This window comes from Microtus pennsylvanicus, chromosome 13, assembly GCF_037038515.1.
Source record: "Microtus pennsylvanicus isolate mMicPen1 chromosome 13, mMicPen1.hap1, whole genome shotgun sequence".
NCBI classification, from domain to species: Eukaryota; Metazoa; Chordata; class Mammalia; order Rodentia; family Cricetidae; genus Microtus; species Microtus pennsylvanicus.
Genome location: NC_134591.1, coordinates 57,840,099 through 58,120,565, shown reverse-complemented (window position 1 = coordinate 58,120,565; position 280,467 = coordinate 57,840,099). Strand labels below are relative to the sequence as shown.

At 48.5% G+C, this 280,467-nt stretch overlaps 10 protein-coding genes and 1 non-coding gene across 31 annotated transcripts; 3 read left to right on the top strand and 8 right to left on the bottom strand.

Moving 5' to 3' along the window:
* Positions 1-6,421: 6,421 nt before the first annotated feature.
* Positions 6,422-15,933, bottom strand: Trappc3 (trafficking protein particle complex subunit 3). The gene is made up of 5 exons (XM_075945530.1): positions 15,765-15,933; positions 9,480-9,577; positions 9,132-9,231; positions 8,147-8,329; positions 6,422-7,156 (listed from the first exon to the last, which is right to left on the bottom strand). Exons 1-5 carry the CDS (start codon positions 15,804-15,806, stop codon positions 7,037-7,039), a joined length of 543 nt encoding a protein of 180 aa, XP_075801645.1. The 5' UTR covers positions 15,807-15,933; the 3' UTR covers positions 6,422-7,036.
* Positions 15,934-22,346: 6,413 nt separating this feature from the next.
* On the top strand, positions 22,347-46,601 carry Map7d1 (MAP7 domain containing 1). Of its 8 annotated transcripts, none has more exons than XM_075944802.1 (18): positions 22,347-22,996; positions 36,798-37,148; positions 37,308-37,376; positions 38,081-38,244; positions 38,905-39,010; positions 40,314-40,424; positions 41,646-41,768; positions 41,865-42,028; positions 42,128-42,270; positions 43,751-44,079; positions 44,315-44,492; positions 44,576-44,714; positions 44,803-44,907; positions 45,150-45,203; positions 45,369-45,411; positions 45,515-45,605; positions 45,720-45,913; positions 46,013-46,601. In XM_075944802.1, exons 1-18 carry the CDS (start codon positions 22,951-22,953, stop codon positions 46,021-46,023), a joined length of 2,421 nt encoding a protein of 806 aa, XP_075800917.1. In that variant the 5' UTR covers positions 22,347-22,950; the 3' UTR covers positions 46,024-46,601. The 8 variants fall into 8 exon arrangements, with proteins under 8 accessions (XP_075800917.1, XP_075800916.1, XP_075800922.1 ...); XM_075944801.1 differs by having other exon boundaries at positions 38,905-39,019; XM_075944807.1 differs by lacking the exon at positions 40,314-40,424.
* A 25,907-nt stretch (positions 46,602-72,508) lies between these two features.
* On the top strand, positions 72,509-105,751 carry Thrap3 (thyroid hormone receptor associated protein 3). Of its 8 annotated transcripts, none has more exons than XM_075945843.1 (12): positions 72,540-72,644; positions 77,241-77,329; positions 83,853-84,017; positions 90,076-90,978; positions 92,738-93,436; positions 95,189-95,361; positions 96,518-96,629; positions 97,935-98,019; positions 99,583-99,770; positions 102,782-102,977; positions 103,392-103,535; positions 104,984-105,751. In XM_075945843.1, the coding sequence occupies exons 3-12, from the start codon at positions 83,881-83,883 to the stop codon at positions 105,203-105,205; spliced, it is 2,859 nt and encodes a 952-aa protein (XP_075801958.1). In that variant the 5' UTR covers positions 72,540-72,644; positions 77,241-77,329; positions 83,853-83,880; the 3' UTR covers positions 105,206-105,751. The 8 variants fall into 8 exon arrangements, with proteins under 8 accessions (XP_075801959.1, XP_075801955.1, XP_075801958.1 ...); XM_075945839.1 differs by having other exon boundaries at positions 99,580-99,770; XM_075945845.1 differs by having other exon boundaries at positions 72,568-72,741.
* Positions 105,752-106,893: 1,142 nt separating this feature from the next.
* On the top strand, positions 106,894-119,441 carry Sh3d21 (SH3 domain containing 21). The gene is made up of 16 exons (XM_075945382.1): positions 106,894-107,392; positions 107,471-107,628; positions 107,720-107,783; positions 108,014-108,132; positions 108,313-108,403; positions 108,552-108,607; positions 108,815-108,860; positions 108,987-109,087; positions 109,183-109,269; positions 110,416-110,458; positions 117,445-117,538; positions 117,631-117,683; positions 117,781-117,875; positions 118,028-118,896; positions 118,976-119,039; positions 119,115-119,441. The coding sequence occupies exons 1-16, from the start codon at positions 107,389-107,391 to the stop codon at positions 119,187-119,189; spliced, it is 2,019 nt and encodes a 672-aa protein (XP_075801497.1). The 5' UTR covers positions 106,894-107,388; the 3' UTR covers positions 119,190-119,441.
* Positions 119,442-120,028: 587 nt separating this feature from the next.
* Eva1b (eva-1 homolog B) lies at positions 120,029-122,097 on the bottom strand. Of its 2 annotated transcripts, none has more exons than XM_075945385.1 (3): positions 121,275-122,097; positions 120,875-120,969; positions 120,029-120,674 (listed from the first exon to the last, which is right to left on the bottom strand). In XM_075945385.1, exons 2-3 carry the CDS (start codon positions 120,939-120,941, stop codon positions 120,244-120,246), a joined length of 498 nt encoding a protein of 165 aa, XP_075801500.1. In that variant the 5' UTR covers positions 120,942-120,969; positions 121,275-122,097; the 3' UTR covers positions 120,029-120,243. The 2 variants fall into 2 exon arrangements, with proteins under 2 accessions (XP_075801500.1, XP_075801499.1); XM_075945384.1 differs by having other exon boundaries at positions 120,875-121,036; positions 121,275-122,094.
* Positions 122,098-128,847: 6,750 nt separating this feature from the next.
* Stk40 (serine/threonine kinase 40) lies at positions 128,848-167,688 on the bottom strand. Its single transcript, XM_075945013.1, has 11 exons — positions 167,551-167,688; positions 145,678-145,797; positions 144,245-144,330; positions 143,769-143,912; positions 141,398-141,625; positions 140,713-140,765; positions 134,150-134,265; positions 132,859-133,003; positions 132,582-132,701; positions 131,984-132,068; positions 128,848-131,066 (listed from the first exon to the last, which is right to left on the bottom strand). Exons 2-11 carry the CDS (start codon positions 145,787-145,789, stop codon positions 130,848-130,850), a joined length of 1,308 nt encoding a protein of 435 aa, XP_075801128.1. The 5' UTR covers positions 145,790-145,797; positions 167,551-167,688; the 3' UTR covers positions 128,848-130,847.
* A 6,318-nt stretch (positions 167,689-174,006) lies between these two features.
* Positions 174,007-176,790, bottom strand: Lsm10 (LSM10, U7 small nuclear RNA associated). 4 transcript variants are annotated; one of them, XM_075946147.1, is made up of 2 exons: positions 176,752-176,790; positions 174,007-174,763 (listed from the first exon to the last, which is right to left on the bottom strand). In XM_075946147.1, the coding sequence occupies exon 2, from the start codon at positions 174,737-174,739 to the stop codon at positions 174,371-174,373; it is 369 nt and encodes a 122-aa protein (XP_075802262.1). In that variant the 5' UTR covers positions 174,740-174,763; positions 176,752-176,790; the 3' UTR covers positions 174,007-174,370. The 4 variants fall into 4 exon arrangements, with proteins under 4 accessions (XP_075802262.1, XP_075802261.1, XP_075802260.1 ...); XM_075946146.1 differs by having other exon boundaries at positions 176,683-176,770; XM_075946145.1 differs by lacking the exon at positions 176,752-176,790 and adding an exon at positions 175,921-176,744.
* Positions 176,791-185,293: 8,503 nt separating this feature from the next.
* Positions 185,294-216,755, bottom strand: Oscp1 (organic solute carrier partner 1). 2 transcript variants are annotated; one of them, XM_075945847.1, is made up of 11 exons: positions 216,529-216,755; positions 209,608-209,637; positions 200,821-200,975; positions 196,483-196,650; positions 195,955-196,035; positions 192,050-192,153; positions 191,021-191,149; positions 189,657-189,726; positions 188,185-188,324; positions 186,295-186,358; positions 185,294-185,636 (listed from the first exon to the last, which is right to left on the bottom strand). In XM_075945847.1, the coding sequence occupies exons 1-11, from the start codon at positions 216,638-216,640 to the stop codon at positions 185,511-185,513; spliced, it is 1,179 nt and encodes a 392-aa protein (XP_075801962.1). In that variant the 5' UTR covers positions 216,641-216,755; the 3' UTR covers positions 185,294-185,510. The 2 variants fall into 2 exon arrangements, with proteins under 2 accessions (XP_075801962.1, XP_075801963.1); XM_075945848.1 differs by lacking the exon at positions 209,608-209,637.
* Positions 216,756-218,905: 2,150 nt separating this feature from the next.
* On the bottom strand, positions 218,906-229,238 carry Mrps15 (mitochondrial ribosomal protein S15). Its single transcript, XM_075945749.1, has 8 exons — positions 229,017-229,238; positions 228,757-228,798; positions 227,194-227,272; positions 224,686-224,734; positions 223,823-223,907; positions 221,558-221,616; positions 219,822-220,013; positions 218,906-219,613 (listed from the first exon to the last, which is right to left on the bottom strand). The coding sequence occupies exons 1-8, from the start codon at positions 229,177-229,179 to the stop codon at positions 219,476-219,478; spliced, it is 807 nt and encodes a 268-aa protein (XP_075801864.1). The 5' UTR covers positions 229,180-229,238; the 3' UTR covers positions 218,906-219,475.
* Positions 229,239-233,098: 3,860 nt separating this feature from the next.
* Positions 233,099-249,877, bottom strand: Csf3r (colony stimulating factor 3 receptor). Of its 2 annotated transcripts, none has more exons than XM_075946262.1 (17): positions 249,773-249,877; positions 248,352-248,449; positions 247,126-247,209; positions 244,989-245,288; positions 243,094-243,217; positions 242,762-242,949; positions 241,388-241,557; positions 241,148-241,301; positions 240,982-241,061; positions 240,388-240,601; positions 239,231-239,404; positions 238,764-238,865; positions 237,118-237,264; positions 236,868-237,008; positions 234,814-234,907; positions 234,455-234,536; positions 233,099-234,010 (listed from the first exon to the last, which is right to left on the bottom strand). In XM_075946262.1, exons 2-17 carry the CDS (start codon positions 248,404-248,406, stop codon positions 233,534-233,536), a joined length of 2,586 nt encoding a protein of 861 aa, XP_075802377.1. In that variant the 5' UTR covers positions 248,407-248,449; positions 249,773-249,877; the 3' UTR covers positions 233,099-233,533. The 2 variants fall into 2 exon arrangements, with proteins under 2 accessions (XP_075802377.1, XP_075802378.1); XM_075946263.1 differs by having other exon boundaries at positions 233,402-234,010; positions 234,455-234,533; positions 249,773-249,862.
* Positions 249,878-255,692: 5,815 nt separating this feature from the next.
* Positions 255,693-255,754, bottom strand: LOC142834578 (U7 small nuclear RNA). The gene has a single exon (XR_012907656.1). It is a non-coding gene; the product is annotated as a U7 small nuclear RNA (small nuclear RNA).
* Positions 255,755-280,467: the final 24,713 nt, after the last annotated feature.

Sequence of the window (280,467 nt, the reverse complement as noted above, 5' to 3'; positions counted from 1 at the left end):
CAAGACTTCCCTCTCACAACCCTGCCACACTCATATATCCAGAGTAACTTTGCGAGACACTTCCCCTGTGACACCCGTAGTAATAACTGCCAACTAGGGAAGGCTCTGTATATGCCAAAAGCCCAGGTATTTTCTGTTTCACCTTCCAAACAGCAAGGTAGGTGTTTTCATTCCCACTTGCCCTGAAAACACAGAGGCCCAGCATGCACACCAGTCCATGTGGTCTGGTGCAGTCCAGTGGCTACAAATGGCAGAACTGGAACTTGTTTATCACTTGCTTTGCTTGTTTTGGTTTTGTTTTTTTGAGGCAGGGTTTCTCTGGGTAGCCCTGGAACTCTTTAGACTAGGCTGGCCCCGAACTCACAGAGATGATCCACCTGCTTCTGTCTCCCAAATGCTGGGATCAAAGGTGTTTACCACTAACACCCAACAATTTGTTTGTTTTTGAGACAGGGTTTCTCTTGTGTAGCTTTGGAGCCTGTCCTAGAACTCACTCTATAGACCAGGCTGGCCTCGAACTCACAGAGATCCACCCGCCTCTGCCTCCCAAGTGCCGGGATTAAAGGTGTGTGCCACTATTGCCTGGTTCAATTTTTGTTTGTTTGTTTAATTTTATGTGTATGGGTGTTTTGTCTACATATTTGCCTGTGCAGTTGAATACAGTACCCAAGGAGGCCAGAAGAGGGCATCAGACTCCTTTAGGACTAGAGTTATAGATGGTTGTAAGTCACTCTGTGGGTGCTAAGAACTGAATCCAGGTCCTCTAGAAGAGTAGCCGGTGCTCTTAACTACTGACGCATCTCTCCATCCCCTATTTTCATCTATGTGTGTGTGTGTGTGTGTGTGTGTGTGTGTGTGTGTGTGTGTGTGTAAATGAAAGCTGTATGTGTGTAGGTGCTCTTGGTGGCCAGGAGCTGGATTCACTGACTAGACTTGTAGACTATTGTAGATTATTGTAAACTCCTGTACCTAACTCCTAGTTTTTGTTTGTTTGTTTTATTTTGTTTTGTTTGAGACAGGGCTTCTCTGTGTAACCTTGATTCCCAAGTTTTGGATTAAAAGTGTTTGCCACCACTGCTCTGTTATTTATTTATTTATTTTTTTAGTGCATAGTATTTTGCTTACATGTAAATCTGTGTGCTATGGGCATATGTGGTGCCTGTGGAAGCCAGAAAAGGGATTTACCTCTTTAGAAATGGAGCTGCAGTTGTGAGCTGCCATGAGGGTGCTGGGAATTGGACCCAAGTCCTCGGGAAGAGCAGTCAGAGCTCTGGATGACTGAGCCCTCTCTCCTGCCCTCTGGATGACTGAGCCATCTCTCCGGCCCTCTGGCCTTTACATTTCCTTATTGTGTGTGTACACATACATACATGTGCACACTCCTGTGTGTCACAGTGCATGTGTAGAGGTCGGAGAACAACTTTCAGGAACTGATTCTCTTAGCATGTGAGTTCCAGGGGTCAAACTCAGGCTAGCAGGTGGCAGGTGTCTATGCACACGGAACTATTTTGCTGGCCTGAATCTTCATTTTCTCCAGTCTTATATTATTTAAAGATTTTTTTTATTATGTATACAGTGTTCTGCCTGTATGTATGAGGGCACCAGATCTCATTATAGATGATGTGATGAACCACCATGTGGTTGCTGGGAATTGAACTCAGGACCTCTGGAAGAGTAATCTGTGCTCTTAACCTCTGAGCCATATCTCCAGCCCTTTTCCTAGTCTCTTTGTTTGTTTGTTGTTTTTGAGACAGGGCTTCTCTGTGTAGACCAGAGGCTGTCCTGGAACTCACTCTGTAGAGCGGGCTGGTCTCAAACTCAGAGATCTGTCTGCCTCTGCCTCCCGAGTGCTGGGATTAATGGCATGTGCCACCTCTGCCCAGGTTACATTTTTATTAAATGGAAATATTCAAACTGAGTGTGGCAGCACATGCCTATAATCGTAGCACTTGAAAGCTGAGGGCAGAAGGACCAGGAGTTCAGGGTCATCCCTGCAGCACGGTGAGTCTGAGGCCTGGAGCCATCCTGAGCTACATGAAACCCTGCCGCAGTAAGATACAAACTAAATTTTAAAAGGTTCACATACAAAGAAGCAGAAGGAAACACAAACACATAAGAGGCATGTACTGGACAGTAAAACGTTCAAGTCCTGCATCTATCATGTATCAGCATGTACTTCAGTTTCTTATTGCGACATGGAATAGTGATTAGGTTGTCCTAATGCTCAGGGGACCGGCCTATCCAGCACTGGCAAACAACCACTCTGTCATATATGTTAGCAAGTGTTATAGACCATGTTTGTCCATGCACGCATGTGCTCTCTCTCTTCTTAGCCCTTCCTCTGGTCCAACTCATTTGGTGATGCTGGTTTAGCTGACAGTCCCGGCCAGAACCATCAGAAAAGAACGGTTGATTCCCTGCACTCCCTGGGCTAACCTGGGCTAGCCTGTATGCTAAGAATGGGCTTTGAACACCATCCAAAGCTTCCTGGAGGAGGCCGCCACCTAAGCCAGGTAAGAGAGACAGGTACAAGCAAGAGGATGCTGCTCTGTGCCCTGTGTGTTGGTTCCCTCCAGGGCTCTTGACAACACTTTCCCCCCCAACCTTTACTGCAGTACCCCCTCCCTTCCCCACAGTAGAAACTTTCCTCCACTCCTGCCAGAGTGTAAATTGCCCCCAGGAATGTGCTGCACCCCACTGCTCCCCTAGCAGTGGCCAGCGGCTGTCCTGGGGTCAGGCCTGGCCCTACATCAAAGGCTCAGGAGCGGTAACAGCAGTAAGAGCGTGTCTCCGCCTGCCGCCACCCTCCCTCCCACCAGCACTGGCTTCCAAGGAACAGCACATGGTAGCACTTAAGCTCCAGGAGGACGGAGGATGCTTTCCCTACACCCCCACCTCCCACCAGCCACAATGAACTACTTGTTAGGAGACTATTTTAATTTTACTTAATGTGATTTCAGCTCCTGAGGCCTCTGCTGCCGTCACTTCTTGGACCTGGATGCCCAGCACAAATGGAAGGGAAGCCAAGCTCCCAGGAGGTGTAGCCTAAATTTGGAGACTTCACTGAGGTGGGGTCTGGGGCAGGAAGAGGACTGTTACATCAGGGTCCCGGGTTGGGGCCCTGGACTCCACTCAGGAAGTAAGGGGGACTGGTTAAGGGAGGGCTCAGAGACAGCTTGTACAATTCAGGAGGCCAGCCTGACTTTGGAGTGTGAGCTGCCAGACAGCCTTGGCCAATAGATTCTTCCAATGCCTTGAGTTTAGCAGGCAGACGATTAGCCTAGCGGCCACGTGAGCTTTGTTGTTGGGTCCTGGGGTTAACTAGAAAAGGAGGCTACTCCAAGCTCTGGCAAGCCTCCAGATTTATTCCATCAGGTGCATCTTCTAGCAAATTAAAACAAAAACAGAGTCCAAACAATCACTTCCCGGGACAGTGAGGTGGTGATCTGGAGACCTCTGGTGGCTAAAGACTGCAAAGTGACTCCTGCGAAGCTCTGCCCAACCAGCCTGACCTACAGGCTGTCCTTTAGCCCCAGAACTGCCCCGACTGGCCAGCATTTCCTGCAAGAGCCCTCCATTGTGTCTCCTCTTGCTGGAAGAGACTTTACGGTGCACTGGGGGAGGGAGGGCGAGAGGAATAGCTGAGGGTGCCCGAAAAACAGTCCGTTAACCACAGGGGTGAACACCAGGTGAGGGGAGTTAGGCAGCTATTCTGTGGGAGCAACCCCCCTCTCTCCTCTAGTACCCTTGGTGTGCACACCACTCAACCGCGGGGCTGTCGGTGGGAAAGACCACTGAGGACGCCTTGCTCCCCCCACAGCTTGTAAGCCCCATGATGTTTAAGTTATTCCTGGGAAAGGAAATATCCAAAACCTCAGACAGAAATGGTTGCTGGGAAGCAGAACACAGCACGTGGAAAGGAACAGAGAGACCCTGGCCAAGGAAAAGGGCAGGGCAGTTGCTGTGTACCACGCAGAGCTCTTCCTGCCCTCCCAATGTCATCTCCTCACCCCTTTCATTCATTCATTCGAATCTGGAATGACAAAAGCCCCAGCGTTATGTATGCTGAGTGTGGGCATTCCAGTTGCCAAAACAAAGCTCCCAGCCATATCTGCGGGAAGCAGGGAAGAGGCCTCAAGGATGGGATCGTAGAAGCTAACCCTCCTCCCTCAACTTAGGGAAATAACCATGATATCACTCCCTGGGTCTGGCCCAGCTGGGAGCCAAGTCTTGTGCAAACCACCTCCTTGCTGAGGGCCTAGAACCCAGATCCTGTCCTCATGAATCCAGCCATGTTTCCAGCCCTGTGCACCTGTAACTGGCTCTCTTCAGGTCTGCTGAGGGAAGCCTTGAGTCCGGTTTCCCAATAACTCCAAGTTCAAGGCCTAGGCTGTCCCAAAGAACCTTTGCCTCTTTCCTTTAAAAGCTACCTGTGGTCTGGAGAGGCTTAGAGGTCAAGACCATTGGGTGGTCTTCCAGAGGCTTGCAGTTTGATTCCAAGAACCCAGTGTGGCTCACATGCAGACAAAATACCTATACACAAAAATCAGTTTTAAAGCACTAAAAAAAAAAACCCCCACACAGGGGGGCTGGAGAGATGGCTCAATGGTTAAGAGCACTGGCTGCTCTACCAGAGGTCCTGAGTTCAATTCCCAGCAACCACATGGTGGCTCACAACCATCTGTAATAAGATCTGGTGCCCTCTTCTGGCATGCGGGCACACATGGAGGCAGAATGTTGTGTACATAATAAATAAATAAATAAAATTAAAAAAAACCCACAAACATATCTGGGGCCAACAAGATGACTCAGGGGATATAAACACCTGATGCCACACACACCTGACAGTCATTTATCTCCAGAACCCAAGGGGTGAGAGAAACCAACTCTATGAAGTTGTGCCCTGATCTTCACGGCAGATCACAGCATGTCAGTGAACACGTGCACGCACACATGTGCGTGCGCGCGCACACACACACACACACACACACACATACACACACGACAATTTTAAACACCCACCTAGCTCTGGTGAAATACATCTATATCCAGCTACTCAGCAGATTGAAGCAGGAGGATCACAGTTCAAGACCAGCCTGGGCAACTTAGATCTTCTTGTAAACAAGGTTTTTTGTTTGTTTGAGGTTTTTTGTTGTTTTTGGTTTTTATTTCTTTATTTCTTGAGATAGCATCCAAAGTAAAGCTATCCCAAGCTACAAGTGCTAACCCGTAGAGCTAACCCCAAGAGCTAACCCAGGGTGCTAACCCCGAGTGCTACTCTAAAGCTAACCCAAGTGCTAACTCGAGAGCTAACCCCGACTGCTAACCCAAATGCTAACCCCGAGAGCTAACCCCAATCTGCTAACCTCAAGTGCTAACCCGAGAGCTAACCCCGAGTGCTACCCTGGAGCTAACCCGAGAGCTAACCCAAGTGCTAACCCGAGAGCTAACCCCAAGTGCTAACCCCGAGAGCTAACCCCAATCTGCTAACCCCGAGTGCTAACCTGAAAGCTAACCCAAGTGCTAACCTGAGAGCTAACCCAAGTGCTAACTCGAGAGCTAACCCCGAGTGCTAACCCAAATGCTAACCCCGAGAGCTAACCCCAATCTGCTAACCTCAAGTGCTAACCCAAGAGCTAACCCCAAGTGCTACCCTGGAGCTAACCCGAGAGCTAACCCAAGTGCTACCCTGGAACTAACCCAAGTGCTAACCCGAGAGCTAACCCCAATCTGTTAACCCCGAGTGCTAACCTGAAAGCTAACCCAAGTGCTAACCTGAGAGCTAACCCAAGTGCTAACTCGAGAGCTAACCCCGAGTGCTAACCCAAATGCTAACCCCGAGAGCTAACCCCAATCTGCTAACCTCAAGTGCTAACCCAAGAGCTAACCCCAAGTGCTACCCTGGAGCTAACCCGAGAGCTAACCCAAGTGCTACCCTGGAACTAACCCAAGTGCTAACCCGAGAGCTAACCCCAAGTGCTAACCCGAGAGCTAACCCCAAGTGCTAACCCTGAGAGCTAACCCCAATCTGCTAACCCCGAGTGCTAACCTGAAAGCTAACCCAAGTGCTAACCTGAGAGCTAACCCCAAAGCTAACCCCAAGAGCTAACCCCAATCGGCTAACCCCGAGTGCTACCCTGGAGCTAACTCCGGGTGCTAACCAGGCTTCAGAACAAGTCAAAAACAGGGCCTTTGTCTGTCCTCGCTTCAAAGCCTGGTGTCCCTCTACTTGACAACTTTGTGACCTCAAGCAGCCTGACCTTGGCTCCCCCATGAAAACAGAACTACCAATCAGAATGTACTTAGAGCAGATCCAGCATCTGCCCGAGTGCTGTGCGCAGGACCCAGCACCAGGGCTCACTTGCTTTTTTCTCCTCAAATTCCACATGCTGAGCAGAAGGAAAACATGACAGGACTGGGATTTCACTCAAGAATGTGTCTTTATTGATGAATTTGTAAGAAAAAAGGATGGACCCTCTGTAAAAAGAGGAGATGTTGCCTCCAAACAGCAGGGAGGAATGAGACCTGGGTGGCTTCCCAGAAGCCAGTGCTTCCGGCATGACTGGCTTCCGTGGCCTGGCAAGACTACAGCGTGTCACTACAGCCAACAATTCCTACTCACCCCTTCCCAGCGTTCTCCCTCCCCTACAACCCAAGGCTCCCTGCAGCCATTTGCCAATGGGGTCGTGACAGTTCAGCGTTAGATGTGTCAGGCTTGGCTCTTCATGGGGTCAAAGTGGGTTTTGCTTTGGAAAATTCACAGGAATGTAAAATGGTTCAAACTCTCGTAGTCCAGTCAAGGGCAGGTACCTCCTGCCCCTCTGAAGGGAAGCGAGCAGAGAATCCCCCTCTGAGGTACATACTTGTACGGCAAGCAAACTACCAGTCCGCTCTTTATTAGCATGGAGAATGGAAATAAGGTCAGAAGAATATATAACATCGGCTTCCAAGTCACTGAGTTCCGAGGCTGAGGGAGCGCCCACCTTGCTCATCCCTGCAGGCACTGATCCTGGATGCCCCAAAGTCCTAGAGCTGCTTATTCTTCTCCAGCCGGGAGATTGTCTTCAATCCGCCTGATGAACCTCATCCTGATTTCTGTCACACCATCTCCCTTCAGAGTGTCCTGGACAAACTTGGCCTCCACAGCCATCTGGACCTGAGGAACAGAGGTGGATATCTAACCACAGCCTGAGGAAACTTCAGGGTGAGGCTAGATCAGAAATGCCCATGGACGTGAGTGTGTGTGTGCGTGCGTGTATGAAAATGACAAAAATTCACTATATAAACTATGTAAATGTATGAAATTTCCAAACTTTTTGTTTGTTTGTTTTCTGTTTTTTGAGACAAGGTTTCTCTGTGTAGTCCTGGTTGTTCTGGAACTCCCTCTGCAGACCAGGCTGGCCTTGAACTCATAGAGATCCGCCTGCCTGTACCTCCCAAGTGCTGGGATTAAAGGTGTGGCCACCACTGCCCAGTTCCAAACAATTTATTGGAAATGACAGATTCCCACAGGGACAGGGTTGCCAGCCCCAATATTCTAACACGGAAGACAGTGACCTCAAACTGGATGTGATGTCACTGACCTGTAATCCCAGCACTTGAGAGGAAGGGGCTGGAGGCAAATCAAAGACAGCCTGGTCCACATATTGAGCAATTGCGTCTTAAGCTAATTAGGATTGGTGTGAGGCTGTCTCAGAGAGGGAGGGAGGGAAGGAGGGAGGGAGGAAGGAAGGGAAGGAAAAGAAGGAAAAGAAAAAGGTCTCGAGCTGGGCGATGGTGGCGCACGCCTTTAATCCCAGCACTCGGGAGGCAGAGGCAGGCGGATCTCTGAGTTCGAGACCAGCCTGGTCTACAGAGCTAGTTCCAGGACAGGCCCCAAAGCCACAGAGAAACCCTGTCTCAAAAAACCAAAAAAGAAAAAGAAAAAGGTCTCGGTCCACTTAGGACTGTGGCCCAGGAAACCCCTGGAATGGCTGCTCTCCACTGCTGACGCCAGCACTCTCTCAGTATGACAGGAAGGAAGGTGTCTGCCTTGGATCCTGTCTCAGCTGCACTATGTCCTCGGACAGCAAGGGGCTGGGGAAGCCAAAGCCTTTCAGACAAGCACTGACCAAACAGCACCAAGCTCGGAGAGAGCTGCACTCACCATCTCCAAGGCTCCCCGCAGCACCCCACACAGAAGGTTCGAGTAAATAAGGGATGAGTGGCTATCGGGAAGTTCCACGAAGTCCACCAATGGGTTATTTTCCAGGATGAGGGAGAATTCATCGCCAGCTGGGCTCCAATTTGTGATACTTGGCGTGATGCCCAAGTACATCTTGAATGCCACCTGTCAGGGAACACACAGCTCTATGGGGAAGGGTGACAGAACTACACAACTGGGAAGGAGTCGGCAAAAAGTCACTCAGGACAAAACTGTGGCCTCCGAATCTATAGGGATCTGGGGAAGAGAAGTGCCCAGGTAGGGCTCCATCTCTCCCCTCGGGCATCACACAATGAGAGGCTAACTCACTGTCCGCCTGCGTGTCTCACAGGAAGGGCAGCCGCCTTTAGCTGTTATCTGAATAAGGAGTTATTTTTGCTTTATTTCTATTTCCTGGAGACAGGGTCCCACAATATAGCTCAGGCTGGCCTGGAGCTGACTATGCAGCCTACATTGGCCTTGAATTCGCAGTGATCATCCTACCTGTATCTTTTCAGTGCTAGGATTAGAGGCCTAAATCATATCTGGCCCAAAATGCATACTCTCAAATCTCCTGGATACTCTGCTACACTTTCAAAATGGAGGAATTCGGGCTGTAGTTTAAGTGAGACAGGCAGACCTGCTGGCTCTGTCTGTCTGTAGGTAGGTCTTGCTACATAGCGATGGCTGATGGAGAATTCAGTATGTAGATGACCAGATGGGGTCACAGGTACATGCCACTACTCCACTACAGCGGGGCTGTGGCGCACAAGAGAGACCCCAACCACTCTCGCCTCTTTCATAATGTTATTTCCAAACCACCAGAAAGGCTTCTTTGGTCCAGAGAGCTGCCTAATCAGCCTCTCGGGAGATTAGGGAGCAGGGAGAGAGTTAGGTAGTGTCTCCCAAAGGCAAGCTTCAGCGGGGACAGGTGGCCCAGGTAAACGACCTTAGCAATGACATCCGCAGTTTCCCGAAAGTCATGACATCTTCCAACATTTGAGCGTGCCAAAAAATCTTCAATTAGTCGGACTCCAATGTTATAACCCCTTGGAAGGAAATCAGAGAACAGACCATTAAGAGGGTCAAAATGTCTTACGTAATGTCTTACATATAAACAAATTATCTTATATCTAAACCTAAGACTGTTGTAGGCTAAAGAAGAAAATGGGGATAATGCCCAAACGCCCTCATAAATGAGTTCAGAAGAACCTGTACCCAAATGTCAGCTTCACAGGCCAGCACACACTCGGTATGCTGGGGGCCTGGGCTGCCTCTTGGGGTGAGGCTCACTCACATTCTGTCCAGCTGCTTATTCACGTCCTCATCATTTTCATAGTCCTTGCACAGCTGGGTGACAAGAGCGCCATAGGTCAGGGTGAACAGCTCAGAACTCTGAAAGAGATCCAGAAGGCCATCAGGACCCGGCAGCACGACAGTCAGTGAGGGTCGGGACCAGCCTGGCCACAACTCCTGGATGCCGAGCAAAGGCCACCCGGTGCCTATGTCTGGAGGATATCACGCCTGTGGAGTGGCCAGCGTGACAGGACTGCAGCCACACCCACTACAAACTGGCTAGGGATGGCACATCTTCTAACACCAAAGGCGGCCTCTGCCAACGCAGTCTGCCACAGGTGGGTCACCTGAACCCGGAAAGGGAAGAACAGCCACTCACTGGATTCTGTAAAAGATGGAGCCAACACAGCCTCTGTGTGTTGGCAGGTGTGACCAATGGCTTCCCCAAGCCTTAGAGCAATTGTTCTCAACCTGTGAACGAATCATGGCCCCTTTGGGGTCAAATGACCCTTTCACGGGGGGGCCTAAGACCATTGGAAAAAACAGATATTGACATTATGATTAATAATAGTAACAAAATTAGTTATGAAGTAGCAATGAAAATAATTTTATGGGAGCTGGAGAGATGGCTCAGCGGTTAAGAGCATTGCCTGCTCTTCCAAAGGTCCTGAGTTCAATTCCCAGCAACCACATGGTGGCTCACAACCATCTGTAATGAGGTCTGGTGCCCTCTTCTGGCCTGTAGGCATACACACAGACAAAATATTATATACATAATAAATAAATAAATTTAAAAAAAAAGAAAAGAATTTTATGGTTGGGTCCCCACAGCAAGGGTCACAGCATTAGGAAGGTTGAGAACCAGGCTTTGGAGGGTTCTGGCATGAGGTTAAGTTGTAACCAAGGCTTGGGTTCTCTGATGCTCATGGGAAGAGCTGGCGACTGAGGGACAGACTGGGTTGGCAGGGAAGGAAGTCCTAGAGAGCCCGTTACTATGGAGACAGTCTCTCCTCAAAGTCACCAACATGGGGAGAAATTAATGATCCTTTTGACACACTGCTAAAATATTTCTAAAAAGTGCATAAATTTAAAAGAATACAATATGGGCTGGAGAGATGGCTCAAAGGTTAGGAGCACTGGCTGCTCTTCCAGAGAACCTGAGTTAAATTTCCAGTAACCGCATGGTGGCTCACAACCATCTTTAATGAGATCTGGTGCCCTCTCCTGCCATGCAGGCAGAACACTGTAAACATAATAAATAAATAAATCTTAACAAATAAATAAATAAGAATACAATATTGGAGGGGGGACTACCTCAGTTAAAGATTCCTACTGCTTTTCCAGAGCACCCAGATTTTGTTCCTTAGGTAGGGCCCACATCTGATAGCTCATAACCACCTATAACTCCATTTCCAGGGGTCCAGCATCCTCTGGTCTCAGCAGGCACCTGCATGCACATGGTACACAGACTCATGCAGGCACACACACATACACAAGCGGGTGGTGGTGGCGCATGCCTAAATCCCAGCACTTGGGAGGCAGAGAAAGGCGGAACTGTTAGTTCAAGACCAGCCTGGTCTACAGAACAAGTTCCAGGACAGCCAGGGCTACACAGAAAAACCTATCTTGAAAATAATAATAACAATAAAAATTTTAATTACATTATATGTGTGTGCGTGCACATACTCATGTGTGCAGAGGACATGCTTGGAAAGTAAGTTCTGAAGAGAGGCTTGTCAGGGGTGGAGGAAGTCACTGTGTGACTTCCAGACTTCTGAGGGAAGAACCCAAAGTATCAGCCACCACGCCTATCCAGAACAGGCTGCCTTTCATTATCTCATAAAAACTCAGTAAGGCAGAATGGTAGTAAGCAATCCAGAAGAGATACTGAGACCAGAATGAGGAACGATCAGTTCAAGGTTAAACAGCTAAGTTCTGAAAAAGGAATCTGGGGGGACAACACCCAAAGGTATCCCAGCACACTATCCACTCTATCCCACGACTGCAATATTAATAAGCCCCCTCAATTAAAACAAGTCTTAGACGCACTAGGGGCAAAGAAAATCAATGTGGGGAGCAGGAGGCTCTCTGAATTCAGCTGAAACAGGCAGACCAGGGTATCTCCAGGAGATCATTTGCCAAATATGGCAACTGAAAGGAAGCTATTAAGGAGGAATGATTTTTTAGTAAAGTCAAGAGTTTGGCACTAGACCGGCCTGAGCATGAATGGATGGAGACACTCCAGCAGTTACCAGTCCGGAGAGTCGGCAAGTGCATTAAGTCAGGAGAGCTTTCCTTCCACTATTAATGGGCCCTTGGATGAACTCCAAGAGCCTCCACCCACCATGATTGCCAAATCCTATGCAAATCACACTAACGTGCCGCTCCCCCCCTTCACCGGTAAGAAAAGGCAGGGAGGGTCCACAACACAGGTGTGCCTGGAATCTGGGAATGGGGTCCTGACTCAGGGTCTCCACATCTTCTATTAATACGCAAGTCTGTCTCCAGCCTCAGTTATGAACCTAGCCTAGAACAACGAGTAACATGAATGTATAACCTCAAGGTCTTTATACTTCTAAAACAGAAGTGGTGCAGAGCTGGAGAGATGGCTCAGTGGTTAAGAACAACAGCTGCTCTTCCAGAGGTCCTGAGTTCAACTCCCACGTGGAGGCTTGGAGGCTCACAACTGTCTATAGCTCCAGTCCCGGGGGATCCGATGCCTCCTCAGGCACCAGACACACGACACAGGGTATGCAGACATACGCGCTGGCAACACACACACATAAAATAAATAAATAAAATAAATTAGAAGTGGGGCTGTGGTATGTCAGGGAAGGCTTACTAAGGTGAAGACCAGACTGGACACAAAGACAGCCAGCCGACAACATCACTTGTGCACTGTCAGCGTTGAACACATTTCCTTTTCCCTGGAGACAGGGTTTCTCTGTGTAACAGCTCTAGCTGTCCTGGAACTAGCTCTGTGACCAGGCTGGCCTCACACTCACAGAGATTCACCTGCCTCTGCCTCCTGAGTGCTGGGATTAAAGGCGTATGCCACCACCGCCCGGCTACATACATTTTCAATTAATTCTCAGAACAGCTCTATCCCTATGATGTCAGCGTGTCTACTACCTTATTAAAGTAAAAAACTTTCAAAAGATGTGAAGCTGGTGCTCAGAACAATGAAGAAACTGAAGATGGGGCTCAGTGGTGGGCCCTGGCCCAGCATGTGCGTAGGCCCTGAGCTCAGTCGTCAGCACTGTGTGTGTGCATGCATGCATGTGTGTGCATGAGAGAGCAAAAAAGCAGTAAAAAAAAGGCCCCAGTCCCAGCCAGCACACTATCCCTGTTGTGGAGAACATTTCAGTCCATGTCACACATGCTTACCAGTGGTGGGGTCTAGGGCTTCTTCTCCGTATCTACCACAGCACCTAACAGCCCCAGTACATAGCTGGGGCTCAGGGAAAGCTTGCTGGACAGATAGACTGTTTCATTTGTTTAGAGACAGGATTTTTACTACGTAAGAGTCTTAGCTGTCCTGAACTAGCTCTGTAGACCAGGCTGGCCTCCAACTCACAGAGATCCACCTGCCTTTGCCTCCCGAGTGCTGGGATTAAAGAAAGGTGTGTGCCACCACCACCCAGCCCAGATGGACTGTTTCTGTTAGCGTGGACTAAAAACAGCAGGCATCAGACATCTGAAGGTTTATGTGAAATACAGTAATTACGTGCTCAAGGCTGGGCTACCTGGAAGAGGGCAACTAGAGGGGTGCTGCTCCCCAACAGAGAAAAGGGGAGCACGTCACTTCTAGGTACGTTGGCTCAACAGGCAGAAGCACCTGCTGCCATGCCTGATTACCTAAGTTAGATTCCCCCAAACCCACACGGTGAAAAGAGAAAGACTGACTACTTCAGGCTGTCCTCTGACCTCCACACAAATACTGTGGCTCAGCCCCCGTGCTGGCGAATTTTATATCAACTTGACATAATCTAGAGGCATCTGAAAGGAGGGAACCTCAACTGGGAAAATGTCTCCCTAAGATCTCACTATTGGGCATTTTCTTGATTAACGGTTGACGAGGGAGGGTCCAGCCCATGGTAGGTGATGCCATCCCTGGGCTGGTGGTCCTGGATTCTAAAAAACGAACAGGCTGAGCAAGCAAGCCATGATGAGCAAGCCAGTAAACAGCGCCCCTCCATGACCTCTGCATCAGCTCCTTCCTGCCTCTAAGTTCTTGCCCTCACTACTTCTGATGATGAACTGTACATGAAATAAACCCTTTTTTCCTCCCCAAGTTGCTTTTGGTCATGGTGTTTCATCATAGCAATAGTAATCCTAACTAAGACATCCCCCAGTAAATAAGTAAACCCATGCAAGAAAAGAAAGGTAATAGCTAGGTATGGGGGCACATGCCTGCAACCTTGGCACTTGGGAAATTGAGGCAGGAGAAACAGGAGATGGAAGCAAGCCTGGGATAGGAAAACCTTGTTTCAAGTACACACAGGTGGTGACGCACACCTTTAATCCCAGCACTTGGGAGGCAGAGGCAGCTGAATCTCTGTGGGTTCCAGGCCAGTTTGGTCTACAGAGGGAGTTTATGGTCCACCAGGGCTATACAGAGATATACATATCTCTGCTCCTATCTACCAAAGAAACACCATCCCTTAAATTTAACACTATCTTGTCTAATCTTAGTACCACTGTCCCCATGTCCAGCGAAGGAAACTAATGACCAACAAAGAATGCCAAGGAACACATATGTACTTCTTCCAACTTGACATTGTTTTCTAGCTCAACACTCTCTTAACTATTGTTACTTCTTCCAGGAATCAATCTCTCTCTCTCTCTCCATATATATATATATGCTACATCCTCAGTCCCCTGAAAGCAATTTTCAAGTTGTAATCCACAGAGCATATTAAGAGACCCACAAATCCCTGGAAGATGCAAACAAATGTATTTATATGATGTTAAGTTTTTGCATTTTGTGTTTACAGTGCTAGGATCAAACCCAGCTTCCATCACTAAGTTTGTGTATTTAATATTTGTGTAGATATGATTCATTGCTACCATTGGTTTCTCAGTGGTCTGAGAGAGGAAAGGTTAAGAATTATCCTGGAGCCAGGTGGTGGTGGCACACATCTTTAATCCCAGCACTCGGGAGGTAGAGACAGGTGGATCTTTGTGAGTTTGAGGCCAGCCTGATCTACAGAGCAAGTTCCAGGACAGGTTCCAAAGACATAGAAACCCTGTTTCAAAAACAAAGCAAAACAAAAAAACAGGTCTGGCGGGCTGGAGAGATGGCTCGGTGGTTAAGAGCACTGACTGCTCTTCCACAAGATCCAGATTCAATTCCCAGGATCCACATGGCAGCTCACAACTGTCTGTAACTCCAGTTCCAGGGAACCTGACACTCTCACATAGACATACCAACACCAATGAATGCTCAGTTTTCAATTCCAAAACAAAGCCATGGCATGGAATGTTCTGTAAAATAAAGAAGCCAGTGATGGTGGTGCAACTTTAATCCCAGCACTCAAGAGGCAGAGGCAGGTGGATCTCTGAGTTTAAGGCCAGCCTGATCTACAGCTAGTTCTAGGACAGCCAGGGCTACCCAGAGAAACCCGGGAGAGGAGGGGACGGGTACAATAAAGAAAAGGAACACATGCTAAGAAAGTCTCTTAGCTTGGCGAAAACTGCTATCTACCTTACTCTCTAGACCCTGCCCAGGCTTTGGGGATTATATTCTGTCCCACTACTCCCAGCATGGGAAAGGAAGCACAGCAATCCTCCCTTCTCCTCTCAACCATTAGAGGGGCCACCCCTTAATGTGTCAGACGGAAAGTTCCCTTCTGACAAGGCCACTACCTAAGCTAGTCCAGGGCACAGTGAGAGACTGTGTACTCGGTGGTCTGAAATATTCACTCTGGAGGTGGAGAGGCATGGGTTCAAATCCTAACCCTTCCTCGGTGTAAAATTGGGCATCGCACAACCTTCCCGAGCTGTGAGAGGCCATAACATTATCCACCTGGTAGGGTTAAATCACTCAGGAAGAGATCAGTCTGTTACTGATTGCTGTCGTTGTTGTTGGTCTAAGCACCGAGTTGCATTCGACCTCGAGCAGGGGAGGAAACTCAGGGGTCCTCCAACCTGCCCCGGCTAGGGATCTCCCCATCCCACAGTTCACACCAGGACCCTCTGACAATCACTCGGAGCGCCAGCACCAGGCCCTTTCCCAGGAAGCTTCAATTCCGCCCGGCCCACCGGGTCACGCCCTCAGAGTTACCATTTTCTTGCTCTCGGTGCCACGGTTCGCCTGCCTCGACATGGTGTCCACTGCGCAACGCCGCCTCACCTCACGTCGTCACAGCCCAGATCCCAGACCCCAGCAGATACTGATTCAACCCAGCCGCGGCCCCTAAGCCTCTGGGACTGACCGGCCACGCCTCACCGCGCCTGCGCAGTCTGGCGCGGAGCACTATGGGACTTGTGGTTCGGCCGACCAAAGTCCGACAACGGCACCCGACTGTCCTACCGGAAGTCCCGCCCATTGTTCAGAGAGCGCTGCAGCTCCCCGAGAGCCTCGGGCTCCAGCCTGGCTGTGCCATTCTGGCCGCTAGGTGGCATCCGTACCTTATGATAGTCCTAATTGTCCACAGCGTGTCCTTATTTCCCTCCCCCACGACTGGCTCTGAGAGGCTGCGAATTCCTCTCTCCCGGATTGGTCTTGGAAAGTCCCTGTTTTGAACTGGCTTCGTCTGTCACTGCAGTTCAGCTCCAGAAGCTCCCAGGACGTCCTGGAAAACTAGCAATGGCTCACACAGAGATCTAAGTTCATTATAATAAGTTTGAATGACCACATCCTCTGTGTCAGGCTAGTTAATGACTTTCTCTTTAAACTGCCATCTGTTCCCAAGCCCCAAACGCAGCGCGCTCCTGCATCCTACCACCTGTGGCCTAATGAGCCGGTCTTTGAAATAAAGCCCACTTGTCACTTTCTCACGCTCCCTTCCCTAAAACAGCTACACTGCCTAGTTCCCAGAAACCAAAGACGCCAGTCAGTGTCCAGTTCTAATCCCAGGCTTGCCATCTGAGGCCAGGTGCCTGCAAAGACACGAGCACAGATCCCGAGCACAGAAAAGGCAGAGTAAATGGGATTCCCTTCTAGCTACGCTATCAAAACACAGCCTAACACATCAAAACACAGCCCAACAAACGTTGAGGAATGTGCTAGCTGACCAAATCCTCCTCCCCCATCACCCCGGCCAAGTCCTATAATCACTGCCCACAACCCTTTGGGTTTGGCTCCAGCCATCTCTCCTTAGTGGTCAACCCTGAAGGTAACTGTGTTGGGGATTACGGCCTTCTCATTTCAGCCTGCTTGCCTGACCCCACAGCAGCTGTATACTACGGTGTGCCCCACCACCCGGCCTTCACCATGACAACTGGTTTATCCAGATACTGAGCGAGCCAAGCTGGGAGAAGACTGGAGGGGCCCAGGGTTCTTCCAGTGTCTCCCTGAGGGTAGAGGGCCAATCATTATTATATCCTTCTCCCTGTGGCACAGACACTCTGGGGCCCTCCCTAGAGGCAGAGATCTCTGACTCTCCATCCTGTGCCATGACCTCAGGAGGGAGTTAAAAAGTGAGGGTCTGGGACCGTGAGGGTCTGGGAAGAGGGCAGAGGCAGGGGTCTGTAGCCTTGGGAGGCCAGCGCAGCTAGAGAGAGCCTCTTCCATTCCCAGGAGAGGGGACAGCTGAGGTGAAGACCGCATTTGGCCAGCCCGTCTGTTGGTCTGGGCTCCTCCCAGCAGGCTGCCTTGGCTGCCCACAGAAACCTGAGTCACAGTCACGGCCAGCCGCCTGACCCCACCCAGTCAGGCAGGGCGGTTCTGGACTGACGGGAGGTGGAGCCTCTCCCTGCCTATCTCACAGCCTTCTGGTTATTCATCTCTTTGCCTGTGATTCCGGCACTCTGCCCTGCTTTCGCTTTGGGACTCTTGGGACTCATCTCCTCAGTCATCAGTTTTGAATTAAGGGTGGGGGTGGGGCTTGTGTATTGATCTATTGGTCTCATCCCTGCTCAGGCTGAAATCTAAAAACTCCTTGGGGAGGGGGTATGGCTCAGGAGTGGATGCATGCTTTGTATGGGCAAGGCCCTGGGTTTCATCCCCTGCACAAACCAAACCAAACAAAACTCCCTACACAGCAGGCCCCAAGTTCTCAGTACTGTTTCTATTATTCTTGAACTTCATCCCCTCCCCATCGCCTCTAGGGAGTAAGACATTTAGGAAACCATACAGCCCTTCCCTATCCTCATCTCCTGGTCCATAGAAAAGGAGGCAGCAGGAATATCAGGAACTCAAGGCCATCCTCAGATCCTCAGCTACACAGCGTGTTCAAGGCCAACCTGGGCTACAAGAGGCCCTGTCTCGAGAAAAAAAAAGAAAAAAAGAGCCAGGGCCAGGTAGTGGTGGCATACTCAGGAGACAGAGCGAGTTCCAGAACAGTCTCCAAAGCTTCAGAGAGAAACCCTGCCTCAAAAAACCAAAAAATAAAAAAATAAATAAAAAAAAAGAAAGAAAGAAAAGAGGGGAAGGACAGGACAAGGCTCCAGGCCAGGGCCGATTTCTTATCCCTACTAGGAGCTTTGAAGAAAGACTTCCTCCAAGGCACCCAAAAGCTTGTCCTCTGTAGTACTGAAGTTCAGTTCCTCCTGTCTCCAAACCTCTGCTCTTTATCCTCCTCCAGAACTGAAGGGAGAGAGGCAGCTGGTCACCACTACCCTGAAGGACATTTCCCAGTCCCAGGCTCAAGCAGTGGGCCCTGGAGGCTCCCCTGGAGAGGCAGTCTAAACTAACTTCTACAGCCCCTCCTCTTCTTTGTGGTGTGAAGTGGGGGGTGGAGTGGGAGTGAGAATCTGGTGGCTGTACTTTCCGCTGGCCCCCAAAAGGCTCCTCCCACTTCCTATTTTGTGGGGGTGGAGGTAACGTCCCAGGCCTCTGTCCTGAGATTTGTGTCTCTGAGTCAAATCTCCCAGCCATTTTCTTCAGTGCTCAGTGGATTCATCCTGGGCTCTGCCCTGGCAAACTTAGGAGATCGGGATGCTTTTGCTCCAGCTTCCCACAACGATGGACACTCGGCAAGGGGACTTGGTCCTGATCTCCAATCAGACTCACCCCAGCCCGGCCTCGCGGAGATAATAAAGACTCACTCACTCTTGCCTGTTTCCATGGAGAGGGAGGAGACTGTCCTGGGCTGCAGGGAGGACTAAGTCCCCTGCCCCTCGCTGAATGGGCAGGATATCCTCTTGGTGCTTCAGCCCTAGATGTTACACATACCTACCCTTGCTGCTTCTCCCAGAAGGCATGTGGAACCCCCCCAGAAACCTAACCCCAAACATAAAGATATCAGTCTTTGCTTGTGAGACAGGGTTACTCTATTTAACAATTCTGATTGTCCTGGAATTAGCTTTGGAGACCAGGCTGGCCTTAAACTCAGAGATTCGCCTGCCTCTGCCTCCCAAATGCTGAGATTAAAGGCATATGCCACCAGGTCCAGCAAGTCTTTACTTAACAAATAAATAAATAAATAAAGCATCGCTAATCCTCAGTTGCTGGACTTGGGATCCTGATCAGTCACAGGGGGGAAAGAGAAATGTCTACGCCACCTGCCTACCCCAACTGCAATGCAATAAGCAGCTCTGCTCTGGTTCCTGCAAGGCATCCTCCCAGGCTCCCGATGGCCCATCAGCAGTGTCAGAAACCCTAGCCAGGAAACCTGCCCCTCCCATTGCCTAACTCCCAGATACCCTGCTAGTCAGAAGTACCAAAGATTGTGTAGGGGTACAGGAATAGGGAATCTGAAAGTCAAGGGCTCCTCAACTTTGGTACCCTGAACATTCTGTGTCTGCTGATTTTTTTGTTGCAAGTGACAGACTGTGTGCTATAAGATGGTTAAGTCATAGTCTTGTATTCCATTCACTGGATGCAAGTAGCACCCTCAGTTGTAACAACCAAAATGTCATTAAACATTGAGAAATGGCTCTAGAGCGTCTGTGTGCATGCAAAGCTGCCTTTGGTGGAGGACCATTGATGTAGTCTAACGCCAGGCCACCAGACACCAGAGCAGCCCGATTCACAGAACTTCCCAATGTCAATCCTAGATGGTTAGATACAGCTGCAGATTCCCAGGTCTCATATCTTTCCCCAGCTTGGAATCTCTTGATCTCCAACAGCTCCCCAGGATCTGTATCTGCAAATCAGTGGCATTTATGACCTCTCCCCACCCCGTTTGAGTCCATCGTCCCCTCCTTTATTCTGGAACTTTTACCACTGTGAGAATTTTACCACCCCTATCTTTTTTGTTCTTAGTAGTGGTTTTTTTAAAAATATTTATTTATTATGTATACAATATTCTGTTTGCGTGTATGTCTCCAGGCCAGAAGAGGGCACCAGACCTCATTACAGATGGTTGTGAGCCACCATGTGGTTGCTGGGAATTGAACTCAGGACCTTTGGAAGAGCAGGCGATGCTCTTAACCACTGAGCCATCTCTCCAGCCCTAGTGGTGGTTTTTTGAGACAGGATTTTTCTGTGTAACCTTGGCTGTCCTGGAACTCACTCTGTAGATCAGGCTGGCCTCGAATTCACAGAGATCCCCCTGCCTCTGCTTCCCCTCTTGAGTGCTGGGATTGCAGGCATGTGCCACTACTGCCTGGCACTACTCCCACCTTTATTCAAGTAATAACCTCAGGCCCTGGGTTGAGAGGTAGAAGAACCCCCCGGGGGTTGTCCCCTTGCTGGGTTCTGCTCCTGATTTATTCAGTATAAACTCTGCAGGGCTCAGTGCAGGCCTAGGTCCAGCACCGGATGATGGCGACCTTTAGACCTCTGACCTCAGAAAGGATAGTCATGGATTCCATCATCCATATGGTCATCTTTTCCCCTAGTTGGGATGACTAGCGGCAAATGTGGAGGTTTTTCTAATTCTCTTTTACATTTGAATTCCCCTCATCATCAAAACCATCATCATTACCATCATATTTACTCAGCACTTCCTAGATACCAGGCTCTTCATTAAATATGATTTCATTTGTATAGTCTTATCTAATTCTTAAAATGACCTCCAAAACACCTCATATCACTGTTTTTTAAATTATTTATTTTTAGTGAAGCAAATCTCATGCATCCCAAGCTGTCCTCAAAGTTGCCCCTAGCCAGGGATTTTTATTTATTATAATACTTTTTTTTTTTGAGGCAGGATTTCTCTGTGTAGCCCCAGCTGTCCTGGAACTTGCCCTGTAGACCAGGCTGGCCTCAAACTCACAGAGATCCTTCTGCCTCTGCCTCCGGAGTCCTGGAATTAAAGGTGTGCACCACCACTGCCTGCTATTATAATACTGTTTGAAGGAACTTTTCTTTATTATGCTCCATACTTTTAAAAAATTGGTGTCATATGCCTCTAATCCCAGCACTAAGAGGAAGGTGGAGATCTCTGTGCATTTCAAGGCCAGCCAAGTCTACATAGTGAGTTCCAAGCCAGTCAGGGCTACATAGTAAGATGCTGTCTCCAAAATATTCCCACATATGAGTGTAGAGATCAGAAAACAACTTGCAGAAATTGGTTCTCTTCTTCTACCACGTGGGTCCCAGGGATCCAATTCAGACCTTCAGGATTGGCTGAAAGAGCGTTTACCTACGGAGCATCTCCCAGAAGCAGATCCAGGACTTCTGATCCTCCTGTGTCCACCTTCCAAGTGCTGAGATTTCAGGCCCGTGCCATCCTACGTGGTTTATATGATGCTGTAGGTCAAACCTAGGCAGACACTGTCAACTCAGCTACACCCCAGGCCCCACGACTATTATTTTCTTGACTTTAAGGCTTCAGGAAAGTTGTCACTTAGTTAAGATCAGCTCTAGCTGCCAGTCTTTGAGCATCATCCTTTTCGAAGGTCACTCTCAGTCTCAGGTCCTCCCATGCCCCCCCCCCCACACACACACACAGGGTTCAAGGCTCCAGGCACGACACAGTTTTAGAGGCCACCGCTCCTAGGTTGCCTAAAACCTCTACCATCTCATCTTGTTCACACCCTCTCTCTTTGAATGACTGCTCCGTGGAGGAGCTGCTATAAGGAAGGAGGGTCACGTGGGGAGGAGAAGGAGGGGAAGGGAAGACAGTGCCTCACTGGCCCTAATCTGTGGACAACTAGAGAACTAGAGAACTGACCTCCAGGTCAGGACAAAGAGCAGGGCCAGGGTAGGCAGAGCCCAGCTGCCCCTCCTTCCTCCCTCCAGACTGGTCCTCCCTGCAGCTGCTGCACCGCCAGTATCGATCCACTTTCCCAGCAAGCTCTCTGCACCCTGTCCCAGGCCAGGCCTGGCTTGGCTTGAGGCCCTCACCTCAGCTGGCATGAACCAGGGGATAGGACAGTCCACTCCAGAGCGTTGAGCAGGGACATTTGGGGGGAGGAGGGTGAAGAGAGGCTTACTACCCTTTAACGCGACATGCCATGGGGGAGGGGGTCCTTTTGGAGAGATGCAAAGGGGTAGGGGTCTTCTGATGAAGGGAGGGGAGGGGAGGTTCAAGGCTAGGACCACCCAGTTTGGACCTGGGAGGGCCCCAGTAGATTAGAGACCTGAGTAAAGCAGCCCTGCAGGGCTGTAATTACCCCAGAGAAGCGGAGAAGACATCAACCCTAGGGTGCAAATGGAAAGGCGCCTTCGCAGCCATCACCAGAATAGAGAAAGGATAGCCCTTTGAGGGGTCTCCTTGAAACCGTTCTTCAGACCCTGCAACGTTCCCTAGGAAGATTTTGTCTGAAGCAGGCTTGGGAGAGAATTTAGACTTGATGCCGGAGCCTCCAGCATCCAGGGTGGGAATGGGGGATCCCAACCCCGCTCTCCACTCCCCCAGTTCCAGCGGCGGGTGAGTCACCCCGAGAGCTCCCTACATAGTCTTCAGGCGCGCGGCGCGTACCATCGCGCGGCCGCAGGGGGAGACAGCGTAACCGGCATCGGTCCCCCAGCTCGGCGTCCGCTCTGCCGCGGGTACAGAAGGAGCATAGTGTGGTTACCCTTGTTGTACTGCAGGGCGGGGGCGGGGCCCTCGGGTTGTGCCCGAGGTGGCTCCGTACTCCATCACGGCGGGGGTGGCTGTCCCCCGCGCACTTGGTACGTGCGGAGAGGCCAGGCCCAGCCCGGGCTGTACAATAGGGTTGGGCCGCGACCAGGACTGGGCCGGCGCGGGGCAAAGGAGCAGGATCGCGATTGTGGAGGACCGACACCGGGTAGCCGGCAACTCATAGCTTCACTGGCCACCAGCTTGACCTCTCCCACACCGAGCGCGGCCGCCTCTAAGTCGTTGCCCGCCGGGCGGGCCGGGCGGGATGCGCCGCGGGACCCCCGTCCTGGCCTCGGGCCGTCGCCGCCGCCGCCGCTGAGACCCCCCAAAACCTCCATTGACGCCACAACCATGGAGAACGGCCCGCGTGCAGAGCCCGGGCAGGGAGCACCCGCAGGTAAGCCGGGAGCCACGCAAGAGAGAGCCGGGAGGGAGGCCGAGCAGCCGCGGGGCGGCCAAGGATGAGGTTGGCGGCTGGGCGGGGACCCCTCCCCCGCCGCGCCCTCTGACCACTTAGAAGTTTAAAAATAAAGGCTGCGGCGGCCGCGGCTCGGGGCCACGGACGCATCTTCTGACAGCTGCCTCCTCCCCCAACCTCGGCGCCGGGACGCACAGGGCATCGGGATCCGCGGGGACCCGGCTAGGGAATCGATGGGGTGACCCTTCTGCCGCAGCCCGGTGCCATCCTCTCTTCCCCACCCCCACTCTCCTTGGAGATCCACCCCAGACTCTGAAGATCCTCTTTTACTGAGCTGGAGCTGCTGTCCCTCTCTCCATCCTCCATGGGCACGTGTGACCTTAGCCTGAATGTGTGTGTTGGGGGGCTCAGATTCTCAGGCCTGGAACCCTACATGCCGAAGCTAGGCCCTTGTACCCCCACGCCCAGGCCCTGGCCCAGACCTCGCCCCCACCCCATCCGTCCAGCTGCCGCGCAAAGGGCCTGTTGCTGTTGCCGGCCGACCAGGAGGGGAGGGAGACGAGGGGGAGGTCTTTAGCAGTGGCTGCCAAGTAACCCGCCGGATAAAGGCGAGGGGGAGGGGGAGGCGGTATTGTTTGGGGCGCGGGCGGGAGCTGGGGAGTGGGCTGCCTTCCCTGAAGCCAGGCCTACTTGGGAGCCCACCCAGTCCGATTTGGGACAGGAGTGACAGAGGTAGATCTGCTGGCCCTGCCGGCACCACTTCACTTCTTTGGGGCGGGAGTCGCACTGTAGAATGAGGCGAAGGCTCAGGGATGGCACTCCCGGCATGCCACATCATTCCCCAGACTGAGGTTTTTGGATGCTAACACACACACACACACACACACACACACACACACACACACACACACACACACAAAACTTTCAGGCCCTGGACCACCAAAGCTCTCCTTTTCACCCCTCACCCCACCAACCACCAGTGCCCTGAACTTCTGCAAATCCCATTCGATCTGGGAGCAGCTGATGAGGGGGTGGGGACAGAATTCTGGTTGGGCCTGGTGTTGAAGGGAGGACTCTTTCTTCCTGAAAGGGGAGGGAAAAACATGAACACTGAGGACCCAATTCCTGACCCACTGACGCAGTTGGGGGGAGGTGGCCCCATCTCCCACCCACACCCCCAGCAAGTCCCCAGACTAATCCTGCCACCTCCCTGCCCCTCTGGGGTGTGGACGCAGGATGAAAGAGTAGCTATGGGTGTGGAGAGCACCCGGGATGAGGTGGGGTTGCTTGGCCGTGGGTGGGCTCCTCCCCGAGTCAGCGTGGGTACTTGGAGGGGACCGATGATGGCCCAAGAGGACAGAAGAGTGGTGGGTTTCTGGAGGTTTAAAGGCTGTGTTGGCAACAAGGGTGGAGGGGTTTGTCCTGGCTCCATAGAGCCTGAGAGGGACCACCTAGGGAGGCCCAGCCTGGTCTATCCATCTGCTTACTGGCACTTGGTGCACAAAACCCTGAACGAGGGCAGTAACACAGCCTCAGCACTGGATGGTTTATAATTAGGGCACTTGGATGGGTGGCCCAGACTGAGTATGAGGGCAGGGGTAGGATGCGTGGCTTTAGTGAGGGCCTAGCTGAGGGTGGAGGGTCAAATGCAGGGGCCTGGGTTGGGACGACTCTTCTATTCACAAGGGTCTAGATGGAGTTACATGAGAAGCTGGGTTGGGATGGTGGCTTGTCCCTACTTAGTGAGAATCTAAAAGTGACCGGACCAATGACGTCCTGGGAGTAAATGATGTGCCCATAGTGTGTGCCGGAGAGTTTGGGACAGTGGCCTGTCTCTGAACGTTGGTGACATGACCCTGCTGACTTCAGGTATCTTTTTGTACTTGTATGATGAGCAGTACCACACGGCAGACAGCATGAGGCAGGGGACAAGGGTGGCTCCCACGTCAGAGTCAGAGGACCTGGATGGGAATCGCAGGCAGCTGTTTCCTGGCCCCTGCGGTGGAGCCAGTATTCCGCCCCTGGAAAACAGGGGACAGGGTTTGCCTGTGCGCCTCATGAGGTTGATGTGAGGGGCAGAGATGCTGAACCGAAGGAACCTGGCACGCAGGCACCAGACACCCTCAATAAAGTGTGATCACCGTGATTGTGGTTAGGCTCATTAGAACTGGTGCCAGCAGGGAGGCGTGAACTATGACGGAGGGCAGGGCGGGAACTGGGAAGCAGCTTAGAGCCTCGACTCCAGAGTCAGTTCGAGCTCTATGTCATGACCTCCACTGTGTGATAGGGGTATTTCTAAACCTGACTCTCACGCTTTCCCATCTATATACTAAACATGATGCTAGAAATGATCCCTCAGAGGTATCAGACTCTTCAAAAGAGATGCATACATACACTCTTAGCACCTGGTACCAGCCTAGGTTGGTTGGTTTTGGTTTTACAAAACAGGGTTTCTTTGTGTAGCCTCGGCTGCCCTGGAACTCACTCTGTAGACCAGGCTGGCTTCTAACTCATAGAGATCGGCCTGCCTCTGTCTCCTGAGTGCTGGGATTAAAGGCCACCAGTGCCTGGATTAGGTTTGTTTATTTCTGATATCATTCCTAATTCTGTCAGGAGTCTGAGGCCCAGAGACGGAGCACCATTAGAATGGTGTGAGTGTGAACAGGGCAGAATACCAGGGGAGGGACTTTGGGACTTCTAGAAGCTGTGAGGCAGCTGGAGTGTATCTGGAGAAGGGAAGGTGGGTTGCTAGACCTGATATAAGGCAGTGACAGGAGAGAGAAAACACATTGTCCGGTGGCCCCACCGTGACAGCATAGTGCTGGTGGTGCTGAGGCGGTAAACATTGAACCCTACCTACTGATTTAGTGAGGAAGAAGGCAGATGTGTTCTCTGAAGGGGTGTGTGCCAGCCCGCAGAGTGCTGCAGAGCATGGGATTTGTTTGTGGACCGCCTCACAGCAGGAGGAAGGAGTGGACGGACCTGAAACACTGAGTAGAAATTGGGGAGACCGGCCCAATGGGCCACAGGTGTATGTGCAGCAGCCTGCTTGACTGACACCTCCTACTGACAGTTCCCCCTCGCTGGACTGGTGGGCTCAGTTTGAGGCCTTTAATGAGCCTCTAATGTGCAGTCACGCATATGCAAATGAGGGGTAAGGGCGCTAGGCCAGCTTAGCCCTTTTCCCACTAAGGATAGCCGCTGGCTATTGTGGGACAGAGGTGAAGAAAGGAGCAGGAAGCCGAAAGCAGGGCTCCAGACTAGAGTGGTGGCCTTTGAGGGCTCTTGGAGCAGGTCTCAAATCTGACTGAGCTTGACCAGAGGTCATAAGCAGCTGGGAATCATGTCCTTGGGTTCCCTCTGGGCCAGGGAGGGAGTCAGAGAGGCAGGCTTAAATAATGCAGCTTTGTTGACTGGTGGTGGCTCTGCCTGGCACCCCCTGGGCACTGCATCCAACATCACCTCTCAGCTGCAGCTCTTCCCCAGGGGAGTGGGGACTTGGGGTAGGGAACTGATATTGCTGTTCCTCCCCAGCTGTCAGAGGAGACCTGGGGAAGGAAGTGATTCCTTGGCTCTCCAAATTTATTGTTATTGTCCCCCGACCCTGCCATTTGTTCATGGCCTTCACCGTGCCAGGCAGTATATCACGTGTACTCTCTCATTTGCTCCTCATGACATGAGTAGGGACTAATTCTCTGCCCTTTTTATGAATGAGACCCAGAGAGGCAAGGTTGCTTGCCTAAAGCCACACAGCTAGGAGCTGGCAGAGGCAAGATTTGAAGCTTAGGCACCAAATCTTTCTACAGAATTATGACCAAGCAAGCCAGTGACAGGGTCTGGACCACCACGTTCCCAAAATTTACTTCAGTGGTCATCGTGGTTCAGGGGACCCCGGTCATGTTTTCTTCCAGACACTGTGAAGACCATCAGCTGGGGACCAAGCACATTAGACTCTCATGGTCATGACAGCCTAGCAAAAAGCCCATTCCTCAGACATTGGGCTGCGGCTGAGGGAGGGACCTGGTGGAGCCTGAGCTGCGGGATGGGGTCATTTCCTGCCGCCTAAAATAACAGGAAGTGGGTGCTCCTGATTGGAGGCTAGGAAACAATGGCCGCCGGTCCTGCCAGGGAGCTCCTTCAGAGCCTGTCTCCCTAGGACTACGGAAGCTTCAGCCTCACTTCGGGACCCTGCCTCCTACCTCCTGTGAGGCTGGCCTTTCCCAGTGCACTGCTTATTATGACTGCTAAGTTCCTCCAGGTCAGGCCTAATGCTGCTTTTAGGAAACATCAAGAAACACCTGTCCTGGCCGGGTCAGGCATCCCTCCGGCTTTGTCCTTCCTAACCACCCCCATTCTCCCAGCCCAGATCTCTCCAGGAGGAGAGACCCAGGCAGACCCATCTGATAGCAGAGTGAGGGTCATGGAGACGTTAAGCTGAGTCTGTCCAAACCCCACCTTTACCTTCCCCAGCTGTGTGGCTTTAGCAAGTGTCTCCGTCTCAGAATCTGTTTTCCTGATTTGTAAAGTGGGGTAACAGTATCCCTTCCTTAGGATCGTATCAAAGATTGAATGAACTAACGAGGTTATATACTTAGCTGGGCCAGCCAGAAGCCTTAGCTGCTGTTATGAATCAGACTTCCTCTAGCCCCAGGTAAAGGAATGCCCTGAGGGGGAGAGCAGAAGCCACGGGGACGAGGCTAGAGAAGTATGCAGGGGAAACTGGCTCTCTATTTGCTGTGGTTCAGAGGGAGGACCTGGCTGCTTGTGGGCGTGTCTATGTGGGTACGTCTGTCTGTTTCAGAGTATCTGTGTTTCTGTGCATGTGTGGTTATCAATCCAAGTCTATTCCGTGAGGGAGACACAAGAATGTCTTGTCTCATCATTGTGCGTGCTCTTGTCTATGTTGTCTGCTTCCGCTCTCGGGTGCTCGCTTTTGGTCTCTCTCTGGTGTGTATACCTCTCTATCTCCTTACGTCTATCCTCTTGTCTTCATCTGTGGTCTAATGTTGACACCTCAGGTGCCATAGCAAGGACAGAGGTACATATCTGTCCTGTGTCTGTTTCACGCCTCCGCTTCCCTGCTGCTCCCCTCAGCTCCCACCTGGAGAGACTCAGCTCTGCCTTGGAGATGGACCTCCCTTCCGGCCGCCTGTTGGCCAGCCTGGGCAGGAGCCTGCCTATCCTGCATTCCTGAGCTCTTAGCTCAAGGCCTGTCTGCCCCACCTGCACCCTTCACTTTTGTGGGGAACCTCCCTGGGGGAGCCACCGAATCACTTCCTTCTTAAGGCACTGGTGGGAGCCTGAGGGAATGATGACGTGATAGCTGACAGGAACAGCATGGCATAAGATTTTGTCATCAAGCAACACTGGGGTTCAAACCCCGCCCCTGGCATGAACAATCTATTAATGTGAGTAACAGTTATCTTACCTGTGAAGGAGGCGGGGGGATGTATGATACTTTCCCTTTAGGGTGGTTATGAGAATCGAGTGACATACGAGGACATGGCTTAGGAGTTGGCAGAGGACAGCAGGGTCTTGGTACAGTCATGACATTTCGAATTTAAAGAAACAGCCATGCCTGGGAGCACTTTGGAGGTCCTACTATGTACTCTCTCTTTTTCTTTGTAGGTAGGATTTCATGTAGCTGAGGCTAGCCTTGAACTTGATTCTCCTGCCTTCACCTATCAAGTACCGGAACATGGTGTATACCATCATGCCTAGCTTACAACACACTATATAAGTGGTTTTCCACGTCTGTCCATCTATCCATCCATCTACTTAGGTATTCACTGATCAGACATAGGTTTCTACTGTGAGCATGGTCTGTGTGTGCTACAGAAAGGACTAAGGCCCGATTTCTTCTCTTAGTGAGTTTTTCCATGGGGCAGCATGGCGGGCAGACACATGGTAAGACCAAATTATCAGTGCTGTGAGGGGCCACTGGCCCAGTAGGAGCTGGGGTGGCAGAAGAGAGAAGCCTGCATGTAAGGACTGCCAGGAGACAGCAGCCGTGTGGCAGGCTCATGGAGGGGCTTGGCCCCCTTCCCTTAGCAGACCCCAGATGCAGGCCTTTTAAGAGCTCTTGAAAAGGCAGGACTTTTCGACACTACCTCGTAACCTCATAACCAGTTTCTGCACCTTTGCCCTGCAAGCGTTCTTCGTGCCAAGGAATAAATACAAATTATCTATGCTTATCCAGTTCTTAGCAAACACTTCTGCTGGACATCAACATAGCAGAAGAAAACTGGCAGTGGGTAAACCCTCCCCGTCTGGCACAGTCCAAAAGCAAGATAAAACTAAGTAAGCTAAGGATCATATTTGATTGAGTTGAATAATCAGAAAAGAATCAACCATATTTGTATAGAGAATTAAGCTGGGAATTCATTTGGATTAACACAAGCTGTCGCAGGTAATGCCATCCTGATGGCATTTTGTCAGCGTTGGCGTAATTCTGAGGGAATATTTGTATTCAGGGTTAGTAGCCTGCCAGGTCACAAAAGTAGTTCCAAGCGTCCTGTTTGCCTCTTGAGAAATTTTTCTTTTTCAGCTGCTGGAGCAAACACTCATTATTTTTGTTAACGTCTACCTGAGTACCTTTGTCCAGGGTCCCGCCCAAACTCCCTCTGAGATGGAGGTCCTTTTCTTCCTTTCAAGTGTTTAGCACTTCAGAATACATAGCCACGCAGTTTCTCTCTCTCTCTCTCTCTCTCTCTCTCTCTCTCTCTCTCTCTCTGTTATGTAGCTCTGACTGTCCTGAACTTGCTGTGTAGTCCTGACTTCTCTATGTAGACCAGGTTGGCCTCGAACTCACAGAAATCCTCCCTAGTGACGGATTAAAGGCTTGTGGCACCACACCCAACAGATCTGTTCCTTATGAGAGGAAACTTTTTCCTTCCTATACACCTGCTTCCGGCTAGGGTGGCTTCACCGCGTGGCATTCTATTGTCATTCAAAGTACTTTTTGACTGTTTCCTTGGACGTGGACGTGGTGTGGTGTTGTGGTAGCTGCTGCTGAGGCAGAGCTGAACCGAGCAGATGTGACCCAGCCCTTGGAGGGCTTCACTGTTCCTCACTGTCGAGGAGGAAGGAAGGACACAGAGAAGCTTGACAGTCTAGGACAGTGCTCCCAAGAGAAGCTCCTGGAGCAACAACTGTGTGTCATAAAGAATTTTGTGACAATTGGAGAAGCCAAGGAATGCCTGTCTGAGGAAAAGGTGACTAAACCAGAGGAGAAGGAAGAGCTAACGAAGAGAAGAGGGAAAGAGCACGTGCAAAGGCCCTGTGGCAAGAGGAGCTTGGGTAGTTCTCAGAACGGAAAGGAAGGTCGGGAGAGTAGAGTTCAGGGGACAAGCAGGGGTCAGGGAAGGCAGAGATTGAAGACAAGCGGTGGAGGGAGACCGGGCCTTTAGCCTGTGCCAGAGCTGGGGCCTCAGCTCTGGTGTCTCAGTTCTGTCCTCAGAGCAGATGACACCATCGAAGTTTCAAGTTTCAGTGGAGAGCAGAGTAGGAATTGGGTGTGGCAGAGCAGGACTCCTGAAGTCCTCCAGGTAAGGAATGGTGATGCGCTCTGCCAGGGTGGGGCTTCATTTCCCAGGTACTTATTTATGGGGCATTTATGTCCTCATCTCTGTTGGTGCTAAGGATAAAATGAGACGAACAGTTGTAGCCCTGGGGACCATAGGCTAACAGTGGGGACACTGTAAGATGGGATCTGTGAACCCAACGTGGTGGCACACAGCTGTCACCCCAGTTTTTCGGGAGGATAGCTGGAGCTCTAGAGGTTGACACAGCCTAGGCAACATATCAGGACCCTGTTTCTAAAAAGAGGCTTTGGTGGTGACCAGTTCTAGAAGGTGCTGCTTTGCCAGAGATGTCAGATTCCATTGGCCTCTGCCCCCTCCAACGTCAAGCCTCCAAATAAGTGATTTTACCACTAAACATTAGACAAATATAAATAAAGAAAACAAAGGGCTGAAGAGATGGCACAGGGGAAAATTCCCCGTGCTGCTCTTCTGGAGGACCAGAGTTTGGTTCCCAGTACCCACGTCAGCTGGCCTGCAGTTGCCAGGAACTCCAGCTCCAGGGAGCTCCAGGGGATCCAGTGCCTTCTACGGCCTATGGACATGTGGCGCAAGTGCACACACACATAAACGAAAGAGAGATCTCAAAAAGGAAATGAAGAAAAGCTTGGTAAGCCCAGCTGCTCAGCCAGGTGGGACAGGAGGCTTGAGGTTTCAAGGCCTGGCTGGACTCTAGAGTGAGTCCTGAGTCAGGGCGGGCATAAAAGTGGCAAAAGCTGAGGTTACAGCTCGGTGGTAGAATATTGGCTTAGGATGTCAGAGGCTCTGGGGTCAAGCCTAGCCCTAGTACTGAAAAGCAAACAAAAATGAGGTTGGTGCTTATCTAGAGTGACTGGTAAAGGACAATAGATCAGAGGAGAGGAAGATTTAATTATGGTCTTTGGTTTTAAATTTACTGTTATGTGTGGTGTGTGTATGTGTGTGTGTACAGGTGTGCACTGACCCAGCATGGTGTGGGATCCAGGGATAGATTCAGGTTATCAGGCTTGCACAGCAAGTGTTTACGCACTGAGCCATCTCACTGGCACTCCAGTTTGTAGTTTTAAATCAAGGCAGGCCTCACTGAGAAACGAGACCTGCAGGGGGTGAGGGAGTGAGCCTGGCTAAAGCTGGGGACAAAGATATTCCTACAGGACTTGCAAGTTGCAGCCCAATACGAGGGACATAAGGAGGGTGGCTGGAGGGACTGAACTCCGGAGAAGGGGAATTGGGGAGATGATGTCTGAGAAGTAACAGTCTGGAGAGTCTGTGCTCCATTGTGGCCTCTTTGGGTTTCATTCATGAGATGGGGGTATGTTCCGGGGATTTCAGGAAAGAGTGACGTGATGTGACTCATTGTTAATTGATCCCTCCAGCTGCTGCGTTGAGAAAACAGCAAGGGAGCAGGGCAAGAAATGGAAAGGGGTGGGCCAAGGTGATGGGAACTGAGGTAGTGCTGGGTGGTGGTGGTGCACGCCTTTAATCCTAGCACTTGGGAGGCGGAGGCAGGTGGATCTCTCTGAGTTGAGGCCAGCCTGGTCTACAGAGAAGTCCTGTCTCAAAAAAGGAAGGAAGGAAGGAAGGAAGGAAGGAAGGAAGGAAGGAAGGAAGGAAGGAAGGGGGAGGGAGGGAGGAAGGGAGGGAAGGAGAAAGGGAGAAAGAGAGAGAAATGGAAGTAGTGAAAAGTGATTGGATTTGGGGTACGTCATGAAAAAAAGTCCCAGAAGATTGGCTCAGATTAGCCGATCTGAAGTGACTCTGAGGTCTGGGAAGTTGCCACAGCTGTGCTGGGAAAAACTGAAGCGGGAGGAGTGGTTACCTTTGTGACATCTATGAGACATCTGGGGTGTCAGCTAGGGAGGTACAGGGGTGAAACTGGTCCTCCAGGGAGAAGTCTGGGCTGGAGAAACAAATTTGGTTGCTGTCAGCACAGGGATGGTTTTTAGGGCTGTGAGTCTGGGTGACGTCACCACGGAATGTGGGGCCAGAGAAGAAGTGAACTCCTGGCAGCCCTGGGGCACACAGCACTGTGGAGAGGTTAGGAAGTCAGGGAGGGGCTGGCAGAGAGACACCAGTCCCAGCCGGCAAAGCAGAAGAGAAGCCCCACCTGAAGTCTGTCTTCTCCAAAGCGGAGCCATCACAGGGCCGGCTGTGTCAGTGTGGCTGGTGGGTCAAGTAAGCACGAAACAAATAGCCAGCTCCGAGATTAACGTCCTGGGGCCCTGCTGACCTGGAGGAGGTCTGGCAGAGGGGATGTGGATGGCTTCTTCAGGACGGGTGCTACTGGAGGAGGCCAGAAATGGTGTCCCCAGTAACCATCTGTGTCTGTGATGGTGTCATCGCCACAGCCAGGCCTTGACAACATCTGATGCCATATGCCCCGCTCCTCCCAGCTTCTCTCCGTCTCGGTAGTCAAGCCCTACTTAGACACTCACCGTCTTACCTGGTGGGTGTGATTTGCCTGAGTGTAGACAAACACCCGCCTACCAGTTTCCTTGCAACACCTGTTAGCACACACAGGTGCTTGAGGAAGGGCACCACACAAAGCCTCACCCTCAGCTTTTAAAATAAGACTTACACACCTAAATTTTGGACTCAGGCAACCTTGGGTTCAAATCCCGTTCCACCAAATACTGTTTTTTATAACCCTGAACAAATCCTTTCATGGAATGAGCTTTGCTTGCCTTGTCTATGAAATGGGGGAAGATGGTATCCCCCAGTGAATAGCAGGCCTTCACTCAGTGGCTGCTGTTAGTGTTGCCTGGCGAAGTCAGTTCAGGAATTTGCACCTGGCTGGGAGGTGACTAGACACAGCTCTGGCTGGTATGAAGAGCTGGGTCACCTGTTAAGGAGCTGTCAGGGTTGAGGGTCATGAGAGAAGACAAGGCCTCGGCTTGGGCTCTTGCCTGCAGCCCAGGAAGCTTGACAGGAAGGCGTGAAAGGAAAGTAAAAACCTGGGGTGGTGTAATTGCCTAACGTCCACACTGTTTACATTGATGCTAGAGTCTGTGGAGAAGGGCCTAGAGCCTTGGTTCTCAGTCTTCCTGTGCTGTGAGCCTTTAATACAGTTCCTCATACAGACCCCAGCCAGATTATACCATTGCTACTTCACAACTTTAATTTTGCTGCTGTTGTGAATCGTAATGTAAATGTCTGATATGCGACCCCTGTGTGGGTTTGTGCCTCACTTGCTGAGAACCACTAGCCTAGACTCTGCTGATGATACCGGGTTCAAATCCAGGTTGGGTCACTTCCTAGCACTCAGGAGGCACGACCACACCAGTTCTCCCAGGCCAGGCTAGCCCTCATAGTGACCTGTCTCGGAGGAAACAAAAAGGACTCCTCCTAGTCTGTCCTTCTCTTTACTTTCTTTTTCTTTCTTTTCTGGTTTTTTTTAGACAGGGTTTTGAGGCACGATTAATAAAAACGCAGGGAGAGAAATTGGGGTTCAACCTGAAGATCCAAAAGGCAAAGCAGCCAGTCACTGGCTCTTACCTCTACCTCAGTCTGAAATGGCAATCCTGCCTCCAGAAGTCTCAGAATGAGACTGTGTCTGAGAGCTGTCTCCTTCTGTTTTATATTCCTCTCTCGTTCTGGGATTAAAGGCGTGTGCCACTACTGCCTGGTTTCTATGGCAAACTAGTGTGGCTACTGGGATTAAAGGTGTGTGTTATTGCTGCCTGGTCTATAAGGGTGACCAGTGTGGCTGATTTACTTTTCTGATCCTCAGGCAAGTTTAACTTATTAAAATACAAGTAAAATGCCACTACAGGGTTTCTCTGTGTAGCTTTAGAGTGTGTCTTGGAACTTGCTCTGTAGACCAGGCTGGCCTCAAATTCACAGAGATCCACCTGCCTCTGCCTCTCAAGGCTGGGATTAAAGGTGAACGCCATCACCATCTGGCTGTGCTTTACTTTCTTGTCTTTATGAACACTTCTTTATATGTCTTTTCTATGTGTAATATGTCTTTATAACATCTCCTTCATAAACAATGAGGATAGAATTAGAGCATTTGGCTTTACATGCAGGGAGCACTCTTTAAAATACGAGTGTTGGTGGTGATGCCTGCCTAGTCTTAGCACTTGGAAGGCAGAGGCAGCTGGGTCACTTGTCCGACTGGGGACAGCCTGGTCTACATAGCAGTTCTAGGACAGCTAGGACTACATAGAGAGCCAGTCTTCATGCATGTGTGAACGTCAGTGGCTATATCTAATCTCACAATGCTGTGTCGTAGGTAGTATGAGCAGCTGTAGCACAGAGCAGGTCTACAATTGTCCAAGGTCACTCAGTCTGCAGGGAGACTGGGATCCATGCTTGCATCGTCTGGCTTTGAGCCCAAACCATCAGAAGCCTTCCTCCCAGAAGAGGGTCTTTAGAGAACCAAAGACAGTTCCCTGGGTGTCTCCTCCCTGCACACAAAACCTTTCCCAGGAATGGGGAGTTTGTGTGTCCTGAGAGAGCCAGAGTTCCCAGAACAGAGGATTCAACATGGCAGAGGGCCCCAGGAAGAGTGAAAATGTTACCCATGATACTGCCTAGTCCCATCTATCAGTGCTGTGTCCTCACTGACTCCCTAAGTGGCCAGAGGTCCCCTGCAGATGGCATAAGGGCTCACCATGAGAAGAATTCTCTCTAGGAGAGCAGTTGACCCAAGTCCTGCAGGGAAAGGGAGGCAAAAGTGCGGGGCTAGGTTCGTTGTACCCATTCCACACGTGAGAAAACAGAAGTTTGGATTTGAGTGGCTTGCCTCCCTGTCCTGAGATAGCACAATTAGAGCAGGCCATTAGCCTGACGTCTGGTTTTAATCTGTCCTTTGGTGTGACATGCACATGCGAATGCATACACGTGTGTTTAACAAGTTCTCTTTTTTGTGACAAGCTGGTCTAGAATTTGTTGTGTAGCTAGGTTGACCTCAAACTCACAGCACTGCTTCTCCCTCAGCCTCCCAAGTGCTGAAATTAACAAGTGTGTGCCACCATGCATGGATGAATAGTTATGCTGGAAGGGGGGCACATTGTCTTACTTCAGACTTGTTACAGGGTCCAACTGGCCTTAAACTCACAGCAGTCCTCCTGTCTTAGCTCTCCGAGGGCTAAAACTAGAGGTGTGTGCCACCACCATGTCTAGCAATATTCATACTTTTTAAAAAGATTCATTTATATATACATGTGTCTGTGTGTGAGTATTTTGTCTATGTGCAACACATGCTTGTCTAATGGCAGAAGAAACCAGAAGAGGGTGTCAGACACCCTGAGACTGGCATTACATATGATTGTGGGCCACCATGAGAGTGCTAGGAACTGAACCAGGTCCTCTGCAATAATAAGTGCTCTTAGCCATTGAGCTATCTCTCTAGCCTCTGATATTCATAGCTTTAAAGACTAAGTCTAAGGGTTACACCCCTACAGTCTATAGGTGGCTACCTATCTCACTGTGCCTTTGGCCATGCAGATATCCTAGAGGTACCATGCTGTTGCCCTTCCTCTTGGTTGGCCCCATGTGCCCAGCCCTGACGTACTCTGTGAACCAACCAGCCTTTGGGTTGGACAGTGTGACCAGAGGCAGAGCAGAAAGATGATGAAGGGGCAGCAGGGCGTCTCAACGGGTAAATCACCAGCCTCGGAGCCTGATGACCTGAGTTCTGTCCCCAGGATCCGCATGGTGAAAGGAGAGTTCTCTGACATTCACGTATACACCGTGGCATGTGGCCTCCCATATATACACACACCCACATACACGTAGGTGAATAAATGTAATTTCTTCTTAAAGGGAAGAAAAGGAGGTAAGGGAGGCAGACATAGGAGCCAGTGATCACCATTTGGTGCTACACATTTGTTCTAGGTCTCCCAACATACCGTGCTCCATCTGCCCTTTTGCAGCCCGCTCTTCCCTGCCAGACCCTTTCTTTGCTTTTTCAACTCCTGCTTATCCTTCAGATCATTTCTCCATGTGTAGGTTAACCATGGCAGCTGTGCGGCGCTGGACGCGGTACTTCCTCTCTGCTGTCATTTGTCTGTCTGCCCTACTGGAGGGTGAGCTCGCTAGGGGCAGGAATCCTGGCTATCCCCTCACCATTATGTCATTAATATCTGGAATAGTAGGCCTGGCACATGGATCGAATATCCACGAGTGAACGAATAAATCCATCGAAGAGATTACTGTGCGATCATCATACATGTGTTCAGTCTGACCCTCCTTTCCTCTCTCTTATGATCTTTCAGCTATGATAGCCAGGATTCCCGCAGAGCCAAGACCTTCTCCAGAAGGCGACCCTTCCCCTCCACCGCCACCAACACCGATGTCAGCCTTGGTTCCTGACACTCCCCCAGACACCCCTCCTGCCTTGAAGAATGCCACTAGTCCTAAGCAGCTCCCATTGGAACCAGAGACTCCCACCGGGCAGATCTCGCCTCGGCCAGCTCCTCCACAGGAAGACTCCCCATCCTCAGAAGCAAAGAGCAGGGGACCCACCCCACCAGCCACAGGCCCACGGGACGCCAGGCCTTCTCGAAGGAGTAGCCAGCCATCCCCAACAGCAGTACCAGCCTCTGACAGTCCTCCCACCAAGCAAGGTATTTGTGATGTCCCTAGTGCTGAGCCGTGGGTTGGTCATCTGGAGTCTTCTTTGCCATGCAGGATGAGGCCAGGAAGATGAGGTGGGGCCAGAGAGAACACTGAAGCCATTTGCCCCAGGAAACTGTCTGACCCTCTCTGTTCTTCCCTCTGCTCAGATGTAAAGAAGGCAGGAGAGAGACACAAGCTTGCCAAAGAGCGACGAGAAGAGCGGGCCAAGTACCTGGGTGAGTGTTTGGGTAGCATTATCATCTTCATCGACATTCCCCAACCTCCTGTGAATAAATATTACAGACCCTTCTAGAATACTGTGTGTGTGCTGGCCTCACGAAATCCTCAGCATAGTTTGAGGAGGAATCAAGTTTGAAGAGATGATATCACTTGCCTGAGAGCTAGTGGATAGTTGAGATCAGACCCAGACAGACCCTGTATCTTATAGTAGATCTCAACCTGTGGGCCATGACCCCCATGGGGTCCTATATCTGATATCCTGCATATCAAATATTTACATTATGATTCATGACTGTAGCAAAATTACAGTTATGAAGTAGTGACAAAATAATTGTGTGGTTGAGGCTCACCATAGCATGAGGCACTGTCTTCAAGGGTCACAACCTTAGGAAGGTTGAGAACCGCTGCTCTGTATATACTATCATGTGCTGAAATCTGTCTAGTAGCCCCCAAGTCATGTGCAGGAGAGTCTCACGCTGGTGGACTCCCTTGCCCTCCAGCCTGAGAGATGTGAGTTCAGTGGGGGCAGCAGGTTTCCCTAGACCTGCCTTCAGGAAGCTCTGAATACGAAGGGGACTTCATAGAGGCAGGCAGAAAAGGGATGGTCCAGGACTGGGGTGGCAGACCGCTGCTGGGAGCTGCTTCAGGCTCAGGCCTGCCGCAGAACCCCCTAGGTCATGCCCCCTCATCTCTACCCCAGCGGCCAAGAAGGCAGTGTGGCTGGAGAAGGAGGAGAAGGCCAAGGCGCTTCGGGAGAAGCAGCTCCAGGAGCGCCGACGACGATTGGAGGAGCAGCGGCTTAAAGCCGAGCAGCGCCGGGCTGCCCTGGAGGAGCGGCAGAGGCAGAAGCTTGAGAAAAACAAGGTATGTTCTTGGCAGGCCCAACAGAGTTCACCCAAATCCGCAGGTCCGCATAGATGTATGTCCTCCGGTGGTCTATGTAGTAGAGAAATACATCCACACATACACACGTGTCCCCATGTGCTCTGTGCCCAGGCAGTCCCTTCTGCATCCACCTCTGTGGCCCTGCCCCCGTGTGTCCATGCAGTTGCGCTGGCTCCCACATGTGTTTGTGACAGGCCCGAGGCTCTGTTCTACATATGGAGATATGTGTCTGGGAACAATCCTACTTCCGTCTCATGGATAGAGTTTAGTTTGAGCATTGTTGAGGCTGTGAAGGATACAAGAGCCTAGCCTGTCTGGTAGCCTCAGCCAACAAAAAAAAAGGGGGTGGGACAGATCCAAGATCAGGATCCCCAATGCTAGGGAGACATAACCCCTGCCCAGGAACCCCAGGCAAGGAGAGTCCCACCCATCTCAGGAAGTGACTCAAGGCCAAGAAAAGCTCTCCAAGAACTGTGGAGAGGATCTGTCTATTGCACATGGGCTTGAATCACTGCAGAGTCAGTAACCTTGGTTACCTGCAGTGAGTCAGGGAGAACTTAGGATGGGGGAGGACTTTCTCCCAGGTATGGTGGCCGATCCTGAGTCCAGACCTCTCTCTTTTTCCCCATTGGCTCCCAGGAACGCTATGAAGCAGCCATCCAGCGGTCAGTGAAGAAGACCTGGGCTGAAATCCGGCAGCAGCGCTGGTCCTGGGCAGGGGCCCTGCACCACAGCTCCCCTGGACGTAAGACTAGTGAGTGGGCTGGAAGTGCTGGCGGGTGGCTGGGCAGAGGTGGGGCCTGCTGAGGTGGGGGAGGAACATTTTACACACAAGGTGCTAGCTATTCCCTGCGGCAGGTGTGTCTTGCTTCATGTGTCTTCCGGAATGGCCTGTAAGCCATCCACTGTGTCACCTGGGTTTGCTCCTCAAACCTGTGTCATCTTAGGAGTTGCTTAACATGCCTTCCTCCTACCAATTACTGTTAGTTGATGATGTGTAGAAAGAGGACTTTAATACCCTGCTTAAAAAAAAAAAATGTCATCCTCTGTTTGGAAGGTAGTTTTTTTTGTCTGAGTTTTCTTTGCATAGGCACGTTGCGGATTTTGGTCTGATTCCTTGCTGGCATGCACATACCACTGCGCTTGGACGTCTATGCAATGACAAGGTCCATAGCTCATGTATCCCACCTAGTGTATGTGCCCATAGAAGTGCGTGTAGCCCACTCTGTGAGGCTGTGTTTTAGGTTGTGTGCCTCCGGGAGGCTCCTTAGTCAGATTTAGGTTCAAACTCTGATACTTGTGTGACCTTTAACTTGTCAAATCTCACTTTCTTCATGTGTAAAATGGGGATAACAGCACTGCTTGGCCTCCAAGGTTGTGGGTAGATGTTTGGAGGATCAAGTGAGGTAACATGTATGTGGTGCCCAGCACAGTGCCTGGCCCATGGTAAGCTGTCATAACTGTCATGGCTAGGTCACTTCATTATGTTTCTGCCTGTGTGCATCTTACATGTGTTCCTCTGTCTGTGCATGTCTACATACATACGTGCATGAATAAGTATTCACCTCTATATGCCCGTGTTTGCATGTCTTTGTGTGTCTGGAGAAATAAGTGGAACTCTGAACTGTGTAGGTCTTCTGTTTAGGAACGTCTTTGCATTGTCCCAGGATGTGGGTGTTGTATCCATAGCGCCTTGGCTGGGCAGTGTCAGCAAGTGCCAATGTTGGGTGGTTGTGGGGAAGGTTGCAGCACCCAGCCCAAGGCAATAGCTTCCCTTGGTCTGGCCAGAAAGGCTGTAGTTCTAGTTTTCCACCATTTCTTCCCTCTGCTCCATCTTCATTGGCTCCCCCAATCAAGGTTGTTTCTGATCACCTCCCTTGTCCCCTCCCCCTCCCAGGGTCAAGTCAAGCCTCCTCTTCCCCATCCATCCTAGCCTGCCCGCTCCTTCCTCTCCCACCCTGCCCTCAGAGCATCCTGCATGGAAGGCCTCAGTGCCCCCCCTGGCTCCCTTCTGGCCCGGCCCTAATGCCGTGTCTTTTCCCCTCCAGGTGGGAGCAGGTGCTCCGTGTCGGCAGTAAACCTGCCCAAACACGTGGACTCTATAATCAACAAGCGGCTCTCAAAGTCCTCTGCCACGCTCTGGAACTCCCCCAGTAGAAGTAAGAGGAGGCTCAGCCTTCCCCCTCCAGAGCCCCTTGTAGCCAGCCAGCCCCCTCCAGAGCTCATCCCTGGAGCGCTCATACTCCAGGTCCAGCCCTACTGTATCCCACCCGGGGCTCTGTGCCCTTTGGAGGAGCCGGCATTTGGGTCTGGACCCCAGGACATAGTAGTGTCCTGAAGGATAGGAGAACAGACACAAAGGATAATGGCCTAAAGGGCTGAAAGCCTGGCAGGGGTTAAGGGCTGGGGTGGCAGTGGGCAGTCGGCTTCATCTCTAACCACAGCCAGCTGGCCGGGGCCAGCCTTAGACAGGTGGCTTTGCCCCCATGTGTCAGGCTAGCCTGGATACTAGGGTGGGGCTGTTCTGGCTCCGCCCTGGAGGGCCATGCAACCCTGCCATCTCTGCCTCTAGAACACCTGCTTTGTCCTTGGATGGGTCCAAAGTAGGGACCCACCAAGGTGGCACAGCTCCTGCGTTCCCACCATGCTCTGGTGCTTCCATCTGAAAGAACCATGGCTAAAGTTATTTATAAGTTTCTCTAGCTTTTATTTGGTTGTTCTGTCGCCTAGCAACCAAATCAGCTGCTGCACCAACCCCACCTGACTGAAGCTTAAAAATAACCCAGCAGCTGAAGGGACAGAGCAGGGTGGCCTAGGGCAACCGGGCCCTCCAGCAGCCTCTCTGGCACACTCCTAACGGCTAGTTGGAGGAGCACAAGGACCCTCACTCCCCCAAATCCAGGAAGCATGCCTCCCCCAGGCCAGCATGATGAGATCAGGAGAGGCAGGCCCTGCCTGATGTGGGACCTGGGAGAGGGCAGTGGGGTCGTCCCTAGATCCTGTTATGGCTCCTTCCTTTGCTCACAGTTTTGAGCCCTCTCACCTGGGGAGAAGGGTAGGAGGCACTCCTGAAGTGATGCAGGGCAGGGCGTTGGCTAGGAACCCCTCCCCCACCGGTTTTGGGAATTGAACCTAGGGCCTCTTGCATGACAGCCAAGCGCTCTACCTCTGAGATATATTCCCAGTCCCTTGCTCACTGTGTTGTTGCCTGTGTCTGCAAAAGGAGGACCACTTCTCAGGAAGAAATGTGTGGCCCTGCGTGACTTCGGGTGGGGGCGACAGTCCTCTTGAGAATCCTTGGGCTCTTCTTGGGTTCAGTTCCTAGTCCCCCACCTGTGCCTCCGCCTGCCTTGACCTGCTCTGCCTGGTTCTCCCCCCAGATCGCAGCCTGCAGCTGAGCGCTTGGGAGAGCAGCATTGTGGATCGTCTGATGACGCCCACCCTCTCCTTCCTGGCTCGGAGTCGCAGCGCGGTTACACTGCCCAGAAACGGCCGGGACCAGGGTAGGGGCAGCGGCCCTGGGAGACGCCCCACAAGGGGCCGGGCAGGGGCCAGCCTCGCGCCTGGGCCACACTCCGACCGCACTCATCCCTCTGCAGCAGTGCCAGTGTGCCCTCGCTCAGCCTCCGCCAGCCCGCTAACGCCTTGTAGCGCCCCTCGGAGCGCGCACCGCTGCACCCCGTCTGGGGAGCGCGCCGAGCGACGCAAGTCCGGTGCCGGCGGCAGCCCCGCATTGGCCCGCCGCCGGCTGGAAGCCACGCCGGTGAGTGGCCCGCATCTCACAGTGGGGACAGGCGCGATTGGGCTGGAGCGCGACCGCGGCTGACCTCTCCTCCTCCTCGCTCCTATCCCGCGCCTCCAGGTGCAGAAAAAGGAGAAGAAGGACAAGGAGCGGGAAAACGAGAAAGAAAAGAGCGCCCTGGCCCGCGAGCGCCTCAAGAAGCGGCAATCGCTACCAGCCTCTGTGCGACCCAGGCTCTCCGCAGCCGCCGGTGCTGAGCTCAGGTGGGCGGGACTCCGTGCCTCACCTGGCCATTCGCTCTGGCTCTGTCAATCATTCCCAAATACTTGAAGTTACTAAAGGGCACCCTTTCCATTTTCTTGCCCCCGTTTTTCCTTTTCCTTTTCTCTCTGCTCTCTCCCGCCCCAACACACTTTTTTTTTTTTGAGACAAAGCTCCAACTCTTGACACCCCCCCCCCCCCAGACTCTTACTTCATGAACTGAGTACTGGGAATAGAACCCTCAGCCTCCTGCATGCTAGGCAAGCACCCTATCACTGAGCCATATGCTGAGTCTTATTCGTAGTTTGTTTAAGGCAGTGTTTCACTAAGTTGCCCAACCTTGAACCTGTGATTCTTCTAAAGTAGCCGGGGTTATATCAGACCTGTGCCATCATACCTTCCCAGTGTGTGTGTGTGTGTGTGTGTGTGTGTGTGTGTGTGTGTGTGTTGCAGGAGTTGCGCTTAGGTTGTCAGGCTTGGTGGCAAGCCCCTTTGCCTGCTGAGCCATCTCACTGGTCCCTTTTGTTGTTTGTCGGGCAAGAACATCATGTATCCAAGACTGACCTCTAATTAGCTCTATAGCCAATGATGACCTTGAACTTATGAGCCTCTGCCCCCACCGCTCCCGTGCTGGCGTTACTACAGGGCTGTGTGCATGCTCAGCAAGCGTTCTACCCACTGACCCCTTGGTTGTTTGTTTTGTTTTTATGAGGCAGGGTCTCCTTATGTAGCACAGGTTGCCCTTGAACTAATGGCATAGCCTGGGCTGGCCACAAACCCCTAGCTGTCTTCCTGCCCTGGACTCCCACCTTTTCTCTTCTTTATTTCCTTTATCCTCTATCCCCCCCCTTTTTTTCTCTCTCTCTCTTTTCTTTTTTTGATTATAGACACGCACCCCCACCCCCAATTCCTAAAACAGTAGCACCCGATAAGCAACTCAGTACACACTTGATCAGTGACCGACTTACCCTGTGGTGTTCTGGGTGCTGAGGACACTGAGCTAAACCAGGCCTTTTTTTTTTTTTCTCTCTCTCTACTAAGTGTGCATGCTGCTGGGGAGGCAGATGTTAGTCAAAGCTCTCACAAACGAATTTATAATTGCAAACTGGGATACATGCACTAAGAGGAAAGGATAGCACTGTGAGTGGATAGGAGGGGATGCAGCCCAGCCCACAAAAAGTAATATTGGAGGCTGGTAAGATGGGGCAATGAGTAAAGGCCTTTACTGTGCAAGCATTATGAGCTGAGTTAAATCCCTGGAATCCATGGAAAGATGCAAAGAAAGAACGACCTCACAGCTGCCTTCTGACTTCCACAAGCATGCTCACACATGCGTGCTCACACATGCATGCCCCACACAATAACAAGTAATCTTTTTCTTTTTTTTAAGGGAATACTTCACCAAAGAAGTGACATGCTGGGGGAGGGGAGTGCCCGCCCAGGTGCTTTGCCTCCCGTTCTAACCCCTTTCTTCTCTCTTAGCCCTAAGTCCAAGGCCCGGCCATCTTCTCCCTCTACAACCTGGCACAGACCTGCCTCCCCCTGTCCCAGCCCAGGACCAGGCCATGCCCTTCCTCCAAAACCACCATCCCCCCGAAGCACCACCGCATCACCCAAGGGGCGGGTTCGGAGGAAGGACGAGGCAAAAGAGAGCCCCAGCCCATCAGGGCCTGAAGACAAGAACCGCAGCAAGAGCAGAACCATTGAGGAGAAGGAGCCAGCGGCCCCAGCTTCACCAGTGCCCTCCCCAGTGCCCTCCCCGACCCCAGCCCAGCCTCAGAAGGAGCAGCCCTCAACAGAGATCCCTGCAGGTACACAGAGAGAGGGTGGGCGGGGCAGAGGTGCCATCTTTTCCTGTGTCAGACACTAGTGCAGAGGAACAGGAAGAGGGAGCTCCTGCCCATAACAGGCCAAGTCTCCGACAGTGATGGCAGCAATTGGGTTGAATGAGTGGGTCACTGAGGTCCTGAAAGCATACGGGTATACAGGGGTGATGGAGGTGCCTGCACCCGTGTGTGCTGACTCCTGGTCTTGATCTTCCTCCAGATACCACTGTCCAGACTGCCCCTCCTACCACTGCTCCCCCGGTGACCCCTAGCAAACCTATGGCCGGCACCACAGACCGGGAAGAAGCCACTCGGCTCCTGGCTGAGAAGCGGCGCCAGGCTCGGGAACAGAGGGAACGCGAAGAACAGGAGCGGAAGCTGCAGGCTGAAAGGGACAAGTGAGTGTGACCTCAGGGACTATGAGGGCCCTTGTAGCACCCAAAAAGGTGAAAACCAAGCTTGAATTTTCTGAATTCTCCAGACGAATGCGGGAGGAGCAGCTGGCACGGGAGGCAGAGGCCCGGGCCGAACGCGAGGCTGAGGCCCGGAGACGGGAGGAGCAGGAGGCTCGAGAGAAGGCGCAGGCTGAGCAGGAGGAGCAGGAGCGGCTGCAGAAGCAGGTGCCCAGGCCGGTGGGAGGGCTGATCTTGGCTGGCTCTGAGTGGGTTTGGGCAGGAGGGAACCCAAAGCTATGGTGATCTTTGGTAGAAAGAGGAAGCCGAAGCTCGGTCCCGGGAAGAAGCTGAGCGCCAGCGCCTGGAGCGGGAAAAGCACTTCCAGAAGGAGGAGCAGGAGAGACAAGAGCGAAGAAAGGTGTGTAGTGCCAGTGGGGTCTGGGTTGGGGTCCGGGTCAGGGTCAGGGGGCCTTCATGGGGCGGGGGCTGGGGCTGGCCTCAGTTCCTGCAAATGGTAGCCCAGACCTGGGCTTGAAATTGTAGAAGATAGAACAAGGAAGAACGGGTCAGGGCTGAGAGCTACCAGCCCTAGAATAGGGCCAGCTGGTGAGAAGTTGAGGGTGAGGTTTGTGGGCTAACTACTGTGGGATCTCCTCACAGCGGCTGGAGGAGATAATGAAGAGGACCCGGAAGTCAGAAGCTGCTGAAACCAAGGTCAGGATTCTCAGGTTGGGGAGTGGGCGTTGGGGAAAGGAGGCTGCGGAAAAGCCTCCAGAGTCGAGGAAGAGTGTGGTAGGGAGGCTTGTCTGTGTCTGGGCAGGGAGGGCAGAGCAGTAGAATGGATCCACGTAGCCCTGACAGCCCTTCCCTTTCAAACAGAAGCGGGATGGAAAGGAGACCACGGTCAACAATTCCGGCCCAGGTAACGCCCCCGCTCTTCTCACTTCCTTTGCTCTGGTCACCCCTGAGCTCCAGTCCCACCCTTCATCCGCCCCTAACTGATGGCCATTTCTTCGCTGTGATAGACCCTGTGAAAGCTGCAGAGACTCGGCCCTCCGGGCTACAGAAGGATTCTGTCCAGAAAGAGGAGCTGGCCCCTCAGGAGCCACAGTGGAGGTACCAGCTCCCAACCCCAGGGACTCTGAGCCAGGCAGGCAGCTGCCGGCTGGAGCTATGGACTATGGGCTTCTCAGGGAGGTGATTACTAACCCTGGACCCCTACATCCACAGTCTGCCAAGCAAGGAGATGCCAGGGTCCCTGGTAAATGGCCTGCAGCCTCTCCCAGCGCACCAGGAGAACGGCTTCTCCCCAAAGGGAACCGCTGGAGAGAAAGGTCTGGGTCGAACACCAGAGGGACTCCTCCCATTTGCAGAGGCAGAAGCCTTCCTCAAGAAAGCAGTGGTGCAGCCCCCACAGGTCACAGGTAGGGACTATAGGAACTCTGGCTCTTGGACCGGCTGTACCCCACCCATCCCTACTGGGACTTCTCAGCCCTGACATTTTCCCCTCTCCTTTCCCTCAGAAGTCCTTTAAGCAATTGCCTTGGACCCGGGTGCAACTGCGAACGTTTCTTTGCATCAGCTCTTGGGTGTCTGGAAGAGAAAGAGACAGAACAAAGATGGACGTGGCCTGGACCCTGGGGGTGGGTCCTCACTGTTGTTTTTAATCTGCACCTTATAGACTGATATGTCTCTGGCAGGAAGCAGGCCCTGCCGCTCAGTGCACCCGTGTGCCACACACTCAGACACCCATCTTACCCATACACACATACACTCATAGCTCTCTGGCCTCCCCTGGGGAGGGACCACTTATAGTATTTGCCTTGGTTTGGTGGGGTACGGTGGATGTGAATATGTAAATAGCCGTGTTCAGACACCTCTATGTGGAGGAGGTGGGGACAGGAGGCAGTCCCTCCTCCCAAGGCTCCCTGGGGAGGTCTTCCTCTATTTAACTGTAACCAAGGGGGAACCCAGGTCTGGGAAGAGGGGGAACACCTTGGGCCACAGAATACTGGTTGCTTGAGGGGTAATGGCCCCTGTCCTCGCCTGGAATCAGTGTTATTCCATCTGATCAAACTTCTCCGGAAATAAAGTGAGAATAATTCTGCCAAATCTGTGTGTCCTTGGAGCCAAGGGGGGGGGGGAATATGAGGGTAGGAAGAGGTGACCTGAGTTCTGAGATCTTAAGGAGCCTCAAGCTTGGGGCTGTATACCCCTAACTGGTGGTTGCAATCCTGGATTCCCTGTCCTATGATCTTCTAGTTTATTATGAATTCATTCATTTATTCTTTCAATGGACATTAATTTCTGTGTGTAACCTATACCTTCACCCTGGAAGTAGAGTAGTAGGAAAAGACATAGACTTTGTGTTGGTGGAATTCCACTCAGGCAGTGAGCATCATAGACACTGGACTGTGTGCTCAGCTTACCTCCCTGTCACGGCTTCCACATTCCCGACAGAATCGCTAGGTTCACATCTCAGCAGCAGTGGCTCCTAGCCACAGGGGCGGTGAATCATGATTGTGATGATGGTCCTGGGTCCCCTGTGAGTGAGTGATTGCTGTGTGTGTGTGTGTGTGTGTGTGTGTGTGTGTGTACGCATGTAACACAGTTCTAGCCAGCAGGTGTGAAGGGAAGCCTCCTGGAAACTTCTGGAAAAGGCTGTCTCACTTTTAAAAAAGAAACCCTGCGTGGCAGATAGTTTTTGAGATGCCCTCCCAGCATGCCCTGAGTGTTGTAAATGGGTTAGACTGAGTACCCAGTAGAATACAGCAGAAAGAACGGTGTTTCCCTCCGTTGAGGCTGTTGTCTTGGTTTCTGTCTTGCTTTTGGGTCATGCAGGTTGGAGGAAGGCTGGGTAAAAATAAGAGTCCTTGTGAAAGACCTGTGTACCCAGAAACTGAAGCTTCCTGCCAGCAGTTATGAGACTAAACTTGGAAATGCTGCCAGCAGTTACGAGACTAAACTTGGACACAGGCGCTTCAGCCCCAGGCCAGCCTTCAGACCACTTTAGGCCTGGCTGACAGTGTGACTTATCACCTTATGGGACACCTAGAACTAGAATCAGCCAGTTTAGCCACTTCCAAAAACTGAGATAATGCTTTAAATTGCTGAGTTTTGTGGTTCTTTGCCACACTGCAATAGTGACGTGAGGAGAGAAACCTGCTTATGTAAAGTTGCTGCGTGGTCGTGCCTGGAGTCAGCACACACCCCACTAACCAGCCTGGAAACAAAGCCCACAACAAGGATGGCAGTGTTGAGAACCTCGAATGCTAGGTCTGTTTTGGGGGTTCTTTTTTGTTTTGTTTTGTGTTTTGGTTTTTTGAGACAGGGTTTCTCTGTAGCTTTGGAGCCTGTCCTGGAACTTGTTCTGTAGACCAGGCTGGCCTCGAACTCTCAGAGATCTGCCTCCTGAGTGCTGAGATTAAAGGCATGCGCCACCACCATCCGGCTGGTGTTTTTTTTTTTTTTTTTTTATGTTTTGCAGTACTGGGGATTGGACCTGGGCCTCCTTCACACACATTAAGTTCAAGCGCTCCACTGCTGAGCTTCAGCCCCCCCAAATCTCAGTCCTTGAGCACACCACTGGATTAAGCGACCATAACACAGGCCTAGCTCAGGCTGGTGAAGTGGCTCACTGGTCAGATGCGCTTGCAGTACAAGCTTGACAGGAGAGAAGTGGCTCTACAAAGCTGACCTCTGACCTCCGCATGCCCGCCCACACATACATCATGCGCACTCACACACAATAATACATTCAAAGCCAAAACATTTTTAAGCAAGCCAGTCTCCAACTTACCTTATTGTTTAGGCCAAGGCAAACTGAGTTTTCTGTGTGGCCCAAAGCTTCTAACTCTTCTGGGGACACATACAATAAATGCATGAATTTGTTTCCCTTTTGAGAAACAGGAGAGGAAATGAGTTCTGGACAGGTTGGCATGGCCTAAATCCTAGCACTTAGGGGAGCTGAGGAGGGAGGCTTAGAAGGTCAAGGCAGGCATGGTCTACCTAGGGGAGAGTGTCAAAGGAGTCAGCGTGTGGGGGAAGCCTGTGGGTACCTGCAGGAGCTGGTTTGTTGGAACTGTGAACGAACAGTACTTCAGAGGGTAGCTGCAAGGGACTGGGTAGGTGCGACAGGATGCAAGATGCAAGTCACGGGCATGTCATGACTGGGGAGACCAGGGAGAGGTGAACCATTCTGAGCCACAATTGAAGCTACTTCACACACGCTTCCCACCTCCACCCCTCTCAGCTGAGGCAGAGGCCTCAACATCTCAGTGTCCTCTGAGGGCTCTTGGCAAAGCATTTACTCATTCGTTCAGTCAATAAATTGTCTGTGGAGTACCCACTAAGTGCCTGGGGGATACACTGGTGAGCAGAAACCAAGCTCCGACACTCCTGAGCCACACAAGCAGATGTAAGAGTATGGCGTGTGCTCAGGGGCCGTGAGAACTTCAGCATCAGGGCGTGTCCCAGGAGTGTGAGCAGGTAGTGTTGACTGGGCAAGGTCAGGAGGGTGGACAGGAGAATGATGCACTTTGTAGGCAAGGCCAGAAGGGCTGTGTGGGAAACAGCTGTGTCCCGTATCCAGAAGATGGAGGATACATATGGAGGAGTCTGGGGTTGAAAGCGGTGCCCACTGCCCAGCAGAACGGGCACTGGCTCTTTGTTGAGTTAGACAAGGTTCTGGAAACAGTTTGCATGAGGGGAACCACACAGGCAAGGCCTTGGAAGGCCATGCTTGGAAGCTTGGGTTTTATTCTCAGGGCCCTGGGGAACTGAAGACTGTTAAATAGGATGGTGACGTGATGAGATTGGAGATCCATTAGGACACTTTTTTTTTTTTGTTTTTCAAGACAGGGTTTCTCTGTAGCTTTAGAGCCTGTCCTGGAACTAGCTCTTGTCAACCAGGCTGGCCTCGAACTCACATAGATCCACCTACCTCTGCTTCCCAAGCGCTGGGATTAAAGGCGTGTGCCACCACCACCTGGGTGCGAGCTGGGGCGATGGTAAAGCACTAGCCTTGCAAACATGGGGCCCCAAGTTTAGACCCCAGCACATGACCCACCAAGTAAGTCACTCACCTCACCTGCCCCAGAGGTGGTTTTTAAGTGGGCAAAGCTTGATGTGGTCCTTACCTTAACAGAGGTCTATTAATAAATAGTTACAAACAAACACATAATTACAGCTCACAGCCCGTAAGCAGCTAAGTATGGGGCACTAGAAAATGAGTAAGGGATCTGACCTAGTCATGAAGACGAATTAGGGCATCCCGAGAAGGGAGTGCTGGAGCTCAGATCCTGGAGAGTCCTAGCGCAAAGGCATGGGGTTCCAAGTAGAGGAAACCAGGCAAAGGCCCTGAAGTGAGCGTGGTCAGTGTAGATGGTGCCTAGAAAGTGAGGGACATGGCCTCACAGAGCTAGGAAGGGCAGCCCCTTCAGGAAACCTGCCATGCAGGACTCTGATGTTTATTGCGAGCACAATGGGAGCACTGTGTGGCAGTTCACACCCATGATCCCACAATCCCAGCGTGGGGCAGGCAAGCAGAAGAATCAGAAATCTGAGGCCAGCCTTGGCTACTCAGGGAGACTCTGTCTCAAAGAACCCAAAAAGTAGCTGGCAGTGGTGGCGCACGCCTTTAATCCTAGCATTCTAGAGGCAGAGGCAGCTGGATCTCTGTGAGTTCGAGGCTAGCCTGGTCTACAGAGCAAGTTCCAGGACAGCCAAGGCTACTCAAAGAAGCCCTGTCTCAAAGGGAAAAAAAAAATCAAAAATAAACCCCCACAGGGCTGTACATGCCCTTAATCCCAGCACTCAGGAGGCAGAGACAGGCAGATATCTGTGAGTTCAAGGCCAGCCTGGTCTACAGAGTAAGTTTCAGGATAGGCCCCAAAGCTACAGAGAAACTCTGTCTCCAAAAAAACATGGGGGGGGGGCAGGGAGACGAGGTCAAGCCCCCGGGGATGGGACTGCTTGATGACTCCTGGGTAAAGCACTTGCGGTGTGAATTTGATGGACTCCCCAGGACCCATGTAAAGGTGCAAGGAAAGAACAGACCCCAGAAGCTGCCTCTGCCCTCACCATGTATGCGCCCTCCCCAGAAATAATAACAACTTACTTTTTTATTAAAAAGAAACCCCGGAAAGCTACTGGACAGGTTCAGCAGGTGAGGAACATACCTGGAAAAGACAGTCACCTGGAAAAGGTATCTGAGGCTGACAGTGGGGCTTCAGCCGGTAGCAACCATCCTGGTGAAGAGATGCTGGGCCCTTGGCCCAGTGCGTGGTGGAGGCCAAGAGGTGAAAAAGCTAGCTCACTGGGCATGGGGAATGAAGAAGGAACAGGGGGAATTAACGATGATTACAAACTTTTCAGATCCAACCATTCATGAAGACGGACCTGGAAGAGGGCTTAGAGAGACAGACACTCAAATGTGCCCCACAGAGAACCATTCACTGTATAGGATCCAAGCTTAGAAGATACATCTGACCCATAGCCAGGGAGAGGAACAACACCGCGGTACATTTAGAGGCAGCAGACTCCTTGGGAGCCTGAGGGTGGCTCCCCTGGCACAGCTGAGCTTTTCCGGGAAGTCCTGGGGCAAGGGTCTAGTCGACAGAACTGGCTGGGCCTGAAAGGAGGCTGACTTCAAGGTCTGATTTCCTGGTTTCCTTGCCAGAAAACTTAGGAATGTCCGGTCTCTTCCAGGCTCTGAGCTCCTCCGAGAAGATGGGAGGTGGAAGCAGGGGCCCACCCTTTTAGAGAACCCTCCTTTTCCTTGGTGCAGCCCTTTTCCTCCAACAGGGCCGAACAAGGCAGAGCCAGGGACCACAAAACGCCTTTGGCTCCCCTTCCAGCCGCCAACGTTCCTGAACCCTGGCTCTCTTACAACACCTCCCCCAACCCTTACACTCTTCCTGTGCCACGGCTCCCGGGTTCCCCAGGCTCGCTAGATGTGCCCTCCCACCCCGAGCCGCTCTCAAAAAGAACATTCACAGTAACCCCTTGGCTGGTACCCGAGTCTCCCTATCAATGGGCACCTGGCGCCTCCTGGTGGTCAAAGATGCTTGTACAGCCGAAAGCATTGACAGTGGCAGACACTACCTTTTTAATAATTTATTTAACTTTATTTTATATACATTGTTGTGAAGATGTCAGATCCCCCGGAACTGGAGTTACAGACAGTTGTGAGCTGCCATATGGGTGCTTGGAATTGAACTCAGGTCCTCTGGAAGAACAGCAGTGCTTCTAGGCACTGGGCCACCTCTCCAGCCCCTACCATCCAGGTTCTTGCCAGGATATTTTAGACTAGTGCCCAAGTTTTGTCAGCTTGTTTTCTCGCCTGCAGATAAGGGCTTGTGATGGAGAAAGCCATCCTTGAACTAATACATAGAAACCTTGAGAGGCAAGCTGAGCATGGTGGCACATGCCTACAACCTTGGGGGTTGCGGTGCAAGATGAACCACCGCTGATCTCGTGAGTTCAAGGTCAGCCTGGGCTACATGTGACCCTGGTTAGTCGTAAAGCCTCTCCCCACCTTTAGGGACCATGACATCCTCAACCCCTCTTGGTACCACAAGCCCCTTCTCCAGATCACTCGACCTTGGGCAGTCATACTAGAAATGCCCTGATTGGCTAGAACATTGAGCATAAATCTGTCATTAGTAGGACCAGGTTCTTGACTTCATTTGCTGCCTAGAAATGGAAAGAAACATATTATGCTAGGATGTGACGGGTTGGTGACAAAACTAGGCAAGAGGTATTCTAGGATCTAAAAGAAGAGCAGTTATCCAGATTCCAGAGGGGAGACTGGCTCAGGCCTCCCTCCTATTGGAGCCTGAGAAAGCACTTTGAACCAAGAGCTGAGGACTTGAATGCTTTCCAGGGGACGAATTCAGCCGTTCAGTTCCCGTCTGCAGTTTCCAGGACATATTAGATCCCAAGCTGCTAGTGGTGCCTCCCAAGGAAAAGATAAAGGGCAAAGTCAGCCCTGGGCATCGGTGGTGAAAGGATAGCCTTAGAATTTGAGAACACATACAAGGGGCTGGAGAGATGGCTCGGGGTAAGAAATCATTACCATTTTTAACTCTAGCTCCAGGGGATGCCTCTGTCCTCTTCAGGGATACACACACAAATAATAAAAATATTTTGTAAAAAAGAACATATATAGGGGGTTGGAGAGATGGCTCAGCTGCCCTTCCAGAGGTCCTGGGTTCAATTCCCAGCATCCACATAGCAGCTCACAACTGTCTGTAACCCCAATCCTAGTGAATCCAACACCCTCACAAAGACGTGCATGCAAGCCAATAATCAATGTACATAAAATAAAAAAAAATATTTTAAAAGAACATATATAAAAATTACTAAATTGCTGGTCAGTGGTGGTGCACTTCTTTAATCCCAACACCCAGCAGGCAAAGGCAGACAGATCTCCGAGCTGAGTTCAAGGCTAGCCTGGTATACAAAGTGAGTTCCAGGACAGCCAGGGCTACACAGAGAAACACTGTTTTGAAAAACAATCAAAAAAACCCAAAATAAAACAGAAACCTAAATGTTACCTTCCCTTTTTGATGATCACCTGGAACTAGTATATAAAGAAGTGTTGGTTTTGTTATTTGGGGTGTTTTGTGTTTTCACTTTCTTTATTTTATTTTTTTAAAAAAGAAAACTATCTTTTTTTCATTTTATATACCAATCCCAGTTCCCATTCTCTCCTCTCCTCCCATTCCCTCCACCTACCTCCCCCCTCTCCCTCCCCCATTGTTTTGTTTTTTGAGACTGGGTTTCTCTGCAGAGCCCTGGCCTCTTGGAGCTCCCTTTGTTTACTAAGCTAGCATTGAACTCATTGATCTGTATTTTATTTTTTTATTTATTTTTTAAAAATATTTATTTATTTATTTATTATATATACAATATTCTGTCTGTGTGTATGTCTGCAGGCCAGAGAGGGCACCAGACCTCATTCCAGATGGTTGTAAGCCACCATGTGGTTGCTGGGAATTGAACTCAGGACCTTTGGAAGAGCAGGCAATGCTCTTAACCACTGAGCCATCTCTCCAGCCCCCTGATCTGTATTTTAAAAAATAAAATAAAAGCAGTTTTAAAATACCTTCCTAAGTGCTGACAAGGTAACTCCCTTGATATAATGTTTGCTAGTACGCGTGAAGACCTGGATTTGGTCCTCCATACCACATGAAATGAGTGTGGGGTACACCTGTAACCCAACATTCAGGAGGTGGAGGCAAGTTAATCAGGAGTTCAAGGTCATCCGCGACCACAAAGCCGGTCTACGTGGGACTATCTCAAAAGATAAGTAAATAAAATAATAAAACTTATCTCTGAAAAGAATATTTTATTGCTCTGGGTTCTAAATGGCTCTAGAAATGTGTGTGTGTGTGTGTGTGTGTGTGTGTGTGTGTGTGTGTGTTTCTGTCATGCGTGTCTACACTTTGTGTGTACAGGTACGAAGGACAAAAGTCAGCTCCGGGATCTGGGCCTCTGCACTGAATGTGGAGTTTGCCTTCCAGCTGGTCTGACTGGCCAGAGGACCTGTTTGCCTCCGCTTCCCCACCTCCCCATGCTGGAGGTGCTGGTGAGCATAGCCACAGCCTCACACAGAGGTGCTGAGGATAAACGCAGGTCCTCATGCTTGCACAGAAAACACCTGTACCTGCTAAGCCTCTCCCCAGCCCCCAGCTCCTGCTTCCAAAGTAATCTCAGTCGTTTAGAATCATTTGAGCGCTTTGAGCTCACCTGGCTTTTCCACCAGAGTCATTCAGAGTAAACAGGGACAGCATGAGGGGATGAGAGCTAAAATGTTTTCATTTCAAATGACACGTATTAATGTAAAGCTTACTTATATGTTACTACAGCTCAACAGTAACATGTTGTCTGGAAAACTTTTTTTTTTTTGAGATAGTGTTTTTCTCTGTAACAGCCCAGGCTGTTCCAGAACTCACTCTGTAGACCAAGTTGGCCTCAGACTCACAGAGATCCGCCTGCCTCTGCCTCCCAAGTACTGGGATGAAAAGCATGCATTACCACCACCTACCTGGTTTTGGTTTTTTGAGGCAGTCTAACTGTAAGCAGCTCTGGCTAACATGGAACTTGCTATGTAGACTAGGCTAGCCTCAAACTCACCGAGATCTGCTGATCTTTCCCTCGCCCTACCACCACCCAAGTGCTGGGATAACACACTCTGCGTAAATAAGACTTTTAAAAAAAGATGGGGGCTGGAGAGAGAGCTCAGAGGTTAAGAGCATTGCCTGCTCTTCCAGAGGTCCTGAGTTCAATTCCCAGCAACCACATGGTGGCTCACAACCATCTGTAATGGGGTCTAGTGCCCTCCTCTGGCCTGCAGGCATACACACAGACAGAATATTGTATGCATAATAAATAAGTAAATAAATAAATAATTTTTAAAAAATATGTTATTTGGACAGTGTGTGTGTGTGTGTGTGTGTGTATTCTACAACTGAGCTGCATCCAAAGCCCTTGGTTGTATCTAACTGTGTAGCACAGCTTGGCCTTGGATTTGAAATCTTTCTGCTTTCCCAAGTGTTGAACTTACAGATGTGCTCCGTTCACACCTCTGTCCCAAATAATGTCTTTAAATTCAGATATGTTCTTTGTTACAGTGGTTCACATTTGTAATCCCGGAACTCAGGAAGTTGAGGCACGATTGTGAGTCCAAGGCCAGTCTAGACTACATAGCTAGACCTCAGAAAAGAACAAAAATTAAATAAGCTATCTGTCTGGAATATAGATTAGCTGTAGAGTATGTACCCAACATGAGATCATGGGTCCCACTTCTAGCGTGGCAAATGAGAAAAAAAATGTACATAACATCAATTTTACCATTTTTTTCCTCCAACCTTTAGGCTAGTATCTTGATATACTATAAAATGGGCTGGCCTCAAACTCACAATCCTCCTGCCTCTGCCTCCTGAGTGCTTGGATTACAGATGTGAGCCACAATATTGAGTTCATCTTAACTATCTCCCTTTTTTATTTTATTAAATGGAGTTACATAGCTACATAAGATTTTTTGTTTCAGACAGGTACTCCTATAGACCAGATTGGGTTTGAACTCAGTATATAGCTAGGAATGACCTCTAACCTCTGATACTCCAGCCTCGATGACTGAGTATTGTGTTTATGCCACCACACCTAGGTTGTTTGTTTCTGTTTTTGTTTTTTTTAGACAGGGTCTCTCTGTGTAGCCCTGGCTGTCCTGGAAATCACTATGTAGACCAGGCTGACCTCAATTGCACAGAGAACTGGCTGCCTCTGCCTCCCGACTGCTGGAATTAAAGCCCTGTGCAATCAAGCCTGGCTCATTTGAACTTTTTGTTGTTTTCCATTGGTTATTTTTATTTATTTATTTATTTAGACAGGGTTTCTCTATGTAGCTTTGAAGCCTGTTCTGGAACTCTCTCTGTAGACCAGACTGGGCTCGAACTCACAGAGATTCACCTGCTTCTGTCTTCCAAGTGCTAGGATTAAAGGCGTGTGCCACCACTGCTTGGCATTTGAACTATTTTTGGAGTGTACATCCATTGGCATTGAGTGTATTCATATTGTTAGGCAACTATGAGCACCATCCAACCTTTCTATATTCCTCAGCTGAAAATATCTATTGATCTGTATCTATATAAACCTGATTGATTCAATGAGGGGCTTGGGAAGTGGTTGGACTGATAGAGTGAGTACTTAGGAAGCCCTGGGTTTGATCCCAGCACTACATAAACTGGGCATGGTAATTAATACATGCCTATTATCTCAGCACTTGGGGTCATCCTCTGCTACATGGCTAAACAAGACTTGTCTAAAAAGATAGGTGGTGGTATCTTTACTTTTTATTTTGATTTTTAAAAAATATTTTTGTGTTTGAGTGTTTTGCCTCCATGTGTGCCTGGTACCCTCGGAGGTCAGAAAAGGGTGTCAGATCCCCGGGACTGGAGTTATAAACAATTGTGAGCCTCCTTGTGAATGCTGGCTGGCAAGAGACCTCCAGGCCTCTGCGAAAGTAGCGAGGACTCTTAACTATTGAGCCGTCTCTCCCCATGCACCACACCTTTTTCAAAAGTTTATTATTTTTGTTTTATGTGCGTTGGTGTTTTGCTTGCAAGTATGGATGAGGATGCCAGGTCCCTTGGAACTGGAGTTACATGCAGCGCACAACTGTCTGCAACCACATTGAGCCATGTGTGTACTAGGAAGCGAACCCACGTCCTCAGGAAGGGCAGTCAGTGCTCTAACCACTGAGCCATCTCTCCAGCCACAGCACCACACCTTCTTCAGCCTTTTATCTGCTGATGTCACTAGGGCTGGCTCCATTTTCTAGCTCTTGAGAGTAAGGCAGTGAGGACATGAATGTGGAAATCCGTCCGTGTGTGACTCAGGAATCTTCTGTGTCTGTACTCAGGAGTGACATAGCCAGATTGTATGGTAGTTGTATTCTTTTTGCTGGCCTCACTGAGATCCACCTGCCTCTGCCTCCTGAGTACTGGGATTAAAGGCATGGGTCACCAATGCCCAACTTTTTCTGAGGGGGGGGAGGGTAGTTGTATTTTTTATTTTGGAGGGGAATTTCTCTCTCTCTCTCTCTCTCTCTCTCTCTCTCTCTCTCTCTCTCTCTATGCGCGCACATGTTCAGAGGTGCAGTGTGTCTCCTCTATAGCTTCCCATCGTTTTTGTTGTTTCTTTTCTTTTGTTTTGTCTTTCAGATATGGTCTCTCTATGGAACCTTGACTGTTCTGGAACTCGCTCTGTAGACCAGGCTGCCTCAAACTCGGAGATTACCTGCCTCTGCCTTCCCAGTGCTGGGATTAAAGGTGTGCGCTGCCACCGCCTGACAACTCCGGCTTCTTAGACAAGTAGATTGACTGGTTAATCTCACTTAGGATAATATGCTCACACTTTGGCCATATTGTAGCTTATATTGGAATTTCCTTCCTCTTTAAGTCTTTTCAGGTGTGAGGTAGCATCTTGCTTTCCCTTTCCTCTGTGGATAGGATTGTTCCTCCCCTTTGGCTGCTGAGAACAGTGCAGCTGGGAACGTGGGTACCCGAGTCTGTTTGAGTCCTTGATCTTCAGGTCTTTTGGGCATACATCCAACAGTGGAATTACTGGATCGTATGGCAATTCTATTTTTAATGTATTGGGGAACTGCTGTAGCCTTTTGCATAGCAACTGTGACACTTTATACTCCTACTCTGGCAATGGGCAAAGGCACTAACCTTTGCATATCCCTGTAAACCCATTTAGTACTGACAGATACTCCACTGGACACAAAGAAGCAACTCACTCTGTTTTGTTGTACTGTGTTTTTATTTGTTTGGTTTTGGGGTTTTTTTTTTTTGGTTTTTCGAGACAGGGTTTCTCTGTAGCTTTGGAGCCTGTCCTGGAACTCGCTCTGTAGACCAGGCTGGTTTCGAACTCACAGAGATCCGCCTGCCCCAGCCTCCCGAGTGCTGGGATTAAAGGCGTGCACCACCATCGCCCGGCTTTTTTTTGGTTTTTTGAGACAGGGTTTTTCTGTAGCTTTGGAGCCTGTCCTGGCACTCACTCTGTAGACCAGGCTGGCCTCAAACTCACAGAGATCTGCCTGTCCCTGCCTCCCGAGTGTTGGGATTAAAGGCGTGAGCCACCACCGCCTGGCTGTTTTTGGGTTTTTTTGTTGTTTTGGTTTTTTTTTTTTTTTGAGACAAGGTTTCCCAGTAGTTATGGAGCCAGTTCTGGAACTCCCTCTGTAGACCAGGCTTGACAGAGATCCACCTGCCTCTACTTCCCGGGTGCTGGGATTAAAGGCGTGCGCCACCACTGCCTGGCTGGGCTATACTGACTGTAGTTTTCTTTGAGACAGGGTTCCTTAGCTTTCGAACCTACCCTGGAACTTACCTTGTGGAACAGGCAGGTCTCTGTGAGTTCAAAGCCAGCCCAGTCTACAGAGTGAGTTCCAGGACAGCCAGGGCTACACAGAGAAAGCCTATCTTAAAAAACAAAACAAAAATTACTTATTACTTGTGTGTGTGTGTGTGTGTGTGCATGTGTACATGTGTGCCGCACATACATGAGCATTCACATTTTCCAAGACACATGTACAAAGGGCAGAGAACCTTTATGAGAAGAAAAGTCTTCTCATCTTTACATGGATTCTGAGGATCAAACTGAGGTCGCCAGGCTTACTCAGCGAGCATTTTTAGCTGCTGAGCCATATCACCAGCCCACAAATAGAATCCCATTGTATAAGAACAGGCCAGGCAGGTGCTGTGGTATACGCCTTTAGTCCCAGCACTCGGGAGACAGAGGCAAATAGATCTCTGTGAGTTCAGGACAGCCTGGTCTACAAAGAGCATTTCAGGCCCCACAGTTGAGGCTCTGTCTCAACTGTACTCCGCCCCCCCAAATTCCCAGTCCATTTAATAGGTTATCTCTACCTGCTGGATGTATGGTTTCTTTGTGTATTCCTGGCTATCCTGGAACCCCGGAACTCACTATGTAGACCATGCCAGCCTTAGATTTAGACATTGGCCTGCCTCTGCCTCCCTAGTGCTGGGGTTAAAGGCTGACTAGAATGTCTTTCCAGAACCCTTAACTCAAGTCTGAACTTAGAAAGTCCCTTCCAGAGAACAGAACCAGAAGTCACTAGCCACCCAAGCCAGACTAGGGGATCACACCCTTGTTCCTGTGTCACCTCAGCTCTGAGTCTGTCTCGGGGTCATCACCTAACCCAGGCAGCCATCATTCTACCGTCCTAGAAAGAGCACCAGGCCTTCTCCAGTCTAGCCTCTGCACTACGTCCACAGGATGCCTGGGGTCACTCCTTAGGTCCCTCCCACAGTCCTCACTGCCCTCAGAATAAAAGGCTGGCTGGCTGGAGTGGCATCATCCTTGGGCTTCTCACCTGTGTGTACCCATCATGCTGCACTCAAGATCCCTGGACAGGGACTGGGACAATAGCTCAATGGGCAAAGTGCTTGCCCTGAAAGCGTCAGATACCAGAGTTCAAAGCCCCAGAATCCGTACTAAGGCTGGACACAGTAGAACATCCATCTAAAATCATACTGCTTTTATGGAAAGAGTGGAGGCCGAGACGGGAAGGTCCCTGGAAACTCACAGCCAGCCAGGTACTCTGGAATATGCAGGACTGAACAAGGAAGGGACCCTGTCTCAAACAAGGTGAACAATAAGAACAGACTCTTCAAATGATCTACACGCATACTACAGCGTGTGTCTGCACACACGTATGCACACACTTCATATGCTCACAAAGACTCCCCTCCAAGTCTCCAAACCTTTGACATCTGTCCCTGTAACTGGACACCATCTGCCTGTCCCCGGTGCTTGACTCAGATCTTAACTCACCCTTCTTCTAGGAGGCTCCCTAAGACCCCGGTGTCCTGGATCACCCTAGGACCCCAAGCACCTCCTTGTCACTGTTTGCCTCGCAATGCTCCTCTGCCAGAATGTGAGTCATAGCGGCATAAACGATCCCGTCTGGCAAGCCACACCGTCCTTCCCAGCCGGCCAAGTGTTGGCATGCAGTAGGTTCTGTCCCTGTGCAATAAAGGACAGACAGAGAAACATGAGCAGCTCAATGGCAGCCAGAAGAGGCTACAGAGCCTGGGCATGCGCAGGCTACTAGAGTTTCTGCTGGGCACCGTACGGAAGGGGAAGATGTTGCCACGTATCCTAGAAGAAGAGAGGCAGGGATCATGGCGAGTCAGGAAGCTTGCTTTCTCTCCTGCGTGATAAGAAACTGACTGTGGGGAAGGAGAGGTAGAAGCCAGTGTGCACGGGAGGTGGCCAGGCTGGAGGCGAGTGGGCAGGGATGAAGCTGCGGTCAGAAAGTTTCCAGGTTCCACCCCCAATCTGCAGCAATGCTGAGTCCTTCGGAAGAGGTTAAATTAAGCCAGGTTAGGGAGATGGCTCAGCAGATAGAAGCTCTGCCGTATGAGCATACCATGGCCTCTCTGTGGAGGGCAGAGAACAACTTTCTGTTTCCAGAATCCACTTAAAAAACCCAATGCTGCCAGGCAGTGGTGACACAGGCCTTTAATCCCAGCACTCAGGAGGCAGAGGCAGGTAGATCTCTGTGAGTTTGAGGCTAGCCTGGTCTAATGAGAGAGTTCCAGGACAGCGAGGAATACACAGAGAAATCCTGTCTCAAAATAAATAACTAAATAAAAATAAAACAACAAACAAACAAAAAAGCCCAACGTGGGGGCTGGAGAGATGGCTCAGTAGTTAAGAGCATTGCCTGCTCTTCCAAAGGTCCTGAGTTCAATTCCCAGCAACCACATGGTGGCTCACAACCATCTGTAATAAGGTCTGGTGCCCTCTTCTGGCCTGCAGACATACACACAGACAGAATATTGTATACATAATAAATAAATAAATATTTTAAAAAAAAGCCCAACGCAGTTGTATGTATCTGTAGTTTCAGCACTTCTAAGCAAGACTGGAGGTAGAGACAGTTCCCAGCTTTCAGGCCACCTAGCCTGGAAAACACATCACAGCACCGGAAACAGCAGAGGCCCTAGCTTAGCAAGGGGCAGGGTGAGAACTGACTTTCATCCTGGATTGTGTAGCGTACCTGCACCCTCTCACACATAAACAAACAAAAATTCTGTGGAGCCGGGCAGTGGTGGCGCACGCCTGTAATCCCAGCACTTTGGAGGCAGAGACAGGCGGATCTCTGAGTTCGAGGCCAGCCTGGTCTACCAAGGGAGTTCCAGGACAGGCTCCAAAGCTACAGAGAAACCCTGTCTCGAAAAACCAAAAAAAAAAAATTCTGTGGAGACAGGATCTTACTCTGTAGCCTTGGCTAGCCTAACACACAGAGATCCACTTGCCTTTGCCTCCCAAGGGCTGGGATTAAAAGTGTGTGCCACCATGCTGGGCACAAATAAATCTTTCTTTAAGTAGAAAGAATGCCAATGAGAAGGCTCAGCTGGTAAAGATTGATGGAGGAAGGTCATTGGTTAAATAAAAAGAAACTGCTTGGTCCTCATTGGTTAGAAGATAGGTGGGAGGAGTAAACAGAACAGAACGCTGGGAGGAAGAGGAAGTGAGCTCAGACTCCACAGCTCTCCTCTCCGGAGCAGACGCCTTAGAGAGACGCCATGCCCCAGCTCCGACCCAGGATGGACTTAGGCTAGAATCTTCCCGGTAAGACCGGTGCTCACATATTATTAGAGATGGGTTGATCGGGATATCAGAATTAGCCAGTAAGGGCTAGAGCTAAAGGGCCAAGCAGTGATTAAAAGAATACAGTGTCTGTGTAATTATTTCGGGGCATAAGCTAGCCGAACAGGCGGCTGGGGTGTTGGGGACGCAGCCACACCACCGCTCCTTATTACTACAAAAGATGAGCCGTGAAACCTGGCAATCTGAATTCTATCCCTGAGACCCACATGAAGGTAAAAGGAGAGCACGGACTCCACAAATTATCCTGACCTCCACACGCAAGCCATGGCAGGCACACCCATGCATGCACACACACACACACACACACACACACACACACACACACACACACACACACACACACACACACACACAATAATAAATAAAGTAAGGGGTAGAAGATGGCTCAGCAGTTAAGAGGATCTGCGTACCAATCCCTACATCTACAGGACAGCAAAGATTTTAACTTCAGTTCTAGAGGATATAGTGCCCTCTTCTGGCTACCTCTGGTATTGCATGCATGTGGTGTAGGTGTACAGACATACACGCACGCAAAACATCCATACACTTATAAAAATTTAAATTTAAGTGAAAATAATAAAATAAAATAGATCTTCTGAAGTTGTCTTATCTTCAATGTGAGCAGTGTTAGACACATTCCCTGTGTCCCCACTATAGCTACTAGAAAGAAAAAAGAACAAAAACCATGGAACAGATTGATGGTTCCCCACTAGGACTGCAGAACTGAACACATTACAAGCGTTCTGCTGGGCCATGACGGCACACACCTTTAACCCCAGCACTCAAGAAGCAAAGTCAGGTGGATGCCTAAGTTCGAGGCCAGCCTGGTCTACAGAGTGAGTCCCAGGACAGCCGGGTCTACACAGAGAAACCTGTCTCCAAAAGACAAACAAACAAAAAACAACATCCCAAGTGCTCCAGGTAGACGTGATGGCACAGAGAAGTAATCCTGGTATTCAGGACCTGAGGAGAATCTTCAGGAGAGTTTCAAATTCAAGGCAAGTTTGGGCTGTTCTAGAGAAGCAGGAATTTGATTTGTAGACCAGGCTAGCCACAACTCACGGAGATCTGCCTGCCCCTCTCACCCGAGTGCCAGGGTAAAAGGTGTGCGTTACCATGCCTGAACTTTTTTTTTTTTATTTTTGCTTTTTTCGAGACAGGGTTTCTCTGTGGTTTTGGAGCCTGTCCTGGAACTAGCTCTTGTAGACCAGGCTGGTCTCGAACTCACAGAGATCCTCCTGCCTCTGCCTCCTTCAGCAAATCCTACCGGCGTGTGCCACCACAACCGGCTGAACTTTTTTTTTTAAAGAGACCTCAGGTTGGCCTTGAACTTTAGATTTTCCTACCTCTGCTTCCCAAGTGTGGATGTATAGGTGCGCACAACCACGGACTGGGATATACTTGAATTAAAAAAAAATCTAGAGGGCTGGAGAGATGGCTCAGAGGTTAAGAGCACTGGCTGCTCTTCCAGAAGTCCTGAGTTCAATTCCCAACAACCACCTGGTGGCTCACAACCATCTGTAGTGGGATCTGGTGCCCTCCTCTGGCCTGCAGGCATACTTGCAGACAGAACACTGTATATATACATAATCAATAAGTAAATCTTAAAAAAACAAACAAACAAAAAACTAAACTGAGTATAGTGGCTCAAACCAGAACTGGGGAGGCAGAGGCAGGCTGATCTGGGTGAGTTTGAGGCCCCTGGTCTACAGAGCAAGTTCCAGGCCAGCCAAGGCTAGACAGAGAAACCTCGTCTCAAAAAACAAAACAAAACAAAACAACAACAAATCATTTGTTACTTTCATAAAAAGTGGGGGAAAGGTTTTTTTCCCCCCTGGGAAACCCAGTCACAGTGAGGTTTGGGAGCTCACATGTGCTAGTGGCTGCAAACAGATGATGTGGGGGGCAGGGAGCTTTCTAGAACAAGGATTGTAGAAGTTTATAGAAGCCAATGTCAAACTATCAGCCTGAAGTTACTATAGGTGGGGCTGGGAAGAGGTGAACATAGTATAGCACCTGTGTAGGGTTCATACCACCTACAAGTGAACAAAGTCAAGAGCTCTGATAATTCCAGGCTAGTGGTACACACCTATAATCCCAGAGATAGGAAGATGCTGATTCAAGGCCAGCCCAGGATATATAAGGAGACCCTGTCTCAAATTACAAAAATAATTGCTAATAGGATAATAAAGAAGGGCCATTGAGATGGCTCTATGGTAAAGGCGCCTGCTAACAAGCTTTATTACCTGAGTTTGATCCCCAGGACCCATATGGTGAAAAGAGAGATCTGACTACTACAAATTGTTCTTTTTTTTTTTTTTTTTTTTGGTTTTTCGAGACAGGGTTTCTCTGTGGCTTTGGAGCCTGTCCTGGAACTAGCTCTGTAGACCAGGCTGGTCTCAAACTCACAGAGATCCGCCTGCCTCTGCCTCCCGAGTGCTGGGATTAAAGGCGTGCGCCACCATCGCCCGGCTTACAAATTGTTCTTAACCTCCACACAGGACCTGAATTAAGTTCCCAGCACCCATCCTGGAATAGCAACCACTGGTAACTCCAGCTCAAGGGGGTCTGACACCCTCTTTTGACTTCCACAGGCATGTACACACACAGCATACCATCATACACACACACACACACAAGCAGCATAGCAAAACTTTGTCTCAAAATCAAAATAGTAAAATAATTGGGAAGTGATGCACCAAGTGTTATCTTTGGGTATATAATTTATACAAATGCTCTTTCTGCATGTACACATTTATGTAAGAGGAGGGCACCAGATCCCACTACAGATGGTTGTGAGCCACCATGTAGTTGTTGGGAATGGACCTCTGGAAGAGCAACCACTGCTCTTAACCACTGAGCCATCTCTCCAGCACCCTTTAGATACATCTTAATTATGAACATAAGTTGTTTTTTGTTTGCTTATTTGTTTTTGCTTTTATTTATTTATTTATTTGAGACAAGGTTTCTCTGTGTAGCCCAGGCTGTCCTGGAACTCATACTGTAGACCAGGCTGACCTCAAACTCAGAGATTCACCTGTTTCTGCTCCTGGGTCCAGGAATCAAAGGCATGTGCCACCACTGCCCGGCATGATTATAAATTTATAATTTACTTACAGGTTTTGGTGTCAGACCTGAGTTTCTATTCATAGCCTTCCTCTCTCCTTACCCTCCTTCTTCCTGCTAAACAAAGAGCCTCAAGCGTATTAGACAAGTGCTCCACCCAAGAACTACACCCCATCCTCCCTTGATTGCTTTCAGCTTTGTGGCTCCAGGAAGCGACTTTTCTTCTCATATATGAAACAGGGCAGGTGTTGATGGGGAGAGTCTTCTGTTTTGTGTTAATTTCATTGGTTAAATAAAGAGATTGCCTTGGCCCCTTTATTAGGACAGAAAATTAGGTAGGCGGAGTAAACAGAACAGAATGCTGGGAGAAAGAAGCAGAGTCAGTCAGTTGCCATGATTCTCCCACTCCAGACAGACACAGGTTAAGATCTTTCCTGGTAAGCCAGCTCGTGGTGCTACACAGAATATTAGAAATGGGTTAGATCAATATGTAAGAGCTAGCCAATAAGAGGCTGGAACTAATGGGCCAGGCAGTGTTTAAAAGAATACAGTTTCCGTGTAATTATTTTGGGTAAAGCTAGCCGGGTGGTGGGAAGCATCCCGCCACTCCTGTTTCAACAAGGTGTCTTGCCAGATCCAGGTGCCCAGCATTCGTTACATCACCCTATTCCTCTGAATTCCTGCGGAGTTCTCCAGCTCAACTAGTTAGGGGAAGGCATAATTGTTAACCAACTCCTTCCTCCTGGATCTGCTTGGTTTAATCAGTCTTCTTTGATTTTGGGGGACAGGGCTTCTCTGCATAGCCCTAGCTGTCCTGGAACTTCCTCTGTAGATTAGGCTTGACTTCAAACCCTGCCTCCTGAGTTCTGGGATTAAGGGCATGTACCATCACCCCCTTGCTAATCTGTTTTTTCAGATTTATTGTTTTATATCTATGAGTCTTTGCTTGAACATATTATGTGCACCCTGTGAATGCCTGGTGCTCTTGGAGGTCAAAATGGGATTGGAGCTATAGATGGTGTGAGTCACATATGGGTGTTGGGAGTCTAACCTGTGGCCTCTGCAAGAGCAACAAATGTTCTTTCTCCTTCTTCTTCTTCTTCTTCTTCTTCTTCTTCTTCTTCTTCTTCTTCTTCTTCTTTTGTTCTTCTTCTTCTTCTTCTTTTGTTCTTCTTCTTCTTCTTCTTCTCCTTCTTTTGGTTTTTCGAGACAGGGTTTCTCTGAGAGGTCTGCCTGTCTCTGCCTCAGGAGTGCTGGGATTAAAGGCCTGCGTCACCACCGCCTGGCACAACTTTTCTTAACTGCTGAGCTACTTCTCCAGGTCCTTATAGCCTTTTAAAAACTTCTACATGGCCGATTAATGGCTTAAAACTTCAGCATTGAGGAGAGGTTGGAATGTTGCAGGCCCAGAGTCTGATTCATTATCCTGGGCTATCTTTAGCTCCCATTCCTTGCTCACGCCTATGTCTGGCCTAATATCCTGTAACTCACAGATAAAATTTTTAGAAATATACTAACCTAACAATGCCCTTCTTTTCACTTATTAAAGGTAATAGCGTCAAAAGATAGCATCTGAGGCCTAGAGTGGCGATCTTCCCATTTTTCTGTAACTGCCTACATAATATTTCCACCAATGTTTTGAAACATCTCTTGATTTGTTTTTTTTTTTTGTTTTGTTTTGTTTTTTTGTTTTTCGAGACAGGGTTTCTCTATGGTTTTGGAGCCTGTCCTGGAACTAGCTCTTGTAGACCAGGCTGGTCTCGAACTCACAGAGATCCACCTGCCTCTGCCTCCCGAGTGCTGGGATTAAAGGCGTGCGCCACCAACGCCCAGCACATCTCTTGATTTGTGACTTTCTTCCGTTACTATAAAAACTTCAAACTGTTACCAAGTTGGAACATGGAATTTGGGGTGATCTAAACCTGTGTTCCCTGTCCATGGTCATTCAGTTTGCTCCCAGGATGAACTATACCTTACCCACTCTGAAGAGAGAGCTCTTTCTTTTACTGACAACTACGCAACGTCTCTATTACTCAAGGATAGACACAGCGACAAAGACAGCCGGGTTCCTGTTGGTTTTCTCAGATGGGTGTACTTAACTTTATACACAGACCAATCTGGAAACCCTTGTTGGCTGTGGAATAATCCAGCTCCAAGTCTCCTGGAGTCTGGCTTTAAACAATAGCCTCAGCTGGTAGGTGTCTTCTGGTGCCTAGCAACATCTGGTTTTGGCCTGGCAACCCCTAAGCCTTCAGCAACCTTAGTCCCTACCCCCAGGCAGGAAGGAGGAAACACACCCATGTCAAGGAGACCAGAATACAAATTACAAATTAAAGATCATCCCCGTGTGCACGTACCGACAACTGGCAGATCCGCTCTGAACCGAGAAAACAGCTAGGATAGGAGAGGGGACACACTTGCCCCCTGAGCCTCAAGAAACACTTCCTGGCTTACTTGGAGGGAACCTGAACACAGTACATTGAAGCAGGTAAGAAGTCTTGCTCTAAGCCGGGCGGTGGTGGCGCACGCCTTTAATCCCAGCACTCGGGAGGCAGAGGCAGGCGGATCTCTGTGAGTTCGAGACCAGCCTGGTCTACAAGAACTAGTTCCAGGACAGGAACCAAAAGCTACGGAGAAACCCTGTCTCGAAAAATCCAAAAAAAAAAAAAAAAAAAAAAGTCTTGCTCAAGGCTAGTGACCAGCAAGGGACCGCCTTCCCAGAGAGAGTTCCTGTAACTTCTTAGGCTTCTTAACCGCTTTAGAGTAAAGTTACATGACTAGTGGGGGGTGCCTGGATCTCATATGGCATTGTCCTATTTTTTTGTTTGTTTATTTTTTTGTTTTACAAGACAGGGTTTCTTTGTGAAGTCCTGGCTGTACTTGGACTTGCTCTGTAGACTGGCTGGCCTCAAACTCAAAATCCACCTGCCTCATCCTTCCAAGTGCTGGGACTAAAGGCGTGCACAACCACAGTCCTGTCTGTTGTGCCATTTTATACAGAGGAAACTAACCTGAGATCAGAGAAGACTCATTCGCCTGAAGTCATTCTGCTAAAGAAGTAGTCAAGGCTGGACTACCAACTCAGGTAGGACACCAAAGCCTATGCGTTGTATTGTGTGACTTCCATCACGTATCTGCCTGTCCCCAGGCTATCTCCCTGGCCTTTCTAAACCTTAGCCTTTATATCCTCTTCATAAAAGGAGGCAGGGGAGGACAGCAACATGAAGTGGAACTTCACACTGACAATGTTTCTGTGATGAGACATTAACCTGGTGGAGCAGGATGAAAGAACTCACAGAAGCAGGGAGGGACCAGGGAAAAGTCCGAAGGGACCTACTGTTACCAATTTGTGTTTATCCATTGCTGAGCTCTGGGAAGATGAGTTCTTCCTTCCCAGAAACTGGCTTGCTGTGGGTGAAACAGGCATGCGATAGGTCATTTTAACACACGTGGGACTTAGTGGAATCAGTGGTTTCGCTGTGCTTTAGTGGATGGCAGGCCTAGTGATATTCAGACCTCAAACTCAGTTGAGGCCACAGGGCTGCCCCCTGTACTGTTCTTTCTGTTTGGATTTTCCTGAATTCATTTATTTACTTTTGAGACAAGGTCTTACTGTACAGTCCTGGAAATCACTATGTAGGTCAGGTTAACCTCAAACTTGCCTTAATCCTCCTCCTACCTCAGTTTCTTTTCTTTCTTTCTTTTTTTTTTTTTTTTTTTTGGTTTTCGGGACAGGGTTTCTCTGTGTAGCTCTGGTTGTCCTGGAACTCACTCTGTAGACTAGCCTGGCCTTGAATTAACAGAGATCCCCCTGCCTCTGCCTCCTGATGGCTGGGATTTAAAGTTGTTCACTACCACTGTTATTATTAAACAATTTAATAAATCTTTAAAAATTTTATGTGTTATTTTAAAAGTTTGCCCTTTTTTTTCTCCGAGCATCTAGCATAAAGCCTGGCTGTGCTGACCTATTTTATGTCACTTGACATAAGCCAGAGTCATTTGGGAAGACCAAACCTCCACTGGAAAATGTCCCCACCAGACTGGCCTGTGATACATTTATGATTGATGATTGATGATTGATGTGGGAGGGTCCAGCTCACTGAGGGCAAAAGCTAAGCCTGGTCAAGTTGTCTTTGGCACAATCAGAGAGCAGGATGAGTGAGCCGCTGGGAGGAAGTCAGTAAGCAGCACCCCTCCACGCCTGTGTTTCAGGTCCTGCCTCCTGATCCCTGTACGCCTTGAGTTCCTATGTTGACTCCCCTCACAGATAGAGTCACATGAGTTGTAAGTTGAAACAAACCCTTTTCTCCCCGAGTTTGGTTATGGTATTTTATCACAGCAATAGAAACCCTAAGACGCTAGCCCATGGTACTTGCTGAATAAATTAATGCAGCTGGGATTACAACCCAGTCATCCCAACACTCAGGAGGTGAATTCTGAGTTCCAGGTCAGCCTGGACTTAGTAAGACTATCTTTATTTTTATTTTAAGACAGGGTCTCTTGTACCCCACTTTTGCTGTTTCTTCTGACCTCCCTGCTTCTAAGGCTATCTCCAGACTGTGTACCATCATGCCCACCCGGGTTTATGAGGCACTAGAAACTGAAATCAGAGCTCTGTGGATGCTAGCCAGGCACTCTACCAACTGAACTTCATCCCTAGTCCTGAGACCCCCACCGTTAAGAGGGAGGCGGGGCTGATGAGATGGCTTAGTGGTTAAGACCACTGGCTACTATTCCAGAGAACCCAGGTTCAATTCCCAGTTCTAGGGAACCCCATTCTTTCTTGTGGCATCCCCAGGCACTGCATGTCCACGAGACATAGACATACATATATGGTGATGGCCAAACATCCATATACATAAAACAAGCAATTTAAAAGTTTAAAGAGAAGGGCGAGTGGTGAGGTACCAAGTTGATAACCTAAGTTTGATCCCTGGAACCACGATGGAAGGAGAGATGTGATTCTGACTCTTTTTTTTTTTTTTTGGTTTCTCGAGACAGGGTTTCGCTGCAGCTTCTGGAACTAGCTCTTTGTTTTTAATATTTATTAATTTATTATGTATACAATATTCTTTCTGCATTATGCCTGAAGACCAGAAGAGGGCACCAGACCCCATTACAGATGGTTGTGAACCACCATGTGGTTGCTGGGAACTGAACTCAGGACCTCTGGAAGAGCAGACAATGCCCTTAACCTCTGAGCCATCTCTCCAGCCCTGGACCTAGCTCTTTTTTTTTTTCTTTGGACCTAGCTCTTGTAGACCAGGCTGACCTCGAACTCACAGAGATCCGCCTGCCTCTGCTGGGATTGAAGACATGCGCCACCACCGCCCAGTTTGTGACTGACTCTCACAAGTTGTCCTGACCTCCTGCTGTGTGTGCTGTGGTACAGGTGCATCTGCTCCATATATAAATACATGTAAAATAAAAACTTTTAAAAAGCAGTGCTAAATTGTTCTTTCCCTTGCGAGGAGCTCAAAGCCTAGTAAAGAATGCAAACACAAGAGCTGGGCAGTGGTGGCCCATGCCTTTAACTCCAGCACTTGGGAAGCAGGTCTCCAAGTTCAAGGCCAGTGTGAGTAGCTCCAGGACAGCAGGACTACACAGAGAAACCCAGTCTTGGAAAAAGAAAGAATGAAAGAAAGAAAGAAAGAAAGAAAGAAAGAAAGAAAGAAAGAAAGAAAACCACCACCAACCAACCGAAGAATTCTAACACACAAGTAACTACAAGTCAATTAGAAAATGCTCTATTTGGGGAAGGAGAGCAGTTATAGACAGCTTAATATTCCTGTGGGAATCCAGGGTGCATAATGGCTCCCAAACATTCAGTTTTTTTTTTTTCGGGACGGTTTCTCTGTGGTTTTTTTGGAGCCTGTCCTGGAACTAGCTCTTGTAGACCAGGCTGGTCTCGAACTCACAGAGATCCGCCTGCCTCTGCCTCCCAAGTGCTGGGATTAAAGGCGTGCGCCACCACGGCTTGTGAGTTAAATGGCTCAAAGAATGGAATAATGTAAAGGTCACATGACCTTAGTGGATCGGTGGAAGAGAGAGCATCCACTGAGACTGACTGGATAAGAAAAAAGGGTTGAAACTGGACCCATGGGAGAGTCTGGACCAGATGGTACTCATCCAGGTTATCACTGTGTTTGCGGTATTTTGCACTGGGCATGGCACCCAGCAAACCTGTGAGCTGAAAACTGAAACTGAATGACTCATGAGGTACTACACAGTACGCTGCTGGAAGGAGATGCTCCAGGAGAGTGTGAGCGTGGAGGAAGGATGCTGCTGAGGCCGGGGAGCTTCGGGTCCAGTGCTTGACAACATCTCTCTGATGGCAAGCGGATTATGGATGTGTATTTTGTCTACTTTGACCTGGTGTGTGCATAAATCCATCAAAACTCATCTCTATTCTCAAATAGCTCAGTCTGGTGGGGAGAAAACATATGCCTTGTGGAGTAACTGGCAAATGCACGACGGAAAAGGTGACATTTGAATTCTGACGTGCAGAGTTCACTAAGGCAGTAACTGCAGAGGAAGCCGGCCGGCTGCAAAACCCAGATCAAATTTGGGTTTTACAGAGCCTGGGGACTCACATCTGAGAGCACAGCAATCAGGAAACTGAGACAGGAAAGGCTGCCTCGGGTTTGGACAGCCTGGGGTACAGAGGAAGATTCTATCCTAAAAATAAAAGTTTAAGAAAAGAAAGCCGGGTGGTGAAGAGCTAGCTCTAGGACAGGCTCCATAGCTACAGAGAAAACTTGTCTCAAAAAACCAAAAAAGAAATCAGCTGGGCGGTGGTGTCACACGCCTTTAAACCTAGCACTTGGGAGGCAGAGATGGGTGTGTATCTGAATTCGAGGCCAGCCTTTTTTTCCAGCGCAAGTTCCAGGACAGCTAAGGCTGCACAAAGAAACCCTATCTCAAAAACCAAACATCATCAGAAATGAACACTCCAGGAATTCACTTTCCAGGCCGTTTGTTGTTCAAAAGGTACCAACATTCGAGGCAGAAGCGGGCGGATCTTTCTGTGAGTTCGAAGTCGACCTGGTCTACAGAGGTAGTTTCAGGGCAGCCAGGGCTGCACAGGGAAACCCTGCCTCTGAAATCGAAACACAAAACAAAAACCTCTCCGGGTTCACACGGTCAAGAAGCGAGATCGGGAGGCGGCTGTTGGAGAGAGCGCTGTGCAGCGGGGCTCCCGAGTCCCCCGAGGTCACACGATCAAAACAACTCTTCTCCACTTTCCCTTGTGCTTTTGGGACTCGTGGTGCTCATTAAGTGCCTCCCAACAACTCTGTGAAACATGAATTACGAATCTCACTTTACACCTAAACGATTTGTTCAAGGTCACAAAGCGGGAGAAGGCGTGGTGGAGAATGAAAGCCAAGTCGCCTGGCGGCCACCAGCCAGAAACAGAAGAAGTCCCGAGGAAGCAGGGAGGAGGGCGAGTGGGTCGGGCTCAGGCCCAGCTTCAGCCTCCCGAGAAAGCGCTCCAAAATGGAGGGGGCAGTGGCGTCAGCAAGGCCCCCGCCCCTTCCGTCCACCTCCCTCCCTCTTCCTCAGGGCCACACAGGCTGTGGGGGGGAGGGGAGGGGACGCAGCGCAGCCCCCCACGTGACCTTCGATCAGCGGGCGCGTGACGCAAAGCGGCGGGTCCAACGTTCGCTTTGCTTTCTGGGAAATAAAGTTCGAGAAGCCGTCTGGTGAGTCAGGAGAGATGACTCTAGGACTACATTTCCCAGGAGGCAGCGGACCGAGGCGGTAGCCGCCGTCGTCGGAGAGCGGGGACGCGGGGCGCGCTGTCGGGCGGGGGCGAGGTTCGGGCCGGTTGTGCCGTTGCGAGACTGCGACGAGTCGTCGCTTCGGCGGGTCCAGGTGCGTGACCGCGGCGGATGAGAGTTAGGACACCTCGCCTGGTCCCCGTGTTTGTGGGTTTTTCTCTTCTCTCGGCGGCGGCTGGGTCCCGGCGAGGGTAAGGCCTAGCGTGCGGCGGCTACCCCGCGCTCTGCTGGGGCCTGCTCTGAGCGGGCCTGCTCGCTCGACTCCTCCCCCTCCCCGCCCTTCCTCGCTTCCCTCCGCTCCGGCCTAGTCCGCCAGGCTCCGGCCGTCTTCTCTCTAGAACCGCTCGCCAACTTCTTTGCACTCTGCGGGAGGGACGCCTTCCACCAACTCCACCTTTCCCCTTCCCTGGTCGGACGAACCCCATTATTTGAATTGTTTTTCCGGGAACTCTTAAACGCCCTTCCCCCACCTAGTCTCGATTGGCCTGGTTCTGTCTTCCAGGGCGCATGTGGCGGATATACACTAAATCTTAATATTTCCGTTTCTTGTGTGTTTTCCCCTCCCCTTCTGCCGTGTGGCCCAGAGGCATAATCCAAATTTACTTCCCATCGGAAAAATGGTGTTCCCACTTTTCCCCTTGGGTTGCAAGTGAAGCTGACTTGGGTTCCGGTGGCACTTGGCTTGAGTCCTGCTCATAAGAAGCAGTTGTGTTCCACACCTAAGCAGCTTTTCATTTTCTTTACCCTTCTGAGCCTTAATGGGTGGAGCTTGGCGGCGGTAGTTGGCCCGCCACACTGGTGGCCCAGAAGTTGGAAGCCATCGGTACAAGTACACTGTTAGCGGGGAGGTTGTGAAATGGATTGAAGGGAAACCTGCCGGGAATATGGATGACAAGGACGTTACAGGAGAGAGCCAAGAAAGTGGGCTTTGCCAGCTTTTGATTTTAAATTTCAGTCCACACTTCCAGGTAGTTCCGTTTTTCTTTTTCTAAAATGGGAGTGCATAGCGCTGACAACTTTGTTCGATTTTTGTAAGATTCAGTGAGATTAACTGAACTGAAGATCGCTTAGCGTCTGTTGCCCGTGTATAGGCGTCTCGATTGGGGGGCCTGAGTGGAAAGCCGTATAGCATACTGTCATTTTTCGGACCTCTCCTACTTTTGTTTGTGGAAATATTGTCTGTATTGTAGTCTGTCCCGATAGACAGTTCGATGTGTAGATTCTGTTTAAAATGGCTGATGCCTTGAAGCTTGTGGAAAACAGGGCTCACTCAGTTCTTTGTTTGGAGACGTGTATCTTGAACTAACGTTAGTACTTACGTGACATCAAAAAGAAGTAGTGCAACTGCTTAGGCATGGTCGCTTTCTTAATTTCTTCCTTTTTTTTCCCCCGTAAATTCTGTAAGTAGTTGAGACTGGCCTTGAACTTTTGACCCTCTACCTTTGCCACCACACCCACTTTCTTTGCCTTTTTTTCCTTTAAAGATGGGGTCTCAACCCCAGCGGTGGTGGCTGGCCCACGCAGGCCTTTAATCCTAGCACTCCCAGGGAGTCAGAGGCAGGTGGATCTCTGTGAGTTCGAGGTCTATAGAGTGAATTCCAGGAGAGGCTCCAAAGCTACATAGGGAACCTCGTCTCAACCCCCCCCCACACACACACACACAAAAGAGTGTCATTGTGTATCTCTGACTGGTCTGGGACTCAAGAGATCCCAGCCTTCCCCTGCCTCCCAAAGGCGAACTTCATTACCCTGGCTTGATGACATTTTGTATAAACTGAATGAAGAGCTTCCTGGCTGCTATTGGTGGTTCTCCACTTCATTTGTAGCACTCCAAGGCAAGTGGCAGGCAGATCTCTGAGTTCCAGGCCAGCCAGAACTACATAGTGAGACCCTGTCTGAGAAAAGAGAGAAACTAATTGAAAATACTATTTCTTTGTTTTTCATATCTTTTAGCACCTCTGACTGATCTCCAGTTTTAGAGATAGATGGATAGGTTGACTGACTGGCTTAGAGACTAGGTCTGGAATTAGTCTAGGTAGGGCCTTTCCTCCTGCCTCTGTCTCCTGAAAGTTAGTGACTACCGAGGTGAGCAGTCACACTTAGTAAGATTGGTATTTTAGTCTGCAGACTAAGCACCATTCAACTTGAGTGGGGTTCTGATAATTGTTAGTGCTCCAGTTGGTTTCTTTTTATTTGTTTATTTATTTATTTGGAGACAGGGTTTCTATGTGTTATCGTTATCTTTGGCTGCCCTGGAACTCACAGAGATTTGCCTGCCTCTGCCTCCCTGAGTGCTGGAATTAAAAGGCATGTGCTACCACTGCCCGACTCAACCATATATATTTTTAAAGATTTATTTTTATGTATGTGAGTGTTTTGTCTGCATGTATGAATGTGTGTGCACTATATGCATCTCTGGGACCCCTACCACATCTCTGGGACTGCGGTTAGAGATGGTTGTAAGTGTGGGAATTGAACTTGGGTTCTCTTCAAGAGCAGCAAGTAAGTGCTCTCCAAACATTCCTCCAAAATTTGTATATTTATTTTGGTGCTTGAGGACAATTTTATTAGGGGTCCTTTTTGTTTGTTTGTTTTGTTTTGTTTTTTGAGACAGGGTTTCTCTGTAGACTAGGCTGGCCTCACAGAGATCTGTCTGCCTTTGCCTCCCAAGTCCTGGGTTTAAAGGTGCATGCCACCACCTCCCTGCCAGAATTTTTATTTTTAAAATTAATACACATCTGTAAAATTTATTGCCTTGGTTTGTTTCTTTTTTCTTTTCTTTTTTACTTTATTTTTTTCTTTTTCAGGACAGGGTTTCTCTGTAGCTTTGGAGCCCATGCTGGAAACTAGCCAGGCTGGCCTTGAACTCACAGAGATCCTCCTACCTCTGCCCCCTGAGTGCTGGGATTAAAGGCGTAAGTCACCGCCACTTGCCCCCCCCCCTTTTTAGGTTAATGGCAAATAACTGGCATCCCTCTATTTTAGTAAAAAGGTGGGGTTAATAGGGAATTGATGGAGTATTCATTGAGGTGAGGGTGTTTCTTTAAGTCGTTCAGGAAGTTTCATTACCTGAAAGCCAGCATTGCTTCAGGAGGCTTTGGGTTTCATCTACAGCACCAAAGGCAGTAAAACTGTATAGAATCCTGGCTTTCAGAGTAGGGGTGACCAGGAAAGAAAGAAACTTGCCCCTGAACCTGATGATCAGAGTTTGAGCTCCAAGCCCCTTATGGTGAGAGGAGAGAACTGACATTTGTAAATTCTCTGATCTCTCTCTGTGTCTCTGTGTGTGATAATTTAAGAAACAAAACTTTGAAAATAAGGAAATTCTGCTGGTCAGAGTAACACGCAGAAGTCAGTGATCTCTAGAGTTAAGACTTTCTTGGGCTATACAGTGAATTCCAGATCCGTTCAGACTATATTATGGCAGAGAGAACTTGAGTCTCAGCACCCATGTTTGGTAGCTCACAGTTGACTATAACTGCCTCCAAGGGTTTGAGGCAGACACTTGCCAGCTGAGCCATCTCATCAGCCTTCTTTTAAAAAAAAAAAAAAAAGGCCAAGGTTTCTCTGTAGCTCTGGCTATCCTGGAACTGGCTCTACACACTAGGCTGGCCTCAATTCGGCAGTCTGTCTGCCTCTGCCTCCTGGGTGCTAGGATTAAAGGTGTGTGCCACCGCCACCCTGCACCTCCCACCTTTTTTTTTTTAATTGTTTATTTTTGTGTGTGGTGGTTGCCTATTTGTCTGCACCATCTATGTGTAGTGCTCAAGGAGTCCAGAAGATGGCGCCAGATCACCCGAAACAGAACTTAGACATGGTTATGAGTGCCCCTTGGGTGCTTGGAATTTAACTTAACCCAAGTCCTCTTGGTTGTTTTTCTTTTCTCTGTGGAGTTTTGCAGCCTATCCTAGAACTTGCTCTGTGTTCCAGACTGATCTAGAACTCTTAACTCCTAAGTACTGACCCCAAGTCCTCTTAAGAGTGCTTAGTGGACTTTTAAGCTGTCTCCATTCTCCTTTCCTTTTCTGAAACAAATGTGTAATTACATGTTTGTGTGTAGGGAGTGTATGTGGAGGTCAGGAAACACATTTAGGGTCCTATCTTAAGGCTCCTGGGGAATTCAGGCTATTCTTGAAGTACTGTTACATCTTGTGAAGTGTGTCCCCTGCTGCCCCTTTTGGAGATAGAATTACTTTGCCTACTCCAAATTGACAATTTTCTTGCCTCAGCCTCCCAAATATTGAGACTATAGGCAGTTACCACTTAAAAATAGAATTCCTTTGTGTGTGTGGGAGGGGGAGGCTTGAGACTGTAACTCTGTCCTGGCTGACCTCGAATTCAAAGAAAGCCGTCTGCCTCTGCCCTCCAAGCGCTAGGATTACTGATGAAATTGTTCATCTGTTAATGCTGGTCTGCAGTACTTCTTCTCCCTCCCTCCCTCCCTCCCTCCCTCCCTCCCTCCCTCCCTCCCTCCCTCCCTCCCTCCCCATTCCTCCTCCTCCCCCTCCTCTCTCTCTTTCTCTCGCGCTCTCTCTCTCTCTCTGCTAGTGTGTTCTAACACTGGAAAACTCCTCCCCTCAACAAATAAGCCATCTCTCCAGCCTCTAAAGAAGAATTTTTGCTGTGGGTTTCAAGCAATAATAGAATCTTTGAGGTGTGGTAGCCATTCTATTACTTCCTCTCATTCCAGAATTAGACCCTGACTGTAAACTGGAGAAGCCAGTGGTGTTGCTGGTGTTTTTCGGAGGCAGTTCAAGTTGAATCATTAATTCTACTAAGGTAAATCTTGGTCGTAAAATGATCTTAATAACCTCACTAATTTTAAAAACATTTATGTTCCAGGCCATCCAGGGCTTTATAGTGAAGCCCTGTTTTAAAACACACACACACCATTATGTTGAATTTATGATTCAGAAGATTTCTGAATAGGGGTTTTATGCTGTGTGTGTGTGTGGTTGAACATACCTATATACACGCAGAGGCCAGGAGAAGGCATTAGGTTTCTTCCCCTGTTGCTCTGACCTCTTCCTTTGAATCTGGGCCTCTGAACCTGGAGCTCTTTATGTTCCCACTGGACCTCAGTGATTCCTCTGTTGCCATCTTCTCCCAAGCTGATGCTATAGGAGTTGGTAGGATGCCCAGCTTAAATGGGTACTGGGATCTGAACTTTGGTCCTCATGATTGCACAGCAAGCTCTCTTAACATCCAGCCCCCGGGTTATATGGTTGTTATTGGTGTTTGTTTTGAGACCATGTCTTTTTAGCCCTGGCTTGCCTAAAACTTCTGTGTAGACAAGGCTGGCCTCAAATTCAGAGATGTGTGTATCTGCCTCTGCCTCCTGAGTGCTGGGATTAAAGGCATAAACCGCTATGCTCAGCCCTGTAATTTGAAAAATTCTTAGTGATTAGGTTTGTATTTGAGTGTGGTAGCTCTTGGGGGATGAAAGAGGATTACATAGTGAGTTCCAGGACAACTTAGTCCCAGTAGCTGGGACTCTGGCTTTGAACCACTGAGTCCTACTCTGGTGACAGTTTTTAGAAAATGGGTAAAGCTGGAGAAATGGCTCAGTGGTTAAGAGCACTTGCTGCTCTCCAGAGGACTGGCTGTCAACCCAAATTTGGTTCTCAGTACCCATATTGGGCAGACTACTTGTAACTCTAGTTCTAGGGGATCCAACACCCTGTTCTGGCCTCTGTAGGCATCTGTGCATGAGCGTATGTACACACACGGGGTTGGGGGAAATGAATTAATTTAAAAAAATGGTTACTATAACAATTGGCTGCCAACTTAGTTTAATAATAAGAACTGGAAGGGATAAGCCATTAGTTAGAAAAGCTCAAAGTTTTTCTAAGAATTGAGAAAATATTCCCACTGGTAATGCATACTCATTTACAATACATACTGAAATAGCCGTCACTCTGAGGGACAGGAGAGGAAGGAGCCTCTGGGGTGAGTCAAAGATTAACTGCCAGCTTTGTTGTTCGTTCTCTTTCCCTACTGATGAAACATTAATTGCATAGATGGAGCATGATCTTAATAGACCCTTTGTATCAAGTAAATTCTCAAGAGAAAACAAGTTGTTTACACTGGGATTTGTAGGGAGAAAGTTTTAAATGAATGCCCTTCAGCTTGATGTTGATTTCTGCCCCCCAACAGCATCACAGATTTTTTTAAATTATTTATTTATTTATTATGTATACAATATTCTTCCTGCGTGTGTGCCTGAAGGCCAGAAGAGGGCACCAGACCTCATTACAGATGGTTGTGAGCCACCATGTGGTTGCTGGGAATTGAACTCAGGACCTTTGGAAGAGCAGGCAATGCTCTTAACCGCTGAGCCATCTCTCCAGCCCCTTTTTTTTTCTTCTTTAGTTTATCAAGACAGGTTTCTCTGTATAGCCCTGACTGACCTCTGCAAACCAGGCTGGCTTCATTCAGAGATCTGCCTGTCTGCCTCCCGAGTGCTGGGGTTAAAGGTGTGTGCTGCCTCCACCGCTGCCTTACATTGAAGACCTTTTTGACTTATCTTGATAATACAGGTCTTGTCTCCTATATTTCTTCACTGTAGCACTGGCCAGGTTAGCCAATAAAAGAACATAGCGGTTTACTTTGTATTGTATAAGAAGATATCTGATCACTTATTACTTAAACAGAAGTAAATGACAATAAAATCTCTTGAAATCTGAGGAAGTTTATGAATATGCCCTCTGGACGTCCTAAAGCAAAACATAGTTTAAGATATACTAGGTGCCAGGAGCTGCAGTTAAGAACTTACTGCTCTTGCATAGGACCTGGGTTCAGTTCCCAGCACCCACATAGCAACTCATAACCATCTGTAACTCCAGTTTCAGGGGATCTGATGTTTTTTTCTGACATCTGAGGGCATCAGACATGCATTTGATACGCAAACATACAGGCAAAACAAACTTAAAAAAATGCACTATGTACCAGACACTTTATGCAGTTTAAATTTTTAAATTTAAATTGAACTGACTGACTGTTTATTATTTTCTGTTCCTTTGGGTGGAGCAAGAAATGGTTATTCTCAGCTTTCTATGTTTGTTTTGATTTTTATTTATTTTTTTATTTTATTTTTTGGTTTTTGAAGCTTTGGAGCCTGTCCTGGAACTACCTCTTGTAGACCTGGTTGACCTCAAACTCAACAGAGATCTGTCTGCCTCTGCCTCCTGAGTGCTGGGATTAAAGACGTGCACCACTGCCTGTGTTTTGATTTTTTTTTTTTGGAGACACAGTTTTCTCTGTGTAGCTTTGGCTATCCTGGTATGCTCTATTGACCAGGCTTACCTTGAACTCAGACTCAGAGATCCGCCTGACTCTGCCTCATGAGTACTGGGATTAAGAGTGTGTGCCACCACCAACCAGCTGCTTTCTATCTGTAATTGGGACAGAGAACTTACCAGTTTTGTTTTCTATATTTTCAAACTTAAAGGCATGCATAGGGCAAAAAGTGTTCATTGAGTCTTGATAGAATGAGAAGAATGCTTAGACATATTTGTTGTTTGTTTGTTTTAATATAGGGTTTCTCTGTATAATAGCCCTAGCTGCTCTGGAACTAGCTCTTGTAGACTAGCCTGGCCTCAAACTCAGAGAGGTCCTTCCAAGTGCTGGGATTGAAGGTGTGCAGCATCACCACCCAGAAATTATCTGTCTGTGTCTGTGTGTAGATACGTGCACCTGAATACAGGTGTCCTTGGAGGTCAGGGTCATTTGATCCCCTGGAGCTGTAAAGTTTGAGATGTCCAGTGTGTAAGCTGGGAACTGAACCCTGGTCCCCAGCAAGAGCAGTATGTTTTCTTAATGGTTGAGCTTTCTCTCCAGCCTTTATTGTGACAGACTTGTTATTTATTTTTAAATAATTCATTTAATTTTATCTGCTGTACTTTGGTGTGAGGGTGTCAGATCCCCCGAATGGAGTTACAGACAGTGGTGAGCTGCCATGTGGGTCCTGGGATTTGAGCCTGGGTCCTCTGGAAGAGCACCTAGTGGTCTTCACCACTGAGCGGTCTCTCCAGCCCAACTTATTTATTATTATTATGATGATGATGATGATGATGATGTATTCAGTGTTCTGCATTCATGTATGCCTGCAGGCCAGAAGAGGGCACCAGATCTCATTGTAGATGGTTGTGAGCCACCATGTGGTTGCTGGGAATTGAACTCAGGACCTCTAGAAGAACAGCCAGTGCTCTTAACCTTAATTGTTGACTCTGTATGGATGTAAATATTTTTCCTTTCATTTTTTTTGTTTATTTACTTGAGAAAGTACATCCATACAGTACAGGTAAAATGAGCTTAAAGTTTAGAAGAAAGAGATTGTCATATTGGCCTCAAACCCAGAATCCTATTGGCTTTAGCCTCATAGGAGCTAACCTGGACATTCTGCCACCATGCCTTGTGCTAGATTATTTTAAATATTTATATATGTATCCATTGGTTATTTGAAAGCAAATCTTAACCAATTTTCATAAATAAATAGCTATTATACCTTTAATCCCAGTATCCAGAAGGCAGAAGCAGGGAGATCTTGTAATTTCAGGCCAGCAAGGGCCACATAGTAAGATCCTATTTTAAAATCTCAAAAACAAGCAAAAAAAAAAAGTATTTTAAAACTTAGTTCCTAAGTAATTTTGTTTTTATAACATATGCAGATTTTAAAACTTTTAAGTTGTTTCAGCAGTAAAATTACCAGAAGGATTACTCCTACCCTTTAGGAAAGTGTTTGATGCAGGTGTGAATATTTTCTATAAATTGAAAGATCTTTTTTGCTGATTTTAGTACAAAATAGCATATGAGGCATTTAATAGATGTGTCAAAGAGAGATCTGTAATTTGCTTCTTGATTATATGTGGGGTTCAGAGTCTTTGAAAGTGTTCCCTAGATGGATCGTCACAGCTGTTCTTAAGGTTGTTTCCCCTCTCCCTTTTACTCTGGAGAGTTCATTCTCGGGAGAAATGAAGAAAATAGTAAACATGTTTAAAATACACCTGAGCTGTGCTTTCCTACCTTAGCCACCCTGAGACAAATAGCACAAATAGGGAGTGTTGTTTTAACTTTATAGCTGGTGGTTTTTCTTCCCCTTTCTTTCCATTCCCTCCCTTCGTTTTTTGAAATAGGGTCTCACGTTTTTTTTTTAGACACGTCCTGAACAGGCCAGGTGGTGTGACCTTTATTTGACTTTGGATCCTCTTATTTGTCTCCTCCGTATCGGGATGGCAAGCATACAGCATCATACTCGCGTTTTATTTGGTTTTGAGATTTAACTCAGGACCTTGTATGTGTTAGGCAGCCAGTGTACAGACTGAACAATATATAGCCTCAGCCATATCTCAGTTATCTAGCTAGTATGACAAGAATGTCTATGTACTGCCTTTAGTGTGGTCATTGAAAGTTCTCTCCCCTTTTTTGATAGGGCAGATCATATAATTTGATTTTGTTGATAATATCTCAGGGAGGGGTTGGAGAAATGGCTCAGTGATTAAGAGCACTATTGTTCTTACAAAAGATTCCAGTTTTGGGGCTGGAGAGATGGCTCAGAGGTTAAGAGCATTGCCTGCTCTTCCAGAGGTCCTGAGTTCAATTCCCAGCAACCACATGGTGGCTCACAACCATCTGTAATGGGGTCTGGTGCCCTCTTCTGGCCTGCAGGCATAAACACAGACAGAATATTGTATACATAATAAATAAATAAGGAAAGAAAGAAAGAAAGAAAAGGGAAAAAAAAGAAAGTGTGTTCTAAAAAAAAAGATTCCAGTTTGGTTCCCTGAACCCACTTGATGCCTCTTCATAAACATCCCTAACTCCAGCTCCTGAGTTTCAAGGCATCTGACACACTTTGCTGACCTATTAGTTGCCAGGAGTGCACCTAATACACATATAGATTATGTGCAAAACACTGAAGCACTAAGAATATACTGGAGGTCAGATGAGTAATCACTGGGAAGTGTTTGCTGTGCAGGCCTAACAACCCAAGATTCCTTCCCAGAACTCATAGAAAAGCCAGACACAATATGCAAGTTACTTTTGATGCTTTTAATTGACACATTGCTTTTTTCTTTTTCTTTTTGGCAGGTAGAGGAGACCAGGCTGGCCTGGAACTCACAGAGATCTGCCTGCCTCTGCCTCCTGAGTGCTGGAATTAAAGGTGTGTGCCACAACCGCCCAGCCAGGGTCTCATTTTGTAGCCCTGGCTGACCTCATATTCACAGATCTCTGTCTCTAATTCCTGAGTGTAGTGATTAAAGGGTGTACTGCCACACTTGACTTTGAGACTACTTACTCAGTATGACTCCTAAAAAATATGAAGACTAGCCTGGTGGTGGTGGTGGTGGTGCACATCATTAATCCCACCACTCAGGAGGCAGAAGCAGGTGGATCTCTGAGTTTGAGGCCAGCCTGGTCTACAGAACTAGTTATAGGACATCCAGGGCTACACAAAGAAACCCTGTCTCCTCAAAAACCCCTCCACCCCCAAGAAAAATGGAGACCAGAAAATGAGTTAGTCTGGGGAGATAGCTGAGTCAGTAAAATGCTTGCCATGGACATATGAGGCCTTGAGTTCTGATTGTTAACATCCACATAAAAATCTAGTCTTGGGCGAGAGAGATAGCTCAGTAACTGAGAGCCTTTACTATGGTAGGTACCCATCTGAGTTCAGTTCCTAGCACCTTCAATGGACAACTCACAGCAGTCAACTGTAACTCTAACTCTGGGGGATTTGACATCTTATTCTGGCCTTCATGGATAGATAGACAGAGGGTACACATGGTTGTGACCCTGAATGTGGTAGGAGCTGAACTAAGGTCCTCTGTTAGAGCAGTAGGATTATCCATCTCTTTAGCCCCAAATAATATAAAAATAAAAAGTAGGAGAGAGTAAAGTTGTTATGTTTTTTTTAAATATTTATTTATTATATATACAATATTCTGGCCAGAAGAGGGCACCAGATCTCATTACAGATGGTTGTGAGCCACCATGTGGTTGCTGGGAATTGAACTCAGGACCTTTGGAAGAGCAGGCAATGCTCTTAACCTCTGAGCCATCTCTCCAGCCCAGTTGTTATGTTTTTTGAGTTGGGGTTTTGCTATGAAGCTCTGACTGGCCTGTAACTACATAAACCACCCTATCCTTGCCTCTCCTCCCAAATGCTAGGATTATTGGTGTTCATGAACATTCCTGGCTATGAATTGGTTTTTAAAATAATTTTATTGAGCCCTCCCCCCGGTGCTTAGAGAGTTGTGATTTGTAACTCATGTGCTTATTTGAATGTACCCTCTTACACTAGGTGTTGAACGGCAACCCTCTCTTCCAAGATGTCAAAAACAAACAAATCGAAGTCTGGGTCTCGCTCTTCTCGCTCAAGATCTGCATCCAGATCTCGGTCTCGATCGTTTTCCAAGTCTCGGTCCAGAAGCCGATCTGTCTCCCGTTCAAGGAAACGCAGGCTGAGGTAGGGGCATGGTTTTGTATGTTGAGATGATGACTGAGCTGTTTTGGGCATTGAAGGACTTTGGTCACTTCTGTTCCTGTCACATGGCAGTTAGGATGGGTTTTCATTGTCAGGCTGTTTGCTTAATTCTTGTCCTTTGACAGTACTCTTTAGAAGAAAGCATTTTGTTTGTGTCTAAACTCCTTGCTTGAAATCATATAGCTGGTTATCTTTACTAACTTGATTTTGAAGGTTTAAAACAAACTCATTTATCAGCAATGAAAAGACAGGAATTTACCAGAGATCGTGGAAATATATTAATGTGCTGGTCACTAAGTTACCATTTATTTAACAAGACATCTTAAAACTAAAAGCTTTAAGTTTTAAGTGAGTGTTATAAACACCAGCAGTTTTCTTTTGCTAAATGTGAAAATGATTGTTTTTTAATTTATCGTGAAAACCTTTAGTTTTCAAACCGTCAGTAAACATCTCCATTTCAGTTGTTCTCTTGGTTTGTTAAGGCAGGTTTCTCATTTCATTGAAAGCATGGCAGCTTTGTTGCATGTAGTCCATGCTGGCATTGAACTTGAGATCCTTTTGTCTCCTCATCTTGACTCCTGGGATTAAATTTTCTTCTAAGGATGAATTTAAAAAACTTACAATGCTTATTATTCTCTTCATGTGAGTAGGGGGAAACACAGGTGTAAATACTGGAGGGGATCTTTGTGCAGTTTGTTTTTCTTTCAAATTGAGCTAGCAAGGTACTGTTGTATCATTTTATCCTCTTAATAAGTATCTGGAATCTTTTTCTTGAAAATTTATTATGACCTTAAAACTTATTTAGATAAAGTCAGTAAAGTTTTGTTATTGATGGCTTCTGTAGCTCTATAGCACTTAAACATTAAATGTATAATTGGCTAAAGAAAAAAATATTCAAAGTTAAATCTCAGTGACTCTGAAAAGTCAGCCTCAAGATTGAAGGGAAAACTACTGATTTTATGTTTATACCTCAAGAGGTTAATGTCAAGGCTTTGTACCCAGTCTTGATTTAGGTGATTTAAATTTCATTTTCAGCTCATTTTGTTCTGAAAGATGCCATTTTAAAATTTAATTCAGCAAATGGAAGCTTAATAATTGGTTCAAAGCCAAGCATGACTCAACAGACAGAGATAAACAACAACATTGAACTGACACAGACCAAATCGAAACATGCCAACCATCTCTGGAACAGCGGGAATTCTGGGCAGATCTTGTCTCTTAATGCTGCAAATTTGGCATGGTGGTTGACTTGAGAAATGAAGGAGCAGTGTCGTAAACAGGCAATTTGTTAAGTAAGTCTAGAGCCAGTTTAAGTGCTATCTTGTTACCTAGGAGACTTTTGGATTCCAGAAGGTTTTGGGTTTTTTTGTTTGTTTGTTTGTTTGTTTGTTTTGTTTTTGTTTTTTTTTTCCCCCTAGAAAACGTGCTTTATAAGAAACAGATAAGTTGCTGGGTAGAGGCAGAGGCAGGCGGATCTCTGTGAGTTCAAGGCCAGCCTGGTTACTAGAGCTAGTTCCAGGACAGGCTCCAAAGCTACCGAGAAACCCTGTCTCAGAAATCCCCCCCCCCAAAAAAAAAAACACAGATAAGTTTGCCACTGTATGCTCAATTTTTTATTTCTGGCTTATCTGTTTCATGGTCTTGTTTTTGTTTTCCCTCTCCTACAAGGAAAGTATCTATCCTGAGAGTTTGAGGAACCATGCCTTTAAATTAACTAACTGCTGACTTCTACAGAATTGGAGAAAGCTCATTTTTTTCCCTTTATTGCACAGACTGTATCCTTTTCAGTGACTCTTTAAATAACTTCTTTTGCAGTCTGCAGAGCCTCATGTTTCTGCATCTTACAGTGGCTGCAGGTTTGGGTGCAGGGTGCCCACAAGGTCCTCCCTTATTCTAGTAATTGCTAAGAGAAGCAGCAGTAGGCCTAAATGTGGGACCATGAATCACACCCTTCTTAGTGCTGGTGATGGATCAACTCCTCCAAGCAGAGCCCTTCAGTGGGGTCCTGTTATATTTTCATAGCCTACATCTGCCTTTCCTTTCTTTTCTTAATTTTTACTGGTTCTGAATGAAAAATATAGAAGGTAAGTTTTTATTCTTGACTTTAAATTTTGCTTAAATAGCAGCCATTAAGCAAAAATTAGATGCATCTTTGCTAGTTATTCTTCATGGTGTAGGTGCATCTAAGAACATTGGGTAATAACTAGAAAACCAATTCTTTTTTACCTTTAAATTGAAGGTAAAATTCTATCTGCTGGGGCTGGAGAGATGGCTCAGAGGTTAAGAGCACTGGCTGCTCTTCCAAAGGTCTTGAGTTCAATTCCCAGCAACCACATGGTGTCTCACAACCATCTGTAATGAGATCTGGTGCCCTCTTCTGGCCTGCAGGGACATATGCAGGCAGACCACTGTATACTTAATAAATAAATAAATCTTAAAAAAAATACTATCGCCGGGCGGTGGTGGCGCACGCCTTTAATCCCAGCACTTGGGAGGCAGAGGCAGGCGGATCTCTGTGAGTTCAAGACCAGCCTGGTCTACAAGAGCTAGTTCCAGGACAGGCTCCAAAACCACAGATAAACTCTGTCTCGAAAAACCAAAAAAAAAAAAAAAAAAAACTATCATTCTATTCTCCAATTAGCTCTCCAGGGATACTGACTCCTTGTATGCCTGGTATTAGACCTCATCCCTATACATAGTACTATCATAAAGCTTAATTTACAACAGAAAGAGAATGTTAATAACAATTTACCACAATAAAAACTATTAAAACATGGTAAATACTAAAGAATTGGGCTGGCAAGGCGGCTCAGCGGATAAAGGAGCTTGGTGCCAAGCCTGAGGATAAAATTTTATCCCTGGGATCCACAAAGTCGAAGATGAGAACTCACTCTTTCAAGTTGTCATTGAGCTCCCACGCATTGTACACTGTGGCATGCACAGACCCACATACAGACAAACAGGGGAGCACTAAAGAGTTATTTCTGGAATTACCACTTAATATTTTAATATTCATTACTTTGAATTGCCGCGAGTAAGAGGCTTTGCAAAGCAAGTTGATTTTGAATAAAGGAAGGGAAGGAGACTATCATTTTATTACTTTTTTTCAAGGTTTGTTTTTATTTTATGTGTATAAGTGTTTTGCCTGTCTGTGTATGTTTGTGCACCATCTTGGAGGCCAGAAGAGAGGCAGAATCTCTGAAGCTGGAGTTAACAGAGAACTGTGAGCCAGCATGGGAATGTTGACTGAAACCTGGGTCTGCTTCAAGAGGAATGCTCTTAATCACTGAGTTGTCTGTCCAGCTCCTATTATTTTGTGTTACTTTTATTTGTGTGTATGTATATGGGCAAGCAGTGCCAGAGTGAACTAAAGGGGGTTAGAGAACAAATTGCAGGAGTTGATTCTCTCCTGTTGTATGTTTCCCAGGGATTGAACTATGGGTTGAAATGCTTGGTGACAGGCACCTTTACCTCCTGAACTCTGACCAGTCTCAAGAATTATCATTTTAAAAGCAAACATAGGCATTTGGGGATCCATGGGGTTCGAGACAGGGTTTCTCTGTAGCTTTGGAGCCTGTCCTGGAACTAGCTCTTGTAGACCAGGCTGGTCTTGAGCTCACAGAGATCCGCCTGCCTCTGCCTCCCGCTTGCTGGGATTAAAGGCATGTGCCGCCGCCACTAGCTATAGCCAGGCATTCTGGCACATGACTTAAAAAAATTGTTTATTTATTTATTATGTACAATATTTTATCTGTGTGTATGCCTGTAGGCCAGAAGAGGGCACCAGACCCTATTATAGATGGTTGTGAGCCACCATGTGGTTTCTAGGAATTGAACTCCGGACCTTTGGAAGAGTAGGCAATGCTCTTAACCGCTGAGCCATATCTCCAGCCCCCTGGCACATGACTTTAATCCCAGCATTTGGGGGGCATAGGCAGGCGGATCTCTTGAGTTTGAAGCTAGTCTGACCATGTCTCAAAAGCTAAAGAATCAAAGCAAACGTAGCTCAATGTCGCTCCATGGAAGAGTGCTTGCTAAGAGTGTGTAAGGTTCTGTGTTTGATTACTAGCACAAAACAAAACCTCTCAGGCAAGTTGATTAGAAAGGTCACATTTTTTTAAAAAACTGAAATACTACCCCTGTGTGGTAGGAACGTGCTCTACCAATGAGTGACATCGTGGTCCCTTCTAAATTTTGTTTTCAAACAAACTCACGTTCTCCTACTTTAACTTCCCAGGTAATTAGGATTGCACATATATACTTAACTACTGGAAGGTTTTTGTTTTGTGTTTGTGCCTATGCTTGCTAGATAAAGATATCAAATCTTTTGAGCTTGAGTTACAGATGGTTGTGAATTTATGCTGTGGGTCCTGAGAACCAAATTGTGGTCCTCTGGAGGAGTAGCAAGTGCTTTTATCACAGAGCCATCTCTCCATTCCCTCATTGTTTTTGTTTATTGACAGTATTTTCAAACTTGCTGGGTAGTCTTGAGATATTCTTGCCTTTTCTTGATACTCCTACCTTCACCTCAAAAGCTTTGGGGTTATAAGTGTGCACTACCATACCTATCTAGACTCTTATTTTAATTGGTACAAAATAATGGATTTCATTATGTTTTCAGACATGAATTCAAAATACTTTGATCATGCTATTCCTGAAGACATTATATATTTTGGGAAAATATTTTTGCAGTATTCTCTTGTGATATTAATATAATAATTGGCAGAATAAATGGTATTCAAGAACCTTATCAAATGCCCTTTATCATAACACTTCAGAGGCAGAAGCAGGTGATTCTCTGGGAGTTCAAGTCCAGCCAGGGCTACGTGAGACTGTGTGTCTCTTAAAGAAAGGGGGGAGGGACTTGGAATTTGTAGAAACCATTTTTTTTATTTGTCACGTGTGTTTTGCACATATGGAAATCAGAGAACAACTTGTGGGAATTGGTTCTCTCCACCATGTGGGTTCTTGATTAGATCAGCCTGAAAGTGGAACTCAGGTTGTCAGACTTGGCGCTCATTGCCCTTATCTTTGACTTACAGGGTGTCTTAGTTAGGGTTACTAATTGAGGAGGAAAAGGATTTATTTGACTTATACTTCCATATCGCTGTTCATCATTGAAGAGAGTCGACCTATAGGCAGGAGCAGATGCAGAGGCACCAGAGGAGTGCTGCTTATTGGCTTGGTCAGCCTGCTTTCTTACAGAGCCCAGGACTACTTGCCCAGGGATGGTCCCACCCCCATTTATCTCTAATTAAGAAAATACCATACAGGCCTGATCTTAATGGAGGCATTTTTTCAATTGAAGCTCCTTCCTCTCTGATGACTCTAGCTTGTGTCAAATTTTTATATAAAACCAGCCGTTTGTTTTTTTTTTTATGGCTCCGGGTTGTCCACAGCTTCATGTTCTTGAACATGTTAGTCTCTTATGAGCCCCTATAGTTCTGTCAGTGGACTCTGGTTCCTTCTGAGTTCTGTATGAAAGGACCTTTTCCTTGCCTCTATTGCTCTAGTCCTTAGGCTTGATGCTGGCTGGTCAGATAAGTGCCCTCTTGTGGTGTCTCAGCACAACCAGAAAGCTCGGCCCCAGAAATTTGACTTAGATGATTTCCAGTTCTAGTACAAGATTAGTGTGGTTCATGTTTTTCTGATCTGATTTTAGCAGGTTCTTTCAAGTTTTTTAATAGCTGTGCTTTTTGTTTGGTGGTCAGCTGTTACAATTGTGCTTTTACAGCCTCGGGTCTTTAAGACATTTGTCCTAACCTGAGAAGACGACTAGGATGGGAGTGTTGGAACCAGAGTGTTAGAGCCAGAGATCATCTGCACCAGCTCCACCAGCTATATCTCCTGTGTCTGTGTCTTTATTTAGTTTACAAAATTGAAAGAAAAAAATTAGATGTTTAAGTTTGTACTCTTGCTTTCAAAACAAAACTGAAAATAAATGATACTGAACAGTAGGGAATGCAGTGTTACCTTTGTTGGCAGTTATTTTTTAAATGCCATGTAAAAAAAACATTTTCCCCATTTCCTTCCTCTGCAGTTCTAGGTCTCGTTCCAGATCGTATTCTCCAGCTCATAACAGAGAAAGGAATCACCCCCGAGTGTATCAGAATCGAGATTTCAGAGGCCACAACAGAGGCTATCGGAGGCCCTATTATTTCCGTGGGCGAAACCGAGGCTTTTATCCGTGGGGCCAGTATAACCGAGGTGGCTATGGAAACTACCGGTCCAATTGGCAGAACTACCGGCAAGCTTACAGTCCTCGTCGAGGCCGGTCCCGGTCCCGGTCCCCAAAGAGAAGGTCCCCTTCACCACGGTCCAGAAGCCATTCTAGGAACTCTGATAAATCATCCTCTGACAGGTCAAGGCGCTCCTCATCCTCCCGGTCATCCTCCAACCACAGCAGGGTTGAATCGTCTAAGCGCAAGTCTACAAAAGAGAAGAAGTCCTCTTCTAAGGATAGCAGGCCATCTCAGGCAGCCGGTGATAACCAGGGAGATGAGGCCAAGGAGCAGACATTTTCTGGAGGTGCATCTCAAGATATGAAAGGGTCTGAGAGCTCAAAGCCATGGCCAGATGCCACTACCTATAGCACTGGTTCTGCGTCACGGGCCTCGGCTTCTGATCTGAGCCCCCGGGAGAGAAGCCCAGCTCTCAAAAGCCCCCTCCAGTCTGTGGTGGTTAGGCGAAGGTCACCGCGCCCTAGCCCTGTGCCAAAACCTAGTCCTCCACTTTCTAATACATCCCAGATGGGCTCATCTATGTCAGGTGGTGCTGGATATCAGTCTGGAACACACCAAGGTCAGTTCGACCATGGCTCTGGATCTTTGAGTCCATCTAAAAAGAGCCCCGTGGGTAAGAGTCCTCCGGCCACTGGCTCTACATATGGTTCATCTCAGAAAGACGAGAATGCTGCTTCAGGAGGAGCGGCATACACAAAAAGGCAAGTATCTCATTTTTCCCATCCCCAAGTGGCTATCCCTAGCCAGCAGCTTAGTTGTAATAACACCCGAGTTAGACCTCTGAATAATGGTAGTATGGCAATTCCTGTTTTCTCGGCTTTTCATTAGCCTACATGAGAGTTGCCCAGGAAAACTTTAACTTAACTCTAGCTTTCTTGAACTTGTATTACAGCATAAGTTTCTTTAGCCTGTAGTAATGTTTTTACATTTAAAAAATTGTCTTGAGCCGGGCGGTGGTGGCGCACGCCTTTAATCCCAGCACTCAGGAGGCAGAGGCAGGTGGATCTCTGAGTTCGAGACCAGCCTGGTCTACAAGAGCTAGTTCCAGGACAGGCTCCAAAACCACAGAGAAACCCTGTCTCGAAAAACCAAAAAAAAAAAAATTGTCTTGAGCCTGGCGGTGGTGGCGCACGCCTTTAATCCCAGCACTCGGGAGGCAGAGGCAGGCGGATTTCTGTGAGTTCGAGACCAGCCTGGTCTACAAGAGATAGTTCCAGGACAGGCTCCAAAACCACAGAGAAACCCTGTTTCAAAAAACCAAAAAAAAAAAAATTGTCTTGAATTCTACCAGTCTGAGCCAGAAAACAGTAGGGGTTTGTGGGTTAGCTACCAAAACAGATCTTTGCCAACATGACTGGCCATTGGAACTGTAGACCTCTAGGATCCACTATCTGCCATGTTTGTGTGCATCGGTCCATCATGATGAAGAGTGACACACCAAGGAGACTGGGCAAAATAGGAAAGTCCAAGGCGTGGTCTAGAAGAGGTTTTGTTTTTGTTTTTTTAAAGCACAAGGTGGGTGGGCGTATGCCCTTGTAGAAGCGCCCAGGCTTCATATTAGGAGAGGGTGTGCTGCCCTATAAGAGGGTATGGTAAGTTTTATAAGAATTGTTCTTGCGTGGATTGGATAGAGTGGGATGTTACAGGAAAGATGCCAGGACCATGTTTTAGTCTAGAGAGAGAGCAAGAGGTTCCTCCTTCTATTCTTTACTCTTATTAGCACATTCTCTGGTCCCTTGGTTCTTTGTCATGTTCATTAATGTAGTTAGGTTTAACATTGCTCATAATTAGCATATGTTCAAATTCTGTACTTTGATGCAATTTGAATTTGCTTTGCAGTGTACGTTTTATTCCTTGCTAGGACTGAATGTAGATTGGAGTCTGGTTTCTGCTTTTCCATTAGAGTAATAATTTTGCCACCTTCATACTTTTTCCCCTATTAACAAGTATTTTGTTTTTATGTGTTCACAGTATATTTCATTATGTAGATCTTCTAGGTGACTTGAAGCAAATTTGAAGTCTCTTTGAGACTTGTATTTCCAAATGTGAGTTGTATAAATCAAAACAGTCCAAGGTTGAACATTCTGTTAACTTTGCTGAAAGCAGATTTTAAATGAATGAGTAAAAGTTGGGGTGAGACTGTAGTTATTTTCCCCTTAGACCACATAACAGGTAAGTAAAAAAAATTTTCAGTATCCTAAATAACTTGCTCTTACATTTTTTTTTGTTTTTGTAAGGCACAGTTCCACTGATTCTTAAATGCCAAGTTCATAAATCCATGAAGGATTTTTTTTTCCAGAAATCATTAGACAAGTACCAGGTAGAAAGTGATAATACTGGAATCTACAGCTATGCTTGCTCAGAGACTTAAAACCAGATCAGGAACAGACCAGGTGCTGTGGTAGAACAGGATGCTCAGAGGAGGCCTCTCGTGTGTCTCCCTTGTGTTTTTATAACTAGGTACCTGGAAGACCAGAAAACAGAGAATGGGAAAGATAAGGAACAGAAACAAACAAATACTGATAAAGAGAAGCTGAAAGAGAAAGGGAGCTTCTCTGATGCTGATGTAAAAATGAAATCTGATCCATTTGCTTCCAAGACTGACACTGAGAAGCCCTTCCGAGGCAGCCAGTCACCCAAAAGGTATAAGCTTCGTGATGACTTTGAGAAAAAGATGGCTGACTTCCACAAGGAGGAGATGGATGAACAAGATAAGGACAAAAGTAAGGGGAGGAAGGAACCTGAGTTTGATGATGAGCCCAAATTTATGTCTAAAGTTATAGCCGGTGCAAGCAAAAACCAGGAGGAAGAGAAGTCAGGCAAGTGGGAGAGCCTGGTGCATACAGGGAAGGAAAAGCTGAGGAAGGCGGAGGAGCTGGAGGAGGAGCCTTTCACAGAGAGATCCAGAAAGGAGGAGCGTGGAGGGGCCAAGAGGAGCGAAAGTGGACACAGGGGCTTTGTGCCAGAAAAGAATTTCCGAGTGACTGCATACAAGGCGGTCCAGGAGAAAAATTCGTCACCTCCCCCACGGAAGACCTCTGAGAGCCGAGACAAGCTGGGAAACAAAGGAGACTTTTCCTCAGGGAAGTCTTCCTTTTCCATTACTCGGGAGGCCCAGGTCAATGTCCGGATGGACTCCTTTGATGAGGACCTTGCACGGTGAGGAGTGCTCCTTGTTGACCCTCAGGGCTCTAATGGCCAAAATGGTTTCATTACCCCTTCTTCCTGAGAACAGAAATGTTTCCTTGCTGCCACCTATCAGTGCGGATAGCCTCATGTCTGTCCCTGGAGTGGAGAGAGTGTCACTGAGTGATAACAGCTCACAGATTGATTATGCCCCTTAGGCATTGCCGGGGTAAAGATTGTCTTCAGCCAGTATGGCTGATTTTTTGTTGTTATTGCTGTTGCTTTTTAAAATATTTATTTATTATGTATACAATATTCTGTCTACATGTATGCCTGCAGGCCAGAAGAGGGCACCAGACCTCATTACAGATGGTTGTGAGCCACCATGTGGTTGCTGGGAATTGAAGTCAGGACCTTTGGAAGAGCAGGCAATGCTCTCAACCGCTGAGCCATCTCTTCAGCCCGTTACTGTTGTTTTTGTTTCTGGGAACTCAAAACCACTATTTTGGTCTGTCTTCACCTCCAGCCCAGCTCCTGCCTACACTGTTTCTTTTACCTGTCAAGATCCTTGAGAATCATGTATCCATTTTACTTGGGTCGCCAGACTCTGATACCAGTTTTCCAATTTCAAATTGATGGATCTAGCCTCTTCCCTCCCTCCCCTCACTTCAGGAAAGCATGATAGAGCCCAGACTGACTGCTTTTGACGTAGTATACCCAACCAGTTGGAGTTGTAACCACACACTCCTCTCTTACCACTAATGCTTAGAAAGTGGGGAGGGACACACATGCATGTGAAGGTCAGAAGGCTTCTTTCTGGAGTTTTCTCCTACAGTGTTGGTCTGGGGGTCAAGTTCTGGCTTGGAGGCCTTCGCCTGTACCCCCTGAGCCGTCTCACCAGCCTCACTCTTTGCTTCTTGGTGTTGTCTTGTTGAACGACCTTCCCTAGCCAAACGAGTTGACCTTTTACAATGCCTTTGTTAAAACAAGTAGCCATAGGAAATATAGTCACCAAGGTTTAACAGTTCCCCACTTGAAGATTCTCAGTGATGAATGAGATGTGGACCCATCTTTCCTCAGTTGTAATGTGTTACCATTACTTGAACTTTGATAGAGAACAAGAGGGGCCTTGTGGATAGAAACTCTTTGGAACAGTCTCCAGAGAAAACGGGGAGGAGGGGGTGTCAAAATGGTTCATTGGGTACAGGCAACATCACCAAGCCTGGTGATGTGGAAAGAAAGAACTGACTCCTACATGTTGTATTCTGACTTTGACTTGGTGCGTGCCATACACGGTCATCCTCCCTTCCCTGGCCCAAAATAATAATAGGAAACCATGGTTCCGTGTTGGAAAACTCACATGCTTAGTATGCATAGGGCCCTGGCTTTTTTGCCCAGCATTCTACCTCCTCACCTCCAGCCCATAAAGCCTGGCCTATTCATTCAGTCCTAGTACACTCAGGAGTCTGAGACAGGAGGATGACAAGTTCACGGCCAGCCTTGCAATATATAGGGGGAAAACTATCTTGAAAATTAGCATATTTTTATAGTTAAAGAATTGTGACTTTCAGCCAGGTGGTAGTGGCAGCACATGCCTTCAATCCCAGCCACCTGGGAAGCAGACAGACAAATCTTTGATTTCGAGGCCAGCCTGGTCTATAGAGCAAATTTCAGGATAGCCGTGGCTACACAGAGAAACCCTGTCTGAAAAAAACCAAAAAGAAACAAGAATTGTAACTTTCTATATCTCTTGTTACACTGATTCTCCTTGTATTTGTCTTTCAGACCCAGTGGCTTATTGGCTCAGGAAAGAAAGCTTTGTCGGGATCTAGTCCATAGCAATAAAAAGGAACAGGAATTTCGTTCCATCTTCCAGCACATACAGTCAGCTCAGTCTCAGCGTAGCCCCTCAGAATTGTTTGCTCAGCACATAGTGACGATTGTTCATCATGTTAAAGGTGAGTAGAAACAGTTTCCACACAGTAGTCTTTGTTTTTCGAGACCGGGTTTCTCTGTGGCTTTGGAGCCTGTCCTGGTCTATAGACCAGGCTTGCCTAGAACTCACAGAGATCTGCCTGCCTCTGCCTCTGAGTGCTGGGATAGAGAATGAGGAAGCCTCTAGGACGTTGAAAGCTAAAGGCTAGATTAAAGAAATATCAGTGCTTAGCCGGGTGGTGGTGCTTTAATCCCAGCACGCAGGAGGCAGAGGCAGGCCTGGTCTACAAGAGCTAGTTCCAGGACGGGCTCTAAAGCTACAGTAAAACCCTGTCTTGAAAAACCACAGACACACACACACACACACACACACACACACACACACACAGAGAGAGAGAGAGAGAGAGAGAGAGAGAGAGAGAGAGAGAGAGAGAGAGAGAGAGAGAGAACAGACAGATCAGTGCTTTAGGGGAGAAGTTTCCATGTTTTAGAGATGAATTTCTGAAATGCTAGCATCTATAATCTTGATAATACAACCCTCAACATGAAGTATGGGGAGTGGCTTTTTTAAGGATTTGTGTGTGTCTGTGTCTGAGATAGGAGGTTCCCAAAGAGGTCAGATCCCTTGGAACTAGAGATAGATTTGGTTGTGAACCATCTGACAAAGGTGCTGGAAAGCAAACTTGTGTCCTGGGAAAATAGCAATCTTTTTTAATCTCTGAGCCATCTCTCCAGCCTCTGAGAAATGGCTTTTCCGTTACCTCTTTTCCTTTGTAGCAGTATCTTGTATACGTTTTGATGTGAATTTCTTTCCCAAATTGTTCTGTCATCCCCTGGGCAAATGAATAGTGATGCACAGGTTGAGTAGTGGGCAAAAGCAATGATGCAGAAAGCTGAATTGGGCCTGTTACAGGCTCCATCTAGAGTTAAAGTCAGTAGTCATTGGTCCTGTGCCCCAAAGGGAGGTTAGTGCCAGATTCTTTGACCTTGTATCATGTCCCTGAGATAAGGGAGCTTACTAGAAACCCAGCATTAGATGTCTCTGAACTATCCACTTTCCTTCCCTTTTTTAGTATGTTATATGGGTTTGAATATTAAATTGTATCTCTGGCTACAGGTCCACTGAACATTGTATCTGCCCTAGATAACATATTAATGTATTTCTTTGAATCTTAACAGAACATCACTTTGGATCCTCTGGAATGACATTACATGAACGCTTTACTAAATACCTAAAGAGAGGAAGTGAACAAGAAGCAGCTAAAAATAAGAAAAGCCCAGAGATACACAGGTGAGGTTCTCAGCCTACTCTGAGGGTTGTAATAAAAGACTTTTGTCATTTGGGGGCTGGAGAGATGAATGGCTCAGCGTTTAAGCACACTGACTGCTCTTCCAAAAGACTTAGGTTCAATATCTAACATCCACGTGGATGCTCACAACTGTCTGTAACTCCAGTTCCAGGGAGGGGATCTGATGCCCTCATACAGACATACATGCAGGCAAAGCAGCAGTGCATATGAAATAAAAAATAACTTGTCATTTGATATTAAACTGACCTTTTTGCATTCTCCCACTAATGTACTTTTGATCCAAAATTTAGGGTAAAGTAATATTACCTAGGGCTCTTGGAAATCTGAGGACTTTTTATTTGAGAATGGAAAGGATGCTTTGAAGGCTGTAGTTTCTCACATTGGGCCCAAAGAACCTGAGGTTTCTGTAGTAAGAATAAATACTGACTTCTCTAAACAACATTATCTCTTTCATTTAGGAGAATTTACTGGGGAAGGGGGTTGAGGGAAAAGCTTGAAATTTACTTATCTCAACAGTTTAAATGAGGTCCAGCAGATTTAGAAGAATTATCCCTTGTAATTCAGGAAATCTGTTTGGAACATGGAGAGCTTGTCTGGAATCAGCTTGGTACCAAGGAAGATCAAAGGAATCTGCCTTGCTAACTAGTAAAAAATACCGTCAGGAAGTGTGTGTCTTAATCCCAGGACTAGGAAGCAGAGGCAGGCAGATCTCTTGAGTTTCAGAAAAGCCAGGTCAGAAAAGTTCCAGGACAGCTAGAACTACTACATAGTAAAACACACACACACACACACACACACACACACACACACACACAAAAAACGAACAAAATGGGAAAGAATAGAGTGCTTTTCTAGTATATGCAGAGCACTTGAGTCCATTTCCTAGTAGTGTCCGCCCCAAAATAAAATAAAGGAACTTGGGCTGGCAAGCTGTCTCAGTGGGTATTGTTGTAGATCCCAGGTTCCATATTGTGGAAGGAGTGAACTGACTGCGTAAGTTGTAGCATGTGCTTTAAACAAACACATATACACAAATGAATATAATACCTATTTTTCAATTATTTACTTTGGGTGGAAGGAATGTTTCTATTACAGGTATAAATAATACAGTGTATGCTAGGCATGCACATGTAATCTTAACATGAAACGGGGGAGAAATAGAACTAGTAGCAGATAAACTATAAAGAGTAATTATGTCTATGACTCCATTACCCACCTTAGGGTCTAGAATGTTAACCAATATTGTTCAGTAGAATAGTATACTATTTCTGTGTTTTTAATTTTAGGAGGATAGACATTTCCCCCAGTACATTCAGAAAACATGGTTTGACTCACGAGGAAATGAAAAGTCCCCGGGAACCTGGCTATAAGGTGAACTGTTGCTTTGATCAGTAGTTCCAACATAATGAGTGCGTTGGGCATGAACTTGACAGAAATGTGTTTGTTTAAATTACTCTCTACTTAAGTTTGTGTTTTTCTTTTAAGGATGGGCATAATTCTAAAAATGAACTACAAAGGGTTAATTTTTATTAAAATGTATCAACAACCTTTGTGAAGTGGTTAGAATATGGTAAATGACCCCAGAGTCTATTGAGGTGAGCTTGAGAAAAAAAAGAGAGGCGTTTTGGAACAAGTGCCCATGATGAGAGAAGAAACTTTTTGTGATATTTTTCTGCTTGTAAGTATTATCAAATCAACTGTCTACATGCACTATTTCCAACCATGATTTCAGAAAGACATGCATGTCAGAGCAGAGTGAAATATTCATATCTTAACTCAGTAGACTGTGTTCAGCAGCTGGTGCGCTTTTTTGTTTTTTCCTAACATTGTACCATATCATCTGTCGATTACTGTTACTTTAAAATGGCCTGGCTACATTTGCAATGATATGCACATAACATTGTTACTAAGAGATCAGACTCCTTTGCAGTCTTTACTATGAAATAAGTAGATGGAGTTTTTAATATTTTAATATTTATTCACCATCATTCATATATACAGTTTAAATTTAAAATAAGATGGCTGGTCTATGCTACTGAAACCTTTTTTAAAATACTGTTTTAAAATTTTCTAGACAAATTTGTCTTTTTGGTTGAAAGTGTTGAGAGATACTCCTGTGCAATCTCTCATTTTCCACCCGTTTCCCTGTCTCCACATGCCCTCAGCCTGGCCTTAGTGAAGCAGCAGAGTCTATGCTCCATGCCTCCAGCAGTCAGCTCCTCAGTGATGGAGTGGTTGGCTACCTTTGTCCTTTGTTGTCATTTGTTTGTTTATTTATTGGCTTTTCGAGTCTACAGAGGTCTTAGACTCTCAGAAACAAATTGATAAAATAATAAACCTTCCTATTATTCTTGTTATTTAAATGAAATATTGCATCCAAAAGTTTATGGTTCATATATATATATATATATATGGTGTTAATAAAGTGTGGATGGCTTTCTGTTAGCAAGGACCTACTTCTATTAGGCAAATCCTAGTGCATGATGTCCCTGAAGCCACATAGACATTTATCCTCAAGAAGTTTTTGGGAGTTATTGAAGGCCATTGTAGATGTGATCTGGGCAGTATTGCTTTTATCTTTACTTATTCTTGTACATTAAGGTGATTCCACACGGTAGTGGGTGGCCTTCTTTAGATAGGGAGAAGTGAGCATTTCCTATAAGCCTAATAAAAAACATTTTCTAGAGCTGATTTTGGCCATCTCAGCATACACACTTATTCAGCATATACACTTAGAGGCATTACTGGGACACAGGAAACAAAGATTCACATATACCGTTTTCAAGAGATAGCACCTTGATTGTTTAAAAAAACAAAACTTTTTGGGGTGAGGCTTTTAGATTCCCAGTGTCTCCATTGGCAAAAAAACACATTTAAGAGTGAGTTAGCAGTTCTGGATCCCAAAAACCTTAATTTTAACATCTTTTTCAGCAGGCTGAAGGCAAATACAAAGATGATCCTGTTGATCTCCGCCTTGATATTGAGCGTCGTAAAAAACATAAGGAGAGAGATCTTAAGCGAGGTAAATCAAGAGAGTCGGTGGATTCCCGAGACTCTAGCCACTCAAGAGAAAGATCAGCTGAGAAAACAGAGAAAACTCACAAAGGATCAAAGAAGCAGAAGTACGTGATGCCCCTGCCTGTCACCCTAGATTCTGGAGTAAAGTCTCAGTTATTCACTATTTTTTATTGGTGGTGGTTGTTTTTCACCTTTCACTACAGAGTCTAAACATGGAACCCTTGCTAGCCCAGAACTTACTATGTAGACCAAGTTGCTCAGTCCCTGCCCCTCCAGTGCTGGGATTACATGAGCGCACACAACACTTGTTCATTTGGGCTTGTGAGTACACCAGGCCTTCTCATCAAGAGAACTTCATGGTTAGGAACTAAAACATCTGTAGCATTGTCTTCCCTAGCTTGAAAATAGAACTTCTTTATCTAAGTAAAGGAATGTTGCAACGATTGTGAAGATTGATCAAGTTTGTGTGACAGGTCTTTTGGGCATGTTCTTTCTCGTTGAGTATTTTCTTAGTGTGCTTATAGTTTAGAAAATCATTGATAGCCGGGCGGTGGTGGCGCACGCCTTTAATCCCAGCACTCGGGAGGCAGAGGCAGGCGGATCTCTGTGAGTTCGAGACCAGCCTGGTCTACAAGAGCTAGTTCCAGGACAGGCTCCAAAACCACAGAGAAACCCTGTCTCGAAAAACAAAAAACAAACAAACAAAAAAATACTATAACATCTAATACATTTGATTAAAAGTACTGTTTTAAAATCAGGTGAGACGAGATAGAACAAGATTGTTGTTTCATAGACAATTCAAAGAGGTGTTCCAAATATTTCTTTTAAAAAGCAGACTTTTTTTTTTTTCATTGTTATGTAGGGCAACATAACATGCCAATGCCATGATGTTTCTGCTTTTTTTGGTGGTGCTAGAGAGTAAACCTTGGGCCTTGCATATGCTCTGCAAGTACATTTCAGCTGAGCTACAACCAGCCTTGGTGCATTGTTGAAGGTTCTATGGTTTCAGTCACCTTTCTTTAAATGGAGCAGAGTTGAAGCTTTAACCTTCTCAAAAAGCGATATTTCTGCTATTCTGGACTTGAACTGGCTGGCAGGCAGCCTTTGTCTCGGGCTGGCTTTGCCCACTAAGCAACTAAGGATGACCTTGAATTCCTTCCTGATTTTTTTTTTTTTTTTTGTCTCCCACAAGTCCAGTTTATAGGTGTGCACCACATTGCCACTGGTGGAAAGTGGAGTGAGTCCCCGTAAGCATCTCAGTATTGAGTATAGAAAAGTAATTGATACTTATTTCTGAAACATGCCCAGCTCAGAGTTGCACTGTGACTTTCAACAATTTACTTAGAGAAGGTTTCCAGCCCTACCAGAAGTAACAAAAGAGGCTACTAAGTGACCCTGAGGTGTCAGGAGGACTCCCAGGAATACCTCAAGGTATTCCTTGGTTCTTCATTTATAAAAAGCACGTTGGGGCTGCAGAGTTGTATGTTACTAAGAACACTTGTTCAATTCTCAGCACCCACTTGGCAGCCCAAACTATCTGTCTGGGGAGATGGTGCCATCTTCTGGCCCCCTTGGGCACTGCGTGCTTGAGTGACTGAGTTAAGCGAAAACCTTTGAACACTGTTCTTATTACTGTCTTTTTACAACTCATAAAAACCTCTGTTTTGTTTTAGCATTTTTGCTGTTTTGGTTTTAGTTTTTGCAAGCAGGGTTTCTCTGGGTAACCCTAGCTGTTCTGGTACTCACCTGGTAGACCAGGCTGACCTTGAACTCAGAGATCTGCCTGCCTCTGCCTCCCAGGCACTGGTCAAATTGGAAGCTTTTTCTTTTTCTCCCAAGACAGGGTTTTTTTTTTTTTCTTTTTTTTTCTTTTGGTTTTTCGAGACAGGGTTTCTCTGTGGCTTTGGAGCCTGTCCTGGAACTAGCTCTGTAGACCAGACTCACAGAGATCCGCCTGCCTCTGCCTCCCGAGTGCTGGGATTAAAGGCGTGCGCCACCACTGCCCGATCAAGTTGGAAGCTCTTGAGAATCTTATTTCTGAAAACTTCTTACCATAACACCAAGTATCAGAGTGGTTAGGTTTCTGCGTTCTGGTTTTGAGTACAGCAGTGTGGATCTCTTGTTTTCATGGGAGGAGAAGATACTTAAACAAGGGGGCTGGGCAGAGTACTTTTTTTTTTCTTTTCTTTTTTTAATGTACACGAGCGTTTTTCTCCTAAGTCTGTGTACCATGTGTACACCTGGTGCCCAAGGAAGCCAGAAGAGGGCATTGGCTCCCCAGGACCAGAGTTACAGGTGGTTATGCGCTATCATGAGGTTGCTGAGAGCCGAACAAGTGCTCTTAAAAGCTGAAACAGTTCTCCAGCCCCAGAATGCTTCTTATAAATGAGGCACCAAGGAATGCCTGGAGGTCTCTATTCCTGGGAGTTTGGTCCTCTGACATCTCAGGGTCATTTAGTAGCCTCCTGTTACCTCTGGCTGGCACCAGCCTGTAGTGTGTAGACAGTGAGTCATCATATTAGTCTAATTTCTCTAGTCTGTAATTTACCCAGATGAAGGGAAAGGAAGAGATACGACTCCAGGAGAAGTTGCTGCAGATTCTAGACTTAAGAGCGCAACCTGTTTGAGCTCAGTAGGAGGTGGTTGTATAGAGTTAGTGGGCTAATTAGAGCCAGGTTTGTTTCCAAGCTCTGCTCAGCTCTGTCACCTATGAACTGAGTAATGTGGAATTCTCTGGTCACTTTGTCAGTAAGGTGTTCTGACATTTCATTTCATCTTAAAGTGTCTCCCACCCCCTTGTGCCCGTCACAAAACGGCATTTGAGTGCCAGGAATGACAGCACACTAATAAGGGTTTGCTGCAGTGTCAGAGTCAGCCACTCACACGGACCTGGCAGGCTGATAATGGAGCGTTATTTAATAAACATAATGATTATTTTATGTTCTTTATGTTTGATAACATATTCACCACATGCTTAGAAATAGGTATGTCACTGAAAATGACTTACAGAACCACGTCTGCTGGGTGGGTTGGGGTGAACAAAACCCGCTTGCTTGGTAGTTAATCTCTGATGCTGCCGGAACCAGTCTTGATTTCCTTCTTCTTCTTCATGTAGGAAGCACCGCAGAGCAAGAGACCGGTCTAGGTCCTCCTCTTCCTCTTCCCAGTCGTCTCACTCCTACAAAGCAGAGGAGTACCCCGAGGAAGCAGAGGAAAGGGAGGAGAGCACCACAGGTTTTGACAAATCCAGACTGGGGACCAAAGACTTCGTGGGTCCAAATGAAAGAGGCGGCAGAGCACGGGGAACCTTTGTAAGGGCCTCCCTTTTTCTCTAAGCCTCCAGCTCTTTCTAGTCCCAACTAAATGTCAATAAGACACCAGTTCTTCTGCCTCTGGTCTAAGCAAGCCAGCTGTAGACTCAAGATTCTTTGCTTCCCAAAGCTTCTATGTTCACTTGTTTCTTTGTTTATAATCACTTCCAAAGCCTCTTATAGCTTCTCGTCCCAGAATTTACCCCATTTCTTTGGATCTTGCTTGAAGGCGGCCCTCTGGCCATGTGTATGTACCCTTGGACTGTCTGCTTGGGAGGAACGAGGATAGAAATGAGTAGAAGCTAGTTTAACTGCGTGTGATAGGAGGGCAGCTGTCCATTCCTTGTCAGAATGTAAGGGATTTTCTACTGCTGACATGGACCTTTGTTTCTTTTGCTTCCTTTATTTCTACAGCAATTTCGAGCAAGAGGGAGAGGTTGGGGCAGAGGAAACTATTCTGGTAACAATAACAACAACAGCAACAATGATTTTCAAAAGAGAAACCGGGAAGAGGAATGGGATCCAGAGTACACACCCAAGAGCAAGAAGTATTACTTGGTAAGTGTCTGGGACTAACCAGGAAAGGGCCAGAGAGCCTTTGGCACACAGTAACTGATTTGAAGGCTTTAATTGGTCTATCTGACCTTGTTAAATTTGTATACAGGCATAGAGACTGTGAATGTGTTGGTATTGTGCTAGCTAGATGGCTCTTCTCTAGAGGGTTAAGTCAGTTTTGGCTCCAATGTGGTTTATCTTCTGAACTGTTTATGAATTCCAAAATAAGCAAGAAATGTCACTGTTGCCTTTCTTGTCCTGTGGACTTTGACTCCTCCCCCGCTCCCAGCCTCTGTCACCCTTTACTCCTAGATTGACAGGAAAAACAGCTCTAGAGCTGTCTGAGGAACAAAAAGGTTGTTAGCATGATGAAACTGAGGTTTTCCTCTTACCTGTGTTGTTGTGGGTCATTCCCATGCTCCTCGGACTGTTACATGGTCGCTAACCCCTGCCCTTGCTGGGATTCACTGGGCCTGTATCCAAGCCTGTAATTCCTGGGCTTTGGCCTAGTTGTTGGAAGCCAGTTTGAAGCTTTTAGAAGACCTGAATAGGTGTAGAATTGCTGTGAAAGGAAAAGCCCTTTCCTGCTTTTGGTTGCCACCTGAGGGAACATTGCCAGTTCTGATCTGGTCATTGTGGCACTGCAACCTTGGACAGAGGCAGCTGACAGTCAGCTGAACTGACCTTTAGGAGCCTAAGAATGGCTTCTGTGAGTGGATGGTGTAACCTGTGAAGTGATGAGAGTCTAACATGAGACAGAAGTTGCTACTACAGTTTTCAGAATTCTTCACTCATTCCACCTTTGGTTCTGTCTCTGCTGTGGAGACTGTCAGAACAGGGGTAGTTTTCCTGCTGTGACAGACAGACACTGCTCCTTACTGTTGAAGATGACGTGCTGCAAGAGGGCACCTGGGCTGGGGGGCTTGGAAAGGACTGGAGCCCCAGGCCAGTTCCATTCCACATATTAGTATGATTGATTTTTCTAGATGCCTCCTTTGAGTAATGGTGGTGTACGGTTGCAGAGATTCTTCTATGGCTACAGCAGTTAAGACTACTGGCTGCTCTTAAAGGAGACTTGGGTTCAGTTCCCAACACCCACAGGCAGCTCACAGCTGTCTGTAACTCCAGTTCCAGGGAATTATTTTTAAAAAGAGAGAGAAATGGTGTTCTAAATAATAACAGCTTGGTTTACGTGATAGTCGTAAATGGCAGGATAGACAGACGGGGTAAATGAGCTAGTGCTTTCCTACTACTCTAACACTTGTAATGTCCACACTGTTGCCTCAGAGTTCCCCAGGTACCCAGAGGTGCTCTTGGATCTGAGCCTGTGGCAGTATTGGAGTAGAATGGGCAAAGGGCAGAAAAGGTCGCAGGGGCACAGGCTTTCTGGCCTTTGTGGTGGGGACAGAGAAGAGAACACTAGCCCTGATGCCAGTTTTCTTTGCTTGCAGCATGATGACCGGGAAGGTGAAGGCAGTGACAAGTGGATGAGCCGTGGCCGTGGCCGAGGAGCCTTCCCTCGGGGTCGGGGCCGGTTCATGTTCCGGAAATCCAGTACCAGCCCCAAGTGGGCCCACGATAAGTTCAGTGGCGAGGAAGGAGAGATTGAAGACGATGAGAGTGGGACAGAGAACCGGGAAGACAAGGACGGTCTGCAGCCCACAGCTGAGTAGGGCCACTCTTGATGGAGCCCTGGCCCAGGGAGAGAGGCGCTGGGAGAGGCTGGTGGAGCTAAACAGGGAGCCTCAAGAAGATCCTGCAAATCCCACCCCACAACCCACCAGCCACACAGAACCTACAACAGCAGAGTACACATCCCTGGTGCTGTCCCACTGGACAGAGGACACTGGCCCCAGAGCCTAGGATCAGGCCCATGTTTTGAGCAGCCCACAACACACTGGGCTCCCGCTGTTTCTTGTTTGTTGTTGGTGTGTGGGGTGGGGGCAGGGTAGGGAGAATGATGCTGATGCTTGGGTTTTTTGTTTGGTTTTGTTTTCCTTTCCCTATTAGAAACCCAAGTTTCCTTAATTTCCTTTGGAACTAAGAGGATGAACTTGGTTTTCAGTCTTTTCCCGTCCTGATTTTTAAAAGGCCCTTACATTTCTTTTTGTTTTTTTTTCTTTTCTTTTTACAGGATATGTAGTATATTAGCAGAAAGATTTAATTTGGGCAACTTTGATTCTTAAAGCATGTGAATAAACATTGACGTGTTCGCCTCAGTTTGGGACCAAACTGCTTGGATCTTTGTAAAAACCGGTTTTGTATGTCACGGAGGAGTTTAAGGCCTTTCTGACCACCTTGTGTTCCCCTTTCTGCACAGCCATGTGTCACGTGGAGTTGCTCCCAGCCTCCCCATGCATCCTGCTCTTGTCTGATTTCTCCTGGGCTGGGCTTCCTATTTTCCACCAGCAGCTCCAGTATCCTAAACTTTATAGTCCTGCTGGTCCTCAGCAAAAGGAGTGGAAACTGGAGGGCAGTTTCTGGGCTGTTTTCTAAGAAACTTCTGAATTCTATTATCTTTACAAATATAAGATGAGAAAATAATTTTTTCAATATTTTTTATTGATCTTTTTATAAAATGAAAAGAAACTCCTATGATCGATTAAGGATGGTGGTTATGGCTGGGTGGTTTGTGGGGTTTGTGTGTTTTGGTTTTGTTCTTTTTTTTTTCTTTTTAACCTTAAGTTTTGGGTTGAAGCATTTTCCAATGTTGGGTGGGGGCATCCTCATAAAAGGGTCCTTGTGCTTGCCTTCCGGGGAGGCGGTCCCGAGCAGGTGAACCACAGCAGTGCATATGTTCTATGCCGACTGCACCCTCCTCTTCCCCCAGCCTTTGCTCTTGGGTTATTGCTACTTCCCCTTACTTTGCTAATTTCTATAGTTAAGTTGGATTTACTTGAATGATTCATGTTTAGGGGAGAAAGAAAAACACCCTTAAGTTTTTGTTTCAACTCCTCCTGCAAATAAAAACAATAAACGAAGTGACAGATGCAAATGGACTGTGTTCCTTGTCCTAACACCTGCTCCAGCCACCCTGGGGCGGTAGGTACCGCCCACAGAAGTTTCCATCCCATAATATACTCTTTTTCTACAAAGAAGCACCTGTTCTCAGGAAAGTTCCTTCATTCTCTCCTTTAATATCCAAGAACCAAACTTCACTACTGTGCAACAAGCAAGGACTTTGACTTCGTGGTGTGGCAGGGGTCAAGGCTGCCATAAACTGGCTTAGCCTTTGTGTATGTGCACCCAGTCGGAAGATTATTTACAGATAGCCCAACTAGTACCCCCTTGGTGGGTGGGCCCTAACCTTCAGACTCTTACCAGCCCTGGTAATTAGACTTCTGTGATGTCGAAAACCCAGGCCCTCGAATGAAAACTCCACAAGTGGGGTTTTGAAGTTTGGAATACACCAGCCATAGCCTTTCAGAGACAGGAGCCACCACTTTCTCCTGGGGTGCTTTCTCTGGAACGGCCCCGCCCTGGTATGTACCTTTCTCCACCTTCCCCTGCAGCTAACAACTTGCAAGCCTGTAGAGGGTGGGCCAGGAAGTGTATAAACAAAAAAACGTCAAGTCTGGCCTAGGTTGGGAGACTGCCAAAGTAGAATTTAACAGTCGTGGAAGAGAGCTTGGAGGAGCTGTTACCTTAGAACTGGGCTGAGAGACCCTGAATGACGACCTGGAACTGGGGCCCAACCTGCTGAGCCAGGCCGCCCACTCCTAGCACCTGGATCCTGACCTATGACTTGAGACTCCGCCTCATTCAATGTTCAGCCCAGCAGCCCGGCCCGCCCTCTGCGCTCCCTACACTCAACCGCCAGCCTGACCACAAGGCTGTGCAGGGGTCCCCAGAAATCATGGGTATGTGTGAGGGTCTCGGGTAGTTCTGAATGTCCAGGGACGTTCCCCAGCCTTTCTTAGCCCGCCCTCCGCCCGCAGAGGTCCTGGTCCTGGCCAGATACCGTGCGCAGACGGAGGACGAGCTGAGCCTGGCGCCAGGGGATGTGGTCCGGCAGGTTCGCGCAGGGACCGCCCGGGGCTGGCTGCATGGGACGCTGCAGGGCCGCCACGGTCTCTTTCCCAAGAGACTGGTGCAGGTAAGGCCTGGTGCTGGTGAGGCAGTGGGGGAGTGGGCCCGGTCCAGCTCCGGGCTTTGCGCTGAGTGCTGCCTCCGTGCGATCTTCCCAGGAGATTCCCGAGGCCCTACGGGGCGTCACTGAGCCCAGACCGCGCTGTGCGCGCCTCCGCCGCGGTGAGTCTGGCGCTGGGCTGGCGCGTGGGGGCTCGCTGCCCGCGTGGAGCCTAACGACTGCGGGAGGGGCCGCGAGGCTACTGTGCCGCCCCCTGATTGGCTCCAAGTACAATGCTCCGCTAGAGGGCGGGGCTTAAAGCTACCAGAGGCCGTGCTCGGGGGTCCGCCCCTTCTCCAGTGTTGTGGACAGGGCTTCTTGCTCGAGCTCCCCATCTGCTTGTCTGGCCTAGGTCACCCCGTCAACTCTCAGGGTCCCCAAAGATGGTGCAAAGTGAACTTCAACTACAGCCCAGAGCAGGCAGACGAACTGAAGCTTCAAACTGGGGAGATTGTGGAAGTAATAAAGGAGGTGAGGGGGTACGATGAGAGATGCTGGAGCTCTTCACACACCGAAGAGAGTAAAGAGAGGGTGGGGGCGATGGGAAGGGAAGCAGCAGGGGAGGAGGCTGTCCTTGGGCAGAACCAAGGGTCGACACTCCAGTGACTCTTGGACAGACCCAGATGCTCCCACATCCTTCCCCTTCCCCAGATTGAGGACGGCTGGTGGCTGGGGAAGAAGAACGGGCAGTTGGGAGCCTTCCCATCCAACTTTGTGGAATTGCTGGACTGTGGGCCCCCAAGTGAGACCGTGACCCTGTGATTCCCTGGGACCAGACTCTGCAGTCTTCAGTGATCTTCCCAATGACCTTCCTGACCCTGTTGACCCATTAGCCCTCCCCCAGAGTCTAGCTAAATTAGAACCTCCCTAACCTCATTGTCCCTCTCCAGGCCTGGGAAGCGCAGACATGCCTTCAGTAGTCCCTAATCCACCGAAGCCTCCTAAGGTAAATTCGGTCAGCAAATGAGTTTTTGTTTTGTTTTGTTTTTTTTCCCAGACAGGGTTCTCATTGTAGCCCTGGCTATCCTGGAACTCACTCTGCTCTGTAGACCAGGCTGATCTTGAACTCACACAGATCCGCCTGCCTCTGCCCAGTGAGTTCTTAAAATGGCTTCAGGCTCACCGTCCTCTTCCTTTGTTCTGCCCCTTCTAGCTGAGCAACTTGACCTACGACAGCCCTCCAGACTACCTGCGGACAGGTGAGCAGTCTAGCCAAAGAATCCCTCCCACGGTGCCAGGACACACCCTGCCTTGTGGGAGGGGAACCAGGTAGGTTGTGGTGGGAGCCACTGGAGGAGGCTACACAATAGAATGCCTTCTCTCAGTCTCCTGCCCAGAGACCTGCAGGGTCCTGTTTGACTACCAGCCTGAGGCCCCCGATGAGTTGGCGCTGCACAAGGGGGACCTGGTGAAAGTTCTGAGAAAGGTGTGAGAGGCATAGGAGGCACAGAAGGGTAAGGAGTGGGACCCAGGCAAGAGGGACCTGAGGGAGGCTCACCTCCCTGCTGTCTTTTTTCTCAGACTACCGAGGATAAGGGCTGGTGGGAAGGCGAGTGTCAAGGCAGAAGAGGGCTGTTTCCAGACAACTTCGTGCTTCCTCCACCCCCTGTGAGTATTGAACCAGACACTGGGAGGGCAGAGGAAAGACTTCTTTAAAAAAAAAAAAAAACGGGAAATGGTATGGTGGCACACATGTTGGTCCCAGCATTGGGGAGGCAGAGACAAGCGGATCCCTGAGTATGAGGCCAGCCTGGTCTACAAAGCAGGACAGCCAGGGTTACCCAGAGAAACCTTGTCTCAAAAAAAAAACAGGAAAAAAAAAGTCAGAAATCATGGCATTTGCTGGATCACTAGATAAAGGGACGTAGAACTCTCTGAAATCATGTCGGGATAAGCTGAGGAGACATCGCTCAGGGTTCAAGTGTTTTTGTTGAAACAAATAGAAATGAACCCATAGAAATGACAAATGAGCATGGCAGCACCCGTGTGTTTCTCGCCTCAGGAACGTAGAGAGGCAGAAGAAACCATATTGGTGAGCTCTGCTTTTGATTGGGAGACTACCTTAAAGAATTAGGCAGAAGCCGGGCGGTGGTGGCGCACGCCTTTAATCCCAGCACTCGGGAGGCAGAGGCAGGCGGATCTCTGTGAGTTCGAGACCAGCCTGGTCTACAGAGCTAGTTCCAGGACAGGCTCCAAAGCCACAGAGAAACCCTGTCTCGAAAAACCAAAAAAAAAAAGAATTAGGCAGAAAGCCAGGTGTGATGGCACATGCCCTTAATCCAGCATTTGGGAGACAGAGACAGGCATATCTCTTGAGTTCAAGGCCAGCTTGGTCTAAAGAATGAGTTCCAGGACAGCCAGTTATACAAGAGGGGGAATCAAGAAAGATTCCCAGCTGGGCAGTAGTGGCACATGCCCTTAATCCCAGCACTCGGGAGGCAGAGGCAGGTGGATCTCTGTGAGTTTGAGACCAGCCTGGTCTATAGAGTGAGTTCCATGACAGGCTCCAAAGTTACAGAGAAATCCTGTCTCGAAAAACCAAAAGAAAAGAAAACAGATTCCCTATGTCAACCTCTTGCCTACACAATAGTACATGCATTTTGCACATGCACGCACGCACGCGTGCACACACACAAAGAATAGAGCAACAGGCATGGAACTGCTTGAACACAGCTAGAGGGCCACCCCTAAATGAGACTGGATGTAAAAGTTTTGAAACCTGTCCTTGAATTCTCATATGTCTTTTTCGTCTAGATCAGGAAGCTGGTCCCACGGAAAATTATATCTCGTGATTCACGTGAGTGCCTGGGGAGTGTGGGGTTGAGGGGTTGTTCTATGAAAGACCCATCAGTTTCTCTCTTTTTTAAATTAATTTATTTATTATGTATGCTGTTCCATCTGCATGTATCCCTGCACGCCAGAAGAGGGCGCCAGATCTCCTTACAGGTAGCTGTGAGCCACCATGTGGGTGCTGGGAATTGAACTCAGGACCTTTGGAAGAGCAGCCAGTGCTCCTAACCTCAGAGCCATCTCTCCAGTCCTGACCCATCAGTTTTCAGTTGTTCCTAAACACTCGTAGTTCCCCACTAGTCCAGAATATCATAGGAACATCCTGCCCTGGCAGAGAGGGAGGGGAGGGGTCAAGACCCCTGTCAGAGCTGTGTGGTTCCCGTGTGAGTCCAATTGTATATGTTCATATGCTAATGATTCTGTGTGGTTCTTGGCATCGACGGTCACATAGCCCCGCTGGAGTGTCTATTGGTCCGGGAGGTAGTCAGGATCAAACCCCGAGCCTTGCACAAATGAGACCAGTGCCTTCCACTGAGCTATATCGTGGTGCTAGCTCTACGCTTCAAAGTCCACAGAGATAAATCTGGGGTGGAGAGATGGCTCCGGGAGTGAACTGCTCACTGTCGCTAGATAGTTTAAAGGCAGAGAGACGGAAGAGAGACTTGGTCTGATCTTAAGCAGAATCATAATGTTTATTCACGGCAAGTGGGCATGTTTGTCACCTCGTGTGCAGATGGCCAAAATGCCTACCGAAGATGGGATGTGGCCCCTCATAGAGTCATGGAATGACTTTGGCCACCTTCTCGGGAAGGTGGGAATTGTAGTCTTTTCAGCAGAAAACCATCATTCCTAACTCTGAGAGGATATTTTAACAAATGTTGGCCGGGCGGTGGTGGCGCAAATCTTTAATCCCAACACTCGGGAAGCAGAAGCAGTCAGATCTCTGAGTTTGAGACCACCCTGGTCTACAGAGCGAGTTCCAGGACAGCCAAGGTTATGCAGAGAAACTCTGTATGGGGGCAAAGGACTTAGTTATTTTTATGTGTATGGGTGTTTTGCCTGCATGCATGTCTGTGCAACACATTTGGTCCTGGTGTCCGTGTAGGCCAGAAGAGGGTGTCGGATCCTCTGAACAGATGGTTGTGAGCCTCCATGTAGACGCTGGGTATTGAACTGCTGTCCTCTGCAATGGCAGCCAGGGCTCTTGACCACTTAGCCATCCCTCAGCCTCACCACACCCTTATTCGGTGCTGGAGACCCAGGGCATGGCGCATGCTAGGCAAATGCTCTGACACCGTACTACATCCCCAGTCCTCAGATCTCTGAGACAGGGTCTCACCACTTAGTCCAGGCTAGCCTTGAACTCATGGTCCTCCTGCCTCCTACCAGCAAGTGTATGACGATCTCAGGGTCTCCATACTCAAACTGATGCTTGTTAATATCTTCATTAGAGCCCTGCTAGTGGACAGCAAGTGTCTAGTGGTTTGGATTTGCACTCCTCTGGGGGCTTCATGGTGCCTAGGAGCTTTTGTTCTTTTGTTTTTGTTTTTTTTTTTTTTTTTTTTTGAGATAGTTTCTCTATGTGGTCCTGGTTGTCCTGGAACTAGCTCTGTAGTCCAGGCTGGCCTCAAACTCGGAGATCCACCTGCATCTGCCTCCTGAGTGCTGGGATTAAAAGCATGCACCACCAATACCCGGCTCGCCTAGAAGCTTTTGTTCCTTTGTTTTGTTTCTTCGAGACAGGGTTTCTCTGTGTGGCCCTGGTGGTTGTCCTGGAACTAGCTCTGTAGGTCAGCTGGCCCCCTGAACTCATCGCCTGCCTCCGCCTCCTGAGTGCTAGGATTAAAGGTGTGCACCATTACCACCTGGCACTGAGAAGCTTGCTTTTCGTGTGTTTACGGACTCTGTGGGTTGTGTTTCTAGTTGGGTTGTGTTCTTTACTGCAGAGTTACAGGAGTTCTTTATGTTCTAGATGAAAAGCTAAGCCTGAAGCTATAGCTATGTGATAGAACCCTTGTCTGGCAAGCATGAGGCACACCCTAGCCTCAACCCCCAGTACACCAAAAACGATGGTAAAACTTTTTCCTATCTTTTCTTTTTTTTTTTTTTTTGTAATATGTATGGGTTTTTTGCATGTACGGCTGTGTACTGCATTCATGCAGTACCTGTGGAAGCCAGAAGAGGGCACCAGATCCTCTGGAACTGGCCTGACAGATAGTTATAGAGGCTGGGAATTGAAGCCCTGGCCTGGGGAAGAGCAGCCAGTGCTCTTACTGAGCTGTCTCTCCAGCCCAGGCATCCTTTGTTAATGTTGTCCTTTGATGCAGCGCTTTGTGTTCTGATTCACTACTCTTGGGTTGGTTGTGTTGCCCAACCCAAGCGGGGGGGGGGGGGGGGGGGGTGGAGAGGGGAGGGGTGTCACATGAGTAGTGAAGTTGTGGCTCCTCGCAGGCACCAAACCTACACTAGCACCCCTTCCCCAACTCTGCACTGCAGACCCACTCTGTGGTCCACTGGACAGAAGGGATGAGCAGTCCCAGGGACGAAGACTGTCAGGCAGACACTTCTCATCTTACCGCGCTTGCCTTGGACAGTGTCACAAGCACAGAGATGCCCATCTTGTCCTCTGTCCATCTTCCTCGCTGCCGTTCTGGGAGAGGACTTAGGCGCCGCCTCACCAAGAACATTGGTCTGGATCATATCACCCCCCACCCCGCTTCTCATCTAGCGATTCTCTCTCTAGCTTTAGGCTGGGTTCCCCCTGCTGTTTAACTTATACGCGTACGGTAAATCCTGCCCGTACACATGTAGGTCATGGGTTTGCACTGTGTATTTTTCCAGGAATGCTGTGGTCATCTGTAGTCACGCAGTTTTCTGTTTGCTTTTCATAGCCGGTTCTTCCAGATAATCCTTTTCTTACCTAAGCTGTGTCACGTTCCCCGCTGGAGAATCCCAGTGTGTGCGCTAAGCAGGGCCTGCTGACCACTCGCAGCGGCCTGCCTTTTCGTGTGCCTTTTACCTTTATGAGCTCCTGCCTTGATCTTAGCTGCGGGAGCCTTGGAAGCCTTTGGGAAGATTTCCGGGTTTGCTGTTGTTTCTGCCAGGAGCTGGAGGACACCAGTTCCCACCAGCCACTTGGCTTTCCCTAGAAGTGACGCACGCAGGGTGGCTGAGCTTTAGGCCTGTTGGTAAGCTAAGGGAGCAGGGCCTGGGACCCAGCTTCACCTCACAGGCCCCAAGCTCAGGAGCCAGAGCAGAGTCACCCACTTCACCACCGGTGCTGTGTCTTGATGGTAGACATAGAAAGACCCAGTGCATTGTGGGTAACGCTGTTCCTAGGTAGGGAGTCCGGAGCAGCGTAAGAGAAAGCTGGCTGACAGCAAGCAAGGAAGGAGCTGCGTGTTTATTTTCTCTCTGCGCTCGTCTGCGGATTTGAAGTTTCCTGCTTTGGCTTCCTCACAGTACTGTGAGGAATTGAAAACTGAACAAACCCTTCCTCCCTGGGTCACAGCAACAGAAATGAAACTGGGACACCACTGTCTGGCATCACTTCTATTTGCCTTTGTTTTGAAACAGGGTTTCTCTGCGTATCCTGGGCTGTCCTGGAAACCACTCTGTAGACCAGGCTGGCCTTGAACTCACAAAGATCCACCTGCCTCTGCCTCCCAAGTGCTGGGGCTAATGAAAGCCGTGCACCACCACCGCCTGGCTCTATTTGTGTACTTCTCTCTTTCTGCTTAAATTATTTTGTGTGTATGAATGCTTTACTTGCATTTGTGTCTTTGCACCTTGTTTGCACCTGGTGCCCATGGAGGCCAGAAGCATGTTGGGTCCCCCTAGAATTGGAATCACAGATGGTTGTGAAGTGTCATGTGGGTGCTGGAAATTGAACCCAGGTCCTCTGAAAGAGCAGCTAGTGCTCTTACCTGCTGAGGCATCTCTTCAGACCTTCTCCTACCCTCTTAAATCCCAAAGTGTCAGAAAACTATCCTCAGGAGTATAGAATTGCTCTCAGGTGGGAGGGCCCTACAAATCACTTAGCCAAATCTAAGCAGCAGGATGCAGAGTTACTATACTGAGTTCTGTCTGCTGAACACTTAGTATTGAGTCACTCTGCGTCTCGGCACAGCCCTTAGGTGCATATTGTTATCCGTGTCTCGAAGACAAGGACACAGATACAACACGGGTACAGAGTTCGCCTGCCCAAGTTCCTACACTACTAGCAAGAAATAAAGCCTATAATTAAAGTCTCTGCTTATCCCACCATGCTGTCATGTTAAGTCAGTGTGTGCCGGGTACTGAAGTGGCTTTGTCTGCTGATGTGGATGCCACTGTGTGTGGCTACATTTGGGGCTCCCTCCACTGTCATTGCTGTCATCGTCACCTTCATATGGCTTGCTGTGACCATTGTGCTTGTATTTTTTTGAAATGGGGTTTCTCTTTGTAACAGCCCCTGGCTGTCCTGGAACTCACTAAGTAGACCAGGCTGGCCTTGAACTCACAGAGATCCACCTGCCTTTGCCTGGGATTACAGGTGTGTGCCACCACACCTGGCTGTTGGGATTTTTTTTTTTTAGTTTTTTTAATATTTATTATTTTTTTATTTTTATTTATTTTTTGGTTTTTTTTTTTTCGAGACAGGGTTTCTCTGTGGTTTTGGAGCCTGTCCTGGAACTAGCTCTTGTAGACCAGGCTGGTCTCGAACTCACAGAGATCCGCCTGCCTCTGCCTCCCAAGTACTGGGATTAATGGCGCACGCCACCACCGCCCGGCAATATTTATTTATTATGTATATAATATTTTTCTGTGTGTATGCCTGCAGGCCAGAAGAGGGCACCAGACCCCATTACAGATGGTTGTGAGCCACCATGAGGTAGCTGGGAATTGAACTCAGGACCTTTGGAAGAGCAGGCAATGCTCTTAACCTCTGAGCCATCCCTCCAGCCCGGGATTTTTTTTTTTAAATATTTATTTTAGACAGGTGTTATGTGTTAGCAAGGGCTGGCCTTGAACACCAGCATTCTCACTCCCTCCACCTCCTGGAGGAGGTTGGGATTACTGGCACGTACCGTGACGTCCAGATCTCTGAAGTCTGTCTACTGTAGACTGGTGAGGTGGTACAGCAGGGAGAGGCGTGAAGCCTGTTGACTTTGCATTTGATCCCGGATACTCACATGGTAGGAGAGAAATGACTCCTCTACGTCGTCCTTCGCCCCACACGCCTGGGCTAAGGCACATGTATGCACATAAGTACACAAATAGATATCAGGCTACTTAGAAGTCAAAACTTGTGCTGGGAGGTGGCGGCACACACATTTAATCCCTGTACTCTGTGAGTTCAAGGCCAGCATGGTCTACACAGAGTTTCAGGACAGCCAGGGCCTGTTACATAGCGAAACCCCATCTATCTCAAAAAATGCTTTTTTGAGTTCCAGGATAGCCAGAACTACACAGAGGAACCTTGCCTCAAAACACAGAAAGAAAACAACAGCAAAAATTTAAATGTTGTATATTGCTGCTGTTGTGGCTGCGCTTAGATTTCTAGCTGCTCGCCTGTTTCAGGAGGAGACTTCAGCTCAGTCTGGGAGACAACAGTGGGACCCTGTGTCAAAGCATGCTTCTCCGTTCTTAGTGGGTGTGGCACACACCTATAGTCCCAGCATTCGGGACACAGAGGCCGGTGGATCTCCAGAGTTCTAGGACCATGTAGAGACCCTCTCTGGGAGGGGAAAAAAAGGCTAAAAACACCTCCCCCCATATATGCTTCTGGTGTATCTTGTGTCTATGTACTGATGCCCACAGAGGCCAGAGGCTGTGGGTCACTCTGGAGCTGGAGTTATAGGTTGTTATGAGACAAATGTCTCCGCACGTTGAGTACTGGCAACTGAACTTGGGTCCTCTGCAAGAGCAATAAGTGGGACTCCGGGGTTAAGAGCACCCTGTTAGCTGCTATGTGGGTGTAGAGAATTGAATCCAGGACCTCTGTAATCAGTGCTCTTAACTCCTGATCCATCTCTTCATCCCTCTTGCTGAATTTTTTTGTTTTGTTTTGTTTTTCGAGACAGGGTTTCTCTGTGGTTTTGGAGCCTGTCCTGGAACTAGCTCTTGTAGATCAGGCTGGTCTCGAACTCACAGAGATTCGCCTGCCTCTGCCTCCCAAGTGCTGGGATTAAAGGCGTGTGCCACCACTGCCGGCCAATGTAAGGATTTTTAAAAGATGAGGCCAGGCAGTGGTGGAGCACACCTTTAATCCCAACCCTCAGGACACAGAGGCAGGCAGATCTCTGTGAGTTCAAAGCCAGCCTGGTCTACAGAATCAAAGGCATTCTTATTGCCTCATCCCTGCCGATGAGCACGCAGGAGGCACGAGAACAGCAGAAATGAGGAAGGCTCAGGGGCTAGAGTGTGGGAAGCAGGAACTTGCATCTAGATGCCATGGTGTTGGCGGGTCTCCAAAATGATCTGGTTTTCTGAGACTTGGTAGGTCTCTGTGTAATCTAGTCATTCTTTGAGCTCATGACCCTGGTGAGAGGGCAGCTGGAATGACAAGAGTTCAGGGGTCACAGAGGTGGAGATTTGGGTGTCACTGGATTATTGATGATGATTAAACCCCTAAGACTGGGTAGGACCACGTAAAAGGTGTGAGATAGCATAGTATGTTCCAGGACAGTCAGAGCTACAAAGTAAGACCCTGTCTTGGGAAAAAGGTGTGTGTGTGTGTGTTGGTGGTGGTTGTTGGTCCAACAAAGAATGAAGTCTGAACCAGAGAACTCATTATGGGAACAGGCAGATCTTCAAAGAGGGGATCAAAACCTGGCAGGCAGGATAGAGAGCTAGCGCCCCTACAGAGCCCTCCCTTATGTTCCATGCTTCCCTAAGCCCAGGGTGAGCTCTCAAAATCAGATGGACTTCATCTCCCATCACACTTCTGTGCCCAGGGACACACAGCCAGGGACTTAAGCAGACGGACATTACTCCTTTCTCTCCTCCCAGCTCCTGTTAAGGAATCAAAAAAGCTGATGCCCAGAACATCCCTACCTACCGTCAAGAGGCTGGCAGCAGCTGCCTCGGCACCTAGCAAAGTCAAGTAAGGAGGAGGAGGGCATTGGGGAGGAGGGGGATGCAGAGGAGAAACCCCTTCCACGCCTGTCTCATGTTGCTGATGGAGATGTGTTCCAGGACATCTTCCACACCCAGTGGGGACAGCCAGAAACGCCCCTCCCGAGACGCCGGTAAGGGTTCACTTTCTACAGTGGAAGATAGGGATGGGGGGGGCGGGGTGTTGCCCAATAGAGATGAGCTTGGGTCTCTGAAATTCTACTTTCATAGGCTTCAATGGCAGCTTCCTCAATGGGGGGGCACGGCAACCTGGGAGAAAGCGACCCGGAACCCAGGCTTCTCAACAGCATTCTGCGTCGAGTCAGGTGAGAGGTCAGAGACACGGGAGAGGGCATTACTGGGAGGAGATGGTTCCCACAGGTGTGTTTTACAAGGGTAAAAGATCCCAAGGGAAACAAGGAAGCTACTTTAAGGTAATCAGCTTCCACCTAAAACCCCATCCCTATCATCACCGCAGGAGGATGACCAGAGAAGCTCGGGAAAGGCCCCCTCCACAAATAAAACTCCCACTCCAGATAAAACTCGGCTTCCAGATAAGACCCTTGGCCCAGAGAAGAACCCAGCTCCCAACAAAGTCTCCACTCCAGAGAACCGCGTTCCGGAGAAAGCCCTGGATTCTGACAAAATCCCCACTGCAGAGAATACCACTGTGGACACGGCTGTCAATACAGAGAATGCCCTTTCTGGGGATGAAGCCCCTGCCCTAAAAGCCCCAACTAAGGAAGAAATCTTTGACCCGAAGGCGGCCCTTCCTGTGGACACTGCCCCCGCACTAGTAAAGATCTTGACCCCAGAGCACATGGTTTTTGAAGAGGACCCTTCTAAAGAGAACACTCAGTGCCAACATTTGCCTCCAGAAGAAACCACACAGGGGTCCCAGTCTGTTGCACCTCCAAATGACATCCAGGTGCCAGGACAGCACTTTCAAGCATCTAACCCCTCAGAGACGTCCTGCTGTAAGATGAAACATGGGCACGGGGACAGCTGCCCAGCCCACTCCAAGCCTGAAGATGAGGCTGCCGCGACAGGTCTGCCAGCCAAAGATGAGACAGCTCCGAAAGAACCACTCCCCAAACAGCTGCCTTCTGAAGGGGTGAGTCCCCCAAAACAGGTTCCTCCAAAAGAGTCAGTCCCCACTCCCCAAGTACCACATACTATCAAACGGATGCCAGACGCTGAAGGAGCTCCCACACTTCATCCCGTGGTCCCACTAACCTCTTCCGAGAGTGCCAGCGCCAGCGCAGATGCTATGGATGTAGTAGCATCGTTAAAGGAAGAGGTGCGGTCACTAAAGAGCAAGCTGGAGCTTCTGGAGTTGAAACTGGAGTAAGTGGGCGGTGATGCAGATGGGCGGGGCGGGAGACAGGGAAGGGTCCAGTGTCTCACCTGAACCCCGAATCCACAGACAGAAGATGAGTGATGTCTGGGAGCAGCTGAAGACCGCGAGTGAGAAAATCGAGTTGCTGGAGGTGGGTGAAATGCAGGCCCAGGAGGGGAAGGGCGGTAGCTGTCGGTTCCGGTCCCTGATGCCCTCTCCCGACTAGGTTCGGACGATGCAGAGGACCAAGAAGTCCTTCAAACAGGCGCAGACACAGACGGAAACACAGCCGGCGGAATAAGGGAGGGCTCAGGCGGAACCTCAGCCCGACCTGGAGGGACGTCCATCCTGCTCGGGCCACCCCGACCCTTGCACACAACTTTGAGAAACTCCAAGGAAGTAAAAACTGAACTCTTAGACCAGCCTGGTCCGTGTGGGGCGGGGCCAGCCAGCACACCACCCTCCGCATTCCTGGCGCGCTCTCTCGGGCACATCTGGCCAACATGTGGCTCCCATTACCATTCTCAAGTCCTGTGCAAGGCTATTTTTATCCACCGGATGGTTGGGGGCGGGGTGGGGGTTGTAGTCTCCTTCAGAGGCCAGCCCTGCGATGGATGCAGGGTGGAGGGGCCCAGACCCTCCTGGATTCAGGAACCCAGCTGTGCGCTAGAGGGGTGGAGCCGGCCTTCTCTGGGCCCAGCTCCTCCCAGTTGGCCTCTGCCCGAAGGGACCTCTGTGTCCACTCACTTGGAATGATACTCGGCCCAGAAGCGAACTTCTGGCTTCGCTCAGGCACTAGGTCTAATAGAATTAACATCCAGGTCTGAGCCCTAGGCATCCCTGGGTGATTGCAGTGACATCCCAGGCAGGTCATAGGGCAGGGGACTAAGTGACATTTGCCCAAGCGTTGGCTAGTAAGGAATGCCTGTAATATCTGTCCCGTGTGCAAGTACGACAGGCATGTCTCGGCCTGATTCTTTGGTCTGTAAAGTGAGCACAAGCATGCATTGGATGGTCCCCCAGAGGAGGTGTGACCAGCAAAAGCAGTGACACCCACATCCCTGGGACTCCCCTGCAAAACCGGAGCCTGGGGGAACTGCTGAAAGCAGCGGCAACTAAACGAAACTGAGTCGCTGAGACTAGCTTTCATTGGTCATTGATTATTACCAGGAGGAGAAGGTGGGGCCTGGCATTTTTCCCCCACCCACACCTGCCCAGTAAAGAGTGCTTAGCAGGCGGCGATTCACGCCCAATAGCACCAGGAGAATTGGAGCAGAGGCAGTTTGAAAGCCCTGGGGCAGCACTGAGTTCAGTCCCATGTCCAGTATTCAGGGACCCATGCTGTGGGTCGTGTGTCAATAATAGTGCATACGGCCCAGTGTGCCTGTGGCCGTGGCTCCGGGCCCGAGCGTACCGGTGCCCAGCAGGTCTGGCTGCCCAGTGCGCCAGATTTCCCGCAGGATTCGCTCACGCTCCTCCAGCCGCTGTGCCCGCTCTAGCTCTTCTGCGGACGTGAAGACATTGACACTAAGGGGTCCCTCGGGCTCAGTGGACAGCTCCTGGCCCGGGAGAGTGTCATCCGGGCCCAGCCTCGTCATGGTGTCTTCATCCTCGTCGTCCTCATCTTCGGGCTCTAGGGTGCTGCTGCGAGGGTCCCGGCGCGGAGCAGGGGTCCGGGGCCGCGAGCGAGGCGCGCAGGAGATGCTGATGACTAGTAGGCACAGGGTCAGCAGCAGGCCGAAGCAGACGCCCAGCACGAAGTAGAGACCGAAGCTCTCGGGGTTAGCTAGGGAGCAGGGAGCGGAGGTCATAGGGGGGCCTGGCAGGCTGGAGTAGGCCCATCTGGGAGAGATCTAGGGCCTAAGTTTGGGGCACAGAAGAGAAGGGCAGCAGGGGACAGGCATCTGGGGATAGGACTGAGCAGCTGGGAGTGGAGGGCTGCCTGCGTTCTGAGACCGACTCCTTTCTCCCAGGCCTGGCCCTCACCTCGGATGTGTGCATAGGCCGCCAGGCTGTTGCTGAGTAGCTCCATATCCCTCCTTGGGGCATCCATGCTGCTGGGGCGCAGCTCTCCTGTAAGCCTGCGAGGTCAGCAAGGTCAGGTCCTTCAGGGCCCAGGGCGCTCACTCCTGGGACAGCTCCTCCACCCTGGAGGAGAGCAGTTCCCCTCATTTGGTCACAGATCTGGGCTCTGCCAGAGAGTCCTTGCTTCTCCGCAGACGCCCCTTCATCCCGGGGAGCAGCGGAGAAGCCGCACACGCTCCGCCCCTTCGTGGGGTCCCCAGGCGAGGCCCAGCGCACGGAAGGACGAGGCGGTGCCTCGGGCTCCCCTGCCGCCTCCCTCCTGGACCTCTCCGCCTGCGGGGCCTCAGCCCTGCTCACTCACCCGTCAGCGTCCCGCTGTCTGCCCCCGGCAGTTGCGTCTCTTCGGGGGCTGCATACACCCGGGCCGGTCCTTCTTACTCGGTTTGCACCGTGGCGCGGCCGGACACCCCGATGGTCCAGCCGGCGGAAAGTTTCCTCTGAGGAAAGAGGAGGGACGGGACGGGGCGGGGCGGGGCGGAGAGGCGGGAGGAAGAGCGCCTGGAGGAAGGGGAGAGGGGGCGGCCCCTGCTCCCCTACAGGAAGCCGCTGGGGAGGCCGCTCACAGGGGCCGCCCCAGCTAGTACTAACAACAACATCATTAACTAAACATCCCTAAGGCCTGGGCGCCGGAGGTACCCACCCCCCATAGACATTCCTTCTTGTAAGCCTACCAATCCTAGAATGTGACTATCATTAAATCTCCAATTTGCCGAGGATGTAAACTGAGTCATAAAAATCTTGAAGATCTTTGCCACATAGTCAGGACTTGAACCCACAACTCTCTGACTATAGGGCGCAGGCTCCAAACTACTTCCCTGTGCCTGGCTCCTCCTGTGATGGGGGCGGGTCCAAACCCGATCATCCCTCCAGCCCTTTGGTGGACCCAGCGGAGTAAGCCATCACCTCCACGTCCTCATTGGTCCTCCGGGGAGAGAGGACCTCACAGCACCTCCTCCCAGCGGCCTGGCTGAGCGTGTCCAGCTGCTGTGGTCACCCAAGGTCAATGACTGTAGGACTCGGCGGTGAGCCAGGCTCCGGCACACTGCAGACCCCAGCGGGGCCCCTGCCTCTGCAAGCGCAGGGAACGTCCTCGCTGCTTTGCCGGCTGGACCTGCCCAAACTCACACGTGTGCTTCCACCTGGGCTCAAGGCTTGCACAGAAGTGTGCTGGGGGATTTGCAGCTGGGCTTGTCGTCCGGCTACACTCCCCCCCCATTCCCCTCCCTATACTGGGGCTGGGGTGAGGGGGAGGCTTTCTTGGCGGGAATCTTGGGAAGGAGGAGGGGAAGAATGGAGAGAGGAAATTGCAGGCATAGCTGTAGGCGCTGCCTGAGGCCTGAGGACCATTAACCCCCTCCCTGTCCAAGCTGCAGGACCACCCCCCCACACTCCCCCAGGCCAGCCTGGGTTCAAGAAGGGGGCAAGAGGAGATGGAGAAAGAAGAAGTGGGCTGACTCACACCTGGGAGTATTTGTGACTGTTTAGTAGGCTTTGTGAGTATGCGGAGGTCTCTTGGCCACAGGTGTACTTACCTATTTGCATATAATGCTGCTTTAGCTTTTCAGTGTGGGATGAGAACAACCCCCCCCACACACACACACTCACCCCACTCACCCCCGTTAGGAGATGCCTGGCTCCTCCTAAAAATGGAGATTCAGAATAAAGAGGTTATAAAAGTCTTTAGGAGGCAGGCACTCTTGGGCTGTGAGGTGCTGAGGAGAGGATGGAATCCATTGGGATGGGGAACACCCCAGGAAAGACCTGGGTCCTGAGGAGAGGGCACCCATGCCAAGATCTGGGGGAGAGTGTGTCTAGGTAGGCATAAGGAATGAGAGCTGGAGTGGAGTTCCAGGCTTGCAGAGAGCTAGCATCCATGGTGCGGGACCATGCAGGCCTTGTTGCAGCTCCCGAGGTGCTCAGATGTCGTTGTAAGTGAATTGATAAGCCCTGGGGTCTTCAGTAAGGGAGTGTCATCACCCACTCCACACTTTGGAAAGACTCCTGAAGTGGCTTGAAGACAGGCTTGGCCACAGCAGAACAAGGACTGAGACAGAGCAGGGAGCAGGCTGGCATGTATTCAGGGGAGCAGTGGTCTGGGCTTAACCCAGATTAGCTGGAGGGGTGGGGGGAGGCAGGTGGTGTCCTGAAGGAAGTGCCTGTGTGGAGGTGGTTTGGAGGGAAGAGGAATTTAGCCTTGATCTTGGGCTGTGCAAGCGAGGAAAGTCTTGGGAGCAGCAATGTTTTTTTGGTTTGTTTGTTCATTTTATTTTTTTCTCTGGGGGGTGGGGCAGGACTGAGAGTCAGGTTTTGGATATCAGATTAGATACCTGGGTGTGGGTGTTAGAGAGGCAGTTGTAGCCCCAGCCCCCAAATACCATTTCCAGCAAGGAGAGACCAGATGGGTTTGTTTAGCATCCTGAGAATAGGTGGGTCACCCAGTTCAAGAGAACAAGAAGGAGGAAGTCTAAAGCCTGAGCCCTGAACACTAACATGGAGGGATCTTCGGGAGAAGGAGTCCTCAACAGCAAACCAGCAAGGCTGTGACCCTTTGGGTTATATAGGGCTGAGAGGTAGTTAGCACCAGAATCAATACCAGCCTGGGGCAACATTTCAGTGCCATCAGTGATGCCCGTGGAGGACCACGGCGCATCCTTGCTTCTCCAAGGTGTGTGTGATTGGCTAGTTGGACATATACAGAAGAAGTAGTGTTGGGAATGTGTTTGCAGCACACAACGCCTGTCTGCCTTCTCTGCACCACCATACAGTTCGCGAGCTTTGGGCAAGGGGCTGGAGGTTGAAACAGAGACACGGACCTCTAGTCCCTGGTGAGAAGCCCTCTATTCAATAGCACCACGAGGCTCATATACCCAACAGTCAAGTGGGCCAACAGGTGAAAACCTTATCCTCTGATCCTCAAGGCCAAGGGAACACGTGCTCGTGAAGCAGAGCTGGTAAACAACTTTGACACAGCTTTCAGTGACTCAAATCAGAAGGAAAGTAAAGATCTCTAGCAGGGAAGAGCAGCTGGAGGCCAGGACTCGAGGAACATGGTCTGCTGACTACATAAATGTTAGCGTGTGCCGCAGCCTAGCTTGTCCACCTCTGTGTATGGAGGAGTCTGTTCGTTTGTGTGGCACACACCTGTTCTCTGTGGGGTCGGTATGAACGTGGTGTGAAGTTTGAGATAGCTCTCTGTGAAACTGCACCACGGTCTGCACTACCTACCCTGCCTAGCAGATCTGTCTGTGTCTGGAGGCAAACGCGACTCAGCCTTGGGGAAATGGAGGCCATGATGAAACAAAGGGAGTGTTGAGGCGGGGATGCTGGACCCGGCAGAGGGACAGACACTACTGGAATACTACCTTCTGCAGCCAGCTCCTTGTGGTTAAGCATGGGAAGTGACGCCGCCCCATGACTCTGAGAAGTAGAGAGCTATTAAAAGTTCTGGAGAAGAGCCGGGCGGTGGTGGCGCACACCTTTAATCCCAGCACTCGGGACGCAGAGGCAGGCGGATCTCTGTGAGTTTGAGTCCAGCCTGGTCTACAAGAGCTAGTTCCAGGACAAGGCTACACAGAAACCCTGTCTCAAAAAAGTTATGGAGAAGGTAGGTAAAGCCTTTGGCTGTCTACAGTGGCCAGCTGCCTGCTTCTGCCAGCCACAGTGCTCTCTCTGGTCGCTTGTTTCTCCCCTGTGGCTGGAATCTCTCGTCTGCCCATCCACCCACAGATTCTGCCTATCCACCCGCAGATTCTGCCTAGTGGGCCAGGCCTCTCTTCTCTCCTGACACTTGTCCTCTGGCTGGCCCATCTGCCCTCCCATCTGCTTGGGACAGGAATTGGACATCTTGGAAAGGTTCAGAGAGGAAACAGGAAAGGCAGGTCTTGGCAGGTTGGGGAGCTGAAGGGTCTAGACTGGAAGAGGCCTCAGTGCTCTAGCTTTTCCAGTCAAGAGCCTGTCCCTGCCCACGTCAGCCCGTGGCTGGCCTGGCGGCTGTGCTCCACACTCAGGCTCCCCCCACTCTCTCTCAAAAAATCAGAAAAGTCCTCCATCAGACTGCGATGTTTCTTGGTTGTTCATGTGCTTGTTTGAACTAAGAACCTGTGGTTTCTGGTCAGCTTAGGCTGAAGAATCAGTCATGTTTAACAAGAGACCAGAACCAATTCAGTGAAACCTTTGCTTTGACTGGATGCTGGTCTGGCCCAGCTGAGAAAGCAGCTGTGATTAGGAAGAAACCAGCATCCATCATTGAGGTGAAATCTTCAGGGAAGGGAAGTTTCCTTGGGGTCAGCACACCTGAACTGTGGTTCAGAGGAGCCCAAGGGTGCTGAGCTTAAAGTGTCCGGGGTGGTACCGGGTTTTTTTCTTCCTTCCTTCCTTCCTTCCTTCCTTCCTTCCTTCCTTCCTTTTTTTCTTTCCTTCCTTCCTTCCTTCCCTTCCCTTCCCTCCCTTTCTTCCTCTCCTCCCTCCCTCCTTCCTTTCTTTTTTTTTTTGGGGGGGGGCGGTATTTTTTTTTCCAGATAGAGATTCTCTATGTAGCCCTGGCTGTCCTGGAACTTGCTCTGTAGATCAGGCTGGCAAATCTTTGTGAGTTCGAGGCCAGCCTGGTCTACAGAGCAAGTTCAAGACAGGACCCAAAGCTACACAGGAAATCCCTGTCTCGAAAAACAAAAAACAGGTTAAGAGCACTGGCTGCTCTTCCAAAGATCCTGAGTTCAATTCCCATCAACCACATGGTGGCTCACAACCATCTGTAATGAGATCTGGTGCCCTCTTCTGGCACACAAACATCCATGCAGACAAAATGCTGTAGACATAATAAATAAATAAACAAGAACCTGTGTGCCTTACATAGGAGGCACTCAGAAGAATGAGAAACTTGGGAAATCAGGTTTTAGCCAGGCGATGGTGGCGCACGCCTTTAATCCCAGCACTCGGGAGGCAGAGGCAGGCGGATCTCTGTGAGTTCAAGACCAGCCTGGTCTACAAGAGCTAGTTCCAGGACAGGCTCCAAAGCCACAGAGAAACCCTGTCTCGAAACCCCCCCCAAAAAAAAACCAAAAAAAAAAACCAGAAAAAATTATCTTGAGTTCTTGGAGATAAGAGAAGGAAGGTCATGGTTTGTGGTGTATTTGTGTGTGAGGCTGACATGGGTCAGTTACACTGGCTAGTTTTTTGTTGACTTGACAAGGAGGAGTCATTTGAGAAGTAGAAACTCCACTGAGGGTGCTGGAGAGATGACTCAGAGGTTAAGAGCACAGGCTGCTCTTCCAAAGATCCTGAGTTCAATTCCCAGCAACCACATGGTGGCTCACAACCATCTGTAATGAGATCTGGTGCCCTCTTCTGGCCTGCAGACAGACATGCAGGCAGAACACTGTATTGCATGCCTTTTAATCCCAGCACTGGGGGGCAGAAACTGGTGACTCTCCATGATTTCGAGGCCAGCCTGATCTACCAAGTCTACCAAATGAGTTCCAGGACAGGAAGGCTCCAAAGCTTCAGAGAAACCCTGTCCCTACCCCCACCCCCCAGAAAAGAAATCTCAACTGAGAAATGCCTTCATCAGCTTGGCCTGTAGGCAAGTGAGTGGGGTCTTTTCTTGACTGATGGAAGGAACCAGCCCACTGTGGGCAATGCCACTCCTAGAAGGGTAACCTGAGCAATCTGAGCAAGTCAGGAAACAGCATTCTTTTTTTAATTTACTTATTATGTATACAGCACAGTGTTGAGTCACCATGTGGGTGCTGGGAGTTGAACTCAGGTCCTCTGGAAGAGCAGTCAGTGCTCTTAACCGCTGAGCCATCTCTCCAGGCAAAAACAGCATTCTGTGATGGCTTTGCTTCAGGTTCTGCCTCCAATGATGGACTACAAATATGACAAAAACCCTTGCCTCCCCAAGTTGCTTTTTTTTTTTTTTTTTGGTCTTTTGAGACAGGGTTTCTCTGTGGCTTTGGAGCCTGTCCTGGAACTAGCTCTGTAGACCAGGCTGGTCTCGAACTCACAGAGATCCGCCTGCCTCTGCCTCCCGAGTGCTGGGATTCCCAAGTTGCTTTTGGTCATGGTCTTTATTATAGCAACAGAAACCTAACTAACACAATCACTATGGCAGGCCCTATACCGGAGGCTTGTTAATTTAGTGAGTGTTTTGCCTGCATGTATGTCTGTGTACCATGAGCCTGCCTGGTGCCCGAAGAGTTCCGAGAACTGCAGTTTAGACAGTTGTGAGCCACCATGTAGGAATCAAACCTGGGTCCTCTGGGAAAAGGAGTGCTCTTAACAATTAAGCCTTCTTTTTTTTTTTTTTGAGACAGGGTTTCTCTGTAGCTTTAGAGCCTGTCCTGGAACTAGCTCTTGTAGACCAGGCTGGCCTCGAACTCACAGAGATCTGCCTGCCTCTGCCTCCTGAGTGCTGAATCCGGATTTAAGATGTGCACCACCAGGGCTGGAGAGATGGCTCAGAGGTTAAGAGCACTGGCTGTTCTTCCAGAGGAGCAGGGTTCAATTCTGAGCACCCATACGAGGGCTTACTGTCACCTGGGATCTGAGGTCCTCTTCTGGCCTCTGTGGGCACCAGGCACAGAAGTGGTACATACATGCAGGCAAAACAGCAATACGCTTAAGAGATAAAATATAAAAATTTTCTTAAAAAACAGGGCTAAAGAGATGGCTCAGAGGTTAAGAGCACTGGCTGCTCTTCCAGAGGTCCTGAGTTCAATTCCCAGTAACCACAGGGTGGCTCACAACCATATGTAATGAGATCTGGTGCCTTCTTCTGGCACGCAGGCAGAACATTGTATACATAATAAATCTTAGAAAACAGTCTAAAAGCCGGGCGGTGGTGGTGCACACCTTTAATCCCAGCACTCGGGAGGCAGAGGCAAGCGGATCTCTGTGAGTTCGAGGCCAGCCTGGTCTACAAGAGCTAGTTCCAGAACAGGAACCAAAGGCTACAGAGAAACCCTGTCTCGAAAAAAATAAAAAAAAAACAAAAACAAAGAAAACAGTCTAAAGTAATAGGGCTGTTTTGTCTACACGCTAGAAGCAAAAAGAAAACAAACTAGGCCGTTCTGAGCACCAGTTGGGTGCCAGACCAATTTTGAGGGCTGAACTGGGAGACCTACACAGTCCCAGAGACATCTGTACCCAAAGCTAGGGATTGTGAATAGAACCAGGTCCAGAGTAGCAGCTGACGGGTGGGCTGAGGAAGGGCATCTCACGGTGGTAGACCTGGGTCAGACGGGGCAGGGGTCCATACAGGATGGACTATGTGGGTGTGTGGGCTGCGGGGAAGGGGCAGGGCAGAGCAGTCATGGGAAGAGGCTTGTCTGAGACACGTTTCATTTGCTGTGGTGCCTTTTGCCTTCCCTGCCCAGCTGGGGATGGTCTAGCCTACCTCTCCCCTCACTGTTTCTTGGCTTTGCTGGGAAGTACAATCTACAGTCTAAACTTAGGCAACGGAAGGAAGAAGGAAGGAAGGAAGGCACCCCTTGGCTTCCCAAGGAGGCGAGGGCAGCACAGGAAAAGGCCAGTGCTGGCTAGCTCCTTACCCCAGCGCCCTGGAATAGGCTCGTGAGTGCATGGCATCCAGCAATCACAACCTCTGACACAGGCCTTTTAGAGAGGGGCTGATGGCTTTGTAGTTGTCAGGGCCCTGCTACTCTTCTGCCTACAGCGGGCAGAAAGCAGGGCCACACCAAGCCAGAAACTCCCACTGGGCACTGGCAGGAGGCAGGACATCCCTGTTCCCTCCTGCTTTTGCTGGTCGGAGGTTACAGTGCACCTGTTGCAGGGCCCAGAGCCACAGGACCTGCCTTGCTGGGACAGAGACGGCGAGCTAGACAGAGGACAAGAACAGAGAGGCATTGCTGCAGGCATGGTGGCTCCAGATCAGGAAGTTTATTGCTGACATGCAGGATGAGTCCCCATGTAGTATAAAAATACGTCTTTATACAAACTTTTTTGTGACTTTTTCCATTTTGTTTCTTTTTTTGTCTTTGTTTTTTGTTTTCTTTACAACAGGATTTCTCAGTGTGTGACACCAGTGCGGGCGGCCCCAACCTCCTCTCGTCTGCACTGCCAGATAGACCATCAGACCGAGGGTCGGCCTTGGGAGGAACCAGGCTGTCTGACGGGCTCTGCAGACCTGAAGGTATTGCTTTTAAAAGGAGGGCTGTGGATGCCGGCCTGAGACACTAGGCAGGGGCTCCGCCCAGGAGGGCCCCAGCCAGGCCTCAGAGCCTCACTGGAGGGCAGTCGTGGGCTACAAGTCCAGGCCGCCTGCATTTTTGCTCCCATAGGAGACTTTTCATTATCAAATAAATATAGAAAAAAGCCCTCCCCCCAACCCAGCACCATGCCCTGACTCTCAGCGGCTGGATGAATGAGCTCGAGGCAGAGCAGGGTGCTGGGGCGCTGGGCTCAGGAGGGCTCCTGCAGACCCAGCAAAACAGAGGCACAGGCGCCCAGGGCTGGATGAGGGGGTGGGGAGGAAGGGGCATGGGCGGCCCTGCTACTGCTGGCAAGAGGTGGCCCCATTTTTTCCAGATGGGGAAACTGAGGCACAAGGAGGTTTGGGAACTTGCCCAAGGTCACTCACAGTGAGTCAGCTTTTCAGGGGGTGAAGGGCAGTCACACTCTAGGAAACATGGTCTCCCCCACTGGAGAGCAAGGGGCAGGAAGGGTCTAGAACTGCCAGAAGGGGGCCAACACACTCTCTGAGGATACACAAGGTATAGGCCTCCAGAGTCGGGTCTTTGCTTGGTACTGGGTGCGCCAAGTCCAGTGAAGGGAGGGGCATTCTGGAGAGAACAGCATTTCTGGCAAGACAGGCATCCACTTCAAAATTTAGGCTCAAAAAGGTAGCAGGGCTGTTCTCAAGCCAGGCAGGGTAGGTCCCCGGTCCCTTCAGGTTTCCCTCCAAGTCTTCTCCCCAGGCAGCCATCTGCCCAGGTCTGCTGAGAGATACATTTCTGAAGCAGGGTGGGAGGTCTCTGAGCACAAGTCGCCTGTCTCCAGCAGGCCCAGAGCATCCTCCAAAGTTGGCCACAGGTCCCTTCACACTACGCCCATGTTACCTGGGTACCACACGAAGGAGGCAGGGCTAATGCGCATGTGCAGCACCTCAGAAAAGCTGCTGAGACAGAGAAGCCAAGTCTAGAGACAGAGGGCCCAGGGTGAGAGCAGAGGAGAACTGGCAAGAGAAGGCCTAGGTGCCTGGGGGTGAGAAGGGAGTCGACATACAGGTGTGGGCCCCATTATCCAGCCCGGCTTGGGGGCAGAGAGTGGCCATTGGCTGAACCTAGAGATGGGAGAGAAGTTGGGTTCAGTAAAAAAATAAATCTATCTGAATTGGGCGGAAGATGAGGTGAAAGTGTTCCAAAGCTTAGACTGAGGGCAGGCCCCAGGGAAGGGGTGGTGGGGACATGGATGGTGGGAAGAGGTGCTTACTGGGGGCCAGTAGCGAGCTGCATCGTCAGCTTATATGGACTGTGGGGAGCAGTGGCCTGGCCAGGCTCTAGCTGTTCCAGGGCCTGGGTGGCAAGATTAAGCTCCCCTCTTTCCTCCCGGCACTCGGTCCAGAGACAGCGTGGTTAGAGAGACAGAGAGGTAGATTAAAATGTCATGATTAAAAGCAGATCAGGTATCTAGAATTCTCAGATTAAAAAAAAAACAATCAAGCAATCATCCCAAAAGGTAGCTTTGTGGTACCTCTGTTGACCCTGGCTGTGACCTGGGCTGTCCCTATCCCTGCCCTGTCCCTGCTGCAGCCTGGAAGTCAGTCCAGCACTGTGGGCCCGGCACTAGGCCGGATGGCTGGGCCCCACCAGGTGGGCCGAGGAGAGGTGTGCTGGGGCTTGTGCCCTAGCCGAGGGCACTATTTCCGCAGATAGCGTTGTGCCAGGATGGCTGTGTCCAAGGAGGTCATGGGCTGTGCATCGTGGCCCAGCCGTCGCACTGGTGGCATGCTACCGAACTGCCGCTTGGGCACCCACGCCCGGGCCTCGTGGATGGAGCTCTTCTCTTCAGCAAGCAGCAGCTGCTGTCGCATGTAGTTCTCAAACTCGTACTGGGAGCATTCCTCTGTTACTTTTGCCTGTGAGACCGAGAGACCACAGTGAAGACAAAACACAGGCCAGGGCTGGGCAGCTGAGGTGCTGAGGGCATGCTCCCTAGGCAGCACGAGTCAGACCCTATCTTCCTAGAGGCTAAGCGTGGGGCCCTGAAGTCCTCCAGCCAACTGGCTGTCACCGTGCGGCCGCAGGAGGCCCCAGCTGCACACAGCCTGTCTTCTACCTTTCAGGTTGTGCTAGCACCCTCATCCACGGTGGGGTGCAGGCGTCTCCTCACAAAAGAGCCTCTGAACTCTGAGGGCTGATGCATGCCAAGGCTTAAGAGCAGAGCCACTCTCCGACAGTGGCCTCCAGCCGAGCTCCCTCCTGAGCAGGCAGGCAAGGCAAGACTGCAGCTCCCCTGCTGCCAAGCTGTGTGACTGTGGACACATCAGTTCACTTCTCTGATCCTTTACTTCCTTTGAGAACGGGATAAAAATATGCCCCACATGCCTAAAGGTGGAGTGAATGGGAGCTGGGCAGGGCTTCCAGGCATGCCCCCTCCTGGTCCACCTGCCCCCTCCTTGCTGGGAAGGTCCAGCTTCCCTCCCAGGGCTGCCCCAGACCACCCCCAGCTGCTACCTAGCACTCCTGTCTGTCCCCAACACTTTCTCTAGTGGAGGGAACAGGGGGAGAGAAGAGGAGGTAAGTGAATCATCTAAACAAAAAGCAGGAAGGGTGAGAGAGAACCCCATGAGTTAAACAGGGAGAGAAATGGGACTTGGGGAGGAAGAGGAAGCCAGCAGAGGCCCAGGTGGCTGCTTGGCACTGGGGCCTCCCAGGAGCTGACCCTATGTCAGCCAACAATCTCTTCTCAGGTTCCCCTCAGGTGGACAGGACAGCCAGGATCTGCAGAGACTAGGGAAGGAAGCCCTGCACCTGCTCCTGACTCCACACTTACCTCCTGGGAGCTATCAGAGTTGCTCATTTGGTCGTCAATATCAGGAACCACTTGCAAAGGCCCACTCAGAGAGGACAGGGACTGCCTGCGGGGGAGGGGGATGCGTCAGATTAGACAGGGTCCCTATTGCTCCTGACTTTTTTTTTTTAATATTTATTATGTATACAATATTTTGTCTGTGTGTATGCCTGCAGACCAGAAGAGAGCACCAGACCTCATTGCAGATGGTTGTGAGCCACCATGTGGTTGCTGGGAATTGAACTCAGGACCTTTGGAAGAGCAGGCAATGCTTTCTTAACCTCTGAGCCATCTCTCCAGCCCCTGCTCCTGACTTCTTTATAGAGTCCGTCCAGCTTAGGACCCAGCCAGTAACTGCCTAACATGGCTGACTGCTATGGGCCTCTATCTTCTTGCTCAATAAAGAGCAGGGGCTGCAATCTCCTGCTGCAGGGGCTGTGGTAGGAACTCAGCGAGGCAATGCCCACCTCACAGCTGGCACGTCTGACATGCACTCTGCCGACACCCTCAGGGGAGAATCTGAAGCTGCTGACATAGCAGAGGAACGGCTGCGCTCCTGGCCTTGTGCAGGTCCACTCACCAAGACGCAATGATGGCACTGAGTGCCTCCAGGACATCAGCAGCAGCCAGGCGTTGCTGGGGGTCGAGGACCAGCAGTTTCCGGATAAGACACACTGTGTTCTCAGAGACCCTTCCATCCCTGGTCATGAAGAAGAGGAAGAAACCTCAGCATGGTGATGGATGCTGGCCTTTGACACAGGGTTCCAGGATCCAGTGGTGTTGCTGTTTCCTCACTGAAATCCCAGAGGGCCAGCTGATCCCTTCCCCACCCCGCTGGTAAGGTAAGCAGGACTCACTCGGGGATGGTGTATTCAGCAGCCTTGATCTTGCGGAAGAGCTCCTGTGGGATGCTGTCGTAGAAGGGGAACTGTCCATAGAGCATGGTGAAGAGAACCACACCCAGGGCCCACATGTCACTAGGCTTGCCCCGGTATGGCCGGCCTGTGGACAGAGCACATGCACACTCAGCTGGGCTGATGTCCCTGGGCTTCAGGTCATCCTTCTGCCTTTCTCACTCCAGGGCAAGCACAATGTGGTCCTCCGAGCTGCATGCTTGCTCCCCTGCTCCCCAGGATGACACCTGGGTATGTACAGCCTACCTACCTTGCCCTGCTCCGCGGGGCTCTGCAGCATCTTCTCCATCAGCCTAGGAGACTCTGGGAGCTAGCTACCCCTCCCACACCTAGGAAAGCAGCTCCCAGAGCAGATACAGCTGGCAGCTACTCATCCCCTGTCCTTTGCCGTCATCTAGGCTGGTTCCTTCACAGCATTTGCCACTGTCTGCCACCCCTCTCCCCATGCCCATCTCTGTTGCTCCCCAGCTCCCCTACTAGATGGTGAGTTCTCTGACCCGGGGGGTGTTGTTGTCATTTATTCTGCTCACTGCCTGGGCCCAGCCTGGACTTGCACATTTACGTCATCAACGTCTCAGACAGCTTCCTTGTCAGTGGTGTGGTCTGCATGTCCCCACCACAGGGATGGGGAATGGGAAAGGAGATTGTAATGGGACATATGGCACACAGAAGCAGGAGGGACTATCTGGAGGGAGCAGAGGAGCAGAGGGCTATGTGAGAGGAATGGGAAGGCAAACAGGAACAAAGCATACTGATGTATATGCTTAAAAATGAAAAGGTTAGTGTCCTTATCTGTGTAAAGGGGGGTTTTGTGAGACTATCCTTAGGATAGTAGTATGGCTTTATTTGGGGGCAGGAGTCCTTTCATGTGGCCCAGGCTAGCCTAGAACTCAAGATCCTTCTGCCTCTGCCTCCTGAGTGCTAGAATGCTGGGTGTGCGGTACCATGCTCACACCGCTGGGTTTCTACTTTTAACATTGCAGCTTAAATGCCACATGCCAGAGAAGATTTCTTAGTGCCCTGATAGGTTCTTTTGGAATGCCCATCTCTCTCATAGCTTTAACCTGATGTGGGCACATGGCCAGTCTGTCTTGTTCCTCCATTAGACCACAGATCTTGGACAGGGTGGGTCAGGACTGGTTTGGGCTTAGGGGAGCCGACACCTGGTCCAGGGCCTGCCCACAGGCTACCATCTGTTCAAGGAGTGCATGGCCAGCACGGGGACCACACATACCACTGAGTACATCAGGACTGATGTAGGCAGGGCTCCCCCTCTGGTCCTTCAGCAGGTCCCCCTCACTCACAAGATGTTTCCCAAGGCAGAAGTTGGTGATAGTTATCCGATGGGTCCTAAGAATGGGAGGAGGCAAAGAGTGAATACAGAGAGCCCCGGGACCCAGGCACCCTGCTGGGTCAGGCCCCTATTCTAAACAAAAGCAACCAGCAACCAGGTTTCTTTTTGTGAGCACAGCACCCTCCTCCCTTGAACCTGCTCCTCTGGCTGAATCTCAGGGGTACAGCTCAGAGCTGGGACAATTCCCAGAGGTTTTCGCCAATCTTCAAGATTGGGAGTAACCTGCAACTTCCAATATGATTTCCTCATTCCCACAGGTAGAAAAAGACCAGCAGACATGTATGACCTTAACTCTCCCTGCCTTTCCACTGAGGTCTCATGGCCAGTGTACCAGGCCTAGGCCTGCCATGGGGATTCTGGCCCATGGGAAGTTTCTGAATGCTCTGGTGAGTGTGGAAGTGGATCCTATGTCATGCCTTCCAGCTGACAGCTGTATGTCTGTGTGTGTAACTTTGTGTACGGGTATTTGCCTGCATATATTTGTTTGCACCCCCCTCCCCTTGACAGGGTTTCTGTGTACCCTTGGCTGTCCTGGAACTTGCTCTGTAGACCAGGCTGGCCTTGAACTCATAGAGATCTGCCTGCCTCTGCCTCCTGAGTGCAGGGATTAAACGAGTGTGCCACTACCACCTAGATTGCCTCCATGTATGCTCTTGTACCACATAAGTGCCCAGTGCCTGTAGAGACCAGAAGAGGGCAGTGGATCCCCTGGGACTGGGGTTACAGATGGTGAAACATCTCTCCAGCCCCCTTGACATCATTTTGTGAGATAGGGTCTCTCTCTCTCTTTTTTAAAGCTTTATTTAATATGTATACAGTATTCTTCCTGCATGTATGCCTGCCAGCTAGAAGAGGACACCAGATCTCTTTACAGATAGTTCTAAGCCACCATGTGGTTGCTGGGAATTGAACTCAGGTCCTCTGGAAGAGCAGCCAGTGCTCTTAACCTGTGAGCCATCTCTCCAGCTTGAGATAGGGTCTCTTAATGAACCTAGAGCTTACCAATTTAAGGGACTACCTGGCCAGCAAGCCCAGGGATCCCCTTGTTTATTCCTCAAAGGGATGGGATTATAGGCTCATGGGCTTTTTACGCTAGGGATCTGAACTTCAAATCCTCATTTCTCGTCTAGCAAACCTTTAACCAACTGAATTATCTCCCCTGCCTGAGCCTGAGCCTGAGCCTATCTTTACTGGGTATTGTGAGGTAGGTCTCAAAAGAGCCCTGGTATCCAATTAGGTGAGTGTGCCATCTCAGCTCTTCCCAGTTCTCACAACCCTCAGGGCTAAGAGAATGGGACTAGAGGAGGCCAGCACAGAGCAAAGGTGCAGTTAACCCATTTCAACCACCCTATCTTTCTATAACCCCACTGGAGGCCAACACTGGAAGGGCGGAGAACCTAGAGCATGCACACTGCTGTTGATGCTGGGTGGCTAGCCATGAGCCCAATGGCTAGGAGATGGCCAGCGGTGCAGGTCTGGGTCTTCACTGGTCCAAGACCTTAAAGAGAAGGAGTTCACTCCAGAAAGGGAAGGCATTGTGAACTGGTGATCCTGCCAAGGCCAGCTCTGCCATGTTGGAATTCCCTTTGCTAAAAGTTATGAGCAGGTAGCCTTTTTTCTGGGGTTGCCAGCCAGTGTTGGTATATGCCTTTAATCCTAGCACTCAGGGGGGCAGAGGCAGGCAAATCTCTGTGAGTTCCAGGCCAGCCTGGTCTACAGAGTAAGTTCTAGGGACAAGACAGGCTCCAAAGCTACAGAGAAATCGTTTTGAAAAACAAAAAGTTTTAGGGGCCGGGTGATGGTGGCGCACGCCTTTAATCCCAGCACTCGGGAGGCAGAGGCAGGTGGATCTCTGTGAGTTCGAGACCAGCCTGGTCTACAGAGCTAGTTCCAGGACAGGCTCCAAAGCCACAGAGAAACCCTGTCTCGAAAAACCAAAAAAAAAAAAAAAAAATAAAAAAGTTTTAGGGTCCTGCTGCATGGGTTTGTGGAGGCTCGGCATGCAGAACCCACACTGCCCTGTGAATGATGCGCTGCCCTGAAGTGTGGCAGGTGACTGGGCTGCAGCCACACATCATGCACACAGGCTCGGCGGGCACATTTCAGAGTCACCATGAGACAATGCACTGTCTACTTCCAACAACCTTTGTGGCTGTTTCATATCCTGTCGTGCTAGGGGTCAAAGCCAGGGCTCGTGCACACGAGCCCTGTTCTCAAAAATTATGACCCCAAGCACTATCACTGACTGTAGCTTCTTGATATTCCTCATTCGGAGCAGCAGGGCCTTTGGGAGGCAACATTGCCATCAGTGGGGAATGTGGCTCCCATATAGTGGGTGAGTCATTTAGTAAGCTGGGGCCAGCCTCCCAGGAGAGTACTTGGCATAAGGAGGGGAGCTGAGGCAAGCAGATGCTGCTCGGCTGTTATGGAGGAAACAATGGGGTGGAGGCACACAGGAATACACAGAGCTAGCTCTGGGGTCTGGCACTTCAGTTCTTTTGCCAGGACTCAGGTGGACTGTTTTCAGGTGGATATGTTTTCACAGTGGTCTGGGAGGGACTTTTCAATTCCCCACATCAAATGGTCTAGAAGTAAAGAAACCTGTCCAAGGTCACATAGCTTGGGAAAATTGGGAGGTAGGTCCAAGTCCAGGTCTCTTAGGCCCTAGAGTCCCCTGGGAAGAACCCAGCCCCCAAATGACTTTTCCTTCTGTCCCTTTCAGGCTGACTCAGCTCTCGTCTTGGGTTTCAGACATCCTTGGCCTAGAAAACAGGCTCTTCTCTGAGAGTCATCAGGCAGCTTTGGGCTTGGAACCTTTCTAGGAAGCTCATGGTATGCTCCTCCCACTACAGCTGTGGGAGGATGGCCCTTGCTGAGAGGACACTTGGGAGCACTAGTGGGAAGGGAGGCTCTCCCCTAACTGCGCTGGCCTGGGCTTACTGGCTGAGCATGGCGCTGGGGAACAGCGGGGAGAGATGCTCATCTCTTTCTAGAACAGTTTCTCGGGGCAGTGGGGAGGGCGGACTCAAGAGCAGGGGATGTGGCTACGAGTGGATTTCCCCAAGAGCTGCATCCAAGAGGCTCCGAGAGCCCTTCAGCTACCTCAGGGAATTCTGCTGGCAAAGGACTTGGCACAAACAATGGCCAGTCTGTCCTCCACATTTTCAGTAGAAACGTGGGCTCCAGCTCTTACCCAGGATGCCTTGCAGGACAGAGCCTGAGGATGTAGACAAAGGGTCTCGGGAGGATTCTGAGCTGGGATGCGATGTCCCCCCCCCCGCTGTGAGCCTCCTGTGTCACTGCTCCTGACACAGGACTGTAAGGCTTTACAGAATAGCACTGTGTTTCTGTGCTGGCCACTGTGGCCACGAATGTATCCTGTGGTTTCTGAGGTGTGGGATGCTGGGAGGATAGCTCCAGCAGGGACAGTGGGGCCTGAGACTCAGGTTCCCTAGCCTGATCCTGCCTCTGCCATTTCCATGTTGTGTGGAGCTCCTGCTAAACCCAAATGTCCTTTTCCATGAGGGGAAAATGGGAGGCCCGACTCTCAGGGTTGGCTGGGTTTGACTGAGTAAGAAGATGGTTCACAGTGGGCATAGAGCTCCAGGCTTGTCAGAGGAAGCTGCCAATAGCCTCATATTCTCTGCCAGCTGGCATGCCTAGGACAGCCTAGGAAAGACACTGTCTCTGACACGGGTGATAACCGGCCCTGGAACACACACATTTGTGTTGCTGTAGGTCCTGCCAGCAGGACGTCCAACCTTCTGCCTGTGGTGGCTGTTTTGCCATGGAGACACCCGAAGCTTCTCCCGCAGGAAATGCCATGATCAGCCTAGAGACCTCCCAAAGCTTGGCAATGCTTGCCTACCTTACCTTCCCCCCCCAAACACTGGCAGAGTGGCATTCAGCTCCCTAGGAGTTCCAGACCCCCCGGCTGGTCCTGACAGGAGGGCAAGGGCATCAAGGGGTGGCGGGGCAATGTGCGTCAGCAAGGGCTGCTTTGGGTGAGTCACACTTCAGCTATGGCCCCTGGGCTACCACAGCGTTCTGCTTTTCTAGGAATTGGTATGCAACTTGCCTACCCAAGAAGAAGGAGGAAGAAGGAACCCACAGCCAGCCTCACATAACCCCAAGAAAGGCTTCATGTTTCAGCCCTTGCTCCATCCCATTCCCTTCCCTGGAGGCTCTCATCCCATTGTCTGCACTCCACTGGCTAGCACAGAGCCTGGCAGGATGGGTGAGAAAGGGTTGGCATGCCAAGGAGGAACTGGGAATATGAGGGGCTTTCTCTGCTATGTCTCCTTGTATCGTTGAGTGTCTGGGGGCTCAAGTGAAAGTAGCCAGCTGCCTTTCTTTCCGTCCTAGGGTACAGTGCTCTGCAAACGACGGTCACCTGAGACCAGCTGCAGCTATGCTGAGGTCCTGCAGCACCGGCGGCTCGGAGAAGGGAGAAGCAAAACCACCAGTGGAAAAAAGAGGCCATACACACTGCTGCAGTTAACAGGCAGGAGCCCCACTGTGTGTTTCCATGACAACCCTTGGGATGCTCATTTAGAGAGTTAGCAAGTCAACAAGCAGCTGTTATGAAGAACCCAGGCTCTCTAGTCTAGCTGGTTGGGACATGGGTTCTTCAATGTCCCACAAAGGGGGTAGGACAAACAGGACTCAAGTTTTCCTTTTTATTATAGCTTTTTGCTTGTTTTTTTTTTTTTTTTTTTTTTTTTTGGTTTTTCGAGACAGGGTTTCTCTGTAGTTTTGGAGCCTGTAGACCAGGCTGGCCTCGAACTCACAGAGATCCCGAGTGCTGGGATTACAGGTGTGAGCCATCACCGCCCGGCTGCTTGTTTGTTTTTTGAGACAGGGTTTCTCTATGTTGCTTTGGAGCCTGTCCTAGAACTTGCTCTGTAGATCAGGCTGGCCTTGAACTCACAGAGATCCACCTGCCTCTGAGTGCTGGGATTAAAGGTGCGTGCCACCAGCACTCCACTTATAGTTTCTTAAAGACAGGGTCTTTCTTGCTTATATAGTTCAGGATGACCTCAAACGTGTGATGCCTCTGCCTCTGAGTGCTAGGAACCAGTTGTAAGCCCTCACATTGACATGCCAAGTCACCCTAATACAATACACTCTTCACAACTTTGGACCAACGTGGCCAGCACCCTCCAACACCTGCCTTCCTCTCCTGAGTCCCAGTCAAGCCTCGGGGAATGGCAAGGCTCTGGGCCTCATCGGAAGGGTGGGAGCTCCTGTCCTCTTCTCCTGTCTCACTCTTAGGAACCTCAGACCCTCTTACAATTGACGGTGAGGTTGTATTTAGGAAATGCCAACCCCTACCTGGCAATTTTACATCTATTTGCATCTCTTTGCAGGAAGGCGGGATCACTCCACTTCAATGCGTGAGAAACAAGATCAGAGGGTTGGTAACAGGACTCGTGGATGAATTCACTTAGCAAGTAAAACCAAGAAGCAGCACAGTCTCCAAATAGGAGGCAGTACAGCGCGGGCTCTGAGCCAGGTCCGACCCCCACATCCTGCCCCTTCATCTTCCCTGACTCCTCACTTAGCCAGATGGGGTCAAAGAAGCCCTGGAATTTCCTGTTTCCTCCCCTCCCCTCTGCAGAGTGCGACATTGAGGTTCTCATCTCTTCCTCTTGCTCTTAGGCTGGCAAACCTTTGCTTCATCCTTCCCAGTCAGCCAGCTCCCCACACTGTCCTTGGTATGTAATGTGATATTTGTTTTCTGGTCAGATGACAAGCTACCTGGGGGTAGGTACTACACCCAGGTACAAGTCTGCAGTCCCAACATCAGGGAGCTGGTGGACAGAAGGGTAGTTTAGCTGCCTTATCCAGTACCACCCAATGGAGCATCTGGCTGCAGCTTTCAAGTTGAGGCCCTTGCCCCTCCAGGGTGGCCCACCTCCCTATAGTTCCTTTTCCCATAACCGTGGAGGCTTTGGCTACTGCACAAGGACAGAGGGCCCTTCCAGGGCTGACAATATCATGGAACAAATCACCACCATGATACAAGTCTGTGCTGCTGCCATTTCTGTCCCCTAGCCCACCCAGATTTGAAAAGGATGGGGTGAGGCTCCACTTCTCCACAGTGCTGCCTTCCTAGGACTGCGGGAGCCCACAGAGTAGTTCTTCCTCCCATGGGTCCTAAACCACTGCCCTATTATGGCTGAAGGAGCCAGTGTCCAAAAGAGCAAACTGTTGCACCTCCCACATCCCTCCAAGACCCCAGCAGCTCTGCTCCACACTGGGGGGGGGGGTAGTGCTCTCTCCTTTCCATGATCCTGAACTCGGGGTTTCAGTAAGACAGTATTCCCAGCCCTGGGATGCTGGGCTGTTCTGAGTCAGAATCCCACGGACACCGCAGAGAACTGGGTGGCTGCAGCATGTAGCCCAGCTCAAAGGGATGCAGAGGAAGAATGGATACTTACCTTTTATTGAGCACCATGTTCCCAAGCTTCAGGTCTCTGTGCACGATGTTCTTCTGAAAACCAATGGGAGGATGGTTTGCACCAGAAAGCGAGAAGTGGGATGGGGTTCACTTTGGAAGATGGAGACTCCTCAGGGTCTGGGAAGGCAGGAACCCCTAGGATCTGTCACCTAGGCCTCATCAAACATGCATCTGAAGCAGGTAAGAAGTGGCCTGGCAGTCTCCTCAGCTACTTCTCACCCCATAGCAGCAGCTTATGGGAAAGCCCTTCCTCCTTGCTCCATCAACCACACCCTGAAGCTGCATCCTGGAGTGGGGGGCAAGGAGCAAGCGCTTCCCTTCTGTGACTGAGTACTCCAGGTTTGGCCAACAGAGCCCTGGATGATGCTCAAGTACTTCTGCCCTCCACCTTGGGGTACCTGATACCCCAGTTTCCCCAAAGCTCAGACACTCTGTGCACCCGTCTCTTACAGCTATCCTGAACTGGGAGGCTATAACTGAGCCTCTAGACTGACTGGGAATTACTGCCTGGGGCTCTGGTGGCTGCCTCACCCAGAGCAGCAGACATCCCTCCCTCTGGACTCGCGGCTACAAACACAGCTGGTGCGGCCAGGACCAAGCAGTTCTCTGCTGAGCTGCAGTCAGATGGATGCTTTCACTGTGGCACGCGGGGCCCTGGGCCTCACCTGGTGCAGGGCTTCCACCACACGAACCACATCGTAGAAAATGACCACGGTCTCCCGCTCGCTGAGCCTCTTCTCCTTGATGACATAGTGCTGCAGGTTGATGAGGTCAGCAGTCTTGTCGCTGAAGTCGTGTGCACAGAGGCAGTCCAGGACGAGGCAGATGCGTTTCTTCATCTTCCTCACCATCCGACCAGACTCTGTGTCCTCGACTGCTTCACAGGTGCGGTCCTGGGAGGGAAGGAGGGACAGACCAAGGCCAGGGTGTAAGACCCTCCTTTTGAGGTCCAGAGAGAAGTGGCTGAATGTGAGTGAGAAACTGAGACCCAGACAGCCTGACTAGGGTGATGCTCAGCTTCCTGTAGGTCAAACAATAAGCCCAACGCTCTCAAATTCAATATCTCAGGGCAAGGGAAGGGTCCGCACTGGACATTTAAAGCCAACCGGCCCTCTCAGTCCAGTGCTGCAGCGGTGAGACTGGGCTTTGGGTATCCGCCTCCTACTGTAGTCCCAGTTTCCAGCTACCACCAGTGACGCTTTCATCCATGGCCAAGACTGCAGATGACTTTGTTTTTCAATTTTTTGAGACAGGGTCTCACTATGTAGTTGCGACTGGCCTAGGACTTGATATGTAGACCAGGCTGGCATCGAACTCACTGAGATCTGTCTGCTGGGATTTAAGTCGTGTGCCACCATCCAGGCATAAGAATGCAGAAGTTTAAGGGTGGTCACTCCCGGAAATCTTCAGGGTACACACAATATCCTGTGTGTGATGGCTGATTCTGGTTGTCAACCTGATTGCACCTGGAACCAGCTAAATGCCATGTGGTGCACTTGTGAGGGATCCTAATCTGATTATTTGAAGCAGGAAGATCAATCTTAAATCTGTGCGCCACATTTTCTGGTGGTAACCCATGTAAAAGGACATGGAAGAAGGAAATTGAGGGCCAGGCTCGGTGGATCATGTCTCTAATCCCAGCACTTAAGAGGCAGAAGCAAGCAGATCTCTGAGTTTGAGGCTAGTCTTGTCTACATTTCTAGTTCCAGGTCAGTCAAGACTACATAATGAGATCCTATCTCAAAACACTGAAAAAGGAGAGGGCAACTGCTTTTGCCTGCTCACCCTCACTCTTGCTGCAAGCCCATCCACCCTGCTGCTGCCAGTGCCGGGAGCTGGGTTTCCCACACAAGCTGAAGACCAGACTGAGATTGAACGACCAGGTTCTCTGCCTTCCTGTCCTCACAGCCATTGCTGGACTACCTGGATGTACATACAGCTTAGGAGCCAGTCAATACACCCCTCTTCTGTTCTGTTTCTTTGAGAACCCTGACTGTATAAGACAACGGCTCTCTGCATGGCTACAGCGCCGCTGGGCAGTCACATAACTGGCAAAGAATACAGTGCTGGCCTCACAGTTCCACCTCATGAGTCTAGTCCCTCATGCATAACGGGGAGCTAGCAATCCCTCCCCCCCTGCTGCAGTCAGGGGTCAGCTGCCACACTGGGCCCGCAGCCCTGGTCACTTTCCTTACTGCAAGGAATCCCAAGTGTGACAAAAACAGGTGCAAGTTGAATGCTTGGATCCTGCAGGCCAGAGATAGCCTGGTCATTGTTGCAGGGTCTGAACCCAGTGTCCAACACACAGATGACCATTCAAGGTACTTTTGGTCACCTCTGTTCTGTCATCCAAAGAATACAAATGAAGGCCAAGCACATGAGGACACTAAAGTTGCATATGAAGGTATCAGAATCAAGATAACAAAATCAACTTCACCTTCGTTTAAGGAAAATTCTCCAATTTGGAGCTGCCTCTAAGTCAAGGCTAAGAACATGACCTGGACAGGTGTGGATGTGGGTGGGTGTCTCACTGGTACCCCAGGCTGCACAGCTGCACTTCAGCCCCATTAGCGTTTTCCACTGCTTTATGCCAGGGACGATGAACAGGTGTCACGGAGCCAGGACTGGCACCTCCTGTTCACTATTGCGCATCTGCCTTGCCTACCATCCTGACGGCAGATACCACTGATTCTCCCCTTTCTCTGGGGCTCAGAGACCTGAAATGACTTGCCTGAGGTCACATAAAAGATGCTCAAGGACATCTGCAGAACAACTTAAAATGCCTGGGCAGGCAAAAGGACTCTGGTATAGTCACACTGTGAGAGCTGCAAGGAGCATGGAGACAGTGACTTGTGACCAATCCTGGTAGGCTGAAATCACTATGTGGGTACTAGTACTAGAGCAGCTAGCATGGCCCTAGCCTGATTCCAAATCTCCTGCTCAGGTCCTGACAGCCAGTAGAGAAGAAATACTGGGAGTCACCTAGAGTACGGCTCTACCAGAGGCCAGGCAGGGTAAGGAGTGGGGGCCGCTCACCTGGAAGAGCCCATGGTGATGGACCACGCCGTCCTGTGTGTGCAGCAGGGAGAGCAGCGAGTACTCGGTGTGCAGCAGCATCTTGCCCTGCCTTTCCTCTTGGCTCTCTAGTCCTTGCTCTCCTCTCTCCTCAAGGGTTAGGATCTTTAGGGTAAGCACACAAGAAAAAGAGCAGATGCTTTCCTTTACCTGGGAGAGCGGCTGGACGGGGGGGGGGGGGGGGGGGGGGGGAAGGGGGGGCTCACTTCTGCTGGGTGATACCTGCACCCGACCCCACACAGGCATGCAGGGCTGGCAGCTGCTTTTCTCAACAGCCTGTAATTCACACAGAGCTCTTTAATCAGGAGCTGAGTGAGACTGTAAGAAGACAAGAAATGGGGCTACTCATGCTCACGGGTGATGCAGGGGGAAGGCAAAGAGGAGGGACAGCTGCTAGGACAGCCCTGGTCCTGGGGGCCCCGCCTGTGCTTGCTTACCTTCAACTGATAGAAGTCATCTGTGCCGTCTTTCCTCGCCAAACACTGCACAATGCTCGGTACCGGTGAGTTGCCCAGACGGGGACCTATTGCACATAAATCATGAACTTAATTTCCAGCCATCACCACAAGGCCTTCTTCCTAAATGTTCTCTTTATACCCACTGGGCTGTCCCCAAAACCTTTTGGTGGAGAGTTCTACCTCTTACAAAGTGCAGGAGGACAAATGTACATCTACCTGATATATGCCTGGGTTTTGCCAACATACTCCTTAAAAAGGCTTTCCAGAGCTGGGCGGTGGTGGCGCATGCCTTTAATCCCAGCACTCGGGAGGCAGAGGCAGGCGGATCTCTGTGAGTTCGAGACCAGCCTGGTCTACAAGAGCTAGTACCAGGACAGGCTCCAAAAAGCTACAGAGAAACCCTGTCTCGAAAAACAAACAAACAAAAAAAAAAAAAAACAAAGGCTTTCCAGTGTCTAGTGCGGTGCATGCCTGTAACCCTGGCACTTGGGAAGCTCATGCAGGAAGATGGCCAGCTTGAGGCCAGCCTGGGCTAAACAGTAAGGCCTTTCCTGATGTCACCATCCACAGATCCTCTTCCCATATGCCCCATCTTGTTCATCTCCTTCAAGTACTCAGCTGAAGTCTTTTTTCCCAAAAAACCACGTTCAATTTTGTGAGGGCAGAAGTGCTCCATCTTCATCACTATCTCCCCACAAGCAGCACAGGGCTATTTGCTGAGTGTCTGAAGTTGGGACTAGGCTGTACCTGGAAATCCCAAAGGCTGCTCTAAAGCCAAAGTCTCACCAAGGCCCTGGTGCCAGAGCCCACACTACCTGCAGTCGTGGCCAACAACCTGGACTGATGGGCCTTAGATGCCATGCAGAACATCCCACTGCCCCTCAGCCTGCTGAAAACATTCAGTTCCACAGGGTTTCCATAGTATCCTATAAGAAGTTCAGAGCCAGGCATGGTGGCACTTGTCTTTAATCCCAGCACTTGGGAGGTAAAGGCAGAGGCAGGCAGAGTTCTGTGGGTTCAAGGCCAGCCTGGCCTACATAGAGATCCTGTTTCAAAACACCCCTCCCCCAAACTAAATAAATACAGGAAGTTAAGGGAAATTCTATTCAAAAACACTGAAATCAATCATGTCTTTCAAGAAAGTCAAATAGTGCCTTAGCTGGAGGGTCAGGGTTCTAATGAGGCTGTATGCCTTTATGAGTGAGCTGACACTCTGGAGTCCTCATCTCGGGGTAGAGCCTGGCTCCTGGTTGGTGTGGTAACAAAAGCTGATAGAGTGACCTCAGTCCTGGGTTTTCCACTGATAGGTCAGGGTCCTGCACAGCTGTGGTGGGCTCCTCACTTTGCTGCTGATAAAGTCAGAATGAGAGCCCTTGAGCCCTGGCCACCCGCACCCCCAGGGTCAGACTTACCCAGGACAAACGGCCCTGCTCTCTTGGCATTATTCCCAGCAATGCCATTCCCTAGAGCCTTGGCCTTGGCCGACGTTTCCCCAGCTCCTCTGTCTGACGCTCTCCGCTTCATTCTCAGTTCTGGACAAGACAGAAAAGATCCTTCCATTGAGTAAACCAACAACTTTCCTTCTATAAACCTAGCCAGTCAATCTAACTTGAGGATACATTACACAGCTGCCCACCCACTCAGGAGGAGCGCCAAGGGCTCCTTTACTACAAGAGTCATCACACAGGGAAGTCAGGTGTCCTTGAAGGAAGCAGCCACGGGCCACACAGGGAGTGAGGGTGGGGCATCTGTGGTAAAGGGACCAGAGGGATAACAAAAAAGGACAGGGCTGTGCGGGTCCTGAAGACAAACCTCTATGCAATCAGCCCAGGCAGCCCAGCCCCAGCCCTGAGCAGTTGTTCTTAGAGTGGCACCCCCCCCCCACCTCCAATGCTCACAGTCACAAGACCTGTGGCACCCCCTCCTACCCACCCAAGGAGTAATGAGCTGGGGTACCCTGGGAAATGGCCCCTTATACGTGATGCTTAATACTTCTTGCCCACAAAGATTGAGGAGTACTGGTCTAAGGTTTGGTATGTAGTCAAGAATGACCTTAAATTTCTTTTAATTAACAATGAACTATCCATCATGACCACTTGAAAGTATTAGATGCAAGATAAAGTTTTTTTTTTTTAAATAAATACCTTTTTTGATTTCCAGTACAGGGTTTCTGTATAATCCCGGCTGTACTGGAACTCAGATCTGCCTGTCTCTGACTTCCAAGTGCTGGAACTTTTAGATATGCACCACTACCGCCCGTCATAATGAATACTAATTTTTCATTTGTACGTATTTTGCCTGTACATATGTCTGTGGCAGCACATGCTTGCCTGGTACCTGGTGCCTGTAGAGATTAGAAGAGGATACTGGATCCCTGGAACTAAGTCAAGACAGTTGTGGGCTGCCACGTGGGTGCTGAAAATTAAATCCAGGGCTGGGTGGTGGTGGCATACACCTTTAATCCCTGCACTCGGGAGGCAGAGGCAGGTGGATCTCTGTGAGTTCGATCGAGGCCAGCCTGGTCTACAAAAGCGAGTTCTGCTACTGAGAAACCCTGTCTCGAAAAACAAAAACAAAAAAAATTGGACCCAGGTCCAGCAAGTGCTTTCAACTGCTGAGCCATCTCTCTAGCTCCAAGAAACAACCTTAAAAATGGAAAAAAAAAAGAAAGAGGGAAGGAAAGAAGGAAGGATTGGGGGTAGTGAGCAATGAGAGCAGCTCGATCACTGTCTCTGCCGATCAGTGAGGTTGTAGCTTTCCTGATAACCCATCCCCTCTACGGCTACAGTACAGGGCAAATACAGAGGGCCAGGTTTTGGAAGACATCGGCCTCATGACACACAGAACAGAAATGTAAGTTCTTGTTCTCCAAGTCAGTACTCTCGGGGAGAGAGCCCAGGTGGAAGCTAAAGCTCAGGGGAAAGTTAACAGGGTGGGCTTAGAAAGTGCATCAGCAGTCCTGGGAGAGGGTTCAGGAAAGTAAATGTACAGAGGGCAAAAGCAGCAAGTTCCCAAGAGTCTAAGTTTACGAGAGTCTGATGTGAGGCAGGGAATAAGGAAGCCAGGTGGGAGGATTAGTTGCATGCTAGGAGGGTAACCTTGGCCATTCCTACAGGGCAGAGAGATACAGAATACCAAACTTCTCTTGTAATTTCCTTTTCCATATAAAAGTAACTGGCATTCCCTGCACCAACACTTAAAAAACAGGCCAACGTGAAAACTAAGGAAGCCTGCTAAACGCCACTCTCTAGACAGCTTCTGTGTCTCCCAGGTTTCCATTGTCACACAAAGCAAGAGAAATCATTGTGAAAATATGAACCACACTCTGATGCCATGCTGTGGTTTCCTTTCTCCCTATTTTCGGTAGAATTTTATAGTTTGTGAAATATATCCTATTAAAGCTGTAAAAAAAAAAAGTTAAGCCTAGTGCACATCTTTAATCCCAACACTTAGAAGGCAGAAGAAGCAGGCAGATCTCTGTGAGTTCAAGGCCAGTCTGGTCTAAATAGAGAGTTCCAGGACAGCCAGGGCTGCACAGAAAGACCGTCTAAAAACAGAGCACTTGCCCAGAGTGTCCAAGGCCTTGGGTTCCACCTTCATCATAACAAACACTGAAATGGATTTGAGGTGATACAAGCCCCTGCCATCTTCTTCGGTGGTGTCCTGTGAGATCGGTCATCTCTCACCTTATGGACATCCCTCCCCATTCACTTTTCTTATTATGGTCAAACATAGGCCTGTAGATCCGGGCTCTTTTTTTTTTTTCTTTAAAGTTTAAACCCCAAGGCAGACAAACTGTAAATAGTAGCAGCTCTGCAGAGGAGGGACCAGAAGAGGGGAGGAACAACGCCATGTTACTTCAAGGCTCACGGAGCTTAGCTGCACCGCAAACAGCCACTGCAGAGAAGGGAACCTGAGAGAAAGACTAAGGAGACCAAAGTACTAGGAAAAGCAAACTTAGGTTCTGGCCAGCACCAGAAAGGAGACAAAGAAATAGTTATTTCTTTGAGTCAGGACTCAGAGAGGCGGGCAGACCCAGAACCCATGGCAGCTCATAAGGACTGCTTCTGGCATTCTGTTCCCTCTCAGGATAAATGCCAAGAAGCAAGACTGCGGGGTCAAATGGGGTGAAGAATTTTGTTTTTATTATTTGCATTTTTATTATTTTCATTATTTTTTTCAAATAGTCTTACTCTAGCTCAGTAGTTCCCAACCTTCCTAATGCTGTGACCCTTAAAATAATTATGTTGTTGTGACCCCTGACCATAAAATTATCATCGTTGCTACCTCATAACTGTAATTTTTGCTATGGTTATGAATCGTAATGTAAAATCTGTGTTTTACAATGGTCTTAAATGACCTGTAAAAGGGTCATTCAACCCTCAAAGGGGCTATGACCCATGGGTTGAAAACCACTATGTCTAGCCCGTAGTGATTAAGAGTTCACACTACACAGTCCAAGCTGGCTTCAAACTTGTGGTGATACTCAAGCCCCCAAGTGTTTAGCTTATAACTTGTGAGCCATCATGCCTAGCAGGGTGAATGCTTTTTTCAGAGTTTGACACACAGTAGCAAGCTGCTCCCAACAAGGCTATGGTAACTGACAGTCCCTTAGCCAGCCAGATAGGGAAGGGAATCACAGGTCTGTCTCCAGGACTGCCTCCTTACTCTTGCAAATGACCCATTTCATGAGTAATAAAAGGAATACTTTTGTTTTTATTTCAGTGCTTTGCCTGTATGTACATCTGTGTGAGGGTGTCATGTCCCCTAGAATTGGAGTTACAGTCTCAGCTGCCATGTGGGTGCTGAGAATTGAACCTGGGTCCTCCGGAAGAACAGTCAGTGCTCTTAGACACGAAGCCATCTCTCCAGTCCTGATAGTATTACTTTTAAAGTCATAATTCTTTTTCTTTTTTGCTTTCAACACAGGGTTTCTCTGTGTAGCCCTGAATGTCCTGGAACTTACTCTGTAGACCAGGCCGACCTTGAATTCACAGAGATTCACCTGTCTCTGCCTCCCCAGTGCTGGGATTAAAGGCACCACCAATGCCCGGAATAATGTTTCTTTTTAAATTTCCTTTATTTTGTTCTTCATTTAAAAAATGACTACATTCATTATTTATATGAGTGTGTGTGTGTGTGTAGGGATACACGCATCGTGGCAGGTGTGGCATTATGTATAGGGATACACACATCGTGGCAGGTGTGGCATTATGTATAGGGATACACGCATCGTGGCAGGTGTGGCATTATGTATATGAGCATGTGGGTAGGGATACACGCATCGTGGCAGGTGTGGCATTATGTATATGAGCATGTGGGTAGGGATACACACATCGTGGCAGGTGTGGCATTATGTATATGAGCATGTGGGTAGGGATACACACATCGTGGCAGGTGTGGCATTGTGGGAATAAGCGTTCTCCCTCCATCATGTGAGTCTCGGGGACTGAACTCAGCTTGCCTCTGCCCTCCATATTTTATTTCCATGTGGATGAAAGTGTCACTGTTTAAACTGCTATTCAGGGCTGGAGAGATGGCTCAGAGGTTAAGAGCATTGCCTGCTCTTCCAAAGGTCCTGAGTTCAGTTCCCAGGTTCACAACCATCTGTAATGGGGTCTGGTGCCCTCTTCTGGCCTTCAGGCATAATGCAGAAAGAATATTGTATACATAATAAATAAATAAATATTAAAAAAAAGAGCTAGTTCCAGAAGCTGCAGTGAAACCCTGTCTCGAGAAAGAAAAAAAAAAAAACAAACTGCTATCCAGTAAAATCTGTCTGTTCCTTTAGCCTCTGCTGGTATCCTGAAAAGCTTCCTCATTCTGAGGGTCACAAGGCCTGTCACTACGAGCTTCTCCTAACGTCCAACGGTCCCCGGATAGAGTGGGAGCCATGGCTAGATTTGGCTATGAACTCTGCCAAAGAAGTTCATGATGGAAGAGAGTCACAGAGGCAATGAGGAATGAAACAGCTTTAGAAACACCCTGAGAAGTCAGATGACAGTGTGTTCCAGTGTCCCTGCTCTTTGCTTGGCTAACTCCTAGGTATCGCCAGTGTACACATAACTTCCTCGGAGAAGCCACGCTTGGCAGCTCATTGCCAATAGCTCTCACTTGGTCTCACACTCATGGTGTCCTGTGATTTCCTCCATTACTTCCAGTGATTTGTAACAATGAACTTGTTTTAAGACTGTCACCACCCCTAGAAAAAGCATCTTATATACACATATGAACCATAGCACTTTGGTAATGAGTTTGATGCCGTCCCCCCCGCTGGTGACGGTTCTTGCCAGGGCCAGCAGCCTCTGGTAGTAGTTGGTATCGCTACACTTGGTCCTGTTCTCCTCTGGGGTGCTGGGCCTCCTTTCTTCCACAGTTCCCCTGAGAGCATATCACATCTGTCGAGATGCTGCTGCTTTGCCTACACACAGTCTAGACGCCAGTTTGCTGGGAGCAGCTGTGGCCCAGACAATGAGTGGGCTTAGCCTGACTCCTCCCACCCCACTCAGGATTCAACTCAAGCAAATGGCATGGGAACAGCTCCAAGATGCTGGCAGACAGAAGGATGGGAGCAGATGGGCAGGGAGAGGGAAAGGTGCTGGTGGGGAAGAGCTACACGGGCTGCCTCCCTTCCTCAACATCATTTCCTGCTACTCAGAGCTGACTGAAGCAAAGGAAGCATGGTGAAGAGATGGGGTGGGAAAACTGGAGGACTGGGCTTTACAGACCTCCATGCCCTTGCCCCTATTCCTGCAGACGCCATCCTGACAGAAAGGCCTCCAAGTCCATCTCTAAATGAGCCATAGAAAGGCTTGTTTGATCCCACACCTGTGGTGATGGTAACACTAGTCTCAAAAGGACTTGGGCATTGCCCTCCCGGACAGTTGTCCTCAGCCTGGGGTGGAGACTCCCCCACCCCTCAGATTTTTGCTTAATGTTGTCCAGGTTGAGGTCCCAGAAGCCCAGGAACTCGACAGTCCCAGCTTTGAAGTTTGTAGAAGATTGAATTTGTCAACTTTCCCAAGTTCTGTCCATGAAAGTTAGTGCCGCACCCCTTAGAATCTCAACCAAAAGCTCAGTGAGGTAAAAACAGGAATTATGGGGTACCTGAGAGGAAGGCACTGAAGAACAACACAGCCCAGCAGCCCCACCAAGCGCAGGTTGTAACTAGAATGGGAATTCTGAAAGCAAGGGGATCTGTGGGCTTTGCTAGGCCTGGGGAATATAAGTGGGCATGAGACAGCTACGAGCAGGTCTGGATAGGGGATGTCCAAGCGGTAGTGTCATCTCACCTTAAAGCCACCAGGCAACATGAGACTTCAGCCACAGCTGTAAGTGATACAGCAGATTCTACAGCTAAAGCTGCCCAGAGCCTACGAGTGTAGGTACACACGGCAGGTACAGAAGGGGTGGGCGGTACCAGAGGCCAGGCACTGATAGCAGATCATGAACACACCTCCACATCTCCAAAGGGAGACAGGCGGTAAAGACAGACGGTACTGAGCTAGGAGCAGTCTCTGTTCCCCCCCAGCTCAGTCTGGCCTCAATTCAGTACAACTAGAAGAACTAAAGCCTGGCTGTGAAGGATCCAGCCACTCACATCCAGAGGGAATCTCCTGCCTCAGTAAGCCTGTATATGGACAGAAAGACACTCAACCTCCTTAACTTTTCTTGTTTGAGATGGGAATCTTTCCATGTTGTCCAGTTTGGTCTTGAACTCCCCAGTTCAAGCAATCTACTTGCTTCAGCCTCTAGAATACCAGAATTACAGACACCTCCCAGCTTGGTCCTAGGGTGTTTTCCCTGAAGAGCTGGGAGGCCCTGCAAACCAATACAATGAGGGAAAGAGTAGGACTGTCCTCCTGCAAACCACGGTCCTGGGCACTGAATGCTTACTGTGTGAACATGTGTGTGTGCATGCCCATGAACACAGCAGCTGGGAGCCATTTTTGTCAGCAGTGCCCACTAGTCTATTCCAAACGACTTTGTCTATTCTGCAGGGTCAGGTCAGCCAACAATTTCCTACGCAAGCTGTCTCTGCCAGCAGGTCCAATTCCCACCCTCAGGTTCCAATAAAAACACGTGCTCCTGAACTGTGAACTAGCTATCTTTTAGTCTTTAACCTCTGGCATTTTCTACTGAAGGCAGGGATCCTACACGTCTACCTTTGTCAGCTTGCCCTGCCCTCAGTTTGAATCTCATTTGCCAAGCATTGGTTAGGAGTCTTTGGGTTCAGAATCACTCCAGACTCTCCAAGGGCACCAAGAACACTGTGGCAAGAATAATGTATCTTAGTCAAAAAGGACTCGAGTTCCAGCTGACTCATGCCCCGCCTGCTCCCCAGAGCCACAAAGATCAGCAATGTTAGCAACCAAAGTTTGAAGTCAAATGCAGATTCAAACTCAGCCCTGTCATTGGTGATGAGCAAGGGTCTTTTTCTGTCTATCCTACAGTTGTCTGCCAGATTAAGTGGGATAACTCACACAAATGGTGTAGCAGAGGACCTGTTGGGATATTTGATAAACTGTGTTATTAGAAGCTTAACTACAGCTGGGTATTGGCATAGTGGCACATGCCTTTAATCCCAACAGAGGCAGGTGGATCTCTGTGAATCTGAGGCCAGCCTGGGCTATACAGTAAGACAAAACAAACAAAAGCTCAACCACAGTAGTGTTGGCTTTCTCCTGTCCAAGGAAAAGCAGACAGTCACTGAACTGGGACTAAAGAGAGCAGAAGTAGGAGGGACCTCTGGCTTGAGGGTGTCGATTCTGCTGTCTCCTGCCTTAGACTACAGGCCTGAATGGTTGATAGGTAGCCCGAGAGCCGTGCTCTACCCATGGGGAAGAGAGAAAGCCTGGGGCTGAGCACAGCTGTGTGGGGTTAACAGGAACACCTGCTCTGGGTTTTGTTTGTTTTTTGAGACGGTTTCTCTGTAGTTTTGGAGATCTGCCTGCCTCTGCTTCCCGAGTGCTGGGATTAAAGGCGTGCGCTACTACTGTCTGGCTGACCTGCTCTGTTGGGTGGAGGCAGAGTATGACATCCTTCACAGAGAAGAGGCACTCTATTCTGCAGGTCAAGACTGGCATGCCAGCTGACCACACTCCAGACCACAATAAGGGGTCATCCAGGATGATGACGCCATCTTTGTCAGTTCTGCCATCCTGTTCCAGGCTGGGTACAGAGTGGGGGTTAGGGAAGAACCTGAAATGAAGATACAGTACGTCTAGTCTAAGACCATTCATGTGGAGCAGGGCTGGGAGATGCACATAGCTGGACTATAAACCTTTCCACTTCCACTATAAAACTTTCTACTTCCTGTAGAGTTAGTTCCAGGTGCACACATTTCTCAAAACAGCCAAAAGTTCTGTGAAATTCACTCTGACTGAGCAAGAGCAAGCTGCAACCTGTCCAAATGGCAGAAGCTACTATCCCTGATAAGAGCACCAACACCATGGGCCTCCTTAGATGGCAAACTTAGCAAAGATGGATTCCTTACTTACTTGTGCTCTTCTTTGGCAAAACTGTGCAAAATAAATCTGTGACAACCATGAATTGAGGTACTGTTTTGATTTTAATTTATTTAATGTTATGTATGAGAGTGTCAGATTCCCTGGAACTGAGTTACAGACAGGTGTGAGCTGTCATGTGGGTGCTGGGAATTGAACCCAGTTCCTCTGGAAGGGCAGCTAGAGCTCTTAACCACTGAGCCATCTCTTCAGCTCACTTACTTTTTCTCTTATGATTTTTTTTTTAATGTATGAGTGCTCTATCTGCATGAACACTTTTACCCCAGAAGAGGACATCAAATCCCACTAACAGTTAGTTGTGAGCCACCATGTGGTTGCTGGGAACTGAACTCAAGATCTCCAGAAGAGCAGCAGTGCTCGTAACCACTGAGCCATCTCTCCAGTTTCGAGTTGAGGTACTTTCGGCAAAATGGGTCTATTTGCTTCAAAAACATCAATGCCAGTTAAAGAAAAGCTAAGGCTGGACCCAGGCATAGAACTACAAGAAAAGCTAAGGCTAGACCCAGGCATAGAACTACAAGCACAGAATGCAGGAGGCAGGGTAGGAAGATGAACAGTTCAAGATCAGCAACTCAAGGTCATTCTCGGCCACACAACTCAAGTTCAAAGCCAGACTGTGGACTTGTGAGACCCTGTCTTCAAGAAAAAGAGGAGGGGGGCATACTAAGCTGGGCCTGCTGGTTCACGTCCGCAATCCCAGCACTGGGACAGCTGAGGCAGAAGGACTGTTCTGATCTAAGGTCGAACCGTGAGCTCTAGGCCAACATGAGCTACAATGCGAGTCTTTGCTGGTGGTGTACATTTTAACCCAGGACTTAGGAGACAGAAGCAGGTGGCTCTCTTGAGTTTGATCTACATAGTTGAATTCCAGGCTAGCCAAGTCTACATAGTGAGATATGGTCTCAAAACAGCAAGATAAAAGAAACTAAAGACACACAGCACATAATTCAAGGGGTGAGTCTGGAGAAGAAAAGCCACAGAGGACACAGGTAACCAGCAAAAAATAAAGACACCCTCACCCCGTGTGTGTGTGTGCGTGTGAGAGAGATAGAGTTAATGAGTTTTATTTTTTACTTATATGCATGTGTGTGGGTGTATACCATGTGTGGAAGGTCTCAGAAAAGGGCCTGGATCCTCTATAGCTAGAGTTACAGGCAGTGTGAACCCCTGATGTGGGTGCTGGGAACCCAGCTCAGGTCCTCTGGAAGAGTAGCCAGTGCTCTTAACCACTGAGCCATCTCTCCAGCCCCAGTTTGGTTTTCTGGGTTACATAACGGATGCAAGTGTTTAGGGGTAGACAAGAGTCACAATGGTTGGCATGTACTCTCAGAGACACAGGACAAGCCCAACCTGCTGGAATAGCTCCCAAGTCTCAGTCCACAAACTTAAAAGGGCCTGTCTTTGGGTACATAATTGCAGTGGGAGAACCTGAAACCTCACTCTTGCCTGCCAGAGTCAGCCTGGTGTGAACAGATTTAGTCTTATACAGCCAAGAAAGGAGGGAAAATGAAAACTGCAATCTTCAGGCCTACCACCTGGTGGCGCATCTCCGCAACGCATCCTCACTACTTCTCTGCACCAAGGGCAGGGTACCCAACCCACAGCTCTCCTTTCAGCTGATAGGAAAGGATGCAGGGACCACTCCATCAATGACAAGACACTGCCTCTGTCAGCTGGGCAATGGGCCGGACAGACAGAGTTCATCAGGTGGCAACAGCGGCTGGCTGTTGCAGAGGTCCTCCATGGCTCCTGGTTTTCAATCAGAAACCCAAGCTCCCAGCAAGGCTGCCAGACCTGGGTTACCTCCCCCACCTCACTGCTCTTACATGACACTAAATGTAGCCCATGAGTCATGGGCGCTGTGTGTATCATGAACAGTCTTGCCTTGCCCTTCTCTATGGCCTGCTGTCCTTCTCTCAGTCCTCACTGAAGAGCCTGTCACCATTTGCCAGGGCTGGGCACTCTTTTCTACCCCTCTGCACTCTCTTACTGGGCTGTGACTACTGACTGGTTTAATCCCCCCATCCCAGGTTGTAGGATCCCAGAGAACAAGTCCAACTCATCCCTGCCTACCTGAGCCCAGTCCAGTGCCCGCCACAAGGCCAAGAGCAAACAGGCCATGCATCTCCAAGGCACCGAGACCAATGTCAGGACAGGGGACAGAGACAGCTGGATATGGAAGCACCAAGTGTGATTCACAGGTGGTTCAACCCTGCCCTCTGCCTGGCCTGGATTGTTATGGGATCCACTGGAACAGAACTGGGCAGACAGGGCAATGTCTACCAGGAAAAACCAAATCCCATGGCAAACTGGGTGCAGTGGCACATGCCTCTTATCCCAGCACTCAGTTCACAGAGCCAGGAGGCCAGAGCTCAAGGGCAGACTGGGTCACATAGTGAGAACTGCCTACCCCCAAAAATAAAGAAAAAAATCAAAAGAAAGAGAAAATAAGACAGACAAGTATCTCAGCACTGGTGAGGCTGAGACAAGCGGGTGACTGTGAATGCAAAGCTAGCCTGAGCTACAGTGAGACCCTTCCTAACAACAAACCAATAAAAAGGCTCCTATCAGAAATGCACGGGCAGGACGAGGTCTCACTGGGTTGTTTAGGTAGTGGAGGATGTTCCAACCATGGACTCAGACCCACTCGTGTACAGACACCTGCAATGAGGGAGGGACAGACAACCGTGATGCAAGAGCTCTTAGAATCCAAGTGGGAGGCCTATATTCTCACACTAACTATACTAAATATTTTTTGCAAACAGTTTTGTAGTTTACAAAGCAGCTGAAAATACATAATTCTGACTGATCCTCCCCAACACACACGGGTGCATGCAGTTTCTAGAAAGAGAAACTGAAGCCAGGCAGTGGTGGTGCACGCCTTTAATCCTAGCACTGGGAGGCAGAGGCAGGCGGATCTCTGTGAGTTCAAGGCCAGCCTGGTCTACAGAACAAGTGCCAGGACAGGCTCCAAAGCTACACAGAGAAGAAAGAAAGAAACTGAGATGCTGAGAACCTGCCTAAAGCCAAAGGGCAAAGTGTTCAAGTTGTGACAGGATTACAGGTTTTCCAATGCTAAATCTGCTGCTGCTTTAACTGTCCCCTTTACCCCTAAGACTGCCAACTTCCCTACAAATCTGTTCTCTACACTCAAGAGGGCAAGAGGAATTCACAGCCCATGAACAAGGGTTTCAAGCCACAGACCAGTTAATCAAATGTCAGTTGGGAGAGCAGGACCATATGAGGTCACGTAAAGCAGGGCCCAGGTAAGTTGCCATCACTCACAAGCTCTGTGACCCTAAGCAGGTTAACTACTACTACTCTTTGTGGGCCTCGGGTTTCCTCATGCATAAGATTTTTTTATCCAAAAAATCAGATGTTATCCTGAGGCTGGCAGGAGAAAGACAAGTATCCCTGCACAGGTGACCTGGAAGAGAATCTCTCCAGGCACATGAATTTTAAGCTTGTCCTAGTAGGGCACCTCCTAATTACTAAGGAACCATTCTTAGGGCTCCCTCTTCCCCCAGATGCAGGGTTTTACTCTACATGTTGACCAGGCTCACCTCAGTCTTGTGATTCTCCTGCTGCCTGTCTTCCAAGTACTGGGATTACAAGCATGCACTACAATGCCCTGCCTGGATTCTTTGTAATTCTTACAACTTTCTCATTAGTTCATCTATTTGCTTGTTACAATGCTTGGACAGAACTGGGGCCTTATGCATACTAGGCCAAGTTCCTTACCACTAAGCTACCCCTGCAGAGCCAATGTCTGGCTTGTCAGGACTGAGAAACCACAGCTCGGTGGCCAGGAGCTCCAGAGGCCTGTTCTCTACTCTGCTCTGGCTGGAGTGAGACTTTCAGGGATAACCCTTTGAATCTGAAGGGCAGGCATTGCTGAAGGAGGTGTGAATCCCAGGATCTCAAAAGAACCACTGGAAGCCATTTGCTTTGTGCTCTGGTTGGATGCTGGGGGGGCGGGGAGGATGGGGAGGTGGATTAGTAATCCTTTGACTTCAGCCAGGAGTCCCTGATGACAAAGACTCATGCATGTGCTGTCGTCTTCACTATTCCCAAACAGAGCAATGCAGGAGGATCCACGTACTCCAGTGACAGGGAACTACACCACCGTATCATCCTCTACACTCTACAGGCTGCACTGCACAGCCTGGAGGCTGCTAGTGTGAGGGCTACGCAGAGAGCTCCGCTCTGGGCCTCTGGGAGAATACCTGCTGCCGCCAGAGAGGAAGTGACTCAGCCAGGGGAAGTGGGAGGGGTGCTCACAAAGGGCCTGCACAGCTCCCCCAAAGTACATCCGCTGCCATCGGGCAGCCTTCCTCACAACACTTGGTCATGTTGAGCACTGCAGGCTGGGGACCAGAAGGGGCCTAAAAGCCCCACTCTGCAGCTTGGGCATCCAGCTGTCTCTCCTCCAGGAGGCAGGCTTTACAAATTAGCCCCACACCAGGAGACGGTGTAATCACTTGAAACCCTCAGGAGTCCTCAGAGGGCTCCACCAGAAGAACAAGGTGCCAGCCAGGGTGGGCCTGGAGCAATTTTAGAAGAAAAGCCATAGGGCTGTGCACTGGCGGCAAACAGGCACTCTGTGTGGTTCCTCTGGGGGAAAGACAGTGCACACCAGTCCCTGTGGATGCTGCTGAGAGCAGGTTTCACCAGCAATCATTCTTAGAAGCCACCAGAATGGGATCCAGGACATTGTGGCCAGTACTGTCACCAACTGACCCCTCCCTCCCTGCCTCCGGAAGCAGCTGATGTGACAATAAGTAATCTATCTGTCAGTGTGTGTGGGTGTCAGAGGAAGGGACAGTCTTAATAGCTCTTTCTTGAGCTGTGCTGGCCTGGTATCTCCCATCCAGAAAGGCAGCCAAGCACACTGGCTTGCAGACATTTGTGATGGGCCGTGGTTCTGCAGAGGACCTTGTGCCATGTGTAAGGGATATTGGGGCAAGTCGCTGACAGCTCTCCCACTCTTAACTCACTAGCTCGAAAAGAAGATCCCAGCATGTGACTCAGGGGCCCTTTAGTTCCAAATATCAGTTACAGCTTTGTGTGGTTGACTCAACCCAAGAACAGGCCTGCCACGGAGTCCCACATGGAGCTCAAGAATTATCACCCAGAATAACAGAAATCAGGCAAAGAGAAGGCAACAAGAGATCAAAGAAGGGATGGCTAAGTCTAAGAGTCACCTTTTGGTGCACTGTGTGACCTGTACACTAGTTTCTGTGCTCATAGACTCCTCCTCTGGAGGAGAGGGGTGGCCCTACCCCCAAGAAGGGTGCACCCCCAGAACTGCTCTCAGAACCAAGATGTATAAGAAACCAGGAAAATGTCTAGCCCAGATTTTCAGAATGACACAGGAAAGCCCAGGCTGAGCACGCATACAGCAATTTTCCCCGTATACCATCTTCAACAGATTAAAAAAAAAAAAAGAAAAGAAAATCACTGCTGTCACCCTGCAAGAAGGGCACTTTGGATCAGAGCCAATAAACTAAATTTTAACCTGTCTCTATAAAAAGTTAAATTCACAATTTTGGGCTGAAGATATAGCCCAGTTGGTAGAGCCATGCCTAGATTCTCAGCGCCACAGAAACTAGGCATGGTGGCGCATATCCCTGTAACCCAGAACTTAAGAGACTGAGGCAGGAGATTCACAAGTTCTAGCTCAACTTGAGTGATTTCCAGACTAGCCTGGGCTTTATGAGACCCCATTGAAAAACAAAACAAAAACCAAGCCAACAACAACAAAAACCTAACTTCGACAGTGAACAACTCAGTTTAGATTTTTGAAGTTTCACGAAATGCTCTTGCATGTGCGGCTGCCTGCATGATTATAGCCCATGTACTCTGAGCCACCAAAAAGCCACAGCAAGCTTATCTCAAGGACCATGAACACCACCCAGGCACTAATGTGAGCACACATCTTACTCAAGTATATATTGCTTGAGGGGTCTTCAACGCAGGCCACGGCCAAAATCAGCTATTCAGAAAACGACATGCTCTGTATGAAACCAGAGTCAGCAAAAGGGAAACTCACATGCCTTGGGCAGAGTAATTCCAATAGTTCTAGGGATTTATTCTCTAGATATGTGCATACAAGTTCACAAAGATAAATTCGATTTGGGTCCTATGCATTCATTACAGAAGAGGAAAGAAACAAACTACACACATACACAAATCAAGATACCCAGAGTCAGACAGGAAACGGTCTAACCATCCACCAAGGAAAAAAATAGTTAACTACATTCCAGCTAGAGCGTGAAATACTATGCAGCCTTTAAGACTAAATCCATACCAGCAGAGAAAAATGTCTATGATACATTATTCCCGCAAAAAACAAACTGCAAGCCAGGCATGGTAATGCACACCTTTAATCAAAGCACTTGGGAGGCAGAGGCAGGCAGATCTCCGAGTTCAAGGCCAGCCTGGTCTACAGGTGAGTTTCAGGATAGCCAGGACAGTTTCACAGATAAACCTTGCCTGGAAAAACAAAACAAACAACAACAAAAAAACTAAACTGCCAATACTATATGTACATAAATCCTCTTTTGGTTAAAAAAATTAAAAACACCCTTAAATCCTTAAATATGCTCAGGAAATTTTTAGAAGAATCCAAGGAGGGAAGGAGAACTTTTATATTTCTTATTCATATTCTTCCACATTATTTGATTATTTACCTATAGTTTATTATAATGATTATTTTTTTTTTCAAGACAGGGATTCTCTATGTAGCTCTGGCTGTCCTGGAACTCACTCTGTAGACAAAGCAAGCCTCAAAAATCAGAGATCTGCCTGCCTCAGTCCTCCGAGTGCTGGGGTTAAAGGCATATGCCACCCCTCCCTGGCTATAATAATTTTTATGAATCAATTGGAACTGTAAGCGCAGTAACCGCATCCGCTGAGATGGCAGGTGGAACGTAAGTACCCCAGGTGTGTGAAGCTATGTGCAAGGGGTCCTAGGAGCTAAGTGTAGAAGTGTCAAGGCCAATATTCTTGGTAAGTTTTAAGCTCCCTCAGACAGCTTGCAAATGTGCCTATAAGGAACTTCCTCCTTGCTACCTGGTCTCCACAGTACTAAAGGCTGAGGGATACTCACAGACCACTAAGAAGACAGCACTGGGTCACCCCCAGCCTTGGCCAGGAGCCAGACACTAAGCCAAACTTGATACCACAGTAACCTGGTTCCATTTTAGTACAGGGATGGCTGTTTCTTTTACAAGAGAGGACACTGGGACCAGCAGGACTTCTTCAAGGTCATTTGGCTAGCCTGAGACAGAGCTGGGTTCTGAAGCCAGGTCTGAACACTGGCTAACACAGTTTGAAGTGTCCCCACCTACTTCCCATAGGGAGGAAAGAGAGGAACTCTCATCTCGAGGCAGTGGTATTTCCATTCTTCAAGCAAAAGAGGGACTGTTTCAATCCTACCAAGGTCCCTTCCAGCTCTTAAATGGTGACTCCGAGATTCTGTGAACTATGCTCTCTGGGGCCAGAGCCTGGCAGGGATGGAGAAGGGGTATCATGGGTTCCAGAGTCACACAAGGAAGGATGAAAAGTCCCAGCTTTATTCTCACTGGTTGTTGAACACAGGGCAGAGCCTTAATCCCTCTGATCCCAGCCAGCTGTTCTGTAGAGCAGAAACAAGCCATGCCCTTCAGAGGCCATTCAGTGTCCGGGATGCTCAACAGGGGATCTCTGGTGATGGGAAGCCTCATTCTGTTGATTTCCTTCCTATTTCTTCAAGAGAAAACACACCCATTGCCCATGAGATGAACACCTAACCCAGGACGCTGCTGGCACCAAACTTAATGCAAAAGTTGCAGGACTGCCGGGCAATGGTGGCGCGCCTTTAATCTCAGCACTCGGGAGGCAGAGGCAGGCGGATCTCTGTGAGTTCGAGACCAGCGTGGTCTACAGAGCTAGTTCCAGGACAGGCTCCAAAGCCACAGAGAAACCCTGTCTCGAAAAACCAAAAAAAAAAAAAAAAGTTGCAGGACTTTTTTGGCCAGACCTGAAAGGTGCCAGCCATGGTGTCCAAAGTCTAACAGAATGTTGGACCAAGTCTCCCCAAGAGTCAAGTAATCCTCTCCCTAAAAGCACTGCTGCCTCTGTAGCTTGCCTCATTATACCAGCAAGTCAATCCTGCTCTTCCCAATTCTCACTCCTATGACAGCCCACTCTCTTCCTTAAGGACCCTTGGGCAGCAAACCTCCAGCTGGACAGTGGTGGTACACACCTTTAATCCCATAACTAGGAAGGCAGAGGCAGGCGGATCTCTGTGGGTTCAAGGCCAGCCTGGTCTATAGAACAAGTTCTAGGACAGGCTCCAAAGCTACACAGAGAAACCCTGTCTTGAAAAAACCAAGAGTCTATGTCTATCACTCTTGTGGGTGGGTGGCAGTCCATATGCATGTTTAGAAAGGGCCCCATCTTATGTTTGCAACCTCCTTGCTACCTCCGTTTGTGCTTCCTGACAACTGGGGTGTCCTTGAAGTCATTAGGCTTGTAGAAAGCCAAGCCCCAGGAATCCACATTCCCACCCACCTGCTTATCCCCATATCTGCCACAGGCAGGAGAGTGATAGTCTGCTTTATTTGCTCACTGGAAATAGCATACTTGCTGGGGTTTAGGAAGGCTTTGGTACTCAGGAAACTGAGAAAGGAGGGTGGTGAGTTCAAGGCCAGCCTGGGCTATGTAGTTAAGTCTGAGGACAACTTGGGCTATTATGGAAGGACCTTGTCAAAGAAACAGAAGCAGCCTCTTTGAGGCAATAGCCCTTCTAGGCATTTGTCCCACAGATACTTAGGGTGGGCTAAATCATATGTATGAAGAAAGTCAGGGGTTAGAGAATGGCTTACTGGTTAAGAGCACTTACTGCTCTTGCAAAGGACAGGGGTCCGGTTCATAGTAGCCACATCAGGTAGCTCGTAACTCCACCTCCAGGAGGTCTGACACCCCTGACCTCCACAGACACACGCCCTCAGGTTACACTCATGCTGGCCCACGATGTGTCCTAGAATGACAGAATGCGCCCACAAAGGGAACCAAACAGCAATACTAGCCTCTCCCCCTTGGTTCTTGATTCCACATCTTGGGATACGTGTAGGGGACTGTCGGGGCCACCCTGAGGTGAGGCTACAATCTTACTTGAGCAGGTGGTGGAGGAAAAAGAAATGTTCTTGTTTCAGGCCGCTTCCAGTTTTTAGAAAGGGTCTGGTATATCCCAGGCTGGCTTCAGATCTGCTAGGTAGCAGAGCATCATCAGTTTGGAAGCCTCCTGCCTCTACCTCCCCACTGCTGCTTTACAGGTGTGCACCAGAACACCCAGTCTTCACACACTGCTAGGGACTGAGCTAGGGCCCCACGTACGCCGAGCAAGCACTCTGCCAACAGAGCCACATCCTCAGACTTTCCAAATCTTCATTTTTAAAAGACTTATACAATGTTCCGATTAGATTCTTCTCCTCCAACTGCTTCCCACTTCCCTACATAGTTTTATCTTTTTTTTTTTTTAATTTTGATTTTCGAAACAGGATTTCTCTGTAGATTTTGGTTCCTGTCCTGGAACTAGCTCTTGTAGACCAGGCTGGCCTCGAATTCACAGAGATCCGCCTGCCTCTGCCTCCCGAGTGCTGGGATCAAAGGCATGCGCCGCCATCGCCCTGCCCAGTTTTATCTTTTTTGAGACCGTTGCCACATAGCTGGCCTTGAACTCATGGCCATCTCCCCTCCTCAGCTTGCCCTGCTCCAAGCCCCCACTACCCTGCCTGTGATTACTGCAGCACTCACTCTCCCCAGCCCCAGTTCATTGTTCTTTTGAAGCCAGAGGGCTCTTCGGGAGATGAAGGTTTAAATGTGTCTCCCACGCAGACACCAACAGGATAATAATGCTTGAGCATCTTGCTTGAGCCTACCTCTCCAGTTTATCTCTCCAGCATGTCCTGTAGCCAAGTCCCGTTACCTCCAGTGATGGAACCCCTGTGGCACCTAAACTGCCATACACTTACAGACAGACAGACAGACACACACACCACCTGTGTCACATTGCTTCCACTGCCTTGAGTGCTACACAGAACCACTCCTCAAAGTTCTCAGGGCTCTCCAAACTTCTACTCAATATCCTCATCCCCAAACAAGTTGTTCCTTCTGTTCCCTTGAATTGTACTTCATACTGCACAGACTTCTGGGAACGACTCCCAGCACCTGTCCATGCAAGTACCAATGGATCAGGTGCCTGTTCCACTGGACAATTCTCCTCTAGAGCACAATCTGTCCTTCTCTCCTCTTCCTTGCCCCTATGCCCAGCACATGACAGTCACATGAGGGGAACCACAGGTGTACAGCAGAAACTCTCTACTTTGAACCCCCATACACACACCTTACACAGCGCACAGACATCAAGTGTGACGCTTCCTGATGATGCTAACTCAGGCTCTAGACAGACCAGGCTCATTGGCGGGGACTCCAGAGAACTTGGCATGTATTTTCTCCAGGTCATACTTTAAAATGCTATTTGCCATTGGGTGGTGGCAGCACAAACCTTTAATCTCAGCACTGGGGAGGCAGAGGCAGGAGGATCTCTGTCAGTTCAAGGCCAGTCTAGTCTACTGTTTCAGGACAGTCAAGTCTACACAGAGAAGGTCTATCTGGAAAAACAAACAAACAACTATTTATCACCGGGCTGGAGGTACAAGTAAGTACCCAGCACTAGGGAGGCAGGTGCAGGAGGATCAACCAAACTTGAAGGTAGCCTAGGCTACACTGAGAGACCCTGTCTCAAAAGGTCAAAATAAAACACTATTATTTCTCAGCAGTTCTGCTTTTCTGGGGGGTGGGGTAGGGTTAAGACAGAGTCCACCTCAGGGTTTTTTGTTGTTGTTGTTGTTTGTTTGTTTTGTTTTTTTGGATTTTCTTTTTTTTTGTTTTTTTTTAATTTTATTTATTTAATTTATTTATTTATTGTGTATACAATATTCTGTCTGTGTGTATGCCTGCAGGCCAGAAGAGGGCACCAGACCTCATTACAGATGGTTGTGAGCCACCATGTGGTTGCTGGAAATTGAACTCAGGACCTTTGAAAGAGCAAGCAATGCTCTTAACCGCTGAGCCATCTCTCCAGCCCGTTTTTTTGGATTTTCGAGACAGGGTTTCTCGTAGATTTTGGTTCCTGTCCTGGAACTAGCTCTTGTAGACCAGGCTGGCCTCAAACTCACAGAGATCCACCTGTCTCTGCCTGGGATTAAAGGCGTGCGCCACCACCGCCTGGCTCCACCTCAGGTTTTTGAGACAGGGTTCCTCTGTACAGCCCTGGCTGGCCTGGAACTCACTCTGTAGACTATGCTGGTCTTGAATTCAGAGATCCACCTGCCTGTGCCTCCAAGTGCTGGGATTAAATGTATGCACTAGCATTGCCTGGCACGACAGGGTCTCTTTATGTAGCCTTAACTGTCTTAGAACTCATCATATAGAGCAGGCTGGACACAAACTCAAAGAGATCTACCTGCCTCTGCCTCTACTTTCTTAAAAAAGGTTTTAGGAAAGAGCTGAATATGCATTCTCTTATATAGCCTGGTCAAGTCCCTTTTTCTTTTCAGAAAGACTACAATACAATCCAGTGCTCTCACAACCCTGCAGGACAGTCCTGAGAGCTCACTATGTAGAATTATGGAGCCCATAGTGGCTAACAGGGCTGGGATTAAAACTAGATCTATTTGAGCCAAACAAGCTCTTAACCTCTACAGCTTATTGTCTTATTCATTAAAGGCACAAGAGCAGAAATGTAACACCTGTTACAACTGGCCTTCTGGAAGGGAAGCCCTACCTTGAAGCTGCTTAGGCAGCCTGACATCTCAGAGAGAGATAAGGGCGCATGTGACAGGTACTGCCAAGGGTCAGCCACCTGGCACTAGTTGCAAATGGTATCTCCTCAACAGAGATCCATTATTCCTATACCATCTCTCCTTCTGGAAAAGCGTGATGGTCCTGATGAGGCCCCAGCTCTTTCACCTCCTTCAGCTCTTCGCCTCTCTTGCACAGAGAAAGCTATCTAAAGCATGGGTCTAGTGATGTCACGCGGCTGAAAGCTTTCTACAAGCCTCTCACTGCACTGGGCACGACGTCTCAGATTATCAATGGGATGTTCGTTTCCTCATCAGCCTGTTCTGCTTCACTGTGTACTTCGTCAGCCTCCACACCAGTATACTAAACTCAGGTTTTCTGCCTCTCTCTGGCTCTCTGTACTTCTCTCCACAGAGGTCTTCCCCTTTATTCTCACCTGGTTAGACCCTCCCACCCCACCCCCGCCATCCTTCTAGACTGGACTCCTGTCACCATTCTCTTCCTAGGGTACCCCTCCACTCATGCTTCCGCATCCCAGACTGTGCTAGCAGCTTCCCTTACAGGGTCCCCTCAGCATTCAGTTCCTGTTGTTTGAGTAGATCACATTTCAACTATCTGCCTGCAGGTCAGTTTCCTCTCACTAGACAGTGAACTAGTACAGATAAGAATCTCTTTATTGTGTGCTAACTCTCCACAACAAGTCTTTACCACCCCTGGTGTTTCCAAATCAGGACACAGACACAAATGGTCCAAGGTCACACAGCCAGAAAGCTGCTGCACCAGAATTTGAACTTAGGGAGCGAGGGGCATGGTGGTGCATACCTTTAATTACAGAATTTAGGAAGTATGGTTCCAAAACCTACCAATAAAGCGCTTGCCTTGGCAGGTAAGATCCTTTTGTTATGTGAAGAATGAATGAATGAATGCATGCATGCAGACTATCTCTGGCAGGTCTAGGTCTGATCTACAAAAACTGACAGTAACAGGGCCCTTAAAGAGGGCAGAAGGAACAAACTCCCAGCACTGTTTACAAATAAGAACTCGCTGGGCTCGACGATTTTGCTCTTCCTTATCTCATGCAAAACTACTCAGCCAAGAGGGAAAGGTGCCCAGCCCAGCATGACTACCCTCTTCCTCAATGATTCTCAAAACCAGCAAAGCCAACCGGTTTCCTTCGGTGACTTAAAACAGAGCAAAGTCTATCCTGCCACTGAAGGCGGCTGTCATCTCTTCCTTCCGCCAACAACCTGGGGGGTGGGGGTGGACAGAGAAGCCACCGGGAATCCGAAAGCTCCGACCCAATGTTGAAAGGTGGGGCCAAACAGCGTAGGAATGGGCGGGCCTGACCAGGACGGCAGGTGAAACACTGACCACAGCAAGCTCTCCCACTGTGAAGACCGGCCCAACGTGGATCTGGCAAGCAGGTAGCTGTGACTCGCACCTGAACGCCGCCCAGGATGTGAAAATTCCCCAGCAGCGATGGTGTCGGTGCCAACGGGTGAGGGCTCCAGGAGGAAAGCCTTGGCTGGCTTTCCCAGGGGACTCGTCCTAACTTTCAAGTTACTCTCTAGGTCAGAAGAGAAGCATGGCAAGGACGGGGGTCTCTTTAGGGGAAAACTCAGCATGGATCAAACGCCGGCTGCTTCAGTGACAGGCTGAGTGGGTCTGGGCAAGACGGGCAATGCCCACTCCCCAGGGCTGCGGCGAAGACCCAGGCTCCCGACGGCCGCCGCCTCCGCCGCCGGGAAGGACAGACCCCCGACGGCGGAGGGAGCATTCGCTAGTGCCATTTTTGTGGCGCTGGACAGCTTCGGACTGTCACCGGGGTCCCTACGCCACGGTCACTGAGGCCCGCCCCGCCAGCACTCAGCCCCCACCCGGCTCCGCGTCCCGGGACCCCGGACTCACCTTTCCCGGGGGTTCAGCGCTGCTCGCCCATAGTCCGCAGCCCGGAGCCGGGGCTGCTCGGCGCTCCGTCCCGGTGGCCGGGGCCGGGCCGGGGGCGTGGGAGCCACTCACCGCCGCCTCCCAGCGCAGCTACCCGTGCCGCCGCTGCCGCCGCCGCCTCCCTCCATGGCTGCGGCGCCGCCACCTGACAACGGAAGTGACGCATCGTCTCGCGGCCCCACCCCCCGCCCCCTCGCCTGAGTCTGGGGTTGGGGCGCCATCTTGAGGACGGGCGGAAGCCTTCAGGCTGAAGGCCCAGATAAGATCACCGATTGGTTCTGGGTGGAGTCTGGGTCGAAATCTGTAAAACGATTGGCCAGGAGGCGGTACTTACCGCTAATCTACATCTACGGGGGCTGGAACGAAGGCTCCTCCCAGCCTTGGCACTGCAGAAGCTTGCCGACCCTCTGCTTGCTTTTCTGTGCTTGGGGGCCGTCAACTCTACTGCTTTCATTAGAAAAGCGGCATTTCCTTGATTCCCCCTTTCACGGCTTCTGGAGATCTGTGCGGAAAGCGCTTAGGTTGGGTTCAAGAGAAGACAGGAATTGCTGTCGCTACGCTCACAATTCATTTCACTTTAGGCTCTTTAGAAACCCCGAGGGTGGCCAAGTTCACCCTGGGCATCCCTAGAGTCTTTTTCGGGTGTGTGTGTGGGGTTACTGTGAAAAGTTCCAATGATCGATCTCAGCGGGCAATCTACTTCACCCCCTCCTGCCAGTTTCTGTCCCTTTTTCCTCCTCCAGCAACCACGCCCTCCATGAATCAGCTTCTTGCACCAGCAGATGAGCCCTTTAAAGGGATTGCATCAGTCTGGTGACTCACTGGGGGCCCTCGGAAAGCCTGGCTTCCCTCCACTCTCACGTAGAAGCAGCCAGAAGGGCTCGGTGGCAGCAATACCAGCGGCCATAGTCCCACTCCTTTGTCTCGGAGTTAACAGGGGTGCTTGATGACTCTCTCAGTTTTTTCCTCTCCTCCCCTCCCCTGGGTCATTCTGAATCCACGAGTAGACATACGTGGCCACGCCTATGCACTGCTAGGGGTAAGCGAGCATTTGTCATCTCGCAAGGTGTTGCAGGGGCGTGGAGGCTGGTCTTAATCAAGTCTAGCTGTCCCAGGCAGCATTCTTTTCTTAGTCCCTTTGAAGGCTAAATAACAATAGTAATCATAGCATCTCCCAAGGATGTTTCTTCTGCAAAATGAAGCACTTTAGAGACCTGCTTACAGTTGCTGAAGCTAGTGCTCAGAGAGGGGAGTAACCTTTGCAAAGACACTCCACCGGTACTGGTTGGGCTGTGGTTTGGAGAAAGTTTGGTGGATTCCGTGGATTCCGAGAGGCTAGGGTTTGAATCCCCTTCCTGTTGGGTCATTTACAAGTTAGGTAACTAAGTGCAAATCCTGCCTGGTACAAATGGAGAGAACACTTCACACCATCTCAGTGAGGACCCGAGGAGTCTCAGAGCCAGCTCACCACACCCTGGAAATGCCCACTGATCTCAGTTAGGGAGCCTCGGTGATGCGCGTGACCCAAAGGCAGGAATCCAGAAAGCCAGGCCCACTTTGCTCCTCTCTCTGACTTAAGGATTCGGAAGCCCTGACTCTGACAGGCATGAGCCTTGGGTTTCCCGGCTCTCTAATTATCTGTAAGATGAATCACTAGGTGCTGACACCACTGTCCCCACTCCCTGTAGACTCTCAGCTGGTTGAAAATATAGTATTTTTAACAAACAGAGGAGGGGAAAAGAGGGTAAGTAAGGAATAGAAACTAAATGTGCCAGCCAGAGGAGATTTAAAAAAAAAAAACAACAACAACAACCAACCTGTCATCAGGACACCAACGGAAGGATCTCTGGGACAGACAAGCATGGTGACAGTCTCCTGCTGGCTCTTCGACTCCAGCACGCTGGCAGATGGTGCTGCCATAACACAGTGACACTTGTCATAACAGCTCAGAATGGCTTCTTGACAAGGTATAGGCAGATTGGACTATCACAGGAGGAGGGGGACCAGAAGACCTCACCCCCAGGAGCTTCTTCAGGCTTCAGAACCCCAGCTCTTCTCTGTGTCCAAGTTCCAAGGCCCGAGTATGGCCAGGTTTGGTGGTTTGGGGTTTGCATTTCTGGTGCTTGGGATTGACCCTATTGCCTCTTCTATGGTAGGCATATACTTCACCCCTGATCTTTCTCTCCCCGGTACTTTTGTTTGAGACAACGTCTTATTAAGTTGCTCAGGCTGGCTCCCCACTCAGTCTATAGTACTAGCTGGCCTTGAACTTGTAACCTGCCTCAGTTTGCCCATCAGTCTGGATTACAGGCCTGCACCTCCAGATCCTGTGCAACTTCTGTGCAGATGTCAAGTTTTAAGTGTCCAGTCACAGGGTAGGTGAACAATAGACTGTCATGAGTACTGGGTGGCTGGAGATGTAGCCCAGGCGGTACAATATTGGCCTTGGCATGCAGGAAGCTCCAAGTCCCATTCCTAGTACTGCTGCAAACCTGGCACAGAATCCCAGTGTCTTGAGAGGTCCAAAGGTCATTTTTATCCTTTTCATTGATAACACCCCCCCGCCTCCCCCCCAACTTTGAAGTCTTACTATGTATTCCAGGCCTACAACTCACTGTGTAGGCAGACCAGACTGGCCTTGAACTCAAAACCCACCTGCCTCTGCCTCTGAGCACTAGGACCAAAGGCACGTGCCACCATGCCTAGCTGGTTACTAACAGCCTTACATCCTGGTCATTAAGCCTGTGGTTAGAACTAGCAGATGGGTGAGCATGCCCACCTTGCTGTCAGTATAACCCTACCCCCTTGCAGACCTGAAACCTTTGTCACTCTTCACTGTTCTGTCTCTGGGTCCTTCTGGAACATTTTGTTTTGTTTTGTTTTTCGAGACAGGGTTTCTCAGTAGCTTTGGAGCCTGTCCTGGCACTAGCTCTTGTAGACCAGGCTGGCCTCGAACTCACAGAGATCCGCCTGCCTCTGCCTCCCGAGTGCTGGGATTAAAGGCGTGCGCCACCACTGCCAGGCTTCTGGAACATTTTTAAAAATATTTATTATGTATACAATATTCTGTGTATATATCTACAGACCAGAAGAGGGCACAGCATCATTACAGATGGTTGTGAGCCACCATGTGGTTGCCAGGAATTGAACTCAGGACCTTTGGAAGAGCAAGCAATGCTCTTAACCACTGAGCCATCTCTCCAGCCCTCCTTCTGGAACATTAATGAGAATTTCAAAGGCTTCATTACCACCCTTGTCAGTCCTTCAGTCAGGATTGCCTGACTAGAGCTCACTGGACTGACTTAAGTCCCATCTTCTCAGCCATGCTGAGACATGGAAATATCACTGTCCCCTGTATGTCTCAGGCACAAGCCAACTTTTATTTGGTGGGAGGGGCTTTTCGAGACAGGGTTTCTCTGTGTTTTTCTCCTGAAACTCGCTTTGTAGACCAGGCTGGCCTGGAACTCACTGAGATCTGCCTGTCTCTGCCTCCTAAGTGCTGGGATTAAAGACATGAGCAACCACCACCCATCATGAGCTAAGTTGTAAGCTACATGCCCATCTAGCTGAGCTTCAATGGCCCCTCCCTGCAAGCAGCAGCCCCCCAATTCTCTCCAAGAATGAGAGGAAATGGCTATGAAAAATGCTGTTTGAGCATCAGAGTTCTTGGGGATTCTGTCTTAATGGGACCCCCACCTTGGCTGCAGGAAGGGTGGATGTGAAGGCTTGAGCAAATGCCATCTTGAAACACACTGCTATCCTTTCCTTGGTGATCCTGGATCCCTTGTTCACTACTAGGTCAGTCTCCGTTTGTTACCTCGGGGAATAGAAGAGACAACAGAATACAGAGACTATTTTTATAGTTTCTGAATTCCAAAAGCCCAGCCTTCAAGTAGGAATGGAAAGAATTTCTATGCAGAAACAAATTTAGAAAACCATGGGAAAGGTGGACGGGAGTCTGAAATTGGTGTGTGTGTGGGGGGGGGGGGGGTTGCGCCAGAGTGCAGCTGGGCCTCGGAAGTGCTAGGAGCTAGGAGACAGGAGCTAGCACATTTCCCTCTGTGAGGCAACAAGACCCTCCAGAGAGATGTAGCTCTGGAGCTGTGAGCTGCAGCTAACCTAACTGATCTAAGATCCAAGAATTTCTTGAGTCTTATGGGACCTGAGGAGAGCAAAAAAGAACCTGAGAAGCTGGCTGCAGTGGTGCACTCCAACAATCCCAGAACTTGGGAGGTAGAACAGGAAGGATGCTTGATACTGTATCTCAAAAAAAACAAAAAATATCTAACAGTGGTGGGTGTGGTGATTATCTTTAATCCCAGCACTTCAGAGGCAGAAGCACTGATCTGGAGGCCAGTCTGGTAGGCAGGAATTCCAGGCCAGTGAAGGCTATGTAGAGAAACTATCTTTAAAAGAAAGGGGCCAGGCAGACCTCTGCGTTTTAGGCCAGCCTGGTCTGCAGAGCGAGGTCCAGAAGAGTCAGGGCTACACAAACCACCTCAGAAAAAGAAAACATAACAAAGAAAAACATTCTGCTGGAGGGACAGCTCAGCAGTTAAGAGCATTGGTTGTTTTTTTTTTCTTTCGGTTTTTCGAGGCAGGGTTTCTCTGTAGCTTTGGAGCCTGTCCTGAAACTCGCTTCGTAGACCAGGCTGGCCTTGAACTCAGAGACCCGCCTGCCTCTGCATTGGTTGTTCTTGCATAGGACCCAGATTCAGTCCCCAGTGCCTACATGATGGATAACGGCTATCTATAATTCCAGCTCCAGGGTGGCCAGTACCACCTTCTGACCTCTAAGGACACCAGGACACACAGGGAGTCCTGTACATACATGGAGGCACAACACTCATACACACATGGGGAAAAAACGCTGAGCAGCATGAGACGATGCACACCTTTAATCCCAGCACTCGGGAGGCAGAGACAGGCAGATCTCTGTGAGTTCGAGACCAGCCTGGTCTACAAGAGCTAGTTCCAGGACAGGCTCCAAAGCTACAGAGAAACCCTGTCTTGAAAAAAAAAAATCATTTCTGCTTTTTATTTACACAAAAACAAAACAAAAAATAAAATAAAAAACATTCGAGTCAAGAGTGAATGATGAAAGGGGTCTTCTGGTCAGGGAGCTGCAACCTTTGAAGGTTGAATCAACCACAGAAGCTCAGTAGATGGGATGCTAATTAGATGACAACAAATGAGACTGGGAAGTCCTTACGGTCCAAATAAAGAAAATAAGGAATTGGTAAAGTCTCTGAGGTGGGCAAAAGAGAAGGTAGAGTGAGTTAAAGGAAACAAATTCTACCTTTTTTTTTTTTTGGAGCCAGGTCCTAGGTTCAACCTCCAGCAAGGCCTCCTCTCAAGGAAAACTGTGATCAGCTGTAATCGGCCTTCCTTGCCCACAGCCTCAGGTCATTTACCCATGTCTCACTGCTCTGCCAACCAGCCCTTCTCATCGTGGGCACACAGAACCGCTATTCGCCCCCAAGCTTTCCTACCTACAGATCTTGGCACTGGCAGTTTTCGCTCCCTTTTTGTTTTACTTCCTTAGACCATTTTCTTTCTCCTTGAATTTTTTATTTGTTAAGGTTTTTTGTTTGTTTGTTTGTTTTTTGAGACAGGGTTTCTGTGTGTTGTATAGCACTGGCCCTGGAGCAGCTCACTCAACAGATCAGGCTGACCTCAAATTCAAGGAGATCTGCCTGCTTCTGCCACAATGTACTGAGATTAAAAGGGTGCACCACTACCTGCCGGCTGAAATGTTTAAGGGCAGTGGTGGCTAGCGCTTTTAATTCCAGCACTTGGGAGGCAGAGGCAGGTGATTTCTGTGAGTTCAAGGCCAGCCTGGTCTACAGAGGGAGTTCCAGGACAGGCTCCAAAGCTACAGAGAAACCATGTGTCTCAGAAAACAAACAAACAAAAGATGTGTAACCAAGGCTGGCCTCAAACTCTGTGATCTTCTTGCCTCAGCCTCTTCAGAAAATCCTACCAGCATGCACCACCACAACTGGTCTGTTTTTGTTTCTTGAGACAGGATTTCTGTCTTAGCTCAGGCTCGTCATCCTGCCTTAGCCTCCTGAGAGCCAGGATCATACCTGTAATCCACTATGTCTGGCTGGGACCAGTTTCTTGTAAGATGAATTCTCCAGCCTGAGGAGAGAGGGCCCAGGATACGATACTCAGCTTCAGGAAACAGCAGTGACAACCTGCTCCTCAGGGACTCTCCCCGAAGGGCCACTTGTACCTGAAGGTACACGGGCATTCCTGTTAGATTCCATCATGATACCTGGGGGAACCTAGGCTCCTACTGCTTGGGCCACATCCTAGGTAAACCTGGTGTGCTCCCTAGCTTGGAACCTGCACCCTGCTACTACACAAGAGCCACAAGAGCCCGGCAGACACCAGGCAGCATCAGGCACAGACTTATGTAAGTTTGGTTTTATGAGAAAAGAAACAAATGCCAAGAGAAGAGGGGAGGTAGAGGTGATTCACTCCAAACACAATAATCCTCGTGGCAGAGTTGATTGCTCCTTGATAGACGCGGTCAATCCATAAATGGAGATTCCAGATGCAAAGGATCAAAAAGAGGGATTGTCACCTACCCCAAGGCCACAGACAGAAGGAATTCTGGGTCCCAGAGTGTGTCTGCAAAGTGGAACCCTATGAAAGGCAGCTGTGACAGGTGTCTCGTAGACACCAGGTCACTGGTAGGGAAGGACGGCAGGGGGTTGGCTCAGAACACTTAAGGACCCTGAGGTGGTGCTGGAAGTTCAGTGAGGACACAGCCTCACTGCCTTTTGGAGGGAAACTCTCGCCGACCTTGACCCTTGCCACCAAAGTTGCGCACGCGGTGGATGATCTGCAGTTGCTGCTCGATGGTGGCAGTGATGTTCACATCATCTGGGATATGGACGTATCGGACATTACGACCTGTCACGAAGAGGTCATCCAGCTCAACCTGATGTCCCCAGCGGTCGGTGTAGGTGACATTGGCCAGGCGGATGTTCATGAAAGCATCAACATTGTCGATTCGTCCTCGGGCAGAACTCTCATCCCGGAGGTCCACGGTGGTGATATGGCCCTGGAGGCCCTGCAACAGGATGACCAGGCTATTCTCAGAGATGGTTCGCTCCTTCACGGAGTGGCTCAGTGCCATCGTTCCACATCGGTTGGCTGCTCACTGTGGACAGGAACACATAGATTGAAGTCACCTTGGTCATGCCTTAAACTCCACACTGGGAGTCCAGAGGCCTCACTGTGAACTGGAATCACCTGTGAAAATTCTTGCCTGGCCTCCATATCCCACACAGAGATCTAGATTCATTTGTTTGGGAAGGAGAGGCCAAGGGTTTTTGTTTTGTTGTTTGTTTCAAGACAAGGTTTCTCTGTGCAGCTCTGGCTTTCTGGAACTCAATCTATAGAGATGCGACCCAGCACTGGGATTAAAGGTGTGTGTCTTCGTAGCCGTTTAGACAAGGTGTCACTATATAGCCCTGACTAGCCTGGAATTTGCTATCTAAACCAGTCTGGCCTGGAACTCACAAAGATCCACCTGCCTCTCCCTCACAAGTGCTGGGATTCAAGGTGTGTACCACCACACCTGCAAGGTATCCTTTTTTGCTTTTTGGGTTTTTTTTTTTGTTTTGTTTTTTTTTTGAGACAGGGTTTCTGTGTGTAGCTCTGGCTGTCCTGGAACTCACTTTGTAGACTAGGCTGGCCTCGAACTCACTCAGATCTACCTGCCTCTGCCTCTTGCCTCCCAAGTGCTGGGATTAAAGGTGTGTGCCAGCACTAACTGGTTTAGGGTATCCTATTTTGAAATTATTTTGAGGCTGGATCTCTCTACATAGTCCTGGTTTCCTGGAACTCACTCTGTAGACCAGGTTGGCCTGGAACTCAACGAGATGCTCCTGCCTCTGCCTCTACAGTGCTGGGTTAAAAGCTTACTCCATTATGCCTGATTTATACTGTTTTTTTTTAAAGTATTTATTTTATTATGTATATAGTATTCTGTCTGTGTGTATGCCTGCAGGCCAGAAGAGGGCATCAGACTACAGATGGTTGTGAGCCACCATGTGGTTGCTGGGAATTGAACTCAGGACCTTTGGAAGAGCAGGCAATGCTCTTAACCTCTGAGCCATCTCTCCAGCCCTATGCTGTTTTTTAAAAGTTCCCCAGATAATGCTAATGTGCTGATGAGCTTGAGAACCACTCTGTAAATTGCAGTTTACGTATGTCCTTCTGCCAGGTGTAGCACTGTTACTAAAAACCCAGAGACAGAAACTGGGGTTCAATCTGAAAATCTGAAAAGTAAAATAGCCAGCCACTGGCTCTTACCTCTACCTCAGTCCGAAATGGCGATCCTGCCTCCAGGAATCTCAGAATAAGACTGTGTGTGAGAGCTGTCTCCTCCCGTTTTTATATTCCTCTCCAGGGCTGGGATTAAAGATATGCACCACTATCGCCAGGTTTCTATGGCAAACTAGTGTGGCTACTGGGATTTAAGGCGTGCATCACCACTGCCTGGTCTGAACTTCAGGCAAGCTTTATTAAAATACAAATGAACTATCACTACAGTCAGGTACCTGCTAATACGTAATCTAGCCAAGCATGGTGGCACACACTTGTAATACTGTCACTCTAAACGCTGAAGCAGTGGGAACACCCCAAGTTCCAAGCCGGCCTGGACTACACCGTGAGCTCCAGGTTAACCTCGACTATGGAATGCCACAGGGTTTCAAGACAAAACAGGTTAAACCTAACTAAAACGCATATTCTTAATCCCAGCACTCAGGACTGGTGGACCTCCGAATTCCAGACCAAAATGCCTTAAACAAAATCCAAAAGAACAGTCTTTGAGACTTCCAGGCAGGTCCAGGCTTTAACTCCGGCTCTGCCACTTCCAGAACAGAAGGCCTGGGGCTGGCCACGGGAAGTCAAGCTTCTTAGTTCCACCCGGGAAACCAGGGTGCCGAGCGCGCCCCTCTCCTCACCGCGAGTAAGGAGTGTGGGAAGAAGAGTCCGCAGCCACTGCCCCAGGGGAAGAGGCCGCCCGGGTCCCAGCGCGCCCTGGTCTCCACAGTAGACCGCTTGACCCACCGCGTGATGTCTTCCGCCTTCCGCGCGCGACGCCACCAAAGCCCGCCCGCGTCTAGCTGCGCCACCCACCTCGGCTCAGAGAAGCCATGGCAACCGCGGGAGCCCCAGCACGTCAGAGCGTGCGCCTCGCAGGCCGCGGACTACAAGTCCCAGGAGGCCGCGCGCCGTACGCCCTACCCACTCCTCCGTCTTTGGTTTTTCCTTCCTTGCAGGTTGGGGGTTTGGACTTGTGGCTCTTAATGACTTGCTGAACTGAAGACGTTGAGTGGAAGAGAGCATTCTTAAGAAAATAATCGGAAAAAAAAAAAGATAAATTTTCTTCACCTGACTAAAATTGCGGGAATGTGGCCGGGCGTGGTGCCGCACTCCGTGATTCCAACAACTCCGGAGGCAGAGGCAGGTGAATTTCTGTGGGTTCGAGGCCAGTCTGGTCTACATAGAGAGTTCCAGAACACCAAGGGATACATAGCTAGACCTTGTCTCAAAAAGAAAAACTCTAGGCTATGGAAAATTGTTTAGCTACTAAATTCTGGCAATTGAGAGCTTTTACTATTACATATGGCCTAAGTTTGAACCATCTCACAACTGCCTGTAGCTAATTAACAATTAAAAATAAAATCTAGTAAGGTCTAATTTTTACATTTTCGTTGTTTATTTTCATTTTGTTTTGTTTTTCTAGACAAAGTTTCTTTGTGTATCCTTGGCTTTCCTGGAACTCTCTATAAATTAATGTGGCCTAGAACTCACCAAGATCAGCCTGCCTCTTCCTCCTGAGTGCTGGGATTAAAAGCATGCACCACCACTGCCCAGTTGATTTATTTTAACTTTAATTTACCAATGTGTGTGTGTATCTGAAGGTATGCCATGTGTCAGAGGTGACTGCCCGCAGAGTTCAGAAGAAGGCATCAATTCCCCCGGAACTGCAGCCAGAGGGGGCTGTGTGCCACCTGATATGGGTGCTGGGAACTGAACTAAGGTCTCTTAGCAGCTGAGTCATCTCTCCAGTTCCTAAAAATAACATCTTTATTTGGAGAGAGAGAGAGTTGGCCACAGGGGCCAGAAGAGGGTGTCTGATCCCCTGGATCTGGAGTTATCGTGAGCTTGTTGTAAGTAACTTAATGGATGTGAGTACTGGGAACCCAACTCAAATTTTCTGCGAGACCAGTGGGTGCTTTTCTTGTTTGAAACAGGGTCTCTCTATATAGTCCTGGCTGCTCTGGAATTTATTCTATAGACTAGGCTGGCTTTGAACTCACAAAGATCTGCCTCCCAAGTGCTTGGGACCACTCTTGACTGGAAAATAACTGTTTTTTAAAAGTGAATTATTGAGGCTGGAGAGATGGCTCAGCAGTTAAAAGCGCTGGCTGCTCTTCCAGAGGACCCGGGTTCAATTTGCAGCACCCACATGGCAGCTCACAACTGTCTATAACTCCAGTTCTAGGGGGACCTGACACCCTCACACCAATGCATGTAAAATAAGGTTATAAATAATTTTTTTAAGTGAATTATAGCCGGGCGGTGGTGGTGCACGCCTTTAATCCCAGCACTCGGGAGGCAGAGGCAGGTGGATCTCTGTGAGTTCGAGGCCAGCCTGGTCTACAAAGGGAGTTCCAGGACAGGCTCCAAAGCTACATAGAAACCCTGTCTCGAAAGACCAAAAAAAAAAAAAAGTGAATTATAGCCAGGTGGTGATGGTGCATGCCTTTAATCCCAGCACTCAGGAGTGCAGAGGCAGGCAGGTCTTTGTGAGTTCAAGGCCAGCCTGGTCTACAAGAGTGAGATTTTTGCTTTGAGATTGACTGAGCCTCTTTTTTTTTTTTTAAAGATTTATTTATGTATTATATATACAGTGTTCAGCCTCCATGTATGCCTGCAGGCCAGAAGAGGGCACCAAATCTCATTACAGATGGTTGTGAGCCACCATGTGGTTGCTGGGAATTGAACTCAGGACCTCCGGAAGAGCAGTCAGTGTTCTTAACCTCTGAGCCATCTCTCCAGCCCCCTGACTGAGCCTCTTGTAGCCTATGCTGCCTCGAATTCATTATGTCCTGGAGGACCTTGAACCTGATCCTCTGGACTGTGCCTCTCAAACACTAGGACTATGCACACAGGCCACCTTGCTGGTCCTTCCCTTCTCTGCCCTTCTCTGTCTGATCATATTGTCACTGAGTAAGGCCTGCTTCATTCTCTGTGTGTTATGCCAATCACCGAAATTATGAGTTTTGGAAAAAGAAAAAGCTTATTCATGGGGTGCCCAGATATGAGACAGAGCCCCGCACTCTCAAACCTGCCTTCCCTAGACAGGATGGCTTCACCTGTAGGGAAGGCAACGGGGGGGGGGTGAGTGTGAAATGATGGGTGTTCTGCACAGGGGTGATCAGATTCCAAAGTTTCCCTGTATGGGGTTTGGTCCAAATTCAAAGGTCATCCACTGGACACTTGCACAGGCTTAGGGGGAGGACTGGTGGTTTCAACCCGTTTGGCCTCCAAGTTCCTGAAAAACAAAGCAGGAGACCTGTAGACAACTATTCCCATCAGAATCAAGGGCGGAGGGTTATTGGCGCAGTACAGCTACCACGGGTAAACTGCTAAGCCAGGTTACCTCTAGAGCTGCTGACAGGGCTCCCTCGGGTTTACCTGGGGGCCCAGTGCCTTCCTCCATGCGTGCCCGGCACTCAGCTCGGACTGCTCCAACAGATGTCCTTTCTGCAGCTATCTCTGTGGCATATCCTCACGTCCTGCTGGTACTTAGAAGTCACCAGGGGACAAATTCACCTAGACCTTACCAAAAGTAGGTTCTTTTGTGCTTACTACAATTATTATTATTTTTTACTACGTAAGCTGGGTACCTTCAGCAATCAAGGCAACTTGTAATTCCTTCTCTCCTTCCCACCTGTCCCTCTGCCCCTCCCTCTCTCCGCTCACTCCCTTTCAGACCATTTCTTTTACGTGAATGTTCCTGCCTGAACATATTTAGTGCACTCTCTTGTGCAGTACCTAAAGAGGCCAGAAGAGGGTGTCAGATCCCCTAGAACTGGAGTTACAGATTATGGTGAGCCATTATGTAGGTGCTGGGAACCCAACCAGGGTCTCTGGAAGAGCATCCAGTATCCAGAGGTCTCAACCGCTGAGCCATCTCCCCTAATACCCTGCTCCGCCATTTCTCTTTTGATATACAGTGTCTCATGTAATTCAGGTTGGCTTTAAATTCCAGATCTGGAAGGCCAGACCAGAGGAATGCAGAGCGCGGGGCTATCAGGGGAATGTTCTGACCCCCTGGGTCTCACCTGGGGTTTAGCACATTCACTTGGGCCAGCTGGGTTGGAGTCACTGATCTAGGCCTGCTTCTTTCTTACAGAGTACAGATGCTTTGATGTGGGTAACTGCCCCAAGACAAGATGGTGAATAGGGGGCAGAGATGAGCCCAGAGCACTGTGTGTCAGTTCCAACCATACTGGGCCTTGCAGGAGACCCTTGGACCTCTTTGGCATTTGTTTATTGTGTGTGAGTGTGCATCACATGACACCGTGCACATGTAGAAGGCCGAGGACAGTTTTGTGGAGAGGGTTTTCTCCTTCCACTTTGACATGCAGTCTGTAATTGAATTCAGATTTTTCAGGGCACGTGTGACGAGCAAGCACCTTTATCAGCTGAGCTCTATTGCCTGCACTTTGGTCTGATTTTAAATGGGGGACTTGTGTATTAGCCAAATTTTTAGGTAGAGTTATTTAATTAATTAATTAATTAATTGATTGCTAAGAATGGAGCCTGGGGCTGGGTGGTGGAGGTCCATGCCTTTAATCCCAGCACTCAGGAAACAGAGACTGATGGATCTTTGTGGGTTTGAGGCCAGCCTGGACCGTAGAGTGAATTCCAGGACTGGCTCCATAGCTACTGAGAAACCCTGTCTCAAAAAACCAAACCAACCAAACAAGAATGGAGCCTGGGGATTCCCACACAGCGCTGGACCACTGAGTCACATACCAGCTCCTATTTTTTTTTTTTATAATCCCTTCCTGACTCTTGTGCTTTAACCACCACGCAGATAAACTTGTTTTTCTCAATATTTGTGCAGGCCTAGAAGCATGAAACTCGGAGCTTGCTTCATCAGCGGAGATGTGTATCTCTTTTGTATTTAACGAGAAGGCAGGTGTGTTTCAGATCACCAGCATCTCTCCAGGACAGGTGGAGGGAGGAGGCCGGCATTTCTAGGCAGCCCGTGGCCCATCTCCTAGAAACACTCCCAGGTGACAGTGAAGTCTACCTCTGTGACTTCGGGGAGAGTCACAGAACCTTCTGTTCACCTTCACCCAGTGTGTCCTCGGCAGCGGGCCAGACTGCTTAGAGGCTAAACAGAATGCACGTGGTATATTTGTAGCAGGCAGTTCAAGACGTTTCTTCTCCAGCAGAAGCAGGTGGATCGAACCTGCAGCCCATGGGAAACGTGCCTCAGGAGAGCCATGAATGCAGCCTGACACAGAAGTGTGAATTTAGTGTGGTATTGCACATCTTTTCAGAACTTGGGAGGCAGAGGCAGGCGGATCTCCAGGACAGTCAGAGCTACATAATGAAGACCCTGTCTCAAAAAACAAATAGAAAACAACAAAACCTCCAGAATTGTAAGTAACTAAAATATTAAAGAAGCAAATGCTGTGGCTCAGTGGATAAAGGCGCGTCTTTCTAAGCCGGATGACCGGAATTCAGGCCATGGGACCCACTGTGGCCAGAGAGATGGACTCTGAAAGCTGTCTCGACCTCCAAATTCATGCATCACGCGCATAGTGAATGATAAGTGGAAAAACAAAAACATGAGCATTTTGATTTTTTTTGTTTTGTTTTGTTTTTTTGTTTTTTCCCCGAGACAGGGTTTCTCTGTGGCTCTGGTGCTTGTCCGGGAACTCTGTAGACCAGGCCGGCCTCACACTCACAGAAATCCGCCTGCCTCTGCCTCCCAAGTGCTGGGATTAAAGGCGTGCGCCGCCACCACCCAGCGCGGTTTGTTTTTTGAGTAGTTGTCTTTTCCAGCTCAGCAGCCAATATCCACTCTTTTCTCTTGTACCTTTTTTTTTTCTTTTTCTTTCTTTTGGCTTTTCGAGACAGGGTTCTCTGTGCCACAGTCCTGGCTGTCATGGAACTTGCTCTGTAGACAAGGCTGGCCCCAAACTCACAGAGACCCACCTGCCTTTACCTCCCAAATGCTGAGATTAAAGGCATGCACCATCAGCTTTTCTTAAACCTAATTTACTTCATGACACACCAGAGCTCCCGACGAGGTGTTGGAAGATGGAGGAGTGAGGTGGGTTTTTTGTGTATTTTATTTTTAATTAATTTAGGGGGGGTGCCTACTGCAGAGGTGATGGGCAGATGTGGAGGGACTAGGAAGTGAGTAGGTGCTTGATGTGATATTTCCAAAGAATCAATAAAATACTGTTTAAAATAATGAAAAACCCTAATTTAATTTTTTGGAGTTTTTGTTTTTTATTTTGCGTTTGTGACAGGGTTTCTCTGTGCAGCTCTGGCTGTCCTGGAACTCGCTCTGTAGACTAGATTGGCCTCGAATTCAGAGATCCACCTGCCTCTGCCTCTTGGGCACTGGATTAAAGGTGTGCATCACCACTCCTGGCAAATGTTAATTTTTGTGTGCGTGTGCATGTATACTGCCTGTATGCTGGTGCCCACGGGGCCGGAAGAGGGCATCAGATCCCCTGGAGAGTTATAGGCAGTTGTGAGCCATCTGATGTGGATGCTAGGATCTGAATTCTGGTCCTCTAGAAGAGCAGTAAGTGCTTTTAACTGTTTAAGTCATCCAACACCACCATGTTAAAAAAAAAAACATGATTTTTTTAAAGAAACTCGTTTGTGCAGTTGTTGAACTTTTTGCAATGTCAAAAGGTTGGCCATCTGGTGGGAAGGAGTGTTCTCCACTGGGTGAGAAATACATTTACCTGGTGGCTTACCTTCCAGAACTGAATCTCTGCCTTGGGCCGGCCAAAGGGCAGTTTCTCTGATCTTGCAATCCAAAACTATATCCCACATTTCTCATGAGTACACAGGGGTCTTCAAGTTGATCCCATTTTACAGTGGCCTGCTCAGTTGGGTTTCTCTGTCACCCTCTGCCATTCAGATACTCCTCTTATAGGGATGAACGGACAGTTGGCTGGCCCTGAACTCGTGAGTCACTGGTCCCAGAAGGGAGCCTGTGGGACAGAACTACCCGGCCTTTCTGAACTATCTCAGGCAGCTGTGACCTGAGGCAATTCACGTGAGTCCCTGGGGAAGGCACGCCACACGCTCCTCCTAGACACCCAATCTAAGGTTCTACCAGAGGTTTGCTAGTAATGTAGAGGAGACTGAGGTCACAGCACACAAGCTGGCGGTCTTTGGTGAGAAAGGCAGACTCTGGGAAGGAGTACAGGCACAGAAGAACAAACGTCTGGCCAGACTGGGCCTAGCAAAGCTGCCTTGCCACTGCCCGGCTTACTCTGCCTCTCAGAGGTGACAGCTCTTAATGTGCAGGAGGCAGAGGCGGGATAACTCCTAAACTGCCATGACCGACTGCCTTAGTCAGGGCTTCTTTTTATTTTTTCTTTTTTTTCCTTCCTTCCTTCCTTTCTTTCTTTCTTTTTTTTTTTTTTTTTGAGACAGGATTTTTCTGTGTAACAGTCCTGGCTGTCTTGGAACTCACTGTGTAGACCAGGCTGGCCTTCAATTCACAAAGATCTGCCTGTCTCTGGCACCCAAGTGCTGTCCTGGAACTCCCTTTGTAGACCAGGCTGGACTTAAACTCACAGAGACCCACCTGCCTCTGCCTCCTGAGCGCTGGGATTAAAAGTGTGCACCACCACCACTTGACATTTCTTTAAATTACATTTAATCTTTAAATTACATTTAATCTTTAAATTGTGTGCAGGTACATGCGTGCCGCATCAATCGCTGGGCTGTGGTGGCGCACACCTTTAATCCTAGCACTCAGAAGGCAGAGGCAGGTGGATGTCTGTGAGGCCAACCTGGTCTATAAAGCAAGGACTATCTCCATAGCTACTGGGAAACGCTGTCTCGAAAAATGAAGTAAAACAACAACAAAAAGCATGTGTCATGTGTGGAAGTCTGAGGACACCTTCAGGTGTTGGTTCTTGCTTCCACCTTGAGAGGGGTCTTTGGTTTGCTACTGCGCATATCTGGCTAGCTGGCTCATGAGCCTCAGGAATGACACTGAGATTACAGTCACATGCCCAGCATCTGGCTTTATGTGAATCCTGAGATCTGAACTCAGGTCCTCTTTCTTGTGTTGCTGCTATGTAGCACGCATAATATCCACCAAGCCATTTACCCATGCCTGGTTTTTCTTTTCCTTTCCTTTTTTAAAATTTTATTCATTTATTTTTGAGAGAGGGTCTCATAAAACCTAGGCTGGTGGGGCTGGAGAGATGGCTCAGAGGTTGGGAGCATGGCCTGCTCTTCCAAGGGTCCTGAGTTCAATTCCCAGCAACCACATGGTGGCTCACAACCATCTGTATATGGAGTCTGGCGCCCTCTTCTGGCCTACAGGCATATACACAGACAGAATATTGTATACATAATAAATATTTAAAAAAACAAAACAAAACAAAACAAAAAAACCTAGGCTGGTCTCAAGCTTGTTGCTTCAGCTGATCCTGATTCTCTTCCTTCTACTTGTTAAGTGCTGGGATTACAGGTGTGCACCAACATGCCCAGCCATTTACTTTAGTGTGTGTGTGGAGGGGTGGTACATACTATAGTACGCACGGAGCAGTGCCAGGACAGCATTCAGGAATAGGTTCTAGAGTCTCTGCTTTCTGTTGCTGTGCTACAGATTCCAAGTGATCTGGCCTGTAAGCTTCCAGACAATTCTCCCTTCTCTACTTCCCATCTTTTTATTTTTGTCTTTCAAGACAGGGTTTCACTGTTTAGCCCTGGCTGTGCCCGGCATCACAACAGGTTTTTTATGCAGGCGGTCTAGGGATCAAATTCAGGTCATTAAATTTGAATGACTAGTACTCTTACTTACAGAGTACCCAAGGTTTTTCGGTTTGTTTTGTTTTTGAGACTGGGTTTCTGTGTAGCACTGGCTGTCCTAGAACTTACCTTGTAGACCAGGTGGGTCTTAAATTCGGAGATTCACCTACCTCTGCCTCCTGAGTGCTGAGATTAAAGGCATGCGCTACCACTGCCCAGCTAAAGAAGTATCTTGTCATGTAGCTCAGAATGTCCAGAAACTTTCTATCCTCCTGCACAGAGATTTCAGGCGTTGCTCCTCTGTCCTCACAGGCACTTGTGGGGTTCATGTCCCTGCTGGAGAGCTGCTGTGATAATTAATGGCCACGCCCCCTTACTGACCTGGGCTCAACCTCCGGCCTAGGATGCTTGCATGGTCACCACAGAATTACAAATTATGGGGAAGGTCTGGGTTAAGAGACAGAATATAGCCGGGTGGTAGTGGCGCACGCCTTTAATCCCAGCACTTGGGAGGCAGAGGCAGGCGGATCTCTGTGAGTTCGAGACCAGCCTGGTCTACTACAAGAGCTAGTTTCAGGACAGGCTCCAAAACCACAGAAAAACCCTGTCTCGAAAAAACCAAAAAAAAAAAAAAAAAAGAGACAGAATATATTTTGCTGAAAATACATATATGTGTGTGGCGTCAGAAGAGGATGCTGAGAGATTTTCAGTTTGTTCTGATATAAAGATGAACTAGATGCAGATCTTAGTTGGAGAAACCAGCAGGAGCACACTGGATGCCAGGCCATCTGTCCCCAGGGTGCTCATCAGGCAGCATCTTGAGGGAGTGGTAGGGGGTGCCCATGGCACTTCTATAACCTGTCCATCATGGCGAGCAAGTCATCTCCCTTGCTTGCGCTCTGCTCTGTGATCTCTGGCTGCTCTGTGATCTCAAACTCCCCCATGATCCGGGCCAACTCCTCATTCCGTTGCTGGTCCTGTGGGAGAAATGAGAGGAGAGAGAAGAGGATATGTTTGCAGGGTTCCTCTCTGCACCAGAAGATATTTAAGTTTCATGCTGTCAAGGGGCTCAGCTCTTTGCTAGATTAGGGACAAACACAATAAGAGACCATTAGAGACCATTTTTTTTTTGTTTTTGTTTCTTAAGATAGGGCTATACTGTGTAGTCCTGGCTGTTCTGGAACTCACTCTGTAGACTGGGCTGTCCTCGAACTCACAGAGATACACCTGCCTTTGCCTCCCAAGTGCTGGGATAAAGGTATGCACCACCACTACCTGGCTCAAATTTTTTAAAAAATTTATTTTATTTTTATTTTCTGTGAATGAGTGTTCTGTCTTCATGTATGTATGTGTAACATGTATGTGCCTATTCCTATTGCAGTTCTTTATTGGAATATTTTCAATTGTATTTGCAAACATTTAACACAAGGGGGAAACAGAAACAGTCCTACATCCTACAACCAGAAGAGGCATCAGATCCCCTGGAAGCGGAGGTACAGAAGGTTGTGAGCTACCATATAGGTGCTAGGAATTGGATTAGTATCCTCTGCAAGAGCAGTAGGGCTCTTAACCACTGAGCCATCTTCATCCTTGGAGAGTGAAGTTTTTTTACAAGACGATGATGAAGATACGTACCTGTGTAGCCTGTATGTTGATGACTTCATAGGATAACTCCTCTGGCCTGGACAGTGCTGCGTGTCTAGATGAGGCAGGAAGAAATGAGCCCAGGATACAATGTTAGGGTTTCATCTTCCTAGCATGGTGAGAACTCATAAGATGAGATTACTCATGAGAACATGATGATCTGTTTTCTCTGCATCCTTTTTTGCCATTTCCCCTCGCTTTTCCACCCCCTCTCCCCCTCACATTCTTATATTTCAGAAAGTCACGTGTGTTAGCGTCTCTGCTCAGCAAGTTCTGAGACCCAAACCACATGCCAGTCCCTCCGATCCGCAGTGCGGATCAGTTTTCCCGACAGCATTTGTGACCTAGTGGCTAAAACAGCTCCTGCTCTGCTCTTCTTTCTCCTACCAGAGCCTCCTGGAAGCCTCCTGAGGGCAGGCCAGGCTCAGGTGCTGAAGCTCCATATTTGTATGTGTTCATGAGTGTTTGCACATGTGCCATGGCAAGCATGTAGGAGTCAGAGAACACTTTGTGGGCATCAGTTCTCTCTTCCCACCATAGGGGTCCCCGGGCTCCAACTTGGGTCTCAGGCTCGGGGCTTTTAGCTGCTAAGCCACCTCACCAACCCAGCCTGGTCAGCTTTTTTTTTTTCTTTCTTTCTTTTGTTTTTTCCAGACAGGGTTTCTCTGTAGCTTTGGAGCCTGTCCTGGAACTAGCTCTTGTAGACCAGGCTGGCCTGGAACTCACAGAGATTTGCCTATCTCTGCCTCCCAAGTGCTGGGATTAAAGGTGTGTGCCACCTGGTTAGCTTCTTGCTTAGCTGCTCTGTAAAACATCAGAACTTTGAGAAATGACTTCTGGGGTTCCGTGTCTTTACTCCCCAGGGAGTCTTTAATCAGGTCAATATGGATTGCTGGTGTTTCACTTCCGGTTTTTACATCTGTGTTTCTGTGTTGTCTGCAGTTGTCGTCTGTGTTCTTATCACATGTAAAGGATTTACATATGTATTTAAACTTGATCTAAGCCATGGGGACAAGAATGTATTTATTTATTTATTTAATTTTGAGAGAAGGTTTCTCTATGTACTTTTGGAGTCTGTCCTGGAATTCTCTCACAGAGATCCACCTGCCTCTGCCTCCCAAGTGCTGGGATTAAAGGTGTGCACCACCACTGCCTGGATGGAATATTTTCAACTGTATTTGCAAACATTTAACACAGGGGGAAACAGAAACAGTCCTACATCCTACAACCAGAAAGAAGATGTCTGGAGACTGAGGCAGGCAGGGGTTAAAGGTCATTCATTCCAGGCTAGCCTGGAACTAACAAGCCCCCTGACTCTGTCTTCAAGGGCTGGGATTACAGATGTGTACCACATTTATCCTGGCTCAACACCTGATTCACCTTTTTTTTTTTTTTTTTTTTTTTTGGTTTTTCGAGACAGGGTTTCTCTGTAGCTTTGGTGCCTGTCCTGGAACTAGCTCTTGTAGACCAGGCTGGACTCCAACTCCCAGAGATCCACCTGCCTCTGCCTCCGAGTGCTGGGATTAAAGGCCTGCGCCACCACCGCCCAGCCTGATTCACCTTTATATAACCTAGTAATGGGTTCCCCAATACTGACATCCAAAGACTGCTGGGCTCCAGTGTCATGACTCTCCACTGGAGAACTCCGGGTTGTCCCCCCCCCCCCCCAACCACCACCTCAGGAAGCTTCTGGGATGGGACCTTAGAGACAGCTACAGAACGCTGCTGAGTGGCAGCCTCACGGACTTCAGTGGGAGACAGCTGAGTGCCAGGAGGACCAGGAGGTTAAGGCCATTCTCAGCTACACAGTGAATCTGGGGCCATCTGGGCTCTAGGAGACCCTGCCCAAAACAAGCAAAAGAGAACAGGTTTGAAACATACTCCTCCTCTTCATCGGTCGTAAACAGATTCAACCGGAATCCTGGTTCAGGGCCGCTCGTTTTCTTGATCTCCATCCCTCCCATTAGCCTGGCCAAGAAGTTCAGCTCTTCTTTGGCAAGAGGGTTTGGAGCAATGTTTTCCTGTAGAGACAACTATGTGATTTGTAGCCACACAGGGTGATCGTATTTCCTGCCAAGACCCCAGAGACACAGGGAGGAATTATACAGCAAGGCAAAAACAATAACAGTGTAAATTATTTCTGGGCTCTGCTACCACACAGAAAGCAAGCTTAGCCAGAAGAATGATCGAGGCAGAAGCAGAGGGACTCTAGCAAAGAAGCAAACCACAGACTTTCAGCTTTGAAGCTGAGTGGAATGCCCTGGGGACTCCCACTTCCCAGGCTGCCTTCCTCCTGGGAGGGGAGAAGGGCCCCACTTCCTCTTCAGTCGGTCCAGTTCCCTCTGCCAAGTGGCTCCTGTCAAGTCTGCAGGGCAAGGGGACCTTTCCGGAGGAACTCCCATACTGCCATCTGCTGGTGATATCCAGGAACATAGACTCTAGGCCATTCCCTGACTTCATCTTCCTGCCTGGCGGGGACTCTAACCCACTACCACCAGTTACTGAAAACACATTTCTGTCTTTCATAGAACAAAGCCTCCTACCTCATGTATAAAGAACAAAATGGAGTTAAGACCTTCCTTAATCAGACTCCAGTGTCCTTGAGTCCAGTAAAACCTCAGCCTCTGCTGTGCTATGAGGGGACTAGCTGCCACTTCTCCTCTGCTCTTTGGTGTCTTGCCCACTCCGGAGCCCTATTTCCATGCCACCTCCTCTGAAAGCCTTGTCCCCATGCTCCCACCCCAAAGGACAGAGCGCAGTCTTCTGGCACAGACTGTCAACGCGCTGCTTCCATCTTGTTGCTGTTTGTTTCCAGCACTGTCCTTCCCGGGGGACCAAAAGCTTCTTCAGGATGGGACCACATCATCGCCAATCCATGGACACGGTTCTTACTTAGTAACTGAACAGTCCACGATTTGTCCCACAGCTAGCATCTGGCTAGTTAGTGAAAATGTACAGATACGGAACTCGGAGGAGTGAAAACCTCATGTTGAAAGTGGCTACCACATCCTTAAAACCAGGAGGCACCGAAGAGGGACGATTTGATGCCCAAATTTGCACACGTTGGACCCGGCAGCCACAGGCCTCGTGGCTCTGGCATTTGCCATGCTCTGGTATGTGGCTCTTATTTAGTTATAGTGGCAAACCAATCCCTAAATTACCTAATTAGTCAGATCACGGGAAGGCTCTGAGCACAGCTACAATTAGAAACCTGTGTCCTTGTCAGGCTGAAGGGAAGGCTGCAAACAGTGAGGTAAGGTGACTCGCTCTGGAAGCCGGAGTCCTCCCCCCCCCCCAATCAGACAGCGGATGTAGAAAGAAGGAGGAGGAAAACAGGGAGGACAGACGTTCACCTGTGTCCTTGAGGCTAAGTTCTTTGATTCTGCAGACATATGGGTTTCCACAGGCCGATTCACGCTGTACCTGGTGGCAACAGGAAATGGTGTTGTTATCCACCTGGTTCACAACCAAAGTTGTCACTTTTTGTTGAGATGTTAAAAAGCACCAGAAAGGGGCTGTTAGTGTAGAACTCATCTGAGTTATGAACTGCACACATTTTACCTCCTCCCCAAGAAGTAAACCCAGAAAGAATAGCACTGAGGCCGGGTGGGGGTGGCACACACCTTTAATCTCAGCACTTAGGAGGTAGAGGCAGGCAGATCTCAGTGAGTTCAAGGCCAGTCTGGTTTACAAAGTGAGTTCCAGGACAGCCAGGACAGTCACACAGACAAACCCCCTCTGGGGGGCGGGGAAAGAATAGCACTGAGGACATGGATAACATTCCAGGGAGGTCATACGGCTTTCTACAGCCAAGAGACACTGGCTACTTCTCCTCCATGGTGATTTAACATTATATATCTTTTGCCTTTGGAAATGTTCCTAGGGATTCCTAACCCTTAAATGTCAGGGTTGTACAAGCATTATGTTTGGGGAAATGACTCCACTGATTCATGGGGTTTGTTTGTTTGTTTTGCTCCCAGACAGGCTCTTTTGTACTCTAGGCTGCCCTTGAACTCACCATGTAGCCCGGGATGATCCTGATAAACTTTTATCCTCTTGTCTTCATATTCCAAATGCTGGGATTATAGGCTTGCACCATTATGTGGTTTATGTGGTACCGGGCACAGAAGGCAGAGCTTCATGTGTGCTAGGCAAGCGCCCTATTAGCTGTGCCACATCCTCAGTGTAACAGTCTGTCCTGTCCCTTTAAGAGACAAACCATGCCCAGTCCCTCCCCCATCCACCAAGGCAAGCTGATCTTCAGCTTCTAGCCTGAGTCCCTTCCTTTCAGCCTCTCTCTCTCTCTCTCTCTCTCTCTCTCTCTCTCTCTCAGAGGCAGCTTCTGTCTCTCCCCTCTCCTCACTTCTCCCTTTCCCTCCTCTCTTCTGTTTTTCTATCTCTCTCCTCTTCCCCCTTCTCTCCTACGCCTCCATAACCCACTAAATAAATATCCAACTTCATTCTGCATGGTGTACCTATCTGTCTCAGTCTCTCACCTGCCATGTGGCTTCCTGCCTGGGACCCAGCTGCCTTCAGGGCCTGCCATGGTCTCAGGACACGCTACCTGCTGCCACCACTCAGAAATCTGCAGTACTTTACTTAAACCATTACACTCAGTATAGTCAGTGGGGACTTTTCAGAGCAGAGGTCTGGTTTTTTGTTTTTAATGATATGCCCTCTGTGGACTTAAGTGCATTCAGAGGGAGAATTTGCTTACATGTTAGTTCCCAGTTTCAAGACTCTATTTCCATACAGCTCAAAAGAACCTTCCTTATGTGCGGCAACATAGTCTCCGCCATGCTTGAATTTTATCTTCTTCACTTCTTCGCCTTTGTCGTTGAACATTCTGAAATACAAAGGATGGCATGACAGGAATTCTCTAGACCCTGGAGCCTCAGAGGCCACCTCTGTGTGCACAGCAGGACAAAGGAATTCAATCCCTCTTTGGAGATAAAGAAGCTAGGCTAGGGGACCAGAGAGAAGGCTCAGAGGTAAGAGCAGTGGCTGCTCTTCCAGAGGCCCTGAGTTCAGTTCCCAGCACCTGCATGGTGGCTCACAACCATCTATAATGAGATCTGGTGCCCTCTTATGGCGTGCAGGCATGCAGTCAGAACACTGTATACATAATAAATAAATAAAATTTAAAAAAGAAGCTAAGTTGGAGGTGTAGTTCAGCACACTTGCTTAGCATGTGCAAGACTGTGGGTTCTATTCCCAGGGGCCCTAAAACCAACCAAACAAAAGATAAAGACAAGCTGGATGATGGTGGCACATGCCTTTAATCCCAAGCATGCGGGAGGCAGAGGTAGGAGGATCTCTGTGAGTTCGAGGCCAGCCTGGCTTAGAGTGAGTTCCAGGACAGCCAAGGCTACACAGAGAAACTCTGTCTCAAAAAATCAAAATGAAAAAAAAAAAATAAAACAAAAGAAAAAGAAAGATGAAGACAATTCTGACAGCTGGACAGAGGCACGAGAGCTGTGTAAACATCTCAGAGTGTGTGGCCTTCTCACAGCAACCACTTAAGGGATGAGGAGATGGACCTAGGAAGTGGGTGGCTTGCCCCAAGTATCCTCCACTCAAATGGCTACAGTGGGATTCGTTCTCGACCTCTGGATAGCTGAGCTTCACTGAAGAAGGGACAGGTAAGCAGAGCTGGAGGGGCTCCGCAGGGCTACAGTCCCTGGGGTGGGCATGTTCTGTGTTTCTGCCCCTCAAACATGGTGAGAAGTCACCACTGAGGAGTTACCTGATGACTCCAGGAACTTCAGTTCCCCAGGGAACAGGCCCGGACACTGGCAATACAAAGCGACCATTAGAATTTTGAACTTTATCCTTTAGAAATGTGGATACCTGGAAAAAAATTATATATGTCATTTTTCTGCTATGCTTTCATGGACACACATGTTCTGAGAATGAACACTGGGCAATGGTTTGTGAAGCTACCTAGTGAGCTTGTAACACGAAGGGAGCAACATACCAAAATGGACATGCAGGTTTAGAGTGGCTTCACCCACACAATGAATTCACACACACACACACACACACACACATTCATATTCATTTATGTGTAGTTATGTGTATGCGTGCATAAGTGTATGTGCACATATGCCTGTGGAGGCCAGGAGGCAGGGGGTCCCTTGGAGCTAGAGTTAGTTCTAGGTTCTAAGTTATGAATCACCCAGAACAGGTGCTCCTAACTGCTGAACCACTTCTCTAGCCCCATATAATAAGTTGACTCCGAGCTTGACCCTAAACCCTTCAAATGTTTTCTTGTTTTAAAGATGAGGAAAATTTATAAAAACAGCATCCAGGAAGACAAGGCAGTGGTAAAGCACTGGCTTAGCATGGGTAAGGCCCTGGCATCAGGCATAGGGAGCAGGCGGAGCCTACACATAGTAGGAGCTCAATAAAAGGCAGCTAATTCTTAGTCTGCCTGGAGGATTGGGGGTGCAGTTAGTTTAGAGCACTTGCTAAGCATGGCTGAGGCCCTGGGTCCACACTCCAGAGCTAGAAGACAGTAAATGGCCTATGTGGACCTGGGACACAAACATACATGTAAAACACCATGTGGTGGTCTGAATGAGAATGGGCCTCGGCTCACTTCAATACTTGGTCCTTAGTTGGAACTGTTTGGAAAGGATTAGGAAGTGTGGCTTTGATAGAGGAGGTGTGACCTTGGTGGTGGAGCTGTCCTTAGGGGCAGGCATTGAGGTCTCATTCACCCTGCCTTGTGTTGCTCTTCCAGAAGGCCAGGGTTCAATTCCCAGCGCCTACATGATGGTTCACAGCTGTCTGTAACTCTAGTTCCAGGGCTCTGACACCTTCATACCAACACACATAAAATAAAGTTGAATAAATTATTTTTTTAAAAAGCCTGTACTAATAGGCCAAACAGTTTATAATGTATTTCTTTGGTAGTGAATGGCTGCGGGATCGGGTGGGTCAGAAACTTCTGTCTACAGAAGGGAAGGGAATATTCGTGGAGAGTTAAGATAGGGTGATGCTTTCAATAACGCAGACAATGGGAAGAGCAGGAGAGTCCTGATGGAAGAAGGCAAGAATGTGAGGTCATAGGTCAGAGGGATGGTGGAGGTGCAAGGCCTTCTGGAGCAGCTCTCCAGAGAGCTGAAGGGGATTGTGGGGCTGCGGCAGTCATAACTAACCCTTGAGGAGCCTATATGGAACTGGTCCTAGTGCAGTCTCTGTCAAGGTCCCTGTGCACAGGCCAGGACTGTGGCCGCATTCACGATGCCTCATGTGGTTCCATGATATAGAAAGCTTGGTGTTGGATATGCAGTTTTGTATTTGCTTTGGTTAAAAACGCAAGAGTGCAGAACTGTGTTTTCTCGATGTAGTTGGTTTTGCTAACAAATTTAAAATCTATCAAGACTATTTTGAAAACAGAAAATTTGTATGGGCAATCACAAGTTGCAAGGGAACAGAAACACCATTAAAGACCAGAATGGGAAGCCAGCCCAGATGTTCGGATCATTGGCAGAGGATTGCCAAGCTTTGTGATTCATCCCCACTCCAAATCAGGCCCCCCCCCCCCCCCCCCCCTAGACGCGCATTGCTAAGGATGACCTTGAACTCCTGTTCCTCTGGCTGTGATTTTGTGATTTTGATGTTTCCTTGTTTACTTGTTTAGCAATTAAAGCCCAATATATTTAGCGACTTAATATATTTTAATGAGTTCACTGTAGAATTATTATTAGGCATGTCTTTTCATTACAATGAATTTTATCTCCTCACAACTGAGAATCAATATGGCTGTTTATATTACTGCAATCCATAAAATATGCCTAAAAATGCATGGTCTTGGAAACACTATGAAGTAGAATTTTCAGTATGTTCAAATTGATGTCAAATCTACGCAAAACTTAATCTTGCTTGCAGGGGCTGGAGAGATGGCTCAGTGGTTAAGGGCATTGCCTGCTCTTCCAAAGGTCCTGAGTTCTATTCCCAGCAACCACATGGTGGCTCACAGCCATCTATAATGAGGTCTGGTGCCCTCTTTTGGCCTGCAGACATACACACAGACAGAATATTGTATACATAATAAATAAATAAATAAATATTAAAAAAATCTTGCTTGCACTTTCCTATTTTTATATTTTCACCCACAAACATTAGAGATCTTAGTTTATATTCATGTTTTTCTTGCTCCATCCCTAGCTAATACAATGAAATTATTCATGAGGGTTAAAAATAAAAATGGCATTAGAGCTGAAATCTATTTATCATCTGTCCCCTGGAAGAGAAACACATTCCGACGTAAACCACACTCTAGTCCTTTCCTTGATTTTGGTTTTCATTTGTGTGTAAGTATGAGGTCCCAAAGGTACAGGAGGGTCTGTGCCCCTCTCTTCTGCTTGTCCGCCGCAGTTCCTCACTCCAGGAGGCAGAACCATGACGAGTTTCTTACATATCCTTTGTAGAAGTGGTCTATACCATTCACATACAAGCGCACACATGTAACATGTACATTACATATGTCCCTTCACTGGGTTCTTCCAGCAAACTCTAAATTACATACTGTCATTTCCACTTCCAGGTAAAGGAGCTAGGATTTAAGAGCAGTGATTGGCACAGAGTCAAGGGCTCAGCGTGCACCAGTCTAGCACCAGGGCCATGGCTGGTTTGACCATCTTTCACCTCAGTTGGCTCAACTTTAGGAACAAGCCCCATCTGGTAGAGTCACCTTCCCCGACCCTACAAGTTCGGAGGTATTTTTTTTTTTTTTTGGTTTTTCGAGACAGAGTTTCTCTGTGGCTTTGGAGCCTGTCCTGGAACTAGCTCTGTAGACCAGGCTGGTCTCAAAGAGATCCGCTTGCCTCTGCCTCCCAAGTGCTGGGATTAAAGGTGTGCGCCACCACCGCCCGGCAGGAGGTATGTTTCTGAAAGTTAGGGTAGAGAACTGTTTGGAGTAGGCATGACACAATGAGAGAGGGACATTTAGGGGACAACAGCCAGCGAGAAATGAATGCGAGCTAAGGATGTAGCTCAGCTGCAGGAACTTGCTTCGTATACACGCAGACGTGGTCATGGTCCCCAAAACCGTAAGGAGAAGAATGTGAACCCGAGCTAATGTGTCAGCAGCTTGCCGAGAAGGGCAGAGCCTTAGGAGGGGAAATCCTGTGCACTTTCTAAGCAACTGGACAGATCAAAAATGGAGAATCAAGGCCGGGAATTATAGGCCCAGTAGACCTGATCAGGATGGAGTTCAGCAAGTGGGTGGATGGGTGGATGGGTGGATGGGTGAAGGCAGGGGAGGAAGGCTTGGAGACAGGTAGAGGGAGAGTTAGGGGAAGGCAGAAAGGGAAGTGGGAAGGCCCAGGGAAGGGGAGCAGGGCAGCCGTGTGACAGCATCTGATGCAGGGACACTCAGGGTGGGAAGCTTGAGAAAAGCTCTGAGGTCAGACTGGCGCCTGGACAGGCAGTTCTGCAGAAGCAAAGGATAAACCAACATTTCAAAGAAGCTCAATGGAAGCGGGGGGGAAAAATGGCTGAAATCTATCACAAGAATGGTTATCGTCACAGATTCAAAGCGTGATGGGCAACATTAGCTGAGCAAAATCCTGCTCCTGGTCTTTCCAGATGACTGGCTGGTGGCCAGGGCAGCAGTCAGTCACAGGGGTTCCAGGCACTTACTCGGATATGCAGGTCTTGGAAGAAGATGAGCAGCGTCTGCCGGATCAACTGGAACTCCCCGGCAGAGAGACTCCCATATATCTGTGAGGCAGAGCAGAGCGAAGAAAGCGCTGCACTTTCCACCACAGGCGAGTTGTGGGGACAGGCAGGGTTAGGGTACTCAGGGGTGGGACTCAGATAAGCAGGGACCTCGGCAGCAGGAGTGTCAGTACCCACCCTCCCAAGCAGAACAGACCCTGCCGTGCCACAGGCCTGGAGTGTCTGTCTGTTCTCTCCAGTTCAACAGACAAGCACTTCCAATGCCCTTTCAGGCATGGGGGAAGTTCTCTGTCATTGCTTTCCCTCTACAAAGGCCGTAGAGAGCCTAAGATGATAGTTGCCCATTGCAGTTACAAAATAGGCAGCTGTGGGATTTTAGAGATGTCCTAGCTTTGATCCTGTCACTGTCATCAAAGAACCAGCTGGTCCTTACAGTTGGCTGGGAATGAGGGTTGTGGCAGTGAGATGACGGGCTGGTGACAAGCTTACTTCTATTAGCTGCCGGAAGGTCTCGTCCACTTGATGCAGGATGGTTGGGGAGTCCTGGATGAATCCCTTGATGGAGTCTAAATGGTTGAAAGTGACCAGCAGCACATCTTTGGGGCGAGGACACAGCAGCACTTGGTATTTGAAAGCCATGGTCATCAGGTCATAGAGCTGTCAACCCACACATAGACAGATGGGATCATCAAAGTAGACCAGAACCTGAGCAAAGCAGCTGTGGGGACCACATGGATTGCCACCCAAGCCAGAGCACTTCTGAGAATGTGAGGGGGTGATGTTAGTAACTGAGCTAAGACAACAGTACTAGCCAGAATATCTCTGGGCAAACCATGGTTTCTGGTCATCCTCTGTGTCTTCCTGATGGACACATTTGAGACTGTATTTGTTGTTGTGGGTTCTGCACTGGGCCCTGGACTTGGGAGAATCTGGAAATCCTGATTCGAGCACCTCTTTGTTCCATTTCTTTTTTATTTTTACTTTATATGTATACATGTTTGCCTGGATGTGTGTCTGTGTACCATGTAAATGCCCGGTGAAGAAGGTGCTGGATCCTCTGGAATTGAAGTCACAAACAATTGTGAACCACCTTGTAGGTGCTAAGAATAGAACCTGGGTCCCCTGGAAGAGTACCCAGGCTCTTAACCACTGAGCCATCTCTCTAGCCCCTGTAGCTTGTTTTCTATATGACTATTCCTCTCCCCCCCCTTTTTTTTGTAGTGCTTTGAATGGAACCCAGGTTTTGTGTACACGGAGTGTAATGGTTTGCATAGGGATGGCCCCCATAGGCTCACATATTTGTATGCTTGAAGAGATGCTACTTCAAGTGACAGGTTTTAGGAGGTGTGGCCTTGTTGGAGGAAGTGTGTCACTGGGTGGGCTTTGAGGTTTCAGAAGCTCAAGCCAAGCCCATTTCACTCTCTCTGCCTGCTGATCTGGGTATAGAATTCTCAACTATCTCTCTAGCACTATGTCTGCCTGTCTGCAGCCATGCTTCCTGCCATAATGATAATGGACTAAACCTTTGAAACTGTAAGCCCGCACAATTAAATGTTTTCCTTATAAAAGCTGTCATGGTGTCTCTTTGCAGCAATAAACATCAATTAAGACACAAGGCAAACATTTTACTAACTAAACTAAATCCCCAGCCCTACCCCCATTTTTATTTTTAAATTTTTAAAATTAAAAAACATTTTGAATTATGTTCATGTACATGCATGTAGGGGTGTACAAATGATTGCCAGTGCCCTAAGAGGCCAGAGGCCTTGTTTCCCCGTGGAGATGGAGTTAAAGGTGGCTGTGAGCCACCTGACAAGGGACCTGCACTTGGGTCCTCTTAAGTATATGCTTGGAACCATCTCTCGAGCCCCCACTTTTATTTTTAAATTAATGAATGGATTAATACAGTTTTTTAAAAAAATATTTATTTATTTATTTATTTATTATGTGTACAATATTCTGTCTGTGTGTATGCCTGCAGGCCAGAAGAGGGAACCAGACCCCATTATAGATGGTTGTGAGCCACCACGTGGTTGCTGGGAATTGAACTCAGGACCTTTGGAAGAGTAGACAATGCTCTTAACCACTGAGCCATCTCTCCAGCCCCCGATTAATACAGTTTTGAGACAGGGGACCAAACTCACTATCAAGCAGAGGCTAACACTGAACTTCTGATGCCCCTGCCTCCACGTCCCAAGTGCTGGGATTATCACAACATCTGACTTCCTAGTTCCATTTTTAAATGTGGCATGTAGTTTTTGTTTGTTTGTTTGGGTTAAATAGAAATATAAAGTGCACATTCATCATTTTCTCCACAGCACACCCTGACACTGGGATTCATGAGTCTAATGGCCAGCCAGGCTCTTTCCCATAAACTTCTTAGAGGAAACACTATGGACGATCCTCACGTGGATTATTTGTTGACACTGTGGGCCATGGGCTTCTGGAAGACAATGAGAAACAGGAGCTTTCTTTGCTTGGACTTCTGTAACCAATGTTGGGCCCTGATAGGCTGGGATGTAGCTCTGTGGAGTAGGATGTAGCATGTGCCTAGGATGGATGAGACTTCGGGTTTAGTCCCCAGCATCACAGAATTTTGTCTCCAAAGACAAAATGATCTGGACCATCAATCTCTTTTACATCTTGTCAGTACCTTGGTTTCCACCAATGATGCTTATGACATACTGTGCCAACTGATGCCATTGATGATGAGTTTCTCTACCACCTTTCTGATGATCATGGGCTTCATGAGAGGTCTGAAGGAGGCCATGATGCCAAGCAGAAGACGGGCAGGCTGAGGAAGGGGCTCCGCCCGTGTTAGCGAGAAGATGGTCTTTGGGATGAAGTAACATTCCCAAAGACAGACAACAGGAGGTAAAGGCTCAGTTAAAGCTGGTGTTATCTCACTGAGGCTTCTGGTACCAACACCAGACAGATGCTGATTCTGTGTACCCACTCACCATCTACTGTTAGTCTTTAAACTTCAAAAAAAAGTTCATATAATGGAGCAAGTTGAAAAATAATTATCGTTATTCAAGTCTAACTTCACAATTGTCTATAGTCCTAGAACTTGGCATGTGGGGATGTGGCTCAGTTGGTAGAAGTTACCTAGCATGTAGGAAGTCCTGAGTTTGATTCCTAGATGTGGTTGTGCAGGCTACCATATGGGAAGTGGAGGCAAGGGGATCAGATGTTCAAGATCTTCCTTAGCCTCATAGTGAGTTGGAGGCTAGCCTAGGAAATATAAGACCCAATCTCATTAGTTTCTCCCCAGTGTCCTAGATCTTTAGGTCTAAGTGGGTACCTGCTGAGGCAAGGGGTTAACCCTCAGTGTCATACTTATGAGCCATCCACCTCTTTGGACATATGGTCTTTCATTGGCCTGGAGCTCACCTATTCGGGTAGGCTGGCTGGCCAGCAAGCTGCAGACAGCTTCCTGTCTTTGTCTCCCAGTGCTGGGATTATAAGTGCACACTACCATGCCCAGCATTTGGTTCTGGGGCGCAGACTCATGTCACCATGTCTGTGAGGCAAGCCCTTGTGACTGAGCGCAACCCTAATGTCACACTGTGCTGCAGGCTCTTTTCCAGGATGCAACAGGACATTTGGCTGCCAGGCTTTCCTGGGTTGCTCTTGGCTGTGATGGTTTCTCTGACTTTGGTCACGTTGACAATTTTTTAAAAAATTTATTATTATTATTTATTTTTCTTTTTTTAATTAATTAATTTATTTATTATGTATACAATATTCTGTCTGTATGCCTGAAGGCCAGAAGAGGGCGCCAGACCTCCCTACAGATGGATGTGAGCCACCATGTGGTTGCTGGGAATTGAACTCAGGACCTCTGGAAGAGCAGGCAATGCTTTCAACCACCGAGCCATTTCTCCAGCCCTATTATTTATTTTTCAAGACAGGATTTCTCTATGTAGCTCTGGATGTCCTGGAACATTTTGACAATTTTTTATTTCAAGACAGGGTTTCTCAGACTGGAGAGATGGCTTGGCAGTTAAGAGCACTAACTGCTCTTCAAGAAGACCTGGGTTAGCCGGGCAGTGGTGGCGCACGCCTTTAATCCCAGCACTCGGGAGGCAGAGGCAGGCGGATCTCTGTGAGTTCGAGGCCAGCCTGGTCTACAAGAGCTAGTTCCAGAACAGGAACCAAAAGCTACGGAGAAACCCTGTCTCGAAAAATTAAAAAAAAAAAAAGAAGACCTGGGTTCAATTCCCACCACCCACATGGCAGCTCACAACTGCCTGTAAATCCAGTTCTAGGGAATCTGACACCTTCACACCAATGCACATAAATAAAATTAAATAAATCATAAAAAAATTCTTAAAAAAAAAAAGACAGGGTTCCTCTGTGTAGCCTGTCCTGCAATCTGTTCTGTAGACCAGGCTGGGCTTAAAGGCATATGCCACCACCACCTGGCTAAAACCAATTAATAAGGTATATTTAATGTTTATATTATTGGACTTCATTGTGACATCTGCATACAATCACATCATGCTTTGATCATACTGGAATTCCTAACCGCCCTCTCTTCCCTCTTCCCAGAGGTGAAGCTTGGGGGTTGAGCCCTGAACTGGGGCAGCGCATGCTCTCCTATCCATAAACGAGGACTGAGCAGTGAGGCTCTCTTTGGGCAGGGGTTGAGTGTAGATGCCTTCTGAGATTCGCTCCACCTGACAACCGACTACAGCTCATAACTACACGTACTTGCTTCTCCCAAGACATCGCTGCAATTGGAATCCTATCTGATCCCACTCAGGACAATCCACGGCACGTGGGAGGGCAGCAGTGAAGCTGACAAAGTGCCTGTCTGCTCACCTTATCCATGCTGGCCTGGTTCAGTCGCATAATGGAGGCGTGAGCCAGGCGGTCGTACACCGTCCTCAGGGCCTTCTTAGAGTACAGCTCCTGGGGTTTGAACAGTTCCTCCATAAACTTTCTGTTGAACATGGTTGAGATGATGTCGTTCAGAACTGCAGAGACAAGAGAGAATCCCGATGAGCAAGGAAGGTGCTGCGTGTACTGCAAGAAGCCGTGGATGCGAGCGCTGCCTAAGAGTGGAGTTAGGCACAGAGGGAGCTGAGATGCGGAGTGCTCGGTGGGAACAGCCCCTTGGGGAGAAGCCCAGAGGCCCAGTAGAAAGCAGGGCTCAGGACTGCTCTGTGACAACCTCCCAGGGCAAATGTCCACGATGACAATATTAGAAGACTGGGCTTCAGGTGTTACACACCACTTTCCCCACTATTATATGTCTTGATAAGGAAAATCTCTTTCCCTTCCTTTTTTAAAATTAACTAATTAATTTTTAAAAATTTAATGTTCATTAGTGGTTTGACTGAATGCCTATCTGTGTGAGGGTCTCAAATCTCCTGGAACTGGAGTTACAGGCAGTTTGAGCTGCCATGTGGGTGCTGGGAGTCAAACCTGAATTCTCTAGAAGAGCAGTCAGTGCTCTTAACTACTGAGCCATCTCTCCACCCTCCAGAAAATCTTTCTTTTAAAAAAGTACTGAAAAGAAAAAAACAGTACTGCTTTGCCAGGCGGTGGTGGTGCAGGCCTTTAATCCTAGCACTCTGGAGGCAGAAGCAGGTTGATCTTCAAGTTTGAGGCCAGCCTGGTCTACAGAGATCCAGGGTAGCTAGGACTATACAGAGAAACCCTATCTCAAAAACTCAAACCAACCAACCAAACAAAAAACCCCAAAACAAACAAGCAAGCAAGCAAATGAAAAAGAATGTGGGGCTGGAGAGGCAGCTCAGCCATTAGGAGAAGCTGTTGCTCTTGCAGAGAACTTATGTGCAGTTCCCAGCACCCACACGGTGGCCCACAGCCATCATGGACTCCAGTTCCATGGGATCCAATGCCCTCTTCTGATCTCTGAGGGCACCAGGCATGCGCGTGACATAAGTACATACATATATGCAGGCAAAGCACCCATACACATAAAATAAATAAGTCTATAATTTTTCTGCTGAAAATAGTTATAAGCATATAGATTCTAAGTTAGAGCACATCCTTAAAAAGAGAGACAGTACATACATCCTTATTTATCTTTATGTATATGGATGTTTTGCCTGCCTGTATGACTATACACCATATATGTGTGGTGCCCCCAGAGGAGGGAGGAAGGTGTTGGATCCTCTAGGACTGGAGCTACAGATGGTTGTGAGCCACCATGTGGGTGCTGGGCATTGACTCCAGGTCCTTTGGAAAAGCAGCCAGTGCTCTTAACCACTGAGCCATCTCTCCAGTCACCCAGCACACACATTCTTAAAAAAAAATTCAGGCCGGGCGGTGGTGGCGCACGCCTTTAATCCCAGCACTTGGGAGGCAGAGGCAGGCGGATCTCTGTGAGTTCGAGACCAGCCTGGTCTACAAGAGCTAGTTCCAGGACAGGCTCCAAAACCACAGAGAAACCCTGTCTCGAAAAAAAAAAAAAAAACCCCAAAAAATTCAGGTGGGGCGGGGCATGGTGTGCATGCCTTTAATCTCATCCTTGAGAGGCAGAGGTAGGTCTCTGTGAGAGATGGTGACCAGGCTGGTCTGCAAAGTGACTTTCAGGCCATTCAGGTCTACATGGTGAGATACTGTCTCAAATAAACAAAAAGAGGGAGCTGGCGAGATGGCTCAGAGGTTAAGAGCACTGGCTGCTCTTCCAGACCTGAGCTCAATTCCTAGCAACCTCACAGTGGCTCATAACCATCTATGTTGAGATCTGGTTCCCCCTTCTGGTATGCAGGCATACATACCAGAAGAACACTATAAAAATAACTAATAGATAAATATTTAAATAAATTAATTAATTAAAACTTCATTATTAGTTCATGTGTGCAAGAGTGGTGATGGGGCCTGTGGAGGTTGAGGACACCACAGTGGCATCGCTCCTTCCCTTCCGCCTTTCCAGGGGTTGTGGGGATTGAACGCAGGTTCTCAGGCCGCATGGCAAGCATGTCCACTGTGCCATCTCACTGGCCCTTTTACAAAAAATACTTTATGATTAGCGCATGTGCGTGATGTGTGTTGTTTTCCTGTTAAGCAGTCTAAACTGTTTTTCCACTTAAAATTAAACTTCACGAATGTCAGGCAAACAGTGGTGACTAACTTCTCGAAACAAACATTTCATAAAAATAGACAAGGCTGCCCACTGGTTAGAGATGACGGTGTTTTTAGATCGTCTACAAAACAGGCCCTTCAGATTGCTCCCCATTAGTGTGCCCTAATTCCACAGCACCGGAATAGATCCCATCCTGTTCAGGGGCCTGTCGAGAATGAAAGCCTCCTGCACACCAGCATGGCCTCAGCCCTGTTCATATTTTACACTGCTCAGGGAAGCATCGCTAGTGAAGGGAGTGGAAGCTCTGGTGTGAGAACAGCAGCAGGTACAGGTAAGCATAGATTGTTCTTAGTGTTTTTATGTCAGTGCGTGTTGTGGGGGGTCGGGGAGGTACATGCGTGTTAAGGTGCATATGTGGGGGTCAGAGGGCAACTTTACAGAATCTGTTCTCTTCTTGCATGCTTACACGGACTCTGGTGGTTGAGCCCAGGTTGTCAGGGGTGCTGTTGCTGAGCAGGTGCCTTTACCTGCTGGGCCAGCTGCTAGCCTCCATCAGTCTTGAAAAAAATGTAAAAGCCGGGTGGTGGTGATGGTGATACATCCCTTTAATCCCAGCACTCACACTCGAGAGGCAGAGGGATCTCTGAGTTTGAGGTCGGCTTGGTCTACAGAATGAGTTCAAGGACGGCCAGGCCGACACAGAGAAACCTCAGAAAAAAAAGTGCAGGTGCCCTCAGAGGCTGGAGGACTCAGAGGCCCGAGGGGTCTGATTTCTGGGGCTGGAAAGGAACTTGTAAGCCACCTGACACGGATGCTGGAACTGAATTTGGATCCTCTGTGACAGCAGGGCAGGGCATGCCCCAACCACTGGGTCATTCTCTAGACCTCCAGAGCTTTCTTTCTTTTCCGTTTTGTTTTGTTTTTCGAGACAGGGTTTCTCTGTAGCTTTGGAGCCTGTCCTGGAACTAGCTCTTGTAGACCAGGCTGGGCTCGAATTTATAGAGATCCGCCTGCCTCTGCCTCCCAAGTGCTGGGATTAAAGGTGTGCGCCACCACCGCCCCGCTAGTATTCTTTTTTTTATTTATTTAATTAATTTATTTATTTGTTATGTATACAATATTCTATCTGTGTGTATGCCTGCAGGCCAGAAGAGGGCACCAAATCTCATTACAGATGGTTGTGAGCCACCATGTGGTTGCTGGGAATTGAACTCAGGACCTTTGGAAGAGCAGGCAATGCTCTTAACTGCTGAGCCATCTCTCCAGCCCCCCCCACTAGTATTCTTAAACCAGTTATTTTAGTGTAAAGATGAACATAAATGGATATCAAGAGCATATATTCACACAACTGGATTACTTAGTTCTTTTAAAAGTTTTTATTTTTTTAAAGATATTTTTTATTGTTTTTAATTATGTGAATCTGTGCATGTTCGCGGGTAAGCATGTGCATGTGATACAGGCATGTTTAAGAGCGTGCAGGTACCCAGCGGAGGCCAGAGGAGTTGGGTCCTGCTGGAGATGAGCTAGAAGCAGTTGTGAGCCACCTGATGGCGTTGCTGGAGGCTAAACTCTGGTCTTGGGGAGAGCAGTACATACACGGGGCTCCTAACTGCTGAGCTATCTTTTCAGCCTGTATCTTTTATTTTTAATTCTGTGTTATAGCCATGTATGGGTGACTGCAGATTCCTGTGGAAGTCAAAGAGGCTTCAGACCCCTGTAGCTAGAGTTACAGAAGGCAGTGGGTCACATGGTCCTCTGTGAGTACAATACATATTCTGAACTCCTGAGCCATCTCTCCAGCCACTAAATGAATTCTTTTTTTTTCTTTCTGAAAACTATGAACAGAACCTAAGTGAATTCTTAATATATGACTGCTGGTTTCTGAAAGACATAAACTCCACTTTTTCTTTCTTTCTCTTTTCTTCTTCTATTTTTTTTTTTGAGACAGTTTTTCTGAATAGCCTTGACTGTCCTGGAACTCAGTCTGTAGATCAGGCTGGCCTCAAACTCACAGGGAACCTCCTGCCTCTGCTTCCTGAGTGCTACAATTAAAGGCGTGTGCCACCACCCAGCTAAACTCCACTTTCTTTTGCTGAATGCAGTGCTGGTGGTTGACTCCAGCTATGTACTTTTAAAGAACTAAGGCAACAAAGAGTAGGGATTTTTTTTTTTTTTTGGTTTCTCTGTGTATACCTAGCTGTCCTAGAACTCACTCTGAAGACCAAGCTGGCCTTGAACTCATTATTATTATTATTAGTCTTACACAATCCAGGCTGTCTGGAATTAAGACCTCTAGCTAAGGACGACCTTAACTTCTGATCCTCCTTGCTTCCACCTTCAGAGTGTTGGGATTAGAGGCAAACACAACTACATCCAGCTTGTACCTGACTCTAAATGGAATTGCTTCAGAGAGAAGCAGGAGAGGATGTATTTCCTCCCATACTGACAGTGGTGGTTTGAAGGAGAATGCCTTCCCTAGGCTCATAGGGTTGAACACTTGGTCCCAGGCTGGAACTGTTTGGGAAGGCTCCAGAGGTGTGGTCTTGTTGGAGGAGCATTGTCACTTAGTGCAGGCTTTGAGGTTTCAAAGGCTCACACTGTTCCCAGTGCACCCTTGTTCTCTCTCTCTCTCTCTCTCTCTCTCTCTCTCTCTCTCTCTCTCTCTCTCTCTCTGCCATGTGCTTACTGGTCAGGATGCAAGCTCTCAGCTGTTCCTTCACCTGCCATCAAGGCCTCCAACCCTCTGAAGCCATAATCCCACTTAAACACTCTCTTTTATAAGTTGTGTTGGTCAAGGGGTTTTACCACAGAGCAGTGACACGGAAGCCACACTTTGGATCCTACCCTAGACCATGTCCTGCTCCTCAGACAGGAAGAATTCTAGCCATGGCCAGCACAGGCACCCTCACATCTGAGGACTCCAGCCCAGCACAGCCAGCTAACACTCTCTCCCTCCACAGGGATGTCCAGAGACACAGGAATCCTTCAGACAGAAACAATCAAAGACCTGCAGTGAACTGGGTTTTCTAACTTCTTTTATCACCACGGCCTTTATATAAAGTGCAGAATCTGCAAGGGACAGATGCAAACGAAGAGCCGCAGGTCTTCAGAAAAGAAAAAGGGGAGAGTTTCCAGGAGGAAGGAGTCAAACCATTCCTTGTCAGCTGTGACTGGGTGGAAGCTGACAGAGTGGAATCAGTTCTCTAGGGTCTTTGAGTTCACTTGGGATCCAGGCAAGTAGCTTAGCCTCAAATAAATTGGTTCTAAAAGTGACAAAACCCCAAGGCGATTGTTACTGACTTTGGCAAAGCAAAAAGAAAAAGGAAGCTCTTCCCCAGAGATGAGAAAGTGATGTAACAGCATTGCTCCTCTGTCAGACCTAAGCAATGGTCATCTGCTGAGAACTGAGGACAACAGTGTCTGTCCCCGTGGACACAGCAGGCACACATGAGCCCCCAAAGGAGAAATGGCAGTTTCACGGCAGGGGTCCTGGCAGCCAGGGATCTCTGTCACCATTCGTTCTTTGTGAGAGTGTGGAGACTACATATTTTCCTCTCCCAGTTTGCACTTGGCCCAGACACCAAGCTGAACACCACGGGGACACAAAGGTGCTACGTCCTAGAGGTGCACACTGTGCCAGATTCACACGTGAGCAGGAGATTCAGTCAGATACGTGGGCTGCCTTTGTTACCAGGCACTTAGACGTCCTGTCTTAACTAAAGGCAAAACCAAAAACAAAACAAACCCAAGATAATTCACCTTGGTAATGGAAAATAGATTTATACTTTGCCTACACCAGGGAGAGAAGTCTGCTTTCCCTTGTCTCCTCTGCAACATAATTTTATAGACAAGATGAAAGAAAGGTCATCATGCATATGCTAATGTAGCTGTGGGCTAAATGGCCAGACCTGTGTGAAATCTCTTCCTACAAGACAAGTTCCTCCTCTGGTTGATGCCAGGGCTCTGCAGTCTTTCCCTCTGCACAGCACTGGGCTTTGGGAAATCTGAGTTCTTTGGAGTCTGCTCTTTCAATACTCTGACCACCAAAGTGAGGGGCACGCGTGTCTCCAGCTAGAACATCCCTTCCCCTGCCAGGGCCGGGCTTCCACTGCGGGGTCTGTTTGTGGCACTCAGATGAGCTTTGTCTCCTTTTCATGAATCTGAACGGAGCGGGAGCCCGCTGTGATCACAGAGACGAAGAAGTCGGGAGGGGAGGGGTTCTCACAGGGACATCAGGAGGGCTGATAACCCGGCTCTTGACACGCGGCTTCTAGTCTGGATGTAGCCAGATGATGAAGTCAGTGTCTGCTGATGGTTTTCGAGCACTAGGCTAGAATAAGCTCCGGCGATCTAATTACACACATGGAAAGCCCTCAAGACCCACACTTCACACCTGAAATCCTGCCAGGCATCAAAGGATGGGCCAAAAATTGCTCAAGGGAAGTGTCAAAAGACGGTTGTGAAATATAATAAAAGCAGCCCGGCGCTTCAGTTGGGCTTCTCGGGACCTAGTCTGATGAAATAATTATCTTGATGAAAGCAATTCAGTTTCAACAAATTACCCCGGCTCCAAAAATCACTTGGTTATGGAAATCCGCACTGTGGAGCCAAGGCTACAAGAGAGGAGCCAGGGAATGCGCACATGACTACAATGGTCTGAGTCTTTACACTGTTGAGACATTGGGCTTGGAACTTTATATACAGTGCCTCATTTAAAGCTCACGGCAACTCTAAATTACCCCCATTCCCACATTCCATTGATGAGGAAAATGTAATCTGAGAGCGTTTAAAACCCAAGCTGACACCACTGAAATCAGAAAGGGTTCTGTCTCATTATATTATTATTTTTTAAAGCATTATTTATCTGAGACAGTGTATGTAGCCTTGGCTAACCAAGAACTCACTATGGAGACAAGGTTGGTCTTTAACCTCAGACACTTGCCTGCCTCTGCCTCTTGAGGACCAGAATTCAAAGTATGCACCAGGAGCTGGAGGGATGGTTCAGAGGTTAGGAGCACTGGTTGTTCTTACAGAGGACGAAGGTTCAGTTCCTAGCACCTACATGGTGGCTCACAGCCATCCACAACTCCAGTTCCAGAGGATCAAATTCCCTCTTCTGACCTCCGTGGGCATCAGGCAAGATTATGGCACACACACACATTCATGCAGGAAAAACATTCATACATACAAAATAAATAAATATATTAAATAACTCAGAAAACACAAAAGTGCACCACCACACCCAGATTAATTATATAGTTGTATGTGTATACCGTAACACACACACACGCACACACACACACACACACGGATTCAGAATGCTGTAATCCAATAATATACCATTTTGATCCATTTATCAAAATTTGCTAGATAGGTATTTTACTCTTTTTGTCTTTACTCATTGTTCCAGATTTTTCTTCATTCCCTATCCTGGCATTATTTGTTTTCAATTTATTTTCTTTTATAATTGTTTTTACTTTCTACCATATCACACTCTAAGTAAATTTCTATCACAATTAGGAAAACATTTACAAAATCAAAAACATTATCTCTCATAATAATGTAAAAATCTATGTAATTATGCTAAAAATTTCCTTTCAATAATAAAAACAAACAAACCTACACCTTTAAATTCAAAATCAGACATATCGAAATGCCTTCAGTGGACCTTTCATATATATTAAATATACAAATATTTTATGCACAAAAAATCAAAAGTTTTTATTAGTGTCTATTAATTATGCATAATAATGGGATTTGTTGTGACATTTTCACCTATGTATATAATGTTCTTTGATCATATTTACCCCCGTTATGCTTTTAAGCATTACAACTATACACAGCTGGCAATCGGGTGTGCTGAGAGAATTTAAACTACTGAGGTTGGCAGACAATAGGCATAAACTGTTCCCGTGTGTCAAATGAAGGCAGGCACCTGCGGCATACAAAGATCGAGAAAAGCTCCGAGCAAGCCTCAACCTTTCCAGGTTTGCAGCTAGCTGCGGGTGAGCAGGAAACAAGACTGAACATAAGGCAACAGTGCATGCATGATCCATGCCTGCTGCCCACTCTGCAGCCATGCAGTCACATGCTTCATCTTCCTCAGCTGCTCAGCAGGAATCTGTGTGTGCTACGGGGAACATCTCAGGAGGGCCGCTCACACTGAAGCAAACTCTCTGCCTACATGATAGCACAGGAAGGACGGTTTAGGACCACCACAGATGACAACCTACCCAGGGGTGGAGCCTCAGCTGTCCCTGAAAGCTTGCAGCAGCAACAACAACAACAACAAAAGGGGTGGTAGTGGGGGGAAAGTCCCTCAGACGCAGCATGGCCCTTTCACTAGAGTTGGCTGAGTTTTCATCTTACACAATGTGTTTATTCCTTTGGAGAAGAACATTCCAAAGTAAGCCCGATGTCTTAGCTGAAGAAACTCACACCTAGTTCTAGCCTACATACTTAAGAGTGGGCCTGCTTTTAAAGTCCACTAACAACGGACTGGGTGACCCTGTGGATGCAGACTAAATGCATGCAGCCCAGAAATAGCATACCTCGTTTTCTGTCCACCTCTGTCCATTCATCTATACGAAGCATACAAAGAGAAAACATCAGTTCAGGAAGCAAGAACATTAGAACATTAGTTGCATGGAGGCTTTACAAATACCATATCTAGTTATCTGGCCTGATATATATATATAAAGAATTTATATATATATATAAAGAATTTCATGTCTTTTTTTTGTTTTTTTGTTTTTTGTTTTGTTTTTTCGAGACAGTCTGTGTAGCCCTGGCTGTCCTGGAACAAGCTCCACTAACCAGGCTGGCCTCCAACTCAGAGATCTTCCTGCCTCTGCCTCCCAACTGCTGGGATTAAAGGTGTGTGCCACCACTGCCTGGCGTTGTGTGTGTGAGTGTGTGAATGTTTGCCTGCATGCATGTATACCACATGTGTGCCTAGTGCCCTTGGAGACCGGAAGGGGGAGTCCTCCTCTAGAACTGGAGTTACAGACACTTGTGATCTGCCATGTTGGTACTGGGAATTGAACCTGGGCCCTCCAAAAGAGCAGCCAGTGCTCTTAACCACTGAGCTGTCTCTCCAGCCTGTAGAGTTTAATGTCTTATGTGCATGCCCCACCTTCAATTGGAAACTATTTTAAAAAAATTAGGATCTATAAAAACTAGATAAATGACTAGTTAAAAAAAAAAGTACCAGCTCAGGATGATAGCTATCTTGGGGCTCCTCTCAGAAGGCTCCAGAAACTGCAAGAAAATACACTACGCCGGGTGTGGTGGTGCACATCTTTAATCTCAACACTTGGGAGGCAGAGGGAGGTAGATTTCTGAGTTCCAGGTCTACAGCGTGAGACACTGCCTCAAAAAAAAAAAAAAGCATACGTATTTCAAAGCAGACTTTTAACACTAACTCCCCAATAAAGAATAATTCCAAGAACAAACAGAAAAAGGAGTTTCTTTTTCAACAGTCTGACTTTTTTTTCTCCCTAGAGATGGGATTGAACCTGGGGCCTTGGGCATTTTAGCAGACAAGTGTTGTACCACTGATCTCTACCCTAAACCCTGAACACCAACTTTTTTACTTTCTCATTTTGTTGGTAGGAACATTTCTGTCTACAGCCTCCCTTTCTCACCCCTTCCAAGAGCTCTACATACATCCACACACAGAAAACATTTCACAACTAGCTGCATTTCGGGAAACACTTGCCTCTATATTGCTTGGAAATGATCTCTGAAGTACACTGACGTATGCATGCCTTCACCGCACACTGGCAGGGCCTCAACATACCATACAAACAGCTCTTTTGAGACTAGTGGGTACCACTGTGAGGTCAGAGTCCCCTCGAAGTCCCTCTCTTTCCCTCTCAAGAGTCACAGCCTTAACTGGGCCTGGTGGCACAAGGGACCGTAGCTCTAGTTACTCAGGAGGCTGAGGCAGGGTCAAAAATTTAAGATCTGGCCGGGCGGTGGTGGCGCACGCCTTTAATCCCAGCACTCGGGAGGCAGAGGCAGGCGGATCTCTGTGAGTTCGAGACCAGCCTGGTCTACAGAGCTAGTTCCAGGACAGGCTCCAAAGCCACAGAGAAACCCTGTCTCGAAAAACCAAAAAAAAAAAAAAAAAAAAAAAAATTTAAGATCTGCTGGGCCTACAGAATGAATCCAAGGCAACTTAGTGAGACACTATCTCTAAATCCGGTGCGCTGGAGAGGTAGCTCAGTGGCAAAGCGTTTGCCTGGTGTGCATGAGACTCTAGGTTCAGCTCCCAATCCCGAGGGGAGGGTGATAAAGTCACAGGCTTTAGGGGAGAGTGAGACGGGGAAGTAGGCCCTGGTCTGGCCTTCCCAAAGCAATTGTTTCTTGGGCAGTGTATTCACATCTACTGTTTCTCAGTAGCATCACTGGATTTCAGTTATTTAGAGATGGAGAGTTTTCATCTTCTTGAATATGTGTCTGGGAACACTCTTGCCTACCTGGTTAAAACAGAACTGGAAAACACAAGGAAGCATAGTGTGCCTCCAGCTAGCAATGGCACCCGGAACCAGCAGAGGGCTCTAGAGAGCTGTCGGTTCCTCTCCATTTTCTTCTTTAAAGAGGCAGTGTAGGGACCACAAGCCCTGTCTTCTGCTCTCCAGATGACTCATTTTGAGACAATTCAACTTCAGTTATATTTTGCATGGGATGTAGACCCATGGGTTCCAGGGCTGGCTGTTAAATTTCACCCAGAAAAATCAGAACAGAACCCCACTGCTATTTAGTCCTTCAGTACTACATGTCTTAGGAAAACAAAGTAAAACAAAACAAAAAACCAGCAAACGAACAAAACAAAAACAAAAAGCCACTCCACAGCCACGTGGTCACGTGTCTCAGTTTCCTCTCCTGTAATAAGGAAGGTAAACAAAATTTAAGAGGGTTTTAGTTGCAGGGCTTTTATGAGGACAGAAGTGAGGCAAAAGGTAGCTTTTATTGCCCATTCTACTGCCAGCACTCGGGAGGCAGAGGCAGGCGGATCTGTGAGTTCGAGGCCAGCCTGGTCTACAAGAGCTAGTTCCGGGACTGGTACCAAAGCTACAAAGAAACCCTGTCTCGAAAAACCAAAAAAAAAAAAAACCCACGTGAGACAACATTAAGTATGCAACTCTCACAAGCAGCTCCAGTAAGAGCACACTTCCTTTCTGTGCAGCGCTAAACTCTGGCTGCATTATGGGAGGAACAGCAATGTCTGCACCGGCCTTGTGGGAACAGGGACGGCCTCCAGGAGACCAATTAGTTGTGTAAGATAATGAAAACAGCTCCAAGAAATACGATTTCCTTCAAAGCATCCACGAGGACTAATTTACCATGTCTGTGCTTTTACAGGCCTGGGTATAGGCACCTGTCACCATGGCACTGGCTCCAGTTCCTGCAGCAACACCAGCTTCGACAGAAAAACAGACACGCTCTCAGCTTCTAGTCTTACGCTGTTCTGCTTTCTTTCTCTCCTACAAGGCCTCACTGGTCAACTACTTCATCATTTCTTTTAGACACTTGATGGGTATACGCTATGCATACACACACACACACACACACACACACACACACACACACACACATTGTGCGCATTTACACGCGTGCGCGTATATGTGTGCGCATTTCAAAGCCTTCCCTCGCCTCCTGACCTACCAAACCCCACAAAATTTCCATCCAATCCCTTCAGGTAAGGCAGCACAAGCTGGTTAGGAGTAGGAGTTGTCAAATGACTGACTCCTCCCACCAGCTATGCAACCCTAGGCAAAGCAGCTTTGGTTTTTCTTGTAAATTCAGGTGGTAGTGTGTTATCTATATGATAGAGGAGCTCTGGGCATCAAGGTGTTTCAGTGAAGTATTGACATAATTGAAAAACTGTTTCAATAGTCTGAGTGGTGGTTTGTGCCTATAATCCCAGAATTTAGGGGCCGAGGCAAGAGGACTGTGGAGAATTCCAGGTCAATCCGTGCTACTGAGTTTGGGGACAGCTACAGCAGGAGCCTTGTTTCAACAATGCAAAAGAAATATTTTATTGTTGTCACTATAGATATTTGTCTTGAGTCTTAGACTCGGACAGAGACTGGACTCATCAACAGCCCCACTTTCAGGAAGTGTACAGAAAGGCTCAATCCAGCTTTCCCTAGAATGTCACTTGGTGTGACATCTGCCAAACACTGTAGGATGGGTGACTATATGATAATGAATTACTACAGGTGTCTGAAGTCCATAAAACTGGATCTAGGTAAACCAGGAAGACTATCACTCTTAAACATTTTTTTTTCTGGGTAAAATGGCACACAACCGTGATACCAATGCAGGAGTGGTGAGAACAGGGGAATCAGAAGTTCAAGGTCAGCCTTTGCTACAATGAAACCCTATCTCAGAAAACCAAAATAGTGGGCTTTCCATATATATATATATATATATATGTATATATATGTATGTATATATACATAGATATATATAACTTTGGACAAGGTCTTACTATGTGGTGCCAGGCTGGTCTTGAACTTGCAGCGATCTCTTGCCTCAGCCACCCAAGTGCCTGGATTAAGGACTACAGTTCTTGGTTTTACATTTTTTATTTTATTTTGTTTATTTATTTATTGGGTTTGTTTTTCAAGACCTTGTTTCTCTGTGTAGCTCTGGCTGTCCTGGAACTCATTCTGTAGATAAGGCTGACCTCAAATTCACAGAGATCTTCCTACCTCTGCTTCCTGAGAGCTGGGATTAAAGACATGTGCCACGGGGCCGGAGAGATGGCTCAGAGGTTAAGAGCATTGCCTGCTCTTCCAAAGGTCCTGAGTTCAATTCCCAGCAACCACATGGTGGCTCACAACCATCTATAGTGAGATCTGGTGCCCTCTTCTGGCGTGTACATGTTAGCAGAACATTGTATGCATAATAAATAAGTCTTTAAAATATTAAAAAAAAAGACATGTGCCACTCCACCCAGTTAAATTTTTCTTTTTTCTTTTTCTGAAGCTGAGGACCAAACCCAGGGCCTTGCGCTTGCTAGGCAAGCGCTCTACCACTGAGCTAAATCCCCAACCCCTAAATTTTTATTTTTAATTATGTGTATATGTCTAGGTATATGCATGTAAGTACAGGGGCTCTGGGCGGACAGAGGAGGGTGCTGGATTCCCTGCAGTTGGAGTTACAGGTGGCTGTAAACTTCCCAGAGGATGCTGGGGATGGAACATTGGTCCTCTGAAAGTAGAGCTTGTGCTCTTCCCTGCAGATCCCGTTCTTTCAGCCTGGGCTTTCAGCCTGGGACTACAGCTCTTAAAGACTGAGTCTTCCTATTTACAGAACCTCGCCCAGATCGCCTCCCAAAAGACAATATCAACTACTGATTGTGTGAACATAAAATGCATGTTCACTCAATCCCTACAGCTCGGCTTTCAGGGGTGTATTGCTATTACCATTGTATAGAAAAACGGGCTCAGAGGCTACACCTCAAGATCATGCAACTAGCTAAATATGGGATCTAGACGTGCCATGCATGCCTCCAAAGGGCACACTTTTTTTTTGGTTTTTTTTTTGAGACAGGGTTTCTCTGTAGCTTTGGTGCCAGTCCTGGAACTAGCTCTTGTAGACCAGGCTGGCCTCGAATTCCCAGAGATCCGCCTGCCTCTGCCTCCCGAGTGCTGGGATTAAAGGCGTGCGCCACCACTGCCCGGCCAAAGGGCACACTCTTAATTGCTGATTTACATTGTCTTCCAAGAGATAGACTACCTAGAGAAAGCTAGCCTGTCACCCCACTAGGGTCATTAGCCTGAGTGGAATCACATCACACAGGCAGCAAGAAACATAGAAGCCTCCTGAGGAAGGAACACAGTGTCATATAAAACTGCCAAGTGGTTCAGCAAACCTTTACCAAGCTCTGATTTATTGTGACCTGGGCACTGAATGCTAGACGCTGCAGTACAGACATGAGTCAGACAAACACGTAGGGAGACACGCGTGAACAGATGAGTCTAAAGAGCCAGGTGTAGAGAGAAGCACAGGCAGGGCGCTGGGAGCACACAGAAAGTCCTTTTCCTAAGGACAACGATTCTTCAGTCAATAGTACAGGCCAGGGAAAGGATGGAGGGGCAGGGACCACAAGCATGGAGTCATGAAGGACATAGTTTAAGGAACTACATATACTCTGGTGTGATTAGGACTCAAAGTGTGAATCAAGCAATGATGGAAAATCAGACTGCAAAGGGCCCCCAATGTGTCTTGCATAGGACTTGGCCTCCATTTAGACAGGAGCGCAAATCTGCCTGCAGATTTTTTTTTAAAAAATATTTATTTATTATGTATACAATATTCTGTCTGTATGTCTGCAGGCCAAAAGAGGGCACCAGACCTCATTACAGATGGTTGTGAGCCACCACGTGGTTGCTGGGAATTGAACTCAGGACCTTTGGAAGAGCAGGCAATGCTCTTAACCACTGAGCCATCTCTCCAGCCCCCCTGCCTGCAGATTTTAAGGAGAGATGGTTCTAGACATTTTTGTATTTTGTAAAGCCCCCTGGTAGCAATGCTCCATATGAATCAAAGGGAATGATCTAGGGAGTTCTGTTATCTGTCTGTGCATGAACTTACACGCAGTCAGACCCAACATTTAACATCAATTGAGTGAGCATGCATTAGCTGTTGAGAGAGGATAGTGTTTTCATTAGTGTCGTGTCAACTGTCTTTATAGAAACCTTTATGCCTCTCCCTAGAGATATAATAGCTCATACTTAATCCCAGGAAATTTGGTGAAGTTGTTGGCTGAGACGGCGTGTTCTGGGTGGTCGTTTCTCTGTGAATTACACATAGCATAATTTTGCACTTACACGTTTTCCAATACTTTCACAATTGCATTCCCCTCCCACACTTGAAAAGGTAAAGAAGTAGGCTTTCATTCTTATCTCTATTACTTTAGGCCCCTACACTTCTAGAAATGGCTTCTGAATTGAGCAAGACTAGTCTTTAGCGTACGTGGGAGGACAGAAACACCGGGTGATCAGCATCTGTTCCGTGGGGGTTGAAGAGGATGGTGGTACTAGCCAAAGGCTTATTGCCAGGTGAGCGCCGGGAACTACTTTTGGAAGGGGGAAAAAATTCAAGAGACTGGGAAATCATCAAGGGTTCAAGTACTTTGAGTATGTCCAATACAGGTGTTAGGTTTCTCTGTGGGGAAATGCTCTTTTGGAGAATTGAGAATTTGACTCCTGAGGTCTTCCAACTGCATAGGCGCTGCATCTTGTGAGAAAGGTACCCGACTGTCAAAGTGAAGTGCAGAGGCCTTGGTCTAGCTGTTGGGATAGGAGGGAAGGTGGAGATGCCAATCTGGCCTTAGGTACGAAGGCGGAGGCGGGAGAGCTGGGCGCGTGGGGGATTGGGAAGGGCTAGCCTTAGGGTCTGGATGGGGACACTAAGCGTAGTGATGAGGGAAGCAGGCTGCGGGTGCCTCTTACCTTTGCGGGCCTTGTCTCTGGGGATGTTCTGGGCCCTCAGCCGCTGGTCCAGGACGTAAAGCATCTCCCCGCCCAAGTTCAAAAAGAGCAGCGGCAGAGTCCGCACCGACATGGTGCAGGAAACCCGCAGGGTAGGTGAAGGAAGAGCCCCACGGTTTGATTTAGCAGCCTGGAGGCCCCTCCGCGTCCTACAGTTCGGTTGCTGGGGCAACTCCGCGGACCGGAAAGATGAACCAATCAGAGGGCGGTTTGATGTGAAGTGGCCCAAGAGCCGGGGCTCATTGGGCTAGGTGACAAACACCGCTTTAGGGGATTGGTCCGAACGGCGGCACGACGTTGGCCTCCGGGGAGCGCTTGTTTTGAGTTTTCCCTTGGAGCCAGCACGCCGAGTCTTCCGGTCATCCCCGTTTGGTGTGCCGCGGCACAGCCAGGCCCCAGCCTTCCCGCGGGGTAAACAAGGAAAGTCGGCCCCAGCGTCCTGGGAGCCGCCCAGCGGACCTAGAGTCGCGGTCCGACGTCGTCGCTGTGCTGCTCTAGGCAGATTTGTCAGCCACCTCCTAGAGATGCTCAGAGGAACCAGTGAGATCACAGCAAGTGCCATGAAGGCACCCTGAGCTATACAGTCCCTCATCTCGATGCATTATATCATTTATATTTCCTTCTTAAACCCTCCCGAAAGCGCTGCCACACCAGATTTCCTACTCAGTGACGCAATCCGGCCCGGCCCTCCCCACGGTTTAAGTAGGCTCCGCAGACTGCTCTCCTCCACCTTCTGCTCCAGGATTAGTTTCGGCCGGTTCTTTTCAGTGGATTCCTGTAGACTTCATTTCCCCCTCCAACCACAGCAATCTTGAGTCTTGAGCTTTGGCTCCCACAGACACCTCCCTGGGTCCTATTAATAATCAGCCGCCAAATACTTTTTCTCACATAATCTTTTCTCACTTTTATTCCTTAATGTCCCTTATGTCCCTTTCTGTATTTCTGTTCCTTCGTATCACTGCACTGCTACACTGACTGCTGGACTAAATTTCAGAAGACATTATTTAAAAAAAAAAAAAACCCAGCACATTCCAGGCTTGATGGTGGTGGCGCAAGCCTTTAATCCCAGCACTTGCAGAAGCAAGTGGATCTCTGTGAGTTCGAGGCCAGCCTGGTCTGTGGAGTTAGTTCTAGGATAGCCAAGGCCACACAAATAAACCCTCTCCCAAAAAACCAAAACCCAAAACAAGAAAAAAAAAAAAACAAAACCAAAAACCCAAGCAGTCCCCCCCTCCCCCACATTCCTTTAATGGCTTCCTGCTTCTGGCATCCTCCATGACACACTCTGTGGTTTTCCTTTTCTCCTCTCTTCCTTTTTGAAACTGTCTCCTACAACTTGAGCTTCCTAACACCCCATCCTTATATTATGCTGAGCCTCTGCTCCCAAAAGTATCTGAAGTTTTGTCAAAACAGACTTCCTTTCTCTTAGACTTTTCTCTCTCGGAGTGTCAGACAGTATATGGATTTTGGAATCAAGGCAGAGCAAGGAGTGATGACACAGGCCTTTGATCCCAGCACTCTGTAGGCAGAGTCCAGCCTGGTCTACATAGCAAGTTCCAGGACAGCCAGGACTAGGGCCGTGTCTTAGGTCAGGGGGCAGGGTGGGGGGCATCTTCAGGATCTGAATATCAGGCAAGTTGGCATTTAAAACAGTGCCTTTCCTGCAGGCCTGATCCACGGCTGTGGCTTTTCTCCTTACCCTCCAGTCTCCTGAAAAGTTGTCACTTGCACCTGTAACGTAGGACCTCTAGGCCCATTTCATTAAAGTCTCATTGTTCCTGGAGGGGATAATCATACAATTCATCTTCACTGCCCCCCATCCCCACAAAGGGTTTCTTTGCGTAGTCACAACCACCTGACTTGGCGGCCACCGCCACCAACTAGCTTCATCTTCACTTTTGATTCTTTCTACCTTCTCCTTCATCTCTAGGGGCTCCTGTGCCCTCAGGAGGTCATTCTTCCCTCCCAAACATCGCCTATTTTTCTTTTACATTGCTTTCTTGAGTAATTTAAACTCTTGGAAAAAGGGTTTCGCGTAGTTCAGACTGGCCTCAAACTAGTAGCAGCCAAGGATGACCTTGAAATGACATTCCTGCCTCTCCCGAGAGCAGGAATTACAGGCATTCAAGCCTGAGAGCAGGGATTACAGGCATTCAAGCGCCTCAGCCCTGTACCCCTAGGCTATTAAACACCTAGGGCTTCAGTTACTTAACAGCTCCCAAACTGCTCCGGTTCAGGCCTCAGCCCTGATCTTCCCAGTGTTCTTTGGTAGCAACATATCTTTCCCTTTGTGGTGTTTCCCTCCTCAGAATGAGGTCCAAAGTTCTTCAGTATGAACTGAATTTTTTTTTAAATAATTTAGTTAATTTTATTTTATATGAATTGGTGTGAAGGTATCAGATCCCCAGAAACTGGAGTTACAGACAGTTGTTAGCTGTCATGTGGGTGCTAGGAATTGGACCCGGGTCCTCTGGAAGAACAGCCAGTGCTCTTAACCGCTGAGCCATCTCTCCAGCCCTGAACTGAATGTTTTTACACCCCAGACCCACTCACATGCTGAAGCCCTAACTCCAATGTTCTATATTGAATTTCTGAGTCCCACTGTTCCTGAATGAGTACCTCTAGATCTCTTTCCCTTTTAACTTGCAGTTCCTTCTGCCAACACGCCATTGTCTCTGCGCAGTAAACTCCATCTTTTAGGGCCCAGTCCAGGAGACAGCTGCCCTGCTATCCGGTCAGCATTACCTCTCAGAAACATACAACATGTCATGTTTCTATGATTGTATCCACTGGGTGAAGGCAGGGTCTCTGCCTCTGAGATCCCAGGGCCAAATGGAGAACAAATCCCTCTTTCTCAGGCTGAAAGGAAGGCCATCTTCTATCATTCTTCAAGGCAGAACAGACTTTATTAGTTTTTTCTGGTCATGTCTGGTAGGGCTTGGGAAGGGTCCTCTGGTACCTCCTGGTTACGTTGTTTTTTGGCAGCTACTGCAGCATCTTTTAAAGCCTTTCTTTGCTTCTTTAGCTTTTGAACCTCCTGGAAAACCTGGTGGTGGAAAGGGAGAAGGAAAAGACTTTGTAATTTTTTGCAGGGCAGGTCTATAGGAGCTATCTTGATGGAACCTCATTCTTTCTCCATGTGCTGGTGACCAGGCCAGTTCTAAGCCATGGTCAGAAACAGACAACTTCTCCCTTTTACTGTGCACCTCAGTCCAGGGAGACTGATCAAAGCAACCAACTGTACTGATTCTTACCCGAATGCACAGAGCTTTCTTGGCCAGGATGCGGCGATGGACCTTTTGGGCATGCAGAGGAGGTATGGTATATTCCACCCCTAGCTCCTTGCACGCCTTTTCGAAGACTTCATAGTTGGTCTGACGGAGGAGTTTGAGCATCTTATTCCTTCGGTCGATGCTCATCAGCAGATGGCGTTTGTGGGCTTTGTCCTATAGAGGATTCTGTATCACTATTATGTTGGTTTGAGACAAGGTCTTACTCTGTACCCCAGGCTGGCCTCAAGCACATGGTAATTCTCTTGTCACAGCTTCCTACTTGCTGGGATGACAGGCCTAAGCCACCATACTTACTACTCTTACTTTTAGTATTCTATAAATATTAACATTATTTACCATTAATGATGTATGGTCATTTCACTGAACCATCCCAACAATCTTATGCAAACATTACTACAGTTCTGCAGGAGGCACTGTCAATGTTCACAGACAGTAGAATAAAGGTGTGAGCTGGTTTGACTTTCAGTACCCTGAGGTCAAGCCTTCAAATGGGTCTACTGACTGGGTGACTCTCCCCTATACCATCTACTCAGCTTCTCCAGCACTTAGCAGACTGTCAGATTGAGTAAGGAGAAACAGGACCTTATCCTCTGTTCTAGGTCCTGATCTGTGAGGGGCTCTAGAATTCTATACCTCAAATGAGCAAAACTGGTTTCCAAAGAGCATGCTCAACCAGCTACTGGGAGTATTCAAGGCTAGACCAGTCTGTGTTCACAATTTCATACTTATTAGAAAACCACAAGTAGTTGGATGTGATGGCACATGCCCTATAATTTAGTTCTCAGGCAGCTGAAGCAAAGGGTGGAGAGTTCAAAGTCAGCCTGAATACAGGGTCCAAAACTAACGGCAATTTCCTACTTCTGGCAGCTCTGTGCTGCTCAGCTGAGCAGTGAGTGGTTAAGAATGTGGAGTCTTGCTCGGTGGTGGTGGCACAAGTCTTTAATCCTAGCACTTGGGAGGCAGAGACAGGTGGAGCTCTGAGTTCAAGGCCAGCCTGGTCTATGGAACTAGTACTAGGACAGGCTCCAAAGCTACACAGAGAAACCCTGTCTTGAAAAACCAAAATTTAAAAAAAAAAAAAAAAGAAAGAAAAGAAAAAAAAAGAATATGAAACCCTTGGCAAGACTGCCTCATTTCAAGTGTCAGGCATCATATCTAGCAGTGTCTCCAGAGGAATAATGTCACTCCATGGCAAGATTGCTCCTCTGGAAGATTAGAAAGAAACTGAAAGGAACTCCAAGGTTTACGAGAGATGATGCTAAGAGCCTAGAGAACTGCCATGCACGACATCAACTGCTAGTACCGATTCTTGTAATCCTTGCAGTCCTGTGTTACAGATTGTGAAAACACAGGTTCAGACCAATAAGCTTCCTAAAGTCACAGCAACTTTAAGTAGAACCGACAGAGCTAGGATTTGAACAGGTCATGACTGCCCATGCACTCAGCAAGTATGTATTAAGCACCCACTATGTGTCCAATGTGACCAAGGTTGGCAGTCTGTTTTCTTGACCACTGATGACCCTCAGCAGAGTCCTGTAAGGATCCCTTTGTCCCTCTAGAGGCAGGAGGGGAGTGTCTTCCTATTAGAGTTGAGGTGTCACTGGCTTCTTAGGCTCCAGAGCCCTTTACTCCCAAGACCCCAGGGTCCCCTCCCTCAGCCTACTGTGGATTAACTGCACGTGAAGCCCGGGGTTTACCTTCCGATGTTTCTGCATATGTTCTTCATAACTGCGGATCCTGACAGTCAAGGCAACAACTGAAACCACAAACCACAGAGGATGAGAGCTGGGCACAGAGGAAGGAAGTGCCCGGGCCCACCTCGTGTTTTAAAACCAAAGGAGTAACAATCACCAATGCTTTTGTATAGCTCTTTCTCAACCCCAAAGCACTCTGAATTGCAAGATCTCAAAAGACTATGGATTATCGTTCTACTAGAAAAGCAAAGGAAATTACTTTAATCCGTAAAGGTCGTTATCTGTCATAGAAAATAGCATTGCATATGTGAGGGGCAGTGGGAAAAGGTGGCTGACAGACTCACTATGACGCTAGGTCTGACCTTACACTTGCTATGGAGCCCAGACTAAACTTGTAATGTCTCTGCCTCTGCCTACTCTACCTAGAATTGGGGGTATAACACTGCCTGGCTGGTAAACAGCACTCTGAATGGCAAAAGTTTCGCCCTATTTTGTGACACTGTGCCTTAGCATTTTCATGTGCAAAGCTCACGCCCGAGAACAATGCGTTTGGTCACAAAAACAATGGAGGCATAGGCAGGTGGATCTCTGTGAGCTTGCTGACAGCACAAGTGTCAGGCCAGCCGGGGCTACACAGTAAGACAATGTCTGAAACAGCGGTTCTCAATCTGTGCGCTTCAACCCCTTTGGGGAACACACATCAGATATCCTGCATACCAGATGTTTACATTATGATCATATCAGTAGCAAAATTAGTTATGAAGTAGCAACCACAACATGAAGAACTGTACTAAAGGGTTGCAACATTAGGAAGATTGAGAACCAGTGGTCTAAAAGAAAAAAAGACAAACACCCTAAAAACAACAACAAAACCGAAAACCCCTCAATGTTTTAATTAAGCTTGTGGTTTTGTGTTGAATTGGGCTCCACTCATAGCTACCTGAGGCACATGCAGCCTGTGGGCCACAGTTTGAACACACTTAAAGAGCATTAAATTCAGGAATTAACTCTAGCGTACATCATGGTTAATGACTCATGATTGTACTAGAGGTCCCAGACAATGCATTAATCTCAGACTCTAAAGCTGTCAAGAGTCCATCCAGAAGGTGGCTGGGTGGGTAAAGGTGCTTGTGGCACCGAGTTCAATCTCCATGGTGGAGAAAGGAATGGACTTGTAAAAACTGTTCTCGAATTTCCAGACAGGTTCCTTGTGTGGCGCATGTGTACATGTACCCACACATCATATACTTTCACACACAATAATAATAATAAAGAATAAACTTAAAACCTACCCTTTTTCTGTGCTTTCATTATTAAGTTTTTAGAACTAAAACTTCTAACTTACAAGATGGAGAGGTGGTGCAGGATTAAGAATAGCTATTCCAGAGGATCCAAGTTTGATTCCCAGCTCACGGTGGCTCACAACAGTCTGTAACTCCAGTTCCAGGGCATCTGAAGCCCCTTTCTGACTTCTGCTGACATGATGCACACACACAGTGCAGGCATACATGCAGGCAAAATACCCATATACATTAACAGAATAAAAAAAAATTTCCCTTTGGTTTTTCGAGACAGGATTTCTCTTTGTAGTTTTAGGAGCCTGTCCTGGAACTCACTTTGCAGATCAGGGTGGCCTCAAACTCACAGAGATCCCAGTACCTCTGCTTCCAGAGTGCTGGGATTAAAGGTGTGTGCACCACCACTGCCTGGCTAACAAAATAAATTTTTAAAAAAGTGAATGAAGGACGAAGAGGGAGGCAGTGATAGAAGCTGTAATGTAAGGTAATAGCAACAGGGACGGAAAAAGACAGACACTGAGTGGGGCCGCCAATTCACCCCTTGGCTCAACTGCTGCTCCTTGGTTCAACGCAAGAGGGGCTTTCACTCACATTTAACGATTGCTATTGCTAACTCCAGCTGGAAACTAAAATAGGAATGTGGAAATGTCCCATGCCAATGGGCATGGTAGCACTCCACAGATGTGAGTCTCACTGCTACTAGCCTCATCTTCTGTTTTCAGGGTGTGTTCTTACTCTCTAGATTCACAGTCTTCTGCCCTGTCCTCAGCTAGCTCCATCTTTAGAGTAGGAATCAGGGGCCCTAGAGAAGATAGGTGACCCGTGTGACTTCACACAGAGCAATGGGCAGGACCAGAGTTCCAGTCCATCACGTCTCTCCCCTTCCCAAGCCACATCAAGAGCCCTCCTAGACCAGGTACCAGCTAGCAGACTCCTTTGTACCCCCACTTCCAAGGGCCCCTGGACCAACTTCGAGCCTCCAAGGTTCTGGAATCCTCAGGGTTTTCTGCAATCTTGTTCATCAATTGTTCTTGCTTGACTTTTGACTTCTCTTTCTGTTGAAGACAGAAATTGGGGGAAATGTGTTTGGTGTATGATCCTCTAAAGACTAACCTTCCTGACTGGAAGGCTGCAGTCATGGCAGCGAGGCCCAGAAAAATCGCATTCACTGTAGCCTTGGTCAACCACATTGTTACTCATATCCTCATGAGCCCAAAGTAAAAAACAGAGATAAGAGAAATAGTTTGTTGGCTTAATAGCCTTAAAATTTGCTTACTCATTCATGTACACATCTGTGATGTTTGAATATGAATGGCCCCCAGTTCATATATTTGAATGTTTGGTCACCGGGGACTGGTGTTACTTGAGAAGGATCAGGAGGTGTGGCCTTGTTGGAGGAAGTGTGTCACTGGGGGTAGGCTTTGGACTTTCAGAAACCAAGCTTGCTCTAGTATCTCTCTGCTTATGGATTAGGATGTAGTTTTCAACTACTGATCCTGTGTCTACATGCATGCCACCATGCTCCCTGCCATGATGATCATGAACTAAACCTCTGAAACTGCAAGCCAGGCCCATAAGAGTTGCTTTGGTCACAGTGTCATTTTACAGGGAAAAAAAATGACTAAGACAACGTGTTTACTGCGCACCTACTGTTTCTCAGACGTCAGCGATGCCATGGAGGAGCAAAACTCCCTCTCTTCTCAGTGCTTACTTTGGATAGAGCCTAACACTGGGATAAACGTTCTAACTGGGAAGCCTAGGGTGTAGGGATGGAAGGGGTTCCAAGGGAGTGGGCTGAGGGAGGCCAAGACTTAGGGCAGCACAGACACTCACCTTGTTGGCCATTTCCAAAGACAAGATTCTTTTCACAACATCATCAACCCTGTGGAAAAAACAGAGCAATGAGACAGCACTGGGAAGGGGAAGAAATGCTTTTTCCTTTAAAAATTTATGTATTTGGCCTGGGTCTGGAAAAGCCTGGGATAAAATCGGACTCTCTGAACATAGCAGACAATGAGGACTACTGAGAACTCAAGAACAATGGCAATGGGTTTCTGATCCTACTGCACGCACTGGCTTTGTGGGAGCCTAGGCAGTTTGGATGCTCAACTTACTAGACCTGGATGGAGGTGGGGGTTCCTTGGACTTCCCACAGGACAGGGAACCCTGATTGCTTTTCGGGCTGGGGGGAGACTTAATTGGGGGAGGGGGAGGGAAATGGGAGGCGGTGGCGGGGAAGAGACAGAAATCTTTAATAAATAAATAAATTAATAAAAAAAATTTATGTATTTGGGCCAGGCGGTGGTGGCGCACACCTTTAATCCCAGCACTTGGGAGGCAGAGGCAGGCGGATCTCTGTGAGTTCGAGGCCAGCCTGGTCTACAAGAGCTAGTTCCAGGAGAGGAATCAAAAGCTACGGAGAAACCCTGTCTCAAAAAAATCAAAAAAAAAAATTATGTATTTGTATGTGTGCCGGTACCTGTGGAGGCCACAAGATGTGTGACCCCCTGCAGCTCTGAGTTATAGGTGACTCAGCTGTCTGGTATGGGTGCTGGGAACAAAACTTGTGTCCTCTGGACAAGTGACAACACTCCAGACTACCGAGCCATCTAGCTAGTCCAACTACTAGTCATTTCAACTAGTTGACAGTAGTTTAAAAAGGGAAAATGGAAAAGAGAGACCTTATCTTAAAGGTGGTAGTCCTGGAGAGATGGCTCAGTGGTTAAAAGCACTTGGTGCTCTTGCAGAGGACCCAAGTTCAGTTTCCAGCCCCCCCCCTTGGTGGCTTATTATCATATATAACTCCAGTTCCAGGGGATCCAATGCCCTCTTCTGACTGCTGTATGTACTAGGCACACATGTGGTACATATACATTTATGTGGGCAAAACATACACATAAATAAATTAAAAAATTGAAACTAAGAACAAACAAAAAAAAACCCCAAGAACAGGGCTGATCAGATGTATAAAGGTGCTGTTAAGGCTGACCACAGGACCATAAGGCTCTAAGAGAACTGACTCCACAGAGCTGTCTTCCGATCTCCACAAGTGAGCTGGATAGATGTCGTCTCCACTCCCATCATGCACACACACAGTAGTAAATATAAATAAAAAAACGAGCACTGGAAAGATGGCTCAGTGGTTAAGAGCTAGTGTTTGGTTCCCAGCACCCACATCAGCAGGCTCACAACTTCCTGTGATTCCAACTCCAGGAAATCCATTGCCTTCTTCTGTCCCTTGTGAGCACTCACACATACGGGCACATACACACATGCCGACACATGCACATAATAAAAATAATTGTTAATAAGATTTAAAAAGCAATAATAGCTGGGTGGTGGTGGCGCACACCTTTAATCCTAGCATTCAGGAGGAAGAGGCAGGCAGATCTCTGAGTTTGAGGCCAGCCTGGTCTATAGAGCAAACTCTAGGACAGGCTCCAAAGCCACACAGAGAAATCCCGTCTTCTCGAAAAACAAAAACAAAACAAAACAAACAGAAAAAGCAAGATCAGTCGGGCGGTGGTGGTGGTGGCGCACGCCTTTAATGCCAGCACTTGGGAGGAGAGGCAGGTGGATCTCTTGTGAGTTTGAGCCCAGCCTGGTCTACAAGAGCTAGTTCCAGGACAGGCTCCAAAGCTACAGAGAAACTATGTCTTGAATAACAAAAACAAAACAAAACAAACGATAAAGCAAGAACAAATGACAGTTACTTCTGTAAGAAGTGCAGCTCTCCAGAAGTGGGCAGTCATTTCTCAGGGATTCAAAGGCAACATGGCTCTGGTTTGTTGGGCTGAAAACAGCATTAGACAATTGGGGCTGTTGGCTGGAGTGTTCTGGAAGGATGTCCACCTCAGCTGGACATAGCCAGACTCCACAGTAGACAAGGCTAGAGCCAGCCCAGCTCCCACTGGACAGGGGCTGAGAAGGACCTGGGCTTTGGTGTCTGACAGCTCGGGATTTAAGTGCTAACTCTGTCCCTTAGACGTGTAACACAGACCATGAATAATTCAATACAAATAGGATTCAATTTCTTTCCTCCCGGGGCTTTTGTGAGGTCAAGAGAAGATAGACTTCTACCAAGAGCATGCGAGTTCTTTGGCGTCTATTGACGCCAGGTCTTCCCTCAGAGAACCAGGAAGAAAAGGGTAGTTGGGCTCCATGAGCACCAGCCACCCGAGCCCAGCATCCTGGGGGTGCTTCCCAGTGTTCACCCCACCCAGAGCCCCACATAATCAAACTTTAAGTACAACAGGCCAAGGCTGTAAAGTCCCCCTTCCCCCACTCCCTGTCCACCCTCCTAGGACTCCTGTGTCCTCCAGTAGGTTTCTCCCTGCGTACTTCTCCATGTTGGGAAGGATGCTGTTGTATTCTTTGATGAACGCAGAAGGGGGTGGCTCATCATCTCGGCTGGGCTGGACTGTCAAATACAGGAATGGAATGGAAGACAGGATTAACTCTCATTCTCCCAGGCTCTCCTCCTCTCACCCACTCCCCAAATCTGTGAGAAATGCCTGGGGTCAAAAGGCTCAGTTTCTTTTCTGAGAGCCCTGTGGGCACCTGCTTCATATGTCACACTGCAAACAGATGGTCTTTGTTTTTTTATTTATTTGTTTTTATTTTATGGTGCATTGGTGTCTTGCCTGCATGTTTGTCTGAGCTTGGAGTGATACACAGTTGTGAGCTGCCTTTTGGATGCTGGGAATTGAATTCAGGTCCTCTGGAAGAGCAGTCAATGCTCTTAACTGCGGAACCATCTCTCCAGCCCCCAGATGGTCTTTCTTAAGACATATACTGTGGCGGTACTTCTCACAAGCCCACTTGGTTCTACAGTTCCACACTGGGACAGGTTCTCCCGTGGATAGGAGTGAACCTGGCTTCCTTTGAACCACTTAATTCCTAGTCTGGTTCATGGTCTGACCTAGAATAAGCACTTAACAAAGCTTGCTGGTTGGCTGACGAATGAAATAAAGGGATGTGGGATACCCCTCTGTATGCTATGAATGTTTTCAGGGCAGAAGAGAGCCAAGGGGGGAATCCAAACAGAGATAGATGGAGAAAGAAGGCGGAGTCAGGGAGATACCAGCAGTCACTGGAGAAGCAAGATGTGAGGTCACAAGCCATGAGCCTAGTGGTAAAATATAGACTAACAGAAATGGGTTAATTAAGTTGTAAGAGCTAGTTAATAATAAGCCTAAGCAAATAGGCTAAACAGTGTGTAATTAATATTAAGCCTCTCAGTGGTTATTTTAAAAGCGGCTGCGGGGCTGGATGGGAGGAGAAACCTCCAGTTACGAGAAAGTGCAGCTAACCTTGGGGAAAATGTCAGTATCTAGTATGGATGACCAAAAGCTCAGCTTTGGCCCACACATTTCTACTGTGTCCCTGGAGTGCAACTCAGTCCAGTCCAACCAAGATGATCTATCCTCTTAAGGCAGACTCTGCTCGGCCACTAGGTAAATGACGCTAGAAGCTACACCTTACGATTTATTGAACACAGGGCTAAGGGTGTTTTTCATATGTTAGCATGATTGACTCCTAATAACAACGTGTTTCAATGGATCCTTTCACGCTCACGTCAGCACTGGTTCACACAAAGTAAACTAGCCTCAAATAACATTTGTTCCTTAGAGGGCCCTAAGGCATACGAACTTGGGGGTGAGAAACGACACACTACAAGTCAGAGTGGCAGATAAAAAGCGTTCCACTCTGGGAAGGTCTGGTGTGGCCAGCCAAGAACTCACTCATTTTCACTAGTATTCCACTCGAAAACTCTTACTCCTGCCTCCTCGTTAGGGTTCTATAAGACGTGGATGTAGGGGCGCTCCACCTCTGTCCCCTTATCCACCCCAAGCTGTCCCGGCGGGGTCTCTTCCGCGTCCAGTCTCAACCTAGCCCTCCTACCTGGTTTCTGGGTGGCGTATGCACGGGCGGCAAGCAGGAGACCTATGCAGAACAGAAAAGGCTGAGACTCATTTCCTTCCGCAGCCCGACACGACCCTCCTACCACGGACTGCGTGCACCTGCACCCAACTCCCACTTCATCACTCCTTCCCGAGCCACCACCATTAGCTTCGCATCCTTCCACTGCCTCTCTCCAGTCTCCGGGTGCCTGGTACCCTCCATCCTCGCCCAGCTCCCCTGCCCCCTGCTCGGCTGCTCACTCGGAGTCTGCAGGCCGCAGCGTGCTGAAGGCAGACTGGCGCTTCCTCCGCCTCGCAGCGCAGACCCCGGAGCCTGTGCCACTGCCTGGGCACGAACAGAGCTCAGCGCGCGCCACGTCGCCCGCAGCATAGTGACTCCTGACCCGCGGGCCTGCGCCGCCATTGACCGCTCAGCGGTGGGGCCGGTTACATGGGCGCAGCCATGACGGTTCAGGCTCGACCAATCGAGGTGCGCCTTCGACAAAAGTAGCTGAAGGCTGAGCAATGGATTGGTTGGGTGCAGAGGAACTGGAGTGGAGCTGATTGGGTTGTCCTGGTGGGTGGCCCGGCAAAGCGCTCTGTGTAAACTCTAAAATGTCACTTATTGACTTTGCATTCGGCCTTAATTTTTTCTACTGGCTTTAGGTCAGTGTGTCTCAACCTATGGATTGCTACCCGTGTGTGTGCGTATATCAGGTATCCTGCATATCAGGTATGCAGGGGTTTGGGCAGCTGGGGTTGTAGTTCGCTTAGCAGAGTCTCTGCCTAGAATGAAGAGTCCTCGGTTGAATCCCCAGCAGTACATACACATTGGATGTAGTGGCATGTGTCTGTAATCCTAGCTCTTTAGAATTGAAGGCAAGAGGACTAGATGTTGTTCAGGGTTGTCTTTGGTTGTGTAGGAGGTTTGAGGCTAACCTGGGCTACATGAGACCCTGTCTCAAAAAGGCGTGGGGCAGGGAAGATGGTGTGCAACCATGAGGACCCAAGATCAGACTTTAGCAGTTACGTAAAAGCCAGGCACAGAGCCTAGAATTCCTGGGAGCTCATTGGCCAGCTAATCTAACTGGATCCAGGAGCTTCAGACCCTGCCCTCAAAGTGAGGTGAGCTGGCTGGAGAGATGAATGCTTGTCACTGAAGAGACAAAAGCCCACTTGAACGTATGGCTCTGGCAGGCCTTGTCCTTATCCCCCCAGTCCCTCTGCCTTGCTAAAAACAGATTGTATTCCTAAAGCTAGCCACCACTTCCTCCTCCTGAGGCTGACTACCAAGGTCCAACTATCAAAGTATTGAAGTCCAGCAATCAAAAGCCCCCTACCCAATTAACATGCCCAATTAAAATTAAACACCTTGCTCACTCGCTGGGCAGCGATGGTGGCACATGCCTTTGATGACAGCACTCGGAGGCAGAGGCAGGTGGATCTCTGTGAGTTCAAGGCCAGTCTGGTCTATAGAGCAAATGCCAAGACAGGCTCCAAAACTGCACAGAGAAACCCAGTCTCAAAAAACCATAAATAAATTAAATATCTCATCCTAACATGGGGTTCCCTGTTTTACCTTTATAAACTGTCATTTGCCTATGGGCCGTTTCTATTTTGTGTCTATCCAGAGGCAGTCTTTGTCCCTCTAGAACAAATACCACCTCCCTGTTGTGATATTTCATTTGTATTTTAGTAAATAAAGCTTGCCTGAAGACCAGAACACAAAACAGCCACACTAGTTAGTCACAGAGGCCAGGTGGTGGTGGCGCACACCTTTAATCCCAGCACTCTGGAGGCAAAGGCAGGCGGATCTCTGTGAGTTCAAGCCAGTCTAGTCTACAAAGCAAGTTCCAGGACAGTCAGAGCTGCTACACAGAGAAATCCCATTTCAAAAAACAAAACAAAACAAGCAAAGTGCATTGAAATCATCTCACCCCAAGGTGAATGGCTGTCACCAAGTGTCGGTGTTCTGTGTTGCAGCAGATGATCACAGAAAGAGGGTCACTGCAAGCTGAATTTAGACTTGTGACAGCAGGGAGGTCCAGCCTTGATGAACTGAACTCTGAACAGCTGTGCAAATGCGGATTTATTGATTGCTACACAAAAGTTCTATTTTTTTGGGGGTGGGGTGGGGGATAAAGCAAGTTCCTCAAAGACCTTTGATCTATATGTTCTCTGAAGGGAAACCTCACAGCCCACAACTTCAGTCCTTATTGTGGACTCTTTGTGGTCCCCAACAACATGAGACACTCCAGGTGTTCCGGGATGGTCTCGTGACTAAAGCCATGGAAAGGACGTAAAATCCCTTCAGAAAATCAGCTCTGTAAATCATGGAAAACAATCCCTGTTCTCTATACTGCTTTCTTCAAGGTCTCAGTACCTCCAACCAACAGCTGCTACCTCCTGATGTTCCCCTTGATACAGTGAGGACAACCTCTGCATTCTGATGTATGCTCTAGAACTCCAGCCAAGAACAAAAACAACAACAAATGCTGGTGAGGATGTGGAGGAAAGGAAATTCTTTCTTTGTTTTTTGAGGCAGGTTTTTCTCTGTAACAGCTCTGGCTGTCCTGGAACTCAGAGATCCACCTCCTTCTGCCTCCCGAGTGCTGGGATCAAGGGTGTTCACTACTTCTGCCCAGCTGAAAATTTATTTATTTATTTATTTATTCATTCATTCGTTTGTTTGGTTTTTTTTGAGACAGGGTGTCTCTCTGTAACAGCTCTGGCTGTCCTGGAAGTCACTCTGTAGACCAGGCTGGCCTCAAACTCACAGAGATCCCCCTGCCTCTGCCTCCCGATTACTGGGATTAAAGGTGTGCCACCACTGCCTGGCTTGAGAAAGAAATTCCTATACATTGCTGCTGGGAATGTGTACGTGCAGTTACCACAGAAATCAGTATTGAAGCTTCTTCAAAGGGAAAAAAAAAGACAAAACCAAACAAACATCAAAAAAAAAAAACCAAAAATAGGGCTGGATACAAGGCTCAGTGTGGTGGCTCACAGCTATCTGACAAGTTTCAGGGAACCGGATGTGCTCTGCTGGCCTCTGTGGACACCGTGTACATGTGGTACACAGACTTATATGCAGGCAAACGCTCATGTACATAAAAATAAGTAAGTCCTTCAAAAAAACCGGTAAAGCTTATCTTTGTAATTATCCTTATTACATTCTGGCTTAATGTTTATTTAATAATGATGCTCTTTTCTCATTCTTTTCTCCTAGGAGAAAGGTTTCTGGTTTGGCAAGGGATTTTTCTATCTATGCTGAGGATCAAACTGTGAGACTCGTACTATTAGGCCAATGTTCTACACTGAGCTACATCCTCAGACCTGAGATATTGTTTTGGTTATATTTCCTCAGTAAGATTTTATTTTATGGGTATAAGTGTTTTGCCTGTGTGTACATCTGAGCATCACTATGTGTCAGCTGCCATGAAGGCTGGAAGAGGGCAGTGGATCTCCCAGAGCAGGAATTACAAATGGTTATAAGTCACCACGTGGGAGTTGAGAATTGAACCTGGGTCCTCTGGAAGAGAAGCCAGTGCTCTTAACTGCTAAGCTATCTCTCTCCAGTCTCCATCCCCACATACATACGAGAGAGAAAGAGAGAGAGAGAGAGAGAGAGGGAGAGAGAGGCTTTTGACTTGCTGTGTATCACAGCTTGGCCTCAAACATATACCGTTCCTGTGTTGGAGTTATAGGTACCAGCAGGGCTAGTCTCTTCCCTGGCTTCACTGTGTTCTCCAGCACTCCAACTCCTCCCAAATAAGGTTCTGCCCCCCGCCCCCCCGAGACATGATTTCTCTGTAGTTTTGGAGTCTGCCCTAGAACCAAGCTGGCCTCGAACTCACAGAGTTCCTCCTGCCTCTGCCTCCCGAGTGCTGGGATTAAAGGCTATGCCACTATCACCTGGCTCCAAGTAAGTCTTGCCTCTGTTTCCCGATAATGTTTCAAATCTCCAGCACCAGTATGGGAGTGCTCTATGGGGGACTGAGCTGTCCTTTTTGAATCTCTGATGCTAATACAGTACTTAGATGCTAGGCAGGAGCTGGTTGAAGGAAGGGAGGGAGAAAAGGAAGGAGGGAGGGAGAAATAAATGAATGATTCTGAGAAATATCTTCCTGATTGCTGGACCCTGAAAAGTAAAAGACACTCAGCCATGCTCAAGGGATTTTTTTCTGGAACCCATGAGATGGCTCCACAGGCAAAGGTGCTTCCCACTGAGCCTTGAATCGTTCCCAGGATCCACATACTGGAAGGACAGAACCAAATCCCAAAAGCTGTCTTCTGACCTCTGTATGAGAGCCCCTATCCCAACAAAATAAATGAACATAACAAAAAGTTTGTTGTTTATTTAACTTCTGCTTAATTTTTGAAACAGGAGCTTCTTTTGTAGCCCAGGCTGGCCTGGGACTTGCAAGCTTCCTGCATCTTCCTTCCCTGTTGGGATGACGGACATGTATCCCCATGTCTGGCAAGAATTCTGAAAATACCAGCCCAGTTCAGAATCTAAAATCAGCTCAACAAACTGAAATGATGGGAAACACAAAAGGCGAGTGGAAGGCTGGAAGCAGTTATCTATCTATCTGAATCTAGAGTATGAGGGTATCCTGGGGGTGCAGCCTGTGGAGGGTGGGATGAAGGCGAGGAATAATGGCCAGGGATGGAGCAGGCTGGCTCTTTCTGCTTCTCTCAGGGCCAGTAGATTTCAGTGGAGGGCTCTTATCCTCTGAACTGGTCAGGGCCTTCAAGATTCAAGCACCCAAAAGGTCCTAGAAGCCCTCTTGTTCTTCAACTCCATGGACCTGGAGCCCCTGCAGGAGGGGGAAATCAAACGGTGGCCCAAAGACACAGTCATCTTCCTGGCTTGGGGATTGGGCCACAAAGGGCTCCTGGGGTCTTGGGTGGAACCAGACGTTTTCATAGGACTTGGGGCTGGGTGTGAGGCCCCCCAAAAGGGGTTGAGTGGAATCACAGCGAAGGTAACGCATTACTCCTGGGCTGGTGGGGCTTCCCAGCACCTGACCATAAAAGACCTGGTCACTCGTGCCAGAGGAGGGTTGGAACTGGTTGGAATTTGCTCTTGGATCTCCTTGGAGCACATAGGCCTGAACCAGGGTGGGAAGGCTGTTAGCCCGAGAGTTGTCACTAGAATCCCAATTGGTCAGCTTCTTATCTTCCTCCAGCACAGTGATCTTGGTGATTGGTGGCATGCTGGTGTCCCAGAAGCTGGGCAGCTGGAAGATTTCCTGAACACAGGGAAATAAAATGAGGCATGGTCTATCTCCAATGTTGGCCCCACCCATTGTACCTTTCTGAGACGAGGCAATTGGGTCATTGTTCTTGCTGCTGTGTGGCAGAGCACAAAAGGATAGACTTGCCTCGTGTCTGAACATTCTTGACATGTGTCTGTCACGAAAGACCCCCCTACCCCACCGCAGCACCTCCCACCCCCTAACCCCACCACAGCACCTGTGCATCCATTGCATAGCATAGTGAGAGTCAAACTTAGGTTTGCATCTCTTCAAAGTGGAGTGTGTGTGTCTCTGTGTGTGTGTTGTGCATGTGTGTGTGTGGGGGGTATCTCTGGTTGAAAACGAGACTCAGATGTGTGTTCCTCAGAAGAGCATCCCTGTAGTGGCTGTGTCTCATCTACCAGTCATGGTATATATTGCTTTCTGCCTCCTGATTACCTCTGTCATGATGGTGGGTACCCAGGAGCTCAGGCTGCTGTGGGCTGGGTCTGGCACATTTGGCCAAAAGAAGTTCTTCCTGCTGGAGAAGAGGGCGAGTGAAGTCTGGGTCAGGTGTGCCCTCTCAGCTTATCATCCTTTGCCCTACTCTGGCAGCTGAAGGGAGAAGGGGTGAAAGGACAGACTCCCAGACTGGGGTCGGAAGTCTGGGAAGGCGGGGAGGGACTTCGCCACCCATGGGCAACAGGAAGTCTGGGAAGGCGGGGAGGGACTTCGCCACCCATGGGCAACAGGAAGTCTGGGAAGGCGGGGAGGGACTTCGCCACCCATGGGCAACAGAAAGTCTGGGAAACTCTCACCTTTGCTTGCAGCAGAACCAGACAGCCGCACAGAGGCTGACGAAAGAAATCAGGAAGACAAGCAGGCCCAGGAAGATGTGTAGCTCAGATGTCTCTGTGGTGAGCGAAAGCAAGAAGAGTTTAGTGTGTGGCTTTTCCACCATGAGTCATGATCCTACGGCAGAACCAAATGTGGGGATGGTAAAATTTTGGCAGGAGTAAAAGGTTTTTAAAAGGATAACAACCAAAAATTATTATTATTATTATTATTTTGGTTTTTTGAGGCAGGGTTTCTTTGTAGCGTTGGAGCCTGTCCTGGAACTAGCTCTTGTAGATCACGCTGGCCTCGAACTCACAGAGATCCACCTGCCTCTGCCTCCCAAGTGCTGGGATTAAAGGTGTGCACCACCACCGTCCAGCCCAAAAATTAACTTTATAAAAACCAAACACTAATGCATCTAACATGCTTCTGGCAGGGCTCACCTGTGTTTCATCGTGCAAGTTCACTGCAGCTTTGGTTCTAAGCACACACGTGCACTTTACGCCATGCATGTCATCACATGGCACAGTATCACCAGATACCACCTGAAACATCTCGGCTCATTCAAGACTATCATCCACCATGGGCCTCAGAATCTCACGTAATAGTTTAATTCTGGAAACAAAGACTTTCAATATTTCCCTGCCCTCAACCCTCAGTGTGTGGATATCAAATCAGTGTATCTTTGGATTGTATCATATTAGAATGATTAATTTAAAGAACTGCTGTCTGAGTTGCTGACTTGACTTTCACAGGAAAGAAGAAATTGTTGGATGAATTGTGGCTTGGGATTAGGCCAGAATTTTCAACAATTTCTGAAATGGCCCTAAGCATATGTCTGCCATTTGGTACTGTATATTTATGCAATGCGTCTTTCTCAGCATTGATGGTTGTAAAAATACCAAAATACTGATTAACTCTGAGAAATGCTGAAGGTGGCTGAAGGTGTTCTTTGCCCTGCAGTATCATTTAATTTTCTGTGTAAGAGAAGCAAGCGCAGCCATCTCATTAGTAAGCAGGTTTGCGTTCATCTTTATTAAATGAAAATTTATATGCGTACCAAAGAATCGTTTCAAAATAAATGCATTGTTTATTATCAGTAAGTGTTTGATCTGGACATGTTTTACGTACTCAGAATTATGTAAAAATTTCTTGTATGAAAAGGGGTTAAAAGTGGAAAAGTTAGCCAGGCGTTGGTGGAGCACGCCTTTAATCTCAGCACTTGGGAGGCAGAGGGAGGCGGATCTCTGTGAGTTCAAGGCCAGCCTAGTCTAGAGTTCCAGGACAGCCAGGGCTACCCAGAGAAACCCTGTCTTGACAAACAACAGTGGAAACAACATCCTGGCAGGAGTATGTTGAGGTAGCCTGGTGAGGCTGCGGCTCCCCTCCAGGCTGGCAGACCCAAAGGCAGGTCCCTAGATTTCTGTTTTCTTTTTTGAGACAGGAATTTTCTGTGAAGCTCTGGTTGTCCTGGAATTTACTTTGAGACCAGACTAGCCTGACCTCAAGCTCAGAGATCCGCCTGCTCTGCCTCCCGAGTGCTGGGGTCAAAGGCTGCGCCACCACCGCCCTGCACTTTTCTCCCTTTATAAACTTGAGAAAAAAAATGAAAACACACTTTCACAATCTCTTCTCCTCCCTTTAAAATCAGAATCCATTTCTTTCTTTTTTGGTTTTTCAAAATGGGTTTTTTTCTGTGTAACAGCTCTGACTGTCCTGGAACTAGCTCTGTAGACCAGGCTGGCCTCGAACTCACAGAGAACCGCCTGCCTTTGCCTTCCAAGTGCTGGAATTAAAGGTGTGCGTTGCCACTGCCTGTTTTTTTTTTTTTTTTTTTTTTTTTTTTTTTTTGCCCTGCTTGGCCAGTAAATTCTCTCTGTAGATCAGAATGGCCTCATGCTCACAGAGCTCCATCAGCCTCTGTGTCAGGGTTGAGATTAAAGATGCGTGTCACCACACCTGGAAAAATCAGGATTTCTAGAGAGGCAAAGTGGGGCATCTTCCCAGCAGTCACCACTGTCAGCCTTCCTCTTACCTAGGGCCAAGGTCATCAGGGTCAGGCCTGTACTGTTGGAGGACCCTGCCCGGCTGGTGGCCATGAGGTAGACGTGGTACAAACGGGCAGGTTCCAGGTGGTCCAGGACATAGCCATGGAAGGAGATGTTTAGGACAATGGCTGTGGGTGGAGCATATGGTCAGTTTGGGGTGCTAAAACATCTCTGTATCTGTTGAGAAACATCCCTTCCAGGCCTCCCAGGTTTGTGGGGAGCTGAGGATAGACTCACCAAATGACTGGTTCTTATCGTTGGTCCAGAAGATGGTGTAGTGGGTGAGGGGTATCATCCCGAGCCAAGGGGTCTCAGGTACCCACTCCACCTGGGCCCAGGTCCTGCCCACGTGCCTCAGATGTAGCTCTGGAGCATGGGGAAGGGCTGTGGAGAGAGAGGGGGAGGGAGAAGGGTTCATGTGATTAGAGCAAGCCAACCTGACCAGGCTCTGGTGAGTTTTTGGACCCAGAACTTGGGACAGAACCTGGGATGTAGATGACTGAGAAAAGAGAGTTCACAGAGATGAGTATAGCTGTGCATGTCTATAATAATCCTAACACTCTGGAGACTGCGGCAGGAGGATTGCTGTGCGTTCGAGGCCAGCCTGGGCTATGATGTAAGACCCTGTTTTAAAACAAATATAAAAGGAGCCAACAAAATGGCTCAGCTGGTAAAGTTCTTGGTCTGCAAGACTGGAGACCTGAGTTCAACCCCTGGACCCTACAAGCTCTACTTCGCTTTTCCGCGGCTGTGATCTATACATGACCAAAAGCGGCTTGGGGAGGAAAGCTTATTTCAAGCTTACACCTTCAGTTGTAATTCATTGTTGAGGGAAGTCAGAGCACAAAGCCGAGGAGGAGCTGAAGCAGAAACCACGGAGGAAGGCTATTTACTGGGTCACTCTCTGACTTGCTCATCTAGCTTTCTTATACAGTTCATCCCCACCACCTAACTAGGGATGGTGCTTCCCATAGTGGGCTAGGTCCTACCACATCAACCATCCATTAAGATGATTTCTCATAGATGTAATCACAGACCAATATAACGTGGGCAATTGCTCAGCTGAGGGACCCTAGACCCAGGTGATGATGAAAGCCATCTAACACAGCACACGGAGGTGGGAGGAGGGGACTGACTGTACAAAGCTGCCCTCTGGCCTCCACAGGCGCTTCGACATGTGTGCATCCATTCGTGCACCTCATGCACACATGATGATAAATGAATTAAGATAACAGCAAAAAAACAAGAAGTCGAACTCCAAACCTCTGAAACAAAAGCAAATGTGTGTGTGAGAGACAGAGACTCTAGAGAGATCGCTTCCAAGAGGAAACTGTATCTGTTTGAGATAGGGGTCTCACCACATAGCTCAGACTAGCCCCCAAATCATAATCCTACTTCAGCAGAGTCGCTAGGGTCAGAGGCATACACCGCTTTGTCCGGAGTCCCCTCCGCCCAGGATTTCATCTGGTTTCCCTTGCCCTTTATGACTTGCAGAGGCAGAGCCTAGGTTGGAATCCAGTTCTGTCTCAAATCTTGGCTCTCCAATTTCTGCCACATCTGTTTTTTCCTGACTTGATATCTGATTTCTGCCACTCTGAATCATATAAGGGACTCCATTCAAGTCTATCAGCTGGGACACTGGATTTCTGTTGGGCCATGGGTTGATGCCGTGAGACTCTGCCTCCTCCCTGATTCTCTCAAATGCATGGCTTCCTGTCTTCTACCCCATTTCCTGAATTCTGCCCAGCTTTGGGGGACCCAGTATAAAGCAGGATGGAGAGCACCCCTCTCAGGGGCCAGAAGTAAAAGGGTACCATTTTCTCACACTTCTTGTTGCCAGGGCCCAACCAGGGAGAGAGGAGGGATTCTGATGGTAGACAAACCTTTATCTCCAGAGTAGGTGTAGACTTGGGCGGAAGGTCCTACGATGCCTGGGTACAGAGGGGCCACCAAGATTTCATAGAGCACAAAGGGACTTATGTTTTCTGCAGAGAGAAGAGGGGATGACGCTAAGGTCGAGGCCAACCTCTGCCACCCAGCCTCAGAATCTGCTTTATGCATGGCCTGATTTTGACCATGGGGTTAAGGGTAGAAATCTCTTTTAGTTCATTTGATGGATGTCATGAGGGGAAAGTGGGACAGAGAACTAGAATAGGAGCAGAGTGTGGGCTAGACAACGGATCTGGCTAGAGGGTAGGAAGAACTTTCCCAAGGTAAGGGTTCAGAAAGGTCTGGGGAAGTTGCCTCTGTAGAGAGGCTCCAATTGCCCTTACTACCTCGAGACAAGCACCACCCACTCTGTTCCCTTTTCTTGTCCCTCAACCCAATCCCCCTCCCAGGCCCGTCTCACCCTGTATCAGAATTCCAGTGATGCTCCCATTGGGCTCAATCCTCCAGGACTTATTGAGGGACTTCTGGCCCCACTCAATCAGATAGCCCTGAGGCGGAATGCTGGGTGCCTCCCAGTCTACCCAGATGCTATCTGGGTCTTGAGCCATGGCGTGGAGTTTGGTCACAGCTGGACCTGGAGAGGGAGTGGGAAATAGGTGCAAAGATGGAAAGCTTGCAGGTCTCAGTGCTGGGCATGGATTCAAATCCTGCCTCTGCTGCTGACAGACCTGCCATCCAGGGTGTAGCAAGACCTGAGCCTCAATCTCATCTGCCAAGTGGAAGTGGTAACAAGGATGTCCTCACTTTGTAGACTTGGCGTGAGCTAAAGGAGGGCACAAGCTCGTACAGAGCCTGCTACTTCCTGGCCCCACTCAGCTTGATGTCTGTGACTCATGAAGCTCTCTAACAATCACGGCAGGGAGGCACGATGGTGTCTCCCTTTTATCAGTGAGTGAAAGTGGGGGATACAGAGAGGCAGAGAGGCTTATTAAGGATCACACAGCTCAGGGCTAGGGAGATCATTTAATTGATAAAGTGTTTGTAAGGCAAGGACAAAAACGAGAATTGGATTCCCAGAATTCATGTGGAAACAACAAACAAAACAGGCATGTGACATTTATAAACCCAGCACTGGGAAGACAGAGACAGGTGGATCTCTCGGGCTAACCAACCACCACAGAGTAGCTTCTAATCAGTGAATTTCAGACCAGTGGGCTATTCTGTCTCCAAAACCGTGGCCAGCCCCTGAAGAATGACATCTGCGGTTGTCTGCCAGTGGCTATATGCATATGTACATGTACAACTTATAAGTGGGAATCATAGCTCTGTGTGTGTGTATGTGTGTAGGTATGTGTGCATATTCTCTCAGATTAACCTAGTTCTGGCCAACAATACTAATTTAAACGTTGGCTCAAAGTTGGCTGCCCCCTGCCCCCAACAGGCCGTGTTAATGCATTCGCTTGCAGGTTCTGGAGGGAGGCCAGGGAGGGAGGTCACCTGTCCAGGCCAGGTCACTCTGTTAGTAAGTTGGTGGGACTAGACAGGTAGGAGCCTAGGCAGTCCAGCCTTCAAATTCCCATGATGCTCTCTGCTGTTTAGCTGCCAGGCCCCTTCTACCTTTGTTCTTTAAGAAAACCACTGGTGTAGGTGTAGAGGTCCCTCCTGTGTTGTAGGCCATAAGGTTCACGTTCTGGGCCTCCAAGGGCAGGTAGAAGATACAGCTGAGCTCTGTGGTGTTGCAGAGGTGCCTCTCCGGCCCTTGCTGATCTGAGGGACTCCAAGAGAGCAGGTACCCCTGGATCTGTCCGCTGTCTTCCTGCAGGGGTGTTGGCTGTGACAGGTGAGGAAGAATACAGTGAGGGAACTGTGTAGCTAAACCTGGGGTGTACAGGCCAGCCATAGGAACCGGGATCTGAGGCCCTTCTCCCCATCCCTCTATCCCCCTGTGGCAAGATCTAGGAGGGAAAGAAGGAAGAAGCCAGTGAGTACGTGTAGCAGGTGCTTAACTATTCTCTGGCTGGACCCTTTGGGGCGCAGGTGACCCGAGAGCCCCGTGTTGCAGTCTCTCCCCAAGGTCACTACCCACCTTCCAATGCATGATATATGTGTGAAACGCATGCAAACTGTCTCCCAGCCTTTCAGGCACCCTCCACTCTTGAGCCCTACCTTGGGGGCTCTGTTGGGGGTGGGAGGGGAGTCTCAGAGAGTCACCTTCCAGAACAGTTGCACACTCTCTATCCCGGGACCCAGTTGCTTCTTCTGCCACCATGTGTCTAGTCTGATGGTGGGGGCTGTGGACGGGAGGAGATAAGAAGGTTTTGTTGGAAAGGGCCCTGGGGACCGGACTAGGCTCTGATGGCCACTTCTGGCTTCTCACCTTTAATGGTGGGCCTTAGCTGCAGGGCAGGGCTCCAGCTGCTCCAGAGTCCAGGCAGAAGGGAGCGGATGCACCGAATCTGCAGGGTGTATACTGGAGCCCGGTGAAGCCCACAGAGCTTGAACTGGTCCTCGCTGGAAGGCAGGTGAGACACCTGGTGTGTGGGAGGTGACACTAACTCAATTCAACTTGCCCCCTCTCAATGCCCCACCTCCGTCTCAAGGTCGTCTTCTGCCTCACCAGTGTCCAGTTGGCTCCTCTAAGCTGTGGCTGGTAGCGGAGTTCACACTCCTGCTGCATGAATCTACCGGGCTCCCATGGCTTCCAGCTCAGCCACAGACAGCCTGGCTGGCGTGGGACTAGATCATGGCTAACATCCAGGGCCTGCAGCACGGGAGGCTCCAATTTCACTGCAAAGAGTTAGGTTGTCAAACTTTTCCATGCCTCCTGGGGAGGGCTCTATCTTAATGCCCCCTTTCCTTCCTGGATCTTTTTCAATATCTTTTCCTCTCTGGCTCCATAGCTCCAGCTGTGTTTGGGTCTGGGGATCTAGGTGAAGGCCTGCCTCAGGGACTTTGAACTGGTTGCTACATCTGCTTCTAGCATTTTCTTTCCAGCTATCCAGCAGTTTGGTCCCTCACTTCCTCCAAGGATCTACTTAGTTGTCAACTTCTAAAGTCATCGGACATTGTAATATTCTGAGGATGGGATGCCTGAAGTTTTGCTCACTGCTGTATCTTTAGGACGGCCACCGCCTAGCAGGGGTGTGGGTGCGGGGGTGGGGAGGCAGGTAATCACTTTGAGAAATCATTTGAAGGCTGGGGTGATGGATTATTGAAGCAAAGTGCTACTTACACAAGCCTGACAACCCAAGTTCTAGTTTAGTCCCCAAACTCATGTCAAAAAGCCCAGTGCAGCCGGGCGGTGGTGGCGCACACCTTTGTTTAATCCCAGCACTCGGGAGGCAGAGGCAGGCGGATCTCTGTGAATTTGAGGCCAGCCTGGTCTACAAGAGCTAGTTCAAGGATAGGCTCCAAAGCTACAGAGAAACCCTGTCTTGAAAATAAAAAACAAAAGGAAAAAAAAAAGCCCAGTGCAATGGCGCACATCTGTAATACAAGCACCATTGTGGCAAACTGGGAGGTGAAGACAGGAGGATCACCCTGAGGCCCCTGGGCTATATCACCTGAAGTATAAGGACCGCAGCAGAGACAAGAGAGACCCTGCTTCAAGGTAGAAGGAAAGAAGGATTCCAGAAAGTTCCTCTGGCCTCCACACGTGCCCCATGATATGTAACCATGGTATGATATGTGCCCCTATAAATAAGTAAGAAGAGCCGGGTGGCGGTGGCACATTTTAGGCCAGCCTGGTCTACAGGGTGAGTTCCAGAATAGCAAGGGCTACAGAGAGAAACCTTGTTTTGAAAAAACAGTGGCTAAATAAATAAAGATGAAAGTATGAACCTAGCCTCTGCTCCCCATTTCTCTCTTCTCTGCTTTTTCCAGGTCTCCCCAAATCTCCCTGTCTGTGCCTAGTTTTGCGTTTCCTCCCAGGGCCCCTCTGGGTCTCCCAGTCTGGGGCTCGCTCCCCCTTCTCATACCCAGTATTGCTCACCAACATCCATGGGGTCAAGGCACAGCTTTGGGGACTCGCTGATCCCTAGCGTGTTCTCTGCTTGCACCCAGATGACCATATTCTGGTAGAGAGACAGGTGTTTGCGGGCAATGGAGCAGGTGTTCTGCCTGTCCTCGGGCACACAGTCCAAGATGGAGTCCTCCTGGTACTGACAGTCGGCACGGCTCCTGCCAAGAGGCCGGGCTTAGGTGTCAAGCAGAGGAAGAAGGCAAGGCCCCCTCTTGTCTTTGCCTCTGGCTCCCCATCCCCACAGTGACTTGTGCCCCAACCCAGGACCTGGAGGAAGGGACTGGCATGGAAACCCTATGTACCTGAAGCTCTTTAGGGTAAAGTTGGTGGGCAGGTGGGTCTCAGGACCTGGTTCCCACTGGCAGACCAGTCTGTTGGTGGTGAGGTACATGAGGCAGGACAAGTTGGAAGGGCTGGCAGGAGGATCTAGATAGGGTGGGAAGAATGTTAGGAGCCTATGTGGGCAGGGGGTACACCTGTGGCCTTACTTCCTTGGGCTGGACTGTTCCTTCTGCAGTGTGGGCCTGTAAGGGCAGCTACGTTACTGTCAGGTACAGGGGCAAGCATCCCAGACCCTCAGCAGCCTGGTGGTGTCTTTGTCAGAGACAGCCTGGGTTTCATTCTGGTTTGGTCAATCATCAGCCATTTGATCCTCACGTGACTGAACTGCTCTTGTGCCTCAGTTTCCTCATCTGTAAGGAGGGGTGATGACAATCAACTTCTTTCCTGGGTCTCTTTAAGGGCTGTGGGCGATAGATTAAGAATGCCCCCTTTCTCAGATGCTCATGTTTGAATACTTAGTTCCCGGTTGGTGGACTGGTTTTGGGAGGCTTGCTGGAGAAGGTGTGTCACGGAGGGTGGGCTTTGAGGTCTCAAAAGATTTGTCCCATTTCCAGGTAGTCTCTTCTGTCTCCTACTTGCTCTTCAAGATAGAAACTCTCAGCTATTTTTGCCTCTATACTTTGCTTCCCTGTCACGGACTCTAACCCTCTGGAACCATGAGCCCAACTCAATGCTTTCTCTTCTAAGTGTCTTTGGTCACCGTGTTTTGTCACAGCATTCAAAAGTAATTTATACGAGGGCTAAGTGACTTCCTGTGTATAGGGTGCTCACAACTGCGCTCAGGCAGGTGGGGGCTACGGTGATCACTGCTCTCTTTTCTTTTGGAGACAGGCCTCATGATACAATACAGGCTAGTTTCTAATTTGGCATCCTCCTGTCTCAGCTTCCAAGAAGTGTGCCTCCATACCTGGCTCTGTTATTGATTGGTGGGGTGCTAGGATTGGAACCCAGGGCCTTGTTCTTTTTAAGTATGTAGTCTACTATGGGGCTGCATCCCCAGCCCTAGCACTAATTTTTTTTGTGGGGGTGGAATAGACAGGGTCTCACTATGTAGTCCTAGCAGCCCTGGAACTCCCTATGTAGATCAAGTTGTCCTCAAAAATCACAGAAATCCTGGGAAGCAGAGGCAGAAGAATCTCTGTGAGTTCGAGGCCATGCTGGTCTACAGAGTGAGTTCCAGGATAGCCAGGGCTACACAGAGAAACCTTGTCTTGCCAGGCAGTGGTGGCGCATGCTTTTAATCCCAGCATTCAGGAGGCAGAGGCTGGTGGATCTTGAGTTTGAAGCCAGCCTGGCCTACAAGAGTTAGTTCCAGGACAGGCTCCAAAAGCTACAGAGAAACCCTGTCTCGAAAAACAAAACAAAACAAAAACAAACAAACAAAAAAAAAAGAAAGAAAAAAGAAACCCTGTCTTGAAGGGAAAAAATCCACAGAGAGTCACCTCCCTCTGCTGGGATTAAAGATGTGCCAGCTTGCCTTGGTTTTTATTTATTCCTTATACCTTAGCTTGACACAAACACCATTCTGCTCAATTTGGAAAGAAAACTGGGTCTGCACTTAGGAGGAGATGGAAGTGAACCCCTCTTAGGACCAAGGACCTGAGCTTGCTAAACAGCCATGCAGACAAGTATTTCTGCAAGGAACCCTTGGGAGTATGGCCTTCAGGAAGTCACTTGTTCTCACTAAATGTCAGTTTCCTCATCTGGAGAACGGGCTTAATTAATAACAGCTGAAAGGATGAACAATGTCCTCCGTCATGCTCACCAAGGGCTACTTGAATGAGGTCATTGTTCTCCCTGGTTCTTTCTGGCAGAAGGGCTGGAAGCAGATGGGTGGATGGTAAGAGGGACTTACAGCCTGCCTGAAGTTCAGCTTGATCCAGGACCTGGAAGCTGTTGCCCCATGGCACTAGGCAGAAGACAAAGGTCTTGGTGTGGTTCACATGTGGCAGAGTGATGATGGATTCCTGGGTCCCATCAGGCAGTCTCTGCTTTCTGTCTCCAGGCTGGTTTGGTCCATCTTCCAGTCTCCATAGGATCTGTGGCTCTTGGTCCAGTTTGCTGCAGTTTGGGCTGATGGTGCAGGAGGCCATGACAGGGTCCCCAAGACGGACAATGGGGACTGAGAGCCTGATGTGCCCGCAGCTCTCCGGACCTAGAGGGTGGGTCCCGGATGACTCTTTTGCCAGGCCAACATGGGCCATGTCAAGACCTCTGGACTCCTAGCCTCAGAGACCCCCCCATCTTCTCACCCTCCCATCTGGAGGACATGGGGACCAAACGTGAAGAAGTAAGTACAATGTACGATGCCTATAAGATGCGCTGTCGAGAGAGCAAGAGACAACCATGTGTCTGTACATGGTTATCAATGGCCTCTGCAGAGAAAAGCAGCTCCTGATTTCAGTTGGCCACGTCCATCTGTGTGAACCTTCTTTACAGAGCGAGCATTTCCCCTGAGGTGTGAACATTCCCAGAAGCATGAACACTTCCTGTGGTGTGAATACTCCCCGGGGCCATGAACACTTCCTATCACGTGAGTGTGCCCCTTGGTGTGAATGCTTCCTGTGATGTGAACACACCCTGTGGTATAAACCCTTCCCGGGGTGTGAACACCTTCCCCGGGATGCGCATGCTCCCCACTGTGTGAACATTTGTATCCTTGTGCCGTCCCTGCATGCAGTTATGAATGCAGTCTCTATTTTTCTTCTCAGGCAGCTCCAATTCCTCACTAGGGAGGGACTGGATAGGTAGTGAAAGCCGCAATCAGAGTGATAAGAACCCCCAAGGCCACCGCAATCCTTGCCAAATTCAGATCTGATTGTAAGTGTCTTGATTGTGACACTTCAAAGGCGTGTGACTGCCTGCAAAGGCAGGCTGAGGTGATGGGTGATGAGCTTAGACACAGGGGCTAGACGGCCTTGCTTATTATTAGCGACCTCGTCTATGTAAGTGGGACTCCCCGCGTCTTCCGACTTTCATCTGTGAATGGCAATGAAAAGCAGTTCCTACTAGTTAGATCCCAGAGCTGCCCCGCCGAGTGCCTCAGTCATACCTGACATCCTATCTAAGTACCTTCCTGAAGCTGCTAAGATCCTGGCATGTAATAGCCCTGAGTTAGGGTGGGACAATAGGGCTAGCTTCTGACTTTATAGCCTTATATCTTAGTCAGCACTACCACTAATCTGCTAAACTCAGAGACCCCTCCATTCTGAAGGAATTTCCTGTTCTGTGGCCTGCTGTTGGATCTCCGTAGTATTCCAGCCTCCCGCGGCCAGGTGGCTGGCGTTATTAAGAGCCTAATTACTGGCAGTAAGTCTCAATGACGGTCTACAGTAAGTCAGTACCAGGCTTGTTTTCCTTCCTTATCTAGTACTACCTTTGTATCTCTGGGAGAATCAGATGGTTTTCTTTTTTTTTTGGGTTTTGGTTTTGGTTTTTGTTTTGTTTTGGGACAGGGTTTCACTGTGTACCCCTGGCTGGAACTCACTCTGTAGACCAAGGAGGCCTCGAACTTACAGAGATCCACCTGCCTCTGCCTCCTGAGTGCTGGGACTAAAGCGTGTGCCACCACTGCCCAGCTTAGAAGCTCAGGCATCCTCACACAGTTGTGCGTGCAGAACCTTTGCTCTTAGGTCAGAACACTCAGTTCCACCCTCTTCACACAGCCCCTCGCCTCACTCTCCCTGGCTCAGCTCAGACACTGGTTCTATTCCTAAAGCGACTGTGGACCTTTGTACCCCTTGCTCCCCCTTCACGGTGCTCTTCTGGCCCTCTCTCAGCAGATTAGCATGTGTGCATCTCGGTAAGCCCGACTACCCTGGAGTTCTTCCATCCGTTTGTAATTGGAATTGTGACTCCTCTGCTGCCCCTAAGTTCTGTGATGTAGAGAGACCCTGGCTGTTTTGTTCATTGCCCCACTCCCAGGGCCTGGTACATAGCAGCCTGGGGACCTGTGCCTCCCTTTTAATCCTCCTCCGCAGTCCCCCACTTACTTTTAGGGAGTAGCAAGAAGATCAGGGTAACTCCGGTGAGGGCGCAGGCTCCCAGCCCCATCATTGTGACAACCTGGTGCTTACCTGGAGACAGTGAGAGATGCCTAAGAACAAGCTTTGCAGCAGAGCTGAGGCTAATCCTTGCTCTGCCACACTTTGGGCAGGTTATTTAACCTCTGAGCCTCAGTGTTTGCAACATGGAGGTAACATTGGCCTCTACTGCCTAGGACTTTGAGAGAAAGGCCTGAGAGAATTCAAACCAAGGGCTTTCTTCCAGCTGGCATTAAGGGAATGGTGTGTGTGTGTGTGTGTGTGTGTGTGTGTGTGTGTGTGTGTGTATCACTAAGGTGAAACCTGCCTCCCAGAAAGAACAGGGATCAGAGCCACTAGAAACACAAACTTTTCTTACCTCTTGCCCAGGACATCTCTTGTCTACTAATCTTGCTTAGTAACCATGCTGGCTAGTTTTATGTCAACCTAATACAAGCTAGAGTCATTTGGGGAGAGGGGCCCTCAGTTAAGAAAATGCCCCCATTAGCCTGTGGGCAAGCCTGTGGTACATTTTCTTGATTGATACTCGATGTGGGATAACTCAGATCTCTGTGGGCAGCGTCACCCCTGGACTGGTGGTCCTGGTGCCTTATAGGCAGGCTGAGCAAACTGTGGGGAGCAAGCCAGTAAGAGCACTCCTCCATGGCTTCTGCTTCAGTGCCCGCCTCAAATCTTTGCCCTGACTTCTTACAGTGAAGGACTATTGCCTGGGATAAGCTGAAATAAACCCTTTTCTCTCCAAGTTGCTTTTGGCCAGGATGTTTTATCACAGCAATAGCAAACCTTAACTAAGAAAAGAACCTCACATCCTCACACCAGGCTGACTGTCTCTCACTACCACACGGACACACATGTACAGAGTGGGAAAGACTTAGCCCCCAGGGCTCAGGATGCTGGTTCCTGGCTCCACTCTTTGTGGTTGTACCTAGGCCTGGCCCATACCTGGTACCACCTTATCCTTCCCACAGACATGTCGAGAGCAGGCAATGGAATGCAGAAAAAGACCGGGCATCCTCCCTAGGTTGTCTGGAGCTGGCATGATTGGCATTAGTACATCAGCTACAGAAGCCCTGGGAGTGGTCCCAGGGGAGTAGGAGTGTGGGCCTGTTGGAGCCTCCGCCTACTGTATGCAAAGAGGGTGGGAACCCAGTTCTGACCCTGGCTCCAACACTTACCTGCCTGGTGAACTTGGATGAGCTCCTTCACCTTTCTGATCCTCAGTTTCTCCATTTGTGGAAAGACGACGAACGGTAACACTCATGTCTCAGTAGTGCTATAATGACAGAGTGAGACAGCTAAGATTAACGCCATTGGCACTGTGCTTGGGGACCAGGCTCTCTTGCAGCCAATGGAACCAGCACAGCCTCCTGGAACAGCCACCTTGCTGCGTTGCCTGGGTTGGCTTCTAGCGCCAAGGTTCTCAGGCCACTCCCGTCACTCTTGGCGTCGCTGCTGGACTCTGCAGCCGCTCTCACTGTGCCAACAGACACAGCTGATGCCATAAGCCACGGCTGCTACAGCAGCCCCTCTTCTTGCTGTCAGAGCTCCTTTGCTCGTCATTGCCAACCTTCCCCCCTTGGTTCCCTTCTCCCCTCCCGTCCTGCTCTTTAGAAATTCTGTCAGTGGGAAGAGAGGAAGGAAGGGGATGGACATCGGGACTAAACTAAGGGAGAAGGCTTCCCAGGTGTGATAGAGATAAAGATAGGGACGGATGAACGGATGGATTGATGGATAGATAGATGGGTTGGGGGCAAAAGACACACAGAGATAGACTGAGGCAGAGCCTGGCCCAGTGGCATGGGTCTGAGATCCCAGCTACCTTGGAAGTGGAGGCGAGTGTATTGCAAGTTCAAGGCCAGCCTGGGCTACAAAAGAAATTCAAATCGAGTTTGAGCATCTTAGTGAGAACCTATTTCATAAAGCAGCTGGGAATGTGGGTCAGTTTGGTAGACCGCTTGTCTAGTCCACACAAAGGCCTAAGCTTGATCCCCAGGACCACACCGAGAATCAGGCAGGGTGGTGCAGGCCTGTAGTCACTCACAGCACTTGGAATGCAGGAGGGTCAGAAGTTCTAGGTTCTTATCTGCTTACACTAAGATAAGCCTCCTCTGCCTGAGAGCCACACACTGTAACAAGAGCAGCAAGACGAGGCCAGGGCGAGGCGAGGCAGAGAAAGGTGGAGAGGCAGGGCCCAGTGGATCTAGAGAAGCAGAGAAGCCCAGCAGGCGAAGTCTTGTAGCAACTGTTTAAAGAGGCAACGGGAACTGGGAGAGGAGAGAGAGGCCCAGGGACTCCGAGACAGCCTTACTTGCGGAGAGGAGGCATGCCAAAGGGCTGAAAACAGGGAGTAGCCAAGAGGGAACCGAGGCAGATCTGGGGCCTCTAGAACATATCTGAGGGACTGAGATTCCAGGAGAGATAGGCTCACTCCCGAGTTCAGCTCCTGTTTCCAAAGAGATTCAGCTGTCTGACTTCCCCATGCCACACACAGAGACTCCCAGGTCCCACGGATCACCTGTTGTAGGCCCCCTGATGTGGCCCTGGCAATGCTAGGGAATGGTCTGGGGCCTCCAGGACTCCACCCTCCCCTACTTACACTGGGGCTAGGGCGATGTGCCCAGCCTCGGTGCTCGCTCTCTCTTCTCTTGCTCCTCTCTTCTTCGGACAAGTTCCTGAAACTTCTCTTTCTAGCTTCGTCGTTAATGACAGGCCAGGGGACCCAGGATTGCGACACCTTCCTGGCTTCCCTCCTGCCCTACCCTGGGCCCTCACCCTCGGGGGGACACAGGCAGCCCCTTCCTCTCAGGAAGGAGGTTGAGGGAAACTGGTGAGCCAGCGACCTTCCTGCCTCAGGGGTCTTAGAGGGCTGGGTGTTGTGGCACCCTGGCTTGAGGCTTGAGGCCCCCTTCTCTCCGGATTTCCTGAGCTCTGTGCTTTGAGTCTGGGCAGGGCACCCGAGACAACACAGGGCCAAGGGAGAACTGGGGTCTTCGAGTGTTCATCCAAAACTGAAGCAGAACAAAAAGACGGGGAAGTGTGTCTGTGGAGCGGGGGCGGGGAGCCCCTCCACACTGAGTCTGGCTGAAACTTCTGCCCATGGAGAATCGATTTCAGCACAGGTAACGCTTACTTAAGGTTGTTTTTCCTTGTCAGCAGAAAAGTACCGTTTCCTAGGACTCTCATCAGAAAGCTCCCCACGACATTACTGTTTGTACCATTCTGGTGGCTCCTGGCTTTATCTTGTCAAGATACCTCAGAACCCACCTCATAATTTCAATTATCAACAAAGAGAGGAGAAAGCCAGGCATGATAGTGCATGCCTTTAAAAAATTGCAGCCCTCAGGAGGCAGGTGGATCTGTGTGAGTTCGAGGCCAGCCTGGTCTGCAGAACTAGTTCCAGGACAACCAAGGCTATTATATAGAGAAACCTTGTCTCAAAAAACAACAAGAAGAACAGCAACAAAACAAAAACAAAGAACCAACCCCCCAAAAACACCATAATAGTACATATTAGTAAATTAGTCAGGATTTTCTAGAGCAGTGGTTCTCAACCTTCCTAATGCTGTGACCCTTAATACAGTTTCTCATGTTGTGGTGACCCTCAACCATAAAATTATTTTTATTGTTACTTCATTACTATAATCTTGCTACAATTATGAATCACTGTAAATAACTGTGTTTTCCGATGGTCTTAGGTGACTCCAGAGGATCAGAACTAAGAGACCAAATGCATACACACATATATGCATTTATTAAATTAGCCAATGCAATACAATCGAAGTAGTAGCAACAGCCATCTTATGGCTGAGCACCCACCTGGGAAATCCTCAGGACATGCCGGGTGCCTCAGCAGTCCCAAGATGGTTCTGAAGACCCGGAGGGTGTCCGGTCCTCAGTCAATGCTGAACGCCCGGAAACACTGATTTTGACTTGAGTGAAGGAATCGTCGGGGTGGCAGCAACAAGGTAGATTAAGTGGCCGCAAGCCGGAAGGTCAGGGGCGCAAAGGCTGAACTATCTTCCTTCTTCCGCGTAGATTTTTGATTTGGCTGCCACTTGAAGGCACCGCCCATATTTGGGGTGGGTCTTCCCATATCAATTAAGGCAGTTAAGGTAATTCCTCAGCTCAGGGATCCTGCTCAGGCAATTCTAAATCACAGCAAATTGACATTTAAAATCAAATATCATGGGACTGGTTACAAGCACTGGCTGCTCTTCCAAAGGACCCAGGTTCAATTCCCAGCTCCCATATGGCAGCTCACAGTTGTCTATAGTTCCAGTTCTATGGAATCTGACACCCTCATGCAAACATACATTCAGGGAGAACACTAATATACATGCAATAAAAAGAAATAAAACATTTAAAAATCAAACATCATGATCAATCCCTTGTCAAAGGAGAAAGGTGGGGGCACTTTCTCCCCTTCTCAGGTCTTTGCTCAAATATAACCATCCTACTGAAGTCTTCTGGGAACTCTTAAAAAAATTGTCCCTTGTCCCTCATTCGCTCTGTTGATCCTTCTATCCCCACCCCTGCTGGAACTGAACTTCCATGCTGGAAAAAATTTTGTTCATTCTGTTCAAAACTGCAGCCCCAGATGATCGTGTTGGTACCTGCCTGTAATCCTAGCACTTGGGAGGCTGAAACAGGCGAATGATCATGAATTTGAGGTCAGCCTGAGCTGCGTAGAGAGTTCTAGTTCAGTCTGGATTATAAAGGGAGACCCTGTCTCAAAACTAACAAACAGGACCTGAGAGATGACTCAGTTAAGAGTACTCAGTACTTTTTCAGGGGACCCAGCTTCTGTTCCCAGCACCTACGTGGTAGCTCACAACCGTCTGTAACTCCAGTTCTATGGGAACTGATGTCCCTTTCTGGCCTCCTAGGGCACCAAACACTTGTCTGGTGTGCCTACATATATGCAGGTGAAATACTCATATACATAAACAAAATAATTCTAAAAAACTCCATACAAATAAAACAAATGGCCGGGCGGTGGTGGCGCATGCCTTTAATCCCAGCACTTGGGAGGCAGAGGCAAGCGGATCTCTGTGAGTTCGAGACCAGCCTGGTCTATAAGAGCTAGTTCCAGGATAGGCTCCAAAGCCACTGAGAAACCCTGTCTCGAAAAACCAAAAAAAAAAAAAAAAACAAAAACAAAAACAAACAAACAAACAAAAACAAATAAAACAAATGAAAACCAAAAACCAAATTAGCTCCAGTGTCTACAGCTTGCTCATCACAAGGTAAGTTAGCAACCCATGCTTAGTGAGTTATTGAAAGACTAAATGTTCTTCATCAAAGCTGTCCCGATTCCCACTGACTTGTCTATGTAATTTGGTCACTGTTTCCTTCTCCCCAGGGACTCTGAACTATCCTTCCCCCTCTGGGTGGGGTCTCTGCAAACACCATGGCCGGCAGAGTGTTGCCCCTCCAAATGAGGCAAGAAGGACGATGGGTTCACCGTGACTGAGACTCAGTAGCTGGTGTTGGTTCAAATTTCAAGAGTCTACACTTATCTTAGGCATATTTAAGTATAAAAAGTTTCCTGGTAATAATTAATTCAATCCTGTGTGCACAATAAAACTTAAGGCAGGACTACTTCGAAATTTTTGTAAAGGCCATATGACATGGTCCATCAAGATGGGATCTATAGATTGACTACATTTGACCTCTTAAGGGTCTGGGAGAGGATCTGGTGTGGTCTCAGTCTTAGAGATAGCACAGCACCAGGCTATAAACCGCCTCCATTCCCAGCCTTCTGGGCAGAAAACAGGTTATACAGCCCTGCGTGTTTAACATTCTTGGTTTCCCTGGAGCTTCTCTGTGAGCACAAGGACCTCGTGCCTCTTACACCCCCCTTCCAGGGCTGCCCACACCCACTGATCTTTCTGACTGAGGAGGATCTGTGCCGAGCACCTGGGAGACAGGATTTAGGATCCAGTCCTCAGCTGGGCATGGGAGATGTTTCCAGCCCTTTCTTTAGCAGAACACTACCCTCTTGTCTCCCTCTGCTCCGACTCTGCAGTTTGACACCCCTTCCGCCTAACTGCAGAACCCTGACCCCTGAAATCCCTAGAGCAGTGGGTCTCAACCTTCTCGGTGCTGCGACCCTTTAATTCAGTTCCTCATGCCGTGGGACCCCCAGCCATAAAATCATTCTTGTTGCTACTTCATAACTGTAATTTTGCTACTGTTATGAATTGTAATGTTTTTGCAAGGTAGAAGTTTGCCAAGGAGGTCTCGACCCACAGGTTGAGAACCACTGCGTTAGGGCTTCTAGTAGGCAGCCCATCTCCCCTCCTGTCACATGGGACAAGTGTCCACTTGTCTCCGGCTCCAACCAGGCTGAATGGTTTGTGTTTTCCAGCCTGCACAGGCTCTGGGACACTTCTGTGCTTTCGTTCTCACCAGACAGGTGAGCCCCTGTCATCTCTCTGCCAGGTAATTCCCTTTCCTGATCTCGGCTCTGAGCGGCCTCAGGTGTCCTTCTCCTCGTCCATCTTGTCACCCCGTAGTGGACTCTTGCTTTCTTCATTAACCTTCAAAGTCTGTGGGGGGCAGAAACTACACCCTACCTTCTGCTCCCAGCTCAGCACAGCCCTTTTTCCTGTTGGGCTGCAGAATCCTGGGAACAAAGTTAACCCTCCAGCCTCTGCTTCCCCCCCCTCACCTCCACCCCTGCCGTAGGAGTAGTCGCTCTGCCGAAGGGAAGCTTAAAGGAATTCTCAGAAACGCAGTGTTGGAGCCTGGCGTGGTAGTGTGTGCCTGCAATCTCAGTCCTGGTCCTCAAGTTCCAGGCTAGCCTGAGCAACATCCAGACCTTATCTCAAAAGTAAACAAACACAAAAAATGTCAATACCAATTCTCACACCCACACCCCAAACAATGTAAGCCAACCAAATGAAATAAAACAAGAAAAATCTCATGCAACCAGTGCTCACCGAGGTAGCCAGTCATAGTGGGCAGTCAGTGCTCAGTGGGCAGCCAGTGCACAGTGGGCAGTCGGTGCTCAGTGGGCAGCCAGTGCTCAGTGGCAGCCAGTGCACAGTGGGCAGCCAGTGCTCAGTGGCAGCCAGTGCACAGTGGGCAGCCAGTGCTCAGTGGGCAGTCGGTGCTCAGTGGGCAGTCGGTGCTCAGTGGGCAGTCGGTGCTCAGTGGGCAGTCGGTGCTCAGTGGGCAGCCGGTGCACAGTGGGCAGCCGGTGCACAGTGGGCAGCCAGTGCTCAGTGGGCAGTCAGTGCTCAGTGGGCAGTCAGTGCTCAGTGGCAGCCAGTGCTCAGTGGGCAGCCAGTGCTCAGTGGGCAGTCAGTGCTCAGTGGGCAGTCAGTGCTCAGTGGGCAGTCAGTGCTCAGTGGGCAGCCAGTGCACAGTGGGCAGCCAGTGCTCAGTGGGCAGCCAGTGCACAGTGGGCAGCCAGTGCACAGTGGGCAGCCAGTCACAATGCTTTCCCTTTCCTCTGCCCATCTGATACTTCAGAAAACCACTTTCCTGATCTCTTCTGAGGAAATGGGGCTGTTGGCGCTGAAATGAAAATGATCCGAGAGGAAACGAAAGCTGGATTTGCAGAAGCAGTTCTCTGGGTGAGAAGCATCAGAAAGTAGAGAGGCTGAGAGCCTGGGCAACACTGATTGCCTTTGTCACTTCCTGTGTGACCTAGGCAAGTTATTTAAGGTCACTGAGCCTCAGTTTTGTCATTATTTTGTTTTGTTTTTAAGGTTTTATTTATCTCTGTGTGTGCTTGAGTGTGCGCCATGTGCACCAGGGGGAGGCAGGAAAAGGGCATCAGATCACGGGAACTGGGGTCATAGTGAGCTATCCGATGTGGGTGCTTGCGATTGAATCTGGGTCCTCTGCAAGAATAGCAAGCAGTCTTAACTGCCGAGCTGTTGCGCCTGTCCCTCTCCTCCATTTTAAAGAATGATCTGTTTTATGTGTACTCATGTTTGTCTGCATGTATGTACGTGTGCCATTTGCATACTTGGTACCCTTGGAGGTCAGAAAAGGATGTTGGGTTGGGCGGTGTTGGCACACGCCTTTAATCCCAGCACTTGGGAGGCAGAGGCAGGTGGATCTCTGTGAGTTTGAGGCCAGCCTGGTCTACAGAGTGAGTACAGGCTCCTGTCTCAGAAAAACAAAAAACAAAAACAAAAAGAAAAGGATGTTAGATCTCCTGGAACTGAAGTTATAAATAGTTTCGAACCGCTCTATAGGTGCTGGGAACCAAACCTAGGTCCTCAGGAAGAGCAGCCAGTGCTCTTAACTGCTGAGACGTCTCTCTAGCTACTGTTTTTTGTTGTTGTTTTGATTTTTGTTTGTTTGTTTGTTTTGTTTTTTGTTTTTCAAGACAGGGTTTCTCTGTAGCTTTGGAGCCTCTCTTGGAACCTCTCTCTGTAGACCAGACTGGCCTTGAACTCACAGTCCTCCATAGGCCTCTGCCTCTCGAGTATTGGGATTAAAGGTGTGTGCCACCACAGCCCAGCCTGTTCTTTTTTATTTTATTTTATTTTATTTTTTGGGGTTTTCTGGCAAAAGCCAGAAAACCTGCTAGACAAATTCTAAAAGAGCTGTAACACTGTTGTTTTTTTTTAATTATTTATTTTTGTATATTGGTGTTTTGCCTGCAGGGAAGTGTTAGATCTTGGAGTCCAGACATTTGTGAGCTGCCACGTGAGTGTTGGGACTTGAACCGTGGTCCTCTGGAAGAGCAATCAGTGCTCTTAACCAGAGTCATCTCTCTAGCCCCCTGATTTTATTCTTGAGACAGGGTCTCAGGTGTAGTCCAGGCTGACTTTTACCTTACTTATCTTATGTAGTGACTTTGAACTTCTTACCCTCCTGCCTCCACCTCCAGTTTTTAGGTCTGGGGATCAAACCCAGGACTTTGTGTGTACGTCAGGCTATTGCTCTAGCCACATTCCCAGCCTGTTTTGGCAGCTTAAAGATAGGGATCATGGTGTCTGCTTCACAAGATCCTTGAGATAAACCAGGGAAAAGTGAGGTTCCTGGAAGAGAGTGAGGCACCAGGCAAACGTGTAAGGAATATTGACTATGGAAGCTGAAGTGCTCAAGGCAACGAGGCCTTGCCCCTTCACCTGCACTGGGCACGTGCTGTGAGGGCCTTCCTCTTCTTGTTCCGTCCCTCCTCCCTCAGATGAGCCCTCTTCGGGCTGGAACACTCCCTCCCTTCCCAGCAACGCCCTATTCTCAAAAGCCTGAATGCCAAGAGCTGACTTGGGGGACTGCTGACTGGGTCAGGGAACTGCTGGATCTAGAGGGCCTTGGCTGGGCACTGTAGGCCAGCCAGGCAGCTTGTGTGCAGAAGTAGAGGATGTCTGTCAGGGCTTGCTCTGGGTGGAATATAGCAGTCGGCTGAGATTGTGCAAACAGGTCGTTGTGCAAACACATCCCCGTGTGTGACCTTGATTGTGCAAATAGGTGTTTACTGGAGACTATCCGGCTCGGGCAGCGTGTTTACAAAAAGTGCCAGAGTTGTCAAGTCAGAACCAGCATCTAAGGGGGTGTGTTGGAAGCGTCTGTTGTTGCAGTTCTCCAGAGGCTTCAGCAGGAGGATCAAGAATCGCAGGCCATCCTGGACTGTGTAGGGAGACAGTCTCAGAAAACCACCATCACCGCCACCACCTAGGAGTCCTCCAGCAAACATCATCATCCTATGAAAAACTTGCTGATTCACCTTTCTTATTTCCAGGCTCAGAGACAATGTCCTTTGGTATAGCATCATAAATTTCCCTCATTTGCATACTGAAGGCATTTGACACTCAGGATTGCTCATATATATATATATATATATACACACATATATGTATATATATATATATATACACATACACAGGCAAAAATGTAGATATCTACATAGATTTAATTTTCATCTTTAAAAAGCTTATGTGTGCATGTCTCAGAAGTCTTCAGGACTATTGAACTGGAGTTAAGGTAGTTGTGAGCTGTCTGGCAAGGGTACTGGGGATGGAGTTCCATCCTCTGTAATAGCAGCAAGTGTTCTTAACCTCTGAGCCATCCCAGAGGCCCTCTTAAGGTTATTTTAAGATGCCAAACTTCCCAAGTTCAAGGATCTTTTCTTTCTTTCTTCTTCTTCTTCTTCTTTTTTTTTTTTTTTTTTGGTTTTTCGAGACAGGGTTTCTCTGTGTAATAGCCCTAACTGTCCTGAAACTAGCTCTTTGTAGGTCAGGGTGGCCTCAAACTCACAGAGATCCGCCTGCCTCTGCCTCTAGAGCACTGGGATTAAAGGTGTGCGCCACCACCACCAGGCTCAAGGATCTTTCTTTATTTGCTTCCGAAACTGAAAATCAGTTAGGAAACTGAGGCCCAGAGGCAGGAAGTGAGCTGCTGATGTCACACAGATTGAGGCTGGAGCCTTCATTAAGCCACACTCTCCCCTCTCTTTCAGACCTATCTACTTTTGACTCTAGTCCTGGAGTACAATGGGACTCTCACTGGGAATTGAGGGATGGGCGGGATTCAAAAGGAGGAGAGAAAGGTATGCTGGGTGGAAGAACAGTGGGAGCAAAGGCCTAGGGGCTGGATGAGGATGTGCGTGTGTGTGTTCGTGTGTGAGCATGTGTGTGAGGGTGTGTGACTGTGAGTATAAGAGCGTATGTAAGAGTATAAGTCTGTGGGAGAGTGTGAGTGTGTGTGTGTGTGTGTGTATTTGTGTGTGAGGGTGTGTAACTGTGAGTATAAGAGCGTATGTAAGAGTATAAGTCTGTGGGAGAGTGTGAGTGTGTGTTTGTGTGTGTGTGTGTATGTGTTTTCATCAAACAGGGAAGAGGCACTATGAAGGGCCTGGGAATGGAGGTGGGATGAAGGCCTGCACTCTAGATTAGACACAAACTTGACTCTGTATGATCTTGAATACCACTTGCAGTTCCACTTCCTGGGTTCCCACTTATGGAAAGCCCCTCAGACTCTCCAGTGCCTCACGCCAGACTGAGTTCTTTGCACTTGCTTTTGAAAATCTACTGCCTGGTCTGTCGGGTGGCTCACCTGAAGCCACTCAGAGCACATCTGGCCTGGAACGCCTTCTGGTGGGTTCTGTTCCTTCTTCTGTAGCCTCAAGGCCCTTCAGGAGCCAGGGGTACTGCCAATTTGATGTAGACAAAAACCGTTCCCTCCAGAAGTTTATCAGGTTGGCCTTGGAGCTTGTCTGGGGGTGGTGAGGATAGTTTTAACTGATGTGGGAGGGTCACTGTGATTGGCCCCATTTCCTGGGCAGGTGGTCCAGGGTTGTTTGAGAACACTAGCTAAGCAGAAGGCTGTGGGCGAGTCAGAGGAAGTCAGGGAGCAGCTTTCCTGAATGATTCCTGTCCCGAATTTCCTCAGTGACTGATTGGGATGTGGAAGTATAACCCAAGTAGTAACCCAGCCCTAAGCTGCTTTGCTTAGAATTCTTTTTTTGTTTTGTTTTGTTGTTTGTTTTTCGAGACAGGGTTTCTCTGTGGCTTTGGAGCCTGTCCTGGAACTCACTCTGTAGACCAGGCTGGCCTCAGTCACAAAGATCTGCCCAATCTTTGTGGGCTGGGATTAAAGGCATGTGCCACTGCCTGGCTGACTGTGAGGAAATTACAGAACCGCAGGCTGAAACGAGGTTGGACCAGCTGCCCAGGGCTCTCCTGGGAAAAAGGAGTAGGATTCTAACTTACTCTCTCCTTTCTTATGTCCCCTGACTGTGGTCTGCTGCCCACAGGGGCCTTAGCTCCGCATCTCAGGACCTGGTTGCTACAGGACGGCAGGAGAAGCGCTGTCCTGAGGACAACTGCTGGGAACACCGGAGGCTGAGAACATCCTTGTTCACCAGCTTGTCTGGCTTGCAGGAAAACTCTACTCAGACAAAGGTGTGCACCCCCAAGCCAGGTTGCTTCTGGCTCATCATGAACTTTGTTGGGAGAAAGCCCTAGATCCATTTGCCTAGAGACTGCCAGTTCCTCCTTACCAGACAGCTGCCTTAGGTTCCACCACTCTGAGTTTCACAGGTAAAAGTGAGAAAGTGAATATTCTTTATCTTTTTTTTTACCCCTAAAACCTTGCCAGGATGAGTAGCCAGAAGCCAAATGACCAAAGAGTAGAGCAAGGGGACAACAGAAGAGAAGGCCTGAATCATTGTCTGTCTGAAAACTTCTTCCCCAGTCTGCACTGGATCCTGAGGAGGAAGGCTTCTGTTCCCAGGAGTTCTTTGACTCTTCCGTCTGGACCCAGGAAGTGCAGGGTTAGACTCCAGCCCACAGACAAGCCTTTGGGCTGCGAGGCACAGGGCAGAAGGGGTGTGACTGTTGTCATCTTGTGTTTCTAGCATTCTTAGGAGTAGTTTAGACTGCAGGGCCAAGGCTGGGTTTGTGATCCCTGGCAGTTGTCTGGCCTCCTGTGCTATTTTCTCATGCTTTCAGTAATGCCTGTTTATTTAATTTATTCATTCACTTCCTCACTACATTCATGGCTTCCCTCTTTCATTTTCCCATTCATTTCTTAGTCATCTGTTTATCTATCCACCACATGCATCCATCCGTTTATCTGTTCACCCTTTATCCATCTATCCTCTAAACCACTCATCCACTGACCCATCCATCCACTCATCCTTCATCCATCCATCCATCTGTCCACTCATCCCTCATCCATCCATCCTTCCATCCATCCACTCATCCCTCATCCATCCATCCTTCCATCCATCCTTCCATCCATCCATCCATCCATCCATCCATCCATCCATCCATCCCTCATCCCTCATCCCTCATCCATCCATCCTTCCATCCCTCATCCCTCATCCATCCATCCTTCCATCCCTCATCCATCCATCCTTCCATCCATCCATCCACTCATCCCTCATCCATCCATCCTTCCATCCATCCGTCCACCCACCTACTCATCCATCCATCCACTCATCCCTCATCCATCCATCCATCCTTCCATCCATCCACTCATCCCTCATCCATCCATCCTTCCATCCATCCGTCCACCCACCTACTCATCCATCCATCCACTCATCCCTCATCCATCCATCCTTCCATTCATCCTCCATGCACTCTTCCATCCAATATTTTTGCACACCAACTATCAATCAGTTTCTGAGCTTGAGACTAATGTGAACTAGACTGCAGGCTCTTATAACCACAACAAGCAAATGTTTACCCATCCCCGTAGGTGCTATATGTCAGCCTTTTCCTAAGACCTCAAAGTATCTCCCATCTCAAAGGACACTCTACCATCTCCCTGATACCCTCACAAATATTCTCTCAGACTCTAGGTATGACAGAAACCAGAAATATGGTTGATGTTCCTCCTGATCCTCAGTCTTGTATCTGATGTGGATTCCCTGGAACTGGAGTTACAGGTGGTTGTCAACTACCTAATGTGGGTGCTGGAAACTGGACCCAGGTTCTCAGCAAGAGCATCTGAGTCATCTCTCCAGCCCTTCCTTTTTTTTATATGAGGGTGTGTGTGCGTGTGTGTGATGTTTGTGTATTTGTGCATTTATGTACACACATGAGGAGGCCAGAGCAGGGTGTTGGGTATATTCCCTTGAGGCAGAGTCTCTTACAGAACCTGGATCTCACTGTTTGGTGGATAGAAGAAAAAAAAATATCCAGAATAGAGCTAGAGCTATAGTGCAGCTCTGTGAGTGCTTGCCCAGTATACAGAGGTCTGGGATTCAAAGACACATACACACACACACACACACACACACCAGAACAGGCAGAAGATAAATGAAGTGATTAGTGTGGGGTTGAGAGAAAATGGGTGAGAAGAAAACAGGAGCGATTACCAATGGTCATGGGATTCTATCTATCTATCTATCTATCTATCTATCTATCTATCTATCTATCTATCTATCCATCTAGCTCCCCCCCCCCCTCTCTCTCTCACACACACACACACTGTTCCAGGAACCAATCTCAGGTAGTCAGGCTTGTGCAGCAAGTGTTTTGTCCCAAGTCATCTCTGTCCCCCAGCATCTCTTTTGGGGGAGTTAAGAATACAGCCCTGTGAATACCCAAAATATGCTTTAGATGGGTAAATTGCGTGATATGTGAATTATTTGGCAGCAAAACTATTTTATAAGAAAATACTTAAAGGGAGGTCTCGGAGGGGGAGGGAAATGGGAGGCGGTTGCGGGGAGGAGGCAGAAATCCTTAATAAATAAATTAATTTTTTAAAAAAAGGAGGTCTCTTCTTTAACCTTTATAAGAATGTATTCTGAGCACCAGGCAGTGATGGTGCACACCTTTAATCCCAGCACTCGGGAGGCAGAGGCAGGCGGATCTCTGTGAGTTCAAGACCAGCCTGGTCTACGAGAGCTAGTTCCAGGACAGGCTTCAAAACCACAGAGAAACCCTGTCTCGAAAAACAAAACAAAACAAAACAAAAAAAAAAAAAAGAAAAGAAAAGAAAAGAAAAAAAGAAAAAAAAAGAAAAGAAAAACCAAAAGACAAAGAAGTAACCCGACACTAACAGACCCATTTCTTCCTGCTGTTCTCTGTCACTGTGTTCTGTGGGAGTTCTGGCTCCATTTGTAGCCTGGAGGATTTTTCCAGACAGGGTTTCTCTGTGTAGCCTTGGTTGTCCTGGAACTTACTCTGTATGTAAACCAGGCTGGACAAAGGCGTGTGTCACCACTGCCCAGCATAACTAAATTTCTTGAGAAAGCTTATTCATTTCCTTCCTCTGTACAGCCCGATGTGTGTCTATTAGTCTTATCCATTTTTTTTTTGCTATTTCCCTTTGAGATTTCTTTTCTTTTGGTGGAAACAGAGTTGGGCAAGGATGTTGCTTTGAATCTATGAGGGTCTGGAACTCTCCTGTTCCATTTTAATTTATGAGCATGGGTGTTTTGCCTGCATGTATGTCTGCACACCACATGCATGCTTTTAGAGGCCAGGAGTGGACATCGGGTCCCTGGGATTGGAATTACAGATGGTGGTAAACCACCATGTGGGTGTTGGGAATTTAGCCCAGGTCCTCTGTAAGGGCACCCAGTGCTCTTAACCGCTGAATCATCTCTCCAGCCCTGGTCTTGAACTCTAGATCTTCCTCTCTTAGCCTTCCATGTGATGGAATCAGAGCTGTGCCCTTGTGCTCAACTGACATTCTCTTTCTGCTACAAGATTTAGCTACAGGGGGCTGGAGAGATGGCTCAGTGGTTAAGAGCATTGCCTGCTCTTCCAAAGGTCATGAGTTCAATTCCCGGCAACCACATGGTGGCTCACAACCATCTGTAATGAGGTCTGCTGCTCTCTTCTGGTCTGCAGACATACACACAGACAGAATATTGTATACTGTATACATAATAAATAAATAAATATTAAAAAAAATATTTAGCTACAGAGACCAGGCTGGCCTCAAACTTGTGATCCTTCTGTGGGAGCCCATAGAAGAGGATCTATTCCACCTTGACCAAAGGTCAGAGAATTCAAGCCTATTCCTGCTCCTTCAAGGATGTGACAGGAGGTTTGACCCAGGGAGTGGCTGCCTAGGGGACACTTGGTCTAAGGTGTGGTCACTGCACGTCCTGCCTAAAGGACAAAATACTTAACTCAGCAGAGACACCCACAAAGCCCTACTTTCTAATAGCTGTGCCAATACTGTAGGACGTTGAGAGGAAGGGGACATGAGAAAGGGGTGAGCAGTGCCACCTGTTAAGAGTCCATTTCTACGGGCTGGAGAGATGGCTCAGTGGTTAAGAGCACTGCTTGCTCTTTCAAAGGTCCTGAGTTCAATTCCCAGCAACCACATGGTGGTTCACAACCATCTGTAATGAGATCTGGTGCCCTCTTCTGGCCTGCAGGCATACATGCAGACAGAATACTGAGAATACTGTATACATAATAAATAAATAAGTCATATATTAAAAAAAGAGTATATTTCTAAATTATGGTGCTTGTAGGATGATAAGAAAAAACTGGTATATCCCCATAGGAGGAAGAGTAGTCCAGAATGAAGAATTCTTTTTCTAAGGTCATAAAGACATTCCACACACACATACTCTCACATTTTACACACACATGTTTATAGTAATGTTATGTATTTGTTTGTGTTTGAGGCAAGGTCTCTTTATGCAGTCCTGGTTAGCCTAAAACTCACAGTAATCCTTCAGCCAAGCCTCATGAACCCTGGGGTTACAGGTTTGCATCATCACATCTGTCTCTATTTTTTGTTATCCATTTGTCTTGTTGTGTGTTAGGGTTTCCCCATATTGCCCAAGCTAGTCTTGAACTCACAATCCTTCTTCCTCAGATTCCAAGTGCTGGGATTACAGGCGTGTGACATCATACCTAGCTATATTTTCCTCTATAAATTTAAAAGTTTTGCCTCTAGTATTTAAGTTTCAGATCCACCTGGAATACGTATTTTAGGGTTTTTGGGAAGTTCCCTATTTGATATTCCTATCTGTGGATCCTTACCTATTCATTTACCAAACTCTTCCCCTTCCTGCAGAGACCCACAAACGCTTCTGTCCGTGTTCATGTCAAGTCCTCATGGCTGGTGGTTGCTCTGAGGCCTCTCATTGGCTAGAGTTTGTCTATTAGGCTAGACTGATTGGCTAGAGCCTCAGGATCAACTGCTCCTCCTCCCAGCACTGGAGTCATAAACACATACCACCCCATCTCCCCCATCTTTATGGGGCTCTGGAATTGGAAGTTTTAAAAAAATTATATGGCTAAGAAGATGACTTAATCAGTAAAGTGTCTCTTCACAAGCATGAAGATCTGAATTTGGATCCTTTGCACCAATGCAAAATACAATGTGAAGACACACGCTAGGGCTGGGTGTAGGAGTGGTTCCCTGGAGCTTGCCAGCACTCGGGAGGCAGAGGCAGGCGGATCTCTGTGAGTTCAAGACCAGCCTGGTCTACAAGAGCTAGTTCCAGGACAGGCTCCAAAGCTACAGAGAAACCCTGTCTCGAAAAACAAAAAACAAAACAAAACAAAACAAAAAGTAAGGCAGAAAGCTATAGAAGACTGTTGATATTGATCCCTGGTCTCCAGCGTGTATACCCCTTGGCACACACATGCTCGTGCACACATATACTAAAAATAAATGGAATGAAAAAAACCTCAAATTTTTTAGAGGTTTTGAGTAGATGCAATCTTTTATTGTTAAGTTTCTCCTCTTAATTTTCCATTCATGATTTAAAAAAAATCACAAGTGTTAAATCATATCAAATACTTCTGTATTTATTGAAAAGATCCTTAATAATAGTGTATCGCACATTTCAAAATAGCTAAGAGAGCAAATTTCAAATGCTCGCACCACAAACAGTCGTATCTGAAGTGATGAATATGCTAATTAGCTTGATTGTGTTCCTAAAACATAACATCACTTGGCACTCCATAAATGCTTGCCATTACAAATTGTCAATTTGTTATAAAGTAAAAGAAAAAAACATAAAAAGAAGGATGATGTAGGTTTTCTCATTGAGTCTATAAATGAGATGAGTTCATTTGCAGACTCAAAATATTAAGACATTCGGGCAAGGCCTGATGAAGCTGGGCTATAGTCCTCACTACTCAGGAAGTTGAGGCTGCAGGGTTGTTAGCTCAAGGCCAGCATGGGCAATTTAGAGAGACCCTGTCTCAAAAAGTGACAAACAGGGTTGGACATAATATTGTCTAACAGTCTTGAGGCCTTGAATTCGATCCTCAGTATTGGGGTTGGGGTGAGGGGGAAGAACCGACGTCTCAACAGTTCTAGGGTACTCCGATGTGGGCATTGGCTTCAAATAATTCTTCACTTTGGCTTTTGTGTCTGGTGTCTGGATATTTCCATTTTAGGGTCATCTCACCCCTGCTTGGAGCCAGAGCTACGCTATTCTGGGGGACTGGGTCTGGCCTGGATGAGCCTGTGTGAGCTGGCCACATTCTGGTGTTCCATCTTTCTAGTCGCTTCTGGATCCTAAGCTTCTTCTTTATTTTTAATAACAGTCCTTGGGTCTCTTGTTTGTTTTTTGATCAATTTTACCAGCGGTTTGTCTTTTTATTAAAGTTTTTGCAAGAGACCAATTTTTGACCTTGCTGATTTTATTTTTCATATTGTGGTTTTTTTTTTTTTGCTTTGATTTAATGATTTTCTCCTCTCAGCTTGCTTATTATTTCCTTTGGGCTTTTTTTATTTTTGAGAAATGCGCAACTCCTTAAGTTGGGGGCTTAGCTTATTAATTTTTTCCCCTGAACTTTCAAGGCTCTGTATTCTGTTAAATGTACTACTTTGGCGCTTTCTCTGTTTTTAATTTAATTTTAATTGGCTACAATTTTACATATTTATGGGTACAGAGTGATATTTTGATACATGTATAGACTGTTTAATGATCAAATCAGGCTAATTAGCATAGCCACCTCCTTAGAGCTTATTGTTTCTTTGTGTTGGGAGCCTTTCAACGTCCTCCCTTCCTGCTATTCTAAAACAGGCAATAGATCATTGTTAACCACAGTCACCCTGCTATGCCGGAGCCCTGGAGCTTGTCCTCCTCTCTCTGTCCCTGTCATCACCAGGTAAGTGAATTTGATCTTCGCCTGAGAGAGGTCTCCTTTGAAAGCACTGCCGTGAAGGAGCAGGGTCTGTGGAATGAGGCTTGCCTGATAGCCTTTTCACTACACGACTAAGAAGAGCTTGTTCCTTTCTCACCGAACTGTCCTGGATTCCATCTCTATTACTAGTAAGGGGTGGAGCGGGATGAGGGAGCATCCTGCTTGCTGGGATGTTTAGTCTGTAGTGACCTTCCATAGGCTTCCATCAACTTTGAGAGACACATGGTCGGACACCCCTTCCTCGTAGGCTGGCCGCTCGGACTGGGAAAATCCTGGCCAGGTAAGCATGGAAACCCGCCCGCCCCAGGAGCCAGCCCGCCATTGCCTTGTTTGTTTGTTTAGAATTTTCTCTACAGGGACCAGACTGGCCTTGAACTCAACAGCCTCTGCCTCCCAAATGCTGGGATTACAGGCAAGTGCAGCCAGGCCTGGTCCCAGCACACTTCTGTTTGGCGTTCTGATGGCCTTCAACCTGTGTTAGATGTACACAGAGTAGAGCTGAATTAAAATCCCATCCAATAACCCATCTTTTAAAGGGCACATTTAGAATTTTCATGTGGACTGCGATTATTGATGCACTCTGACTTATTTTTATTATCTCATTTTCCTCCCCCTGTGCGTTCTTCCTCTCTTGCTCTTCCTCCAGCAGGATTTATCGGGCTTGTTAATTTTCTCGTGCCGTTCTCTCCTCCCCCCACCCTTTGCTGGTTTGGAATGCATATGCCTCAGTCTGCATTTCTAATGATTGCTTTTAAAAACGACTTTTACTGTTCTCATGTGTGTATGAAGTGTGTATGTCTGTATGTATGTGCGCTCTGTAGCACACATGCAGAGGTTAGGTGGCCTCATTTGGGAGCTGGCGCTTTCTTTCCACTCTGGATTGAGGGTGAAACTCAGGTTGTCAGGCTGGTGTGACAGATGCTTTTCTGCAGAGCCACCATGCTGGCTCCAATGGTTTTCCTGGGAAATTTGGTCCTCTCTGATTAGGAGAGTCCTGACTCTTGTAGACTGGCATTCATATGCTTTTCTCAATATTCTAGCTCTTTCTGCCTCCACTATCACCCTGACCCTATCTGTTTGGACAGACTTAGGCACATCTTAGCGTCTTTGGCCAAAGCTCCTTCTACCACACCTATGCTTCCTTTTCCACTTCGCTTTCAGCCTTGCATGGCAGTTTTGGTAAGTTCTCAGTTCTGGGTTGAGATGCCTTCTCTCTGACTTTGAGGCCGCCACTGCTTTTCTGGAGGTCTGTGACTGGAGGTGGGCACCCTGCTGCGCAGCTGCGAAGATCTGCGTCTTTAGTAGTGTGCAACCTCACCACTGTGACCCTGGGTTTCCTTTATTGACCTTGGTGATGCTTGGGTCCTCCCAGTGTCTTCTCGTTAGTTCTGGAAAGTTCTCAGCAGGTCATATCTTCAAATCACTCTTCCCTTTCTCTAGCCTCCTTCTGGAACTTTTTTTTTTAATTTTTTTTTTTGTACTGGGGTTGAACACAGAGCCTCCTACGTGCTAGGCAAGTATCGATTGAGCTATAACCACAGCCCTGGTCATTCCTGCAGTCGCAGAGCTCTCCTGCTTTGCCCGCTGTGTCAAATATACCAGTTAGCCTGTTTCTCTGGGATAAGTATTGGATCCACGGTTGCTGGGTTCCTCTGCCAGAAGCAATAAACCAAATCAAATCAAATTAATAAATCCAGATTTAAGAAACAGGACAGGGCAAAGCAGAACACTCCTGGGCGACTCTCAGGAAGGCAGGAGAGAAAACACAAGAGCATACATGGCAGGTCTGAGGTCTTAAAGAGCCTGTAGGCTGTCTTGAGCAATTCCAGGGGAGGTGCTGCTGATGGCGATGGCAGGCTTTCTCAGGTGTGGGGTCAGGAATGGGAGGATTGGGGCTGGGAAGAGCTTCCCAATCCTTTGTTCTCAGGATATGCCATTGGTGTGTGTGCGCGCGTATGTGCTTGTACATGTATGTGAGTATATAGATATGAGAACCCAGATGAGTTTTCAGAGTCCAGGGCAGGATCTTGGGTGTCATCTTCTATCTCTGCCTTATCGCCTCAAGACAGGGTCTCTCCCTGAACCAGAAGTTTGGTTGAGATGGCTGGCCTAAAATACCAACATTAAGCAGACTGAGGCAGGAGGATTCCCTTGAGATCCAGTTTCAAGAAATCCAAACCAAGCACATATACAACAAACAAACAAAACCCTGTATCTCTTAGCTTCCTCATAGCTGGTTCTCCATAAAACCACCAGGTACCAGAATCTCAGCAGTCAGAGGCCTTCTGGGATGGGCATTAACTAAATGGGGCCCTTGCTTTCCCCCTCATTCTCAAGGTCACACACTTCTTGGAACTGCAAGCCACCCTCCCCATCTCTCCTCCCTCTCCCCTCTCCTCCCCTTCCCTCCCCTGCCCTTGTTGCCTGGGAAGCAGACACAGCCTAACTGTAAACACTGTGCTATTCACCAAGCACTCTGCCCCCACTCTGTCACGTGACCTGAGTTCTCAGAAGCTCCACCATGGGGTCTTTTCTGTGGCATGAGTGAACTCTTTTAATAAATCTCTTCCCCAAAGGAAAGCTGGCCTCGATTTACCCCTTGAGCCACAGATCTAAGACATTTCAAAAGAGAAAGACAAGATCCAGCCAAGCAGAGTTATTTGGCTAGTCCAGGTTTTCTGAGCCACAGGCAAGACACATGTTCCTTCCAGAACCTCCCATCTTTTCTGCTCCTTGGCTCCTCTAGCGTCCTAGTTGTTTAGAGGGTTTTATTATGCCTCCCATGCAAATGAGCTCCTGGAAGTGTCTGTCACTGTGAAGGAACCCATCAGCTTCTCCTTTCTGGTAAGAGGAATCTCAAAGCTTGGCGGTTCCTTTTTACCCTGCCTTCCAGGAAGCTCAAAGCTGAATTCCAGGATCCATCACAGCACTTCAGGCAGCCCTTGGGATTGCCATTTTCTCTCTTGAGCACCACGAATCTGCTGACGGACTTAATTTGTCTTCTTGTTGAGCCATCTCATGGCCTTTTGGAGGGAAAAATGGTTTCAAGTTCTCAATCTGTAACAACACTGTGGTCCATCAAAGCCACAAGGGATGCTGGAGACAAAGGCTGCCTCAGCGCAAACCCAACTGTCTGTCACTGCCTCAGGGCTCACGTGCAAGAGTCTCGTGACATCCCGGCTGGATAACTGATGGTCTAGGAACTTATGCCCAGCGGTCCTGCCGTCTTAGTACATATGTAAATTAGGTTCACAGGAACTTGAAGGAGAGCCAAGAGGGACTGAGATGGAGAAGCCTTCTGTGCAGAGCAAGCCACCTAAACAAGCACTGCCTTGGGGCAGGGAGCCAGAGGGCACTGGACCAAGGAGGTAGAGGCCAGGGAAACAGGGAGTCAATCATAAGTGTAGGACAGGAAGGAGAAAGGAACCTACCGCTAGTGGCACAGGGTGTAGAGAGTGGAGGGACTGAGAGAACTCTGAAGGAAATACCCTTCCCCAACACTCCCTGCCCATGTCCTTGGACCCTCCTGGCTCCTCACTCTATTGGAGGTGAGGAACAAGCAGAAGTCTGAGTACCATTCCCTGTGGCTTGCAAGTGCCCTGCACTGTTGAAAGTTCTCAGGAGCCTAATGACAGATGGGGGGGGGGTCTCAGAGACCAGCCACAGTGCTGCCCAGGTTGTTGGACGGGGCAAGGCCTGCTTGGAGAAGTGAAGCAAGCCGCCAGGAGCCCCGTGGGCGAGGCCTTGGTACTGAGGAAGCAGACATTTTCCAACAGGTGACGTGCGGGAAACAAAATAACAGAAGTTCTTGCTGGGCACAGACTGGGTGTTCCTGGAAGGGACACAAGACAGAAGAGAAAGCTACGTGGACCTGAGCAAGGAGGGCAGTGTGAGGTGGTGTGGGGAGTGGCCAGGCGTGTAACATAGGAGGACTAGAGACCATGAGCTTGCTGGGAAAACCAAGGGCCCAGAAATAACCCAGAGCTCAGAACCCTTCTGTTTCTCATAGAAAAGAAAAAAGAAAAAAAAAGCACCCAGCCATTGCTGCAGCAAAGAAATTATTAAAGGCATTAGCACAAGTCTTTACTCCCAGCGCTTGGGAGGCAGAGGCAGGTGTATCTCTGTGAATTCAAGGTCAACCTGGTCTACTTAGTGAGTTCCAGGCCAGCCAGGGGTATGGAGTAAAATTCTGTCTCAAGAAAGGAAGGAAGGAAGGAAGGAAGGAAGGAAGGAAGGAAGGAAGGAAGGAAGAAAGAAATCAACATCTCTATTCCATGAGAGGTTCCAGAAAGTTCAGGGCAGTACCCCTTTTTTCATGTCTTGGTGGCCTTCATACTATGTAGGCAGAGTTCCAGCACCTTCTGAAAAAATGTCTTTAGGGACAGAGACATCCTTTCTGAACAAGGCTGAAAACTCAAGGGCCATCAAGGAGAGTGTTAGGTTTGACCTCCTAAAGCAAAATTCTCCTTCAGGACGAAAGGTGTCATAAGAGAAGGCAAAGGAAAAGTATTGGACCAGGTATGGAAGGGATGTGTAGAGAGAAACCTCTGATGCCCCTCAGGGTCCTAGGCCTCAGGAAGGGAGTTAAGCAGAGGGATGTAAGGGAGGGTAGGCGTCAAGCCACCCAGACTTGGATGATTGTGTTTAATCTGGGAAGCTAAGCACCATAAAGCCTGGAGGAGAGGAAGTGGAGGGGAGGGGAGTTGGAGGAGCGATGTCTCTAATGTGTCTTTACTGGGCCCCTCTGAAAGAATGACAGAACTTTACCAGTGCACACATTTTAGGGGTTGCACGATGGGGCAGTTTGACACCTGTTTTTCCTGGCATCGTGCTAGACAGAGCAGGTTTGTGGAGCCAACAGCCCGGTGCCCTTCCTATAATGTCCCTTGAGTCACTTTGGTACTGCACTGCCAGCCACCCACTGTTCGACATTGTCCCTACTCTGGTAACCCAAACCTGACCTGGGGATTCCACTACCAGGACAGCATACACAGTGTCCCCAGCCTTCTGTGCCCAGAGGCTAGCTTGCTGGAGGCCAGCAAGTTGGCCGGCTGTGGATGGGGCTGGTTTTGCTGGGGGCGGGGAGGGGGGATGTTGAGGGGTGAGATGCAGGGATGTAGCAAGGGTAGCTTGCTCCAGGATGGGGCCAGGTAACCGGCATCCAGCACTCTCTGTTAAATACAATAACAGAAAGGATGATAAAGCAGCAGCGGTCGGTCTGGAACTAGGAAGCTGACACACAATTCCCGTCTCAGGAAAGGCTTGCTGTAGAAAGGGCCCTGGGGCTTTGACTAAACCTCTAGGGGGAGGAAGAACCATCAGACAGAGAATGGTACCACTGTGTGAAGACTCAAACACAAACACGGTGGGGGCTTGAAGGGAGGGGGAGACTTCCTTCTAAAATCGGAAGCTTCGTTAAGGGTGAGGATAAAGGCTGGAGAGATGCTCAGAGGCTAAGAGCACACATTGCTCTTGCAGAGGACCTAGCACTCAGTTCAGGGGGTTTACAACTATCTGTAATCCAGCTCCAGGGGACCCAGTGCCCTCTTCTTGCCTCTGTGAGCACCTGCACACATGTGGCATTCACATACATATGCAAACACATACATGTAAATAAAGAGACTATAAATACAACTTTTTTAAAAAGTGAGAAAAAGAGAGGAAGAGAGGAAGACAGCCACCATGAGAAGGTGATAAGGGAAAGCCAGGGACACTTTGTACTGGGTGGTTCTGTGTCAACTTGACACAAGCTAGAGCTGTCAGAGAGGAGGGAGCCTCAGTTGACAAAAGGCCTCTGTGAGATCCAGCTGGAAGGCATTGTCTTAATTAGTGATTGATGGGGGAGGACCCAGCCCATGGTGGGTGGTGTCATCCCTGGGCTGGTGGTCCTGGGTTCTATAAGAAAGCAGGCTGAACAAGCAACGGGGAGCAAGCCAGGAAACAAGTACCCCTCCATGGCCTCTGCATCAACTCCTGTCTCTAGATTCCAGACCTGTTTGATTCAGTGGTGAACAGCAATATGGAAGTGTAAGTCAAATAATCCCTTTCCTCCCCAGCTTGCTTGTTCTGGGCATGGTGTTTCCTCACAGCAATAGTGACCCTAACTAGGACACACTTTCTCCGGACAGTCTCAGAGCAATCCTAAGGACAAAGGAGTGTCAGACTTCCGTAAGTTTGGGGACTGGCAGGAGGTTTCACATCATGTCCTTTTTTTTTTCCTTTTTTTTTTTTGAGACAGGGTTTCTCTGTGTATCCTTGGCTGTCCTGGAACTCGCTCTGTAGACCAGGCTGGCCTTGAATAGAGACCCACTTGTCCCCGCCTCTGCTGGGACTAAAGGTGTGGGTCATCACTGCCCTGCTCACATCAAGTCATTTAATCAACAAAGCTTGCAAAGCAACAAAGAGCGTGGAAGAGTCAGGTACTAAGTCACAGCATAGACTGCTTCTTAACTCTGTTCCAGAGAGCTGCCAGGGTGGTGGCCAGTCCATCCAGGCTGCAGGATCCAGCCTAGATAGGGCAGGCTGGTGTGCTGATAGAGGTGGCCCCTGAATCCTCCCCTACAGCCCCCCTGCCAATGGCTCGAGCTTGAATAAAGGCTCTTTGCTTTTACCTGTGAGTGCAGACTCCGTGGTGGTTTCGGGGGACCCGTGATCTAGGCATAACAATATGCGACCCCTGTGAGTACCACTGGTTTAGACTTACATCCTGTAAATTTTGGGGTTTTCAGAAATGTTAGAAGAGGTTCAGGAATGCTGGGTATGGGGCTGATAGTTCCAGATCTCAGGAGGCAAAGGCAGGGAGCTTGGAAGTTCAAGGTCCTCCTCAGCTACACAGGAAATGAATTGGAGCCCAGGGTGAGCCCTGTGAAACTGAGGGGGAAAAAGTAAGAAAGCAAGCAGAGGTCCAGGGTTGAGGCTGTGACCATCGGGCTTGTCCACAGGCCTCTGCAGTGACCCCCTCACGGTTAAGGGGCCTCTTTAGCAGGAGGGTGTTTTAGAGGTGGCAAGGCAGGAGTCGGGGCACAAGGTCTCACACTTATGTAACAGTGAAGTGTGGAGGAGCAGCAGGCGGTGTGTTCCAGTTTTACAGAATTCTATTGCTGGGATAAATACTCTGATGAAAAGCAGCTTATGGGGCTGGAGAGATGGCTCAGTGGTTAAGAGCATTGCCTGCTCTTCCAAAGGTCCTGGGTTCAATTTCCAGCAACCACATGGTGGCTCACAGCCATCTGTGGGGAGATCTGGCGCCCTCTTCTGGCCTGCAGGCATACAGACAGAACATTGTATACATAATAAATAAATAAATAAATAAATAAATAAATATTTTAAAAAAAGAGAGAGAAAGAAAAGCAGCTTATGGGAGAAAGGGTTTATTTCTGCCTGGGATTCCATGTTGCGGTATGTTAGTGTACAGGAATTTTAGGCATCACAGTGAAGGACAGAGAAAAAGGAAGACATATGTGCCTGCTCTTGAGAGCATCACTCTTACACGGGTTGGATCTCTTACCTAAGGAACAGTCGAAAGGATAAAAAAAAAAAAGAAAGGCAAAGTGGGTACCTTTCAGCGGGCCCTGCCAAGGCATGCCGCTTAACAAACACACCATGTGCCACCGAGTTAGTGCAAGAGGTTTATTGGGGGCACGTGAAAGAGCAAAAGGCAGCGTTGGAATGGGGACATGAGAGAGGCAGAGATAGAGGGAAGAACCACAGACAGGAAAAGCAAGAGAAGCATGAGAAAGGAAAGGGCATGAGAGGAAAGAGGAGGCAAATGGAGGAGTAAGAAGCAAGAGAACCAAGGAGGCAAAGAGGGTGAGCTGCACCAGGCGGGCAGTTTTAAGGGTGCGCATGTTGTCGCATTGCTGATTATGGAAAGGCACCTGGTGACAGGCGATGATGTAACTGCCGCAGAGGCAGAAACTAACGACAGTGCCACCTTGTCAGCCTTCTGGGTAGAATTTCCACAAAGAGGAGCTTGGAAGAGGGAGAGCTCACTCCTGGAAGCTCTGCTCTGTGGGCCAGTGGTGGTCCCTTGGCTAAGGAAAGACCAGCAAGCCAAAAACTGACAAGGAGACCGCTCAGCAGGTAAGGATCCTGTTGCCAAGCCTGGCCATTGAGTTAGAGCTCCACTCATATGTGTCATGGTGTGATGTCTCCTACTTACATGCTGACACACACATGCAATGCAAAAAGCCAGGTGTGGTGGCATACACCTTTCCCAGCACTTGGGAGGCAGGGGGCATCTCTGAGTTTAATGCTAGCCTGGTCTACAGAGCAAGTTCCAGGACAGCCAGGGCTACACAGAGAAGCCCTGCCTGGACAAACAAAAGAGCAAAGCAAAATAAAAAAGAAACAGGCCGGGCGATGGTGGCGCACGCCTTTAATCCCAGCACTCGGAAGGCAGAGGCAGGCGGATCTCTGTGAGTTCTAGACCAGCCTGGTCTACAGAGCTAGTTCCAGGACAGGCTCCAAAGCCACAGAGAAACCCTGTCTCGAAAAACCAAAAAAAAAAAAAAAAAAAAACAAAAAAGAAACAAAAATGGTGTGGGCCGCACGGCAGCCATTGCTGCTTGAGAAAGTTCTAGCATTTTGACATTGTAGACCACACTTGTCCAGCACCTTTTAACCTCCATCTTTAGCGATTCTCACTATTCATGCTTTTCCCTTTGGGAAATTTTGGTTTTTTTTTTTTTTAATATTTATTTATTTATTTATTTATTTAGTATACAATGTTCTGTCTGTATGCCTACAGGCCAGAAGAGGGCGCCAGACCTCATTGCAGATGGTTGTGAGCCACCATGTGGTTGCTGGGAATTGAACTCAGGACCTTTGGAAGAGCAGGCAATGCTCTTAACCACTGAGCCATCTCTCCAGCCCCTTTTTTTGGTTTTTTTGAGACAGGGTTTCTCTGTGGTTTTGGAGCCTGTCCTGGAACTAGCTCTTGTAGACCAGGCTGGGCTCGAACTCACAGAGATCCGCCTGCCTCTGCCCCCGAGTGCTGGTATTAAAGGCGTGCGCCACCACCGCCTGGCCCTTTGGGAAATTTTGTATGGGATTTGGTAAAGAATGAAAATGTGTAGGAAAAATCCCGGCCTCAAAGGAATCAGGAATTTCCTTGTTCCCGAAGAACAGGAGAGTCAGAGATTTACCAGACACGCCTGGTCCCAAGACTGGAATGCCTACAATTCAGACCCAGAGCCTGAGGCTGTGAGAGGGAAGAGTACAGTTAATGAATACAGAGAAACCAGACTGGTCCGGTACAATGGGAAAAGAGTAAGATGTGTCAGGACCTCCCCTTTTGGGAGCCTTCTGAGGGGAGCAGGCCCACTAGCAAGAGTGAGAAATTGTGGTGTCTGCTTCCCAGAAGTCCTTTTCACAAGGCCAGGCAGTCGTAGAAGGCTCTTCATTCCCTGGGGGTTGGGGTGGGCTTGAGGGAAGTTCCTGCTCCCTAAAGCTGTCCTTCTTATCACTGGCATGAGGAACCTGGGCCCTTTTAGTAACTTGTCAAGGTCAATGCAAAAGCCCTCAACCCCTGATCTCAAGCCACTCCCCAGCTCCCTGTGCCCCCTTTTCTCCCATTTAATCCTATGTGCAACTATAGAGTATAAAAAGGGGGTATTCTTTTCTCAATTAAATGCTGCTGGCTGCCATCCTGACTCACCCTCAGATGGTGTCCTTCTCCCCACACCTCGTCCACTCCACCCACTTTCTTTGGGACCTGAAATCCCACCAAAGCAGCAGATCTTCAGCACACACACACACACACACACACACACACACACACACACACACACAAAGAATCCACTCCTTCCAGGTGAGGCAGTATAGTCAAGAAGTGAACCATGACTGGTGATAACTTCTCTTTTGGGGGTCAGTGATTAGGTTCTGGTGGCTTCAGCTGAGAACTGAACCCTGCTAAGAGACTGTACAAGTTCTCCTTGTTGTTTTCAGTCTGACAGGAGAGGCAGGCAACATTCATGAAGGGAGTCAGGGAGCCAGGCTTTCAGTTACAGTACCCAACGGGATAGCATTTTCTGTGTGTGTGTGTGTGTGTGTGTGTGTGTGTGTGTGTGTGTGTGTATGTTTAGGAAGGAATGAAACCCTTCTCCATGGAGGGGTTAAGTGTTTGAGTTGGGGCTTCCCTCTAGCCCCTGGCATCCATATACCCAAAGAGTCTGGAATGTTTGGGTGGAAGTTCCATTCCAAGCCCCTCCTCTGGGAGTTGCCTCAGTCCAGACTCCAACTCTGAGAAAGCCTGCCAAATGACCCTTCCCCAGAGTTGCGCAAGACCACTCCCACAGGGTATTAAACAGCAACCCAGAGAACAAACGTGTGGTTTTCCTGTCTTCCTTCCCCATCTCCTCTCTGAGGGCTGGAATGTCACCCGGGAGTGATAGTATCTATTAAACCTGGGCTTTTTTAAAATTTGGTTTGATTTGGTCTGATTCAGATTATTGCGTCAGTGGAGAGGTTTATTGGGGTGCAACAACTTTTTACTAAGACCCTGCTTGATTCTAAGACTGGGCTTCTGGGTACTAAGTAGTACATGTGTGTGCGTGTACGGAAGTGTGTGCATGATCGAAGAGGCAGGTGGACATGGTGGAAGGGTCAGGGTGGGCTCTTGTGATGACATTTTTAGTTACCCCCCAAGAACTTGGGTACCTGAAGCAAGTCAGAGTTCTGTGTGGCTCAGCACCACTGAAGGAAGGGCCAGCAGGAAATGCAAACCAGAATATGCTAGCACAGGGAATTGAATGCACGGCTTTGGCTTCCCACCTGACTAGCTAAGAAACTGCAAAGGGTTGGAATCAGTACTTGTAGGCAAGAAAGACAAGGCAGGAGGCAGGTGGGAGCGAGGCTATGTCTGGCTCCAGCTTATTTTTCCTCCCATCTTCCTGTCTCCCATCACTGCTTCTTATTGCGGCAGGCCAGGAGTCCAGCACCTGCAGCCTTCAGGGTATATGTATATAGTGTTCTGGGCACCAGGTCTCATTATAGATGGGTGTGAGCCATCATGTGGTTGCTGGGAATTGAACTCAGGACCTCCGGAACAGCAGTCAGTTCTCTTAGCCTCTGAGCCATCTCTCCAGCCCTAAATGTTTCTTTTATAAGACTTGCTGTGGTCATGGTGTCTCTTCACAGCAATAGAAAACCTAACAAAACAGACATCAACTGATTGTGACCAGGGGACACAGAGTCTGTCTTAGGGGGAGGAAGAAACAGTCATGATCCCTGGTATCCAAGGGTAAGACTGTTGATTATATACCATGGAGGTACTCTGTATGTGTGTGTATGTGTTTGTGTATGTGTTTATGCATGTATGTATGTTACGGGAGGTCCTCCCACTCCTCCAGCCTATCGCCGCTGAGATACCAGCCCCTTGGGGCGTGGTCTCTCTCCCTTTAAAAAAGCGGCCACTTCCCTCTCCTCTCTCTCTTCACTTCCTGCTCCACCGGTGACTTGACTTCCTTCCTGGTTACGCAGAGGGCTGACAGTGATCTGTAAGTTTTTTCCCCTTTAAATAAATACCACCCTATTAATCATAATTCCAAACCGGTGTGGCATTGTTTGTGACTTACGCCTTCATTTGGCGCCCAACGTTTGGTTTTAGAACCTCTCCCGGCTCGCAGCCGCGAGTTCGGCTTGGCGGCCGGAAGTTCGGCTTGGCGGCCGCAAGTTCGGCTTGGCGGGCGCTTGTTCAGCTTGGCGGGAGCCCTTGCTTCCTCAGCCGCTGCCTGTGGATTTAAACTCCACAGGCCCACGTAGTCTCTGCCCGCCTGGTTTGCTCTTTTCTGAGTCGTTTTTAAATCCCCCTTGCAAGCACAGCTCTTAAGTGGCGCGAACCAGAGCACGCGGTTGCTGAAAGCTGCAACCCCTCAGGGTGACTCTGTCACGTGGAGGCATAAGCGGCTTCCAGGTTGCTCTTCTCTACCCCTGGATTCTGGTTTCTGGTTCCATCTCTGGAATTGATTTAATTACATTTACTTTGTTGAGCAACTTACATTTTCCAGTTTTTAACAAATACTAGGCGGACTCTGAAACAGGACCGTGTTTTCGTCGAGACTTGGCAACAGCGCCACCTGCTGGATAATAGGTAATATGGCAGTTCCCGTTTCCAACGCGAATTTTACTGTTCTGGTTACCAATACAATGGGTTATATCATGCAAGGTTTATATGACTATGGGGATAACTTAATTTACTGGTTACTAGGTTTTAGTATTCTTTTGCATATTCTATCATTTAGGAAGATCATGGCACTCCTAAGAACCATACAATCTTTACTAGAAACTCATGCAGGTCAGGAGATTAAGGATTCAAAAGAGACAATAATAAAAAGACTTGAAATGATTGAAGAAATGATTGGAGCTGGTGAACAGAGTAATAAGGCACAAGGACAGGATACAATGCCAACACCAGCTATTAGAACTGGCTTACCAAAGGTTTTAGCAGCATACCCTATACTTAATTCTGACAAAGCGTCAACTTCTAAAGGCTCAAAGGGAGTCAGAGAAGCTAGATGGACGCCAATAGCAATGAATGATCTAAAAGAAATTAAGCAAGCTATTGTTAATTTTGGCTTGCACTCTGCATACGTAAAGGAAATGATAAGGACTTGGGCTTCTAATGCTAGAGCTACCCCCCATGATTTCCATCAGTTAGTGTCTGCAGTTTTAGATAATGGACCTTCCTTGATGTTTGGAATTTATTTCAGAGAAGAATCCAAACATATGGAACAGCAAGGAAGAGCAAAAGGTATTGAGGTTTCCCAAGACCAAATTCTTGGTGCAGGAGAATATGCTGATCCACAGGTCCAAGCTCTTTATGATGATGAAGTACTGTGTCTATGTCACCAAGCAGCTTTAAATGCTTGGAATAGGATACAAGATCCAGCAAAAAGGGTTGAATCATATACCAGAATTAGGCAGGGACAGAGAGAACCCTTTATTGACTTTTTGCAAAGATTAATTAAGGCTCTGGACATAGGGGTAACAGACCCAGAAGCTAGACGAATACTTCTTGAATCTCTAGCTTTTGAGAATGCAAACATAGAATGCAAAAAGATAATTGGGCCTTTAAAGTCTAGATCAGCACCTATGGATGAATGGATTCAGCATACGATGAATGTTGAGACGTTTAGCTATAACGATGAATCTTGGGTAGGAGAAGCGATTTCCACAGCAATGAGGAGACATCAAACTGCCAGGTGTTTTAATTGTGGTAAATTAGGACATCTGAAAAGGGATTGCAGGCACAGAATTTCTAGGAATATTATCTCCTCTGGGAATGACAAAGATAGGAGACCTAGGCCTTCAGGTATATGTAGGAGATGCGGTAAAGGCCGACATTGGTCCAATGAATGCAGGTCAACAACAGACAAACAAGGCAACCCGATACCGTCGGGAAACTCCTTGAGGGGCCTCTCGCAGGCCCCCAAGCCAACAGTGGCCCAGTCATTCCCAGTCACAGTGGAGAACGTGCCTCACCAAGAAAATTAAAAGCTCCAATTTCTGCTGTAAAAAGTAATACTGGTCTAAATGATGAAATCCATGTGGAGGATGAGTCAAAAAACCCAGTTGGACAGAGTAAACGTATATTTTGGCAGACTTCTATTAATGATCAAAGACCAAAGCTAAGAGTCTGTATAAATGGCACTTTTATTGAAGGCTTATTAGACACAGGTGCGGATGTAAGTATCATTACCCCAGAATCTTGGCATCCGAATTGGCCTCTTCAAGAGGTAGATGTTCAGTTCCTGGGAATTGGAACCCTATCTCGTGTAAAACAAAGCACAAGATGGGTTGAATGCATAGGGCCCGAAGGGCAAATAGGAAGACTAAGGCCATATATAGCCAATATTGCCATAAATTTATGGGGCCGTGACCTGCTACAGCAATGGAATACCCAGATTAACATTCCTGTAGTTCCAGGAACTCATAATTCTGGGAAGTATATGATGAGGTATTATGGAAAAAGGTCACTAGCCATTCAGGCTGTACAAGAACATACAGCAAATACCAAACCTTTAGAGGTACCAACAGCCCTACCTTTAAAATGGCTAACTGAGAAGCCAATATGGATCAAACAGTGGCCTCTAGCTGAAGATAAACTACAGGCATTGGAACAGCTGGTGCAGGAGCAACTAGATGCTCACCACATTGAAGAATCAACCAGCCCTTGGAATTCTCCTGTGTTTGTTGTAAAAAAGAAATCTGGTAAATGGAGAATGGTGACAGATCTAAGAGCTGTCAACAAAGTAATTCAACCTATGGGCTCACTACAATCTGGAATTCCTTTGCCTTCTCTGTTACCAAAAGGATGGCCTCTTATAGTTATTGATTTGAAAGATTGTTTTTTCACTATACCGTTACAAGAAAAGGATAGAGAAAAATTTGCCTTTACAGTGCCTACTTATAATAATTCTCAGCCCAATAGGAGATATCAATGGACTGTCCTCCCACAGGGTATGCTCAATAGTCCTACACTGTGCCAATATTTTGTAAGTAAGCCATTGGAAATAATTCGTAAACAATTCCCCAAGTCCATTATTTATCATTACATGGATGACATCTTGTTATCTGATTCAAATAAAGATACTTTAGAAAGGATGTTTGAAGAAGTAAAGAAAGTCTTGCCTAGGTGGGGATTACAAATTGCCCCTGAAAAGATTCAAAGAGGAAACTCTATTAATTACCTAGGTTACAGAATAGGGTTAGAGAAAATTAAAACGCAAAAGGCACAAAT

What these genes read in the sequence shown, in the direction of transcription:
- Mrps15 (XM_075945749.1), bottom strand. Translation starts at nt 229,179, where the DNA reads ATGGCGGCGCAGGCCCGCGGGTCAGGAGTCACTATGCTGCGGGCGACG. An exon ending in ATACGCCACCCAGAAACCAG is followed by an intron (nt 227,273 to 228,756) that starts GTAGGAGGGCTA and finishes TGTATTTGACAG; the next exon opens with TCCAGCCCAGCCGAGATGAT. An exon ending in CAGAACCTTGGAGGCTCGAA is followed by an intron (nt 221,617 to 223,822) that starts GTTGGTCCAGGG and finishes TTGTGGTTTCAG; the next exon opens with TTGTTGCCTTGACTGTCAGG.
- Trappc3 (XM_075945530.1), bottom strand. Translation starts at nt 15,806, where the DNA reads ATGTCGAGGCAGGCGAACCGTGGCACCGAGAGCAAGAAAATG. An exon ending in GCACCGAGAGCAAGAAAATG is followed by an intron (nt 9,578 to 15,764) that starts GTAACTCTGAGG and finishes GATCTCTTTCAG; the next exon opens with AGTTCTGAGCTGTTCACCCT. An exon ending in CTGCGGATGTCATTGCTAAG is followed by an intron (nt 8,330 to 9,131) that starts GTCGTTTACCTG and finishes GTTCCCTGACAG; the next exon opens with GTGGCATTCAAGATGTACTT.
- Oscp1 (XM_075945847.1), bottom strand. Translation starts at nt 216,640, where the DNA reads ATGTCGGTGCGGACTCTGCCGCTGCTCTTTTTGAACTTGGGCGGGGAG. An exon ending in TTGAAACTGGGAACTAACAT is followed by an intron (nt 189,727 to 191,020) that starts GTAAGCAAATTC and finishes TGTTGCCACCAG; the next exon opens with GTACAGCGTGAATCGGCCTG. An exon ending in TCAACATACAGGCTACACAG is followed by an intron (nt 185,637 to 186,294) that starts GTACGTATCTTC and finishes TTTCTCCCACAG; the next exon opens with GACCAGCAACGGAATGAGGA.
- Stk40 (XM_075945013.1), bottom strand. Translation starts at nt 145,789, where the DNA reads ATGAAGCGGAGAGCGTCAGACAGAGGAGCTGGGGAAACGTCGGCCAAG. An exon ending in ATCACCATGGGCTCTTCCAG is followed by an intron (nt 141,626 to 143,768) that starts GTGAGCGGCCCC and finishes CTTCCCTCCCAG; the next exon opens with GACCGCACCTGTGAAGCAGT. An exon ending in AACATGGTGCTCAATAAAAG is followed by an intron (nt 134,266 to 140,712) that starts GTAAGTATCCAT and finishes TCCCATTCTTAG; the next exon opens with GACCCATCGGATAACTATCA.
- Eva1b (XM_075945385.1), bottom strand. Translation starts at nt 120,941, where the DNA reads ATGGATGCCCCAAGGAGGGATATGGAGCTACTCAGCAACAGCCTGGCG. An exon ending in GGCCTATGCACACATCCGAG is followed by an intron (nt 120,675 to 120,874) that starts GTGAGGGCCAGG and finishes CCTGCTCCCTAG; the next exon opens with CTAACCCCGAGAGCTTCGGT.
- Map7d1 (XM_075944799.1), top strand. Translation starts at nt 22,951, where the DNA reads ATGGAGAACGGCCCGCGTGCAGAGCCCGGGCAGGGAGCACCCGCAG. An exon ending in CGGGCAGGGAGCACCCGCAG is followed by an intron (nt 22,997 to 36,797) that starts GTAAGCCGGGAG and finishes ATGATCTTTCAG; the next exon opens with CTATGATAGCCAGGATTCCC. An exon ending in GCCGCCGGTGCTGAGCTCAG is followed by an intron (nt 42,271 to 43,750) that starts GTGGGCGGGACT and finishes CTTCTCTCTTAG; the next exon opens with CCCTAAGTCCAAGGCCCGGC.
- Sh3d21 (XM_075945382.1), top strand. An exon ending in GCTGGACTGTGGGCCCCCAA is followed by an intron (nt 108,404 to 108,551) that starts GTGAGACCGTGA and finishes GTCCCTCTCCAG; the next exon opens with GCCTGGGAAGCGCAGACATG. An exon ending in AATTATATCTCGTGATTCAC is followed by an intron (nt 110,459 to 117,444) that starts GTGAGTGCCTGG and finishes CTCTCCTCCCAG; the next exon opens with CTCCTGTTAAGGAATCAAAA.
- Csf3r (XM_075946262.1), bottom strand. Translation starts at nt 248,406, where the DNA reads ATGGAGAAACTGAGGATCAGAAAGGTGAAGGAGCTCATCCAAGTTCAC. An exon ending in CTTCTTGCTACTCCCTAAAA is followed by an intron (nt 245,289 to 247,125) that starts GTAAGTGGGGGA and finishes CCCACCCTCTAG; the next exon opens with GTCCGGAGAGCTGCGGGCAC. An exon ending in CCTTGACCCCATGGATGTTG is followed by an intron (nt 241,558 to 242,761) that starts GTGAGCAATACT and finishes AACTCTTTGCAG; the next exon opens with TGAAATTGGAGCCTCCCGTG.
- Lsm10 (XM_075946147.1), bottom strand. Translation starts at nt 174,739, where the DNA reads ATGGCACTGAGCCACTCCGTGAAGGAGCGAACCATCTCTGAGAATAGC.
- Thrap3 (XM_075945840.1), top strand. Translation starts at nt 83,881, where the DNA reads ATGTCAAAAACAAACAAATCGAAGTCTGGGTCTCGCTCTTCTCGCTCA. An exon ending in GCAGAGCACGGGGAACCTTT is followed by an intron (nt 102,978 to 103,391) that starts GTAAGGGCCTCC and finishes TTATTTCTACAG; the next exon opens with CAATTTCGAGCAAGAGGGAG. An exon ending in AGAGCAAGAAGTATTACTTG is followed by an intron (nt 103,536 to 104,983) that starts GTAAGTGTCTGG and finishes CTTTGCTTGCAG; the next exon opens with CATGATGACCGGGAAGGTGA.